Source organism: Prunus avium, chromosome 8 (assembly GCF_965620075.1).
Source record: "Prunus avium chromosome 8, drPruAviu1.hap1.1, whole genome shotgun sequence".
Lineage (NCBI taxonomy): Eukaryota > Viridiplantae > Streptophyta > Magnoliopsida > Rosales > Rosaceae > Prunus > Prunus avium.
The window spans coordinates 36,594,347-36,829,575 of NC_142291.1; the positions used below are offsets into that span (position 1 = coordinate 36,594,347).

Consider the following 235,229-nt stretch of genomic DNA (forward strand, 5'->3'; position numbering starts at 1 on the left):
GGAATTCACTTGATTTGGTGGAATGATAGTGATGGTGGAACTTAAGTTAGAAAATTAAATTGCTAATGACTGCAATTAAAAGGCTAATTCAGAATTAGTGCTGGTAACCCTTGTTTTCTAGAAGCATGAATGTTTTCCAATTGATGCTGAAGATTATGCGTAAAACAAAGAATGTAAATATGAGTCTTTTTCTGTAGAAGATATAAGGTCTGCTTATTATTAAGCAATGTTTAGAGGCAAAGGAGATCACTCATATATTTACATATATGATAAATACTTTTTCTGCATGCATGTCAATTCTCTTTATTTGATTGTTTATGTTTATGGTAAAAATGTGTTTGTTTATGGTCTGAATCTGATGTCAAAGACTTGTAAATCTGAGAGGTTCCCAAGAGCCAAAGACTTGTACTAGTCATTTTTAACCTAGAAGCTGCCCTTTGTGGTGACTTTTGACCAAATGATTTGGTGACACTGATTTGGTGATGGTGGGATTTTGAATAATATCAAAAGAAAACAATATCATGAAACGCCCGGAGATGGTAAATTTAAAAGTAATGTTTTTCTGATGGTCCTCCATTACAATTTGATGGATGGAAAGTCATGGTTTTCTTTCAACAACATATCATATGATCATATCTTAATTTGGCTAAACATCTCTAACTATTTATGGGGTTAAGCTTTTCTGGGTTGTCTTGACCAATGTTTTGAAAGGCGAGGAGTAGAGACAATGCGTTTTTATTCACGCTATACGAGATGTAAGCCTTTCGAATATTAATTTATTTTAATAATAAAAATTATATATAATACGATGCACAATTAAATTGTACTACTAATTATTATTGAACCCTAATAATGTATTAAGTATAATCAAATATAAGTACTAAATGGTCCAACTCATGCATAATAATCAATCCCTAAATCTAAAATATTTCAAGTCTTCAGATTTTATGAGAGTTGTTGCTGGTCGTGGGTTGTCGTGGGGGTGGAAGGGTATTGTGCAAGGGCGGAAAATATTGGAGGCAGGTATGAGATGGCGTATAGGCAATGGGCAGCAAGTTCGTATTTGTCTAGATAAATGGGTGCCCAAACTGTCTACTTTCAAAATTTATTCTAGACACCCAGATATGCCTATTTTGGTGCAGGGGCTTATTGACGATCAAACGCAGATGTGGAATCGGGATCTTATATTGCGTTGTTTCAGTTGTGAGGAAGCCCAAACTATTTTATCCTTACCTCTTAGTAGGTGGGGCTGTGATGACAAACTAGTGTGGCACTTCACTGCACATGGTGGGTACACAGTTTGTACGGGCTATGAACTTGCTCTAAACTTACGGAAAAATGGTGAGTTGGGGGGGAAAGCTGAAGGAGACTGTAGTCATGGAATTGATCAGAAGAAATTCTGGAAGAGTATATGGAGATTGCAAGTACCTCCAAAATTACGTGCATTTGTTTGGAGGGGCTGTAGAAATGCCTTGGCTGTTAAAGGGAATTTGCAGCGCCGCTCGGTTGATGTGGATAATACCTGTGCCCTCTGTGGCCATGAAGGGGAATCTCAGGTTTATCTTTTCTTTCGTTGTGAGCATGCTAGAGTTTTTTGGTTTGGAAGCTCCCTACAGCTGGATGTCTTACAATTGGTGGGGGAGTGAATGCTGGGAAAGCATATTAAAGAAATATGAGAACAATTTGAATTTTCAAGAAATATTACAGGTGGTGGTTTTTGGGTTGTGGCGTCTATGGAAAACAAGAAACAGTGCGGTGTTTGAAGGGATTGTTACTGATCCTACCACTATGGTGAGTTGTCTCCAAGCTCAGGTGCAGGAGTATAGGGCAGCTCTGATGTCGGCCAAACCTTTGATTAACGAGTTGCCCCGGCCGCCAGATCATGCTCAAAGTGGGCCAGCATCGTGGACTAAGCCGGCACATGGATGGGTCAAGGCTAATTGTGACGGAGCTTGGCTGCAGCAGACACAAAGGGGTGGGGCTGGTTGGGTTATTAGAGACACTTATGGTTGGCTAGTGCAGGGCGGAGGGGTGGGGGGATTACGGGGTAGTATGGCCTTGATGATGGAGGCAGAGGCTATAAGAGAAGCACTTATTGCTTGCATTAAGGGTCGTTTGGTGCATGTGGAGGTTGAATCTGACTCTTTGCAGATGATTCAGATGATTAGAGGTGAGCATCAAGTTGATGTTGCGATGGAAGCTATTGTTTTTTATATTAAGATGCTTGCTGGCAAGCTCCAATAGGTTGTTTTTATGGCTACTCCCCACCAATGCAATAAGGCAGCGCATGAGGTTGCGGCCTTTGTGTCTAGAGTAGGTGGTAACCACGTTTGGGACCGAGTGTGGCCTGAGTGGATTTTTGATATTTTAGCTAGCGATGTAAACATTGCTATTCGTCTTTAATAAAATTCTCTTCGTTTGGAAAATAAATAAATAAATAAATAAATCTAAAATATTTATTCAACACCAAAACAAAAACACAATTCAATTCATATATTAGGATTCTACTATATATATGTTAATATATTAATTTAGAAAGAAAAGGAAAAAAGAAAAAAAGGGTAAGTAGCGTGTTTCATCAGCGGCGTAAGGATGTTGTTTGTTAAAAACAAAAAATCGTGATTTAAAAATATTTATAAATTAAAAAAAAAAAAAAAAAGGCATGCGGAAAGTGCGTTTTTTAAATTAACCTTAGCGCTAAACGTGCGTTTCATTAACTATATGAAACGAAGTCGTTTCATTCCCAACGAACAGGCGAGGTCATCTTCTACCTCTGGCAGCCGCTTGCAGAACAGCAGCCCTTCGTCCGCGCCACGCCTTGCCACGCCTCTCCACCCCTCTCCATGCCTGTCCACGCCTCCCTGCGCTAAACGTGCAACTTTCTAAATAGATGAACGCCTCAGGCGATTTCCTTCCTTCTCGCTCCGACAAGCGCTTAGGCATGCCTTTGAAAACACTGGTCTTAACGGCGTGAAGGCTTGAAGCCTCTTACTATTTTCAGTTGTAAAATGGTGGCTATCTCTCTACGGCTGTAGAGGACCATGTGACAGAGAAGAGGAAAAGACATTTTACATAGCGGAGTGGGGAAGAAGAAAAAGTACTGAAATGACATGAAAATATAGCAGATATTCTTTGTGGGCTTGCAGATCTTAACTTTGCAGCCATAACGATGGATTCAGTACCCAGCAGTAGCAGCAGCAGCACAGCTCAGCATATTTTTTTGGCCGGTTCAAAATTAAATATGAAAAAGCAACCATGAAAGCCCACACATACATACACACAGCAGTAACACAGATTCACATATTCAGATATGTCCATCATCCATGGCATATGTCCAATAGAACAAAACTCTGTTTGTTAATCTCACAGAGAGAGAGAGAGAGAGAGAGAGAGAGAGAGAGAGAGAGAGATCAAAGAAAACCCAACATTTTATTAAAGCCATGAAAACACAAACAACACCATTGAAATTACCAGAAAGAAAGAGATCAAAGAAAACCCAGCAGCATTTTATGAAAGCCATGAAAAAACTACAGCAACAACACCATTGAAATTACCAGAAAGAAACAGACTAAATCGGCTGCTGTATCCATATATATGGCGGTGGGCTAAGGGCTTCGGTTACCTTGTTGGCGTTTGATGTGGTTTCAGAGGCTCCAGCAGAAGCTGAAGCAGGGCGAAAGCATTGGCCAATTCGATCAAACATCATCCTCAGCACGGACCTCTTCTTTGGTGGGATGACACTTGCAGGTTTTGGTTTGGACGACAGCGATGGCTCAGCCTTGCTTTGATCTTCAGATGGGATCGAGTTCAGCTTCATGGGGTCCTTTGGGTGGTGCTCTGTTTTGGAGCAGCGGTCTTCTTTCCCATCTGGGTTCAAGTGCTTCAACGCCTTCTCTGCATCTGCAGTTTCCTTCATTGCCATCTCTCTCTTTCTCTCTCTGTGAATGTGTGCTTCCTTCCTTCTGTGTTGGTGTGCTTGAATAGAGATCTTTTTAGTGGGATAAGTCCTATCGTATGTTTGGTGGGGTGCTAGACTTGGAGGGACTAAGGGGAAGTTCTGCACTTTACCTTAGGCCATTAGCCAAAAATTCATCTCCCACCTATGTGTGGTGGAAATTTGAGATGGGTGAAATTCTGGGAAGAATTCCAGTCTGGGTTTTGCCTGGACTGGAATATTTTGTGCACGCCAACGCACTGCATGAACAGGAAAAAAATGGAGCGAGAGAAAGTTGCTGCTCTCCCTTTGCTTCTGCATGACAAGTGGCCGCTCATTTATGGTTGTTGTTTCTTTCATTTTTTTATATATTAAACTTGCAGCTCCTGGAAGGTGCAAGGAAAGCCCCTGGACGGTTGAAAAGCTTACCTCCTCAATGCTGCCATCCTCCGTCGTAGTGTTGAGAGAAAGCATAGCTTCAGTCAGCATATCTTCTAAATCATCTATGTAGAGAGAGAGAGAGAGAGAGAGAGAGAGAGAGAGAGAGAGATAGAGAGAGAGCAGATAATGCGTATCACTAGGGAGGTTTGAGGAAAAGAAGAGTGAAAACAAGACCTAGATTCCTTCATCATTTCTAACAATAATAATGGCACTCTATATCTTTAAATATTGAACTGTTTTTTTCTTTTTCTTTCTCATAATCCAATGAAGAAGTTGATCCTTCTTCTAATTCAATTGAAAGTTAGTTCTCAATAATAATAACATTTTTGGTACATGTAAATAATGATATATGGTTGATGTTTCTAAAGCTATTTTAAATCACTTTCACTAGAGATAAAAAAGAAAGTCACATACGAAATCTCTAACCTAACTATAATTCAATGACTACTTTTAAATAATCTTATCTTCTTTGGTGTTGGTGTTGGTGGTGGTGTTTAGTGTTTTAGGCTTGTGGGGTTTGGGAGGCAACTCCCACAGCTGATGACGAGGAAGGAGCAGAGTGAGAAACCACAGAGCCAAAGTAGACTACTAAACGATCAAAAATCATGTGATTTAGGCTTGTGGGGTTTGCTTCTCTTCTCACACCACCACCCCTCTGAAGAGCCGCGGAATCTTTTTGCTCTGTGTACGGCCCCGGTTAAAGCCACCCCCCATGACGCAGCACAAGCAATAAAGGTTTCAAACGAAAACCTTGAGTAACAAGGGAACTGGATTCCACCAGAAGATTAAGAGAAACTCTCTTTGATTAATTGTATTAAAATCTGAAGTGTACAAAAACGTTAGACAAACCTGCCTAAATACACAACTCTCAACCCTTGTAACTGCTAGGGGAGTTATTACATTAAAACTGAAAAACTGAAAAACTGAATTTATTCCGAAAATTAACTACGAAACTTTGAATGCGGTTTTGGAAGGCCAAACGACCTCAGAATGCCAAAATCCATCATACATCACAGCAAAGCTGTGAGTTTGACTCGTGGCGTCGTTCCCTTTCCGAAATGGTATTTTGCGTCCTAATCGGAGCTCGGACGCCAAATCTGCAAATTCCTGCTATGTCCCTTTTCACTTCTTCGCTCCAATTCTTCTTCACTCCAATTCTTCTTCAATCAATTAGAAAATCCCAACGATACGCCTTCCTTCTTTTCCTAGTGTCATAAGTGACCATATTTCGTCCTACATCAGACTCCTTCACTTGTAAAGAACTCGACCTCGAGTTCTCGTTAAAATGAACTTGAGTAGGCATAGAACTTGATGTGTAGATAAACTCTTCAATTTGTAGAATTAGGACTTGCTCATATTTGGATGGAATAATCATATAATTAATTCCATAAACAAGATTAGAATAGGCTAGTTGAGAATCAAACTCCTTGTATGAATTATTTTCTTCTCCAAATACAGATTCATCCATGCCTTTAATTTCAGAGGAATCCAATTGTTGTTCTTCATCTTTTGAAATATATGTTTCAACAACAGGAGTTTCAATAAGCTCAATATCTTGTTTTTCTTGAATCTCTTCCTTCATCTTATGGATGATTGGATCTTCAATTAATATAGCATCCATCACAGTTTCTTCCTTTTCGAGAACTTCCTCCATCTTTTCTAGACCCACCATGATATTGGGTTGAACAATCTTGTAACCATTCCTTAATAAATATATATTATATTCAAAAGGAAAGAATTTTTTCACAAGAAGTCTCTTCATCCAATGCCAAGAACTAATAGGATTTTTACCTTGTTGCTTCCTAGATTTTCGCAACTGATCCCACCAAAAAGCAACATCGTCTTCTAAACTGGATGCAACAATTTCCACCATCTTCTCCTCTGGGATCGCTATTGAATCAAATATTTCCTCTATGTCTGCAACCCATTGAAGAAAGCCTTCGATGCAGTCGCTCCCCATGAAGTATGGAACAACTGCAACATCAAATTCTCTAAGAGTGATTGGTTCCCCGTCTCCACGGGTCCTATCTTCTTCGTCTGGACGAGCCATTGGAGGCACCTCGAGTCAGGCAAAACCTACTCTGATAAGACAAGCCAATAATACCGAGACGGGAGAGACCCGCTCTGATACCACTTGACGCAGCACAAGCAATAAAGGTTTCAAACGAAAACCTTGAGTAACAAGGGAACTGGATTCCACCAGAAGATTAAGAGAAACTCTCTTTGATTAATTGTATTAAAATCTGAAGTGTACAAAAACGTTAGACAAACCTGCCTAAATACACAACTCTCAACCCTTGTAACTGCTAGGGGAGTTATTACATTAAAACTGAAAAACTGAAAAACTGAATTTATTCCGAAAATTAACTACGAAACTTTGAATGCGGTTTTGGAAGGCCAAACGACCTCAGAATGCCAAAATCCATCATACATCACAGCAAAGCTGTGAGTTTGACTCGTGGCGTCGTTCCCTTTCCGAAATGGTATTTTGCGTCCTAATCGGAGCTCGGACGCCAAATCTGCAAATTCCTGCTATGTCCCTTTTCACTTCTTCGCTCCAATTCTTCTTCACTCCAATTCTTCTTCAATCAATTAGAAAATCCCAACGATACGCCTTCCTTCTTTTCCTAGTGTCATAAGTGACCATATTTCGTCCTACATCACCCCACCCCCCTCACGTGGGTCCCAGTCCCACAAAACCCCCTTCTCCCCCACACAGTAGTAAAACCACACAACGCCACGCCCTCATCATTATGAGTATTACTCACTCTCTCTCTCTCTCTCTCTCTCTCCCCCCACAGACTCAGTTAGGGTTTTGTTGGTTTCACTCTCTCTCTCCTCCTTTGCCGCGTCAAACCAACCCAAGCAAGAGCGGAATATGACTTTTAGAGCTCATATTGATCGGGTATTGTGCATCCATTTTTGCCTAGTTAAATTTCTTTATTTTTGCCTGGTTAAAGTGACTCTCAAACGGTACACGTATGTGGAGTAGTGGCATCTTTCTTCTTAGTCTAATGGCTAATCTGAGAGGTTCCCAAGAGCCAAAGACTTGTACTAGTCATTTTTAACCTAGAAGCTGCCCTTTGTTGTAGATTTTGCCATATGTGACCTAGAGCTAGGAGAAGGCCAATTAATCTGGGTTCCTCTTTGGTTAGGGCCCCAGGCTAGGCTGCATGTAAGCCAGTTTGACAAAACTGTTGGGATTTGGAAAAAATATGGGAGACCCTGGTAATTAACCAAGGCATTAGTAAAGTTCTTTCTGACTTTCAAACCAATCTTCCCTCCATTAAAATAAAAGTATGACTTGGGTTTATATAGGAGAGGAGACCCTGCTGCTTGAATGTTTTCCTTCTTTTAGACGACAAACAATAAACTCTCAAAATCAAAGTAACGTGACAAGGAAGAAAACTGATGGAGACTCTAGGACATTACCAAAAAGAAAATCTCATGACAATGGTATCTTTCTTTCTATGAGGATATGGTGTTGTAGAGAAAGTGCTTGGGAAAAAAGCGGCTTTTCATACAAGTCATTTCACGGCACAAAACAATTTGGTATCTTTCTTTATATGAGGAAAAAGGTCCAAATCGCCAATGGGTTCCCACCACAGTGGTGGTGGATTCCCCCTTCCCCCCATGGCACCCAGGATCGAACTCCAGTGGGGTTTCTTTCCTCCAATGTAACCAAAAAAAAAAAAAAAAGGTCCAAATCCCAATGCATTCATATCGTATAGCCCAGGCAGTAGATGAGAGTGCCACACACACATGATGCTACCCAAAGCAATCAAGCTGTTTTCCACTTCTTCTTCTTTTTTTTTTCTTTTTTTCTGTTTTTGTTGGATGAGTGTCCTGCTCAATTCCTCTTCTTGATTTGATTTGATTAGGTGTATGATATGATCCCATATATTTAGTATAATGTTCATTAGTATTGAAAAAGAAAAAAAAGAGGTATAATGTTCAAGAGTCAAGTTCATTAGCATGCATGAGTGTCAACTGTCAAGCAGCAGCAGTAACTAACATGGCAGAAGGTCCAATTTCATCCAGACATGTCACTCTGTTCTGCATAGCTCTGTAGCTACTAGCTGGCGCCTAAAGGATGATGTCCCAGAGCAATTGCAGACTTTTATCACATGTATCACAACAATCCACTCCAGTCCAATCCAAATTATCATGATTAAACTAAAAAATGGTACCATTAATTTAAAACTCTCTGCTTAATTTATTTGTTCCAATGGCTTTGTCCACCTAATTGAAGTTGAATTTCACAAATCCACCCCTTTTCAAGAACTGGTTTCCTGGGTTGCTTTAGTTTTATATATGATTTTTTTTTTTTTTTGGGTGTGTATCTGTCTGATGTGGGATTCTATGAATCTCATAGAAAATTGATGCACATTTTGTTAACGAACCAGTGAATCAAAAGCCACAAGTGTTCACACATTGAATCATTTACTAAAAGCAAAGGAAGAAAAATCAGACCGCAGCAACAAAATACTATCAAAAGCAGAGACCTTCAACTATTAAATTAAAAACAGAGTCAAAAAGCCAAAAACACAGAATTAAGTGGACTTGGAAAGAAAGAGCAAAAGAGAAGGTGCTAAATTATATGCATTACAATGGGTTTGGTGGGTAATGGGTATGTGATTAATTGTTCTTCTTTGGTGTTGGTGTTGGTGTTGGTGTTGGTGTTGGTGGTGGTGTTTGGTGTTTTAGTCTTGTGGGGTTTGGGAGGCCACTCCCACAGCTGATGATGAGGAAGGAGCAAAGTGAGAAACCACAGAGACAAAGTAGACTACTAAACGATCAAAAATCATGCGTTTCACTGATTTTCTCTTGGCAGGAAATACACTTGCAGCTTTTGGCTTGACCCATGAGAGTTGGTGTGGCTCTTCCAGGACCATGATCTTCTTCATCTCCACTTTCTCTGTTGTGTTCAGCTTCAACTTCACCATTTTCTCTGCCTCTTTCCCATCTGGGTTCTTCTGCTTGATCTTCATCAGCCCCTTCTCTGCCTCTTCAATATTTGCCCTCACTGCCATTTGGCTCTCTCTCTCTCTCTCTCTCTCTCTCTCTCTCTCTCTTCTTGTGTGTTGTGATGTGTATGTGTATGTGTATGTGTTTTTGTTTGTGGGTGGTCTCTGTCTCTCTCTGTGTGTTTAAATAAAATGATAAAGAACTGTAGGTGAGAGGGAATTGGTGAAGTAGGAAGGCAAAATCCAAGATCAACTCAAGAAAGAACATACATGGGAATGAGGCAAAATCACTTATCAAAAATGAAATGGATGTGGGATGTGTAGGTGACACGTGGCGTTGGTCGTCCACTTCCCATATTTTCTCAACATTTTCGGCACTACGACTTGCCTAGATTGATTGGTATTTTCAAACCAATTTGTCTCTGGAAAAGTTAGAACTAAAAAGCAAATGTCAATAAGAATATATGGAAAGAAGAAGGTGGTTTAAGACGAAGGAAAGTTTACACTTACTATACTTCACATGATTTTTCAAATTCGTTATTAAGATTAGTGAAAAATGGTCATTGATTTATATCTTTATTGATTTATTGTGTATCAAAATGAAGCTTGAAGAATGTTGACAAGTTTGAATTGAATCAGAAAAATTATTTTGACCAAAGAGGAAGCTTCCTAGACATTTCACCATGAAGGTATGCTAAGAATTATCATGCTAAGATAACATCTGAAGAAGTCATTGACTAGGTCCTCTCTTCACTTTTTATTTTCTTCCTCCATCTTCTGAGTGATTTGCTTTATGACCATCAAACCAGTCTCCTGTCAATTATGAACAATGATTTTGATAAAACATAGGAGAAAAGTTTTTCTTAAGTGACTGGTTATGATTTGCTCTGCTCTATTAGAGCAAGTCCACCCCAAAAGGCTAAGGCTAAGGTAAGGCAAAGGCTACCACTATTCATGTGAATAGTGGCAGCCTTGCCTTTTTTGGTTCCACCCCAAAAGGCTAGGGCAAGGGCAAGAAAAAAAAAAGATTATGCAACAAAATATAAACAATTTAGAAATGTAAGAAATAAAATGATTATGCAAGAAAAAAAATAAATATGGAAGAAAATATAAAAAATTTACAAATGCAAGAAAAAAAAGGATTACAATTTACAAATATTGGAAGGAGAAGAGTTTGTATGAGGATTTGGTGTGGAAAGTGAATAAAATTGTTATGTATTTATAGGGAAAACATCCATAATTTTTTGGTTTTTTTTTTTTTTAAAAAAAGAATTTTTTTTCAATTTTTTTCACTCGCTGATGTCAGCATGACATCAGCGCTAACGTCAGCACCTTCAAACTGCAGCCCAGGCAGAATTTGCCAGGGTTGGTGGAACCTAGGACTTGCCCGGACTGGATTTGTTGCGCTGGAGGGGGAATTGGGCTGTCGGGGGGGCTTTTGCCCAGGTAAGGCCCCTGCGTTGGACATGCTCTTAAGACCTGCCTTTGATTAGTTTTATGGAAAATTGGACATGTCACTAAGTAGAATAGAAGTGTAGAACAGTAAAAGTTGGTGCTTTTAGTTTTTCTTTTTGTAATTTGTATGAACTGAAGGGAAAGCAAAAGAGAAAGATGATTCAAAGGCAGATTAGTTAGGCAGCAAATCTAACTGCGAAAAGGTTTATTAAAATACTCAGAACTTGACATTTTACAATCTCTCATTCACATCATAGTTTTTTCCCTTTGGTTTGTGAGGAAGATCCGTACATACTCTCGGAAACAATTTATTTTGATGATTCAACAAGCCAATAGTCCAAAAGTAGGAAGATGCACTTGAATTATCTACCTAGCATTATTTGATAAAAGATTGTTCCTTTCAACTGTTCTAACGTTGCACAGCTCATCAACTGAGTCCCCTCTCTCAAAAACTGCAGCAGCCCCCATACCCGAGCCTGCAACAAAGGACACACTCTCAGTCACGTCTTATATTATCACAAGCTCTCAGTAACAGGAAGAAGATGTGTGTGTGTGTGTGAGCGAGAGAGAGAGAAAGGGAGAGAAACCTATGCACATGGATATCACACCAAAGCGGTGATCCTTGCCACGGCGCTTCATCTCATTCAATAGAGTTGCAACACAGCGAGCACCTAACACACATAGATATCACACTTCTATTCACCAAACTTATAGAAAAATAATAATAATGTGATTGCATTTCCTCTTTGTTCAGTAGTTATATTAGTAATTAAACCAGATGATAGCATTAAACGAAATGTACATGCCTGTTTGTGTCATCACATGTCCACTTGAATTCATAGCTTAGCAGCAAAATATGAGGGAATGTGAAATTAAGACAAAATTTAATATACCTGTAGCGCCTAAAGGATGCCCTAGAGCAATAGCACCTCCATTGACATTGACTTTTTCAGGATCAAGCTCCAATTTCTTGCAACAATATACATATTGAGATGCAAATGCCTATAGCAAACCAATAAAACAGCTTAGTTAAGATAATTCAAGCCAAACCATATTTATCATGAATGTTATGGAAATCATTAGCACTATACTACCTCATTTATCTCAAATAGATCAATATCATCAAGCTCCAGACCAGCAGATTTCACCGCAACTGGAATTGCAGCAGCTGGACCTATTCCCATGACAGCGGGGTCAACGCCAACAGCAGCAAAACTCCTGCATGGAAAGGAGCAAATTGTAATCCAAGGTACAAATCACGCTTCTGTTATAGTTCACGAACAAACTTATCACAAGGAAATAACACCAATTAACACTGACAAGAAAATTAGTAAATGACCAAACCTCAAGCAGCTCATCTCTCCGCTTATGGTTCATTAATTTGCTATGAATTTTTGTTTCGATATTATAGTCATTTCAAGAGGCATAATAATCTTCAAAGTTTAAGTGATGAGTTAAATGTTATTTAACAGAAGTACAAATTTCATACCTGAAAACACCAAGAATAGGAAGCCCCTTCTGCATAGCTAAACTTCTCTTCATGAGGAGAACTGCTCCAGCACCATCACTCACCTGGCTAGCATTTCCTAAGAGACAAAAACAATGAACTGATTCACAATGCTTGATACAAGTCAAAAACATCTCACTCAAAGAAAAAGTTGTGTACAATTAAATGAAGATACTGTCATGGTTTACAGGCAGTGGGCGTCATGACAATCGAGTGATTAAATACCTGCAGTTGTAGACCCATCTGCTTTAAATGCAGGCTTTATCTTTGCCAAATCATTCATGTTTGCATTTGGCCGGATCCCATCATCCACAGAAATTGTAACAGGCCTCTCCTCTCCAGTTTTCGGATCCACAATCTATGCATACAAATAGTTAATTACAGAAAAATGAAAGACAGTCACCCAGGAGACCAAATTTCTGCGTTTACCTTAGTAGATACAGGGACAATTTCATCTTGGAATTTGCCTGATGCTGTTGCTGCAGCAGCACGGCTATGTGATTCAACCTATACAAATAAATTCATGAAACTACAGCTTCAGCATTATGAGTTTATCAAATAGCTAATGCCTGTCAACAGATAGAAAACTCACAGCAGCTTTGTCTTGCTCCTGCCGTGTCACACCATATCGCTGTGCAACATTTTCAGAGGTAATACCCATGGGAAGAAGGCAGTCACGGGCTTGTGCAAAGATATCTACCTGTTAACAGCATATATTCATCTCAAAAGAACATTCTTCATGTAAAACAAACTATAAAGTAAACAACTAGAGATGGAATATACTTTAGGGTTAATTTTGTTCATCGTGTCAATTTTATCAACTGACATGGACTCCAATCCAGCTGCAACACCTGCATTCAAAACAAAGGTCAATTCCACTGAAGGAGACCACCTAAAATAGATACTTAATCCAGAATATTCTCTCACCGATTTCATAGAATCCGGCTTTTATAGAAGCAGCTACATCAGCAACTGCCTGAAGGCCTGATGAACATTGCCTGTTGACAGTTCTGATGGGAACCGTATCTGGGCAAAACAGATGAATCATACAACTTTAGGCTAAAACAAATATAAGTAAATTACTTCAAACACCAAATATAGTCTAAAACTTACCAGGGAAACCAGCATAAAAAGCAGCCATCCTGCACTCAATTGCTCTAAGTGAGCCAGGTGCCAAAACCGTACCAACAACTATATCCCCTACTTCACTTGGGTTCAAATTTGTCCTCTCAATTAGTGCCTGCATAAAAAGTAAAACGAATGAAAATTCAGAATAAGATAACTACCACATAATTATGATGGAATTCAAAGAAACATATTCATTCCTCTGGAATTCAGTTGAGAAGTGTATGCTAACCTTTAAAACAGGAGCCAGTAAATCATCAGGTGAAGTATCCTTAAAGCCTCCTCGCTTTGCTTTGCAAATGGCAGTACGGTAGGCTCTATTTAACATGATTTTACAGCAAGGTTTAACATAGAGAAGGCATAAACTCCACCCAAATATACACACACAAAAAAAAAAAAAAAAAAAAAAAAAGGGGCAAAAATTATTAAAAAAACCCTATATGAAATGGACTTTAGAAATACACCCAAAGCTCATTTACAACATAACAAAGAGGCTTTTAACTTCTTATAAATTACAAAAATGCCATTAATTTCTTAAAACAAGCCCAACTCCAAAACCTCATAAAAAATACCCAAAACACTCAATAGGGCATTAAATTAAATAAGGCAAACTGTCATATTTTGGGTTTTTTTTGGGTTTGTTTATAGAAATTAAATGATGTAGGGTTTATCTATATTTTTAGTGCTGAGAAAGGGTATATGACTAAATATCTCCAAAAAAATAAAGGAATTAAAGAACTTTCTCAGATCAGGTAATTACTCACGCCACAATCACTACATCGTCTCCAAAAGCAGCTGTTCTGTGGTACGCAGCACTATCCCCAGCAGCACATATTGAAGCCTAACAAACAAATTACGAACAAAAAAGAATCAGCTACATAACATAAAGCAAAAATAGGTACAATCAAAGTTTCATTCTTTTTTTTATGAAACTGAAAAGGAAGAGAATTGAAGAGAAAATAAGCTGGAAACAAGAACATCAAGTAAAGGGTCACTACAATTAAATCCGATTATCGAAAATGGATATAAACTTACAGACAGGGCAGCAGATTGATGGGTTTCAGGAGGAGCAGAGGAAAAAGAAGAATTGGGCAACAGATGCCGAAGCAGAACACGCTGTCTGTTATGCGCTTTCTCCATCTCTCTCTCTCCAATATGAATTGCAGAAAGCTCTTTCAATCAATCACGCACTGTGGAGCAGTAACACATTAATCAATGGTTTATGGTTTTTATAGTTGAAATGAGGTTGGCCTCTTGAATTTCCAAGTAAACATTGACCACAAGACGAATCCACTTAGTCAATTGCAAAGGCAAAGGCACTGAAACAATAATGAGACCCCATTTGCTCGGTGGCTGCCTTTGGGGAAAATACAAGGAAATAATACCCCACGTTTTTCACACCAACCAAACGTTTGGCTTGCTCAGTTGCTGCTTCTCTCTCTAGTCTCTACCAACTTTTTTTATTTTTCTGTGGTGGCCCCTTTTAAAACCATTATTTATCCCTTTCTTTTCTAGTCGAAAACAAAGCAAAATCGAAAACAAAGCAAAATCATTGACTGAAGGCTGCGCGGCAAGTTCATTTCTTTTTCCTTTATTTTCGCCTTTTGGAGCCATCATTATCAAAGGTTGGTGAATGCAGGTCTTCGGTGACCAGGTAATTTCCGGTGCGCATGTTTCTTTTTTTTTACACTGAGCATCAATAATAAGAAAAGAAAAGGGGCCGGATAAACCAAAGCTCTATGAATTTCTGTGTATATACATATGGACAAACGTTTCTCCAGCCAAAAACATGGACACCAAACTTAGCAGAAAACTGTAGATGGTCTCTTGCTTGCATGCTAGTATGACCCGGTGTTTCTTTTACAAAAGAATAAAAAAATATGATCTCTTTATCAACAGAAGAACGAATCAATAGACCATCAAATTGTGAGGATAAACTGATCAGCCTCAAAGTTTTGTTCCTCAACCACGAGGGTTTCCACTGGAGATACTAGAGAAACCCAGTACCTGAAGAATGTCAAACGTTGGGCTTCATATGTCTTGTCTGATTCTGAGGTACCTTTGCCTGAAGTGCATTAGACATAGCTCGCAATCTGTTAGTTATCTCAGTGAATGATGGCCGGATTTCAGGATCAGGTGACCAGCACTGTTCCATCAGATTCCTCCACTCGGAATCACAACGTTCTGGAATAGGAGGTCGAAGAGTGTTCTTCACGATTCCCCCTGTGTTCAAAAGTTTCCAAATCAGGTGAAAAAATTAAAATAAAGATAAATAGAATCCATACTAATCGTAATTTAAAGCAAGCGGAACATGCAAAAGTAGAAGAAACTAAGTCTGCGGGCGTCAATGTTATGTTTGCTATTAAATTTAAAAATTACTAGCTCGAGGTGTGGTTGGAAGATATGTTCTACCTTGAGCTAAGAGACCCATGAATTAATATCCTAATGCATACAGCAACAAATGGTCCAAATGGAAGCAAGGATTTACAGCACCAAGCACAACATTTTTGAAAAGGTAAAACGAAAGCTAAAACTTCCACCAAGAGATTTTGAATCAACAAAATTTCTTTTATAAAAGAACTCATTTTATTGCCCTTCAGTTATCACATGGGACTTCCATTCAAAATCAATACTGATGATAAGAAGGTCCATGACATAATCTTACCAATGATGGCACCACAATGCATATTCGCATATGGTTCCTCCCCAGTCAAGATCTCCCACATTGAAATTCCAAATGAGAACACATCAACCTGTCAAAAAATAATGCCAATTACGTTAAAAAACAATCCATTTTTGCCTTCTACATTACAGCACCAAGCATAACAGTTCTACTAACCTTCTCAGAAACCCGGCTGCTGCTACCATTTAATAATTCTGGTGCCATCCAAGGAAGAGTTCCTCGCACACCACCAGATACCAAAGTATTGCGTTTGATTCTCGATAAACCAAAATCTCCAACCTAAAAGCATGAAACCCCAATCACCAGTATTAAAGGAAAATCCAAGCAATAAGTCTCCTGGGAAAACCTCAAAGAAAGAAAGAAACGTGGCTGAACTTCCACATAAAAGGTCCCGCAAAGGATACATGTATGTATAATTATGACTTTCCAGCCTCTTTGTGAGGGAAAAGAAAGCCCCCACTGGATCTCCCCAATTTCATGATCAGGGAAACTGTTGGCATTGAAATACTTACTATATGGTTTTGATAAAATTTGCAGTTCTTTTAAGGCATTTCACAGTCTGGAATTGTATAAAGACTACAAAGAAAAATGCTTTCCTATGAAGTGCATTTATGTCAGCCCTTGAATATGAAACTTGGTTTCAATCTAATTTACCTTGCATATAGGTCGTTGAGAATCCCTCAAGTTGACTAGCAGATTGTCACACTTCAAATCAAAATGGACAATATTCTTTGAATGCAAGTATTCCATGCCGAAAGCTGCATCCATTGCAATTATAAGCTTTCTACGACGGTCAAGTGATCTGCATAATGAATCCCCATGTTCTAAGATATGCAGAAAAAACTGTAAGAAGCAAATAAAGCAAAGAAATGATATCAAAATTACCTATCCTTCTTAAGTAGCGCATGCCTAAGTGACCCATTGACCATGAATTCAGCTACAGTTGCCAACGTCCCACCAGCTCCATCAGGTACTACCCCATAGAATGCAACCACATTTGGATGATGGAGATTTGAAAGGATCTGTGCCTCTCTCCAGAAGTCTTTTGTCTGGTACAGCCAAATTCAACTATCAACTTCACATGTGTGTCAAATTACGATTAAAATTATTTGTATTCATAAAGAATTCAAATTATCACTGAAATTTATAGATAACTACTTGGCTGTCTATAAGGTATACAACATATTCCAGATTTAAATGATACCCTGTTTTAGGACAGGCATGGATATTATAACAAATGCCAGAAGCCAAAGAATCTTTGAATTAATCAAAATTAATCAAAATTTTAATGTCACGGCTTATTGTCCAAGGAAGAGTTCTAAGATGTTGACTTTCTTCAACACCAATTATGCAGGAAATGAGAAAGAATAAAGCAAACAGATTGGAAAGAATGTTCAGCTGACCCACCAGTCGGTCTTGCTCTGATGATCTCCCTGCAAAACAGCTCTTTTTAATTCGCTTGATCGCAACATCTGTTCCCCGCCATTTTCCATGATAAACAGTTCCATATGTACCAGATCCTAATTCCCGTAATTCTTCCAGATCAGCATTTTTTATAATCTGGACATCATATTCAGAAGATTCAGTTGCATGAAGAAACCAAACTTCTATGAGTACCCACAAATGACAAAATGACAGGAAGCGGGTCTTTCACAAAAGAGGGGGCATTTCAGTCATACTTTTATCAAAAGGAGCAACACACAAACCCCATCTAAAACAATCAAACACAGTATGAGAATTTACACACGCATGAGTGATTTGTTGTTTCATGAGTAAGCAAACTGCACCACACATCCCTTTGTTTATCAGTGAATATAGCTCTCTCTCTATAGACTACACACACATGCATAAATATTATCAAGTCAGAAACTCGACAAGAACTTTTGTCACTGCAAAGTATTGAGCTCTGTATCCCTAAATAAAAATTGGCCACAAGTCAAAACTGTATACTCCAAATTAAGTGGTTATAGGCAAGAAATGCAAGAACCATCTCTTCTTATTAGGCAAAAACACAGTATTAGGAATTTAGGAGGCATGAGAAAGGTTGATAATCTCATCATATGCTATAGATCTTTTTTTAAAAATAAAAAAGAAAAGAACTCTCTCTTCTTTAAAGAAATAAATAATCAGTTTTACACTTTCCAATCAACACAATTATTAATGTCCTTAATGTTCACTGACAAGGCCAAGAAATCTCGTCAAAACATGTTATATAGCATGCTGCGTCGTACACTGGAGTGACAGAGGCTCCAGTCAGCAAACATACAATTTTGCCAAACATGAAACAAAATATGCATTTGCAGTATGTTAAACGAAAACATGTCCTAATCAGGAAAAATTAAGACATTGGAGGAATACCTGCAAGCCATAGATGCTGGCTTCCATTTCAGCTATCATTGCGTCACTAAATGATTCATTCTTGTCTCCCTCACCAGCCCTATCATCCTACAAATATAACAAGCCGGAATTCAAGCCCACGAGTAGATACATAATTTACAAAATCAGTTCCAGAAAATTTAATCAATTCTACCTCATATTCAGACTCTGGAATGATGCTCTCCACCTCTGTTGCAATAGGGGATATGAGATCACCAATGGGTTCATCCACAGAATATGGGGAAACTACTGATGAAAACTGGATGCCAGGAGTAATAGTGTCAGTTACGTCTTCCACAATTATCACTGACTCCAACTGCTTTTTATCATTACTCACTGTTAGGGGTTTTGGTTGTCTCAGAGCAACATTTTCAACAACATTCGAGCTCAACTTCTCAGCATTCTCATCAGGGCAATTTACAAAGTCATCATCAATGAGAGAGACCCCTCTTTTAAATGCAGCATCTTGGATTGGGTTCTGCAACACCCTATGGTCACTGTCTTGCAACTCAGGGTCATCAAGAACTGTCAACGGGTACATCTTTGCAGAGTGTATTAGCAGGGGTTCTTGGAAACCTATATCCTTTTGACTTGCAACAAGTTGCGGACGTGCAGGTTCATGGTAGTTTGGGCCATCGGACAACCCTGAGATGAGATCTGCCAAAGAATTTTCATTGCGAGAATGCTGTCTAGTACTTGGAAATAATCCTGCAACTTCAGAATTCCTGACCCCTGAAACATCCTGTCCTTGTTCACCATTTGCAGTCCCTGTCAAAGCACAATCCTGATCATTGGCAGTTCTTTGGCTCGTGACAAGAATATTTACAGGGGTTTTGTCATGTTGGAAGTTCTTAGGTTCCTCCATCTTGTTATCTACCGAAGGTTTCAAACTAATGGCTGCAGGAATGACAACCCCAGACATAAAACTAGATGTTGGGTTGGGATTTATATTAGGCAATCCATTCCGATACTCAACACCAGTGGCAGGTGATCTTGTCCCATAAAGGGTCTCATCTTGATGAAGGAAGGGATCCTTTTCATTGAACTTCTTTGTCAGTTCCGAAGGCAAAGAATCTTTCTTTTTAGATGTCCAGTATTTGTCAGGAATATCACCATTACCTTTGGGAGCATGTTCATTCCTGCCCAAAGATTCTAAACATGGAGAAGAATTTGGCAAATCCAGTCTTCTCTGCAATCCAATCGACTCCATACCATGTAACTGATTTTGCAGCTGAGGATTGAAAGATTCGATATTGTCATGCAGTTGGGTTGGCTTTTCTTGTGAGGCACCTGAGTTCAGCAGCAATGACAATTGAGCTTTTGGGAAGTTTAATGGGGAAGATGGGCTCATGCCTTCTTGTGAACAGTATATAGACCTCCCTCCATTCTCTTGCAGTTTTGAATCAGAAAATGCATGTGGTATGCCATGATGACAATCAGTGGAATCATTAGATCCTGACAACATAACCTTTGGATGTTCTGGGTGTGAGATAGGCCTGTCAGGAGGAGTTAATGTTTCCTTATAGACTGGCCTCTCATGAGAAAATCCATCAAAATCACCTTCATTTTGACCAAAAGCTAAAGCAGATGTGGCATCTTTGCTGGGATTGCGGTTGTTACTATGTCCTCCATAGTGTTGGCCAGGTTCCATAAAAGTTACTGTCCCCAGTGGATGATTTTTATAACCTGCAGCGCTGATGCTGGAGTTCTCTGGTGGTGGTTGAGAACTAACAAAAGAACTGCTGCTCTCATTACTACCCTGGCATGAGTTAACACCACGTGATTGTAAATGAACACTGTTGGAATCACCTTGTTGATGTGTAATTGGAGAAAAAGAAGGAGATTGAATGGCAGACCTAGCCATATTCTGGGATTCACTCAAAATCTGATTAGGATGCAAGACTTTAGAATCACTCTTAATCTCCATAGGAAATAGCAAAGTCTTGGTTCCCTGTTGACTTGCTTCAGTCAAATTCTGCCCTCCACCGTTTTTCCTAGGACTAGGATCTATCATGCCATTTACAGCAGCAACATATTGATAATCAGGGTTGCTTTGTTGTATGCTATCTGCCTCAAAGGAAGATGTATTTTCAGATTCACCTAAAGGAATCAAAAAGATCCGTGGTCTCTGAGAACCCTCATGCCTTTCAAGACCATGGTACTCCTCTATCATATTTTGAAGATCCTCATCAGATGACACAGATATAAGAGCATCAAGATCCTCACTTGGGAGCTGGTACTTGATCGTATGAGGTTGGTTGCAAAAACCAGAAGTTTTTTCCACAAGCTCTTCCCACGAGATATTCTTCCTGAAGGAAATAATCCGTGTCTCCCCCCCAACATACCTGAGTTTCCCATCGCTAGGCCTGGGCAAAATTTTTCCACCAAAGCTGCAAAGAAATTTCATCTTCCCAGATTGAGAACCATCCAACACTCCTGACCCATTAAGGTTGTTGGAATGAGGGGACTCAGACATATAAATAGGCAGGGTAGTTGGTCCAAAACCAGCCCGGTCAAAATTCAGTTCTCCAAAAGCCTTCCTTGATCCTTGTCTGCTATCAACTTCCTCCCTGTTGCATCTGCTTAACTTGTCAACACAAACGTTGTTTTCAATCTCTTTACACGACCCTTTCGCCGAGACAAAATCAGATGTATCAGATGCACACTCAGAATCCGTCCTCCTCAACCCCAGAATACCAGTAAGATCCTGATAGCCCAGCTGATAATTCTGATTATAATTCAATCCAACCTTATTTTCACAATTCTCAACCGTATCAGTCACAGCAGGAACTCTTGTCGCTGCAAAACGATCCTGAAGAAACTCCATGGAAAATTCCTCCCCTGTCTGTACAGAGACATGATTGTGTACATTCTTAACCTTGTTTGGAACAACTAAGGTTGCTTCTTTCTGGATCCATTGACCTGATGGGCCAGGCACCTCATTGGTCATGGTATCAAAAAAATGCTCGGACCTGCTTAGCTGCATAAGAACGGTGACTCAGCTACCTGAGCTCCTATAACCCCCTATCCTCAAATTGGCAAATTAAGAACAGGCATACAAGTCACTCTTCATACCAGCAAGCCTCAACTCCAATACTTCTTTTCCACAGTCATCAAGAAGCTATCTTTTCCATTAAAATAACTTTCTTGGCAAATCACGATCAAGTTCATAAACCCTGTACATCTTCCTCCGTTTACTGATGCAGTATTTTTCTATGATCCGATCACCAAACCGGAAACTACCAAAGTCCACCGATTTCTACAGAAAAATAATCCCTCTATCTATATGTGTTTGTTCAATTGCAGCCTATACAATCACAAATATGAAATGAATATCATTTACAGATTGGACTAGTAGAAGCTGAGACCAGCAAACAAGAACCATCGAAGTCCAATTTCTTTAGCAAATCGTTTCCTGCAGTCACAGATCCATAATACAATTTCTCTAAGAACCCATCATTCAAAATCAAAACCAACAACATATCGTCCAAATTACCATCAACATTTTCAAAGCAGAGCTAAACATATCACACACAGCATAAAACCACAAAATCAAAAGCGAATTTCAGGTGGGCATGCTTAAAACTGAGATGGGTACCGATCAAAATGGAAAGGAAACAAAATTGCAGAAGAAAAATTCAAAATTTCAAGTACCTGATGATGGGTGGGAAGGGGGGTGCGTGTGGCTCTGTCTGTGTGTTGCAGCTGGGTTTTGGAGCTGGGAAGCTGTCATTGGTGTGAAGAGGGAAGAAGAAGAATAAGGGAAAATTGGGAAAAAGAGAAAGAGAGGGGATTTGGAGATGAAAAGGGAGCGTGGCTTAAGGCTACAGGTTCAATCTCGGGCGTCGGAGAGCGACATTGCCGAGAATTAAGCGGCATCGACCCACCCACGGTATTGCCTTTTAACTGTATCAATAACAAATAACAATATTATTTCATTTTATTTTATTTCATTTCATTAGTTTATTTGTTTTAAATATTCATCTATATCCTACGGGGACCCCCAATTTAAAATCCAAATTTGAAGTTTTTTTTCAGAATAATAATAACGATAATACCAATGATAACAGAAATAAAACAAAACCAGTCATTAGTTATAAGTTATAACAAATACAACTTCTTTCTATCTAAAATTTCATAATTCACTCATGAATATAACAATCACCGTTATAAGATAAAATTTACATATATATGTAATTATGTGCGCATAAAAATACCTACATTTAAAATTTGTCTCGTATTTACTCTAAGTTAGTTTACGGATATGAAATTGAACCTTAAACGAAAACATATATTAAAATAAGGTGGTTTTTGTATGTTTTTAAGGAAAAAAAAAAATGTTACACGTGGGCCCTAGCCTCTTCACTAATCAAAAGGGACATTTACCCTCTTTTTTTTTCTTTTTTTTCAACATTTACCTTTTTTTCGTTGTTTAATTGCATTTGCATATAGTGTGGCGCCTGCCTGCATCGGCAACAATATATGGCAAAAATATTAACCAATTAGGGGAGGGGAGTGTATTAAATATGGTTTTAGGTTGTCAACGGTGCCTTTTGGTTGGCAAGGCAGCTACTGGCTCCACCGTGGCACCACGGGAACATGTCAACACTCAACACCGACTTCTTTTTTTCTCAAAGTTTGCAAAGTTTTAGATTTGTGTTGACTTGACTGTTAGCCGTTAGTTGTTGTTGCCCAACATGGCAAGCACGCTACATAGACTCCTTCCTCTGCCATCAAGATCATTGTAGCCAACTACTTGCAGACTTAGAGGTACCCCATAAAGTTTGAAATATACGCCATGGATTTTGCTAGAAACAGTCGAGTGAGTGATTTGGAATCGTTTGATTATCAAGTAGAAGGAATTCGCTTATTCGTTAATGAACAACTGATAATCACTAACGCAGATGTGCAAATAAACATTGCTTGCATATTGATAGTGGCTTTGATTTTGCTAAAGACCGACCATGTTCGAGTGCACAAATGTAGCACTATATTATATATGTGTGTCATCATTGACTATGGACACACATTGTCACCCAAATATTTGCCATTACAGTGAGTTACTTGCATATGACAAGAAGAGATGGCAATTGAAGAGGTGAATAGGCAAATGGAGTGATCATTTTGTGGCATTTAAATCCTACCACGTCAAGCGGAAGTGTTGGTAATAATAATCATTAGCACAATAATAAAAAAAATCCATTACTTAGGTCAAAAAGTGTCATGCTCATGTGTCAACTACCACATTGAGAGTTATTGTCATGTTCTTAGTGCAGTGAGAATATAAAATATAGCCATAGGGGCTACTTCAATAACAACATTCGAAATGTGGACAATTCGTTATTTCAACGATATGATGAGTGTAGAATGTGACAAATATTATAATAAATTACTGTATGTGGGATGAGAGCGACAAATTACTTTGAGTGTAACCGTCGTGTTGTCACTTAATGTTACTAATCCACTTTTTTATAAATAAAATACAAGTGTCATAATAATACGCGTTAGTCGAAAATTTATCAATAATAGTGATTTGGCCTGAAGAAAAGGGTGAATGTGTAATTAGTATATTTCCTAATATTACAGATAATGGACTGGACTACCATATGCCACGATTGGGCCAGCAGCCCAATAAATTAGTTATATCTAGTTACTTGGCCCAATAAATTAGCCATATATAGCTACTCTTGGACCTTGCGTACACGTAGACGTAGAGTTTGGTTTGAAAGCAAGACGTGGTCTCCAAATCATCAACATGGCTGGTACATTTTCACTTGGAATTATAAAACGTACTCAAAAGAGAATTATTTCCTTAAAACCGAACTTACTAGCATGCCAAATTTAAAATCAATTGTTTGTTGCCAAATAAGCGATAGTATTTTATTAAATCAATTAAAAAGTACATAAAGAGTCATTTCGATTTGCGATAGTATATTTAACATCAATTTTTAAACCAAAATTATAAGACAACAGTAAATTAACGTAAAAGTTGTTTCCAAAATCGGGACATGAAAATTCTTTTGAGCAAGTCCCGTTGGCATTTTTCGTACCACGGTAGTAAAATGAAGGTCTAAACAGCGTGGCTGATAAAAAATACAGGTCACGCTAACAGTTTGCATACGTGTCGCGTACTCAACGAAGCGCACAACACAATCCCCTCCTTACAGCGATTAACAGGAAGCAAAGCACTTCACCCACTTTTTTCGAACGTGCTTTTCTCCTTCTCTCTCCCTTCGCTTCCTCAGCCTCGGCCTTGTGTTCCGGAGGACAGGAGAGCATAAGATTCTCGCTCTCGGGAATCTTGGAAGACTTTCTCGGAAACCAAACACGCTCTACGCCACTCTCTACTCAAGTTTCAGCCTTCTTCTGTGAGGTTCGCCGGATCTGGATCACAACAAGCCACGCCACCCGGACTGCTAGCCGGATTCGGTGGCAGTCATGGCGGAACCGACGGACAATAGACGGAGCTCTTCGGGGATTTCCGGAGAGGTTCCGGTGAGAATCGAGGAAGAAACTGGCGGCGGAAGTAGCGGGAATAGTGTAGAATTGGAGAGTACAGCGGCCAGAGGCCACGGTGGCAGTAGCTCTACAGGTTTGTAGGTTTCGCTCCAAATTTAGATTCTGTTTGGTTTCTGCGAAAATACAGGAAAATTTATTATAACTTGCGCAATACTATAATTCCGTGAACGGAGATTTGGTGTCCAATTTACAAATGCATCATCTGATTTTTTTTACTCTCTTCTCAACTTAGGAATTTCTAGCGAGAGTTTGTCTAAAGGGAACACATTACCGGTGGAGATATCATTGAAGACTGAAAAAGTAGAATCAAATTCAGGTCCGCCTAAGCTGGAAAGATCAAAAACTGACAGCACCAGACATCAAAATATATTGCCCAAAGACGCGGCAAGGATTTTTGACGACAAAATTTCGGTACACCAGAAGGTATGAGTTATTATCAGAGATGATATTTTTATTTTGGTTCCTTGTATCATTTGAAAATTGCAGGCTTAAGCTTGTTCCAGTGTTAGTCACAATTGATGTGTAGAATGAGGCAAATGGGATTACAATGCGTTGTTTGTTGTGCAGCTTAAGATATTAAACAGAATAGCTACCGTGAAAGATGATGGGACTGTAGAATTTGAAGTTCCAGGGGATGTTGAACCTCAGTCTCTTGGTCGTGGGTACAAAGCTGCTCCAACTGAAGCTGCCGATGATGAACCTCTTGATGAAGCAGATCTTGAATACATACCCCCAATGCAAATAGTAATGCTTATTGTCGGAACGCGTGGAGATGTGCAGCCATTTATTGCAATTGGCAAACGTTTGCAGGTCACAGGACTTTTTTATAAATGTCTTTTTATTTCTGAGACTAATTGTCTAAAGTGGTGACCATTATTATAACATGATTAGCTTTTATAAACTCTTATGATCTTAGTAAAAATAATTTGTGACTAAGAGTTTGATTTTTGTTTTGGAAAGTTATTGCTATTCAGGATGGTCATGTGCACATATTCAAACTTGTTTACGAAATAATTTTTGTGCAGGACTATGGCCATCGTGTAAGACTAGCTACTCATTCAAATTTCAAAGAGTTTGTCTTGACTGCTGGTCTGGAGTTTTACCCTTTAGGCGGCGATCCAAAAGTCCTTGCTGGTTGTACGTACTGAAATGCCCTATGTGTTGATTCATTTGGTGATTTTGAGCAATCTGTGTTTAGTCTTTTAGTATGTATTGACATATATTGATTGTCTTATATGAATAAACTTGAAATATTTGTCAAAGCTGAATATGAATTCCATTTATAATTTCTGTGTAACTGGTTTACTTTTATGTTTCTTGAGCAGATATGGTTAAAAATAAAGGCTTCCTGCCATCAGGGCCTTCTGAGATTCCTATTCAGCGTAATCAAATGAAGGAAATTATATACTCCTTACTTCCAGCTTGCAAAGAGCCTGATATGGATTCTGGCATCTCGTTTAAAGCTGATGCAATCATTGCAAATCCCCCAGCATATGGTTAGCTCTCGACACTTACATAATTTAAGTAAGCATTTAAATTCTTTTGGTGATATAAATTGGATTTTTTGGTGACAATATTTGTCTCTGCATTTGGGCAATGGTGGGTGGGATCTTTGGTTGTAAATGTTATTTCCAGTTTTGTAACTCTATTAAAACAATGTTCCTTTCCCCCCTTTAAAGAGTTTGTGGATTCTGAAGTGATTACACCGTCATCCCCTAATATACATGTGCATGTTATTGTTATATTGAAAGTTATATTCAGTTATATTTCAGAAAGAGTACTTCGATTGCTTTGTTTACCACTAACCTCACAAATGTTCTTTAGGGCATACTCATGTGGCGGAGGCACTAAAAATACCTCTTCATATATTTTTTACGATGCCATGGACGTAAGTCTCGTTTGGGTAATGGAATCTTACTGGGTTGTATAGCTTGTCAATGTTTTGTCATTGTTGTCATTCTTTAAAGTTTAAATATGCATTGTGTATGTTTTACCTTTTCCTACCAGGCCAACTAGTGAATTTCCACATCCTCTGTCCCGCGTCAAGCAATCAACTGGATATAGGGTGAGTCGTGTGAATTTCAACTTTTCTTTATTCTTTTTAAATGTTTTTGAAAATTATATCCAATTTCCGCTTTCATATTTATAATGAGTTCTAACTTTTGGCGTACACAAATTTTCAGCTTTCATACCAAATTGTTGACTCCTTAATTTGGCTTGGTATACGAGACATGATTAATGATGTTCGGAAGAAAAAATTGAAACTAAGACCTGTCACATATTTAAGTGGTTCACAAGGCTCTGATTCTGATGTGCCACATGGATATATATGGAGTCCCCATCTTGTTCCTAAACCAAAAGGTACTTTAGTTCTATTTTATTTGCATGTTGTTCTTCTTCCATTCATAGTCATTTGGAGTTCCTCCGGTTAATAAGGTAGGGTTGTTTTGGAAACTTGTTAGGTTCAAAAAAACTGTGGCTGTAGGCTGAGTGACAATAATACACAGAGTGTTGTCTAGGATAGTGTATCGGACCCCTCCATCTACAGGGCATATCTCTTTTCTTTCTTAACATGTTTTTTAAATCACCCCTTCAAAGCAAGTAATTGATTTAAATGTGTTTGTTTTCATGATATATACTTATATCTGTTCTCCTCAGTTTTCATTCAGTTTTTTTGTTTAATTGACAAAGAAGAAAACAGTGGCTTATGAAGGCATGAATCTTGGGAAGTATGCCAATGTCTGTCAGTCTTTTCTACTTAACAATACTTGGTTTGCAGATTGGGGACCTAAGGTTGATGTGGTGGGATTTTGCTTCCTTGATCTTGCATCAAATTATGAACCTCCAGAACTACTTGTGAAGTGGCTTGAAGCTGGTGACAAGCCTATATATATTGGTTTTGGTAGCCTGGTGAGTTTTTTTTTATAAATCTTTTTAATCATTACTCGTTAATATACAATATATATATTGAAGCATACTTGAGAAGCCTTGAGACTTGCTTCCAATCTTGAGGATGGACTCCATAATTATCCATCTATGATAGAATAATTGACTTTCTAAGGACACCATTAATTCACTTTAAAACCGAGATCTTCTATGAGGAGAAATTCAATGCCATTTTCAATCAATTTGATTCTATTATTCTATGATTATATTGTATATAACATGAAATGATCTTCGAAAAACCTTTAGATACGCAATTGGGATTGCTATTTGTGGTTAGTTTACTGCAAGCTAAAAGATTAGATCTGGTTAGTAGACAATGGCAAATTATTTACTGTCTCGAGGATAAAGAAAACTAGTGTTTTTCAGTAGACATTCTTTTACATTATTTTTCAGTCACATATACACTTACGCAGATCACATGCATGGACACGTGTACGCACAAGCGCGCACACACACAATTGCACATTCGTATATATGAATGCACATACCTACATTCATGCATACAAATGTAGCTTTCTGTGACCAGAATTTACTGCCTTGCGTCAGCCTGTTCAAGAGCCACAAAAAATGACCCAAATAATTGTGGAAGCATTGGAAAAGACAGGGCAAAGGGGCATCATCAACAAAGGCTGGGGTGGCCTTGGAAACTGTAAGTTTTTAGTTCCCACAAGCTTAGTATGATTTCATGGTTATTATGAGCGTGGTGCTATCCTACTTTTTCCCTTCTCCATTTTATTGCCTATCTAGCTGACTTCTGGAATGCACTAATTTATTTCACTTGATTTGGTTTCTTTCCAGTGGCTGAACCAAAGGACTTCATATACTTATTGGACAACTGCCCTCATGACTGGCTGTTTTTACAATGCAAGGCTGTGGTGAGCTGAATACCTTAGTTTTGTAGTTTTCACTCTGTAGTTTTAAACTGAAGAAAGGGGCAAATAAAAAAAAAGGAACATCACCAATGAGTTACATCTTTTATTCTTAGTATGATTTTGAGATCTATAGGAGAATATTGTGCACTGGGCAAGAGGATGTGAAATTATTAGGATGGTGGCTTTGTAACGTTTAAAATTTTATTCTACAATCTCTTAATATTTCCAAGCTTCAACTCTTTGTTTCTCGACATGCTTTAAAGTAGTTTTAGATCTTAGACAGTTCTTATGGTTTGATTTGGCTTCAGGTGCATCATGGAGGTGCTGGAACAACAGCTGCTGGTCTAAAAGCTGCAGTAATTGTTTTATAACCTAATTTATTGTTGAGTGCTTTCAGCTCATTTGATTTAGTGTTTCCCTAAATGTACATTGTTTTTCTATCTTAGTGTCCAACAACGATTGTTCCTTTCTTCGGAGACCAACCTTTCTGGGGAGAGCGAGTACATGCCAGAGGAGTGGGCCCTGCACCCATTGCTGTTGATGAGTTCTCACTTCCCAAGTTGGTTGATGCAATAAATTTCATGCTTGATCCGAAGGTAACGTTTTCTCTCGTTCCTGAGAAAAGTTGGATTTGCAAACTGACTGCATACATTTGAATATCTAGATTCTAAAATGAGTGACAAGATTTGATGTGCAAGTTTGTAAATCTAGAATTTGTTGCCAGATGCATCCCAAAAGTTTTCAATCCAGCTGCATTAAGATATACGAAAGGTTTTGTTTAAAAAAAAAAAAAACACCATTATCAATGTTTCTATTTTAGAAGTTCCAGCATATAAGAACATCCAGAACATCAGTACTTACGAAAGTACAAGCAAGCCTTAACTTTTTTAGTTTGGCTCTAATAAGAAATCTTCATGAAATACTAAGAAGGTTTATTATCATGGTGGATACTGGGATGAGAAAAGCACCTAATGAACTTACCTAAATATTATCCCAGGTGAAGGAGCGTGCTGTTGAACTTGCCAAGGATATGGAGAATGAGGATGGCGTAACAGGTGCAGTGAAGGCCTTCTTTAAGCATCTTCCTTGCAGAAAGCCTGACCCCGAGCCAGAACCAGGGCCATCGAGCCTTTTCTCTGTAAGCAGATGTTTCGGTTGTTCCTGAAAGTCTTTCTGTGGCATTTTTGACTAGCCATTCAATCTGTTTATCACAGCATAGCATGAATAGATGTCCTGACTATGCTTACAAAGAAAAAGAAAATTCAGGCCCCTACTCATAGTCTTGTTCATAATTCTCGACCCTACTTGAAAATTTGTAATTATTTATATTGTTCACTTTCAAAATTTATGCAGAGAAAGCCATGATTGTTCTAATTTCTCCCCAAGGATTAATTGTACATTTTTGAATGCTGTTGCTTCCACGCTAATTTGCAAATGGAAAATTCCTTTTTTTTTTTCCTAAAGAAATATTCACTTGGGGCCAAAGCACTCAGAGGTTGTCTGTCTGCTGTCACAAGCAGTTCTGGGCTATAAAATGACTAATTTTTTTTAATAATTATATTATGAAATGGTTGTTCGGCATTCAAATTCTGTTCTGTGGTTCCGAGTTTGGACAAGAAAACAAAACAATGGTTTGATTCTCACAAACCAGAAGATAACGTGGCATGGAACTCTGACGCAGTGCTGGCTATTTTCAGCTACTGGGTTGGTGACACGTGTATCTGAGACGTGCTGATTGGCAAGTATTGGATTCTCTTATTGGGCAAGTGACACTGTGACGTGAGATTGCAGTGGAGGATTGCATGCAAATTAAAATGGGATTTATTGAAAGTGACCATTTACAACATGGGATGGCGGTGGAGAATAGAGAAGAGGAAACTAGTGGCGGTTAGCCCCATCACCATTTATAGAAAAAAGCAGAGGATTAATTTAGCAGAAGAAGCCATTTCCCGATCTGCATGCACAGCGAGAGAGAGAGAGAGAGAGAGAGTCTCAGAACAAGTGGGGGACTGAGTTTAGCTTTTAAGTCACCCAATCGTTCCATTTTGGCCTTTGGAGATCACAAACCTGATCATGTAAGCTTAGCTACTCTGACACTCTGTGACTTCTTCCATTGCTTCTCTCTCTCTCTCTCTCTCTCTCTAATTTATTAGCCACTAGACTTTCATTAATCTTGGGTTTTCTTAAAATTGTTAACTTGGCTAATTACCAAAAACAGAGTTAGTGAAGATAAGAAACCGCTCCACTCAAGAGTTGCAGGTTGTATCACACTGGTTTTGATTGGGGCAGGGCAGCAGTGTCTTTTTCATAAATGTAGGGGACCTGATTAGCCAAAACCTTAATTGGGGAAAGTAAATTTAATTCAATTCAATCCAAGTTGCTTTTGCATGCTGAGGGTCAATTGAGTGATTGGTTAATTACAAGAGATGATTAAATTTGGAGTTGGGAAGTGGAATCTTCTCTCTCTCTCTCTCTCTCTCTCTGTTATCTCTTCTGTTCCCAAGCCCATACACCCCTCTGTTTCAAGCACTCTATTTAATAATTATACTCAGAGACTCTTCACATTTTCCAACTCTTTGAGAGAAGTTAGCTTCTGAACTCTCTTATTTTCACTTTCTGATCAGACATACCACATTTTTCCGTCTTTCTCTTTCTTTCCTCTGTTCTCTCTGTCAATTTCTTCTCAACCCAACTCAACTATTTCTTCCACACTTTTTCAAGGTTAGTTCCTCAACACTATTTGGTTTTCTCAATTGGGTTTTTGTTCTTTTCCATTTCTCTCACAACATCAGTTTTTAATTTTTGTTTGCAGCCATGGAAGACGAGGATCAGAAAGGCACAACCCATGTTGATCAAGAAAGCAATGAAGAAGACAGAGACATAACAATCACCTCAAGAGTTTTTCCATGTCTCTTCTGTTCAAGAAAGTTTTACAGTTCTCAGGCCTTGGGAGGCCACCAAAACGCTCACAAAAAGGAAAGAACAGCTGCAAGAAAGGCCAAACGAGCTTCTGAATATGCATCCTCAATGAACTTTCCAATACTTTCACACACTACACAACCGCCAATGATTTTTGCTCCGAACCATCATCACCATCTAGGCCTCCAGCATCCTTCAATGTATATAACTGCTCATGCAGCCAACCTCAGATACTTTCCCAGCCCTCAGCAATTTTCATCCGACGGTTTCGGATCCAACGGTGGAGCCAAGTTTGAGAATTTAGTGTACTATGGTGGAAATTTCTCATCAAGCAATAACATTAACGGTTATAAGTGTGAGGAGGATGAGCAGAGTTTCTTGAATTGGCAAAGGAGCATAAGGTACAATGGCTTCAGTGGAGGAGGAGAAGGTTCCTCTCAACATTCTTCAGAGAAAAATGGCAATCACAGTCCTGGGATTGGTGATAAGGGTAAGGAGCAAAAGCTTGATCTTTCTCTGCATTTGTAGAAAATAGAGATGGTGTGGAATTGGATTATGGATATAGCAGCAGCTGCGTAGAGATCAAGTTGCAATTTTTGGTCCCAATAATAATTATGCATCTCTTTTAGCTTTAGTTAGTCATTTTTTAGGTCTTGTACTTGCCAATTATAATGGGATTTTACCATTTGGCCAATTATTTTGATGTATTAAATGGCAAAGACTAGGCATAGCTGGTCATTGTTCAAGAATATCTCCCTTTTAATTACAAATGTTGAACTCTACCCAAGTTTGAATCCCTCCTCTCCAGTTGATCAAAAAGAAAAGAAACCCTGCCTCTAGTTCATAATGTTTTGGTTAGAACAATTTCTAATTCTAACCCAAATGTGACTTTAATCCCAAACCCCAACTCATATCTGGGTTTGAATTGAATCTAACTTGAAACCCATATATGGATTTGAATATAACTTTGAGTTGCATTGGAGCATCTCCAAGGCTATAGGCAAATGAAGTAGGCAAAAGTTTACTATATAGACTAATGTGGCATGTTGCCTATTCAGTTGCCTCTTGAAAAAAAAATACTACTTTTTTACCTACCTACCTGCCTCTTCCCTTGGAGCATGAAAATGCCGATGTGGCAAGGCAAATGAGGTTTGCCCACTCTTTTATCTCTTCCTCGGAGATGCTCTACATCATTTTGGACCCAAAATATAAGAATTTGGATATTGCATCGGTTATGGGCTCATAGAACAAAGCTTAAAGCAAAGAAAAAAGCCCAACTCATACGACTGGAGCCATGAAACTTAGAGCGGAGGAGAAAGCTCAATGGCCTATATAACAAATGTTGGGCCAGCATAAAACAACGAGTATACTGCCGAATTGCCCCCTGAACTTGTACATAATTATCAATTTACCCCATGATCTTTTTTTTTAGCGAATTAAGGGCTCGAATTAAATTTTATTATCAATTTTCCCCTTGCCGTCCAAATTCTCAACATTTCATCCAATCTTCAGTTAAATGATTAAAAATAATTTTTGTTTTTTGGAAAAAATTTAAAAAAAAAAGGAGAAAGAGAAAAAGAAAAAAAAACCCTCCCCACAACCATCACCTTTCTTCCCCACCATCACCATCACACCTCTCCTCATCACCACAGCCAGCCAGGGACGTAGCCAGAAAAAAAACCCTCCGCACAACCATCACCTTTATTTCTCTCTTTACCCAACCCCTGGCAGCCACAACCACCCTCACCTCAATCTCTTTACCCAACCTCTCAAATTTTTCACTCTCCTGCTTCCCCACACAGAGTGACAGGCAAACCCTCAACGGCCCTAAATCAATAGTAGAAGAATCGAATGAACCTCAAGAAACCCTAACATTTCTGGCCGTACAGCTCCACCACTGAGCCCCAAAGATGCAAGACCTCGTAGACTTGTTACGCGAGTCCCTTGTGCTTCGGACCCAGAGCCGGGACGACGGAGGAGGAGGAGGAGGAGGAGGAGGAGGGTTCGGTGACCTGGTCGGGAAGATCGGCTCCAGCATTCGAAAATCGCAAATCGGGTTGTTCTCCAAGTCTCCGATTCGTGCTCTTCCTCCGGCTGCTTCGAAAGATGACGCGCAGCCGATTCGGTGGCACAAGGGCGAGTTGATTGGGTCCGGTGCGTTCGGTCGGGTCTATATGGGGATGAATCTTGACTCCGGAGAGCTAATAGCCGTGAAACAGGTCTGCCTAATACTTAATTTCGCGATTGGATTTGGTGTTTTGATGTTTTGGTACTGATTTTGTGCTTGTTACAGGTGTAAGGGCAGATAGATCGATAGAGAGGGCAGAGAGAAAGAGAGAGGGAGTCGTAGGGAGAGAGGGAAGAATAGGGTTTGGTTGCAGATAGAGAGAGAGAGGCAATAGTCGCATAGAGAGAGAAGAAAGGGCGGGTGGGTCCCACCCCTATGTTTATTAAAATGATTTTTTTTCATTTTATATGTCATACTATTTTATTTTACAGTATTTAATTATTTTTAATATATGAAATGACCAATTTGCCCTCATATTTAACGGCAAATTGGATGAAATGTTGATGATTTAGACGGCAGGGGGAACATTAATAATAAAATTTAATTTGAGCCCTTAATTCGCTAAAAAAAAAAAGATCAGGGGGTAAATTGATAGTTATATATAAATTCAGGGGGCAATTCGGCAATATACCCTAAAACAACAGATCCATCCACACATACATACGAGTGTAAAAACGACATGCCGTATAGGTGCCTTGCATGGAAAGCATTGTTTTAGGCATCATAAAGAAGAATCCTAATGGAGAAAATGAAACACTTGAATTATTCTCTCATGGCATCACAAACCAACTTTAAGAAGAGTGAAACACTTGAATTTGTTGGGTTTGCTTTTGCCAGCGGGAAAATAAACACAGGTCAGCACAACAATGAAGTAACATGGGTTGTGTGTTATGGTGGGTACAAAAAAAGCTATCACGATTCACATATATGGATAACACACCCCCATGTGGGCCAATAATGACATTCAACAACAAGGCTCAAACTCAAAAGGACACATAGATAGTACACGCGTACGAATATGATCCTCTGGCTGCATCACAAGAAAGCTCAATTAGGCAATTGTTGTGCTCATTGTAGATGGATTTTTCTGATACCATATCTGTCAATCTATATGTTTGACAATATATATATATATATATATATATATTTTTTGGGTATCCAATCTCCCTTCTATTATGCATTAAGTTTGTGTACACACTGAAGAGAAAACACGGTAGACTTATAACTCGTGAACTGAATAATGTGTGGATTTACAGTTCATTCCACAATCGTCCTACCGACCAAACTTTACTAACTTCCGGAGAACTGACATTTTTTGGTGATGAATTATGAATATGGAACAAGGTTGAGACTTGGAGGATTAAGTTAGGTTTTATGGATAGACAAAGATGGGACCTGGATTTGGTGTGTGTAGCAATAATGCAGGTGGGAAAATGAATTTTTCCGAGCTAAAAAGATAGGAGAAAAAACAATATGAGGGAGAAAGAAATAGTATATTCAGAGTTCATGGCATTAACGCCGCAGTCCAATCATCCAATGTATGGCAATTGTAAACTATATACCTCTTGGCCCTAACATGTCCACAATAATTCTCTCAAATATATATGTAACAATAATTTTTTTTTAAAATACATAATAAAAAAGAAAAGGCAAAAGGAATAAATTTACCAGAAAAAAATGACAAATTGAACTCGAAGATCTAACCCTCCATTTATAGGCGGAAATCATGGAGCAAACATTTCGGAAAGAAGTACAATATATCACTCCTTTAATTGGTTGAATATGTTTTTTTATTTATTATTATTAATTTTAGCTTTTAGCACATAAAATAGAAGAATATTCCAATATTTTTTTAATTATAAAAAGACTGATTATAATCGCCGAGAAGTAAATTAATCAATTAATCCTATGACTAAGTAATATATTAATGTGCCTACCCCATGTGAAAATAATAAGATAGGCAGATTCCTTCGCTTCTAATCACATGCCTATAACCTACAAGCCTACGTGCCGAGGAGAATGTATTTGACTTATCTTGGACACATCCAAATACTCAAAATGCAATAGCTTATACCACCTCTCATATCTCATTATCATCCTTCAATATTAATCCAAACAAATATTGTACCAAACGAAATAATATATTCCAAAAAAATATCATTGACTTTATCAACAATTAACATACATACATGCATAATATATTTATAGGTGTGTGTGTTTTAGTGGGTTGCACAACTTATTTTGGGGACGACTTTACATGCATGCACTAAAACATCAAAATCATTGGATCGATATGAAATAATTTTGCAGATGTACGTGGATTAGGTCAGTTGGCCGAGATAGTGTTCTTGTCCCTTGTACTTGAGTTTGATTCTCTTTCCAATACAGCAAAGTTGTTTAGAATATCCTCCTTGTCAAAACAAAAAAAAAAAAATATATGATATAGAAATTTGCCATAATTTTTTCTTGTTATCGTGCAATTAAGAGGTTGACGACTACTCAAGGAAAATAGAAAGACATAGATATATATTAGGCTAAATATTATTCTACAGAAACATGGGTTTACATAGATGCTTACCTCACGTCTGACAAAAAAAGCGGTTGAGTTAGGTACGTTTGATCATGTTTAATCAGACTTCTATTTCAATCACGACCCTCAAATTCAGCTTATTTATTGTTGAATAGTTTATTAGATTATCATCTATTTACGCAAGGGTTTCTTCTTTGTATAGTGTTTGTTGGTTTGTAATTAAGGGCAAATAAAGGTGTTAAATGTTGTAACTAACAAAATGATGAGCTTTTTTTGAGTTTGATTGATATCGCTGGATCTGGAGCCAATCTATCCAAATCTTGTAAGAACTGCCAAAGCTCAAAATGAGTGGATAAGATTGATTCATGAATGAATATGGTATATGATTAATTGAACGACAAATTCAGACACCTCACTCTTATGGGCTTATGGGTTGCGCAGTGGATTTCGATGTCCAATCAAATGGGATTTTCCCTGTCATTTTATAATGTGAAATTCTTTAGTTCGGAAAGTGGATCATATCACTCGTCTAACCACACATAAATAAGAGGATTCAATAACGTTATATTGATCTCATCTTAATGTAGGGAGTCATGCTTATTTATATGTGTGGTTAGACGAATGACATGATTCAATCACCCGACCAAAGAAAGTCTCCCCTACTAATTTCACCACTATTAAAGGTACAAAAAGGCTCAAATGTACAGATAAAAGAATGGAAAACCATTTAATGGCATTTTATGAGTATCAATATGGTGGCTGCATGGGAACATATGATCCTTCCTTGAAAATGGCAATTAGGGGATCTCTGTAAATTGCCACCATAATAATGCCAATATTAATAAATAAATAAAAATCAAAAAGCGACAATGCCAACGTTGCCAGGGTGGAAAATTAATTTGAGAATACAAATCTATTAAAATAAGGGAAAACCCATTAATTGGATTTGAGTACGGACGCTTACCGAAAGAACCGGTAACCTAGCAGATCGCAAAACTTTGATGCCGTACTCATTGGAATTTGGGAGGACACCTGTCAATTTCGTACTCTTTTATATTCGAGCCAGTTCATACACTTACCGAAAATTCAGTTACTCCCACGTGGCTGCGTGGCTCAAAAAGGCCGCGAGTATATTCCATTAGAACTCGCTGCGAGTACGCATGTGAACAAAGTTAAAAACAGCAGGTTCAGTATAAAAAACAATAGAAATAAATGAGCTGACGTGGGCTTTCGCGGTTGGCGGAGGCGTGAAGGGAGAGCAGATCAGAGAGGGTGCGGCACGTGATTGACCGACACACACACCTTCGACACGTGGCGGACTTAAAGAGAGATGGGAGAGTCTGTTCTCGACGGTTAAGGTGGTGGTAAAGGTTGTTAATATTGCTAAATAAACTCCAACTTTTGATATAAAAAAGAAAAAATTAAATTATCTGATCAAATATTAACTTAACCAGGGTTTTAAGTGAGTTTAGCGAAGTAATTAGGCCAACCCATTTCACTATATAAAGACGGCGCCATGACAACTTTTCTTTGACTCCATTTTCCTTCTTCCTCCATATTTTCCTCTCTGCAATTTTCAGAAACAGAGTGAGAGAGAGAGAGACATTGTTTCTCTGTGAGATATATACATAGATACAGAAAGAGAACGAAAGCTAGGTCTTCGGCAACAATGGGGGTCTCTCTGAGCTTGTTTTCATTACTTTCAACAATGGTGCTTCTTCTAGCTCTGCTTGTGAGCGCAGAGAATGAAAAGCTTGTAAATTCAAGGTATATTTATCTAAATTCAGCTGCATTTTAATTGGGTTGGCTCAATTTGGAGTCTTTGAATTTTGACTGCTCATTACATTATAATTTGTTTCTGATAGGTTCGTCGGAACAGAGGAGTTACAGAGCTCCAAGAATTCATCAATGGCAGACTGGTCAGTTTCAGTACTTTGTTTTTTTTTTTTCAGTTTCAGCTTCAGTGTCAGATCTTCAGGTGTAGTTTACTTCCGATCTGGACCGTCCAAATTGCTTAAAGGGTACAAGGTTAAGCCATTGGGATTGGATCTGAAGAATCTAGGCCGTTTATTTGGTTATCGTAGCTTTCCCCTGTTCTTGCTCCGTTCAAACTCAGAGCCTTTAACTTGACCTTGCTCTGACCTCTTATGATTTTTATTTTTTCACGTACGGAAGTACCCTTTTAATATGAATGCTTGAAGTAATTAAATTAATTTATAGTTAATCATCTCTCTTTTCCCATAATCAATTCTCTCTCCACGCTTATCGGGCGGTGCCTGTCTCTTTGTGCTTATTTTATTAGGTGGTTCACGTTAGTAACTTTTACTAACTCATTCTTAATTAAAAAAACCAAGAAGCAAACTTGTGTATGAAGATTTTAACTCAAGAGGTTAAGAGTAGTTATTTACGCACTCGAGGTGTTGTGTTCCCCGATATCGTTTATATAAAAAAATAAATACGATTCATGAAAATTAACTTGGTGGAAATAATTATCTGTTTGCAGGTCTGAAGAGGCTTTGAATGAGCATGCAGTGGATAATCCAGATGAGATTGCCTCTATGGTTGAAATGTAAGTCCCTGTTTGCTCTCTTTTTTGTGATTTGCATGTTACCCAAAAAAATATTTTATGATTTTATGGGGTCACACTCACAGAAAACAAGTGTCACATGGGATTTGTGCATAATTAATAAATCCCCCTTGTTTTTTTTACATGTCCTTTCCGCATGCCAATTTCCCCTCCCCTGCACGTAGATTAAATTCCCAGTCAAATAGTCAAAATCAATTTTACCGCGCAAAAACTCCAGTCAAAATGGTCAACACTTTAGAGGGAAGCTACCCAGTTAGGTTTAGATTTGGTCTCCTGCAATCTGTTTCTGTTCCTGCACATTAGGGTTTAGCATCCAAAAAGAATTGCCAAGGACCACTTTTTTGTAATTTTAACCCACCAATCTGTCATGGTCAAAAAGTACATGATTGAGTATCCAAAACGACACCGTTTTCAGGCATATAAAATATTCTCCAAAACAATATCATGTTAAGTTTCTGCTCTTTCTGGTGATACTAATTCTGTGTCATTATATTCTACAATGACTAATCCTAGTCTATTACTTTTATATAATATTCATAGCATATTATTATGATAATATAATGGGAATTTGGCTTTTAACTTTTTTGTTAATCGATTGGGTGAACTTGTGCTTTTTGGATTCTGGGGAAACAACCACCACGTTGGCATGTTCTTGCTGCACCATGCAGCAATCTCTCTTTCTCTCCCACATGCCCATGTCCCCAGATCCGTCCCTCACGCTTTTCCATTATTATTTTCTTGTCTTTTTTTTTTTTCTCTTTCCCATTCCTTATCCAATTCTCATTCCATGTACATTTAGCTTTATGTGCCAATACAATTGTTTGTGCACCTTTGCCTTCTAAATCCACTTCTTCACACCACCCTAAACTCTAAAGCCCCCTCCTCCCCATGTACCCCTCCATTTTCTTCACAGCAGCGATTTTCAACACTCCTGATATAATGACTAAACTTGGAGTGTCAAAATCGTTATTCAGTATAACGATTTCGACACTCTTTGTTTAATTTAAGATGTCGAAATTGAAAAACTGCTATGTCGGTATCGATTTTAAAACGACAAACCTTTCCACATGCCAATCATGGGAACCAAACCTGCATAATAGACATTTTCAGAATCCAATGTTTTATAAATGTGATGAATACAATGCACTCAAGAGTTAAAACCTATCATGATTTCACCCATCTCCTATGATTATTTTGTCTGGTCTATATAAATAAAAAGCAGTGTGAAAAACTGTTCATTTCACTATTTTTCTGTTTCTACTGTTCCATTCACTTATATACATAGATCATAATTCAACTTTCATGCAAATCCCACACAATTAGTGGGGTAGGCTAACATAAATTTTGCTCCCCATCACCAGCCTGGCAAGAGGCATAATCCCCCAAAACCACAGATCTGGTTTTGTTCTGAAAGACCTTTTTTTTTTTTCTTTTTTTTTTCTTTTTTTTTTCTCAGCAGAATTTTGCTTCAATTTTTTTAGACTGACAGAAACTACGTTGTTCAATGGGTCCTCCATGACCTCATTAAATGTCTCATTTTTTCTTAAAAAAATAATTTACCTCCACCGACACACAAGCCTACACCTCACCATTTATTACTTGTGTCACTATATTATGAAAATAAATAAAAATAGGACACCAAAAAAAAAAAACCCAATTTCCGTATGACCGTAACCCCTCTATCCGTATGTTTTATTTAATTGGCAATATCTTTTGTCCCTACCATTTATTCACATGGCCCCTAACACATGTGTGTGACAATATATTTTTTGGTTCACATGCTTTTTAATAATTACAAAAAGTTTCATTAATAATGGGATTTATTTTGTTTTATTTTTACTATTTTCAGGCGCATTCGGAATAGCACGGAGAGGAGAAATTTGGGATATTTTTCATGCGCAACGGGGAACCCAGTTGATGATTGTTGGAGATGTGACCCCCATTGGCAACTCCACCGCAAGCGCCTAGCCAACTGCGGCATTGGGTTCGGGCGCAATGCTGTGGGCGGCCGTGACGGTAAGTACTACGTCGTGAACAACCCTCGCGATGACGACCCGATCAACCCTAGGCCCGGAACCCTCCGCCACGCGGTCATCCAAGACCAGCCGTTGTGGATTGTGTTCAAGCGTGACATGGTGATCACGCTAAAGCAAGAACTCATCATGAACAGCTTCAAGACCATTGATGGGCGTGGGGTCAATGTCCACATTGCATATGGCGCCTGCATCACCGTTCAATTCATAACCAACGTCATCATCCACGGGCTGCACATCCACGATTGCAAGCCCACAGGAAATGCCATGGTCCGGAGCTCACCGAGTCATTATGGATGGAGGACAATTGCTGATGGGGATGGGATTTCCATTTTTGGGTCCAGCCACATTTGGATAGACCATAATTCTCTCTCCAATTGTGCTGATGGGCTTATTGATGCTATAATGGGCTCAACTGCAATTACCATCTCCAACAATTACTTTACCCACCATAATGAGGTGCACCCATTTTTACTTAATTCACCCTAATTTCTCAAGGTAATTAGTAGCTAATTAGAGACTAATTAAATTTTTAATGTTGGTAATTTGGAACAGGTTATGTTATTGGGTCACAGTGACTCTTACACAAGGGACAAGCTAATGCAAGTGACCATTGCCTACAATCATTTTGGTGAGGGGCTAATTCAAAGGATGCCAAGGTAAATATTTTTGAAGTAAATTTTTTTTTTTAAAAACTCCTATTTTCTTCTTGGTTTTTATTTTTATTGTTTTTCTAATTGGTCCCCAATTTAATTAATTTTGCAGGTGTCGGCACGGGTATTTCCATGTGGTGAACAATGACTACACACACTGGGAAATGTATGCCATCGGTGGAAGTGCTGAACCCACCATTAATAGCCAGGGCAACAGATATCTGGCTCCCAACAATGCCTTTGCCAAGGAGGTATAATTTTCAATAAAATAAAATAAAATAAGGAAGCTAATTTTCATATTTTTTTGAATACAAAAGATAGTACAAACTACAAGTTCCCCTTGTAGGGGTTTCAAACATGAGACCATTGATATACAAGTTTTTACTGGACTAAACCCCGTTGGCCAAGCTAATTTTCATATTGATGAGGATGATGAGGTTGGAATTTGACAATATTTGCAATTTAATTGATATTTTCAGGTGACACATAGAGTTGAAACAAATAACAACTGGAAGCACTGGAACTGGAGATCAGAAGGAGACCTGCTGCTCAATGGAGCCTATTTCATTGCATCAGGAGCTGGAGCTGCAGGCAGCTATGCCAGGGCCTCAAGCTTAGGGGCCAAGTCATCTTCCATGGTTGGCACCATCACAGCTGGTGCTGGTGTTCTTAGTTGCAGGAGGGGTTACCAATGTTAATTATCAATCCCATGAAAAAGAAACAGAAAAAAAGAAGGAAGAAACAAGAAAAGAAGGAAGAAAAGAAATTATTACTCATTCTTTCTTCCTTTAATTATTGGTGAGTTTGCAGCCATTATGTTTACATCCCTCCCCCACCCTATTTGTCCCCCAATCCAATATTTGAAAAAGTGTACATTTTTTTTCTTCTCTATTCTAGTGAACACATTTCTACCTTTTTGTACTCTGTTTTCTTTGGTCCATATAAATGAACTTTAGTCAATTAATGTGTGATGCACTCGAGGTTATGTGTTCAAACCTCCCAACCCAATAACGCTTGTATAAAATGTTGGTGCTTTGTGCTTCCCTTTATTGCAACAAAAACTTTATCAATGCATAATTCGCGTAGCCATGATGACTAGGCCACATTGTTTGCATGTGACCTTAAAAACATCAGCACATTTGATCCAACTAGTTTGTTTCAGATTTGCATGCAAAACCTAATGAAGCTGTCACCTCTTGGCTCTTGTCATGTGGTTAGGCAGGAAAACGAAAACAAAAACAGAATAAAACCCAATAATCTGATAAGCTAAAATAATAATAAAACATGAAAAATATAAAATAGGTAGCTTAGACCTTCTTGATTCTTACAAAGATGATTATGCGTGTTATGTCTTAACAGATTGTTTTATAGTGAAACATTTATCTTCTGCATCAAAATTGCAGCATAAACATAAATATATTGAGATTTCATAAATTCCAGCACACTGCTTGAGAAGGGTACTAAGAGAAAGCATTGTCATAAAATACATTTAGAGCATGAATTGATTTTCATCCTTGAAATATGACCACCATATAAAGACACTATCATCACCATCAACTACAATGCTCTACTGAATGAGAGATAGACAAGATTATCAATTAAAGTCATAATTTTAACATTTGGGAAATGGAAGCTCAAAATGGGGTGCCAATCTCACTCCTTGTCTCTGTGGGGCTGTACAAAGTGGACCTATTCCTTGGTCTGTTCTCCTCCAACTGCTTCACAACTTCATCCATGGAGGGTCTAACTGAAGCAACCGGAGCACAGCAACCCATTGCAAGTTTCAGTGCCTGAACCAAACCTTCTTCCATGGGACTCCTTACCCCCTTCAACACCTCCACATCGAAAACCTCCAATGTTGTCTCCTCCAAAACCGCGACTTTCACCATCGAAGGCAAATCCACAAACTCACCACTCCTCCCAGTTTTACCAGGCTTCTTGCCTATTAAAACCTCCAGTAGCAAAATTCCAAATGCATAAACATCTGTCCTGGAATTACATTTCTTCATCTTTTGAAGTTCTGGTGCCTTGTAACCATCATTCTTTGCGACGGTCACCATTTCATCAGCTACGGAAGGGATCATAAGCTTGTCAAGCCCAAACTCAGTGAGCCTAGCTACAGAAAACTCATCCACAAGCACATTCTTAGATCTTACAGTCCCATGAGTAATAGGTGTTTCAAGACCAGTATGAAGATATGCTAGTCCTCTAGCTATACCCAATGCAATCTTGTGACGCCGAGCCCAGTTCAGCACAGGTTTGCCTGCTCTGGTTTCTGCATCCAACCAAAACAGATGAAAAGTTAGTTAAATGAATCTGCAGTGAGTGTCCACAAGTAACCAAATAGACAGAAAATAACCTGTCGATTTCCCTACAGGTCATTGATTGTGCAAGACCAGGTCCAAAGAGATTTTGAAGTTGCTTAAGTTGAGTGGGCCTACAAATAATATGTTGCTGCTAATTCTTCTAAAGTAAGTGGGCTTCTATGAACTTCGGAACTGACTCTTACAGAACAGTAAAGTGAGGGTTCCTGTAATTAAGTTTCCACTCTTTCATATCCATGGAAATTGTATAAGTAATCCTATGGTGGTTGTGGAAATCCTTTCAGGTATGACAAGGGCAGTGAACCATGTAAACGCTTGTTTTTTTGTGTGTTATCATGCTACAAATATCTATCGCTCCAAACTAACCAAATATGAGACAATTGATGATTTTAAATGTTTTAACAATCACAAGAGGCCAAAGACATACAATTGGAAGTATTTAGAGATCTATCAGTTACAAGACAAAAAAGACTCAAAGTATTTTAAGGCTCATTTCTTTGTAAAATATGGCAAAGACTATAAACTATTCAATCTCACAGGATAATTGCAAAGCAACAAAGTAGAGAGAAAAGCAAGAAAAATATGCATACCATGTAAAAGATCATGAAGGGTTCTGTGAGGAAGATGATCATATATCAGAAGCTTCTCCCCTCTCTTCCCCTGATAGAAAGCTCTCAGTGGAATCAAATTCTCGTGGCGAATCCTTCCCAATTGCTTTACCACAGGTACGCAAGAACTCCCATCCTTGCAACTACCTTCCCTCAACAACCTCAAAGTAATGGTCCCTCCATCTGAAAGTTTTGCCTTATAAACAGTCCCATAGCTGGTCTTCTCCAAAACTTGTCCTGTGGCATTCAACACATCATCTAATGTCAAATGCTCGCCGCCCTGAAACAAGATAAGCCTTCCCTGATCACCAGCTCCACCACCACCGCCACCACTTTCTTCATCTTCTTCTTCCTCCAACTCATCTTCACTCTCTGCCCTGCTGTTCTTCTTCTTGTTTTGCACATACCCAATTAACAATGAAACAAAAACCACAGTTGCAGCCATCAACCCAATAACAATACCAGCAATTGCTCCAGGGCTCAACCCAGAGCTTCCACTACAACTTTTCAAAGGTAACCCACAAAGTCCAGGGCTGTTTCCCTCAAAATCCTCCACACCAAACTTTGATCCACCAAAAACTGGCAACACTCCACTAAAATTATTGTGTGAAAGGTTCAATTTTTCGAGGTTCAACTGAGCTAAACTCGCGGGAATTGGACCCGAAAACATGTTATTCCCAAGATCAAGTTCTTTAAGCCCACCAAATTGGGTAACAAATTCAGGGAAATTCCCTGAAAACTTGTTCTCACCAAAATCAAGAACCTGCAAATTTTTGCAGGTAGAGTTTGGCAATGCAGGTTCAGGAAGAGACCCAGATAGTGAATTAGCATGAAGCCTAAGTGAAACCAGATTATCACACAAGTTCCATATAGATGGTGCTAAATCCCCATTCAACAAATTGTTGCCCAAATCAATGTCAGAGAGGGAAGAGCTGTACCCAAGCTCCAGAGGGATAGTTCCACTCAGAAAATTGATGTTAAGGTACAAACTTTTGAGCATAGAGAACTCACCCAGCTCTCTAGGGAGTGAACCTGAGAGATTGGCAGATGGGAGCTGAAGAGAGAAAAGGTGAAGAGATGGGTCTCTGGAAAGAGAGAGATTTGTCCATTGGGGTGAAGAGAGGTCATTGCAGAGCAAAGGGGAGCCATTGGAGAAGACCCATTTGAGGCCTCTCCATTGGCAAAGAGGAACAGAGGAATTCCATGAAGATAAGAGTAAGTTCTGAGTGTTACCTTGCAGTGAAGCTTTGATATCTCCCAAGAGAAGCTCAACATCTGCAGAGTGAGAAGAAGAAGAAGAAGAAGAAGAAGAAGAAGAAGAAGATGTAGAAGCAGACTCAGTGGGTGAGCTAATATTCAACCCTACAACGAAGTAGAAGAGGAAAATGTGGAGAAAGAAACGTTTCAAAATCTCCATGAATGAAGCAGAGACAGAGACAGAGACAGAGACAGAGTGAAAGAGGAAAGGTGGTATTGTAGTGGTGGGCAGTTCAAAGAAGCTCTCTTTTTTTGAAAAGCTGACAGAGTGTTGACTATGAGCAATCTCCTAGTCTATTATCTATAGGGTCTTGATTTGATTACACAGTCATATGAATTCGTACCATGTTGATTATCCACCGTCGGATTTATACAAAAAGTTTCAAACTTTATCAGAAGATAATCATACTGTGAGGACCATTACAGCTGATCTTTATTCTCATTCTCATAGGATGACAAACAAAACACTTCTCACTTCATTCAATAAATTATTGGGTTTGCTTTTGATATTTAATCCTGTTCTGCACGGTGCACGCTCACCTTTGGAATTAGTTGGTTTTTTTAAGTTCATAGGGTTGCAGGAGGGTTGCTTTGTTTGAGGGAAAGAAAGCTTGGCTGTGCAAGAAGCCACCAAGTCTTGTCTTTTCAAGGCAAAGTGTAAGTGCAGGTGTATGCAAGTTGTCGTGGTCCTTAATCTAGTGCTATACACGTGTCCATCATCTTTGACTCAGAATTGACTCGTTGACTGAAGGGTGGAGATGGTGAGTGAGTGTCGGCTTTGATGGTCTTTGATCCGCCGCATCCAGTGGGTCCTCATGCTTGTGGTTGACAGGTTGTGGGTCAGATTTCACAAATCAAAGCTGCAAAAGTTTAGCAGAAGTGGAAGAGGTTAACATTTTTTTCGGACAAAAGTAGAAGAGGTTAACATGAAAATGGATAAAGGAGGGGTGTTAAAGGTGCTGTTCACATGTAGTGAGTTCCACCTATCCATCCTGTGGGTCATGCTGAAATTTAGTATTGATTTTTCCCTTGAATTGTTCAGAATTTTAGAATATACTAGAATCCAATGTACTAGCTTGGGAGTTTCCTTTGACAGAAAATCATATTCTCTCTTATTAGACAAGCGATATTAGACAAGAATCGACCCTAAAAACTCGGGTGCATGGTAAATGCTTTTAATCAATTAAGCTACAAATTTTTTGTAAGAAGTGGAAATTAATTTCACGAAATAATTTCATGGCATTTCTGTTCAAACTCACGCCAGTTTATGCCAAATTAATCATTCATTTTCTGGCATGGTTTTTATCATCCATCCATTTCTTAATTAGATTCTTCTAAGATAATTAAGTTTATTGGAAGTTGTATGTTAAGTGGTTGGCAGCCAATGAAACTTAAAGTATCAAAGGAGATTTTGTTATCTTTCTCAGTCGACCACTTGTTCAGCATGGTGGAGACACACTGATTGCTTCTTTTCGGCTGCACCCTAATGATGCAATGAAGCAAAGATACAGAAATCATTCTTCCAATTTAAATTTAAATGTTCACAGCAGATTGAGTTCCTTGACTATTCATAAGTAAATCCAGATTATCACCATAAACTCACTTTTTTTGTTTCCCCAAATTGAATTGCTGAATCATTCTGTTTAATGATTTCTGCTTTCTGAAAACCCTTTTGTCTATGCTTGCATGCGACTAGGCTGAAGATTTTGGGATTTTGACTTTCAGGTTATTCTAATGAAATGTGTCTTGCTCTGGACAAAGTGTGGAAATTAAAGGTTCACTCATAAACTCTAGGAAATTGTCCATGGCAATGAGTACGCATGCACCATTCTGAGGAAAACTTCATGTCACACATCACACATTTGTACATTTCATCAAGTAACACAAACAAGGGTTAGCTTAGGAGAAGAATCTAAATACAGTTGAAATGATTATATGTAGGGTTCTTTGACAGACAATTGCAAAAAATAACTGCAAATTGCATTTCTTGTTGACAAATTACCAGTAGTCCATGCAAGAGCATAACCCCTGCTCGAAGTGGTGGAAGCGCTTGCGGTCGCGGACGATAATCTTGCGTTCATAAATTTTTGAAATCAACTTTAGAGAAGAGTGACAATCTTCACATATGCGCAGGTTCTTAACTATTCGAAGAGGGGTTTGAGGGGCTGTACTGATTAAGCCAAAGGCAGTTGCAATCTTCTCACTGTGATAATGCAAAACACTTTGTTTTTCTTCTTCATCCATGTTGAGCAACACTTGAGTGGTGTCAGGCCTGTGGCCTTCTAAGCTCAACTGGTTGGAGATTTCCTCTAACATTGAATGGATTTCTCTGGCTCGAGGATGCGATTCGTCTTCCACCACAAACTCGTGAATCACTCCATCAAGCTCAATCGAACTGCCTCCCGGATCTTTCCTAATGTCCATATCCTTCATCTGCAATCTAACCTTTGCAACCGCCTCCCAATTTCCCAAAGAGGCATACATGTTTGAGAGAGCAACGTATGATCCACTGTCATGAGGAGCCAAGTCCATCAAAACCTCTGCCACGCGTTTGCCCATGTCGATGTTCCCTTGCTTCTTGCAAGCTCCGAGCAACGCCTTCCATGTAACATCATCCGGCTGAATTGGCATGTTTAGTATAAGCTCTTCAGCTTCTTCTAACAGTCCAGCACGACCTAACAGATCAACCATACACCCATAATGCTCAACTCTAGGTTCTAAGCTAATTACATTAACCATGTGGTTGAAGAATGATCTGCCCTGCTCCACCAAACCTGCATGGCTACAAGCACTCAAGATACCAATATATGTTACATCACTAGGCACCACACCAGCCGGTTCCATCTTTCTAAAATAATCTAGAGCATCTTCCACTCGACCATGCATAGCAAGTCCACTAATCATGGCATTCCAAGTAATCACATTCTTTTTAGGCAGTTTCTCAAAAACTAGAAGTGCCTTCTCAATGCTCCCACACTTAGAATACATATCAACCAATGCAGAACCAAGCACATCATCAATCTCGATTCCGTTCTTACTGGCATACAAATGTATCCATTTCCCTAGTTCAAGTGCACCTAGCCGTGATATCGCAGGTAGGACACTAACCAAAGTCACATAATTTGGATATACATTCTCAATCTGCATATCACGGAACAAATCTAAGGAATCCTTAAAAAACCCATTTTGCGCATAACCAGATATCATCACATTCCATGACACTACACTTCTCTGAGGCATTTTATCAAACAGCACCCTAGCAGCTCTAATATCCCCAACTCTCACGTACCCATCAACTATCACATTCCACAAAACCACATTACCCTCTTGCTTCCTCTCATTCAAATGACCACAAACAACAACACTCCTAGAAAACAATAAATGTGCATCCTCCATAACCTTACACATAACATACATCCTCACAAGATTGCTAACAACAAACTCATCGGTATCCAATCCAAACTTCAAAACCATCCCATGAACACACTTGCCCACTCCAAGATTCCCCATTTTAGCACAGGCTTTCAACACAGAAGGGAAGGTGAACCTATTGGGACCCACAAATCCATAAGAAACCATTTGAGAAAACAAAAGCAGAGCCTCAAGTGGGTGCTCATCAACAGAGCTCTCAGCAAGAGCTCTGATGATGGTGTTCCAAGAAAAGCAATTGGGTGTTTGCATATGGTTGAAAACAGAGCGAGCCCATTCGATATTGCGGTGAGCTGAAAGCGCATAGAACCGGAGGATTTCGGCGGCGGCAAGAGGGTCGTGGATTTGGCGGGTTTTGATGAAGAGGGCGTGGACTTGATGCAAGTCTCTGATGGTTTTGCATGCTGTGATTTGTGGGAAGAGTGAAGATGGGTGGTGCGGTGGTGGAGTTGTGGGCTTGAAGATGGTGGAGTTCATGGGATTTTGGTCAATGAGAAAATTTGAGCTCAACTCTGTGGATAGATTGCAATTTTCATGAAGCTTGTCATATAATCCAGTTGAGCTTTATTAGTTTTCAGATAATTCATATGAAAGATCTTAAATTTTTGGAATATTTTAAGGTTTCTAAGAGAAAGGCTCAAGCTTTTTAAAGTTGGTCCAATTCTATTCATAATTTTATATCCAATTCTTATCATATACACAAAAATACGAGTATTTCATTTTCAAAATATCTTCTAAGGCTACAAAAGTAATAAGTTTTGATGGGTAAGATTTTTCCATTGGACTCTTTTGTTTTTCCGTTTTAAGAGAAACAGACAAATGAATTGTCCTGTGTACTCATTACACGCATATACAGAACCATACGAGACTGAGAACTTTACCTTGTATACAGTGTGTTCATTTCTAAACAAAACTGGGAAACTTTGGCTTCATTAACCCCCATATTCTACAAAATGTCGTCTACTGCTGGCCTTGTGATCCCCTGCAAAGGTACCAACAAAAAAGTTTCTTAATTTTTAAGCCATTTCAGTTTATTGATCATCTTTCTGGTTCGCATCTTGAATTGGGTAGGTAGCAAAATTGATTCTTTTTCTCACAATCGTTTTTGCTTCCTTTGGGTTTCATAATTTCATAGCAATTTATGATTTTGTTAAAAGATGGGAGGCTTTTTGTCCTTTGCTTTTGTAGCTGCAGTTGCATGGGAAGCAGGGAAGCCATTGGTGATAGAGAAGGTGGAGGTTGCTCCACCCCAGGCCATGGAAGTGAGGGTCAAGATAAAGTATACCTCACTTTGTCGCACTGATCTCTACTTCTGGGAAGCCAAGGTAATTCAACCAAGCATGTATATATGATTCTATGGATTAATATTTTCGTTTACTTTATTATAATTAGAAAACAGTTGCTAGGTTCTGAAAACTTCATATGATTTCATTTTAGTGTTGGAGTGAGTTGCTTGTGGTTTGAAATTAATAATAGAGTGGTACAGCCAATTTAGTCATTTTTCGTGGTGAAATGTCATGAAATCGAAAATGGAATTGGGATGCGGTTCTAGAACAGTTACAGGATAATTTTTTCTTAGCCCCTGTGAATTTTGCCAACAAAATCTAAAGCATATGTGAACTCTGACAACAAAATGCACTTTTCTTCTTTCCTTCTCTGGCATGTGGCTGATCATCTTCCTCCTTTATAAGTTTAAGTTTATTTATTTGTTTCATCTTTCTCTTCTGGGATTTCAGGGTCAGACACCACTGTTCCCTCGAATCTTCGGCCATGAAGCATCTGGGTATGTTGTTTAATGTTAAGTTTACCTAATGCTCTAACTTAGGGACGTCATGTTTTTAACCGAATATTGTGCTCCAAAACAGTTTGAGAGGTGTTTAATGGCTTTCTAGTCGTGATTCTCTTTGTTTTTCCTTGCTTGCAAGTCTGACTTAGTCCAAATTAAGAATCCAAATGCATATTTTTTTAACAGAATTGTTGAGAGTGTTGGGGAAGGAGTTGAAAACCTCCAGGTTGGTGATCATGTGCTACCAGTTTTCACGGGAGAATGCGGGGACTGTGCGCATTGCAAGTCTGAGGAAAGCAATATGTGTGACCTGTTAAGAATTAATACAGACAGAGGGGTCATGCTTAGTGATGGGAAACCAAGGTTTTCTATCAAGGGGACTCCCATTAATCACTTTCTTGGCACATCCACCTTCAGTGAATATACTGTTGTTCATTCAGGCTGTCTTGCCAAGATCAATCGCCTGGCACCTTTGGATAAAGTTTGCATCCTTAGTTGTGGCATCTCAACAGGTTTGGTGTGATACTCAAAGCATTATGGTTATGATTTATGTATCCAAACATTCCATAATTAATCGTTTGTGTGATATTTTCTTTATAAATTTCAGGCTTGGGTGCCACCCTGAATGTAGCAAAACCGAAGAAGGGATCTTCAGTTGCTGTCTTTGGACTTGGGGCTGTTGGCCTGGCTGTAAGTTTTGGGAAACTTTTGTTCATCAAATCCTTAATTCCAATAGTTGCATTTATTTCCTTTTCCGTATTTTTACTGATATATTTTTGTCTAGGCTGCTGAAGGTGCAAGAATTTCTGGGGCATCACGGATTATTGGGATCGACCGAAATCCCAAGAGGTTTGAGGAAGGTATTTAAAATATTGTCCATTGTCCTCTACCATGGTTTTAACAGGTAGTTTCATGGAAAAACGTAGAAACAAATTCTTGCTTAAAACCTTTTCTTTTTCCTGGTTTAGCCAAGAAATTTGGAGTAAATGAGTTTGTGAATCCAAAGGACCATGACAAACCAGTGCAAGAGGTGAAAAACAATTCTTTATTTGTATCAGATGTTGCTACATCAATCCACATAGATAGTTAAGTTATATCCAACCTTCAAATTGATGTTTGTAATCAACAGGTTATTGCTGAGATGACAAACGGTGGAGTTGATAGGAGCTTAGAATGCACAGGCAATATTGATGCCATGATATCGGCTTTTGAATGTGTTCATGATGTATGTTTTCTGGATTACAGCAGCTACATTTTGATTGCTAATATTGTAGATACAATGTGGCCTAGTTGTGTTGGTTCCATGATGAAAAATTGAATAATTGTGTTCTGGGTTAGGCTTCAGACTTTGGTGGCTCCAATCATTGATGACCTGTGTGTGTTAGTTTATCTTTAACACTTGTCTATCTACATTCTACCCTCAGCTGCATCTACAGTCATGAGCTTATATGTTTTAATTGGCATCACAGGGATGGGGTGTGGCTGTGCTTGTTGGAGTTCCGAACAAGGATGCAGTCTTCATGACTAAGCCGATTAATGTGCTGAATGAAAGGACGCTTAAAGGAACATTTTTTGGGAACTACAAACCTAGGACAGACCTTCCCTCTGTTGTGGACATGTACATGAACAAGGTAACATCATTTTCTTCTAAGATTTTCGTTTACTTTATCAGGCGTTCAATTCGTTTGTCATGGATTCTAATGAACAAAGCATTTCTCCTTTTCACTTTCCAACAGGAACTGGAGGTAGAGAAGTTCATAACTCATCGAGTTCCTTTCTCCGAGATCAACAAAGCCTTTGATTACATGGTGAAGGGGGAAGGATTGCGATGCATCATTAGCATGGAAGAGTAGCTGCTATCAGTTCATAATTAAACTTCAATAAGTTTCTTTGATGAACAGCTTTAAGAATTCAACAAAGTACGCAGTTTCACACTGCTTAAGCAATATTTTGTGTAACCTGACATGGAAACTATGAACAGCTTTAAGTATTTTTCCCAGTATTGGTTCCTTTTCTTTCTTCCTTTCCCCCTCCCTCGGCATCCATAACCTGGTTTAGTTCACATTACGAATGCAAATGTTGATTTTCACAACAGAGTCGTTGAGAGTGTTGGGGATGGCGTTAAAAACCTCAAGCCCTGGGATCATGTGCTTCCAGTTTTCACAGGGGAGTGTGGGGATTGCGTGCATTGCAAGTCTGAGGAAAGCAATATGTGTGACCTGCTGAGAATCAATACAGATGGAGGAGTTATGATTGATGATGGGAAACAAAGGTTTTCCAAGAATGGGACTCCTATTAATCACTTTCTTGGCACATCCACCTTCAGTGAATGAACCCTACCAGTGAGGATGTTACTTATACTTTTCCATGATTCTTCTGGCTTCTTCTAGACTGTCCTCCATCCCCTCCTCCTTTGGTGTAGAGTTGGTGCCTCCACCCCACCTTGGTCCTTCACCCTTATTCAAAGCTATAAATGTAAGTATACAAATTCAAGTCCCATCGTAGCCTGCTATCATACAATGCTTAGTTCATTACAATTACATAATATTTATGTACTTCAAAATAAGGACTTTCTATACAAGAATAATGCTCTCTTACTGACAAGAGGAAATTTACTTGTCTACATTGCATCTCATTTCCTTATAGAAAAAAGAAGTTAATTTTAAAACACAAACACACAAATGATAGCACAAGCATACTTGATATACATTTTGGAAAAAGCAAGTCAAAATAACATCATCGATCTACTGTTCTTGCAGGAGGAGAGATAGAAACATACCAGCACAAAGAAAACTGTAGACAGTAAAGACTTGAGTACAAAGAGTGAAAGAGCCAATGCAACTACTGTCACAGAAACCCTTGCAATTGATTTTGGCACAGAATCCTAGCAACAAAATGCAAAACGCAAACAGAATATAAAAAATCTTCAATTTGTACTAAACGCAAGAAAAACACCATGCATTGAAATTGCAAAATCGATAAAAGTTTGAAAGGGTAGACTAAACAGAACTTACCGGCACAAGATTGGTTCCTGCCTCAATTCCATCTCTCCCAACCTTCCAAACTGTTTGTACAACTATTCTACACAATTCAAACCTGTTGTCAACACAAATGTAAACATAAACTCGAGGGTAGAAACACTGTGAATTGGATGTAAACAACCAATGTCGTCCGTATATATGTAACTCAAAATCTCAACCAGAAAATTAAAATATTATCCTAACAATTCAAAATTAGCCTGCATGAAAGGGTCGTACTTGAAAAGACTTCTGACTTACTTTTCATGCAGAAGAAAAACAAATTTAAAATAACAAAAATTACCCCGAGAAAATCACACTTGCTGCACATGGCAGCACGTCAGCTAGGTTTCACCCACCAAATGGTAAGTTCCCATGGATTATGGTATTGATGGATGATTAGCCAGTTCTCTCAACTACCCGATTATGGTAAGAAGATTCAAGCTTTTCTAAACTGTTCCATTCTAGTTACAGCTTCACTGCTTCTACAAAAGCGCCTTTACCTTTCATGCCTGATTGAATTCTTTACAATAGCTTTTTATTTTTTGAGACCAATCATTTACAATTTCATTCTACTCACCACTAATCACCGGAGTTCCAAAGCACTGAATTGAAATCCACAATCAATGTTAAAAATCGCTAGGCGGTAGGCAGGTGCCTAGGCGTTTTTTTTAATTTAGAAAGAGAGAGAGAGAGAGAGAGAGAGAGAGGCAGCGTTAGAGTCAGGGAAATTTTATTTTTTTTTTCAAAAGGACCCGACCCGCCCAGGCCGCCTAACTCCTGTCTAGCCGCCTAACTCCTGTCTAGCCGCCTAGCCGCCTAGGTAGCCGCTCTCGCCGTCTAGCCACCTAGGTGGTCGCTCTCGCCACCTAGCAGCCTAGGTGGTCATTCTCGCCGCCTAGCACCGCCTAGCCGCCTAGCTCCGCCTAGGTGGATTTCTCGAACACTCGACAATTTAGTGATGGGAAACCAAGGTTTTCTATCAAAGTGACTCCCATTAACCACTTTCTTGGCACATCCACCTTCAGTGAATATACTGTTGTTCATTCAGGCTGTCTTGCCAAGATCAATCGCCTGGCACCTTTGGATAAAGTTTGCATCCTTAGTTGTGGCATCTCAACAGGTTTGGTGTGATACTCAAAGCATTATGGTTATGATTTATGTATCCAAACATTCCATAATTAATCGTTTGTGTGATATTTTCTTTATAAATTTCAGGCTTGGGTGCCACCCTGAATGTAGCAAAACCGAAGAAGGGATCTTCAGTTGCTGTCTTTGGACTTGGGGCTGTTGGCCTGGCTGTAAGTTTTGGGAAACTTTTGTTCATCAAATCCTTAATTCCAATAGTTGCATTTATTTCCTTTTCCGTATTTTTACTGATATATTTTTGTCTAGGCTGCTGAAGGTGCAAGAATTTCTGGGGCATCACGGATTATTGGGATTGACCGAAATCCCAAGAGGTTTGAGGAAGGTATTTACAATGTTGTCCATTGTCATTTAACATGGTTTTAACAGGTAGTTTCATGGAAAAACTGGAAAAACGTGGAATCAAATTCTTGCTTAAAACCCTTTCTTTTTCCTGGTTTAGCCAAGAAATTTGGAGTAAATGAGTTTGTGAATCCAAAGGACCATGACAAACCAGTGCAAGAGGTGAAAAACAATTCTTTATTCGTATCAGATGTTGCTACATCAATCCACATAGATAGTAAAGTTATATCCAACCTTCAAATTTGATGTTTGAAATCAACAGGTTATTGCTGAGATGACAAACGGTGGAGTTGATAGGAGCATAGAGTGCACAGGCAATATTAACGCCATGATATCGGCTTTTGAATGTGTTCATGATGTATGTTTTCTGGATTACAGCAGCTACATTTTGATTGCTAACATTGGAGATACAATTTGGCCTAGTTGTGTTGGTTCCATGACGAAAATTTGAATCATTGTGTTTTGGGTTAGGCTTCAGACTTTGGTGGCTCCAATTCAGAATTCATGAAACTCTAGGTTGAATTGATATGTACCAATCAGTTATGACCTGTGTGTGCTAGTTCATCTTTAACACTTGTCTATCTCCCCAAAGTTTTAGTTATATTTTAGCTAAAAATTTGAAGATGTTACTAGAAATTTTAAAATGCGATTTCCTAATCAAAATCAAAGCAAACTCATCAAATTTGTGCCGAGTGTAATCCATCACATTTCGGGTTAATTCATCAAAGTGTTAGTAGAGAGCCTTAATTTTTCTCCCCTCCTAGCCACATGTGGGTGTGGCCAGTCCATCTTTGCCTTCCTCACAATAGAGGGAAAGAGAGAGTTCTGTGGAGTGGTCAACTTAGTAATTTTATGCTTTCGGTATGCTTGAGGCCTCTGTAGGGAGCGTGATCTGCAAAAAGAGAATACGCTCGGTAAGACCTAGGGCACCGGTGTGGTACCGGCCGTAAGCTCTCCGATGCTTAAGTAAGTTCGGGATTAGAAAGTTCAACTGACAGATCAATAGGCTTGTATGTCGTAAGTTCTGATTACCTCCATTTTGGGGGGATTGGCCTCTTTTATAAGCATTGGGAGGTGTGTACTTTGTTGATAATTTCGATGTGGGACTGTGGACGTTGCTTGGGAGCATGCCACGTGTCCCAGGAGAGGGCGTTGCCCTAATGGAGCAATCGGAAGGTAGGATGCCGAAGGCATCTCTGACCAGGCACGATTTCCTCCACGTGTCTTGTTCTCATTGGCTGTTCATTTTGGGTGTAAACAATTCTCAATATCACCTCTTTGGTTGCCAATTGGCATTTTCAAGTACAAAAATCTTGACTCCTGTGCACTCATTACATATATGTACATATATAAACACACACAAAATGTATTCGAGGTTTAGAACTTTGGTGCACAATGACCATTTCTTAAAGCTGCGGTCGCATGGGAAGCAGGAAAGCCATTGGTGATAGAGAAGGTAGAGGTTACTCCAAAGTGAGGGTCAAAATCAAATATACCTCACTTTGTCACACATAGACTTATATTATAGGGTTTGTTTTAGTGATTTAACCCATTTACACAAAGACTTAGAGCATCCACAATGGGCTCCCTAAATCACCTCCTTAGATAAATTTTAGGGAGCAATTGTAAAAATACAACTCCAACCATGCTCCCTATCCACCTCCTAAATCTGAGGAGAGAGAAAGGACTCCTAATGACTCCCTATAATTTAATGTTGCTTTATTTAATGAGTATTTCAAACCTTTTTTTAATGCTAACTATTTTTTATTTTATTTTATAATAGAGATGGACCAATCAAAAAAGAGTTATGGCATTTATGACTCTCTAAACTCGAGAGCATGATTGAAGTTTAAATTTTATAGAGAGCTCCTAAAATAACTTTGACATGTTTTTAGCTAAAATTTAACTAAATAATAGAGAGCATGATTGTGGATGCTCTTATATTATTGGGTTTATTTTACTGATTGGGGGTATTATGATCAGCGGCGAACCCAGGAATTTTTCAGCAAAGGTGCAATTTTGAAAAGCTAAGAGCTCAAAAAAAAAAAAAAAAAAAAAAAAAAAAAAAAAACTAAACATCCTTATCATTTAAACAATACTAATGTTATTAATAATTAATTAAAAAAATAACATTACAATTAACCTACAATTGTTGCCAACGAGGTTTCATATCATGAAAACGTCGCATTATATTTGCATTACTAATACAAGAAAAAACATCTTTCTCAATGTAAACAATCAAGCTATCACTCAACCATTGATTCCCCATTTTGTTACGCAATGGTGTTTTCACAATATTCATAGCTGAAAAAGCTCTCTCAACCGAAGTAGTCGCAACGGGTAAAACTAAAGCCAATGTAACAAGTAAATACACATAGTTGTATATTCTACTCCTTCCTGTATTCACCAATTTTTCGGTCAGATCAGTAATTCCGTTCAATGATGAAAACTCTGTGCTGCTCTGCATATCAACAATATAAAGCCCAAGTTGATCTTCAAGCTTCATGAGGTCTCGGTCATTAAATTCTTGAGGGTAAAATTTAGCAAAATGAAGTATTTTTTGTTTGTCAAAAGCTGCAAAATTATAAGCCGGACTCAAACATGCCATACAAAGGAGCAATTCAGTATTTACCTCTGTGAAGCGATTATTCAATTCCACTAGTTGCTTATTAATGATAGTAAGAAATAGGTCCACACGATAATAATTTATGATTATGGTACATCGTAGTTATCTTCACCTTGAATTCCACTATTTTTTCTTACTTTCGCATCCATTTAGTTATCTTAAATTTATTAGTAAATTCAATTTATTAATTGTATTTTCTAAAAGGATCAAGCACAAAATATACAATTTATCATTACAATCCTTAAATAAAAAAACATGTAATTAATTCAAAATATTTTCATGTTAAAATGTGTAATGTAACTCCTTAGATTAATTGATTTTGATATTTTCTTTCGTATATAGAAAAGAGTATTGCTAAACGAACTCTAAAATTAACCCAATACACCCTATGATCTAAGTACACCATAATATTTCAATGAAAATGTAAAATTAACTAAGTACAACCTATTTAACTACCAAAAAAACCCATGATTTACCCTAATACACTCTCCTAAGAGTTACGGATGTGCAATAATTACATGCCTAATAGTAACAGGTTAGGAAGGATGTATTTTATTCTGTAAAAAAAATTCCAGGTAGTTGTCGATGTTGGAATTTTTGTGAGTATTTCGAAATACAAAAATTATTATTAAATTTATATTTGTTATTATTACTATATTTATTAAATTGAAATTTTAAATTAAACCCTTATTGGGCTTTTTCCATTTTTGGTACAAACACCCCCAGCACCGGAAATATATGCTGTACCCATTTCAGAAGATGGCCCACAACTTATAGAAAATGATGCAGGTATGAACAAGACCGTCTCATCTATGAGAACGACAAACAAATCATTTTAGAATGTGGAAGTATCAATGCTACACATACAATTACTAATGCAATTTTTCATGCGTTTGACAAAATGCTTTAACCATTCAATCCAACCTGTTTATACAACCAGACCGTAAGATTGACACTAGAAGTTTATACAGCCTCTACATTTTTCTAGTCCTCTGCATCAAACTAGTTTTTTTTTTTTCTACCTGCTGTTATATAATCATCGTCATTGTATTGCTGCTCACATGCACATAAGTGCAGTAGCCAATGTTCATATGAATTTGTTAATGCTGTAGTAACTACTGTCATGAAAGTGAAATACCTAAAGGAGAGATCCTAGAAGAAAACAAGAGCCCAATTGAAGAGCGAAGAACAAAATATAGCGTGATAGTGTGTTGATGCAGGGCCAGCTAAAACAGAAATTTCTAATACTACTATAGTCACCATTGTGCCAGAACCAAGAATTATAACTGAACCAGCTGATACCAAAACTTTTGAAATCCTCAAAAGCGTTGGATATGGGGGTTTAACTGAAGCAATTACAAGCTTAGGTATCGTGACATCTGCAGCTAGTGCTGATACTGCAACATGTAAGTGGTTTCTATTTTAGTTGATTTTTAGACTGCCTGAGATTCTTTATATTTTATATTTTATTATGTTTTTCATAAGGGTAGTTGAAAATTGAAGATTTATTTTTTTGACTTGAATTGAATATCATGTTTAGCTTTATCTTTGTTTGGCAGAGTAGATCATAGTAAATTCTTCGTATTGTAGCTATTAGTATTGCTGGGTTTCATCTTTTCAATCTATAGATGGGGCTGATAAGTACTAGAAATGGTATTACTCTGCAATTTATAGACTCGAAGATGAAACTAATTAACCCAATCTTGACTTGCATCTAAACATGATATTCAAGGCAAGGTGCTTTTATATCCAGCAGAGACCAATTGCATCAAGGAGGGACAAATCCAGTTTCCATTTGCTCTAGTTACAATTTCAGATCGAGCCCTGAATGCATCAAACAGAAATCAGTCACAACAGACACAGTAGTGGACATTGATAAATCTTGGCTCCATCTCTAACTAGCAACACACAAACTTGTGGTAGTCAACATTTCCTTCATCAAAATTTTACTGCCAGTTTTATCTTTGTTACGCTAGATATATTCACGAGAGCTATTGCTCTATAACTAGGAAGATGGCTGCAATAGTGTACAAGAAGAGGAAAGGGGCTCGTGCACAACTGAATTTGAACAAACTGAGATAGGAATTCCCTCCAAGTGCAACATGATGCTCCCCAGGATTTCAGTCAATATCTTCTTGAACTCGTCTTCTTTGAGCAGCTTTCCATCATCTTCATTCATCAAGTTGAACGCATCCCGCACAACCTTGTCCATCTGTAAGTCATGGGACATGTTGCATTAGTCACTCACTTGGACAGGCATAAGTTACTAATATTTGCTGAATAGGTTGTTTGAGTTCATAATAACAGAGGTAATTAACAAAGCACCTGCTCAACTACACCAAGTGATGCCAGACCAGCCGTTGGAGCCACCACATCCAGCGCCACACGCAAATATTCCTTGGACAGTTTCCCACTGTGGTCTTTTGGCTCGTTTTCAACAGCTGCATTCAGCGACTGCATTTCACAATAGATTGAAATATAAGGGAATTCAATATGTATGGCACTCTAAGCAGAAAATAAAAATGCATACTAAAAAAGTATGAATTCACACATGATTAAGTACGCAAATGGCCAATGACAAAAAGAGAAGGCATCTTTATGAGACAGACCTTGTCTAATTCAAACTTGTTGGACAACAGTCTCTTAATGCCACTTCCATCAAAGTAAGTTTCACTGTGGGCTACATTCACAGGCTGTTCCTTAAGACGTTGAGCCACAGACTCTGCCACTTTCTTAAACTCCTCTATGAAATTTCCTTGAGATACAGGCTCGTCCAAATCATGGCCAGTGCATGATTCAAGAGCAGGTTCCACGATATTGCTAATAACCTAAAACACGAAAATAACCATCAAAGAGGGAAACACATAATAAGCACTCCAGAATGAAGATTCCAATGCAACTCTTCTAGGTTCTACAACCTACAATAATGTGGCGCGGACATGTAAATTTATAGGATGATATGATGTCGCTGACACTTTGGCTCCTTTGCAGCATGTTCGTTTATAAATTCAGTAGCAAAATTTAACGTAATTTTTATTCCCTATATCCAATTATAGAATTGTTAGTAAATGTTAGTTGGAGAAGATCAGCTACCCAAGAGTCTGATGAAGGGGGCATCCCTTGCTCAACCGTGAGTTTTTCCAAAGCTTTGGCTATATAGTCACGGAGGGTTCCACTTCCATCAGCTGACTTTATCTCAGAATACGTGGCTACCATCTCTGGTTCAAAAATTGGCCCATTGATGAATTTGTCGAGATCTTCTCCATCAATACGGAGGATCACAATAGGGTCTCTCTTCAAACCAGCGGCCATGCCTAATATAATATCTGAAACAGCCTCTTTGTACTCAGTCTTGCTCACTTTTTGTTGTTTTCCATGAGTGAACTTATTCAACACCTAAGCACATCAAATCATATGCTTTATTTTTCAGTGCAAAGGAATTAAATCTGTGGATCAAATGACTTTAATACATCTAAGCAAATTGGCACATGACAGTTACCGTTAAAAGAAATCAAGTTAACTGTCTTTCTTTCTCATGATTACACAATCTACTACGTTTGCTAATATGGATTCTCCACCACTTTGTCATCATTCTTACTGTTGAAAAAAAAAAATTCTAATAGGGTTCTTACTGCAGTTGATCAATGGTAACAAGACTACACTATAATTAGCAGGCACAGGAAAACCATATATGACAATGATAATGTATATGTATGTCAAGACAATCATAAATAGAAACAAACGACTAGATAAAATCATAAATTTCCCTCTTCATTGTTTTCACATGTTGAAAAAAGAGAAGCCAGGATAATCTAAAAGTCACTGGTGCATATATAGAGAAGCTACTTGCACCAGTTTTATTTTCATGGTTTCCATTAAAATAGAGCAGAGATAAAATGTACAAATCACGTTGCCTCCATGTGTTTTTCCAAGCCAATGGAGTTTATCATTAAGGTAAACTCCAAATGGTCCTCGCGTCGGTTTCGCCATTAGCTTCTCGCTGCCTCTCTCCACTTTGTATCAGCTCCGAAGCAGAAAATAAGCAGCTTGTGTACGGTGGTAAAGATAACTACTGTCACAGATTTCAAAATTGTATAAAGTAGTTGTCTTTACAACCATAGACACGCTGCTTGTTTTCAGTTACCTTCTGAACCCGTCGGGGAAGTATACGGCTTAGCCGCAGTGAACAATGCTCTCTATTTTAATGGAAACCCTGAAAATGAAATACAATAGAAGGGCTGAAAGAATGAAGAAATTAGGGTTTCGGGAGACTCTGTGAGTTTGGAGATACAGAGAGAAATTTCTGGGTCTGAGATTGGAGAGCACTGTTTTGAATTGGCTCGCGAATGCTATACCTATATTAAACGAGGCGTTTCATCGTTGGCCCCATTTGGTACAATAGCATAAAACGGGCCGGGTCTTCTAAGGTTGGGTTGGGCTAGGAGTGCAAGTTGGATTGGATGTATTGAAGGTAATGTTGATGTGTAAATTGGTTTTACTGATTTACCTTTACAGTTTTACAGTTTTACAGTTTTACAGCTGGTTGTGACTAAGTAACCTTATACGGTTGAGAGATACTAGGACCACATGATGCACTGACCTCAGTGCATCCTGTGGTTAAGAGCCCCAGTCATGCATCCCACAGATGCAGGAAGACCTATTTATGTGCAACTGGATGCAGGGGAGAGAGAGAGAGAGAGAGAGAGAGTCCCACTTGAATCATAAAAGCCTGTATACTTGTAGCAAAAAGAACAAAGGATACAAATTTCCTCTGAGACATAAACAGGAAATGATCACCTATAACATGTACACTTTCCAAAGTTCTTTCTATTTCCCACAATTCAATAAGCCAAAAGGCTTAATGTTTGTTGTTAAAGTTAAAAACTCCAAAGGGGTTCATTGCTTCGCCTAGTAAAACCTTCCCAATTTTCCCATCAGGTGGAAGCAATGAACTGTTATGAAGTCTTCCCCCATACCACTGCTAGAATGAGCGGAGTTCAATGGATTCTGCATTTAATTAGGTCTTTTCTTTGTATTGAAACACCGAGGCAGAACTCTGTGTGCAGAATCAATCACAACCACCCACATCAACCCCTTTCTGCTTCAAAAACTCCTTGGCCTCAGCTACATCCTACAAGAGACAAAAACGATTAGAAAAAGAGTTTAAAACATGGCTTTTCTCAGTAACTTTTAAAAAAAAGATAGTGGTCTAATGACAAAGGCCGACGATGGAAGCTCAAGACGGATCCATATTATGCGCAAGTCTCAAACTCAAAACATATATAAAAGAAATTTCATTAATAATAAAAAAAACATATATAAAAGAAATCTGTGAGAGATGTGTGTAACAGAGCTTAACAAAAGCATGATTTAGCAATCTAACCTGAACAGAAAATAAATAGAAAAGTAAACTACCGGCTGCAACAATATTGCTTCTTGAGGACAAGTTGGAAATTGCATCAGACCAACTCCAACCATTAGGAGCCCTTAGCATCCTAGAGACACAATGAAATATATTGGTAGCTGGGAAGAAGGTAGAAACAGGGCATAGTAAGCATCATATAACATGAATAAGCGAAAGGTGTTGACATAAACCAACCAAAATACAAATAACTCACCAACCAAGCATGCCTACGTGGGATAATTGATGCCTGTAAGAGACCAATCCACAAGGCAGGGATGGCCACCAACAATGTCATAATTTTCACAATATGGTTCATTGATTTATATTGAAGAGTTCCCACTCCTCTGTAAGTTACAAATAACATAAGTGAAAAGAAAAAAAAGCACCACAAGTGGACCACTATCATATCTTGCTTGATAACACAAAATGTCTTTCAAGTGTGCTAAAGCAACAAAAGAATTGTGACCAAGAACACATGGCAATGCACGTCTGCATCCATGGTGAAACAAGTATCTTAAATATGCAAGCAACACCGCAAAAGAAAGAAAATAAAGAATGCAGCATAATAATACACGGCGCACACAATCAATTCAACAGCAAGTGTAACCAGTTCAACTGTACTCATAAATTCAGAACAAAAAGAAAAGGCTAACATGACCAGTTTGTGCAGGTATTTTCTACCCACAAATGCTAAAAAAACATACAGCCCTTACTTCCCTCTAATTCCCCAAAACAAATGCATGACGAGTCATGACCAAGAATTCATCCCGCTTGAATTTCCTGAGTTCTTGCTTCTCCTCTTCAGAAAGCTCGAAATTTGGTTCCCTCCCACGCATGAAAGCAGCCCTGAATCCAAATAAATAATACTAACAAAGTTAAATATGTGCTATAATATAGCATTTTACACATAAAGCTTACACCCCTTTTTCCATTTGGCTTATCATGTTCGTGTTCATGTTTTTGCATGTTGGGGGAGTCGCATGAACCACTACATCATGTTGGTAAGGGCAGACACAATACAGTATAGACTTGCAGAACAAAATTCAGAAAATAAAGAAAAGAAAAAAAAAACTGATGGGAGAATATAGGACACGGCTAACTATTAGAAAACAAAAGAAGAGACTGATGAAAATTTAAGACACCTAGCAGAAAACTGGCTGGAATGAACATTTAGGATGGCGTGTCCTATCTAATGGAGACCCTCTCTGAAGAATGTGGGCTGGAAAAACCAGTGAAGCAACAATGAAGACTAATATTGTTTCATTTGAAGGTGCAACAAAGAGTAGAACGCGTAGAAGAACCTATGTTCATACTGTTTGTAACAACATGATGACCAACCTCTAATAAAGAGGATTCCCTAGGGAGACAAAAGAGAACTGTAAATGGTTTGTGGCTCTCCTCCAAATTATGTCAACTGGTGTACGTTCTCTTTGAAGGGGAACGATCATTATCAGCGGGCTATGCACAACTGGAAGAACTTGTATATGCTACATTATTGCTATTCCTTATAGTGCTCATCCGATATAGATTGGTTAGCAAAGATGCAGTTGTACCTGTCATACAAACGAGCAGCCTCCTCTTGTGAACCAACAGTGCCCAAGTGGATTTGTTTTATAGCTGCTTGCCACTTCATATTTTTGAAATAGACACCTCTCATTAGACATGGTTCTTGGTTTTGGAAATGCTTTCTCCGATGTCGCTTTCTGCGTTTTATTGGTGGCCCTGCACCAGCATAAACCTCCAAGATTTTTATTTATTTTTCGTTTTTTTCACAACCACGATGTTCCTCATTACCTAAAGACAGAAGACACAGATTTCAAAATGATGAATTCGCACATTGTGTGTCCAAGGCATCCAGCACTCTAATCTATCTAGTACATCACCAGAAACGATAGCAAATTTTTTTGGGTTACAATATGATAACAAATTTGACATATATATATATATATATATATATATATATATGATGTCGCTGACACTTTGGCTCCTTTGCAGCATGTTCGTTTATAAATTCAGTAGCAAAATTTAACGTAATTTTTATTCCCTACATCCAATTATAGAATTGTTAGTAAATGTTAGTTGGAGAAGATCAGCTACCCAAGAGTCTGATGAAGGGGGCATCCCTTGCTCAACCGTGAGTTTTTCCAAAGCTTTGGCTATATAGTCACGGAGGGTTAAACTTCCATCAGCTGACTTTATCTCAGAATACGTGGCTACCATCTCTGGTTCAAAAATTGGCCCATTGATGAATTTGTCGAGATCTTCTCCATCAATACGGAGGATCACAATAGGGTCTCTCTTCAAACCAGCGGCCATGCCTAATAGAATATCTGAAACAGCCTCTTTGTTCTCAGTCTTGCTCACTTTTTGTTGTTTTCCATGAGTGAACTCATTCAACACCCAAGCACATCAAATCATATGCTTTATTTTTCAGTGCAAAGGAATTAAATCTGTGGATCAAATGACTTAAATACATCTAAACAAATTGGCACATGACAGTTACCGTTAAAAGAAATCAAGTTAACTGTCTTTCTTTCTCATGATTACACAATCTACTACGTTTGCTAATTTGGATTCTCCACCACTTTGTCATCTTTGTTATTGTTGAAAAAAACAATTTCTAATAGGGTTCTTACTGCAGTTGATCAATGGTAACAAGACTACACTATAATTAGCAGGCACAAGAAAACCATATATGACAATGTATATGTATCTCAAGGCAATCATAAATAGAAACAAACGACTAGATAAAATCATAAATTTCCCTTTTCATTGTTTTCACATGTTGAAAAAAGAGAAGCCAGGATAATCTAAAAGTCGCTGGTGCATATATAGAGAAGCTACTTACAGTGGCTATCTCAGGCGGTTCAGTTGGAATTTGATTCTCCATCAGTGAATGTGCTGACACCAAATTTGGTTGGAGCACTCCTCCAGGTATTCATGGATGTGATGGAGAGGAACCTTTAGGATGATTTTCCAGTGAGGCAAGTAGGATTTCAAGTTGCCTTCATGCATGATGAGTATCTGATTTTCTGTCATCACCTTCACAAGCCGAGGAGGAAGTATAGACTGAATTGAAAAGTCTTTAACCCACTGGTTCCCCCATTTGGGTTGAGATGCCAGGAAACAGTTTCATTTTCAGGGTCTCTAAAACCGACCTCAGTTTAGACACCTTGCTACTAGTATATGCACCAGATAACAGGAATTATGAAGGGATATACCCCCATGGGGAGGCCTTCACCTTGTCGAATTCGAGCATATCACTCCCGTGAAAATTGAGGATCAAGTTCGCCGAGAATTGGAGCATTTCAGTCTCATACATATTGAGAGTCAAGTTCGCTCATTGCCCACAATCGGGTCTGTCCTGATTTTGGAGTCATATATTTTGGGTTCATCAAGGGGCTTACTGTGTGCAAGGAGTGGAAATAAGTACAATGTTTGAAACCCCTCATTGGAGGATCCGTGTACTTCCTCGGGATTGCTGGAGAGCTTATGGATCCTCCAATGAGGGGTTCCAAACATTGTACTTATTTTATACTCCTTGCACACAGTAAGCCCCTTGATGAACCCGAAATATCTGACTCCAAAATCAGGACAGACCCGATTGTGGGAAATGAACGAACTTGACTCTCAATTTGTATGGGGCTGAAATGCTCCAATTCTCAGCGAACTTGACCCTCAATTTTCAAGGGAGTGATATGCTCGAATCCGAAGAGGTGAAAGCCTCCCTATGGGGGTATATCCCTTCATAATTCATATTACCTGGTATACGTACTAGCAGCAGGGTGTCTAAACCGAGGTCGATTTTAGAGAGTTTCAAAAGGAATGCCCTTGACAATCTCCTGCATCGCAGGAGTGTACCCAATGATAGTTTCCGGCATATATATTGAAATATGTCCTCTGGAATTTCTAGTAGGTGAACTGGGGTCTCTGAGGCATCAAGTGGCTGCTAAGAAAATGGGAGAAGCCATCAAAATAAACACACAAAGAGAAAGAAGAGACCCAAAAACAAAACACCAAGGACTACGCATACAAAACAAAGACAAGCATAGTGCATGAACAACCCCTAAATCCGTATGGAATCCAATCCAGTGAAGGAGGTCAAGAGAAGAGTCACGGACATGGATATGGATACGGCGATACCTAAACCCTGAAATTAGGTCAGTCGACATCTTCTTATCATCATATCTCTCGGCTTTTTTTCAACGAATTTCTTCATTCTTTCAGCCCTTCTATTGTATTGAATCTACTCTCCAAAAACAAAACACCAAGGACTATACGCATACAGAACAAAGCATAGTGCATGAACAAAATTTAGGACGACTTACCAGAAATAGATGAACTTCTTGGTTTTCTTGGAGCTCAGTGAGTTTTGAGAGAATGAAAATGGTGACCGGGTAAAGTACACATGTTATAAGCAACAAACTAACGAACTTAGAGTAGGCGCCAAGTTCTGTGTGAGTTTGGAGATACAGAGAGAAATTTTAGGGTTCCTTTTTTTTGGGTCTGAGATTGGAGAGCAGTGTTTTGAATTGGCACACCAATACTATATTAAACGAGGCGTTTCATCGTTAGGCCCATTTGGTACTATAGTATAAAACGGGCCGGGTCTTCTAAGGTTGGGTTGGGCTAGGAGTGCAAGTTGGATTGGATGTATTGAAGGTAATGTTGATGTGTAAATTGGTTTTACTGATTTACCCTTACAGTTTTACAGTTTTACAGCTGGTTGTGACTAAGTATATATGTGTGTGTGTATAGGTGAGCTCGATATGAGCCAGTGCATTCATTTCTAGCAATATCGGGCAAGAACAATTGCTACAGTACCCAAATCGGGCCTGCATCCAGTCTCACATACACGAAGGTGGATACTAGGACCACATGATGCACTGACCTCAGTGCATCCTGTGGTTAAGAGCCCCAGTCATGCATCCCACAGATGCAGGAAGACCTATTTATGTGCAACTGGATGCAGGGGAGAGAGAGAGAGAGAGAGAGAGAGAGAGAGAGAGAGAGTCCCACTTGAATCATAAAAGCCTGTATACTTGTAGCAAAAAGAACAAAGGATACAAATTTCCTCTGAGACATAAACAGGAAATGATCACCTATAACATGTACACTTTCCAAAGTTCTTTCTATTTCCCACAATTCAATAAGCCAAAAGGCTTAATGTTTGTTGTTAAAAGTTAAAAACTCCAAAGGGGTTCATTGCTTCGCCTAGTAAAACCTTCCCAATTTTCCCATCAGGTGGAAGCAATGAACTGTTATGAAGTCTTCCCCCATACCACTGCTAGAATGAGCGGAGTTCAATGGATTCTGCATTTAATTAGGTATTTTCTTTGTATCGAAACACCGAGGCAGAACTCTGTGTGCAGAATCAATCACAACCACCCACATCGACCCCTTTTCTGCTTCAAAAACTCCTTGGCCTCAGCTACATCCTACAGGAGACAAAAAGGATTAGAAAAAAGAGTTTAAAACATGGCTTTTCTCAGTAACTTCTAAAAAAAGATAGTGGTCTAATGACAAAGGCCGACGATGGAAGCTCAAGACGGATCCATATTATGCATAAGTCTCAAACTCAAAACATACATAAAAGAAATTTCATTAATAAAAAAAACATATATAAAAGAAATCTGTGAGAGATGTGTGTAACAGAGCTTAACAAAAGTATAATTTAGCAATCTAAACTGAACAGAAAATAAATAGAAAAGTAAACTACCAGCTGCAATAATATTGCTTCTTGAGGACAAGTTGGAAATTGCTTCAGGCCAACTCCAACCATTAGGAGCCCATAGCATCCTAGAGACAAAATGAAATATATTGGTAGCTGGGAAGAAGGTAGAAACAGGGCATAGTAAGCATCATATAACATGAATAAGTGAAAGGTGTTGACATAAACCAACCAAAATACAAACTCCTCACCAACCACGCATGACTACGTGGGATAATTGCTGCCTGGAAGAGACCAATCCACAAGGCAGGGATGGCCACCAACAATGTCATAATTTTCACAATATGCTTCATTTCATATTGGCCACCAACAAGGTATACCAATGCAACATTTCATACTTTTTAAGCTTTTTTTTTTTACTTCTTGAATTGGGTACATTGTAAAATTGGTTATATTTATTTGCTTCCTTTTAGAATTTCTTAATTTTGAAAGAAGGGATTTTTTTTTTCTCCTGTTGTTTGATTTTGCAGCGGCGGTCGCATGGGAAGCAGGAAAACCATTGGTGATAGAGAAGGTAGAGGTTGCTCCACCCCAGGCTAATGAAGTGAGGGTCAAAATCAAATATACCTCACTTTGTCACACTGATTTCTACTTCTGGGAAGCCAAGGTCGGTTCTATTTTTATCAGAATGCTTTCCATTTCTTTGGGGTCTTATGTTTTTTTCTTCATTTTTTTGTTTCCCATTTAGCATAAGTTTGAATCTTTTACTTATTTGTTATATGTTTCTTTATGACCCTTCAGGGCCAGACACCACTCTTCCCCCGAATATTCGGTCATGGTACGTTGTTGCTTTTAAGTGAATCTTACTTCCTCTGGCTTCAGAATGGACTATTTTTCCCAGTATTTGTTCCTTTTCTTTCTTCCTTACCCGCTCCCTTGGCTTCCATAACCTGCTTTAGTTCACATTATGAATGCAAATGCTGATTTTCATAACAGAGTTGTTGAGAGTGTTGGGGACGGCGTTAAAAACCTCAAGCCCGGGGATCATGTGCTTCCAGTTTTCACAGGGGAGTGTGGGGATTGCGTGCATTGCAAGTCTGAGGAAAGCAATATGTGTGACCTGTTGAGAATCAATACAGATAGAGGAGTTATGATTGGTGATGGGAAACAAAGGTTTTCCAAGAATGGGACTCCTATTAATCACTTTCTTGGCACATCCACCTTCAGTGAATATACAGTCATCCATGAAGGCTGCCTTGCCAAGATCGATCCGTCAGCACCGTTAGACAAAGTCTGCATCCTCAGTTGTGGTGTCTCAACAGGTTTAGTGTTACACTCTCTGAGCATAATGTTATTGCATATTTGATGATATGTGTAATGGTAAATGCTTTTCTCACCAAAAAATGGAAATAAAAATTCAGGATTAGGTGCTACTCTAAATGTGGCAAAACCAAAGAAGGGAAATTTACTTGTCTACATTTACTTATAGAAACTAGTAACTCAGAAAAAGAAGTTGATTTTAAAACACAAACACACAAATGATAGCACAAGCATAGTTGATATACATTTTGGAAAAAAGCAAGTCAAAATAACATCATCGATCTACTGTTCTTGCAGGAGGAGAGAAATAGAAACATACCAGCACAAAGAAAACTGTAGACAGTAAAGACTTGAGTACAAAGAGTGAAAGAGCCAATGCAACTACTGTCACAGAAACCCTTGCAATTGATCTTGGCACAGAATCCTAGCACCCAAACACATAACGCAAACAGAATATAAAAAATCTTCAATTTGTATTAAAAGCAAGAAAAACACCCTGCATTGAAATTGCACAATCGATAAAAGTTTGAAAGGGTAAACTAAACATAACTTACCGGCACAAGATTGGTTCCTGCCTCCAACCCCCCTTGGTCCTTCACCCTTATTCAAAGCTATAAATGTAAAGTATACAAATACAAGTCCCATCGTAGCCTGTTATCATAAAATGCTTAGTTCATTACAATTACATAATATTTATGTACTTCGAAAATAAGGACTATCTATGCAAGAATAATGCTTTCTTACTGACAAGAGGAAATTTACTTGTCTACATTGCATCTCATTTCCTTGTAGAAACTAGTAACGCAGAAAAAGGAGTTGATTTTAAAACACAAACACACAAATGGTAGCACATGCATACTTCATATACATTCTGGAAAAAGCGAAGTCAAAATAACATCATCGATCAACTGTTCTTGCAGGAGGAGAGAAATAGAAACATAACAGCACATAGTGAAAGAGCCAATGCAACTACTGTCACAGAAACCCTTGCAATTGATCTTGTACCAGAATCCTAGCACCCAAACACAAAACGCAAACAGAATATCAAAAATCTTCAATTTGCACTAAACGCAAGAAAAACACCCTGCATTGAAATTGCACAATCCATAAAAGTTTGAAAGGGTAGACTAAACATAACTTACCGGCACAAGATTGGTTCCTGCCTCAATTCCATCTCTCCCAACCTTCCAAACTGTTTGTACAACTATTTTACACAATTCAAACCTGTTGTCAACACAAATGTAAACATAAACTCGAGGGTAGAAACACTGTGAATTGGATGTAAACAACCAATGTCGTCCGTATATATGTAACTCAAAATCTCAACCAGAAAATTAAAATATTATCCTAACAATTCAAAATTAGCCTGCATGAAAGGGTCGTACTTGAAAAGACTTCTGACTTACTTTTCATGCAGAAGAAAAACAAATTTAAAATAACAAAAATTACCCCGAGAAAATCACACTTGCTGCACATGGCAGCACGTCAGCTAGGTTTCACCCACCAAATGGTAAGTTCCCATGGATTATGGTATTGATGGATGATTAGCCAGTTCTCTCAACTACCCGATTATGATAAGAAGATTCAAGCTTTTCTAAACTGTTCCATTCTAGTTACAGCTTCACTGCTTCTACAAAAGCGCCTTTACCTTTCATGCCTGATTGAATTCTTTACAATAGCTTTTTATTTTTTGAGACCAATCATTTACAATTTCATTCTACTCACCACTAATCACCGGAGTTCCAAAGCACTGAATTGAAATCCACAATCAATGTTAAAAATCGCTAGGCGGTAGGCAGGTGCCTAGGCGTTTTTTTTAATTTAGAATTATTTTGTATTCATCGCGGCCTGGTGGTGGTCATCATGGGTGGAGGCCTGGTGGTGGTGATCTGTCGTGAGAGAGAGAGAGAGAGGCAGCGTTAGAGTCAGGGAATTTTTTTTTTTTTTTTTTCAAAAGGACCCGACCCGCCCAGGCCGCCTAACTCCTGTCTAGCCGCCTAGGTGGCCGCTCTCGCCGCCTAGCCGCCTAGGTGGCCGCTCTCACCGCCTAGCCGCCTAGGTAGCCGCTCTCGCCATCTAGCCACCTAGGTGGTCGCTCTCGCCACCTAGCAGCCTAGGTGGTCATTCTCGCCGCCTAGCACCGCCTAGCCGCCTAGGTGGCCGCCTAGCTCCGCCTAGCTCCGCCTAGGTGGATTTCTCGAACACTCGACAATTTAGTGATGGGAAACCAAGGTTTTCTATCAAAGTGACTCCCATTAATCACTTTCTTGGCACATCCACCTTCAGTGAATATACTGTTGTTCATTCAGGCTGTCTTGCCAAGATCAATCGCCTGGCACCTTTGGATAAAGTTTGCATCCTTAGTTGTGGCATCTCAACAGGTTTGGTGTGATACTCAAAGCATTATGGTTATGATTTATGTATCCAAACATTCCATAATTAATCGTTTGTGTGATATTTTCTTTATAAATTTCAGGCTTGGGTGCCACCCTGAATGTAGCAAAACCGAAGAAGGGATCTTCAGTTGCTGTCTTTGGACTTGGGGCTGTTGGCCTGGCTGTAAGTTTTGGGAAACTTTTGTTCATCAAATCCTTAATTCCAATAGTTGCATTTATTTCCTTTTCCGTATTTTTACTGATATATTTTTGTCTAGGCTGCTGAAGGTGCAAGAATTTCTGGGGCATCACGGATTATTGGGATTGACCGAAATCCCAAGAGGTTTGAGGAAGGTATTTACAATGTTGTCCATTGTCATTTAACATGGTTTTAACAGGTAGTTTCATGGAAAAACTGGAAAAACGTGGAAACAAATTCTTGCTTAAAACCCTTTCTTTTTCCTGGTTTAGCCAAGAAATTTGGAGTAAATGAGTTTGTGAATCCAAAGGACCATGACAAACCAGTGCAAGAGGTGAAAAACAATTCTTTATTCGTATCAGATGTTGCTACATCAATCCACATAGATAGTAAAGTTATGTCCAACCTTCAAATTTGATCTTTGAAATCAACAGGTTATTGCTGAGATGACAAACGGTGGAGTTGATAGGAGCATAGAGTGCACAGGCAATATTAACGCCATGATATCGGCTTTTGAATGTGTTCATGATGTATGTTTTCTGGATTACAGCAGCTACATTTTGATTGCTAACATTGGAGATACAATTTGGCCTAGTTGTGTTGGTTCCATGACGAAAATTTGAATCATTGTGTTTTGGGTTAGGCTTCAGACTTTGGTGGCTCCAATTCAGAATTCATGAAACTCTAGGTTGAATTGATATGCACCAATCAGTGATGACCTGTGTGTGCTACTTCATCTTTAACACTTGTCTATCTACATTCTGCCCTCAGCTGCATCTGCAGTCATTAGCTTATATGTTTGGATCGGTATCACAGGGATGGGGTGTGGCTGTGCTTGTTGGAGTTCCGAACAAGGATGCAGTCTTCATGACTAAGCCGATTAATGTGCTGAATGAATGGACGCTTAAAGGAACATTTCTTGGGAACTACAAACCTAGGACAGACCTTCCCTCTGTTGTGGACATGTACATGAACAAGGTAACATCATTTTCTTCTAAGATTTTTGTTTACTTTATCAGGTGTTCAATTAGTTTGTCATGGATTCTAATGAGCAAAGCATTTCTCCTTTTCACTTTCCAACAGGAACTGGAGGTAGAGAAGTTCATAACTCATCGAGTTCCTTTCTCCGAGATCAACAAAGCCTTTGATTACATGGTGAAGGGGGAATGATTGCGATGCATCATTAGCATGGAAGAGTAGCTGCTATCAGTTCATAATTAAACTTCAATAAGTTTCTTTGATGAACAGCTTTAAGTATTCAACAAAGTATGCAGTTTCACACTGTTAAGCAATATTTTGTGTAACCTGACATGGAAACTATGAACAGCTTTAAGCAATATTTTGTGTACATTTTCATTAGTTTATCATGGTTTAACATTTACTTGGAAAATATAAGAAACAAATTCTTGCTTGCTACTTTTATTTCCCCGGGTTTTAAGCCAAGAACTTTGGAGTAAATGAGTTTGTGAACCCAAGGGACCATATCAAGCCAGTGCAAGAGGTGAAAATTTGTTCTTTATAGAAAACCCCTTAAAGATAGCAGTTATAACCACTAGTAAATCACCTTTGACACCAACAGATTATTGCTGAGATGACGAACGATGGAGTCAACAGAAGCTTAGAGTGCACCGGCAACATTAATTCTATTATCTCCGCTTTTGAATGTGTTCATGATGTATGTTTTTCAGATAACAGAAGTTACATTTTCATATTTGGTAATAACTTAAGGCTCAAGTTACAGGCTAGGGTTGGTTCTGTTTTGAATAACTCTTTTCTGGGTTTTGGATTGAGACAAGGTTGGGGTGTGGCCGTGCTTGTAGGAGTGCCAAGCACAGATGCAATCTTCAAGACTAACCCCTTCAATTTCCTTGACGAAAGAACCCTTACAGGAACCTTTTTCGGGAACTACAAACCTCGGACTGACCTTCCCTCTGTTGTGGACATGTACATGAACAAGGTAACCGAATTTTCTTCTAAATATTCAATTACATTTTCAGGTGTCCAAATCTTCTGTTGGCGATTTTAACGAATGCCTTTTGATCACTTTCCGACAGAAACTTGAAGTAGAGAAGTTTATAACTCATCGAGTTCCTTTCTCAGAGATCAACAAGGCCTTTGACTGCATGTTGAAGGGGGAAGGCTTACGGTGTATCATTAGCATGGAAGAGTAGGATTAATATCAGATAGAAATAAATAAATAACTTAAATTATTTTTCTTTGCTGAATAAGTTTAAAAATTCAACAAGGTGTGATAAAAAAAACTTCACTCCTTATGATTTTAAACTTTTTTTTTAATTGCTTGTTTCTTTAGGGGAAATGCGAGAAAATGGAGGGGTGGAGAGGGGCTTCGAAGTTTGAAGCTCCATTTTGTTTTAATTTGTCATCGTTACAATTTTCTGTGGAAGATTGCTAAATAGTCGAACCAAGGCAAGCTAAATCCAAGGATGTACAGAAGGGTCAGTAAGCAAGCAGATCATATTCTTCCACAAATGAGGCAATGGGTAAATTCTCCATGCACACTACAAGATTACAAGTAACTTAAGATCCACTTTCTGAAATGGATGCCTCACACAGAGTCAGGTTAGCTAGACCTTTCCTAACAGCTTAATTCGGCAAAGCATAGAAATTGGTACTGAAAACTGAATTGACATTCATTTGAAGATTCTAAGCATCAAGACACCAGATATATTTCTTCTATTCATCAAAATCCTTTGTTCCACCTTCTCTGTGTGTGACCACAAATGACATGAAAATGAGTGAACGAGCCCTACCAGTGAGGATGTTACTTATACTTCTCCATGATTCTTCTGGCTTCTTCTAGGCTGTCCTCCATCCCCTTCTCCTTTGGTGTAGAGGTGGTGCCTCCACCCCCCTTCGGTCCTTCATCCTTATTCAAAGCTATAAATGTAAAGTATACAAGTCCCATCGTAGCCTGTTATCATACAATGCTTAGTTCATTACAATTACATAATATTTATGTACTTCAAAAATAAGGACTATCCATACAAGAATAATTCTCTCTTACTGACAAGAGGAAATTTACTTGTCTACATTGCATCTCATTTCCTTATAGAAACTAGTAATGCAGAAAAAGGAGTTGATTTTAAAACACAAACACACAAATGGGAGCACAAGCATACTTCATATACATTTTGGAAAAAGAGAAGTCAAAATAACATCATCGATCTACTGTTCTTGCAGGAGGAGAGAAATAGAAACATACCAGCACAAAGAAAACTGTAGACAGTAAATACTTGAGTACAAAGAGTGAAAGAGCCAATGCAACTACTGTCACAGAAACCCTTGCAATTGATCTTGGCACAGAATCCTAGCAACCAAACACAAAACGCAAACAGACTATCAAAAATCTTCAATTTGTACTAAAAGCAAGAAAAACGGCCTGCATTGAAATTGCAAAATCGATAAAAGTTTGAAAGGGTAGACTAAACGTGACTTACCGGCACAAGATTGGTTCCTGCCTCAATTCCATCTCTCCCAACCTTCCAAACTGTTTGTACAACTATTTTACACAATTCAAACCAGTAGTCAACACAAATGTAAACATAAAACTCAAGGGTAAACTATTTGCTCTCTTGTATGAGCAGGAAAGCAGCAAAAGTAATTCATGTCATGCAGAAAAGTAGTAATTCATGTGATGTAAACAACCAATGTCGTCCACATATAATATAACTCAAAATCTCAACCAGAAAATTAAAATATTATCCTAACAATTCAAAATTAGCATGCATGAAAGGGTCGTACTTGAAAAGACTTCTTGGCCTACTTTTCATGCATAAGAAAAACAAATTTAAAATAACAAAAATTACCCTGAGAAAATCACACTTGCTGCACATGGCAGCACGTCAGCTCGGTTTCACCCACCAAATGGTAAGTTCCCATGGATTATGGTATGGATGGATGATTCGCCAGTTCTCTCAACTACCGGATTAACGGGTGATCACTCTTTAATGTAAGAAGATTCAAGCTTTTCTAAACGGTTCCATTCTTTAGTTACAGCTTCACTGCTTCTACAAAAGCGCCTTTACCTTTCATGCCTGATTGAAATCTTCATAATACCTTCCTTTCCCGCCGAAGATAAAGACCTTTCTCTGGACTGTCTGTCATAAGAAGTTGCTCACTAATGCCCAAAGACATAGAAGGGGGTTAACTCAGGTCCCTGCCTGTCCGAGATGTAATTACCCCATGGAAACTATTGCTCACCTCTTCTTGGACTGTCCTTACTCTCTTAGCATTTGGAATAACTTACCTACCGGTGATGGGATTAATCACTCCTCTATAGACTTTGAAGAATGGCTGTTAAAAAATTTGCAGGCCAAAAAGAAAGTGTACCATGGGTTGCCTTGGCATTTGGTTTTCACTAATTTTCTGTGGTTTATCTGGAAATGGAGGTGCAAAAGTATTTTTGATCAAGAGTTTGTGATGCCTGTTGAACCACATCAAATCATCCTTCAATATGCTTTGGAGTGGTTTAATACTGTGAAGCCTAACTCTACCATCTCCACCCAAGCTATGGTTCTCTTGCATTGGAACCCCCCTAGCACTGGAACCTGCAAGATAAATACTGATGGGAGTAGAAGCCCTACTACTGGTTTTATTGGTGCTGGTGGGCTCCTTAGAGATACAACTGGGGAGTGGATCAAGGGCTTCTCTGTGAACTTAGGTAATGGCTCTGTCCTTGAGGCTGAATTGTGGGGTATTCTTTGGGGGCTTACTCTGGCTTGGGACTCAGGCTTCCGTAATGTTGAGTTGGAAAGTGATTCTTGTGATGCTGTTACCTTGCTTAATAGTCCTACAATTCCCACTCATCCCCTCTTCAGTATCATAGCGTATTGTAAGTCAAAGATCACGAAGGATTGGCGTTGTTCTATAAACCATATCTATCGTGAGCAGAATGTTGCTGCTGATGCTTTATCTGCTAGGAGCATTGATTTTGATCATGGGACTCATCTCTATGAGACGGCTCCTGACTTCCTAAAGGATATTTTGTATGATGATGCCATGGGTGTGTCCAGGCATCGTCTTGTTGCTGCTTAGGTGTTGCTGTGCTGGGCTTTTAGCCCCCCTTGTTACCAAAAAAAAAATCTTCATAATAGCTTTTTTTTTTTTTTAAATTTATAATTATTTTGTATTAATCGTGGCCTGGTGGTGGTCGTCGCGGGTGGAGGCCTGGTGGTGGTGGTCGTCGCGGGTGCAGGCCTGGTGATGGTGGTCTGTCGTGAGCAAGAGAGAAAGAGAGGGAGAGAGAGAGAGAGAGAAAGAGGCAGCGTTAAAGTCAGGAAATAAAATTTTAAAAGGACCCGACCCGCCCAGGCCGCCTAACTCCCGCCTAGCCGCCTAGGTGGCCGCCTAGCGCCGCCTAGGCGGATTTTTCGAACACTCGACAATTTAACGTTAAAAATTGCCATAATCTAACAGAAATTAACAAGCTTTGGACAGATATTCACCAATACAATGCTACTCAGTTGCAAAAATACCTTTTATCAAAATCCAAAAACCAAAAATATAAAAACACGATTCATAAAATAGCAAATTCGACGAACCCACTAAACAACAATGTTCAGGGATCATAAATACTAAACAGAAGAAGAAGAAGAAGAAACGCAGGGAAGTGCAGCTAACCTTTTAAGAAATTAGACTGTGCAGCGAACACAACCGGAACAGAGCGATACCTCCGGGTCCTCTGCCTCTTATTAATTTGAAGAGCTGAGACCAAAGACTGCTTCTTTAACCTTAAAAATAAATTAGAAGAGAAGAATTGAGAGTGAGAGAAAGCTAGGGTTTGATTCTTGTAACATCTTGGAGAGTGTGGGATTATGCAGCATAGGCTCTGCAACATAACTGAGCCAGCCATCTATATCTTTCTCCAATTTGATTACTTTACGCAGACTAATTGAGAGCATGAACGCCATTTTAGCTTTTACCCAGAAAAAAACAAAAGAAACTCTCCTTCTCTCTCAGCCTCACAAGCAGCTATCGCTAAATGCTAAGCCCAAATTTGAATTTGGATCCTCTTGACTGTAAATACGAAGAGCCCCATAGAGTTATGGACCGCGAGTTTTGGTTCTTCTTGTTTTTGATGGTCTAGTAATTGGGCTTGAGTTATTAGGGCTTCGTGGGCTATTTTCACGGAGTCCAATCGTCGGAGGGTTTATTCATGTATGATTCATGTATAGTTGATCATAATTTGAAGCTATGGAGATTGATTGATTTTTTGTGTGTACAAGTTTAGTATGGGGAGGGGACTTGAACTTAGGTACAGCGGGGCAAGTTCACTGTCTTGACCAATTGGTCTGAAGATTTATTGATTTATTGATCTATTGATGAGAAGAAGCTTGTTGCATAGGTTTGGGGAGGTTTTGTCAACACTGAAACGTGGATAGATTCCTTAGTGGGAGTTTCCCAAAACCATGCCTTGAAACTTTGGCCCCATGGCCAACATTGTTCTCTGCCCTATGCTATATATAATTATAACTTTTCTTTCTTTTTTCCACATTAGTAAGTTGTGGTATTTATTTTATTTTTAAATTGACTTGTTAGAACATTTAACAAAATTTAATATATTTTTAATACATTTAACAAAATTGACTTGTTAATTAGGTCAATTGAGCAAGACAGTATGTTGTCTTTTGTAGGCAACAATACTTTATAATCTTATATGTTAAAATTTATCTAACCAGTTAACGCTTGAGCTAAATTACAATACTTTATATTATTATAAGTTACCAACAAAGCTTCATCTCTAGCTTATCAACATATGAAGAGCTTCTGACCTTAGTAGTCGACATAGTTTCCACTCTATGGTTTTCTTAATTAGATTATTATAAATAAACCTAATCCTAGACATGTATTTATAAAAAAACCCACATACTATTTAAACATAGAAACACACCCAAAATTAACCACAAAATCAATAATTGTATATTTTTTGGGTGTGTTTATAAATGGGTTTTGAGTGTGTGTAATGATGGGTTTTGGGTGTGTTTATAAAGTGTTTTGGGTGTTGGGTTTTTTTATAATTTCAGCCCCCATTTTGGGTGTTTTAGTGAAACTCCCTTTCTTAATTTAATAATGGTGTACTAAATTACAAATGAATGAGTCTGCTTAGCAAACCAAAACAAGTACAATAATATGCCTTGCATTCAGAGATGAATTTGTCATAAAACTTAGAAAGAGTAAAATGATGCCTATCTTGTTAACTGTGTCACATGGAATTCCTTTGTGTTATATTACATATAATAGTAATTCTGGCCATCGCTGCCTGTTTTTGGCTTTGGGAAGGGAAAAATCTCAAATGAGAAGAATATGGCATATGGCTGGAGAGACAGTTGACAGATACATAATTAATAAATGCCTCTCCTTATTTTAACACTCAATTACACCACCTTCCTCTTCACTCTATAGCCAACAACAGGTAGCTATAATGAAAATTTTGAATCCAAATCTGTAGCTCTCTCTCTCTCTCTCTCTCTCTGTGTAGTCAAAAAAGCAAAGAGAGAATCAATTCATAAGAGAGGGGCTCTTTTATCAAAACCAAAAACAGCACATTTCACTGAACCTATTGAGGAAAACAATGCAAGACACATGGTGTAGCAAACAGCCCTGTTCAATTCAAATATATGTAGCAAGCAGAACCCCGAGGTCAAGGTGGTGGAGCTGGTGTGCTTGCTTTCTTTAATCTTTTAAAACCTCTCTTTCTTCATCTCTCTATCCTTTTCTTGCTTGACTGCAAAGGATGTATTAATTATAGAAAACCAGTAGAGTTTAAGAAAAGAATCAAGAAAAGAGAGGGAGAGAGAGACCCAATGCAAAACCAAGTAGAGTGTGGTTAGGGTTTTGAGGCAGTTTGGCAATGCCAATGCTGCTGATCAGGAAGTCTTGTATCTCCCACAACCACCACCAAATGCCGAGGAAACTCTTCCCAACTCACCTCCACCACCACCACTTCCTCTCTCACTATTCTCTCCTGCTCTTCTTCCTCCTCACACTTCTAACTTGTTCTGCTGCAACTGTTGAGGTTCTTACTCTACATTCATGGCTTCAAAGCTCTCCCTCCCCCTCACCCTCTTCTTCATCAGATTTCTCCAACTGGAACCCTTTAGACCAAAACCCTTGCAGCTGGTCCTACATAACTTGCTCTCCCCAAAACTTTGTCATTGAAATAAATATCCAGTCTGTTGAGCTAGCCCTTCCCTTCCCTTCCAATCTCTCCTCCCTTGCCTTCCTCAAAAGGCTCATCATTTCTGGTGCCAACCTCACTGGAACAGTGTCACCTGATATTGGTCATTGTAATGCACTTACAGTGATTGATGTTAGCTCAAACAGTCTTGTGGGTTCTATTCCTTCAAGCATTGGAAAGCTCCAAAATCTTCAGGACTTGATTTTGAACTCTAACCAGCTCACTGGGCAGATACCAAAAGAGCTTGGTGGTTGCATCAGCCTGAAGAATCTCCTTGTATTTGATAACTATCTCAGTGGGAGTATTCCTGCTGAGCTTGGCAAACTATTAAACTTGGAAGTTATTCGTGCCGGTGGCAACAAAGACATTTCAGGAAAAATCCCGGATGAGCTTGGAAACTGCAAGAATTTGCAGGTGCTTGGTCTTGCTGATACTAAAATTTCTGGTTCCATCCCTGCATCATTGGGTAAACTAAGCATGCTTCAGACGCTTTCGGTTTATACTACCATGATATCTGGTGAGATTCCACCGGATATTGGCAACTGTTCAGAGCTTGTCAATCTATTTTTGTATGAGAATGACCTCTCTGGTTCACTGCCACCAGAGTTGGGTAAGCTTCAGAAGCTGGAGAAGATATTGCTGTGGCAGAACAATCTTGTTGGGAACATTCCTGAGGAAATTGGGAACTGCAGAAGCTTGAAGACTATAGATCTCTCTTTGAATTCTGTCTCTGGAAGCATACCCCAATCTTTTGGAAACCTCTCAAATCTTGAAGATCTTATGCTTAGTAACAATAACATTTCTGGTTCAATCCCATCAGTTCTTTCCAATGCTACAAAACTCTTGCAGTTGCAGCTTGATACTAATCAGATATCAGGCTTAATCCCAACTGAGCTGGGAATGTTGACAGAGCTAACAGTCTTTTTCGCTTGGCAGAACAAACTTGAAGGTAGCATTCCATCAGAATTGGCTGGTTGTAAGAGCCTCCAAGCTATTGATCTCTCACACAATGCTCTCACTGGTAGCTTACCTCCTGGCCTGTTTCAGCTGCAAAATTTAACCAAGCTTCTCTTGATTTCGAATGAAATTTCGGGGTCCATACCGGCGGTGATTGGACACTGTAGTTCTCTTATCCGGCTCCGCCTTGTAAACAATAGAATCAGTGGAGAGATTCCAAAAGAAATTGGGCTCCTTGACAATCTTAGTTTCCTTGACCTGTCTGAAAACAATCTTGTTGGTCTAGTGCCAGACGAAATTGGAAAATGCAGTGCATTACAGCTGCTGAACTTAAGTAACAACAGCCTTGGAGGTACTTTGCCTAGCCTTTTTTCTTCTCTCACTAGGCTTGAGGTATTGGATGCCTCTGTGAATCGATTTGTGGGTCAGATTCCTGATAGTTATGGTAGGCTTGCTTCACTTAACAGGCTCATCCTCAGCAAGAACTCACTCTCGGGACCAATCCCCTCTTCGCTCGGTCGCTGTTCTAGCCTTCAGCTACTTGATCTTAGCAGCAACAAGCTCACCGGCACAATCCCGGAGGCCCTGTTTGAAATTGAAGCTCTTGACATTGCTTTAAACCTGAGTTTCAATGCCTTGTCTGGGATAATCCCACCACAGGTTTCTGCTCTTAATAAGCTATCCATACTAGACCTCTCACACAACAAGCTTGAAGGCGACTTGTTGGCACTATCCGGGCTTGAAAATCTTGTTTCTTTGAACATCTCATACAACAATTTCACCGGCTATCTTCCTGATGAAAAGCTGTTTCGGCAGTTGTCAGCAACAGACCTGGCAGGAAACGAAGGACTGTGCTCTAGAGGTCATGACTTTTGCTTCCTCAGCAATGGTACAACAACGAGCATGCCAAAAAGTGGCGGTTTCAGGAGGTCATGGAGGCTTAAGTTGGCCATTGGCTTGCTGACAACCTTGACCATTGCCTTGACAATTTTTGGGGCTGTTGCAGTGTATCGAACACGAAAGATGATGGGAGAGGACAATGATTCCGAGATGGGAGGAGACTCATGGCCTTGGCAGTTTACTCCATTCCAGAAGGTAAATTTCACGGTTGACCAAGTCCTGAAATGTCTGGTGGAAACCAATGTGATAGGAAAGGGATGTTCAGGAATTGTTTACCGGGCAGAAATGGAAACCGAAGACATTGCTGTAAAGAAGCTATGGCCAACAACAATAGCTACACGATACGATTGTCAAAATGACAGGTTCGGGATCAATGCAGGAGTTCGTGATTCCTTTTCAGCTGAGGTGAAGACCCTTGGCTCGATTCGCCACAAGAACATTGTTAGGTTCTTGGGTTGCTGTTGGAATCGAAACACAAGGTTGCTAATGTACGAGTACATGCCAAATGGGAGCTTGGGTGGCCTACTTCATGAAAGAAGTGGTAACTGCTTGGAATGGGACCTGAGATACAGGATAGTACTGGGAGCAGCACAGGGCCTGGCTTATTTGCACCATGACTGTGTTCCTCCAATTGTTCACAGGGACATCAAGGCCAACAACATCCTCATTGGTCCAGACTTTGAGCCCTGCATTGCTGATTTTGGGCTTGCCAAGCTTGTCGATGAAGGAGACTTCGCTCGATCCTCCAACACCGTTGCTGGTTCTTATGGCTACATTGCTCCTGGTTAGTACAAATTCTTGTTGCTACGTTATAAATTTCAAGTAGTATATAAACAAAAAGTGGTCATAAACTGCATCATGAATAACTAAACAATTGTACATTATCTCCCTGGCTTTTTCTGCTTCATCCACAACAGCAAGAAACAATAATTCTCCACATTTTCTTGGATTTGATTTACAGAATATGGATACATGATGAAGATAACAGAGAAAAGTGATGTGTACAGCTATGGTGTAGTTGTGCTAGAAGTGCTAACAGGGAAGCAACCAATTGATCCAACCATACCAGATGGCCTGCACATTGTGGATTGGGTAAGGCAGAGGAGAGGGGGAGTTGAAGTCCTGGATGCAAGCCTCCGTGCCCGGCCCAAATCCGAAATCGAAGAAATGTTGCAGACACTAGGTGTGGCTTTGCTCTGCATAAACTCAACCCCAGATGACAGGCCAACCATGAAAGATGTAGCAGCCATGCTCAAAGAAATAAGGCAGGAGAGAGAAGAGTGCATGAAAGCTAACATGCTTCTCAATGGCTCTGCTGAAAATGAAGGGAGAGAAAATATCAGTTGCAGTGTAGGAACCTCATCAGCCATGGTGGTGCAGCATTCTTCTTACCCTTCAAGTCACAGCACAAGCTTCTCTGCTTCCTCATTGATATACACTTCTCCCCCTAATGTCAAAAACAACAGTTAACTGATCAAATAAGAAGTCATTTCAGACTTCAGCTTAGAAATTTGTTTTCTGCTTGAGTTTTTGTTTCAAATTAGGCTCAGGTTTTTCTGTGTGTAAAATTGAGGAGAAGTTTTAATAATCAGAAGCAGCGAAAGTCACTTCTTGGTTTTTATGTAGAGGTGATCCTTGTCTTGGTTGACATTTGACTTAGTTTGACTACTGGTTATGAAGTTTGACCACTTCAAACGACGTTCCAGTGTATGTCGTTTGGGCACGTAATGTCATATGGATTATGGGCCATATCAAACAAGATATATATGTTGACTGGACTATAGGGGATGTAGCGAGAGCGTCATATATGGACTAATATGAAGGTCCACATAATGTAATTAATTGTACTATATGAAAGTTACAAGATGGTCAATTAAATGGTTTAGGGAAATTCACAGAAATATTCAATATTCATTAGGTGTCAATTAAATGGTTTAGGGAAATTCACAGAAATATTCATTAGATGTCTGAGAAGTGGGAATTTCTCGAGAAGTGGAGGTGAAAGAACTCAGTGACCTGAGCTATACCCCATTGAAGTCAATTAAATGGTTTTAAATTTAAAAAATAAATATTGAAACTTTGCCCATTACGTATTCTAAAAGACCTTTCGAAAACTTTAAATGACAAAATATAATACAATAATTGCATGTAACACAAATATTTCAATATGATCAAATATCAGACCATAATTTAACCAACATGCAGCAATGCAAACATGATTTTGAAATTTTTTAAGTACGTACATACATACATACATATATGTATATATATAATGAATGAGCGAGCATTATACATCCCTCCTCATATACATCATTTACGAATTAAGTTCTACAAAATACAACATCAATAATTAACAAAACACAACACACACTAATTAACACTTAATTGGGGTCATATTTTGACACTGCAACCCCGAAACATATATATATTCATACGCTATTTTGAACCCTCTATACGTTTCAATCGATCAGATGGTTTTTTTTTTTCATCTCTAAAACCAAAAGCCCTGCCATATACCAACTGACTGAACCAACCTGCGCAAAAAAGCTTGAATATTTTCAAAACGCAGTGTGATCGCTTTTGGAGACAGTAATCTACGTTGACTTTGACTGGAGAGAAAATCGACCAATTAACGATGAGGAGGAGCTTCAACAACCCCCAGGCTAAACTTCACCGTCCATCTGTCCATCCATTTTCATGCACGGAAGAGAGAGAAAAAAAAAGGAGAGAGAAACAAAGAAGGAAGATGTTGCCTTCTGTTTCGATTTCGTTTGCTTGCTTGCTTGTCTCTCACTTTACTGTTTCTTGTGTGTGGCTGAGGCTGAGGCTGAGGAAGGTGACGACCCATTAGTGCCAGCTGGAGTGCTTGCATGCTGGTTCCTTTGCGACTTTCCCGGCCTCTTGTTGCCCTCTGATTTTGGCCCGGCTTGCCGTACCTTCACTCCTCGTATCATCTGTATACCAATGTATAAATACACATACAAAATTAACATTATACGAAAAATTAGTCACTAATTAATTCGTGGATTAGTGTTTGATTAGGATAATACTATAAACATACATATTTGTTACATTTCACGTCTGAGTAGATCACTATGAAGTCCCCTTCTTGGAGTCCATTGGCTCTCACAAAATCTCCTTCAACCACATAATAATAAATCCATGACAAGTTCAGAAAACAAAACAACAATTCATGACAAATTAAAAGCAAGAAACTTTGCGCTATGTGCACCTGTGTTTTCTAGGAGATACATCCTGCTTTTATTGTTGGGCCAGTACCTGAAACTCCACATATAGATAGAAAACGAGGAGCAAAATAATTACTTATAATATCTCGACGGTATCGAAAACAAATAATTAACATTGATAAACAAAAAATTTGTATTGAAAAATGAACATGGCATGAACATTACTAGAATAAATATTTGTAGAATACCTGTAGCGCATGTTCCACACGCGAGAAGTCCCAATGTCTTCCATTGGGATGGAAATCCCATCTCTTGCCTCCAGTTCTGGAAGATGGGTTTCTGCTTCCTTCTAATTAATCATTGATTAACAACACCACCAACAATTGCAATTAACAAAATGAAATTCTTTTCTCATACAAAATTAGTGAAACCAATTTCAATTAAGTAAATTAATGACGTACTTTTGGTAACACAATCCTTCCAAGACTACCCACATCGCTCTGCTTCAACACCTTCTGCAGAAGAAACTTCAAATTCTTCTCAGATTTCCATCCCTAAAAAAGAAAAACACACAATGGCAAGCAAGTATTAATTAGTTGATCAAAATTGTTTTCTATATCATCCCCAATTAATATTACACCAATTAAGAATGTTGAGCATAACTGCACCAAATTACACAACCCACCTGGCGCCTCTCCTGCCTTTCCTGTGCAGCACTACGCCCCTGATTGTAATTTTGTGCTTGAGTACTAGCCGGCCGATCCATCTGCTGCACTGGAGGAGGCGGTGCAGCCTCCGGTGTAATGCTAGGCATCATGGCCGGGGATGGGGACGGGGCCGCAGTAGCAGTGGCCCAGTAAAACCAGTTGCCCGGATTGGCTTGTAGCGGCACAGAATTAGCACAATTCAGATTGGCAGCGTTCCCAACAAGCCTTGTGTGCTGCTGATGAAGGAGATGATCCGGCATTTGAGCATTAAGGTGCTGCTGCTGATGATGATGTCCATGCCTATGGTGTGACACAAGCCGTCTCTGCCTCGCCATCCTCTTCTTCCTCGCCTCTTTCGTAGCTGAAGACCCTAACCTCATCAATTGATGCTCACCATTCCCTGGAAAATATTGGTAAGGCTGGTATTGACTTCCATACCCGGCAAAAGCCTGGGGACGATGCTGTGGAGGAGGGGCTAGGTGAATGTTATTGTCAGGGAACGACCCGTAATGGGCCGTTCCCATGCCGAACGGAGACGACGGCCAGGTAGGTTGCCCAGAGTCAATCATGTGATGATATTCCGGTGATGGTTGGTACGGACCTGGTCCGTTAACATACTGGTCAGGCGCTATGTACCCCATCATTGAAGGGTAAGCTGCCGGCGGGGGCGGCGGGGGCGGAGTGGGGACAAGGATTCCCCCGGCGTGATCATAGGCTGCATGTGGCGGCGGTGCCATCCAAGGAGTTTGGGTGAAACTACAAGAAGGGTTTGGTTCAAGAACTCTAGGGCTTGTGTTAGGGTTAGGGTTTTGAAAAGGGTCATGGTACTGTTGTTGTTGGGCAACAATATCGGCGTCTTTGGTGGTAAGACTATTACTGCGCCTCTTTTGGAGATGGTTGGTCTGAACCCACTCAAGCACAAGTTTAAGCAACTGCTTCATGGCCTCTTTGCCTCCGCCCAACCGCCTGGCCGCGCACTCGATTGTCGACTTCTTGATCTTCACACTTCTCAAGTCTTCAGCGGAGACCGTCTCTCTGTTTGACCTCAGCCACTCCAAGAACACCATGGCCATGTCGTCCGGCTCCTTGTTCTCATTCTGATCATCCTTCTTGTTATTCTCCTCATCACGAACTGCAACTTCTTGTTGTTGTTGTTGTTGAGGAATAATTGCAGTGGCTTCATTAGGGTCTTGTAATTGGTGGGGCGTTAGTAATTGCTGGTGGTCGTCATCTTGTTGAAACTGCTCCATTAAAAGGCTGTCACTTTGGAAAATGGAGGAGAGGTCAAAAAACTCATTGGACTCAAACAGATCCGTGTACCCAAAAGTCTCCATCGCACCCATGCAATCTATGGCTCCTCCTTCCCTGCCGAGATCCGACGGCTGAGAGATCTCCATCGAGGCGGTGGAGGACAAGGCATGCGCATCAACCGCCTGATCATCAACCTGGGAGTACTGGTAGCGGTGGTTGTAACTGTTATGGTGCTGCTGCTGCCTTCTCTCCCCATCTTCCTCCGCGTCCGATCTCAAGATGGCCCAGGAGGCCGCGGACGAGGACGACGAGATCGAGGACGAGGTGGACGAGGAAGTGACCGACTTGACCGGTGCAGGGGTTGAAGATGAGGAGGAAGAAGATGACATGCATGGGAAGTCAGGGAGAGGAGGGAAGTGGTCATTGTAGAAGATGGAAGGGTCATTGACATCAGCAAGGAAAGCAGTTTCTTGGTCATTGTCATCAAGCCACATCTCACTTGGGTCCACACCCAAATTATCCTCCTGATCTTCCAGTTCCTCCATGGCACCACCACCACCAAACCCATCTGAGATTGGAATATTTACATCTTTCATGTGGTGATGATGAAGATCTCCTGCATGCAGATCTTGATGATGATGAACTTGAACTTGCTTCCCCTTCATTTTTTTTTTCTCAAATAATTGATTATTTTTTCCTTTTCTGTAGGTATCAGATATTTTTGTGAAAGAGAGAGGGTTTAAGTTTTTTTCTGCTTCTGTGTACGGATAAGTGCAAAGAGATGGAGAGAAAGAAGATTGTATTGGATTAAGGAAGCAAAAGAGTGAAAGGGCCCGCTTTTGGTATCAAACCCTCACACAGAAGCAACATAAAGCATCTGATACTCTCTGCTCTATCAACAACACCATCAAAGATAACCACACAAATAATAATAATATCAAAACAACAATTTTATTATTTTTTAAAAAAACCTATTTTTAGTCATCTCACCACCACAGAAAGCGACGTCACTGCTCTCTAACCCATGAACCTGTTGAAATTTAATTGGGTTATTATCTCAGAACATCGACCTCGCCAAACACTAAATCTCTGCGCTAATACCGAGATTAACAGAAAACCAGAGAGGAGATTACCAAAACCACCGACTCTTTCTGCAAAAGTCCGGCGAGGGAAAGACAAACAGAGCAGGAGCCTCTCCAAGTATGAGAGCACGCAGGCTTAAATGGAGGGAAAAAGCTCAACAGCCCCCATGTGTGTTTTGGTTTGTTCTGGGAGGTTTCATTGTATTTGCACCAACTTCTGTTTATTTCTTTTTCTCTCTTTTTATTTTTTTGGGTTTTTTTTATAGATAAGTTCAAATGGTTTTTTCCTCGGGTTTTATTTTATTTTTCTGAGAGTAGTGGGGTTTTAATCCGAATCTCATCCCTCATTAAGTAAGAGAGAGATACGAAGAGAAAAGAATCCAAAGAGATGGAAAGGCAGTTTTAGAGAGAGTGCAATAAAGGAGACGGATTAAAAGAAACAAGAAAACAAAACCGCGTGCCGCTACTTTCTTAGCCCTCACTCCGGATTTTGTGCCACCCGCCATACGTTCCCACCTGAATGGTACCACCATGCGGTGCCCCAGCCTTTACCATTACTATTTACAACTTCATCATTAACCCACATTCCACATTAACAGCCTCTAATTAGGGTTTTCTTCAACATACTTTTGCTAATGGCATATTTACTAATTCGTAATCGGATTAGGATGAATTGAACTTAGGTGTTGGAATTCGGATTCTCATTAAGTTATTTACTACATTATCATGAATTGGAAATGAAACTAGTTTGATTACTAAAATGCACTGGTTCTAAATAAATTATTCGGTTATAGTGGATGGCAAATTGGAATTTAAAAATTAATTGATAAAAAAGATGGATTCCCGATGGGCTAGTTCTCCATGAATTAGAAAATAACCTCCCACGCAAGAGTTCAATTCCTTCTAAATTTGTTTTGTGCGGGCCCCGTTTGCTTATGCATTCCTTTATACGAAGTAAACACAGGAATAATCCGTAATATGAATTCAACTACTTATTTTGATTCCCATTAATGATTAGTAAACATGCATGCCATAAATTGATCTAATTTATGGTGAGAGGATTCAAACATTTTTTTTGGTTGAGAAAAAAATGATAGTAATTATTGATGAAACATATCATAGTACAATGCCACAAAAGAGCCAAAATGGGTACAACATCTCCAGTGACCAAATACAACAATATGTTGATTTGATATGGAGAGAATTACGCCTAAACCAACAAATACTCAAACCCTGATTCAGCATCTCGAAGGACTTGTACTCAGACTAACAATACATCTCCATTGCGCAACGGCAAAAACGACATATGTGGATTGCAGTCGAAAACTAGAATACAAAATATAGCAAACTCCTAAAGAATTCCTGAGAATAAAAATAAAAATTATAGCAAACTCCTAAAACTTAAAACAAGAAATAGGAACATCGCTCCACATCCACTTCGGCAACTGAAGAAATCCATAATGCCATACCGGCTAATCCCTTAGGGCCGCACTGGCTAAACCCCAATCTACACAAACTGGTAACTTTCATTGAACTGGAGCTAAAACCCTGTATATGTGGGCTAAAAGTGGCAACTAAATCATGGCGACAATGGTGTTTCGCGTGTCTGCTTCCACATCACATACGAATCAGCATAGCAACCGTTACTACCTCTACCGACATCGACGCCTCCACCTCTAACGGGATAGATAACACCACCGATAACTCTTATTATTACAGCCAAGCAAAAAACACTCAAACCAAAAAAAACCTACAACCAACCCTGCAGCCATAAACAACAAAAACAAAAGCAAGATGCAAGGGAAAGGAAATGGAAGGAAAGAGGAGAAGAAAAAAAGGGGATACAGAAAGAGAGAGAGAGGGGGTTGAGAGGGAAGAGAGAGACTCAAGTCTTCATATAACCAAAGTGATCAAAACAGTTGCATAATGCACGTAATAAGTTCATTTTAGGGAAAATGGAATGGTTAAAATTCTTTGATATTTTTTTCTCTATGTTTCCTCTATAAACTCGAGAGAGAGAGAGAGAGAGAGAGAGAGAGAGAGAGAGAATGGACCCAATGGGTTTGTAATTTCTATTGGTTAGAGTTAGACTGATAATTGACGTTGAGTTTAAGAAATTTAAACAACATTAAAAACAAAACAAAAAAAGTTTATACATAACAAGGATTCGTGAGTGAAGCGGCAGGGATTACCATTTGCTGCTACGCGTCCATGCACTTCTGACGTAACTCTTTTTTTTTCTTTTTCTTCTCTCTCTCTCTCTCCCCTTCTGCACCTGCCAATAATCGCGCTTGTTCGTTCAACTCACTATGTCTTTAACCTATATCTAACGTCATTCTCTGGCTCCAGTTAGATTCACACCTAAACAACCCAAGCATTCATGACAGACCAATCGAGTATCACCACATATTCCTAATAAACCGTAGCGGTCACATGACCTGTTCTAGTTTTCGTATATGGCTGCTTCTTATTAGTTTTTGGAGAGTTGATGACATTCGTCACTGCTTTAATGGGCTTACTTGTTTTCGTACATCACAGTCGCTTTGGATTTGTTATATTACGACTTTTTGTTTGTGGGCACTCATTTGGATCTCGGTGATGTTACCCAATAACGAACTGCCACATTTGAGCTTTTTTTCTTCTTTTTTTTTTCATATTAAAAAAGCAGTTTATCCTGAAAATTTAAAACTCAATTAACACGATGGTTTAATACATTTAAGATATGTTTCTCTTTTAATTGTTCTCTTTTAATTGTTACAATTTTCTTATTATATTGTCAAGTGAAGCAATTCAGTCTGAATCACGCTTAAATAACAAATCATAATCATGTTGCGATGATGTTGTAATTTAATGAATAGATAATATATTTCATCTTTTACTTTTAAAATAATTACAAATGATACTTATGTTTTGAGAAAACTAACTTTAAATGACACAAAAAGTATGACAAAAATCCGTAATTTTATCTTTCATTTTTACCTTTATGAGAGGTGACATATAATCACGAGAAAAATCAAATTTTAATGACAAATTAATCATGAGAAAATTTGTAAAATTGTATCGTTCATTTTTTACTTTTACCACAATGATAGGTGACACTCATGTAGCGAGGAAACCAATTCTCAATGGCAAATTAATTATGATCGAAATCCGTAAATTTTTATCTTTCATCTTTTATTTTTACAAAAATGACATATGTTATGCCGTAAAGAAACCAAACCTCAACACATTAGTTGTGATAAAAACTCACAAAATTTTATCTTTCATCTTTTACTTTCACAATAATGACAATGCCACTTACATTGTGAGGAAACAAACCTCAATGACACATTAATTGTGGAAAAATCGTATATTTTTATTTATCTTTCATTTTTTATTTTGATGACAAAGACAAATGACACTCATGCCGTGAGGAAACAAAACCTCAATACACTTTAATTATGATCAAAACTCGTAAAGTTTTATCTGTCTCCTTTTGCTTTCAAATCGATGACAAATGTGAATCAAATTGCGAGGATATGATTACTCAATCAAACATTAATTATGATCAAAACCCATAGATAATATATTTCATCTTTCTTTTACGACAATCACAAATGAGTACATTTTTGCTCACCACTTTAACCCAAAATGTACCCTCACCAACCTTCTTAACACATGTCCATGAGTATATTTATGGTTCCACAAATACAAAGCAAAGAACTAACTATGGTTATGTCTATAGACACATGTCAAGTGTTGAGAATAATGGCTTGGGTAGTGGTGAGCAAAAATATTTCTATTACAAATTACCCTAATATTGTGAGGAGAGTAAAACTCAATAGTACATTACTCATGGACATGTGTTGAGAATGGTGGTGAGAGTACATTTTGGATTAAAGTGGTGAGCAAAAATATTTCTATCACACAAATAATAATAATAATAATAATATCAAAATAACAACTTTTTATAATTAAAAAAAAACCTATTTTAAGTCAGTTGATTTTTTCGTCGGTTTTAATTTTAACTTTTGGCCCGTTTGGTTCATGGTTTTGTGTGAGAGTAGTGTGGTTTTAATTTGAATCTCAACCCACAATCCATACACATAGTAAGAAAGACAGAGAGGGAGAGGAAGAAAAAGAATCACTCCGGATTTTGTGCCACCCGCCATTTGTTCCCACCTGAATGGTGCCGCTATGCGGTGCCTCAGCCTTAAGTTAACCAATTTTATTAACAACATCATCATTAACCCACATTTTACATAAACCGTCTGTAATTATGGTTGTTATTTTGGGACTCAAACTTCAGTGTAAAGGAGCGAGCACATTATCCTTATCAACGGACTTAACCCATACTTTCATGTAACAAGTTCGTTTTAGTGAAAATTATGAAATGGTTAAATCTCTCTTTAATATTTTATTCTCCCTATTTCTTTATGTGTTCTCTATAAAATGTAGACAGAGAAAATGAACTGACTGGTTTGTAATTTGTTATTTTCGATTTGATAATTGACTTTGAGTCCAAGAAATTTAAACAATAATAAAAAAAAAGAGGGGTTGATAATTGACATAACAAGGTTTGTCTGGATTCGTGGGTGAAGCGGCGGGCATCACCATTTGCTACAATGCGTCCATGTACTGGCGTAACCCTTGTTTCTCTTTCTCTCTCCTTTTGCATCTGCCAATCAAGCTGGTCCGTTTCAACTCACTCGGTCTTTTCCAATATCTGACGTCGTTCTCTGACTCCAGTTACATTCACACCTAAACAGCTCAACCATTCATGACAGACCAATCGAGCACCACCACTTATTTGTAGTAAGTCGTAGCGGTCGTGAAAACCGTTTCAGTTTTAGTAGATGGCTGCTTCCTATTGGGTTTCATGATGGGAGAGTTCATGCCATTCGTCACTGCTTTAATTAATGGGATTTCTTGCTTCCGTACATCACAGTCGCTTTGAAATCACGACCTTTGAACCTTTTTTTCTTTTTAATTTCTTTTAAAGGTTAATCTGGAAAATTTTAATCTCAGTTGGTACTATTGTCGTTTAATAAATTTGAAATTTATGATGACACTCATGCCGTGAGAAAATCCATTCTCAATGACACATTAAATATGATCAAAATTCATAAATTTATCTTTCATATTTTACTTATACAAGACTCTCATATCGCGAGAAAACCAAATCTCAATGGAACATTAATTATGATCAAAATCCATAAACTTTTATCTTTCATCTTTTACTTTTACGACAATGACACGTGACACTCATGCCACGAGAAAACCAAACCTCAATGACACATTAGTTCTTATGATTAAATTTATCTTTCATCTTTTACCTGACAATAACAAATGACATTCATGTCCTGACAATGAAACATTAGTTGTGATAAAATCTCGTAAAATTTTCTTTTTATCTCTTACTTTTATGACAAGGACACATGACAATCATCTCTTACTTTTATAACACATTAGTTGTTATAAAACCCGTAAAACTTCATCTTTCATTACTTTTACAACAATGAAATATGGAGGAACCCGTAAAACTTCATCTTTCATTACTTTTACAACAATGAAATATGAATCCTCCATGTCCAATGCAAATGCTAATTGAATATGAATGCTACACCATATGTCTCAGATAATAATATAGAAATGAGGTTGCGGTATTGAACCATGTAACTTCAAACAAGCAACACTGAAAACCATACATAAAACTATATATAAAACACCCCAAAAGATCTCGTGACTCCAAATTAAAATAAAATAGTATCATTTTTGTAATTTCCTTGTTCCTTATAATCTTGTCATCCATTCATTTTATATCTGGAGGTCCTTTTTTGTCACCACCGCCGCTGACTACGAAAACGAAGCTATTATTTTATATCTGAAACCCACATGAGTCATGAAGAATGTTATCCTCTGCAACTGCGATGTCAAACATTGCGTCCCCATTGATGAAATCAATTCTTATTGGTCAAAGATTCAATTGCAAAGACTTTCATGCCCCTCAAAGTACGTTTCACAAGCACCCAGCTGCCACCTGTATAACCAATGATGGTTCATTCTTCTCAGGCTGAGACTGAGAGGAGAGACGAGACGACCCCAACATGTGAGAGCTTTCAAATTTTAATGTTATCTTTAATTTGGTTATATAATTTGGCATAATCAACGGTGATAAGTATGATGCGTGGTAATAGAGAATTAAAATCTCAACCAATGTCGTCCATATATAATGTAACTCAAAATCTTAACCAGAAAATTAAAATATTATCCTAACAATTCAGAATTTGCCTGCATGAAAGGGTCGTACTTGGAAAGACTTTCTTGGCCTACTCTTCATGCATACAAAATTTGCCCGGAGAAAATCAATCACACTTGCTGCACATGGCAGCACGTCAGCTAGGTTTCACCCACCAAATGGTAAGTTCCCATGAATTATGGTATGGATGATTAACGGGTGATCACTCTTTAATGTAAGAAGATTCAAGCTTTTCTAAACGGTTCCATTCTAGTTACAGCTTCACTGCTTCTACAAAAACGCATTTACCTTTCATGCCTGATTGAAATCTTTACAATAGCTTTTTATTTTTTTAATTTATAATTATTTTGTATTAATCACGGCCTGGTGGTGGTCGTCACGGGTGGAGGCCTGGTGGTGGTGGTCGCAGGTGGAGGCCTGCTGGTGGTGGTCTGTCGTGAGCGAGAGAGAGGCAGAGAGAGAGAGAGAGAGAGAGAAAGAGGCTGCGTTGAAGTCAGGAAAGAAAAAAATTTAAAGGACCCGACCCGCCCAGGCGCCCAGACCCTCCCAGGCCGCCTAAATGCTAAGCCCAAATTTGAATTTGGATCCTCTCGACTGTAAATATACGAAGAGCCCCATAGAGTTATGGACCGCGAGTTTTGGTTCTTCTGGTTTTTTATGGTCTAGTAATTGGGCTTCAGTTATTAGGGCCTCATGGGGTATTTATTTTATTTTTAAATTGACTTGTTAGAACATTTAACAAAATTTAATATATTAAAAAAATTTAAACTATCACAACATGAGTTAGGTCAATTGGGCAAGACAGTGTTTTGTTTTTTATAGGCAACAATATTTTAGAAAAATTAGGTATTAGACATAATTAACTTTACTAATTAGTATTTGTGAGTGAGCCTTCCTCTTTTGAGGGTCAAGGTTCGAGTCTCTTCAATGACACAAAATCTTTTTTTTTTTAAAGGTGAATAAAGGGCAACAGAGTTGGTCCCCTGCAGACGGTGGCAGGCCGGCGATGGGTGGTGGCTGCCGGTGGTGGTGGTGGCAAGTGGCCGGCGGCGAGAGTCCAGCGATGGTGGCGGTGGTAGTTGGCTAGATATGGACATGTGGCATAGTATGCTTGCTATAGAAGGAGTGGCATTGTGTGTAATTTTGATATTTTTTAATGATATTTTTGTAAAATTAGGTACTACATTTTGGTATTTGGCATTATGCTAATTAGATGAAATTGTATTCCTATCTTCCAAATTAGTAAACTATATTGTGTTTTAAAACTAAAGCTGGGTAGTTGTGTTCCATAAAATATCAAAAAATGCCCATTATCTTTTTTAATTCTAAAATTTATAAAAAAACAAATTGGCACACGCTCATGCTAGTGTATATATATATATATATAAATTGGCACACGCTCATGCTAGTATATATATATATATATAGAGAGAGAGAGAGAGAGAGAGAGAGAGAGAGAGATTCTCCTATGCAGTGTGGACATTATTATCATACGTAATAGAGATGGCGCTAACTCTGCACCAAATCAGCCACTCCAATATCTGTGATTTACTTTCCCTTTATTGTAATATTGTAATTCCTTGTAATTATAGGTAATTGTAACCAAATAGGAATGTACTTGGAGACCAAGTACCCACCACTTGTATAAATACTTTAGTTCTATTTGAATACAGATGATCCAATTTCAAACCTAAGTGAATCTCTGACATGGAATCAGAGCCTAAAACCCTAGCCTAGCTTCCCTGCATTTTCCCTTTGTGTTTTTCTCTACCCACATATGCCTTCTTCTGTTGAACCCTCTCCTGCAAATACTCCTCCCTCGTCCCCGTCTTCTTCTCCAATGGCTTCTTCCCCGATGGCTTCTTCCTCGTCTGCGACATTGCTTGCATCTTCTATGGTCTCTCTTCCTAATATCTCCTATGTTGTTTCTATCAAATTGGATCGTACGAACTACATCATTTGGAAAGCTCAGTTCTTGCCCCTGTTGAAGAGTACTGGTTTAATCAGATATGTTGATCAAACAAATCCGTGTCCTTCTCAATTCACCTCTGATGGCGTCACTCCCAATCCTGCCTATGCAGACTGGCATAAACTTGATCAACAGCTACTCAGTTGGATTAATTCTACCCTCACTCCTGGCGTGCTCTCTCAAGTTTCTCGTTGTCTTACAGCTCGTGATGCCTGGATCTCTTTGGAAAAACGTTTCAATTCTTAGTCCCGTTCTCGTATTCTTCAGTTGAAGCACCAGTTGCAAACCACCAAACGAGGTACCTCCTCCATCACCGATTTTGTCGATCAAATGACTACTGTTGCTGATAGTTTGGCTCTTGCTGGCAAACCCGTGGATGATGATGATCTTATTGACCTCATTCTCAATGGTCTCGTACCGGCATATGAAAGCGCCGTCAACTCTATTCAGTCTCGTGACCCTCCTATGACCCTCAATGATGTTATTACCTTTTTATTGACTGCTGAGACTCGTATGGCTGATTACACCTCTTCCATGATATCTGATTCTACCACTCAAGTGTTTTACGCTAATCGTGGCCATGGCTTTTCCAACCGTGGGTCCTCTTTTTCCCGTGGTGGTCGTCGTGGCGGATTCTCTGGCTCTCGTGGTGGCTTTTCTAGCACCGGTTCTTCTCCTGGTTGGGGCATCCTTCCTCTCCCCTCCCAAGCTCCACTTTCTGTGCCCGTTGCTGCTAGCCGTGGTGGTTTCTCCTCTCCGTCTTATGGTTCATCTCTTGGTTTTCATGGTCGTTGTTATAACTATGGTGAATATGGTCATATGGCTCGTCGCTGCCCTCGCCCTTCTGTTGCTCCTCAAGCCATGGTTGCCTCTTGATCGGTTCATAATTGTATATTATTTCTTACCCTTCTAGCTTATGATTTGGTTATGTTTTTGAGTTAAACTTGTGCTTTTAATCCTTTTTGTGTTTATCTTTCAGTTAATTGAGCTTTAGGTAACAATGATGGCTTTGGAGAACATAATTCATGCAATTCAAGCATGTTAAGGCCTAATTTGGATGAATTGATGAAGAGCTTAAAGACAAATTCATTATGGCTACAGCCCCCTGCCAGTCCAGTTCCGTAGGTCATATTGCAAGCTTTGTTTCAGCAACCTACATAGCTCGGATGAGGCCACATTCTTCATGAAAGTTGCTCCAATTGGTGTGTACTATAACATATCCAAAATTCAGCCCCATTGGATAAATCTGGAGTCCGTTACCTAGCAAACACAGAACCATGCTCAGGATGGATCTTATCAGCGCGGAAAATGAGTTAGCAATTTGTTTCGGCCTTAACTTCTTACTCCGACCTTGGATTGGCCCAAATAACATATGGCTGGAAAGAAGACATTCTGAACTTCAATTTAGAGTGCTTAAAGTCCTAATTTGATTAAGAGAAGCCCAAGTTGTAAGCCCTTGAAGTTGCTGGTCATGCTGACCTCAGCATGTGCTGGTTGGAAGCTTGGTCATGGTGACATGAAGATGAGCTAGGGCTGCTGGTGGGATTTATTAGTGAAGTGCATCAACCATTTCAGATTTTATAATGGAAGTGTTGTATGCATTAGTGAAGTGCATCAACCATTTCAGATTTTATAAAACAAGTGTTGTATGCATTAGCCATACTTAATTCAGATTTTCAGCTTCCTTAGGCCTATATATAGTGAGGTTTCCCAAGCTTGTAAACACACCCCAAGGGGGGGAGCTCTCAAACACTTCTCTAGAGCTTCCTTCCCTTCTCTCCCTCAAATTCTCTTAGTTTCTCTTTCTAGTTTTCAATTGTTGTAATGAAATCTTTTGTGCTGAAATTTTCCTTAAGTTTTTCTTAGTTCCACTTTACTTTTCATTATGTAAATTCTTTTCTTTAGTTTCAAGTTTGATTAGTTTCCAAGTTTCAATTATGGTTCATGTTCTTATTCATTATGCTTATAAGTTAATATGCTAGTTTGAATGATTGATCACCATTTAGGCTTGCATGTTAGCTATCTTGGTTTGAATTAAGAGTATACACCATGCTTTAATTCGAATTGAACTATGAATAGGAAGAGTATGTATGGACATTCGACAACAGGGATTAGATACATACTTGGTTGTTTAAATTGTTCTTCTATGCTTAATGGGTTCCTAATGCTTAATTTTAGGTTAGACAACAAATGATCAAATTAGGGAATTAGGAACACAAGGTTATGACCACACACCATGGCTTAATCATACATTAGCTAGAATCAATCCGTTAATCTAATTGAACTTGGGAACTTATCTGCTTGAGTTAGTTATTTTCTTTCTTCCTTGTTTTATTTATTTCCCTTCTTTTTCATTTCTGTTTTGTGTAGGGAAAATGAATTGAATCATTCAATCACCAATCCTCGTGGGATCGACCTCGCACTTACATATGCTATACTACCAAACGGCTCGTGCACTTGCGAGTATCACAAGTTGAGGATGCAGTTGAACCCATTTTGGTGCAGCTGTATCTACGCAACACCTCTCATACTCCTGCTCAGTCATCCACCTGGTTTACTGATAGTGGTGCCTCCACTCACATAACAAATGATCTTGCTCATCTCCAACTCTCTCAGAATTATGGCGGTTCAGATCAAGTTTCAGTGGGTAACGGTCAAGGTTTGCATATATCTAATATTGGTTCTGGTTCCATCTCTCAATTCCATTTAAATAAAGTTCTTCATTGTCCTTCCGCATCTCATAATTTGCTTAGTGTTCATCAATTTGCTCTCGATAATTCTGTCTATTTTATTTTCACCCCCTTTGATTTCTATGTGAAGGATCTCGTCTCGGGGAAGATGCTTTTCCACGGCAAGAGTGAAAATGGTCTCTATCCGTTCCGGTCTCCTTCATCCTCCTCTTCCTTTCCTACCACCGCCGTGGCCCTCCTTGGTATCCGTACTTCCTCTTCCGTGTGGCATCAACGCTTAGGTCATCCATCTCCTGTTGTCTTTCAGAAGATTTCCGCTCACCTTCCCCTTTGTGGTTCTCCTAGTAGTTCTTTTTGTTCTCATTGTCCACTAGGCAAAAGTAGTCGTTTACCGTTTCAGTTATCTTTTTTTATTTCTACTGTTCCGTTACAACTCGTTCATTGTGATATTTGGACATCTCCCGTTTTATCTAATAAAGGTTCTAAGTATTTTATCTTATTTGTTGATGATTACTCTCATTATACATGGGTTTTTCCCATGCGTTTTAAGTCTGAAGCCTTTGATTATTTTCATAAATTTAGGACATTGGTGGAAAATTTATTGTCTGTTGACCGTGTGTGCACAATCAAATCTCTTCAGACAAATGGGGGGGCTGAATTCCTTAGTCACCAATTCCAGCATTACTTAAGTACTCATGGGATTTTTCACCGTGTTTCCAATCCTCATACCCCCGAACAAAACGGAGCCGCAGAACGCAAACAGCGACACCTAATAGACATGGCTCTTACTCTCCTTGCCACCGCCCATATGCCCCTTTCCTTTTGGGTTGAAGCTTGTAATACTTCTACTTATTTAATCAACCGTTTGCCTGCCCATCAATTAAATTATTTGTCTCCATATGAATTTTTGTTTGGTAGTCGTCCTGACTATTCTATTTTTCGTGTTTTTGGATGTGCCTGTTTTCCTTACTTGCGTCCTTATAATAAACATAAACTTCAATTTCGATCTAAACAATGTGTTTTCATCGGTTACTCTCTCAATTACCAAGGTTATCGTTGTTATGATCCTTCCACTGGTCGTGTTTATCTCTCTCGTCATGTTGTTTTTTATGAATCTACTTTTCCATTTCAGGTTCTCTCTTGCACTTCCCCAGCTCCTTCATCCCCGGTGCCTCCCCCTCCACCTTTAGTTGTGTCTTCCTCCCCGGTGTCTCCACCACCGCCCCCTCCTTCCCCACAGCCCCCTCCATCTCCTCCTCCTTTTCCCACAATCACTCATGTTGATGTCCCCGCTTCTCCAGTTGAGTCATCCTTGCCCCCCTCCCTTCCCCCTACTCACACAATGGTCACTCGTTTGAGAGATGGGATTCGAAAACCAAATCCCAAATATGCAAATCTTGTTTTTTCGCAGGTATCTGAGATCGAACCTACCTCGTTCCGAGAAGCAAACAAATCGGATCACTGGCGCCAAGCTATGCTCACAGAGGTCCAAGCCCTCCACCACAATCATACTTGGGATCTTGTTCCTCCCTCCCCTCACTGCCATGCCTTGCCTTGCAAATGGGTGTACCGTATCAAACGCCGCTCTGATGGTTCCATTGAACGGTATAAGGCCCGTCTTGTGGCCAATGGTTTTCATCAACAATATGGCATTGACTACTTGGAAACTTTCAGTCCTGTTGTTAAGCATGTTACTGTTCGCATTATTCTTTCTCTTGCTTTTTCTCGGCAATGGCCCATTCGTCAGCTTGATGTCACTAATGCTTTTCTTCATGGTTACTTGTCTGAAGAGGTTTACATGCATCAACCCCGCGGCTTTGAAGACCCTAAATTTCCTCATCATGTCTGTCGCCTTCAGAAATCTCTCTATGGTCTCAAGCAATCTCCCCGTGCTTGGTTCTCCCGCTTCTCTGCATTTCTTATTCACTCGGGTTTCACAGCTTCCAAGGCAGATCCTTCCTTATTCATCTTTCATAAAGATGGCAATTTTCTCTTCCTTTTGATTTATGTGGATGATATTATTGTCACTGGTAATGCTTTGTCACAGGTTCAAGCCCTTATTCAGTCTCTTAACCGTCAGTTTGCTATGAAATATTTGGGGGATCTCCATTATTTTTTGGGCATTGAGGTCAAGCGTACTCCAGATATGCTGTGTTTAACTCAAGCCAAATATGCGGCTGATCTTCTGAAAAAGGCCAACTTACATGAGGCTAATCCTTGTCTCACTCCGGTTGCCACTGGTTCTCAACTTAGCTCTCTTCATGGCTCTCCTCTCTCCAATCCCACTGAGTATCGCAGTCTTGTTGGCTCACTTCAATATCTCACCCTCACCCGTCCGGACATCTCCTTTGTCGTCAACCAAGTTTGTCAATTCATGCATCAACCTACTGATATTCATTGGAAAGCCGTCAAGCGCATTCTACGTTATGTTCTTCGCACTTATCATGACGGCCTTGTTTTTCATCCTAGTGACTCTTCTGTGATTGCTTTCTCTGACGCCGACTATGCTGGTAATCCCGATGATTGTCGTTCTACAGGGGGATATTGTATTTTCTTTGGCTCAAACCTTGTCTCATGGAGCTCCAAGAAGCAGCCCACCGTCTCCCGCTCTAGTACCGAATCTGAGTATCGTCAATTGGCTCTCACTGCTATGGAACTCTCATGGATTCAACAACTCTTACAAGAATTACATGTCTCTTTGCCCTCACCTCCTTTGCTTTGGTGTGACAACACCAGCTCTATTGCTCTTGCTTCTAATCCGATCTTTCATGCGCGCACCAAACACATTGCCGTTGATTATCAGTATGTCCGCGAACTTCTCCTTGCTGGCTCCTTGCATGTTCGTTATGTCTCCACCCATACTCAGCTAGCTGACATTTTTACCAAGGGTCTCCCGCTTCCTCGGTATGCCTTTCTCAAATCCAAGCTGTTGCGCTCTTCGCACATCAGCTTGCAGGGGGATAATAGAGATGGCGCTAACTCTGCACCAAATCAGCCACTCCAATATCTGTGATTTACTTTCCCTTTATTGTAATATTGTAATTCCTTGTAATTATAGGTAATTGTAACCAAATAGGAATGTACTTGGAGACCAAGTACCCACCACTTGTATAAATACTTTAGTTCTATTTGAATACAGATGATCCAATTTCAAACCTAAGTGAATCTCTGACAATACGTACGCCATGTATTTTGTATTACTCCTCCATGCTTTCTAGCTTGTTTACAATGGCATCCGCATGATAATAACGTGTGGACATCCAGATAAGAAAATAACTATATATAAATGGTAAGGATTTGCCGTTGATCTTGCTCAACATTTTTATCATGCAATTGATTTTTCAGTCATACAAAAGATACGTTGCTGTGGAATTTGGATTACTTGGTGGAAACAAATTAACATTTTAAGGATGGCTCATTCCGTAAGTATATATAATGGATTAGGAGGTGGTGGAGTCGTTGTCAGAGTGTGTTGGAATTTTGATTATGCTTAGCACTCAAATGAACAAGTACAAAGTAATAATAAAGGAGAAGAAAACTATAAGGAGATACTTGTTATTTTCTCCAAACTTCTCACATAGGCTTGCTCGGTTTACACTTTCTTTAATTGAAACATCCTTGTGGTATGGGGACCCTTATCATTTCTGATGTTTTAGTTCAAGTGTATCAAACACATGATCGCTTGTTCTATATTAAAAAAAGAGGTGCAAGGTTTAAACTATCATTGGTATCGAAAAACAAAGTGCAATTGAGCTTATCAGTATGCAACTTTAGTTTTATTTTAAGAAGATAAAACAAATTCAAGTGTTTTAAGGCCCAAAAGAGGCCATCGGGTTGTGATCCAGTCAAGATTGAACCCGCGTTTGAATTACTTGAACCCCAAGTAAGCAATCCTAAACGCGTCGGGATCAAACCTGCTATATAAAGAGAGATAAAGATAGAGAGGCCTTAGGTCTTCGTTTTCTTTGACTTCTCTTAGCTTTGCGAGGTACCAGGGCAGAGCATCCATCAGGTGAGTTAGAGTTACTCCTTCCCCCTTCTTAGTCATATTTTCTTTTGTTTTGAAGTTTTTCTTCTGTTTTTTGTGTCAACTAGGTTTTCATATCTAATCTCAAACTGCCAATCCAAAACTTAACCCATCATAAAGTTAATTATTATTAACAGGACAATTTGAGCTTTTCAGATAGCAAAAACTTAGAGAAGAATTTGTGCGATCAAATATGCCTGCAACTTGTAGATAACAAAACTACTTACATGTTTTATGCAGGCTGCTTGCTTAACGCTTTCCGTGAATTGCATGCCTTTTTGTTCTTGTTTTGTAATTACTGAAGAAGAATATCAGAAAAGCTATCGAAGTTTCACATAGAAAATGTTAGCAAGTCCTTACTTACTTAGATTTTTGGTTCCGTACTATGTTAGGATTTTTGGCTACTTACTTGTTTGTCTAGTCCTATTATAATTAAGATTTATTTCCTATTGTAATTTAGGGTTGTTTTCTATTGTAATTTAGATTTATTTCCTATTTTATTTAGGGTTGTACTTCCTTATAAATACCTCCATATTGGAAAAGAATACATATCTGAAAATTTGGCCTTCTTTGTTTGACTTTCATTCTTATTGTTAACATTCCCAACTCTTATTGTTTTGCCTTGAAGTTGTTATTTGCAGGACAGGCTGCTCAACCGTTGTTTCTGTTGTTGCTGTAATTGATCCTCATAATGGAAGATCGTCATGAGACTCCAGATAAGAACATTGAGTTGTGGAAAATTAAGAAGCTCATCAAGGGGCTTGAAGCTGCAAGGGGCAATGGTACCAGCATGATTTCTCTCATCGTACCTCCCCGCGATAAAATACCTCAAGTTACGAAGATGCTCAGTGAAGAATTAGGATCCGCTTCCAACATCAAAAGCAGGGTGAATCGTCAATCTGTTCAAGGAGCAATTGCATCTGCTCAGCAGCGGCTCAAGCTTTACAACAAGGTTCCTCCTAATGGGCTTGTTCTGTATACGGGAACAATTGTTACCGAAGATGGCAAGGAAAAGAAGATCACAATTGATTTTGAGCCTTCCAAGCCCATCAATGTGTCTCTTTACCTCTGTGACAACAAGTTCCATATTGAAGCTCTGACTGTTCTCTTAGAATCTGATGAGAAATTTGGTTTCATTATCATGGATGGTAAGGAGTCTCTGTTTGGAACGTTGAGTGGTAATGTGAGGGAGGTGCTTCACAGATATCTTGTTCACCTCCCAAAGAAACATGCAAGAGGAGGGCAATCAGCTGCTCGATTTGCTCGTATTGGACAAGAGGCCCGCGACAACCATGTTACCAAGACAGCAGAGCTTGCCACAAACCTTTTTATTGATCCAGCCACCAACCAGCCCAATGTTAAAGGATTAATACTGGCTGGATCAGCTGACTTCAAAACTAAGCTTAGTGAGTCAGGTAGGTTTGATCCTCGTCTGCAGGCCAAAATACTGAAAGTTGTGGATATTTCTTATGGAGGAGAGGAAGGTTTTAATCAGGCTATTAAGATGTCTCAAGAGATTCTGTCCAATGTGAAATTTATACAGGAGCAGCACTTGTTAGGCAAATACTTTGAGGAAGTTAACCAGGATACAGGAAAGTATGTTGTTGGTGTAGATGATACACTAAAAGCTTTGGAGATGGGTGCTATTAAGATACTCATTGTGTATGAAAATCTGGAGATCAATAGGTATGTGTTAAAGAACTCCAAGACTGAGGAGATTTTTGTTAAACAGTTGAACGAGGAGGAGGAAAACAATCAAAGCAACTTTCGAGATCCTGTCACCTCCGACCAACTAGAGATTCAGGAGAAGATGTCACTGCTAGAGTGGCTTGCTGATGAGTACAAGAGCTTTGGTTGTACTCTTGAGTTTGTCACCAACAAATCACAAGAGGGGTCACAGTTCTGTCGCGGTTTCGGGGGGATTGGAGGAGTTCTGCGGTACCAGCTCGATATGAGGTCATTCGATGAGTTTGCTGATGATGAAGTTGAGGAAGACGGGGAAGTTTACGATGTTGGAGAAGCTGAAGATGATTCTGAATAGGAATTAATGAAGTATTCCCCAATGCTGGTGCAGGAAGGCAGGGGTGAAATGGCCTGCACCAGTGCGCATAGGGCTGTGGCGGCTGCTGCTACTGCTCCTGAGTGGTGTTCAAAAAATTTCTCAGGCTCGACCAAGGTTTCTATATATATATATATATATATATTCTCTGCTAGCTACTTCAAATTGCATCCTTTTTTATTTATTTAAATTTTGTATTGACTAGTTCCTTTACCATTTATTTCTTAAAGGACATTGCTGTTCGGTTCATTTTTACACATGATTTTTCATGTTATTCACCCACTATTTTGAGTTAGTTCTTGACATTTTATAGCTTTTTACTTCTTTTTTGTGTTTTAATAGGTTTTACTTTGGTTTGTATGAAAATGAGCTAAAAGTGCATTATTTGATATAAATTCTGTTTTTGTTCATTTTCGTAGGTCAACTTCGTGGCCTTGGATCAGCATGTTCCGGTCCTTGGATGAGGTGATGATCTTCATAAGACTTGTTCCAATGGATGTTGACTACAACATATCCAAATTTGAGCTCCATTGGATAAGTATTGCCTATCCAACCAATCCAGCATGTTACCACAGCTCTGGAAATCCGAGTTGGCCAGTTTTCACCTCCACTTAGTGTGATCTTACTTCTACTTGTTACCATGCCTTTCGTAACAATATTTTACTTTAGTTAAGTGGAATTTTCTGAGAGTATATTTGTGAGGACAAAACTTCATCATGAGAGGAGACAAGAAAACAAAGGCAAAAGTGTGCCATGATGAAAAGGAGGAGAGAGAGGAGCATAGAGAGGAATCAATTGACTTTGGGGCAGCAGCTAGGCAACGGATCATTCATTCAGTTTTTATTACAATTTGCAGAGACTTTCTAAAAGCTGGGAGCTAGAGAGCTAGAGGAGGAAGACAAAGTCATCCAAGCAAGAAGTGGAAGAGATTTCCACCATTGAAGACCTTGAGCTTCCACCTTCACAAAAGCTGTAACTTCTTTCTAGTTTTATTTCGAATTTGTGTTTGAAATGATTATGAGGAACTAAACTCCATAGCTAGGGCTTAGGTTGAAGCCCTAAACATGAATACCTTATTGTTTTGATGCTTGAGTGTATGAATTTCTAGATATTGTTGATGAATTCCAATTCACCAAATTAATCTATCCTTTATGTATGTTCTTCTTTGATTGATCACCTTTGAAAGCATGCTTCTTGAGATTGTTGGGATTATGTGTATCCTCATGTTATCCTAAGCAATAAATGGATGAAGTAAGAATCATCCATGTGAATTGGTTTCTTGAATACCTAATGTAAACATCATGCTATTAGGATTCTTGTGATGTTCATATTCTCTTTGAACTTAATGGGTTCTCCTTGTAATTGAATCGAAGTACGAACCATACCTAGGTTCGGTTATGAGGAGGGCACAAGTATTGTAGCACGAACCATGCACTTTACGTATATTAGAGAGAATCAATGCGTCTTGAGCCACGACCCATGGTCTTGATTGCGAACATCTTCATTAACACGTTTAGAGTTCATCACTTGAGTATTCATGAACTTGGGTAGAATTGTTTAGGGTGGATTCCGAAACCCTAGTGTTTGTTACATTTTGATTTCACATCTTGATAATTCATCTCTTCCATTCTCATTTAAATTCGAAGTCCATTTACTTACATGCAATAGAAATAGATCACTTGAACCAAATCAAAACCCCCCCCAATGTGTGTGTGAGTTGCGTGTTTGACACGTTACGTGTCTTTGTTACTGAATTTTATTTCTTTCTGTAATTGTTTTGGACTTTTGGTCCGCGATGTGTTCTTCCATTTTCTGTGCTGAATCCAACCGTATAAAGAACGTGAATTTTGGACGTACGGTTGGAAAGTTATAGGCAAAACACTGGACAGAGGTCGAAACTGAAAAACAGAGAAAACGAATCTGCCCAAAAACGACCGGTCGCTTTTACCTGACGACCGTCGCTTTTCAAGTCAAATTTTGAGTTTCGAATCTGCCCAAAAACGACCGGTCGCTTTTACCTGACGACCGGTCGCTTTAGCACTGTTCATAGGTGATAAATGGGTGATAAAAGGGTGATAGAAAATGCTGTTTGTGTTTTTGTTTAGTTTTCTTGTGTTGTTTCATTTCTTTTACACTTCTTTACTCATTTTTAGTTTCCATTTTGCATTTGTGCATTTGTGGTGTGTCAATTAAGTGTTCTTTACGTACTCAAATTAGAACTTATAGGAAGCCGACAAGTTCTTCGTGGGATCGACCCCGTACTTACATAATCTATACTTCAATAGATTCGTGCACTTGCGGGTATTTTTAATTGGTTGTTTGCACATTAATTTGTGTCCTCTTAGGAATGCAACAATTGCATCTTCATCTAGTCCTGGAAAGCTTGATATGGTGATTGCATCTAAATCACAAAAAGGTGGGGTTGGAAAATCCTGCACCAAAGTTGTTGCTGCTCCTCCTGAGAGCTACTCAAAAAATTTATCAGGCTTGATCAAGGTTTATATTTCTACTCTCTCTACATCATATGACATTATTTTCTTTTTCAATGACTGGTTGCTTAATCATAGTTTATTTCTTGAAGGGCACTGCATTGTTATCTGATCCAGAAAGCTTGATGTGGTGATTTCTTCTGGATCACAAAGGGGGCTGGACAGAACAATCATCCAGAATGAGGACATTATGCAGAGAGCTGCCTCTTTTGGATGATCAAGACTTGGCAGTGGTTTTCTTACAACTTAATTAGTGTTTAGCCAAACAATTTATGCAGTGTTTAACTATTTGGTAGTACTTTTCTTTTTTTAAGTGAATTTCTGTCAAACAATTAATTTCATACTCTGAGATGACTTTTGTTTGTTATGGTTTGCAAATAAAATTTTCCATTTCAACTGAATCGAAGCTCCCCATATATAATGTCCTTCAATCGAGGGATCCCTCAAATATCAAATGTCTTGTAAATAAATAAAAACGCAGCAAATGAAAAGAAAACTTCTAGAATAGTGGATATGGTACTAGTCCAGTTGTAGAAAGGTTCCCAAAGTTTATTAGTTCTAAATTTTGAAGGTCACAACTTACAGAGCTGCATGCAATTGGGTAAATTTGATGAACCTAATAATTTATTTGTAAATTAAAACCTAAACATTAGTATTACAGCAGCAAGTCGGAGGTTCAGTCCCAAATCCCATACAGGCGCCCCCCTTGGGATGCTGCTTGGCTATGCAGGCCCCATTGCAGTCTATGAAGTCTGAACATTGTCCCAGGCAAACCCCCACGGTATTCGTTTGTGTGAATTTTTCCCTCTCCCGGCAAAACAGATTAAAGAAATATCAATTTAAAATGTGGAGGTTGGTTTAAGATTCACTTAATCCCTCCCAAGTGAAAAAATTATATATATATTTTAGAAATAAATGAATTAGAATGTATGGTTAATGGTTGAAATTCAAAATATACAAAAACAGTTAGGAAGATAAAGTAAAAATTGACAGAAAATCTGTACTCTGAGTTCTGGCAATGCATTCGTCTAACTTTAAACCCAAGCCATATATATGATGAATGTGGGGTCAATGAATTGTTTATTTATTTATAGCATTCAGTCCACACTTGGCCCTTGTCAGTCAGCTAGCTGTCTTTGCATTAGATATACACGTGTCATCATCTGATTGAATCTGAACCAGCAATATTATATATCCACGGTCACAAGCTGGAGTAGAAGCTGCTACTCTGTTTGCTCTGTTTTGATGAAAATTCAAACAGCTAGAGCTAGCCTTCATTGCATGTCATTAGTCTTGCTGACAACAATTGGAACTGATTTTTGTTCGAAATATATTGTGGTTTGTTGATTTTCTTGTGAACTTTTTAAAAAAGCACTTTTAGGCTTAAGCTAATGAAAGCTCTAGCTAAAGCAAATCATGAAAAGTGATGAGCCTGGGAAATATTAGATAGCTTTAGAAAGCTAGCTACCAAAGCCAGCATTTAAACTTATTTACTACACCCAACTGCCCCCCACCGCTGTTTTTGCCTTTATAAGCAAACCCTCAAACCCTTCTCCACAAACCAAGCGACCTAAAGAGACCACAAGTACTGCAAAAACAAAGAGAGAGCAGAGAGAGCAGAGAGAGAAGAAACAGAGAGATGGCAAGGTGGTGCATTGTGCTGGTTCTTGCTCTAGTTGTAGCTCACACTACAGCTAGAAACGTGCCTACAGCGAATGACGCTGGTTTCAAAGACCAAAAGAACTTCCTCGGTGGCGTTGGTGGCTTCTCTGGTATTGGCAGCAATGGGCTTCCATTTGCTGGAGCAGGGGCTGGTGGTGGTGGTGATCTTGGAGGTGGACTTGGTGGCGGCGCTGGGATAGGCGGAGTTGCCGGGCTTGGTGGTGGTAGTGGTGGAATCGGTGACTTGGGTGGTGCAGGCGGCTTGGGTGGTCTTGGTGGTTTAGGAGGCGGCACCGGAGGCTTGGGTGGTCTAGGCGGCTTAGGAGGCTTGGGTGGTCTTGGCGGCTTAGGAGGCGGCACCGGAGGCTTGGGAGGTCTTGGTGGAGTAGGAGGTGCTGGTGGCGTTTTAGGAGGTGCTGGTGGTGGCGTTGGTGGCGGTGTTGGTGGCGGAGTTGGTGGCGGTGTTGGTGGTGGAAGTGGTGTTCTTCCCTACCCTTGAAGATGTAGTTCAAATATGGGATTGATTGTGTTGTGTGTTTACCTCTTTATGGGATTAATTTGTGAAAGTTTAGCTGTTGAAGTGTTTGGCAGTTAAGTTAGTTGTGTGAGGTCATGACTCATGAGCTAAGGGTATTTTCTTAAATATTTCGTTTGTGTCTTCCTAATACTAGTTACTAGTTAGTCAAACAATATTATATCAAGAAAATGTTTCCTTGTGCCCTTTTAATATTATATCAAGAAAATGTTTGATCTTTATCTTTACTATTAAACCAGTAAATGTTTCTGTTCTAACAAAAGTTCTCACTGAAAGAAAAAAAAAAAAATTCCGAGAATTCTCTGCATAAATATTTCATAATGGAAGCAATCGTAGTCGTGAAGGTCATGATCAGAAGAACCATCACTAAAAAGGTCATTTACCAGAATCCAGAGAGAACACTATTAACAGTGACCTTCTGAGAAGTCTTCGTGTTGCATCCCCTTTCCTCATTAAAAAAAAATTAGAACACCACTAACTTGACCAAGAAATGGACATTATTTCTTTTTTATTCTTGCTACAATAAATGAATGATAAATTGTTCCAGAAAAATGCAGCATTTCTCGTACGTCTACTTTTGATTGTGGCAATCTTGCCTACCATCAATTCATCGAAGCAAAATCACCCACTTGACCAACCTAGCATTTACTATTACTTGGTCGATTGAAAGAGCTCTAGGCCATGAGTTCATGTTGCAATGCTGGGTTTGAGTCTGGAGCACCAGTGAGCAATAACTCTCCATCTCTCTGTCACCTGACAAAAATGTGTGGAACCCAGTAAAGATCGAGACTGAACACATAATGTGTGAAAAATTTAATACGTCTGGAATTTTTTTTATTTAAAAGTAAATAAAACCATAAATGAGGTGACCCAAGGGTTAGCTCGGATGGCAGCTCAATTTATTGAGTGAATTGAATTAGTAACCAGAAAAGCATCCACCCTCTACAGAAAACAACAACCACTTCTGCTTCTACTATAATGCATAGCCAAAGTTAGCATGAAACGAGAATATCACTATTTTATTATTCCAGTCAATAACACTATGACACGTGTGATAACACTTTCACGTGACATATTGACCGGGGATAGCAAAACAGTGATATTCCCGCTGCATCTAAGTTTTTCTCCATATAGGTAGTAGTTAGGTCGATCTCCCAAAGTGTTTTGGTTGTGATTTTTTTCTTTTTTTCTTTTTTTAGTTGAGAAGCTAAATGCAGTAAAAGAACATGCATGTAGATGTAGTTGAGAGATTGAGCACGTATATAATATATACATGTTTCCTTCATGATAGCACAAAAAGCATTCCATGGGTCCATGTTTTTTGTTTCCTTAAATCTGTCTTCATTTAAACAAAAGTGGTATCAACAACATTAGTGTAATAAATAAATACTAATCTCCCTTTCTCTTGAAACTTTTAATTTAAGACATGCGTGACCACATAAGGATAAGGTCATGAATATTTTGTTTAATCATAGGGCTCAAAAAGCACTTTTTGTTGGGCAATTGATCTGGGACAAGCACTTGAAGATAGGTTTCTTTCTACAGGCTAGCTTCATCAATATGAGCATATCCACAAGGGAAATAATTGAAGGCCAAATTGGGTCAAATTTATAAGTCCATGTCCAACTTTCCTCAATACGTTTGTGATTGACAAAAAGTTTATTACTTACTGTTACTACTTATAATTACCTGACTAATTATGTCACAAACTGCACACAATAAGTTTAATTTCCGTATGTTACACTAATCTCTTACTGAACGTATATAAACATTTATCATCCGCCAATAAAAAGCTATAATAAGAAAGAATAAGCCAAATCAAATCAAATCAAATCAAACCATGAGCACCATGTCGAGCAACGTGGTTTTCTTACTTGTAACGACGCTGCTAGCCATGGCTGCTCAATGCAACGCTAACTTTCCTTATTATTTTGGTGACTTCAAAGTAAGCATTCGAAACGGATTTAGCGGGAACATCAAGTTGGAGGTGAATTGCACATCATTTGACGATGATTTGGGCAGGCATTGGCTCCGAAAGGGAGAGACTTACAGCTTTAGTTTCCACACAGACATTTTGGGCACAACAACATGGGATTGCCGTTTAGCAACACAAGATGCTCCTCTTGGCACCTCCCAATTGTTCAAGTGTGACTATGATTTTCTCAAGAAGTGCGATTTCAGAGAGTGCAAATGGGATGTCAGGGACGACACAGAATATTTGCTAGACATTCCCCAAAACAAATATGTACGCTGGGCTCATACTTAGTTTAGTTGATGCTTTTCAAGATATCAAAAAATTGTTTTTTTGAAGGAATCTTGACTCTACGAGGGAAAGCTTTATTAAATACTAGAAATCGAAAGAAAAGACGTAATACCTTACAACAATTACATTATTCTGACTCTTCATGAATATCAGAAAACTTGAACTATGACGATTATTGTGTTGATATTGCAATATTCATTGATACTTTAGTATTACTCATCAACTATTAGTTTCTGATTATAACTTCTCAACGCTCATCAACTCTTATTTTCTGATTATATAAACATGCCTCCGCATTAGATTTATTTTTAGCGTTATTATTTCTTAATATTGTGCATGCAATCGATTTCACAAGGTCTTTCTTATGAATTAACATCTCATTAAATCTCAAGTCAAATGTGCTTTTGGATCGTCATAATATTCATGTTGTGCATGCCAAAACATAAATACCAACCTTCCCCACGCCATCATATTAGTTAAAATTCCAAGTACATAATGAACGAAAAGAGCCAAAAACTTGGAGCAAAAGAGAAAGCTTTATTGAATACTAGAAATCGAAAGGAAAGACGTAATACCTAACTCCAATTACATTATTCGTCTCTCCATGCATATCAAAAAACTTAGACTATGACGATGATTGTGTTGATATTGCAATATTGATTGATATTTTAGTAACACTCATTAGATTCTGATTATAACTTATCAACACTCATCAACTCTTATTTTCTTATTATATAAACACACCTCCCATTAGATTTATTTTTAGCGTTATTATTTTAGATTATTATAAATAAACCCAATCCTAGACATGTATTTATAAAAAAACTCACACACTATTTAAACATAGAAACACACCCAAAATCAACCCCAAAATCAACAATTGTATATTTTTTGGGTGTGTTTATAAATGGATTTTGAGTGTGTATAATGATGGGTTTTGGGTGTGTTTATAAAGTGTTTTGGGTGTTGGGTTTTTTTATAATTTCAGCCCCCATTTTGGGTGTTTTAGTGAAACTCCCGATATATTAATTCATAAGAAAGGCCTTGTGCATGCAATCGATTTCACAAGGCATTTCTTATGAATTAATATATCTCATTAAATCTCAAGTCAAATGAGCTTTAATTTTCATGTTGTGCGTGCCAAAGCATAAATACCAATCTTCCCACGCCATCGTATATTTAGTCAAAATTCCAAGTACATAATGAATGAAAAGAGCCAAAAACTTGGAGCAAAAGGGAAAGAAATATAGCCACGACAATGAGCCCAATCACCAAAACCCACCTACTTGTTCTTGCTTTTGCAATAGCAATAAGCCCCATCTGGTGCTCTCCTTCATCCAAAAGCGAAGTGTTTCCAGAATTCACAAAATGGCATGTCTACGTCGTCAATGGATTGAACGACAACCAGACTTTGTTGGTCCACTGTAATTCCAAAGAAGATGATTTGGGCATTCAAAATCTGTCACAAGGGGCAAATACGACATGGAGTTTCAGAACAAACTTCGTCCACTCAACTCTTTTTTGGTGCTACATGAGCAAGGCCAACGCCCATGCTGCCCTAAAAGTCTTTTGGCAAGACATCTATCTCTTTCAGAAATGCAATTGGAAGAACTGTATTTATATAGCAAAAGATGATGGGGTTTACATAAAAGATTTTCCAAACGATTGTGATGTGTTTGCCAAGAAATGGGAAGATGGATGGCGATGATAATAATCAAGATTTCAATATACTAGTCCAATTTATTCAGAATTTTAATTAATAATTGCGGTTGTATATGCATCTTCTTTAAAATAAAATTTTCGTTGTTTTTTATTTATTTATCTTTTTTAATTATTCTTTCGTGCTTATCCTCTTTTGTTGTATTTAATTTGTATCCAAAAAGCAATAAGGACCACATCATCGATACAATGAATTGAATTTTATTCAATTAAATAATATGCTACCAAATATAAATTTGAAACTTTTTTGAGAAAAAAACGATAGAGTGCATTTATAATTAAGAAACAAAAGTCTTCAGTGAGCCAGTACAAATACAGATAACCACACAAGATTATTACAAATACGGAAGCACAGTAACTACAAAGGGTTAAACCAAATATACGAAGGACTCCACTGACAACATTAGGTGCACAAGTGTACCTCCACATATAGCCATAAATTGATCGTCTTTAAGATTCAAAATATTTCATAATTTTAGAAAACAGGATAAAAAAAAGGATAAAAAAAAATTATGGATAGGAAAGAGAGGCAGATAATTCCTTAGTTAATTCAATGAATCTATAGTCGAACGTCATTCATATGCTTCCTTTTATGAAAATATGCAAACTTGGAAAAGAGTTATATGGATAATCCAAAGTTCCATAACCAGATCAATTTGGCAATATAAAACAACAAGAAAATGATCCTAACGTTAACATACAGAACACAAAACAATGAGGGCTTTCAAAGGATATGTGGTTTTCTTCGTCTGTGCAGCAATATTAGCCCTCAGTGCCCCATGTCTTGGAAACTCTCATGAGAACACTGTGGGAATTCGTTTTGATAGATGGCATGTGCACGTGGTTAACAACTTGAGCGCCGGAAAAACATTGTTTGCTCATTGTAAATCCAAAGACGACGATCTAGGCGAGCGAAACCTTGCACCTGGGACTGAGTTCAATTGGAGTTTCAAAGAGGATTTCTTTGGATCGACGTTGTATTGGTGCTACATGAGCACGGGCCAGAAGCATGCAGCATTGGATGTGTTTTGGGTGGAGAGTGACCATAGTTGGCTTCAGTATAGATGCAATTGGAAAGATTGCATTTGGATTGCGAAAGATGATGGGATTTACATAAAGATTATTCCTGAAAATCGTGATGAGTTTTCTCATAAATGGGAGGTGTAGGTGACGCTTGATGATCATGGCAACAACTATGTGATTGTAAAAGGAATTAGGGTGTCCAATTTCCAGTATTGATGCAATAAAGAATAGCCCAGAAAATTATGTGAAAGTGTTACATGTATTATGGTAGCATTTTCCTGAGTTTCGGTGACAATTTTCCTCATTTTCGGTTATTCACATCCTCATTTTCCCCTATTAAACACATCTTTAATAACCAGATAATTCTCATACACGAAACATATATAAGAGACTTTTGTTGATAAGAAAGAAATAGTCACGAATTTTCTGAGCATTAGCAAAAATAGTCAATATGGCTCTTGGGATTTCCTTCCAAACAAAATTTATTTCCATCCATAATGCTATTAATTCGCCAAGGTATATAAGCATTTTAGAGTGCCTGTCTTATTTCCCCACACATGTACCGTATCTTCCCACTCACCATTATTCCTAAGATACCCTTTAATTATTAATTCACGCAAATTTTCTTTGCTAACATTAGTGGTTGAGATATGGAGAGGATCAAGTTATGTTTAACCAACTAAAAAAATTAATATTATATGTGAATTGGACCTTCTATATATGTTCAGACTTTTATATAGACATTTTAAAAAACACTTCTATGAAAATTAACACAGCAAAATCTTCAATTTAATTATCTCCAAGTGTTCCTATTTTATACAAAGTTTATTTCTTTCATATGGTCTTTTTTTTTAACTGAATTTATTTTCATGTGGTCTAACATGCACCCGGACATGAATTTCTCCTTTTGTGATAAATTTCTTGAAAACTTCTTCATCACCCTTCTAGTGCTTTCCCTTAAATCAAGATTAGTTTATGATATATTTGCACTAAAAATTCTCAATTTTTTTTTAAAAAATCTTTCTCTTTCTCTTTTGTTTAACATTGGGATTTATGAATATTTTTTGTATTTCTTTTGAGTTTGAATAGTGTAGATGATGAGATTAATCTTCAACCATTTTAAAATTTGAATTCATAAGAATTATGATTGTAATGAATGTACGTATATATTATCAATCAATATGAAATGATAGTATGAAGTGGGCCAAAACGAGTAGTTAATGTAGTATTAACTAATTAACTGGTTAGCGCTTGAGCCTGAATAAAATGAGAACCCTCTAATTATTTTTAAAAAAATTTGTGAAGGGCTCCCTCTAATGTGAAATCCTGGCTCTGCCACTAAAAGTGGGTGTGCCCATCTTAAACAAAGGTTCATCCATTGCTATCTAAGACCAAAGGATTTATGGATATCCATCAACAAAGCATTCCATAAATCCTTTTTTTATGCAAATGTTTTTTTTCATAGATGAAGCTACTTGCATGTGAGCTTGGCGCGAAGAGTTGTATAGTGGGGTTGCTGTTCATAGTGATCTGGGTGTGAAGGAGAAGAAAACGAAGGTTCATGCTTTCCTGAGTCCATGGAAGTCATTTTATAAAAGGATAATTTAGTCTTTAAAATTTTGAAAATAAGATGGATGGGAAAATAAGACAGGGGTGAAAATAACAACACTCACATTTTATCACTACCTAGCCATCTTACATTTGATTTTAGATTAATTTATTCCTTTATTTGCATTTACAGCCATATATTTAATTTCACTAGAAAATGATATTTGAGTTAATAGAAGAGTGAGAAAAGTGGTCACCAAATTTGAGGAATGAAAAATGGAGTGCAACAAGAAGTTTATGGGAGTTGCCAATGTAACTCCTTGTTTTCTCTAAATGAATGTGTGACAACTCACAAAAGAGGCTGATAATTGCAAATGACCCACTAGTGTAGTAGTTTGGAGTAATTACTCTTCAGATAAAATTCTGGGTTCGAATCCTAACATATGTATCGTATGTGTGAGTTTAGGAAAGGTCTTAAAAAAAATCAAAAAACAAAAAGAAAGAGGCATATAACTCCTCAAATAATTAAATGAATAGTACAAACTTCCATTAATGATTAATATATACCCAAGTTTGGCTACCTATATATAAACCAACAAGAAAACTGAGTTTGCTGCTCAAAACCAGAGATAAAACAATGACTATATTTCCTTTCAGCTTCAAATCCAATTATGTGGTTTTCTTTGTGTTTGCTGCAATATTTTTAGCAGCCTTGGCTCTCCCATGTCATGCAAACTCAGCTAATCCGACCAACTTGGGTTATCCGATAAATAAATGGGTTGTTCATGTTGTTAATCAAATGGGGGCTTCAAAAACATTGGTAGCTCATTGTAAATCCAAGGACGACGATCTGGGAATCCGTGACGTTCTGCCTGGGAATGAGTTCAACTGGAGTTTCAAAGAGAATTTCGGTGGAACAACGCTTTTCTGGTGCAACATCCACAACAACCATCAACACGCTAATTTTCAGGTGTTTTGGCATGAGGATGAGACTAAGAGCAGTTGGCTTCACTACAGATGCAACTGGAAAGAGTGCTTTTGGGTCGTTAAAGATGGTGGGTTTTACATAAGAAACACCCCTGAAAGCCGTGATGAGCTTCAGCATCAATGGGAACCAGGGTGGTAATTAGTTAATTAATTAAGATGATGATTAGCCATAAACAAGTTCTGATTTGCACTTCCTAAATGTGTTAATGTATGCATTTTGAGTATTTCTTTTGGCTTCCCTTGACAATTTTGTAATAGGACAATCATTGTATTTCTCAAGCTCTAGTCTAGATTAAGAATTACATCTCTAGGTATGCTTATTTGGCTACATTATGATGGACAACAATGGGTTCGACAAAAGGTAAATCTTGCATTGCATTACATTGCATTTTCTAACTTCTGAAGATTATGACTAGTCATCTTTCCTTTGTATGACTAGTCAACCTCTGCCTCAGTGAGATTTCCAGCTCACTGTTTCCAGCTGGACTCTACCCATCTATTTTGTCCTATTCTGCGAAATTCCCTGCTGCCTTGTACGATTCTAACCTAGGAATTTTTGTGTAAAAGCCAATGCATTCCTCAATTGGCAGCCGTCACTTGGGTAGGCAAGTTTTGGAAAGTTTCTTTGCAAACTTTCGCTTCTTCCTCATGAGTAACCTTCATATTCTTCCTCTTTGAGTTTTCCAAATTGTTCCCTTTTTGAAAACTGCATTTGAAATATGAAAACCTCATCTTGCTAGATCAAACACCCTCTCATATATATCTAGGTCAGATTCAAGATTGATTTCTTCAAGAGTATGGTTTCTTGAAGAAATTGGTCATTCTCCCTTTGAAATCCAAATTTGGTTTCTATCTAAGTTAGAGCTTGGAAGCTAGTGCCATGGGATGAAAGAGCTGGAGAAGGAGCTGTCATTGCCATGAAGAACTGAGCTTCAAGCTTTGCTAAGTTGGAGAAGAAGATTGCACAAAGGAGGTATAGCTCATCTTCCTAAATAGATCTAGGTTTTGCTTGAGCTTGCTTGTATTCCTTTGTAAGAATCTTTTTCTACTTATTGGATTGCCTGGTCAGTTGATGACCCCCAGTTTTTCCCAATGGTGGGTTTCTGGGTGAACAAAATCTGGTTTGCATATATGTAATTTTTCTGGGTTTGTGTTCTTGGTGGTTGACTAGTCATCGTATGAATTCTGGGTTTGTGTCCTGGTAGTTGACCAGTCATCATTATCTGTTGTTTGGTGTTTGCTTGATTATAAATGTTTTCACACACTTCCACCATAGTTGTTGCTAGCACAGGGGATGCCTAGATTGACGGGTCCTTCTGAGTGCCTAGGTTGTCACTGGTATTTCTCTAGGGTTTACATTGTAGCATGCTTGGTGTGTATTCTTGATTGTGATTGATCATGACTAGCAGTTGACTAGTCATAAGTGTATTGGTCAAGGTCTAAAGTGTGTGAAGTATGTTCTGGTTTTTGTTTGTGTCATTTAATTTACCCCTCGTCACCTAAGTACCAGTTTCAATATGTAGTTATGATCCAAGGAGTTGTAAAGGAAGATGTCAAATCACTACCCTTATGCAATAAAGAATTTGAGACCAATAAATTATGTGAAATGCTATTACAATTTTATTAGGTGAAATTGGTTTGCAATTTTAGCAAGCTCATGCTGACCCAATTCGAATCTAAATTGAAATTTGGACGAGTTTAAATTGGTTATATGTTGGAAAAGAAATTAAAGTTGGGCATATGGTTTGATAATTACTTAAACTGATCAACATTAGGCTAGACCATATTGGCTTCTTATTTTTAATTTTAAAATGAAGAAATTAGTTGAATACAAAGTTGAAGAATCGGTATAATTATGGTAGATAGAGAGAGAAAAAGAGGGACATAGAGAATAAGACATATTGCATTCAATTTGAAATTTCCATTTCCTGAGGTACCTTAATAACCTAATAATTCTTATCCAGAAACATAAAATAAATATGACAAAAATTAACAAATTTCCCCTATATCTTGATAATTCAAAAACAATACTAGATGTTGAGCAACTCAACTTATATAACCATATAACATTAAGGATCTCGAGGTTCTATATTTAACGTTCGTGGATTTATCTGTATTTTGCAAATATATAAATAAATGAGATATTATTCTATGGTCGAGATTTTAAAATAAAATACAATTGGTGTCTCAAATATTATTGTAAATTATAGGAATTTCTTAATTTTAAGGATTAAACAAATTCATTCTTGACTAAGACGCTTGAGCAATCAATGCAGTCTTTGAATTTTGATTGCATGCATGCCTCATGGCACCCATTAGCACCCTTTGGACCTTGCATGCCCTTCAAGTGTAAGAGAGACTATTTTTCCACAACTCATGTATTAATTTCCATCATTTGGCACCAAGCAACATTGAATGTTCTGTGTTAAATTTGTACATATATCTTCTTTCGCCCAATACTGCTTGTATGAACTAATACAATGAATATGAACCTTTGGTATCCTCCCAAGTAGTTTTAGATTTAAGCTCCAACAGCATTTGTGTCTCCCACGGTATCCGTGTGTGTGAGTTCCTTCTTCTCCTTCCTAACTTTCGCAAAAAATAAAGTTGGACTATGTCTAGTAATTGATGGCTATTTAAACCCCTGGACATGTAATCAGAAATATTCAACCAAATTTACAGCAATCAAGTACAGAAACAATAAATCCAATGAAACCATCCCTATCCTCCATTTCTATGCTCTTACTTGCCCTACTTATCTTCCTGAGCCAAACCCAAGTCACCTATTCACTTTTCAACAAGTACCGGGTGCATATTATATATCAACGGATTGACAAATGAGACTCTTACAGCACATTGTAAATCCAAGGACGACGATCTTGGAGTTCATGCACTTGCAGTGGACCAGGAATTTTCATAGGAATTTCGCATCAACTTTTTTGATAGAACACTTTACTTTTGCAATCTGGTGTGGAAGGGTGGACATAAAACTTTTGATGCCTTTCTAGTCGATGAGAAAGCTTTACTGAATGCTTGTAGTTCTTCTGACTGTATGTGGAGAGCAAGAGATGATGGAATTTACTTGTTTAATTATCCGCACAAACAATTTCGACTAAAATATCAATGGGAAAAATGAAATTATTGATGTAAAAGAGTAGTCAAATGTTCGCTAGGAAAATAATCTTGTGAGTGGCTGTGCTCAACATCCAATCAATAAATATTATAGCATGTTCTCACAACTTGTTTCGTTTGATGCTATAGCTTACATTTTATTTTTGCTAATTTGTTAATTTGCAACTTGTGTAAGACCAAATGAATCTCTGCACCCAATGTTAGAGTTTGAAATTTTTTTTTCTTTTTCACAAAGTGATATTCTAACTAATATACGGGGTGGGGAGATTTAATTGGGATGCAAAGGAGCAAGAACATTACCTTGACCAACTGCCCTAACTCACATATGTATGTTAGGGTTTGAATTCTGGTTCTTCATACTTGGCCTCGTTAATTTGTAAGAAAGGAATAATTAAACACAAATCCTCCCAATGTCATAATAGTTCGAATTCTACCTCCCTTTTCTTTATTACTCTTAAGATATGTGGTAATTGAGCAAAACGAGACAAAGGTCATATTTATACAAAACAATGAAACTAACAAAAATGTAACTTTTGTATTTGAGAGAAATTGATATTATATTAGACTAAGAAAAAATACAATCCTAAAGGAGGAGAGGATCCTCATACCACACAATAGAACTACTAAGAGCACTTCCACCAGTTTGCCCTTTGCCATGCCAAGGGGGGGCTAGGGCAGCTACTATTCACTTGAATAGAGGTTGCCCTTGCAAAAGGTTGTGGTGTTTCCACCCATTACCATGGCAACAACTATTCATATGAGATATGAGGAGAGAAATTTGTATAGAATTTTGGTGTGGGAAGTGAAAACTATGACTAAGTGTTTATTTTTTAAAAAAATCTGGAACTTTTTGTATTTTTTTTGAATTTTTTTTAAAAAAATTTGTTGCCGATGTCATCCCGGGCTTGAACTCGGGCTCATCTTGCCTGAGGGCTGGCCTGGTTTCGTGGGCCCCAGTAGCTGCCCTGGCCAGCCCTTGCTGCTGGAAACGGTTTTATCGGGCCTAAACCCCCCAAGCCCCCCTAGCCCTTGTTGCTGGAACTGCTCTAATAGAGAACTCAAATTTCTCAAATCGATAGAAAGTGAAAAGTAGAAAGAGAAATTGTAGAAAACAAGAATTATGTGTTGCAAATTTAACTGTGCAATTGGACAACCTGTTACTAATTAAGATGTCAATCATACAAGTCTAGCAGTACAATTTTTAAATTTGTGAAGTTAAATCACTCAACAAGCAAAGGCCAAAAGAGTGGTTCCAAAATATGGCACACAAAGAATAGCATCAAGGTAAGCTCAATCCCCTGCATAGTAATCATCCAAAACTGATATGGAAGAGATTCATCTGCATATTGACTTCATCTTTTTCTTTTTCTTTTTTCTTTTTTCTTTTTAATATAAGTCATAGTGTAATGTATAACAGTATAAAGGGGATGGGTTTCTCACACACACAATTGGCAAGTCTTTACTTAGTTAGGATTTTGGTTACTTACCCATTTATCTAGTCCTATATATTATAATTGAGATTTTTTTCCTATTGTAATTTCAGATTTATTTCCTATTTTATTTAAGGTTGTACTTCCTTATAAATACCTCCATATCGGAGAAGAATACATAACTGAATATTTACCCTATTTTGTTTGACATGGTTTTTTTTTTTTTTCATCAAGGTGACATGGGATTCGAACTTGAGACCATTCATTGCAAATTGAGGTCCTTTTCACTGGCTAAACCCATTGGAAAATTGACTTCATCTCTTAATATTGGTAAAATAAGGAATTAATTCTTAACTAAAATTGCCAAATGGCATTAATTCTTATTCTTTGGCACCAAGCGAATACATTAAATTTTCTGTTTCAGTTACATATCTTCTTTCACCAGATATTAGATGTAAGAACTAATACAATGAACATTGACAAAAACGAAAAAAACAAAAACAAAAAACTTAATACAACGAACGCAAACCTTTTTTATTTGGTAAGTAAACGAATTGAAATGAATTTGACCTCATCCACAGATTGGACTAATTAGTAATTGATAGCTATTTAAACCCATATACATAATTAAAAAAAATTCAACTAAATTTACAGCAACAAAGTACAGAAGCAATGAAGCCAATGAGGAAGCCATGCCTATCCTACATTTCCATGCTCTTACTTGCCCTACTTATCTTCCTCAGCCAAACCCAAGTCACCTATTCACTTTTAAACAAGTACCGGGTGCATGTTATCAATGGGTTGTCAAAAGATACTCTTACAATTCATTGTCAATCCAAAGACACCGATCTGGGAATTCATGAACTTGCAGTGAACCAGGAATTTGCATGGAAATTTCGCACCAACTTTTTCGATACAACACTTTTCTTTTGCAACCTGCGGTGGAACGGTGGACATAAAACTTTTGATGCGTTTAAAGTCGATGAAAAAGGTCTGTTGAATGATTGTAGTGCTAATGATTGTATGTGGTTAGCAAGAGATGATGGGGTTAACTTGTTTAATTATCCCCACAAAGAATATCGACAAAAATATAAATGGGATAAATGAAATTGATGTGAAAAAGTACTCAATTGTTCGCAAGATGATCTTGTGAGTGGCTGTGTTCAACATCCAATATATAATATTATAAACATTTTCTCACTACTCGTTTAAATTTCTTTTTTAATATCTCGCAATTTGTTTTTGGATTAATTTGTTAATTTGCACTTTGTATGTAATGCCAAATGAATCTATGCACCCAATGTTAGAGATTGAATTATGCTTCCTCGTATTTGTCCTCCTTAATTTGCAGCAAAATGAATCATTTTAAACAGGATCTTCCTAAAATGAATAATAAACTTCACTCAATTATCTGCATCACCACTTATATCATCACGATTCATCATGCCTTACGGATTGCATGTGGAGAGGAACAGATGATGGTGTTTACTTGTTTAATTATACGCAAACAGAATATCAACTCAAATATAAATGGCGAGTATGAAATTGATGTAAAAAAGACTCATTGTATGGTTGACATTAAGGCTTCGTTTCTTCAACCTCGGAAAAATTAATATAATAAGAATTTTGTGGCTACTTGTTTAATTTTTAATTTTAGTTTTTTTATTAATTTGTTGATAGTCCGTTGCAAATCTGAAGATGATGATTTTGGTGGAAATTGAGTTGGTAATTATTTAGGAATTTATCCTATTCGGTTCCGCACAAATACATTTGGGCCTTCACTAAATTTATTTATTTATCGGGATTCGAATATAGGTGCAAGAGAGTTTTTTTTTTTTTTTTAATTAATTTATTTATTAATTTTTTTTTTTTAATTTTATCAAGATGTAAGGGAGTTTAGACATATCGTTTATATTATCATCAATATAAAAAAGTGGCTCATAGAGAATGCGAAGGTCCAATTCCTTATCAACCCATTCTAGCCAGAGAATCAACAGCAACATTGAATTTTCAGAAATTTCAATTCAATAGATTAATATTCTTTCATTACTACAATATCGGGCTTTAGGCACAAATATTTTTTGTGCTCTTTAGTGCAAAAGGCACAATTATTCGTGCTCTATGTTAATAGTCACAATGCAACCACAACAAATTAGTCGGTTACCTCTATACATTAATTGGATAAATGAATTCGTCACCTTCCTAATCCTATCATTCTTCTCCACTTCCCCTTCACCAACCAAGTTAGTCCCAAAGGCTTGTTCATTTATTCTTTTCATTGCTCAATTTGTTGTGTCTTTTATTCCATCATTCTTATTCTTGTTCATAGCCCAAAGTCACGAGAGCCTTCTTCAGCTACTCGGTTTCCTTACTTGCAATAGCATTCACTATGAGATGATCTCAATGCAATATTTCAACTTTCACCTACTCCTTCATCTTATTTCAGTATTTCTTCAAGTCTGCAATAGCATTTCATGTTAAACCATGCTACCACCCTAATTGACCAGATTAATCATGGCATAAATTCTCTAAACCCATCTCTCTGTCTCTCTGTGCCTATAAAAATGAAATAAATAAGCTTATAATATTCACATTTTGAAGCATAAGAAAGTCCATCTATCTAGCTAGCAAAATCCCAAACCATGAAACCCTTCTTTAGCTACTTCATTTTCTTGCTTGCAATTTCAACACTTGTCATGTCTCAAGATTCCTGTACTGTTGGTCTTGGCCCTCAGTCTGGCAACTACCATGTGGAAATTCGAAACCGCTTGAGCCATGACACCATTTTGAAGGTGCGCTGCAAGTCTGGTGGTGGAGATCTGGGTGACCATTGGGTTGTAAATGGGCAGCGTTTCACTGTTAGTTTCCACAATGACAAATGTGTCTCGACCGAATACTGGTGCAAGCTAAGTTGGGGCTCTAAATCCAGCCATGGCGGCAACTATCGCTTCTTCAGCTGTGAAGAATCGTTTCTCAAGTTCTGCAATTTCCAGGACTGCAGTTGGAAGGTTAGGGATGATGGGATATATTTGCATGACATGCATGGACTAAAAGATGTGAAATATTATGACTGGGAGAGCTAAATTGGTCTTTCTATCAAGGTCAGAGGCTCAGATTGGCCTGTGGTACAAGAGGACTTATGGAATAAATAAAAAACCATGGACTTTATATTTATGGTTGTAAGAACTGTTTTTCTTTTTCTTTTCTTTTAAATGGCACTTGAGATATAGCTCATGGGCCTTTTTTAAAAATCTATAATAAATTGACTGTTGTTTGATGGGTTAAGCACCATGGTTCACTTTGTGGGTTTCATACTGAGGTATTTTTTATTTATAGATTTAACACTCAGAGGATCCATGGATATGTTTCATTCAAATAATGTTTTCCACCCAAAATGAATTCATGATCAAGTGAAAAAATTTATAGGTTTTATATCAAATAATGAATTTCTCATTCAAGTAAAATTTGTGGGTTTCTCACCCAATGATAGATTTACCACACGAAGGATTTGATTGAGAATTAAGTACCCATTTAAGTGAGGATTAAACACCTGTGATTTTGATTAAGGGTTCAACACAAATATTTGAAAAGAGACAACAGCAGCTAGCTCGTTTCATTCTCGGACCGTCCTTTTGTTACCTGCTGTCATGCTATTTATAAACTGGGGTTTGGGAGACTGAGGATGAGGATCACTTCAAATTTGAAAAGCCCAACAACATGATCTGATTATCATCTTCTGCAAAAAGCCTGATCCCTTCTTTAGGTATAAGATCAGAGGCGATTTGATTGTAACAACCAAATATATAGTGCACGACGTGAGGATCAGACTCACTTATCCAACCCCACTTTTTCATTTTTTTTGATTTTTTTTCGTTTCAACAAAAATATATCAGTTAGTCTTGGATAATATCTTGAGCAGTAAATGCATTAATTATGTAATTTAAACGCATTGCATGCCATAGTCCAAGTGTAGATATATATGTAGAGGCTATACCATGCCGCATGCATGGCTTAACTCGTGTCAAGCTGCTAATTCTACCTCTATTGTTTTTTGTGTATATCTTCTGCAAAACCCTAAGACTATATAAAGCTAGAGAATCAGAAACATTCAGCAAAATTAGCAGCAACCAAAATGAAGATCAAACCTTGCCAATCCTACGTTTCCATGTTCTTGCTTATCTCTCTAATCTGTCTGATGAGCCAAACACTAGTCACTGATTCACTATTAGACAAGATACGGGTGCATGTTGTCAACGGCTTCCAAAACGAGACTCTCGAAGTTCATTGTAAATCCAAGGACGATGATCTCGGGCTTCACCATATCCCCGCGAATCAGGAATTCAATTGGCATTTTCGGATTGCCATTTTTAAGAAAACTCTCTTCTTCTGCGATACGTGGTGGAGGGGTGGAAAAGCCAGTTTCCATGCCTTTTCTGCCGAAGAAGGTTTTCTCAAGTTTTGTGGTGATAGAGATTGCATGTGGAGAGGAAATGAAGATGGGATGTCCTTGCTTGATTATCACCACCAACAATATCATCTCATGCATAGATGGGAATCATCCTAACTTCAAAGTTCATGTATAAAGTGATCATCTTGCTTGTATAGGTGGTGATGATATAGATAGCCGGGGTGCTCAAAAGCTGCTTGTTCAATCCAAAGAGAAGATAATAAAAAACATGTTCTCATTACTTGATCATGTTTAATTTCTAGCTATATATGTATTTATCTTAAATTTGGTTTCTCCACTAATTAATTTGAAATTAGACCATGTACGGTCTCATGTGATCGATGAATATGAAACGCAGGGCTCACAATATTATGTGCTTCACCCCTATATCACCAGTATGAGAAAGTTGAGAGAAGAGTTGGATCCTAAATATTATATAACTCCCTTCTTATTATCTCGTTCAATAATTGTTTTTTTTTCTTCAGAGAATCTCATTCAATAAATTTAAATGCTTATAAATTGTGGATCTTTTTTCAATGTGACAAAAAACAAAAGATTTTTTATTTTTTATTTTTCCAAAGTCAACTGTTTTTATTTAGTATAAGGGATAGTCTAAATTATAAGGAAATTGAAGTTTCTCACACACATGTGCAATGAGAGTTCGAATCTGAAACCATTAATTTGCAAATCAAAACTATTTTTTTTTCCCACTTTACTAGACCTCGTTGGGTTCAAAGCCAACTTCAAGACCAAGCAGCAAGCAAAAGATGACAAACTATAAAAAATGAGTGTAAGTGGATAAAATTGGAATGGGGAAATCACCAGTCGTTATAATAAGGGGTTGTTAATAGTCACCCAATCAATTGCAGAAGCTATTATTGGACACGTGGATAATGTAGACCCAAAAGAACTGACAAAAGAACTAGGCGACACACCTTGGGCTCACTTAAAACTCAAATTGAATTTGAATGGATGCCAAATTAAGAGGCCAATATTGGGCCTCAATAATCTTATTTTAATAGTGAAGGCCCAATTAAAATCCCGAATGGAAACACAGCCTATTCCCTATGGTATATAGCCGCACCGCATACACAGATTCAATGACTTGTTTCTAAAGACAACTTCGCACCCTTCAAAACTTTCACACTCTCTCTCTCTCTCAACCAAGAAATGGGTCAGGGAACTCCGGGCGGGTTGAACCGGCAAGGCCTACCGGGCGATCGAAAGCCCGACGGGAACGATAAGAAGGAGAAGAAGTTCGAGCCGGCGGCTCCGCCGGCCCGAGTTGGTCGAAAGCAGCGCAAGCAGAAAGGTCCCGAGGCTGCGGCTCGGCTCCCGACCGTGACGCCGCTGACCAAGTGCAAGCTTCGGCTGCTGAAGCTGGAGAGAATCAAGGACTATCTGCTTATGGAGGAAGAGTTCGTGACGAACCAGGAGCGGCTCAAGCCGCAGGAAGAGAAAGCCGAGGAGGATAGATCTAAGGTCGACGATCTCCGAGGCTCGCCGATGAGCGTTGGGAATCTGGAGGAGCTAATTGACGAGAACCATGCGATTGTTTCGTCTTCGGTTGGGCCTGAGTACTATGTTGGGATTTTGTCCTTTGTAGATAAGGACCAGCTCGAGCCTGGTTGTGCCATTTTGATGCATAACAAGGTAATTGGGGTATTGGGTTTTTAGGGTTTTTGATTGGGCTATCGTTATTTCGTTGTTGATGCTGGTTTTGTTAATTTTAGCTTTTGTTGATTGGATATTGGAATTTAGCTTGTTTGGGTTTCTGATAAATGGTTAGGGAAATGTGGGCAATTTAGTTTGTGATTTTGTTGTACTCGAAACCTAATCAGACTGTGATACTTAGTTGCATAGACAGTCTCCGTTCTGCTGCTAAAGATGATACTTAGACATTTACTGTTAAGCGGTCATCTGGTGTATATGAAATAGCTACATTTATGGTTCTACCCGAGTTTATGAACCAAACTATGTATGTTTGCTGTTGGTATAACTTCAGTTGTTGTTTTTTGATTCATCTATCTGTGTGGGTTTTGATTGGTAGTGTGTTAAATGTTGTTCCTTGTCAGGTGCTTTCTGTTGTCGGGCTTCTTCAAGATGAAGTTGATCCAATGGTGTCTGTCATGAAAGTTGAGAAAGCTCCACTGGAGTCTTATGCTGACATCGGTGGATTAGATGCCCAAATACAGGAGATTAAAGAAGCAGTTGAGCTCCCACTGACGCATCCTGAACTATATGAAGACATTGGTATCAGGCCTCCTAAGGGAGTCATATTGTATGGAGAGCCTGGAACGGGCAAGACCTTGCTTGCAAAGGTCTGGATCCAATTTTTTATTTTTCCACCTAGCCACAGCATGCCAATTCGCCATTTGCTTGTATTTATTTGTTCGTTTTGTATCCTTGTTCTGTCTTGTTCATTAGAATATCCTCCCTACTTGGACATGTTACAAAAAAATCAGGGTGCAGTCACCTGCTTCACTGTTTCAATTAAGTTGCAAGATTTCTGATGTTTCCCATGTTGTTTTCCAATTTGTATCATATTCTGTATGCAACATGCCATAGGGATGCAGTTGTCATTAGTTGGGTGTCAAATATTCATCAAACTGATATTTTCCTTCCTACACGTCGCTGCATCCATTCCCATTCTGTGATATTATAGTTTGCTCTCTATTTCTTTCACCATTTTTGTGTATCCTGCAATGCTGACACCAGTAGCAATTGCTTTTGCTAGTTTTCCTGTTTGTTTGTATGTTTGTGGGTGCACCTCTCTCTCATGCACCCACCGATAGCATACTCACAATATAGACGTTTGGGTCAGAGCAGGCACCAACAAAATTTGTTGCAAAGACCTGTCTAGTTTAAAAGTTTTACTGTCACAGTTATGTTTGCAAAGACCTGAGTGCTCCACAGAGTTCCTTTCAATGATGTTTGCTTATGGAATATTTGTTGTATCCGCCCTCTTCTTGTCAAATTATCTTCTCGGCTTGTAAGCATGTTTTCACTTTTTTCAGGCAGTGGCAAACTCAACATCAGCAACTTTCTTACGTGTTGTTGGTAGTGAGTTGATTCAGAAGTACTTGGGAGATGGTCCAAAATTAGTGAGGGAACTCTTTAGGGTTGCTGATGACCTCTCACCCTCCATTGTCTTCATCGACGAAATTGATGCTGTTGGTACAAAGAGGTGAGCTGCAAGCCCCTGAACATTGATGAAAATATTGTAAATTACTGTTAATCAAATGTTCCTGATGATCTTTTGTCTGCAGGTATGATGCCCATTCAGGTGGTGAACGTGAAATTCAGAGGACCATGTTGGAGTTACTGAACCAGTTAGATGGTTTTGATTCAAGAGGAGATGTTAAGGTGATCTTGGCAACAAATAGAATTGAGAGTCTTGACCCAGCCTTGCTTCGTCCTGGCCGAATAGATAGGAAGATTGAATTCCCTCTTCCTGATATCAAAACAAGGAGGCGCATCTTCCAGGTAAATTGACACGACTGTTTATAAGAAAGAAACAATTTCAACGTCAAACGTGCTAAGTTTTTATGGTTGTGACTAATGATGATTGGATCTATTGATTGCAGATTCACACATCAAGGATGACGTTGGCTGATGATGTCAACTTAGAAGAATTTGTTATGACTAAGGATGAGTTCTCTGGGGCTGATATAAAGGCAATATGTACTGAAGCTGGTTTGCTTGCTTTAAGAGAGCGCCGTATGAAGGTGAGAAAGACACTTTGATCTTCCAACCTCCCTTCCCCATCTTGAATCTCTGAAATTTGTTTATCTTTTCTTACTGTGTTTGATTCAACTGGTTGCTTAATCATTGTAATTAACGTGGGTGTTACATTTAAATTGTGTGCATCAGGTGACACATATAGACTTCAAGAAGGCAAAGGAAAAGGTGATGTTCAAGAAGAAAGAAGGGGTTCCAGAAGGGCTCTATATGTGATGAAATCACCCCGCATGTACTTTTGAAGACACAGCCGTTATGTTTGTGTTCTGTATTACAACTTAAATTCTATTTCAAGTTTCTTGTGTTTTGGTTGGATTCAATATTAAGTGATGATTAGCATCCTTAATTGAAAGATGGAGGTTGTAATACTTCAACTATAGAATCATGAGTGCCTTCCCTTCGGAAACCAACTAAGGCAACTCCGATTATTTACGTTTATCCATATGCTTCATTTCAAAGCTTGACGTTTCTCTTGATGATGCCTGGGAAAAATTGCACAAAATATCAAATCTGCTTAAAGAAAATGCGGGATGTGTTTAAGCTTGGGTTGTTGTGCGATTTGAAACACGACATTTCTGGTTGTTAACTCATTACGTTAGCCTTCGTGTGCTTGTCAACATGTTTACTAAGTGAATGTTACGTTCTTGGATTCATTCAAGCAACTCAGTTCTCCAAACGAGGGACGACAATTCAGAAAATTGGGAAAAAGAAAAGAGGGAAAAAGAAAAGAAAAAGGGATGACATTGTGTTTTATTTATGGACACTGCTTCCATGGAAGAAGGCATTCTGCTTCTTACAAATTACAGGTTGATACATATGTAAAAATAATTCATCAAAAACACCAAGAGAAAAATCTCTATAAGCATGTCAATTTGTAATTGGCAGGAAAGTAGGAGGTCCTACTTCCAAGGAAGGATACAAGTATTTTCCTTTATTTATAGAACACCCGATAATGAAATTAATGAAATTTAGGGGAAATCCTGATAACTAAGAGAATTTATAATTTCATGCATTATCTTGCTTCCAATGTTTTATTTTCTCTATAAATTTGAAGTGGGAAAATAAATGAGGATTAGTCTTGAACCCTTCCAATTTAATGAAAGAAGTTAACTACAAAGAAAATTGAACTTTTTTCAGGGAATAATTTAAAGTTGAAGTTTTTAGGGCTTACTCAAATGTCATAATTCATTCTTTGATGTTCTTTCCTTTGTAAACCATTTAATTTAATTTTCGTAGCAAAAAAAACTATTTAATTTAATTTTTCCTATTACCTTTACAAACAAAACGGTGCGTGGGCTCTCATTCATCACCTTAGCTTCTGTTTGTTTTCCTGGAAAATCTTTTCTCGAAAACTTTCCGTCTCAATCCTCGAAAGCTTTTAGAAGCGGGACTGAGTGTCCAAATGGGTCCTCGACTGTGCCAAGTCTGCAACGAAGCACAATCCAAGTACAAGTGCCCCTCATGCCTTGCGCCTTAGTAAGCTCATCGCAGCTCACCAATATCCTCAGTTTTATCTATTTTGAAAACCCTTTTGATTCTTGCTGGTATCTGATTCGTTAACGAAAAAGATAAAATTATTTTGCTTGCAGTTGTTCTGTAGCCTGTTTCAAGAAACACAAGGGTAGGGCGCTTACACACTTCAACTTTACTTTTTTATTAGTTATTATCATTAATTATGAATTTCAAAAGCTGGTTAATTGCTTATTCTGGTGTTAATCTGGGACTAATTTGAGCTTACATACGAATTTTGCAGAAAACCCATGTGCTTTGCCAGTTTCTTCGTTGGAAAAACCACCAAGTAAGAATCTGGCACTCTAATTTCATTAAATTAATGTGCTTTCATATGCCTAAATGCTAATTTGTATTTTTCGTTGATACGTATTAGAGAAAGTATTGTATGGGATTCAATTTATGTCTGTGATCCTACCTCAATAAACACACGGCTTATTAAAAAGTAAATGTTGTTATGTTTGTGTTAATGATTATATTTTCTTCTTGTTGCATTGCCTTTTGGGATATTTTCATGAGACATGTGTCCTCTCTGAGGATTCTGAGAATTCTATTGTTGTTGATTTCTTATTCTTCAGCCACAGGTCCGGAATCACGGGTAGATAGGCCATTAATTATTGAGGAACCGAGCGAAGTGCTGCAAAGGCTACAACTAGAGGCTGTGGGTAAGGATTTTATAACTAAGCTTGGAAATGCATTAGATTTTTTAACTTAACTACACAAGATGGCCATTGGGGAACTTAGAAAGCGGAGGATACTAAGACCTAGGTTCCAAAATATTTAGAAGTATAAATGATGTTCATGCCAGATTTAATCTAACGCCTTTAAGGTAAAACGGGAGAATGAAAGAGGCTGTTGTCATCTAGGCTGAAACCAAAAGGAGGTTATTTTATTGGTTGAAATCAAAACTGTTAGAACTAAGGAGGTTTCTGCAAGTATGCTGAACAGAAGACAAGCCAAGGTTTATGGTGTTGGTTATTCTTATTCTGAACCTTTGAACCTTTCCATCATTTTGCCATCATCATTCCCCGAAACTCTTAGAAGGCTCCTTTGAGCATTTGAGGTAATCCCCAATGTGGTGACTTATAGTCATTTACGATGGTTCCAATTACGTTTTTTTTTTTTGGTCGGAATTGGTTCCAATTACGTTAACTGCTGGTCTTTTTAGTGAATCTATATGTTCAGTAGTCTAGATTAGGCAACAATTTATCTACATACACCAAAGCTGCTTTGCTGCATGGTTTGGCTCCAGAGAACTGTCCCACATCTACTTGTTTGATGGTAATTATCCCGCTTAGAATCTCTGGTTGAAGGAAATTGTTGGACTAGGCAACTAATAAGAACATTACAGTTTTCAATCCGCAACTGATATGATTGCTCCCCCTGATTATCAACCCTCGTTTTTTTCCCTTTTGTAGCTTCTTCCAGTGAAATTTGCAGTGCTTTGAAAGATGAAAACCTTCAGAAGCTCATTCTAAATATAGATTGTTCACCAGATGCAGAGAAAGTGAGTGGGGTCATTTACTTCAATCAAGACCAAAGTATTTTCTTTATCAAATGTTTTTCAGTTAGGCATGATACTCGCTCTGAAATCAAACTGTCTTGACTAAAATGGAGAATAATGTTTGGTAATCATGTTCTATACTATCATCAGGAACTTGAGAAAGCTATGGGTGTGGATGTGTTTCGGATATTTACGGACAAGGTGATGCCCTCTGTTGCTACTATTAGAGAATACTCTCTGCTTATACATCTATAAATTGTTTTGGTTGCCATATGATCATCATCAGTTCACTTGAATAAAAGCCTGAGCTCTAAATACTGTTTGGATTTCTGTCTTCAGATCCTATCTACCCTTGGCTCATAACTACAAGCACTTCATGAAGGACAAATTTACACAGGGAAGAAATCTGATTTTAAAGCTCTCCACCATCGAGACATCTTCAACTTCACGAAACGCATTAAGAATATTGTGCTTCCATCTTGGACGTGGTCAAGAATTTTGTCATCGGGTTCCAAGTTTGAACTACGGAAATTTTAATGTGCAATAGCTGATGTAAGTTGAAGAAAATCTCGTCAAACAATTTATAGTTAGCATATAAATGTCTCTCGAGTTTCCTGCGGGCATCTTTTACTCTTTCATGGTTAACCAGGAAAATAAAGCAAAGAAAATAGGATTTCTTGTCAAAGATATTCTCGCATCTTTGGTGGAGGATGTGATCAATATGCCTTTGCCGGATATTGAGCACAAAGGTTTCCGAGGTGGACTTTTGCCTTAGACTTATATAGGTTGTCCTCCAGTGTTATTGGGGATTTTGATAATATCTTCTTCACCAAGAAAAAGACAACTCAAGAAATGAATTGATGGGCAGACACCTTTATTTTTATCTTGGGCTGCTTTTGCAAATCACATGAAAGCAGAAAACGATACCAGAAGGATCTCTCAGCATCTTCCATCTTTAGATCAGGTCCCAGGAACTTTGTGATCACTCATTGTAAACTTGATACCTTTCACAGCTTCTGAGAGCGACAAAATCAAAATAGGAAAATGGTAAATATATTGCTATGGGGTTGTAATAATTACATGTAAGCTTTGTTATATGGCATTTTAGCCTCACAAGAACCCAAAAAGGAGAAAAAACTACTCTCAGAGCTTAGACTACAAAACTTAGCAGGCAAAGAGCCTTCTGTTATCCATCCACTTCACAACTTCAACCTGCAATGCACAATAAGTTTCACCATCAGTTCTTCCACTTTCCATGCGACCCTCGATGATTAAGAACGACATTAAAACCACAATGCACTTCCATTCTCATGGCAGTGGACAGTTGACTCTACCTACTGATGGGTCATATCTATTTAAAAAATCATCAGGTAAATTTAAAGATGAAGGTATTTGCTTTTGTAAGATTGTAAGAATTCACTGGGGTCAAGGGGAGAACCGAATTAATCTTGAAAATTACACAAAGTAAAACAAAAGTTAAAAAGTATTTTTACCTGATTGATGATTTTCGTGAGTTTCAGGTCCCTTACTGGAACTTGGCATGCTACTAGGCTGAGCCATTGCTTGATTCTGTAACAGGAAATGGAGCCATGAATACAGGTAATTTTATGTGAAGAAAAATTTGTAAGTAATAATTTTATGTTAGAACCAACACCATACCCGCTGTAGTGGCAACTGCATCTGCTGGGGATTGAAAAACTGCTGATAAGGATCTGCAAAATTTGGCATACGTGATTGGTTCGGATTTTGAGCAGCAAGCGCGTTTAGCATTTGATCTGACTGATTTGTTGCTTGAACTCTGGCAGGATCATTTGCAGGAATAGGCTGCATATGAAATGGTGGCACAGGGAACCTAGGTCCCAAATGTGCAGCCGCTGTTGGCATGGATGAACCAGCTAGCACATTCGGAAATGGCATCATAGGCCGGGTCATGCCCGCCATTTCCATTCCCATGCCCATTCCCATTCCCATTCCCATCCCCATCCCCATCGGCATATACTGCTGAACACCAGGAAACATCATAGGTACCATGCCGCATCCCATGGACATCATCTGCAGAAATTGGTTACAATCTAATTGGTATCATAAATAATGCATGAACGCGTTATTGATCTTTTCTCTTCTCGCTATTTCTTACTTGGATATTTTTCACAGTTAAGAGTGACAAAAGATTGATTCTCCATTAAGTTACCACTGTCTTCAGCTTGAAATTATATATAGCAGTGGAAAACAAGACAAGAGCATACCTGTACTTGTAACTGAAGTGATTTCAAGTACTCAATTGCTTCATCCAGCATTGACGCTTTGTCTGACTGATGATACAGAATACACAAAAAAAGAAGAGTATTTTTAGAACGTGAAAAAAGAAACCGCATTTGGATCTAATGGAGAAAGCAATTCAAAATGCTTGTGAAATTCCATAGAAGATTTAATTAGTATGAAAACCTTGTTGCAACGAGGTATTAGTTCTTGTAAAGCCTTCATCTTTTCATTTATCCTATCTCGACGTCTCTGCACATAGATTCAATACTTAGCCATTTTCAAGAGAAATAACGTCACCTGAGAAGGAAGGTGAACAACTTGTTTTTATCAGTGAAGCTGTAGTTCAAGCTAAAGTACAGACCCTCTCGGAGAGATTGTGGACCTCGGCAGCACGGGATCTCTTTGTAGACGTTGATCCTCGGGCTTGCTTTTTTCCATTGGCAGATTCAAACTCAACATCCTGTTTAAAATCATCAGAGAAAAGAACAATTACTTGTAATATCCAATAGTAAATTGCAATGAGTATAGGAAATATCATCTTCTTCATGGTCCCTACTGCTGAAAGGTACAATACAAACATGAATGCCCTGACCAATCCAACCAACTGAATTATACATGGCATTATAAACTTAACATCTTTACATTTTTGTATTGGTTTCACAATTAACAAAGGCATCAACATATCTAACCAAACAAAACCAATTATAATCTAACTCTACTTTCTGTCAATGCATGCATACATACACACCAGGTACCAATTTGGCGCTACTCACTCTACTGTCTTACACTAACCATGAACTGATTTTGAATCCTGAATAAATTTCCAAGGCCCTATCAAAAGTAATAGAGCTATCATTTTTCTTGTTGAATATAAATAAATAAATAAATAATCCCACATCAATAGTATTTCCTGATAATTTACCAAATAAATATCCAGATAATGAGGGAAGGCTACTTTATTTTTATTTTTATTTTTTGGGTCAGAAGGAAGACTAATATGGGACGAAGAAACAAACAAGTCCTGTGAAAAGCCACGTGTAGCCCATGATGATTAATAAATCATTTTTGGAGGGTATTAATGCAGTTTCACTAGAAATTCACTGCTACCTACACCAGCTACCAATCATCTTCCATTCAATTTTATTGTCAGAAAATTTATGTTCCTCCTTCCTACTGTACTGTACACGTGCGAAACTTTAATCATAAGAACAGAACTGCCACGTGTACGGCGCACAACTGAAGTGACGGGGCCAGAAAAAACACTGACGCACATATTGGATGTAGCGTTTCTATAGGGTTATAGCCTAGGGTACTGGGGGCGCAGTGCGCACGATTACCGACGTTACCTCCCCCCCACCTGCGCACGTTAGCCGAGACCAGGCAACAAACAACACCTTGGGAAAGAGAACAATAGATTTTTTATTTTTTATTTATTTATTTTCCAATTCTGGAAACTAGTTAATTTCATTTTTCACAGAAAATGTTATCGTTATCATCACTACTTAGTAAAAAAACAAATTTGTGCTGACTCAGACTCACTCACTCACCTCGCTCTGAAACTCGCCGTCGTCCTCGGCTTCTCTCCCTTTCCGCTTCCGATCCTCGCCCGCCCGCGGCTTCTGAGACGATATGGGCTCGGCGCTCGCGCTGGCACTCGCACTGGAGCCGCCGGGCGACGAAGTCAGCGACATCTCACACGTCATAATCTCTTTCCCCGGAAACGACGTCGCAGCATTAGCAGTAACACCAGTAGCAAACGACGTCGCAGCACCGGCAGGACCTCCGCCGCCGCCGCCGTCGAGCCCGGAATCCAAAGCCCTAGAGCTGTGGCCCACCAGCGGAGTATCGCAGGAGTCCACCACCGTCGTCGACTCCCTCACCACGCTCTTGGAGCTGGACGGCGCCGTTTCCGAAACCCTAGCCTTGTTGTTGTTGGTCTTGGAGAAGTGGAGAAAGTTCTGGAGCTCGGTCCTCCTGGGCGGATGAATCGGCGGCTTGGACGGCGGCGCCGAAATAGGATTAGGCCGGAGTTCGGCCCCGGCGGTGGTGTTGGGTTGATGAACGGTGGAGGAATCGGGGTAGAGAAGGTCGGCGCAGAAGGGGTCGTCGACGAGAGGGTACTGAAGCCAAGAGGCCATTTCGTCTTCGTGCATAAACAGCTGGTGGTTTTGGGGTCTGGGGATGTCTCTGTCTTCGGGCAAGACTGCGTCGTATTTGGATGGGGCCTGTGACGACTTTTTGTTGTTAGGCGAAGGCCTTTGGTTCTGGCTCTGCATCACAACTTGACCGTTTTGCCATAGCAGCTCCATGATCTCATCATCTGGCCTGCAACATGTCATGTATGTCATAAATAAATTGCGATTAATAAATTTGACAAAAAATTGAAAAATAAGATAAATTTTTACAGGGATGATTTTCTGGGGCGGTTCGGGGCAGAGGAAGTGGGAATTGAATAATCATCCTCCATTTCAAAATCGGGGACGCACCGATTCATCATTTCTCTTATTGAATCAGTAACTTAGTCCTGAACCCAATCAAAAATTAAACTTGGAACCAAAATTAAGAAGAAAAACAAAAATTACTATAAAAAGGGGATGAAGATGAAGCTGCTTACGGCTTCAAATTATACAAAGGAAGAGGAAGTACTTCTTCTTCCCCATATCTGGACCGACCAGAGATGCAGAGACTGAGGAAGTACTTTGATAGAATAATTGGGTGGCTGGGAATTTCCAAGTGTGGAAAGCGCAGAGGTGGGTGGTGATTGGGAAATTAATGGAGCAAAATCTATAGAGAAGATTTGGTGTTGGGGGGGTCTCTCTGTCTCATTGTGTCGCGGGGTTAAGCAGCCTAACACTACTTGCTACCTTACTTCCACAAAGATAAGGTCTTCTCACTCTCTCCTCTCTCTCTCTCTCTCTCTCCGAATAATAATAATAATAATAATAGCAAGGAAAGAGACGAAATGAAATTTTGACGCTATGCAAAACTCTGTGTTTTCCCAAGCGATGAGTCCCATTTCTTTTTTCATTTTCGCCATAACTCTCTCTCTCATGTTATGTTATATGTTATGTTTTATAATATAAAACAAACAATTAAACGCAAACGCAAACTGGAGTTTTTGTTTTTTTGATTTGTAGAAACGAAAGGGATCAAAATGAGGCGGATATATTATCTTAGACAACTAGTTTAATTCACATTTGTTACAAATTCGAGTTATAAATATATCAGCGATATAATATAAGTCAGAAAAACTCCAACTTGCGTGCAAGAGGACGGCCTCACTTCCCTAGTCAGCTTATATAACCTCGACTTCTCAAAGGTTTTAGCTTTTTGTTAAGCTGAAAATGACTAATCACGACCGTCCGTTGTTAACTGCCACTTCAATTTTTGGTTCATAAGAAGAAGGCTGCATCTGGCACACACCATCCCACTTGCGCTCTGTCCTTTTCTGTTCTTTTCTCTCTCTCTCTCTTTTATTTTTTTGACTTATGGAAATTAATAAATGAACATAATGGATGACGTACGGTTTTAATTATTTCATCTGCGTACTTTAAATTCAGATTAGGCCCATGCTTAGATTATGATGGAGAATCTAAGTCGTGCTTCTTTCTTTGTTTGGACAGGGTTTCGAGATGCAGAATTGAATCGATAATGATTATTTTTTCCAATTGAAATTCATCCACCCTTGACTTTTTTGTGTATTTACTTGAATTGTGGGTTATGTATGTTTGCTTTGTCTTATATATTGTTGACGGATCATTACTTGATTGCTTAGTCAAACATCCCAATCAACTCATTTTGATGCTAAGTTAGTTTTCTTGGTGAAATCCTGGCAGAATTTTAGTATACAAAAATACATTTCATTATTTCATTGCTGGAGTACGTGCACCGACAATACGAATTCACATTAAATACAAACACAGTAATAAATTCATACTCTAATTTGTACTTTCTTCCTCTATAATTTAATCTTTGTATCATCTCACTATTAATTCCAGATTATATACGTCGCAGTCTGCACGCATCACCATCCTAATTCTAATTATAAATACCCGTCACAAATAATAATATAGAAATATTATATAGCATGATTGGGCTTGAGTGGGATTGCTTTATTTGGAAAATGACAATTAACGGTAAACCGTCTCCAAGTTTAAACTTAATTCATTAGCGGTTTCCTCTCTCACAGAATCTTAGACCAACAAAAGCCATACTTAAATATTTGACACGTGGACTTTAATTTCCATTGCCCATGTCATGTCATGTAACCATGCATGCATGGTAGATGGTACTCGTCAAATTTTATTGATTAAAAAGAATAATATACGTGGATTTAGGTTCATGGCGTGGGCCCGAAGAAAACGATTGTAGTTGTGTTATCAGTAACCTAATTTAGGGATTTGGTTGTCGAACTTGTTTAAAATAAGACCAACTTGTGGTGGAACGAAGCTGTTGGGTATAAATTAATGGACATGGAATAGGAACATCATTCTACAGTTTTCACATATGCATTGTCTCTCTCTATCTCTCTCATGAATCAAATTAAATCCGTGATTATTCATTGATTCGGTATGTCTGGATCTATGAATTTTTAAAAAGACGGGCTATAAATTTTAGATAGCCTCACCCTTGTCGGTGTTCAATTTAAAACCTAAACCGAACAAAATCAAACCATACACACCCTAATTGTGATCACTAGAGGTAGTACTTCTGCACACATGAATTGGAAAAGTATAAGACGAAATTACGTACTTATGTCTTGTTCCATTGGCAAAGCAATAAAGCATGTACTTGAAAAATTCCTGACATGCATTACATCAGACCTTACTAAAAGAGTCCAAAAACCTGCAACATTTTTCGAATTAGTCAGCTATAAATATATAAAATATATATATATATATATTAAAATAGAGGCCTACCATAGCATCCCATGTGCTGCTGGCAGCATATCATATGGATTCTTTTCCCATCATAACAACTAGCTAATTTTAGCTATGGTCGTCTTTGGTCAATGTCCTCCTCTCTCCCTCTTAACCAGTGCCTCTCGCTTGGGCTCTGCGATCCTCCCGGAGGAGGAGGGCTACACGACAAGTCGTCTTTGGCACCATTCTAACACAAAGATGTCACCGCTTACCTATTACTACTACCCTATATAAATTCCTTTCGGCACTGGCTCAGAAATTTATAAGTCAATCAGATTAATTATTATCATGCATTTATCAGTGATTTATCAGTTTTTATCTTCTTGTGTATTTTTGTCAACGGGGTCTAACTTTGGAAAATAGTCTTGACTTGTAGACCAGAGATCTGAGTTTAGAACTCTCATAACACATTAGTAGTGTGTGTGAGAAACCCACCCTTTAGTTTAGACTATTACGTATATATATATATATTTTTTTATTATAACAGTTGAAGGCCACTTTTGTTGTAAATAAATAAAATCACTATATTCGAGCTAAACAGTTGAAGGCTGCTTTTATCGTAACTCATTACAAATATATACCGTTCTCAAAAATCATGGAAATCAAACTTGAGATTTCCTTTACCTAGTTAGTCGTCTAATATTTATGTGACGGATTTAGTCCAAATTATTGGTTCTAATAAGTGGGATTTTTTAGGCCAACAAAGAAAGGACCCGAACTGTTTCCTTCATTCGGCTCTCCTCAAGACGGGCCCTAAATATATATTGTTAGGGTCGAATACAGGAGTAAAATAGAAGCATATATATGGAGATAGTAGAGGAATCTTCTTCGTAAGGCGTGCAGACGTGGCAATGAGTGAGCATGCCATGTTGGCAATTTCACCGACATTTGAGTACCACCTTGGGTGACCCACTTATCTTCCTTCATCACCAACTTTGCTTCTTTGCCTTTAACAAGAAGTGGTCACCAAGTGGCTTCATAACCACATAACAAGCTTTGCTTATTCTCAAATTCTAATTGGCTCATGGGTATAGTCCAATAAAAAAGAATCCTAACTTTAGTAGTCTAAGATTCGAATCCCACGGCACATTGACAGTGTGTATGTGAGAAAACTTCTTCCTCAAAATCTCACTTTATTCTATATGTTTTCAGTTTATTTAATGTATGCCTTACGGAAGAATTTACACAATAATAATCTTATTAATATTAACTAAACCATTATTTTCAGTTTTTGCACAGAATCTTATAAATCACGGGTTAACCCAGTATTTTATATATTTTATTATCAAGATTTGTTTTTTTTACTCACAATGCAGACTAAGAAGGTAGGTGGTGAGAACAACAAAATCATAAATACCACCAGAGACTACAACTGGTGTAAAATGTTCCTGCACAATTAACCTCTCTCACTATGATTACATTCGTGTTCAGCCTCCAATACCATTGAAGAAAAAAAAGAGTATAAAAGCGAGAAATTGGAGAACTCAGTTTGAATAAGGATAAACGAGGAAGGTGTGAGCCTCAGTAAGGAAGCAGCCTCTACTGAATCCAACATGTTGATAGAACTTCTAGTAATCCATGCCTCCCATGCCACCTCCCATTCCAGGGGTTTCCTTCTCATCCTTGGGAAGCTCAACGACAACTGCCTCCGTCGTGGTCATTAACGAGGACACGCTGCAAAGTGACAAGTTTCAGTGCTTGCTTGAAGAATTGCAGCAAGTTCTTAAAGAAAGGGAAATTAACTTTAAAAAGAAGGGTCTTATAAAAAACTCTGAATTACCTTGCGGCATCGACCAAGGCAGTTCTGATGACTTTCAATGGATCAATGATCCCTGCCTTTATCATGTCTACATACTCACCTGAAAGGAGCAGAGTAAGGATAAGTTTTCATCTAACTTTTTTCAATGCTAGAACTACGCCTGAACTGAAGCCACCCTTTTTTGTGATCGTTCAATGGTTAGAAAGACAACCAACCTTTTGCTGCATCGTATCCGAGGTCAGGATTGTCCTGCTCCAATAGTTTGCCAACAACAACTGCCCCCTCAACTCCAGCATTAGAAGCAATTGTGGATACAGGCATCTATAAGAATGGAACCAAATGGTAAGATAGATAAAATGTAGATGGATAAATTACAAAGCTGTGCCTCTAACTTAAGAAATTGTATTATTTGCAGTACAGAAAGACCCCAAGAGCATGAGAAGAAACTATAAAGGAGAACAGATTTTTATCGAAACCTTAAGAGCATTCTGAATAATTTGAACACCAATCTTCTGGTCAAAGTTTGCAGTTGCCAACTTGTCCAGCTGCTTTGAGGCATATAGCAGTGCAGCACCACCACCTGTACATTGGAAGCTCTTACTTACTATAAGATATAACCCGATTCGAACAAGACAAACAAAATATGTTTCTGGAAAAACGACTTACCAGGTACGATTCCTTCCTCTACAGCAGCCTTGGTGGCATTTAGAGCATCAGTTACTCTGTCCTTCTTTTCACTAACTTCTGCTTCGCTAGCTCCGCCAATCTACAAAGTAGGTCTCAATCAGACTTGTTTTCAAGAGCTGGCACCAGTATACTGCAAATGGTAGTTACAGCAATGTGCTTGCAAGATGTTCCAGAAGTTAAACTTGTCACCCCAGACAAATAGAAGGGGCAGAAAACAGTAGCCAATTTTCAGAAGGAAAACCAACCTTTAAAACGGCAACACCTCCAGAAATCTTTGCCAACCGCTCTTGTAACTTCTCCTTGTCATAATCAGAAGTGCTCAATTCAATTGATGATCTCAGCTGTCACAAACAATCAAAGTCCACATATCCAGTTAACAAATGCACTGGAACCCAGAATAGTTGTTGGAAGCGATTAAACAATAAGAATCAGTATAAACCTGTTCACATCTTTCTTCAATGGCTTTCTTGTCACCAGCCCCATCAAGAATAACAGTGTCATCTTTTGATATTGTAACCTATAATACCAGACCATGCAAGTCATAAAATATTTCAACTTATTTAGAGCAGACATTGTCACCAAGATTAGGAACATATGCTAACAAATCACTTGATATATCTCACCCTTTTGCAGGTTCCAAGTGTTTCTACTCCAACTTTTTCAAGGTTCAGACCAAGCTCTTCAGTTATTACCTAGAACCCAAAAAAACAAAAACAAAAATAGGAAAATGAAAACAAAGTGGTTCACATGTCAGTCTCACAATAGCTTAAAGTTTTCAAGGAAAAGTTAAAATACAGAATGAAACTACCTCGCCTCCCGTAAGAATGGCTAGGTCCTGCAAATTTGACTTCCTGTTTTCTCCAAATCCAGGGGCTTTAATTGCACAAACCTTCAATCCGTTAACAGAATCGTATCAAAACAATGAAATAATAGTCGATCAACAATTTTTGACAGTGGACACATAGTCGGTACATAATAGAAAACACAAGGATCACCTTAATTCCAGCACGAAGCTTGTTTATAATGAGTGTAGCAAGTGCTTCACTTTCCACATCTTCAGCAACAATCAGAAGAGGTCTTTGCTTCTGAGAACCCACAACAAATCAGCCAAAGCAATAAGAGAAGTATATCCACCAGATTTCAATAATCCCCTCAGAGAAACACTTACCTTCAATGCCAGCTCTAATATTTTCACTATCGAATTTAGATTTGAGATTTTCTTCTCATGGATTAAGATAAGTGGATCTTCTAATTCCTGTTAAAATTAAAACATCTAGTTATCGATCACAATGGAGCAGCTTGAAAAAAAGTGGGATAACTAAATAATCCCAAGATGACTTAAAGAAAAAGCCTTCCAACTGAAGAACCATGAAACATGGGCTTATAATAAAACAGTGACAAATAATGACAAAAATGCTTACACATTTTTGGTTCTTAGGATTGGTAATAAAGTAAGGAGATATATATCCCCTATCTAGCTTCATTCCTTCAACAACCTCCAATTCATTATACAATGTTTTTCCATCCTGAAACAATTCAAAAGCAAAACAAAATTCACATCAATGCATATAGAGAATGAAGAGAAGCTCAACTGTGCCCCACCACGTCAGAATAAGATACTATTCACAAAAAATGATTGAAAACAAAGGAATATTCTAAGGAAACAACTTACAGCAATGGTAATAACACCCTCTTTGCCAACTTTCTCCATAGCCTTAGCGATTAGTTCACCAATTTCTCTCTCTCCATTAGCTGATATGGTCCCAACCTATTCAGAAAAAAAGATGTCATAAAAAACAACGTCATTATAAAATTTAGACATTCATATTATTTCTCTCAATTCTCAAATTAAAACAAACCAGAGACCTGAGCTATTTCTTCAGATGTGCTGATCATCCGAGCCCTACTCTTCAAGTTTGTCACAACAGAATCAACTGCCATTGAAATGCCTCGTCTTAGGTCCATAGCATTCATTCCAGCTGCCACTGATTTGCATCCTTCAGTAAATATAGCGCGGGTGAGGACTGTAGCACAAGTGGTACCTGCAAACACAAATAACAACCTTCATGTCATTGTCTTCCTGATCACAAAGTTTTACAAACAGTTTTACATACTGTATGGAACTCTCACCATCCCCTGCAGCATCATTTGTAGCATTTGCGACCTGCTTTACAAGACTAGCACCAATGTTCTTGACTTTATCTCTGAACTCAATGCTCTTTGCTACAGTGACACCATCCTTTGTCACTTTAGGGGCCCCAAAGCTTTGTTCCAGAACAACATTGCGTCCCTGTGGAAAATCAAGCAATAAGTCAACCATTTGAATACTGCCCATTTGCAGGAATTGCCAAATGAAAAAACAAAAAATGAATCCGACACATTGCAGAAAGATTAAACTACGTCTAAGGAAGTGAAGCGAAACAACATCAATGCATCACCAAGATGTAAATATAAGCATATGACAACTAAACGCAAAAAATTACTATCAATATACACATCACTGTTCCAAAGTCATAGTACGCAATCAATCAATAACAAATAAATCAAGAATGACAAAGCCACTCACTTTTGGCCCCATTGTGACTTTAACAGCATCAGCGAGCTCTTCCACACCCTTGAGCATCAATGCCCGGGCTTCCACACCGAATTTGATATCTTTGGCCGCATAGTTCCTTCTCGAAATCAAACTACTACCAATCTGTACAGGAAAAAAAAACTAAGCCACATCAAAACACAATTAAACAATACCAAATCACAACTTTAAAAAGGAAAAGGAAGAATAAGTACCTGTTGGGTACAGTTCCTAGCCAACCTACAACCACAAATCAATAAAAATGAGAAAAATGAGAGAGACCAAGATGAGAAAACAATTTTTAAAAAGTGACTTTTGGCCACAAGTCGGAATTTTTAAAGAGCCCAGATGCGAGTACCTGGCTTTAGAGGCGAGGCTACCGGCGAAGCGGTACATGATGAACTTGCAGAGAAGAGAGAAAGTAGAATAAGAAAGTACGAGCTCTCAGGTAAAAGAGAGAGGCAGAGAGAAGGAGAGTATAAATTGTGGAGCAGAGAAAAGTCTAGAAGGATTTGGTTTATGTTAGGGTTTAGGGTTTTGCGGGGTTTGGAGAAGGCAACGTCCAGTTACTATAGCCGAAAGCCACGGACCCTTCTGTTGAAAAATGCTGGACTGTGGGCTTTCATTTGGACCCTCTGTAGACCAATACTTTCTGACCCAATGTTTTTCTCGGGTCGGATTATCTAACCCAATATTAATAAAGCTGAATTTTTAGTCCAATGAAATAAATAATTTCCTTCAAATTATTAATCTCATGATCTTGTTTTTATTTTATTTTTTAAGAATATATCATTTATTTTTTAGATGAGTAGTTCTCCATAGATTTTATGCATGCAAAGACTTTCTGAATAATAGTAATTAGGAGCCAAACTCATTTGGTAGATTAAAAAAAAAATTAAATCACATTTGTCTCATCAAATCGCAGACTTTTTTTTTTGTGCCAAAAGATTTTTACAATAAATAATTTACCATTTTCTAACAACTAATTATATTTTCTGGGTCCAGACCTAAAAAAAAAAAAAAAGATTTTCTTGGAATAATAGTAATTAGGAGCCAAACCATTCCACCAACACACCAAAAGGAACAGAGTGTAAGAAAGTATAAGGAAGAGGAGGTAAAACTTTCTCATATTGATTACATGAAATATTTTTTATGGGAGCTTTGAATTGTTAATTAATCACACCCACCACAACATCTCAAGAGCTACTTAATGGTCAGTGGGTTACATTACATGGATAACCTGACCTTTCTGCTTTGCTTCTTAATACTAATCCATGAAATTCAGACATGGAGATTAACCTTATGGAGGATGGCAACTAGCTTAGCAGGGGTTAATGGTTTCTCTTGGTAGTCATCTAAGCCTGCCTCTATAAATTCTTGTGTGTCTTCACTGAGGGATGAGTGTGACGAAACGCCTGCGATTGTGCTCCGAATTCCCATTGCACGCAGTGTTCTTGTTGCCTATAATTCAAAAGACAGCACAAACAAATTCAGAAACATTAACAAGCAAAATCAGTTGTGAATTTTGTGTCTTTATTTTACTTAAGTTCATACCTCAATACCATTCATGATAGGCATGTCCATGTCCATGAGAATAAGGTCAAAGTGTTTTCCAGAGCAGTGGACATCAATGGCTTCTTTCCCATTCCCCACAACTTGGTTTTCTATGCCAAGATTTTCCAACAGTTTGTGGTGAATTCTTTGGTTGATCAAGCTGTCGTCTACAACAAGCGCGGTTATCTTGGTTGCTGCCTTTGTGTTCTTCAACATTGTTTCCCTTCTTGGTTTATTCAGAACCCACAAACTTCTTTTCCTGCATACACAACAGCCAGCGTGAGAAGCTTGTGTTAATATGAGGCAGGAAAAAAGAGATCTGTATGTACACAGAAAGAAAAGAAATCAGTATATTTTCAGCATTATGTCCCAGAGAGGTTACTCTTATGAGTGAGAGAATTTAAAGCCATGAGAATTCAAATTACTTCCTCATTATGAGCTTGAAAACCATTGGTTAATTGTTATACCTTGCAAAAAGATGAATTGAATTGCAGTAAACTTGAGAAAGAATTAATGTCTTCAAGCAAAAGGGTCAGAAGGTACCTTAAGATGCTGCTGAACACAGATATTTCAAGAGATTAAGAATGGTGTTTCTGCTAATTCTCCTTCCCATGCTGCAATTTCAATCTACTTATAAAAAGCAGCAGCAGCAACTGGAAAAAGGATACTCCACAACAAAAACAAAAACAAAAAGAAGGAAAAAGGATAAAAGTGGCCATGTGGGGATACACAGAGTATCACTTGGATTTAGTTGAGAATCTGAAAATCTAACAATGGCTGATTTTTTCCTTAATTGTTGATATGAAAAAATCAGACGCCTCTGCCTTCTTTCAGGTCTTCTTTGCAAAATTGAAATATGGATGACAGCAGCAAAGGTAAAAAGATTGAGTTGCTCTCTCTTTTTTCACCCTCTAAGTTCAGCATTTAATAGCCCCAAATTTGTTTGTTTTTTTGGGTCTAATTTAATAACCCAACTTAAAAGTAGAAAGAAACTTACACCATGTTATCCAACACGGCACACAACTTCCATAATTTGAAATATTACCTTTTTTGGTTCACTTCTTTAGGAATCATATTAGCTTCTCGACTGCCAAATCAGTGTCCAAATTCATTGACATTGTAACTTTGAAATCAAGAATTAAGTTGCAGTTTATTTATAAGATCTATTCTCTTTGCTTACAACAAGACTCAAAATCTAAAACTTCTCACTTTACCCGTTTTTCTGATTACTTTCCAACAAATTGTTTTACGAGATATTCATGACGTATAGACAGATTGAGTGTGAGTGAAACACGTGATAGGTCATGTAAATAGTAACGTTTTAAGCGTTTGCGTGCAACACGTGATGAGTCATGTTAATAATAACGTTTTGGACGTGAAAGTGGAATACATGATAAGTTATGTAAATAGTAACGTTACGAGTAAAAATAAAAAATAAAAAATTAAAGAGTGGTAGGTTTTTCAATTCCATGCTGACCCAACTTTGAAAAAAGACATACACAATTATGCCCGATCATTATGTGACATAATGGCGATGGTTATATGTCACTGTAATTGGACTAAATATACATATTGATGCCAGAAACAATTAGGCACCTGAAAAAGAAAAAAACTGATCTACCCGTGATCACACATAATGCTCATAATTATTGTGATTATAATTAGCTATCAGGATGTACATAACATATACATATATAGACATACTTACTTAAACTGGTTATGGGTTTTAAGTGAGAGAGCCAGCACCACATGGGGATTGAGAGAGAGAGAGAGAGAGAGAGAGAAAGAGACTCTAAATTCTATGGGGCACAGACTACACAGAAGAAGAATCTTTTGGAGATTTTGACGTGATGGTGTAGAAGTCTAGTAGATAATGAAGCTTTGAATGATTGTACCAATTGATCCCAGAATGTCATGCCCACCTGTATCTCTCTCTCTCTCTCTCTCTCTCTCTCTCTCTGTCTCTCTCTCTCTCTCTCTCTCTCTCTCTCTCTAAATATTTTCCACGTTTCACCAATATGCACCAAAACTTAAATTTAGAGCATGGTTCATGTGTTTCATGTAACATTCTTTTTAACAGGCCAACACACAAGTTTGATGCTCTCTTTGTGTCTATTTCAACTTGGCAAATCTAAAACCAATTTGGTTGGAGCATATATAGTTTTCCATGATGTGTTCCTTGTTACTTAAAGCATTGTTTTTCAGAGGCCAAGCACACATGTTTGATACTTTCTCAGTGTTTATTTGTTCTTCAAGGGGCACATCAGCCTTCCAAAAAGAAAGCAGAAAGACATTAAGAACATAAGACCGCTTATTAAGAGAGTCCTCTGCTTTGGTTTGATTATTTGCCTGGCCTCCGTCTACCCCTAGTTTTCGAGCTCTCGCAGGATCGGAACAAACTTGGATGGACTAAAGGGCGTCTGAGATTACGGTAACTTATCACCACCGGCATCAAGAAATGCATGTTCCTCTTCCTTCCTGCATAAAGGAGGAGTTGTACCTCAAGCATCAAGAGGGAGGCTATAGAAGGAAATTGAAGGGCTCACCAACAAGCACTTTAAGATCTATATTAACTATAATGCAAATCCTTCAAAAATAAAATAGTTAATGATCATCATGTGTTGCGCTTGGTAACTCAAACTCAATTCAAGTTTTACCATTCTTTGCTGGTTTGCAGGACTCTAAGCATATGAACCAAAATTGTTATCAGTGACTGATCATATTGTTGGAACAATTCTACACTTCTATTCGTGATAATTTTCTTTCTAATGTTGAAAGAGGTGTCGAGTTTGAATCTCCCTTCCTCATTCATTTTAAAAAATAATCGTTATCAATTTTATTGCTGCTGTTCATCATTCTGGTAGTTTCTTCAAAACTCATGCAATATTGTTCTCATTCTTTCCCTTTTTCTATTATAAATTTTTTTCTTTTCGGGTACATTCATCCCGTATAAATGACAAGGCATAAGAATCCTTGTGCCTTGGTTATGGCTCATAGACTCGTACCCAACACATAAAATGGCAACAAGAACACCGAATATATGAAGCTCATTTCGTAATAACTTTCATTGAATGTTAATTCCAAAACCTTTCTTTTTATATATAAACGCTGTTTGGGAAAATTTTAGATTACAATATGTGCGCTGTAACACTAATTGTTTCCCACAAAATGCACTCTCTACCTCCAAACCAGACACGCATGAGAATTTGAAAAAGAATAAGAAAATACAAACATGTGAAATAAAATTAAAAAATACAAGTCAAAATGCATTCACACAATATACAAAATACACAACAGATGAACAAGGCAACAACCACCCAAACCCACAATTCGTACCTAAATGAACCAATCCGCTAATCGTGGTTAGTGTCTATCGGCGAGCCTGTCCTGGCCTGCGAAATTCGATTCGCATATATAGTCACCAACCGTAACTGTGTGCTGTTGAGCCCCTCCAGGTATGGCAAGAATGCTTTTCCAAGCATGATATATATATCAACTAAACAGAAGACGACAGTCTGCATGACATAAGTGAAACAAATTCAGTCGCATTAGAGTAGGTCTGGGCCTTTATGTAATTTAAGGGACACGGATCAGACAAACAATAACCGTTACCTTGCGAACATCAGCACTCTGGTTTCCGAACGCTTCAAAAAGTGCAGGCAAAAATGATGGTAATTGAGCCATTAGTTCATCTTGTGAAAGCCGGCCCACAAGCTGAAGAAAAGAACAAGAGGCTTAGCAACATATTAGTTGATAAAATTGCATGCAAAATTAAAATGGCGATGCAAAGTTTTTTGAAGAAAACAGATCACTTCTTTCATCTGGAATAGAGTTGATTGTAAGATGATCAATAAACTTTCTTAAAGGACCAGAATAAATAAAAAAGAAAAAGAAGAACCCCTCCTAAACTAAAATTTATGTGCGAAATCGATAGTCACTAGAAACCAACTAATACAGCTCCAATACATGAAAGTAAAATACCTTTGTCAAACAGTTAATACACGTAACAAGAGTTTTCTCATCTTCAGTTACCAATAAAGGGACAATAACCTGCAGCATCAACAATTGACAGCATCATCAATGGTAATCACAACAAAGTAGAGGGGAAAAGCCAAACAATAAACTGAAAGGTTTTCTGATTTTTATTTTATTTTTCAGGTGCCCCTTTTTTGCGTGCTAATAAATATTTGATACGGTTTGTATAGACAAGTTATATAAATACATACACTTAAACATCTGAATGGATCATACTGGGACAAAACAATACTCAAGCAGTGCTCCGATTCATTTGAAACCTGAACATGAATTTATGTTAGTTTCAGACATGGAAAACAAAGCAACTGTAGAATAAAATAACTAGTTCAACAAGAGTTACTTTGGGAACTACATCCTTCGTAACATGAAGCAGCTTCTCAATTACAATCTCAACAGAATCTTCCATGGCATCTTTCTACAAACAAATAAAACCAATATTAGGAATAAAATATTACAATATGTAAGAACTAAATACTTTTCGGGCAACACATATCCAGAAAAATAAATGACAGACCTGGTGCTTAAGCATTTCAATGATCAATGAAAGAGAGAGTTCCCGAATTGAGGAATCAAAATCATCCAATACCTCAAGTACAACTGTCAAAATCTGATTAAAATACTGCACATATACCACAAAACAATTATTAATATAAGATTGAGAGTACTCTGGTGCATACATCATACATTTCTAGTTTTATACACACAAACAGGTTTATATGTAGTTTGCTTCTCTAGTGCAATAACAAAGTGTGACGCCCCTCATCCCATAGACTTCACTGCGCAGTCAACACAATCAGCAGCACATGGTGATTTTTGTCATCCCCTAATTGAAATCCATGTTTCTACATAATACATGTCACTACTATATCAATTATTAAGCCAATTCTCGATGTTGGTGTGACCCTCAATGCTAACACCATTCCACAGCTTTGTGTTTTTCTTTTTTCAAACACCAAATGCTTCAAAATCTATCACACAAGATTTACAAGCATTTAATAAATCAGGGAAGGGTAAAAAGTACAAATATGGATAAGTTGTAAAATTATCCATGTTTCTCTTGATCAATAACCAAACATTTGTCAACTTCTCAGTTTCTAATTCATTGCAAGCACTCCCTCTTTTTCATCTTTATATATTCCATATTTGTGTTTTATATAGAACTTTTAAAAACTTTACACATACATTGAATAAGAGAGAAAGTGAGTCACAGGTCAGGACTAACCAACCTTGGTCCAAACAGAGTGCTCATTAGCTAGAGAAGCTTCAATTAACTGTTGAAGCGCACCACGTTTACTTGCTGTAGGACTTTCCTCAGTTCCATTGCCAATCTATACACACACATGCAAGTAACAGAAAAGTAAAAATACAACGGTAAAGCTCCAGAAAGTGTAAAATTATATCAATATTGACTGTTCAGAGAAGTAGATTAGTGGTGAAATTATCCAAATAGGTTTTCATCATGATAATAACTGTTCAGAAACATAAAAAGTTCTAAAACAAAATACTAATAACAAACTTAATATTTCTAACGAAAAATTTGAGCTTATTATGTCAAAGAACTCACCAGGTGAAGTATCTGAGGAATACTGGGACCTGCGTCTGGTGTAGAATTAGCTTTCAAAGCTTTAAGTTTTTCATGATTAGGGTCCAAGTCAGTGGGAGCTTCACTATCATGCCCAATGCTTTCACCAGCCCCTATATGGTCCAAGCTCAAAAGACCATTAACGTCCATGCAAGGAGTAGCAGACAAGCCTTCCAAATTTACTCTACCATCAATATTATCCAGTGGGCTAGTCCAGGATCCCAAGTTCTGACTCACAGGATTGATTGTGTAAGACTGATCCTTCGATTTTGAATTGAGAACATCATTGTTGGAACCAGTCTCAAAATTCTGATACAATTTCTCCCGAGCTTCATCAGAAGCTGTTTGGCCAGCATTGCCGGTGACAATGGCTGATTCTTGGGTTGAACTCCACTTCCTGCCACCATCACTGTCAACAGAACCAGCAGAGTACCTCCCAAAGAAGTGACTCTTCTTTGAGATGCTAACATATCCTTCTTCAGAAGATGTTCCAACTACATCAGATGGATCATAAGAAGACTTTAGGCGCTGTCGCTCTTTCTTGTTTTGCAAAAAGTTCATAAGGTCCACTTCAATGCGAGGAGTATACTGTTTCAAGGCTCTTCTCAAAGAATTTTGTTCTTCAACTGACAAACTAAGAATAAAATTCAAGACTGATATTGAATCAAAGTGGGAGTAGACAGATATCATGCATGTAATGGCTGCCTCCTTTAGTTTAGTATTTTTATCATGGACCAATGGTGTCAACTTAGAAAGCCATAATTTAAGGATGCCACTGTTACCAGAACCTTCAGTGTTGATTGAATGCTTGTTAAAGGAACTGATAGCAAATTCAATAACAGCTAATTTGGCCTTTGGTGACCGCTGTTCATCTAGTGAACGTAGCAAAGCAGGCAAGAGGGAATCTACACTGTAAGTTTTGCTAACAAGATCCAAAGTTGTTGAGCAAGGCTGCCTAACTAACTCTTTTGGGTCAATTAACCGTGAGAAAACATGGGGTAAGATCCTTTCCATGTAACTTTCGAAGGGCTTACGGCAAGATGGAATAATATCTGCAAGTGTTGAAAGAGCTGCTTGTGCAACTTTATGGTGGGGATCATCCAAGTGTTGGAAAAACAACTTCATCACTTTCTCAAAATTCTGAATCACTTCTTGAATGCCTTTTGGACCTTGCTGCAGCAAAGACCGGAGATAATTGAACGCGGCAACCCTAGCATTCCAGTCAGAAGATGGACTTAGTCCCTCACTCAGTGCATCATTTAGAGATGTGGGACCTTCTACATAATTGGACATTTCCCCCATTGAGAGCTGGCTATCATCAAAACTTCTCCTCCTACCTGCAGACATCCTTCCAGTCACATTCTTTCTTAAGAGCGGCCTTTGAAAATTGGGGATGTAATTATTATGCGAGTCCCTAAAGTTTCCATCTCTGTGAGGTGAGTCATACTGCCTATCAATTTGAGAGTTTGTAAATCGCCTAGCCTCCCTAATGTCATTGTTCTCTTCAATGAAACCCCTTTCTTGGCCTCTCTCAGAAGCTCTCTTCATTGTGTATGATGATACAGTCGGCATAGCTTCAGCTGAGAGATTGCCGCGATATGACGATTTACCAGAATCTTTGGAAGCTTGAATTTGTGTAATGATATCAGACAAAACCAAGCCACCATTGCGGTTACTACCTTTATTGATACTTGAAGTAGTTGAATCTGTCATTAAAGAGTTTGAAAGATGATTAGAAGCTGGGGCAGCAGCAGGGAATGGTGGATCACGAGATGATGGAGGGTCAACTCCTGCACTAGGGGCAAAAAGAGAACAATTTAGCCGCTCACAAATGAATCCAATTTTGATAATTCAGACAGCTAGTTCAGTCCCAGGGCTATCTAAGGCCACCTATACTGAAATTTACAAATTATACAGTGAAAGAAAACTAAGATATAGGCAAAATCATTAGGTACCTAGATCCAGACTTGATGACCGGAGAGTTGAATTATGTTTCTCAGACAAATCCAAACCTCTAAGCATGCTTTCAATTGCACTGACCTTCTGTTTGCTTGCATGCAACACACTTTCCAGACTACGTTCAGTACCTTTACCAAGTGATTTAGCTTGTGACAAAAGTAGTCCTGAAGATAGAGAAGTGCCTGAGGATAAACTTGAACTTTTATCCATTGCAACAATAGCAGAAGTTCCATATCCAGGTAAATTTGAAGCAGCAGATGGCTGGGGAGTATATGACACACCCCTATCACGAACAGAAGGAGAAGCATGACGCCTATGTATTCCCCCGTCCTCTTCATTGATTAACTGTGCAAATCTTTTTAACATTAAAAATACTTCACCTATAAATAGAATACAATCATCCTTCTGACAAAGAAAATGAAATGGCATACCCTTTGAATAACAGGATCAAATAGTGAAAATAATCGTCGGGAACGCTCTGGCCATGTTTTTGAGAACATTCTATAGCACATTCTTGCAGTCGATCGGACCTGTCAATTTATACACAGAAAGTTCTACATATGAATCCTGAAACATGAAATTTCAAAACAAGTCATAAAAAACAATATATGAATCCTTGATGTGAATACCTCGCTCATTGCATCTGCCACACAACACCTTATTAGATCTTCATACAAATCCGCTGATCGTTGTATTTCTGGTGCATCAGCCCAATACTCTAGTATCAACAGTGCATAATCACAACACCTACAATACAAGATAAAAAATGAGCCAACAAGAGCATTCTATTTTATAAAAGATAAGATAAAAGAACTGTAAAAAATAAGTAATAGTGACGGAAACGAGAACAAACACATAACTGTGCACACAGATGAATTGGCGTTGAGAGTTATACCTTGCACGAAGTACTGCATTACGGTCATTCTTTGCACAATCAGCAATTCGAGGAAGCACACGAGCAACTTTACAATTACGCAACATCTGGAAAGTAATAAAGTGCAAGAAACCTGTTTTAAGGAACAACTTTCTTTTTCTAAAAAGGTAAAAGATCAAAAGAATTAGAATTACCGTTTTTATGCAGTTATCTGCTGACTCTGCAATTACAAGTACAGTAATCACAACCAGCTTGAAAAGAACCTGATTACAGTATGATAAAATCAGTTAAAACCTTCTCACTTAAGGATCTTTATTGTATTCAATTTTTTCTTTTGTGGTGAATACTTGAGGATTGATAATTGGCAAGGAAATAATCAACTTACTGGAATGAACATCTCCGCGCATGCCTCAAAATCTCCCAAAAGCTCCTTCGACAAGAAGCACAACAGATGGCAAGCCTAGGAAAAGAAAGCCAACTAATTAGAACCCCCCAAAGCTACACGAACAAGCACAAAACATCTAAGAGGTTATGGACAACATGAACAAGTGCCTTTGACATTTGTACCACTATTTATACAAATCTTTCCAGAGCTAAATATCCTAATCCAAAAGTCCGGCCAACAACTGCAAAGAATAGCAGGAACTAACCACAGTCCCCACCTCTGTTTTCATCATTTTCTTTAACAGCTTAGGGTAACGGATTATTAAGATATTTATTTGTTCTAGGGTATTTGATTAAATGTAGTTGCTTGTGCTAATAAACAAACATTTCCCAAAAAAGATGAGCCGAAAAAATGATACAACTATCATATGACAGCAAACTGTTCATAACAGAAAGCTGCAGATTGGTAAAACTTGACTGAATCAATCTCCTAAAGGGGGTTCCGGGGTACAGGAAGAAATCAATAAACAGGCACCTGAAAATACAAAAATATGCTAGCGCACCTGCTTTACTATGCTAGACCTTCGATCAGATAATTGTGTGCTCAGAGGGCCAACAAGTTGCTTCAAGAGTCCCCGGAAACATTGATAGTCAGTAGCACCTACATGTATATATGAACTCAAAATATTACAAGCCGGTAATCTTTTCTGAAGATGCATGCCATTTCACACTATTATTACTTATAATAAATACACTGAATTTCCGTTATCAACAAAGAAAAGGGGTTAAAGAAGTTGAGAAAAGAGGGATTAAATGAGGAACCTGAGAAAAGAGATTTAAAGAACACAGTCACACAAAAATACTATGGTTCAACCTAATCAACATCAGTTATGACACACAATTAAGCATAAATATGTTAAGCATTCCAAGAGCAGAAAATGTTCGACTAAACATGAATGTCTCACACGCCCACCCAGGAAGAGACAGGGGTAAGGGACTGCAAGAGAGTAAGGGATACAGACCTCCATATACAAGCCCTTCAATTCTCTGCATTGCAGCAATGCGAACTGACCAGTCTTTTTCTGGTACAAGGGTTGAAGCAATTTTCTCAATTTCCCTTATTAGTTCCTTCTCTGAATAAACTTTAATAGGGTCTACGGATTTTTCAGTAGCCTCATTTTCCCCTGCATGGGACAAAAGCGGATAACAATTCAAAGGATATCAATTATGCAAACAATCAATGTTACCACTTCCACAGATAAGGCAAGGATATTTCGTGCAAAATCCAAACCATTCAAATCACTAAATGTACAAATGAAATTTACAGTGCCTATATGTTTCAATCACACCCAGTACCAACATGTTCTAGAAATGAAATTACAATGTCATAAATTTTGCAATGCTACCACATTAAATCCCATCATGCCACAAAATATTTTTATGCATCTAAATCCGGATACCAGAATTAAGATGGTCTTTCATCATATTGTATAAAGAGGAACAAATCAACTAACTTTCACAACTAAAAATTAAGACAACCCATGGGATATGAAAGTAACGGGTTCTTCAAAACTTACCAACATATTGTTTTATATAAATTCATATACGTACACTACAGTAAATTTATCACTGAATAAATTATGTGGGTGTACGTAATCTCATGACCTTTTCAAAACTAAAGGACAAAGCATCCTAACCTCCAAAAAGAGACACCTCCCTTGAGGAACTCTTGGCCTTTGGACTACTTTTCTTGGGGTTATGGCTCACATGCTTTGTTTCTACAGCACTAAAATTGCTGGTAAGTCCATCTGAGGAACGAACCTTAGGTTCAATCCTCTCTAGCCTTGCATTAATATCCTTCACCTGCAATTGTACATTTTATAGAAAGAATAAAACCCAAGGAGCAACCCACCAGAATAATTTGACACATTCATCAATAATAGTTGTTCTACTTGGAAAAAGAAATCTGGGAAAATAAACTGCATATACCATAGACATAGGAAGATGGTGCCTCTGAAGTTCATCACGGAATTGAGGCCCTGCCTGCGTATACATCTCCTGGGAATAGAAAAGAAAAAACAAATAAGAATAATAGTCAGATTACTTCAATAAGTCCAACCCCAACCTAGCAAAGGTGAAAGAAATATGAGAACCAAGTTGGTACTGTTGCATGACAAACTTTTTATAGAACAAATCATATTCAAAGTATAAATCCAGTACAGCAGTACTACTAACCTCAATGCACATTATAGCTGCTTCCCTTACACCAGGATTTGAATCATTCAACATCTGCAGAATCTGCGATTCCAAAGAAATATTGAACATTTTTAGTTTGTTTCCCACATTATTTGAACTGGGGAGAAAGAAAAATGTTTATTTTGTTCATAGAAATCAAGAAACTTACAGGAGGAAGTATAGCCCTCTGAAGTGGAAGTTCAGTAGCTGCAAAAAGTCCAATTGCTGCGGTGACAGTTCGTGCAAACTCTTCTCGAACTCTCCAACTTTTGTGTGCCCAGGCATAAGATCCTGCTCTTTCAACAATGATTGTTGGAGAAGAAACCTGCAGCCAAAGAATATAAGATTTAAGCCCTTATTATCTTTCAGTGGAACATTTATTTGGAAGCAAACCAAGATACATTTTGGGATAACAAAATCAGAAGTATACTAAAAAGGAATTATTAAAATGGTTGGCATCTATTAGCTTTAATTAAAAGAACCGGATAACAATTTGATGATGGAACACAGGAACAGTTTCTCCCATCCTATTCCTATGTAATGAAAATGAAGGGTAACTAGCCAGCGTGCCCACACACATGCAGAGATGACTCACAGCAATACTAATTGCATTAAAATTAAAATTAAAAACCTTCTCTGAAATTATGCTTTGAAAAAAAAGCAGAAAATATGGCCCAGCAGAATGTGCATGTCTCAACTCATTGTAGTTTCATCTTTCAAGTTACACACTGAAGTAATGAGGTATACTAAATATGTGTTGTGATATCAAGTTGTGAAATGATGAACATGACTTCCTTATCCAACAAAAAATGGTTCAAATCTAAGACGCACAGCTACCCAATCAGGTAAATACTTTTGTAATAATAGCAACCCATCGTGTCCCTTCTTCATGCTCTTCAGAGAAATTTTAACTTCAAAAAGGTTCAAGTATTTATACGGTACAAGTCACTAAGTCTGTTTTCCAAGTGCGCCCCAATAATTGAAAATCTGATATTATCCGGAAAGGGTTATCAGCAACCCAATTGGTCAGAATCCATGAGGCGAAGTCAAAAAACATCGCAATATCACCAGTGAAAATTGAGGTGCATCTAAGGCAACTAGACCGTACAGAAAAACACCTCTAATAAAACTCTATTAGTCTCTAACTACATACGAAAATTCAGAAACTTCGGACAACAATTTCATGCAAACTTGCAAGTAGGATTAACAAGTTATCATCTTTTAGCATAAGTCAATAATTAGAAACCTCAATGATTTCGCCACGAGTCTATAATCGCAATACATTTGAGACAATAAGACATAATGCAGAGGGCAAAAGTGGAAGAGAGTTAAAAAAAACCTCCATGAGAGTAAGCAGGAGTCTCCGAGCGGCGTCGCGAACAGGCTGTTTTCCATCGCCCAAACGCTCGACGACGGCGGGAACAAGCGCATTAAAGTGGAGCTTGAGGTGGTCGCCGGAGAGCACAGCAGCGGAGGCTAGGGCTTGCAGAGCGCCCTGAGAGACTCTGAAATTATTGTCCTTGAGAAGATCCATGCAGCAGTCGACAAGCGACGTCACCTCCGACGAACTCAGGCTCTTTCTCGACGCTTCCAGAAGCTGATGCAGGCGCTCCACTCCCGCCATGCGCTCCTTCGTGTCCTTGGCACGTGCGAGCTCCAGAGCTTCCTCCATCGGAGCAAGGTTAGGGTTCGCTAGGGGCGTGATCTGGTGCGGGCGGGCTCAGATCTGGTGGATTTGGTGTGGAATTAGGGCATAGGATAGAGGGAGTGATGAAGGAGAGAGATAAATGGCGTTTGGTGTTGGTGGAGTTAGTGAGTGACTGAAAGTGAAATGTGGATAGAGAGAGAGTGTGTGAAAGAGATTCAGAGGATGAGTGTGGCTAAATTCACAGGGTCTTCTCCCGCGTCTGAAGGTTGAAGAAAGATGTTGGTTTAGATTTTAGAGAGGGATAATTTTAGTGAGAGAAAGAGACACAGAGAGGGTAGTTTGGCTTTTTTGGCTAGATTGAAGGAGAAGATGAAGCACCTTGTGGTTGAGGGTAGCTTGAAACTTTACCCCTGTTTTCTGTTTAATTTACGGATTCTACCACTGTGTTCTTACTGTTTAGTAGTTACTACAGTGAACTGTCACGCCTGTTTATTTAATTATTTTTCGTCTAAATTTAAATTATTAATCCTAATCGATAGGGTGACTTGGCCTCAATGTTCAGTTTATTCTTAATTTGGACTGTTAAATCAAACGGATTTTTATATGAATATTATGGTTTATATAGTTTATTATATCCTTAATTTTCTAATATTACAACGTGACTTACAGCTTTAATTGTATAATATGTTATTGTAGTAAATAATCTAATACGTTGTGTTGTTACGCTCTTTCAGTAAATAATTTGATATTATGTCGTCAATTTATCAAATGATACCGCATATTAAGTAAGAATGATTGATGTATGGTGCTAACAACACAATTTGTCAAATTTATATGTTATGTCATCAAATTGTCACTTAAGAAAACAATAATAATTTTCTCTAGAAAATAAAAATAATTTCCCAAATTTCACTATCATTTAATCTGACTCTTGGGTTAGGCCAATCTCAATACCTAGATGTTAACACCAAGTATGATCTGGGGAAAGCAACGCTCATCAATACTTTCTTGCAAAGTTTAGAAGTACGAATGTCATTTTCTTTTGTGTTTTAATCAATTGCGAAACCACCAATTAGGGTTTTTCCAGCCACATGCATGTTTGGTTTACCCAGAATGTTAAAAAATTAGGTGAACAAACCAACCGACTTGTATAGTCTAGATGGTGAATTTTCTTTGCATAAATGCAATGTTAATTAAGTCACCTCCTAATGACAGTTATTAATGAATGAGTCTTTAAGTAACAAGTTCTAATGAGTAAGGAAAACTCATTAATTTAATTTTGATCGGTTAATGTTCCCGGTCATTAAATAGTTCAAAATATTTTACCTCCTCTACACTAGAAGTCATGTGTTCGATTATTCCATCTTTCAGTATCACGGTCGAAAATTCACCGGGCAGTTAACATTAGATTGGCAATCTCAGAAAATGCAAGTACCTTTCCTCTTCAAAAGCATTGCTTGTTGTTCCTACCTGGCTCTCACATGGAGGACCATGGTCCCATATCTGGAATCTAAATACTCACGTGAGAGAGATAGACAACGCAACAGAAAAATTGAAGCAAAAAAAAAAAAAAAAAAGCTGCTATGTTAGAAAAAGAGAGCAATGTTTTTGTTCATGAGCTAATAACAGAATAGGAACAAGAACAGAAACGTTAGGGGGATAATGTTTGGTTATATTCTTAAATATGTTTCATCGTATGAAGCTGCAATTCCATGCAAAGTTTGTCTGTACCAGTATGGCATTGAGTGAGCTTATAATATATTTTGTTTGACAAGTACTGCATATTAATGGCTGCCCAACGTTGGCATCTAGAAGACCAAACCTGAAATATTTTTCAATTGTGGAAATAATCCAACAAGCCATAATCTTCTTTGTTTTAAATTGCAGAATCCAGGCTGGGGAGATTTCTTCCACCACCACCATCTTACTTGAATTCATGTTCTTATAAAAGCATTTTGTTGGCATTATTGAATAAAATTACTACACCCGTAATCAGCAAAATTAATTTTGATAGCTAATCCAATGGTTTAAAGATCTTAACAAAATCCGTATTAACGAGATCAATAATGAAGGAAGGAGATTCAAACACATGATCTTGAGTGTAATAGTAACTACTCCTAACCACTTAAGTTGCAAGCCATTTGCAAATCCATATTAACTTATTATTACGTCATTTAGGTTGATAATATGGGACCCCATATTTTGGCTGCTTGAAGTCTTTCGAGGCCATGATAATGATGATGATGAGAGATCATGCGGCACAGAATTGATAATAAGTTTTAACCAGAAATGAGTGACAAATTGTTTGTTCACGGGTCATTCAAAAGGTGTCATCATATGATATTTGTTAAATGAGAGAGAGAGAGAGATTAGGAAGGGGAAGGAGATAAGATTATAAAAGAGGATGATTAAAACGGCCCAAATAAGAAAAGCCTAACTTCATGACAAATCCTAGCCAACAACCTCTTCTGGACAGCACGAAATAAAAAGAATATCTAAGAAAAAAAGAAAAGAAAAGAAAAGAAAGTGGTCCACTTTCACTTTGCTTGCTTCATCATGTTAGGTTAGCCATACATGCTTAATAGTTTAATACTTTAATAATCAAAGTGGGGATGATGCCAATATGTTTATAAATAGTTTGACCTTTACAGGTTGGCTTGGCTCATTAGGGTTGTTGGGTAAGATCAGCTTCGGCATCAATATTCAATACTATACTTAATAATGTTCTTCTTCATCAATTGGATGAGCAATAATCAACATTGTGAATCTTGCAGATCTGCAACAATGGAGGAAAATATGAGTTTTTCTAAGGACAGCCCCGCCCACGGACCGTGTATACGAGTGTGGGTCGCATAGTGAGATCCAGACTAATATACGGATGACAGTCACCGACGCGCACATGCTACTATTGCACCATACCATTTAGTGCTAGGAGCAACAATTTGCTTTGCTGTTGTGATGTTTCCTTTGTAATCTTAGTGCTAGTGACTGGCGGCAACAACAACTTACTCCTTTATGCGATGGCTTCTTTCTTTAGCCATGGATGTGACTGCTACATAAATCGCAATAACCCCTTTGACCTTTTATATGGGAGGTCCAAACTTAAGCAGTTTATGCTAATACAATCAACCTTGAAAACAAAATCGATAAATTTTACAACACACGAAACTAGTACATTTGGACAAGAACTCGCAACTGAAGCCTAAAATTACTTGATATAGCTATCACAGCCGGAGAGCCAGGTAAATAATATACACAATCACATTAATCAGCCTAATACCTGCTTAGTTTTGTTGCACAGTGGAGAAACTTTGGCAACTCCAGTGGGTGATTGGCATAAGACAGTTGAATGAAAAATATATTATGAGAGCCATCCCAGTTACGGATCAGCGTCATAGGGTGCATCTGGAGTTGGTGACGACGAAAGAATCAAAACGGGCCTTCCATTACATTTTATGTCGGCAAGCATAGAAGCATAACCTGGTTGATAATCCCAAATATTTCCCCTTAAGTCCAGACGCTCAATATTTCCTAATCAATAAAGTTAGTTAAACTCGGTTTTATATTCAGACAAAGCAGCAGAACACAGACATATAAAATAATTTCAATTCCTATCCATTAACATCTCCCGTGAATGCTCTAATTGATTTATCCAATATCGGCCATTGAACCAAAAAATGGAAAGACGGATGGGGTTAAAGATCAAAGATTCAACTGAGATTTAACACGCCATTAATCCGCGATACCCTAATATTTGGTAGCCCAAATTATTTACCAGTGACAAGGCAACTCGTGGCAGCACAAAAGTTAATGGACCAGATGCCATTAGCTACTTAGAAAAAATTGATACAGTTAATAAATACCTTTAGCAGCTTTAAGGGCCGAGCATATGGTGGTCAAGGATTTTAAAGGCATAAGATTATATGCGGCATCGACTGTAATGAGTTCTGGAGCCATTGATATGAGCTTTGACAAAAAGTTTGCAGTTTCAATTCCTCCACGATTTTTGCTACACATCATTTATTAATACGATAAATTTCCTGGCCATCAGCTATAAGCGTATATAAATAGATAATAAAAAAAGTAGAAAAAAAATATAAAGTTATTCTTTCACACCTTATGTTGACCTTGACTAGCTTCAACTCCTTAGTTATGCCATCTTGTAGTTCCTGAAAACCAGATGAACCCAATCCAATACCTTCAACATTGAGTATTCGAATTGATGTGGACAAAAGTTTTCCCAAAGCTGCTGCTACTTGGCTACACAATAGTGAGCTATCAACCCAGTAAATATTGAGAAAAAACATATATAAAGAAGCAAAACGTCTAAGCCAGTGCCATCCAGACAAACCTGCCAAGGTCATTATCAGCAACAGATAGAGACTTCAATGGTGTCTGTAAGGTTGAGAGGGTGTCTATGAGGTAAGTCACTCCATGACAGGAAAGCTCACAGTTCTCTAACATTAAATCAGCAAAGGGAAAGCATTTTTCGGAAGCTTGGACAAAATATGGAATTAAACTCCTGAGACATTTATGATACAGAATATTAGACTTTGGGCCTAAAATGCTCAATATGCATAAGTGGAGATTTAAAACACAACCAACCTGATTCCATCATCCTCAATAGGATTATCACTCATATCCAGGACCTCCAAATTAGGTATATGAACGAGAGCGTATCTAAGACCATCTGCATCATCTTTGTTTAGATTATTTCCCCTATAAACAGAGAAGTAAAATCTCAAATTTGTTTTCTTTTCAACATAGGATCTGTGTAGCAGCATGGAATACAACTTATACAACCACTGACATCAGGCTCATTAACGGGGTAATTGGTGAAAAGTACCTTGCGGAGTTCACTAATCTATTTCACAACTGCCATTTTTCTTGTTGAGGAATAGAAAATTGCACAGAAGGCAAAAGTAATTACGAAATCATACCTTAAATTGAGCACTCGTAATGATTGGAAGGACTTTCCAATTCCCAAAGGTGTTGGGGGGCCACTTGGTGATCTCCAATAGAGTTCAGAAAGCCAGCCTGATATCTAAAAGATTTTGTATAAAGTTTCATGTTAGTAGTACAGGATAATTTTAAAAAAAGTAAAAACTAATTCTGTTAAAGGAATTGCGTCACTCACATTGTTATCTGAAAGGTCAAGGATGGATAGACTAGATGAAGCATTGAGAAGAGTACCAAAAACCAATTTTGCAAAATTGCGGCCAAGGTGGTTCTCAGAGAGTTTTAAAGAATACAAGGACCTGACAGCAAAATAAGACAGATTTCAGAAGCACAAAAATGCCATTGGAATAATTCTTTTTTAATAAAGATGCAATGGGTCGTGTTCGGGTGACCCATATATATTAGTGTCAACCCATGGGTTGGTCAACACGCAAAGCGATACAAAAAATAATAAAATAATAAAACAATAACTCATACTATTCATCACAAAAATGAGAAAGTTAACATTTCACTAACATAATATTAGTTGAACAGTGCTAATCGTGTTCGGGTTGTGTCATGGTGTCGTGTCACATATTGCCACCCCTAGATGCAAGGAATGGCCACAGATATACAATTGAAAAAAGACGATAAAAATATACGTTACAGTAATACACATGCATAAAGAATTCTATCTTCTTGTGGTTGTAAATGGCTGAGAGTCTATTGTAGAAGTAATTAACCTAGTTTGTCTGTTCCTTTGTCAATGCTTTGGTTCAACAAGCTTTTAAGTGCTACCAGAAACTTATGCGAAGTGCACTAAATAAAAGTTCGAAAACCAAGCATTAAAAGGGCCCCAGTCAACAAAATTGAATTCTCCAAAGCTAAAATCCCGAAAGGAACATAATAAAGTGAAGATATATTAAAACAAACAAGCCTCCAAAGACCAGCTATGCAACTTGATATTTACATATCAAGCATACAACATGATATTTACGTATTAAGCATGCAACATGATATTTACTTTCAACGTTTGTGAGCTTTTGTGCAGACAGTTCAACCAATCAACAATTGGATGGATTTGAATGATGCCTGAGATTGGAAAAGCAAACATACCTTCCTGATGACAAGAATGACACAAGTCCGAGAGGTAAGGAAACAGGGTTTGTTTCAAGAAAGTTTGATGTGTTGATTGAGAAGTTTTTTATCCCATGTGTTTGCACATTCCTTGTGCGTAGGGAACTACAAATTGCATTCATAGAATCTGAAGAAAGCTTGCAGTGAATGAACTCAAGTGATGTTAAACTTTCACTGTTCTGGTTCAGAAGTTTGCATAGTCCATCAATCTGTAGAAATGCACATAGGATCAGGCATTTGATTAAATCATAACTCAGGCAGTTGAAAGGAAGCATTTAACATACACATAAATCTCTGATCTCTATATAATTTCTTCAGTATGGGGGGTGACTACATGCTACAAAATATAATGTGGAGGAGGTACATGAGGACCACATGAACATGAAGATTTCTGTTTTACTCTGTAATTTGGTATAGCATGTACAGCATGAGGGCAGTATCTTTCTATGCATTTAACAGATGGCTATTTTTAAACTATGAGTGGCTGCCCACTAAACCATCATCCCACCCACTCACAGAAAATTTGAGACGAGAAAAAGGCACTTAAAAGAAACAGCTTAGGCTGCCTACACAATTTTCAGAGTGGTCTCTATTTTTATCGGGGAGTAGTCAGTTCTTGAGAAAGATATTTATTCCATTTTAGCAACATTCAAAGAAAAACGAACTGAGCTTACATGCTCCTTGGATCTGATCCACCTTAGTTCCAAGCTCTGCAATAGGCTGTCCCTCAATAAATGCTGCAACAGATTAGTATTACACTAATGCAAAGTGACTTGCACGTAAAGCAATTGAGGCCATCAAGTTACAAGCATGCACATAGAACAGGTATATTGTTCAACTCAACGAATCTTCCATTCCAACTAAGTGTGATCAACTACATGGTTGAGCAAGTTATTCCTCACAACTTCATTGATGTCTTTTTATTGTGTGTCTTTGTTGGGGGAGGGGGTGCTCCATTTTGAGACAAACACACACAAATTACGCACAAACATTCTGATCCTCTAGCAACCGCCAAATCATTCAAGCATGAAAAACATGACATTGACCACATAGATGGGTTTTACCAGACAGATTATGCATAGCATGCCTCATAAAACTTTCACAACAGACTCACAGCACCTATAATATATGATTAAGACTTTTATATTTAGGAGAATTAGTTGCACCCGTTCTTTCTCAGATGTTAATACTTAATATACAAAGTGTTTTCCACATGTCAATGGCACCTCAGCATGAGCAGAATAACTTACAGAAATTTCTGCACTACAAAGAACATTTTGAAGTCTCAGGCATCTGCATAGATATAAGAACACAATGTGATAAGATAATTTTGCACACAGGAAAAAAGAAAGAAAGAAAGAAGTGTACATAGGCCAAGGGACAAGCAATTAAAATTTGACTGTGCAACCAGCCCTCCAGTCTCAGAAGGACATAGGACCGTGCTCTCATAACATACTTTCTTACCTGGCATAATAACCAAATTGTTGGCAATGGTGATATAGTTTGGAATAATCACAAGTTGAAGTATCCATGCAACCCTCAAAGCCTATCAATTTCAATATATAGTCTGCACAAAATAAAATAAAAATGTGATAAGATAGACCACTTACAGGATTAGCAAGACCATCAGTGAATGCAAAAGGACACCTTTTCTATAAATCAAATCAAATGGAAACTAACAAACTTGCTAAATTCACTTTAAAATTAGGTAGTTTCTAATGCAACGTAGCAAAACGAAATTTTTCCAGTGGTAATTAACAAAGGACATATATACAAATGTACTTCACCCCAAATAAACAGGAATTTAATAAAAATCAAGCAACCTAGTAGCAAGTACCTGAAATCCCGATTTCACCAAGGTGCCCATCAAATGAGGGAAGCGAAGCTATCTCTGCCACTTCATCTAAGCAACTGTTGTTTGTGGTATCATACAACAAAAACGGCAAATCATTCATGAACAGAAAATCGAATCTCTATTCTTTCATTGAGAAGCAAAGAAAAAGGCATACTTTTGAAGATGCGTTTCCCAATACATCTGTTGCCAGTCAATTGGTTCAATCTGATTGCCAAGATCCGGCCACCGCGACTTAACTAAATTTTTCCATGCCGTACTGAAATTCCAACTCCTGCAACAAAATGTAAGCATTTGCAGGTTAAATTCCTTTCTACAGTCAACCAAACAAAAACAATATAACAATACCCACAAAAAAAACTCAATTCTTCCATTCTTCCAGACCTTCCACGCTTTCTACCATTTCTAAGACCTTCATCGGCGAAATCATGGTCATCTCGATCGTCAAGAGGCCTGCTTGACGAAGAAACCAGATGATAATCCAAAAAAAAGTTAGAAATTTTGAGAAATTAGAATTGTTGTAAGCTTTTGATTAGGTTCCGACGTACACTGCGGTCTGCAACTTTTCTAAAGCCAATGGAGGCAATCTCGAAGCTAGAATATCGACCAAGTTCCATGGAAGCTCCTTGATAATCGGTAAAAGATCATCGCCTGCAAACCAGCTCGAAATTAACCATATTTTTTTCTGAAGTAAATGCAGGTTTTGTATAAATCATGCGAAGCGTGAGCTTCAGAAAATTACCTCGAACAAGCTCGTTTTTCACTGCCTCTATGCACAAGGAGACCAGAGATGGAATTTCACTTTTGCTCATGCTTCAGAAAAATCAATCTGAATCTGCGCTTTTGTTCAAAAATTCCAATAATTTTCTACGAGATGATCAAGCTTATTGTCGTTATGAATTAATTGGAATTGCAGATTATAGGACTCGCCGGGAAGCTTTCAAAAGATAAGCACGGTAAGTAGTAGAAGAAGAAGCTTTGGATTGGGTCGGGTCGGGTCGGGCCGTAGATAGAGAAATGAGTCAAGCAAGAGGTGCAAGACGATGGGATGGGACGACGACGTAGCTTCAGCAGAGTGAAGAAGAGACGATGTAAACGACAAGTCGTCTCCAATTGAGAAGCGGCGCGCAATAAGTCTTCATATAATCTCAGCAAAAGATTATGAGATGACCCTAAATTTAGTTATATATATATATATATATATATATATATATATATATATTTCTCACATATTTATGATTTGATATATAATATGAGTGCTTTTTATCCACAATTTGGTTCAATTGCGAAATCATAAACTTTCATGCGCGCAAGCCCATTGAAAATATATTTAAAGAGTATAGCCGAGCGGCTGTACTCTTTAAATATTAATACGGACGGCTGTACTCATTAAAAATATACGAATATTTTAAAGTATAGCTATACTTTTTAAATATACTGCACAAAATGGATTTCTTTTTTGTAATTAAATAATATCTTAGCTTTTTTTTTAATTATTATTATTTTAGTGAATAATTAGTATTTAAATATTTTACTAATTTCATAAATTACTTAATAAATAGTAATTAATTATTTTAAATTATTTTGTGTACTTTTTATTATTTTTTTATACAAAATTATTTGTTTGGTTTAATATTTGCAATTAAGTAATATCTTAACTTTATTTAATTATATTATTTATTATTTATGTTTTAATTATATTCTTTATTATTTATGTTTTAATTATTCTTTATTTAATAAATAAATAAATAATATTTATTTTAATTAATTTCATAAATTATTTAATAAATACTAATTAATAATATTTACTTATCTTAAATAATTTTGTGGACTTCAAAATTATTTTTAATTTATGAATATATTTTAAAAATAGTTTCGATTATTATAAAATAATTTTAGTATTCCAAAAATGGATTTGAGCCTCCAAACCCCCCTAAATCCAAGTCTCAAATCTTTCTCAAGCCTCAAACCCTAACCACAAGACTAGTATGGGGCACTTATGACTCGATTAGACTTGGATACTCATGTAACTCGACCTAGGATTTTACGATTAGAGTTTCGTTGCTTCATTTTTTTTATTTATGTTTTTACTCCCATTTCTTCTTTATATGTCAAAAGCACAAAAGTGGATAAAAAAAAAAAACTCCATTAGAGACCAATTATTTTAACCCAAAAAAAAATGCACTCATTGTCGATGTCGCTGTCGGAGTATGACATGGTCATAATAACTAGACCGGCTTGTTCTTATTTGGACCCGTTAGACCATTTTGTCTTTGTGCCATCCTATTTGTCCTTATATGGTAAAACCCCATTCTTAAATGGGATAGAATAATTTTCACTAAATAGAGCGTATTTCTTAAAAATAAAACAAAATTCTTATATATATATATATAAGTATTTAGACTGAGACAGAATCACCCTAGTCTAAGGGTGGCTCCAAAATAATGCATAAAACATTGTGCAATTGATTAAGCTCTTACATATAGTCTCATGTCAATTACTTTGACGGAGCCAAAACGAGCTATTACAAAATCAACGGCAGATAACTATAGAAGATAGAAAGCTTAATTAAATACGAATCACGTAATTAACAGCCTAATTGGAAATAATTAGGTCCTGGAGTCCAAGGCCATTATGGTGCTTAGGTTCATTGGGTTCATGTACTTGCTAGACCCAGTCATAATTTGCTTCACAATTAGCCTGGCTGCTTTCTCAGTTGGATGAAAAGCATCCCAAAAGGCATACAGATTCCGATTTGGGCACAAGTTTGACGTCGGATTGCACTGTCCCATCCCATTGTAGGGTCCTTGGCCGCAACATGCCACCTTTGATGTCACAAAACCTGCATGAAAAATGCAAATGTGGGTTAGGCCGGTTGGTGAGTCTGTCTCATTACACTCAAGTTCGAATCTCCTTTTCGATACATTAGTTTAATTTAGAATAATTTATACTATCATTTGTTTTTGTTTTTTTAAACAGTATGAAAACTAATTATTCGATTAATGAAACAAATTAAATTAATTTCAGTGGCTAATGATTAATTAATTTAAAGATTAGTTTATTTCAAAGGCTTTGAGGGCAAACCAAATTTCTGGGGGTCGGAGAGGAAGTCCATTTTCATGTCAAAGGCATTAGCAGTGACAAAAACATCTGAACCAAGTTGGGTGTTGAGTCCTTGAACCATCTGGACCAGCTGTGGGTTGAAGATCGCTGCTGCCCTTTGTAATTCTGGATCGCACTCACCGTTTTGGCTTCTGGCCAGCTCAGATGGAACGCAACCCAATGGGCCGGTACCCGTCACCAACACTCTTCGGGCTCCTAATTCATATAGGTTCTGCAAACAATTAGATTAACACACAAATTAGATTCCAAGATATACGATGGTCACTCACGCAAATTGTTGATGTACATTGAACCCACAATTAGTCAACATATAGATTTTGCTATGTGGCACATAGTACGAGGGATGGTACGACACTGACTCATGTACGAATTGGCGATTCTTGACCATTGACGTATGCATGCCACAATGTATCAACGGTCAAATTTCGCCTGCACGTGTGAGGGCTAATACTAGTAAAATTCATAAGTTTTAAATTCTTTACCAAGAGAATTTTGCGGAACTCAGTGATAAGGTAACGAGAGAATTCAGGGACGGAATATTGGCGTGACCTTTGGGAGATAGGTGCCAAGAAATAGTTGTTAACAAAGTCATTGCCACCAAGGGTCATGAGGTAAAGTGCGCCGTTCACTAGCCTTGTTGCCTGTGGTGCTCCGACAAGCGCCGTGAGCCGTTGTTGGTATTGTTGGAAAAGTTGAAACTGCCTAAAGATCCTTATTACGGTAACCTGCAGGATTAAATCAACTAATTATTCAATTAGGTTTTTCATTTAAGGGTTAATTAGGGTTTTTCATAAAATTTATGGTACCAGAAAGTACTAATTAGGCAACGTGGCGTGATAATGTTCATGTGTTAAAAAGTATAATTTGGACTTACAAATTGAATCCCAGTATCATTGAGGATTCCGATTCCTGCAGAAGCAAAATTTGCTCCAATAAGTAGATTTTGTCCTGTGAGCTCGGGGCTCAAATATGGGAGCACGCGTTCAGATCCTATTTCCTCACCTATGTATACATACATTCACACATGTCACATAATTAAATTTATGTGTTACTATATGAAAGTGAAGTGAGGGATATTATATAGTAATAATGAAATTCTAGTTAGTTAGCTAGCTAATTAAGATGGTGATGGTGATGGTGATAGTACTGATAATGTCGGGGAGGTTTAAGCCGTTGGAGAAGCGGCCGGTGGGGCGGTGGGTAGGAAAATCGATGCCATAGGGAGGAGAGTCGGCACGGGCGGTGGTTGCTAGGTAGTTGTTGTTGCCACTGTCGACCAGTGAGTCCCCAAAGACAAAGAAAGCACGAGCTGCCTCGGCTTGAGGTGCAAGCTCTAAAACTGCGCCCATCGCCACAATGAGAATTAAGACCCTCATGCTGCTAGAAGTTGACATGAAAACTAATGCAGGCTTGCTCTCTTTAGCTTTACTTATTTGTCTTCAGTTAAGAGTTGAAGTTTTATAGAGTTCCTGTTGTGACTTGGGAGAGCATTTTAGGTAGGTAGGACAATGAGAAAAAGCAAATGCTGAAGAGAAAACAAGTCAAATCATATATGATAAATATGAAATAGATCGATCGAGGTTTTTGAGCTGCATTATGCATGAAATCATCAAAATAAAAACAGAAAATTGTGTTCTTTTGTGAGGGAAAAGCAGTAATTAACATGAATTTTAATGCAAAATAAGGTATAATTAGAGGCTGAGAAAGGTGGGAATAAGTCGTTTTCAGTAATTTTAATATTCCAACGTAACTGTCACACTTGTTCTTGTTCTTTCGTTGGTTCGCAATTGTAGATCACTCACTTAGCTTAGACTGCTAGCTAGCCACCCAGCTTGGTCATTAATTAATTAAATATCCATGCAGCTGGGCGCCATGTGAAAAACATAAATGGGTTGGCTTGGAGTAGCTGAAATCTCTCTCTCTCTCTCTCTCTCTCTCTCTCTCTCTCTCTCTCTCTCTCTCTCTCTCTCTCTCTCTCTCTCTTGTGCAAAGAGTTGGGGAGCTAGGGTTCTGTTTATTTGCACGAACAAGTCAATATATATCTATAGGGATCTAGTAATTGATGTTGTTAACATGGAGTGATGAGTTGTTGTAAAACCAAAGAAACCGGCTATTAATAACATAAACCATGTTTTCTTTTCTTATCGACAATCGAAAGGTACACAGAAACAAACTATTACAAGAACATCCATGCTCAGCCTCATATTATAAGTACCTTTATTTATATGTATGTTGTTCTTGTTTTTTTTTTTGGGTTACTTAAAAAAAAAAAAACATTTATTGATTTTTTATAGTCAAACAAAGGCCACTGGTTAAGTGTTCGGCCACGTTAATCCCAACTTATTTTCAGGCCATTAAATTCCTCTGTCGACATATGTACATTATGAGATATTCACATTATCTTCTTCGTTCCAAAGTAATTTGACAAGATATTTTTCAATTGTGGATTTTTTATTATTTTTTTAAAAAACACCAACAACTTTTGGAGTTATGGCCCAGTCCAGCTTATATAATTTTTTATAAAGAAAATAGAGATTAAGCCAAGTGTAATGGACCAGGGGCGGACGGATTAAGGGACAAAAGGGGTCGCTTGACCCCACGAACTGGCTGGAAAAATGGCTATGGACAGCTTGTGGAGGTCTGAGTAGACCCCATGGCAAGCAGAACGACGACCCCAAGAGATGCACGCAAAGTGCTTGACGGAAGGCCACCGCGACGAAAGGCCACAGAGGTTGTATTGTTTGCTGCTGGTGAGACCCTGAATATTACCTTAGATTGTTGGGATCGATCTCACGATCATGTAGGAGAAAACGGTTCATCAATCGGAGCCCCACAACCAAAGTTATGAATTTTAGAAGTTTTTAAGAGCTTTTAGAATTGAAGTTGCAGAGCTCTCCGAAGAAGAAGAAGAAGAAAGACACAGCATGTTTGGGTTGTAATCCAGCGCTTCTCATTTTAATTCCTTTTTGAAATGATGCATTAACAAGGCGCCACATGTCAATTTTTAATTGGACTAACATCGTAAATTCATTAAAAAGTCATATGTGCTCTAAAAAATTCATCGAAAATTATCCCAAACTTGTAATCACGTCTACTTTTATGTCGTGACTTCTAAATCACATGTACTTTTGGTTAGATTAATTGTGTAATTGACATGGATTTTGTTCATATTTGATAAGAATTTTGATAGACTAATTGTATAATTGTAAAACTCTTATTGATATTTTTTTAAATTGATATTGTTATATTGTTATATTTTCTTTTTTTTTCCTTCTTTCTTTTTTCTTTCTATTTAAGTGGGTTGACGTGCAAAGGCAGAAAACATAAGTGTGTAGCTCGATAGAAAACATAGGTTTTAATTATGAATGATATTAATATTATTTAAATTTCAAGGGTATTTAGTTGTTTTGTTTTTCAAACCTTTAGCCTTTTAAAATTGTCCCTCTTTTGAAAAATTCATGGAAATTATCAAGAGGAAATTCTCTACAAAAACATTAGGAAAATTTAATATTTTAAGCTTTAAAATTGTTGTTTTTTTAATTTTTTAAAATTAATGTAGTTCCATGTTTCCTCTTCTTTTTTTTTTCTTCTTTTTTAATGTGAAATAAATAAATATTTTATTTTTTAAAAATAATTGGATTGAAAATGATTCATTTGTCCTAAAAATACATCAACAGTTTAGCCTAAAAAAACTTCGACATTGTTTACACTGTGACCCTATGACCCGAGAATCTTGGATCCGCCACTGTAATGGACCCAATTCTAAAGAAAACCAATGACTTCTATTATTTCTTGTTCACACTTATCTAATTTAATATTTTCTCTCATGATGTTTATTGTACAAAAAGTTGCGTTTGATGTATTTATAAGGTCATGTGGATGTTACTTCCCCATATTCAAAAATTAAATTCAAATTCGTACTCAAACCCCATTTAAATTTTTACTCGAAGAAGATTCGTATTTGTGATATTTAACTTTTTTTTATATTAAAAAATGGTTAAGTTTTATTTATTTTTACTAAATATATCTTGTAAAGTTATCAATATATGCGTGTGTGAATGATTGTCGGCCGTGATTTTTTCCGGGAAGAGAAGACACAAACACATTCTGGCAGGTGGTGAATTTCAGAAGCACATTACAGTTGGTACATTTCTACAACGCATTTTGAAAGTTGGTGAATTTTTTAGGTTTAGGGCCTTTTTGAAGGCCCTGAACTCAAAATCCCTTGTCAAAAATCAGTTACTGCACGGGAAAGAAAAAACAGGAAACAGAGACAAAAAACAAACCGCAAAGCAAATACGCGAAGGAAAGCACCCAATTTGCCACATTCTCCACCTCCCACTGAGCGCGCGCCATAGCTGATTAGGGTTAGGGTTTTCAGCTCTAAATTCATCTCCTCCAGAGAACCAAGAATGCGTCGTCCCACGTGCTGCCACATATCCCTAGCTTTCGTGCTCAAATTCCTCAACTTTCTTCAAGCTTTCATCGGAGTTTCAATCTTAGTCTACTCGGCATGGATGCTCAACCAGTGGAACAATAACATTCCGATAGTCCCACAACCTTCAGCTCCTTCGCCAGATTCTTCGTCTTTCTCCTCCCTCTTGTTGAGCTCCGAAACGGCCAAGACTTCTGATCAGATCACCCCGTTGAATTTTGCTGTCCATTTGGTCTCTGGGTTCGACGAGGAATTGGGATTGAATTCATTGAAGCTTCCCGCGCCTTGGTAATTTCAAATTTCCTAACTTTATTTATATATATACAACTATGTGTCATGTTTGATTTTGGATCAAGTTTTTTTTTTTTGTTTTTGTTCTTGTTCTTTGAGCTGGGTACCTGAAAGAAGTTGGTTTCAGGGTTTTGATTTTGATTCAGTAATTATGAATTTGGGGATTCTTTTGGGCTGTGGGCAATTGGGGTCTTGAATTTTCGTTGATTAGATAACATTAAATGCTCATGTATCACGTTTGGTTGAAGGCAAGTTTCTAGAGGGAGCCCTCAGATTGATATTCATTTGATGCTTTTCTTGATGGCAGGTTTATCTACTGTTTTATGGGATTGGGCGTTTTGATCTGTTGCATTACTTTCATAGGTTGTATTGCAGCTGAAGCAATTAATGGCTGCTGCCTGTGTTTTGTATCCTTAGCCTATACATATTGCACTATTTTCAGCTGAGAAACTATTCTGTTTTCTTTGCTATAACTTTTAAATTCTTTGATTAATCTTTTTAGACCCTTGAAATGACAAGTTCATAATTTGTGAATGCTCAGTTTGGTTGCTTATTAGAAGTATTAAGCTAACAAAGGGAAGAAACTAGAGTAATAGTGTTCATTTTACAAGTCCCCTGAAAACAAAAGGCTTCAGCTTAACTTTGTCATTCCCCCATTTTCTCTGGTTGGAAAATTGTGTATCTTAGAAACTAGATGACTAGTTTCCACTGCGTATACTAGGGTCCAGACAAAGTGGTGGGGGATTTGAATATACTTCATAATAAGAAGCTTTACCACAAGCACTAAACTAAATGGTTTTGAGGCATTGAACTAGATGCAAAGTTTCACAACAATTTTTTATACGTCATGCAAGTTGAGTTGACTGAACGTGATTTTCAATCCACAGTTTCTGCATTACATTCTGTGCCCTATATTTTTCTTAACTGTTCAAACAATTCAGTACACAATACTTATAACAGTACTCGCTCTACTAGAAGCAGCTTTGGTGGCATTCATTGCAATTGATCATCGTTGGGAAAAGGTGCTTTTCTATAAAGAAAAATAAACTCAGTTATACATGTGCGTGGGATTTCATCCTTCGTTTTAGCCAATCAAAGTAATATGTTTCTTCATACCTCTACAGGATCTTCCATTTGACCCAACTGGTGAACTTGACAGTCTTCGATCTTTTGTCCAAGATAATATTGACATCTGTAGGTGGGCTGGGCTCGCTGTCATCGTATTACAGGTATCCTGTAGCCCATTAACGTTTATTGTTCTCTTTATAATTGCATAGGATTAAGATCAATTTCCCTCTTCCATTTACATAAGATCTTCAGAATTTGGACCTTTAGATGAAAGCACATTGAATGGCAAAGACTGACTAAGACTACCTTCAGTGACAGCTTTTCAACAGTTTCTCAAAAATATTCTCCCATATGTCATATGTCATAGCTTACAAATTGTGTCAAATTGACTTGAACCAATTACATAACTCCTAATTGTATGTGATTTAGAGATGCTTTATAGTTATGTTTCATCGGAGAAGATGACTATTGCGAACAACTTTTTCCGGTGCAGATGTCCAATTTTTGCTTTCCAGGATCTGTTTAATTTTGTTTTTTGTTTCGAAAAGTACGGACAGCATTTAGCATTTCTATTGATGTTTATGGAATCTGGTGATTGTGTTCTTATACTCATCTTTCTTGAAACGTCAGGCTTTATCTCTACTACTAGCAATGGTTCTGCGAGGCATGGTTTCTACTCGCAAAGCTGACTATGACGTTGAAGATGATTATGATTTTAGGGGTAGAACTAGGGAGCCATTGTTAAATAACCAGTCAAGCCAAGCATCTGGATCAACCAAGGGTGATGGGAGAGGGACTCATTCTGACATTTGGAGCTCACGGATAAGAGATAAGGTATTTTGTTTGAAGATTGCCTTAATCTACAAAGTTTATACTTTGATCCCGATTTGTCAGTATTCAATCATGATTTTCATATCTTGTCAATATGAATATCGTTTTCTTCTCTAATCACAGTGTTCTTGTACTTTGTGCAGTATGGGTTGAACACTGTGAACCAGAATGCATCAGCAAGTACGAAATCCAAGCAGTGAAGTTAGTTGAATGTTTTCCATCTCACAGATCAGGAAAATCGATTGGCAACTGCCTCTAATTTCCATTGATACTAAAATGTATATCAATTTTCCTTTGCTTCAATCCTTTTCTCTTCTCTTTTCTAAATGTTGTGTTGGAGACAAAGTTGGGGTTTATGTATGTATATAACTCTTCAAAAGTGTGGTTGCTTGTTGCCAGCTTTTGCCTTGTATCAACTGAGCATGTTTCTGGTAAGATGCTAATGTTATTAATTGTAAAAGTAAAAAGCTTGTGATTCATATACATCGTGAGTACTAAGATAAAACAAAACAAGAAAACATGACATTTATACCATGCATGCTATTGTAGGTGATAGATTCTCTTTGTCGTCCCTTTCATTTTCATTTTTTCCCGTGAGCCTGTGGATTCGTTCAGCTGTCAAGAAGTGCATGCCGATAAGATTATGGTGTTATTATTTTATTCACGAGATATCTTTTGCCTGTCCTCACTATAACTAGTACTGTTACTACTACCTGTCCAGTACCAGTACCATGTGGTCACCATTCTTCTTCTTATTTTTCGTTCATAATTAAGAAATGCCACCAAGTTCTTTGATTCTTTTTTATATTTTTTATTATTATTATATGATTGGTTGGAATTTGAAAAGGTAATACAGAAAAAATCGACTTCAATGATCATATGATTATGTGGAGGATGATTTGGTTCTTAGTTTGTAAAGAACCTGCAATTCTCTCTCTCCTTTCCTCTCTCATACCAAAATCTTTGTCTCTTTCATCATGCTCTTTGGTAGGAGAAAAACTTACATGTAACGGGGCACTAACTCTGTGGACTGCCGCGGTTGGCCGCAACAAACTTATTATTGCACTTTGATTTCTGACTTGTGAGGAATGAACATCATTTGTCTGCCATTTAGAAATGTTCCTTTCTAATTTACCTATTCGATACATGACATGTTCTGTTGGTAATCATTTGTCTGGTCACAATCTGAAATGTGTACATAGAAATTGAACTATTTTCCCTTGAGGGCTCAGTTGAAATATTTTCTATGTTTAACCACCACAACATTAAATTAAACCCACAGATAAAAGAAAATTTGGTTGGTCTTAAAAACAAGTTCCAACCACACTAAGACAAATTTGATCACTTATTATTATTTCATTATTTAATTTAGGAGGTTGCCAATGCTTTATTTTGAAGCATACAGAATTGCACCGACCGACAATGGGGTCAAATAAGTGGTGTATTTTACCCTTTTACCCTCATGTACGTTAAGTATAAATTATAGAGCCGAAAGGAGAATCTTGCCATAAAATATATAAACCATATAATATGACAACAAAATCATAGCCTTATCACCTCTTAGACAATAGAGTGTAACCTAGTGAAAAAGGGCATTGACTTGCCGATCAGAAATCTCATGTTCGAATCCCCAATTACAATAATTGTGTGTGCAAAATCCCCTTCTCCTATAGTTTAGACTATCGCTTATACTTTAAAAAACAAAGTCTTGTCACCTCTTCACCGAAAGCTGTACGTAATTTTGAAGCAACAAATTAACACACAAGTCCTGCAATTCTTCTCAATTTGTATTGAAGTACACCACTTACAAACAACGAGAGAGATTTGAACGTGCGACAAAAGTCAGCTGCCAAATAATATTGTACACTTGTATATAAACAGAGTGGTCACAAATTACGAAATAATGATTAACTGAAACATCTGCGGCATTAAACAATTAAAGGTCGGTTAGGGCCACCACCATTGTTGAAAATCACATACACAAAATAATAGAGAGAGCGAGAGAGGGAGAGAGAGAGAGAGAGTTACAGTAAAATTTAAAATGGAAAATTAATAAAAAGTTCGGTCATGTCCTCTCTGTCAAATCAACCACAGCCTCCTCCACGAGCTCTTCCAGCAATTTCCCTTCTATCTCCTTCCCTAAATTATCAATTTCGAATCTCATATGTTCAGACCACCCTTTCCCCACAACCTCCTTCCTCACCACCCTGTCCACCACCAGGCTGTTGCTGTCCCCACCCTCCCCTGAAGCGCACCTCACCTCACTGGCAAACCATTCCCTCACTCGGCCCCACACACGGTCTGCCAATAGGGAAGAATCACCCTCTGAAAACCTGTCGTGGGCCCCGCTACATGACAGGGTTCTTGTGCCGCCGTCTGACCCATAACCAGTGATGTCCACCAAGGCTGCATTAACACAATCGAATACAAGCTTCCGGCTTGATCGCCATTGCCTTCTCTTAGCCTCATGCAGAGGCTCTTTGTCATTTAGGTTGGCATACTTGTCTCTCAGAGATGGGTCCAATGGACTTTCGAGCGAATGCCATCTAGTGAAAAACGAGTCACACTGCACCTCACCATGTAGGCCAGCTGCTGATAAAAGAGTCTGGACAATGACATGCCAGTCTTGTTCTTCTTCCTCAGCGGAAACTGAAGGGGATTTTAATAGATATGGTGTCGCAGTCTCTGCACAAGAATCATCCCATGACAGCGTCCGGGCAATTGATCCTATAGGTGGTGATTTGTCAATCAAGTTAGACTTGAGATGTCTTCCTGTTATTAACACACAAAAATCGTAAAATAAGACAATGATTAAGGGAATTACAAAAAGCCATAGAAAAATACAGAGAGAGAGGGGGGAGAGATACCTAGGTGGTCTGGCTTCAAATCCAAAGAGGACTCCTGAATTATATTGTCATCCTCTTCGAATGGTGGTTCTAGAACTGATATTGGACTTGGCTGATCAGGATTCTCGACAACATTTCCAGGCACCACAGGCCTTGTCAGACACAACCCTGCCTGCAAAATTTGGAGAAAAGAAAACAAATCAAATAAACCATTCATTAATGATAACTTAAATCCATGCAGTTGACAGCGCACATGACAATAAGACACTGAATAGCTCAGGTTTTAAGAACAATGATTATCTACAATGCATGCATTTTGCTCCATATAGCAAGAACAATCGTTTTATGGTTTTTCCATCACTCATTCCACTGTGCCAAGTATAATACAATGTTTGTTACCAAAATCACAAATATAGACATCAACATTCCAAATTTTATTGCTTAAAGGTTGCTGCAGATACAGATCAAACAAAATACATCCTACCAAACTATCTCTTCTGATTTTTTTTATTTTTTATTTTTGTTTTTGAGGGCAAGTTGCAACTAATAAAGAGAGCAAGCATTAATATCAGACAAAGAAGAAAACTGAACTACCTCCGGTGGAACTGTGCCTTGTCTTTGTCCCATATTTGTTACATCTGGAGATTCTTTTCCCGAATATCCAAATAAAGCAGGAGACAAACACCCTTCAAGGCCACCATCATTAGCACACTGAGATGCATCATCACTAATTATACCAGGAGGAACCAGAGAATTTGGTGGTTCAGCAAGGGCAGATTCATTTTCGTTGTTACATCGAGAAACATCAGATTTCCCTTTATTTGATTTCTTATTTCTGGAGAAAAATAAACTTGAGACTTTCCCTTTAAACGATGACTTCATGCTCTTTGCCTTAGTTAGCTCTTTAGGAACATCTGTCTTGCCAGCCTCGGGATCTGAAACTTGAACATTGACCCTGGCACCATATACTGTAGAAGATACAGGGACAGATTTTGACCTCAAAAGATTTCTGGGGGAATCATCCGCACCTTCTTCTTTACTAGAACCATTAATTAAGCATGAAACTGATTCCCTTGGTTCTTGTTCCTTCTGACTGCTCTCATCCTCATATCTTGCTGGCTTCTTTATCTCTGAAAGAGCAAGCATCTCACCCAATGTACTAGAGCTCCTCCGGGCATGCCTTTGTTCCTGAGGATTCCCATTTAATGCCATCATAGCCCATCTTTCAGAAAGTCGCTTCTTTGCCTCTCTACAAACAGATGACTCTGGAGAACATGACACACGGCTGAAGGAGGATGAAGAAAAAGGGCTGCCAAACCTGTTAATGTAATCCCATGAATGCCTAGAAGATGGTGACATAGCTTCTGAATCACTGAGATTTCCATTTGCATATTCATTTTCTGATTTGTTAAATGAACTCTCATCACCGGTATAACCATTGGAAAAGACGGAGGAAATCAAAGTTTCATCCCTCCGATGACCCATCAAATTATCACGCATCTTCTGTGTGATCTCCTTTGCAACTTCTCTTGATTCTCGCTCCTCATCATCTTCATGTTCCTCATAGAAGTTTTCACCATGTAATATTGTTGGTGCTGACGTAGGTGAAGAAACCACAGCCTTAACATCAGGAGTCTTCCCAGGGCTAGGCCTCAATACCACTATCCGAGTTGGTTGAACAGGATAGTCATCAACTTTCTGATCAGAAATAGGTGAGTATCCATGGTGGCTTTTGTCCCATGCAGCTGCTTGACCGACCTGAACTGATTTCTTTGTGTGTTCATCGCTCTTGTCCCCTGATCCTGATAATTTGTCATTAGAAACCATCTTTGAAGGTCTGAGAACAGTGATCCGCTTTGTCTCGGTAGGTTGAGGAGGAATAGATTGTAATTCATTTAGATGCTGAGAAAACAGGGAATTAGGTTCTTGCAGAAACTTGAGGAACAAATCTCTATTGGAACTTAATACTTCAAGTGCATCTTGGAATTCCTTGGATTGGCGAAGCCTCTCATCCGTGGCCAAGCGTTTTGCTTCCATGAACTTCTGACGAACAAGAGCCATCTTCTTCTCATTAACTTTTTCATTATACCCTCCCTTCTGCGGTGATTTATTTCTTCCATAATTTGTCTTCTGAGGTTGCTGCCAGACTTCATAAACATCTTTGTAATCATTTTTCTTTGAACACTGATGAAATTCACGAAGCATTCCCTTGTCCAAAAACCCATCTTGCTGCCAACATCCCAATGGCATGCCGGAATGATTAGTACATTGTGAGCATCTTTGTGAAACTGAATCAGGCTGCTCTCGTGGGAGAGAATCAAGCCCCATCAACTTGGCAACCACATTGGGTGGATTCTTCTTAGACTCCACTTCTTTTGACATTTCTTGGTCTAAAAGCATCTTTATGGGTGTTCCACATACTTTATTGTTTGAAGAACTTCTTCTCAACTCAGACACAATCTGAATACCACATACAAATGTAACACAAATCAGGAAACTGCAGTAGACTACGATCCAATAAGAAACAAAAGACAACTTTGCATTTAAATTGTTTCTCCAGTGGGCACAAATTTCATTAGTCAGAGCAAAATCCTGCAAAACTCACCAGTTTATCATCTATTTGATCTCCAAATGGGGGAGGACCCAACATTGTTGCCACATCTGATTGACTCCTTGAGAGTGAAGAGCCTATCAAAACTGATGGATCAGTGCTATATTTGACAAGCATGACTACCAATTGCATAAGAGAAGCAAGTTACAAAAAGATGACTAAAATTACAAAGAAATTTGAAAACAGGAATTTGACAATTGAAATTTGAAAACCTCAATCAAGCAAGCAATGCTAATTATTTTCTAACTTTTGTCTGATGGGACATGATAGTAACTTATTATAGTATTTCAAAATCTACTCACATAGGGCAATAGGGGAAAGAGAAGTAACTACCTATCCTAGAATGCAAGAATACAGTCAACATCAAGCGAAGGATCATCTTAATTTTTGAACTTGATCCACAAAGAATTAGAATATGCCACTGATTACAGATAAATAAAAGATTATATCAAAGGAAATTACCATCAGGGTGGGGTTTGTCGGTGAGCAGCTTGTTTCCAGAAACCCCAGTACTCAAATCAAAGAGGTTCACCATTCTTCCCAAGCATCCTGGGAAAGGCTTGTCTGTGTTGTGAGCTTTACTGATCTGCATCCCGTTCATTTGAACCCCTGCGTGATCACATACTTCAGTAGATTAATCCCAATATGCAATCACTTTTTGTTTCATTTGTTGAAGGACTAAAGTCAAAGAATTCCAAGAAAAATAAACAAAGGCGTTGAACAACAGGGCAGCTTCCAACAAAACTAAAAGAAAAGGGGCAAAAAACTAATTTCAAGGACAAAATTCAACATGATTAAAAATTATGGATAGAAAATCAATATCTTTCCCTTTCAATCAAAACCAACTCAAATAAACCTTAGTAGGAAAGCTGCCGGCTTGACGCTTAAATCTCAATTGGGAAAGCAAGCCAATTTATCAAAAACAGTTGAAGACCCAGATATTTTTGGGGAAGAAGCTGCAAGTCCCAGAGAGAGAGAGAGAGAGAGAGAGAGAGAGAGAGAGCTGATTTTCCAAAGAGTAAAAGAAGAAGGGCACCGGTATAAGAGAGAATAGAGACAAATCGAATGTTGTGCAAGGTGAAAATTCAGCTCATTCGTTGAAATATCACAATCAATTTATGCGTCGCGTCACTGCAGAACAAACTCCACCCAAACACATATTATTCAAAAACCAACACCGATCACACTCTACTATACAAGCTCCCGCACCCCCAAAAAAGCCACAAAAAAAAATCCAAAAAGTAACGATTTTTCTAAGATCAAAAAATAACCAAAAGTGAACTAATTAAAACGAAATCATTGAGCTAAATTTAAACAAAAAGCGAGAATATTATTATGTTTGGGAAAGCTGCTACGTGAACAGCTTTAGCTAAGCAGAAAAGTAAATCCAGCGAGAGAAGGAATTAGATTCGCTTATCAGTAGAGCTTAAGAGCTTCGATAAGTGCGAGATCGGAGAAAAAGTGAGAGAGAGACCAAAAAGGCAACCCCGAAACAAAAAGCTACTGTGAAATCTAAAGGACGACTCGGCCACAATCTCTGACACTGCTCCAAGCAGCATTCAGAGAGACAGAGAGTAAGAGAGAGATTGGGACCTAGTGACCGGCGAGGTGCTCGTAGACTGTCATGCCGGCGATAATGTGGGCGGAGATTCGACCGGAGAAGCTATCGGCATCTGATGCGGCGACTAGATCGGCGGCTCCGAGTCTGTGTGCGCTTGTGGCGTGGTTTTGGCTTCTCTTTGCTTCTGCTAAGCTGCTGCTTCTCTCTCTTCCACCGACTTTCTCTGTGTGTGTCTCGGACTTGAAAATGGTTTGTTTAATTACGATTGATTTATGAGGTTCGATTACGGAGAGAGAGAGCGCAACCAGATGATAACGATAGACAGAGAGATGAGAGAGAGGGAGCAAAAACGAAAGGAAAGGGAAAGTGGAGGATAATCAGGACAATAATAATATTTTTACATGAAGGTATGGGTTTTTATACTTATGCCCTTTCAGTTTGGGATATTTACAGTTGTGGGCTATTCGTTAGGGATTCTGATACGATTGTGCGCCAAACTTATTGGGTTTGCTATCACCCATGCCACGGCCCCTATGTGAAAGTGAAATTTCATCCGATTATCTTATTTCCGTTTTTAATAATTCAATTTATTCTAATTTTAAATGGAGCTCGGAGATGTTATTTGCACTCTAAAAATAAATTTACAACTCATACATGAGATGAGATGGATAAATAAATATGAAAAATTGAGAGATGTTACGTGCTTTTTAAATTAAATTCACAATTTTATACGAGGTGTATCGTGAAGCGCATGAATCTTAATTTGTAACATAAATACTAATTTTTCTATTTTCATCGTGTCTTAACAATTTCATCTTCTTTAATAATATTTATAGTTTTCATGTACAAATAATATTGTTATCTACCATGCCAGCCAAAAAAAAAAAAATATGGATAAACTACACTTATTAGTTTAAATCACATTTTTATCATTTATACAAAGGACCCACTAGTGTGGTGGTTTGAAGTAATTATTCATTCAAGTAAAGTTTTAGGTTCGAGTCCTAACATATGTGTTGTATGTGTGAATTTAATATATTATTATCTTTCTCATTCTCAATAAGAAAGGTCCTCAAAAACAATTTTATCATTTATGAATAAAATAAATACAACTAACGATCATGCCCATGCATGTTTTTTTATATATTTTTTATCGCATAATTAGCACAACCCTAATGACTAAATGTCCATAGCTACATAATAGATAAATTATTCGTAGATATATAATAAAAGAAATGGAGTAGACAATTTTATAATGCATGAAATGCCATACATTTTGAAGTTGTTTAATCATACAATTAACTTTTTCCTACTTGTGTAAGATAAGAAGATTCTTTATATATTTTTGTTGTCTAATTAGAATGGCTAGGGCAGAAAAGATGCACCCCTCTAATATCTATATATATATATATATAAAATTAAAAGCAAGTTACCAAATAAATAAACGTTTAGGAAGGCGCCCAATTGGTCTAATTAAACAATAAGTACAATTGTCTTGATGTGGTATTAACATACGATAAGAGACTTTTTATACTAAATAATAAATTGTTGTTTGTTCTCTTAACAACTGAGCCATTTACAATAATGAATAGGTTGTTTCTAGCTTTTTATTATTAAAATGTAACATAAATTTTGTTGTATACAACTAGAAGTCCTCTCTTTTATCATCTAGTTCCTCAAGCGCCGTGAACTCGAGTTGGATTTAAGCACGATACACTTTTCAGTTATTGAGATAACCCAACTACTCTTTATAGGCGACATGTTTTTGTATTTTTATGAGAAACTCTATGACATGCATGATTCTCAGTTAAGTAGTCCGCACATCACGCGTAACAAATCCTTATTAGGTAATGTTGTGAACGTGAAAGTAAACTGCTTTTGTCATATCATCATGTGTGTTAGGTTTCAAAGGCAGGTGAAAAAAGTTAAAATTTTTTGTAGCAAATGGAATAGTATAGGGTAAAATAAATCATGGGGCAATGTAGCTTGGTTTTAGGAACATGAAATCTCAACGGTAAAATCATTGACATTGACAATGGAGACAATAATAATATTCAACATGGCTACTACAAAGAAGGACCTACTACCAACCACTACGAACTTGCAGGACAAGAGATATTCTTTGCTCATAATTAAAAAGAGTACGTAGGGCTCGTTTGGGAATGCTTCTCTAGGAAGTACTTCTGCTCATAAGCGCTTCTAACAAAAGCGCTTTTATTATAAAAATCTTGAATTTTCATAAAAAATTCAAATGCTTCGTGGAAAAGCACTTGGGAGTGCTTCCTGAAGAAGCACATAGCAGGTGCTTCTCCAAGAAGCGCTTCTATGACCCAAAAGCGCTTCTAAATTTTTCTGCCAAACGTTGTCAGAAGTGCTTTTAGTTATTAGAAAGCGCTTTTGGCCCTTTCAGAAGCACTCCCAAACAGGCCCGGCGACACCATTGGTGGTGGAGGAGCGTTCAAATTTTTATAAAATAAGATTATAAGAGGCTCATAAGAAATCTAATGTACTTTCTATAGTCTGTGAGAATGCAAATAGGGGAAAATGTCATATATTGGAAAGTTAGAAAATTTTGCAAGGGCTTAAAAGTAGTTGGGTTACTCTACACATTGCTAATTGGTTTTAAAGTGGAACATGAACTTACTTCATGGTATTAGAGCTGAGGTTGCTCACGTGTGAAAGCCCAACAGCCACACATGCTCCATGTCACCTATGGTGAAAATGTTCCACATTGAAAAATTATAAAACCTTGCAAGGGCTTATCAGAAGTTGGGCTACTCCCCCAATGTCAATTATTTTGGGATGAAATCTCAACTTCATTCATAGTTTTGTGGTCTTTATCATATTTATTTTGCAACCCCAATTCTTACAGTATTTCATGTATATTATTTTTGTTTTCAAAATCCCACTTTTTGGGTCCTAATTATGTGAGAAAAAGATATTCTTAATAGTTGTTTTTAAATATTTATTTTTTGTCAGATATGCATATAACTTATAAGCGTGTGCATAAGCTTAGAGTGGTCAGTTAACTAAATCCGGCAGCAAATCTGGGAGGGGACGCAAATCTTTAGTCTTTTTGTCAATGGTGAAGCATATAGGGCGCACATGCATATGACAATGACCCCCTCTTTTTGTTTCCATTGGTCAAGTCCCCCAATTAAAGATTATGGCAGATTTAGGAGGTTAATTGATCTTTTTATCATTATGAAAGTGATGGATTAAACCAATTAACCCATTTTGACTGAGAGGTAGAGTGTCACCTCCATAGAGCTCTTTCACATTTGTCACCATTCACTATGCAATTCACCTGCAAAATGTATAGAATGGAGAGGGGAAATTGTTGCATACAAACAATTTTTTCGTTGATCGATTACGTAAATAGTATTTGAAAAATTGTAGATAATATTGGTCAATCAAAAGATGAAATTCTAATTAGTCGAGAGTTCAGTTGGTTGAGCTCTTCTATCTCCATCTAGGTATATGAAGAATCAAAATCTCCGAACACTCAATGAATATTTGTGTAAATTCTCATTTCCCAATCGCTTGTTACTAAAAAATATTTAGTCGGTAATGAAGTTACTAATCATCACGGGCAGGTTGTACCACCAATCCTTCCAAGTGAATAATCCTTACTTTTTATTTTAAGTACATAGAGAGGGTTGTTTCATACACAGCTAAAAAACTCATGTGATGTGAAAGAATTTTCTTCACGAGGATATGATGGTAAAATCGTTAAAACGGACCCAGCTAGATCTAGAAGAGAGAGGAGCGCGTGGCGAATAGCGACTCCTCCAACGAAGAATGTGAACAAAATGAATGCGAGGGATACGACTAATGACGTCAGCAGACAAAGTGGGGACAGATGATGTGGCGAAGTGGGACCACAGAGTTCATTCATGCTGACGAACCGGCTCTTTAAAAAATAAATAAATAATGGTTAATCACAAAATTAATGATGAATTACAAGACCAAGATCAGGGTTTCAATTTAAAGTATAAATCTGATAACATTTCACTTTCACCGAAAATTTCTCTTTCCCTCTCTCTCAAGTATGGGAATGACTAAATGCACTAGAGCATCTCAAAGGGAAGAGACGAAAGAGTAGGCAAATCTCATTTGCCCTGTTACATCAGCATTTTCATGCTCAAGGGAAGAGGCAAAAGGGTAGGTAAGTTGACTAGAGCGGATATGCTCCCCCCAACCCTGCACCTGAATTCGAATCCCCCTCCCTACTATAGTTTAGATTAAAGTATAATATCACTTATATAAAATAAAAAATGATAATGACTTAAAATTAGATGCTAAATTTAGGGACCTAATTAGGGGCCCTCCTCCAACAACGTCATTAATTTAACTTTTGTGATCGTTTTCATTTTGATTTATCATATCTAATCTACCCAAGCAGGAAAGGTCATGAAAAAACACTTGTACTCAATTTCAATTCAACTACTTTGATTGAAATATATCATTGCAACCAAATCTCATAATTGCATAATATCACATAAATTCCACTTTGACAATCTGGTGCAGCAAAATTCAAACGCAAAAGAGCACGCAATACATAAAATTAACTCTCATTTTGAACCTTTTTTTTCCCTTCCCTATATGAGTTTGTTAATGCAATCATGTTGGGATGAAAGTAGATTATATCAAATTTTAATTACCATATGAATTTACTTCACTGTAAAAAGATATCGACATCACTATCATCAAAATTTACCTCTCTTTCACTTCTATCCCAGCTTGAGTCGTCAAGCAGCCAGGGCCATGCCTTCTCTGTGTCCAATGGTACCTGGGGGCAAAAGGCTGAGCTCTCATGGATGCTAACATTATCTTCAACGAAATGAGCAAGGCTTCTTGCCTGACTGGAGTCATCTAGGATTCTTCCGTACTTATTGTCGTCGTAAGTAAGAAGGCGGGAAGATATGTCTTCATGTTCTGGAAATTGTAGAGCATGAAAAGTTGATGAATAATACTCTCTCCAGGAACCACTGAATGGAAGGAGAGATTCTGTATTAGGAAGATAGTGCCCTTCATGGATGATCTTGCTCCTAAACCAATGGTCATTTTGGACAGAAAATATGGTGCTGCCAACCTCACAGGCTGTGTCCTCAATGCAGTCTTCAGTCGGATTAATAAAGTTCGTTATACACGACAAGGTTAAGGGAATTTGGGGGAAACCTGATCGTATATCGTCGTTGCCTTCGAGACAATGTCTTAGAACTTCATGGTTTTGATAACTGGCTAAGGATGCAGATCTGTGTTCAGCTCCATATCTTGATAAGTCGGATGAGTTTCTATCTTCTTTCGTGCTGCCAAAATCCCAACCCAGCATAGGAACGCTTAGCTCTCTTTTGATCAAATATTCATTCGGCTGCCAGAATGCATCCATCTCTTTGACATGTCCAGATGTCACCAATCCATATTCTTTGAATGGAAGAACAGATTCTGAGTCACTCTCAGTGCATGAAATTGCATTTCCTCCTAGTAATTCAGACTCAGGTTCCCATACTCTGTACTGAAGATGATTCTTGTAAACATAACTAGTTGGAGAATTGGAACAGAAAATGCTCTCTCTTGATCTCTTGGACCAACAAGACGGCATCATATCATGCAAGCAAGGGCCACAATCAAGTTCCATAAAGTTTCTAGTAGGTGACCATGGAAGTTCCTTGAAGTCAATATCTGACTCATAAGATGGAAGTGACATAGCCTTGCTATTGGTCTCTGCTTGCGTTAACTTTGGATCCTTCAATTTCTGGAAGAGCAGGTACTTTTTCATAGTAATTGAAAACCACAAAAACGTGTAGAACCAATGATCCACATAAAAAAGGTAATAGAGGATACATTGTTCTCATTGCACTTGGGGACCAGCCGACTAAGGAGCACAGAAACAAAATCGTACCTGAGAAAATATGATTGAATTCTCAATAAGATACATAAAGAAAGCAAAAGAACTTATTGATCATCATATGTCTAACCCCTTTGAGCAGAGTTCATCAATTTCAGGAAATGAAGTCTCTGCAACCCACTGACGTAGTTTCTGTCTCTTCCTATAAAAAACGTCTGCATGCCTGTTTTCAGTTTCTGTCTCTTCAAAATGGGTAAATCTTTTTCCTGAATGATTCAAATTAACTTAACAGTGTCAAGCCAAGATGCTTAAACATTCTTGATGTTTACCTAATCAGAACTGCATAACTAGTGATACTCATGAAGCAGATGGAGCAAATGGAAAGAAAGCAACAAGCTAGGCTTCATTGGGTCATGAAGTAGATGGAAAGAAATAAATTTTGGAAGGTTAATGTAAAGATTTTTCCAATTTATAAGATTCATATTTCCTCTCCCTCCATCTCCTTGGCCACCAAATAAGTATAATAAAGAATGTAGAGGTTTCTTGTACAAATTTCCTTTACCTTTATTTCTCAAGGAATTTTCATATTCCTCCACCATATCGTTCTGTTTTCTGTGTACACCCTCCAAGGTTGCACAAGCTCTCTCCATATTTGGCTCTGCACAAATGGAAGTTGCACTCGTAACTTCGATGTTAAAGTACACAGTTTTTGGCTTAACTTCACAATATAAGCATGCCCTAATTTTTCCATTAAAGCTGAAAGCAATCCAAATAGGCATATAGGACAGATTCCTGTCAAAATTATATTTAATAGAATGATTGCCACACCAGTTTCTGCAGTATGCATAACTACGCCTCTTTACATTGAAAACCTCAGTTTTTGATGCACTGCCAAGTCCAGGTGGTAGGAGAACGAATGAGCCAAACTTACCCGGTGTAGCATTTTTGTTTAGAAACGAAGACCTCACGTCCACTCTCTTATTCTGGACCATGTTGACCCTCTCTGCACAGCAGGCAATTCATCATAAACCAACTGAGCAAATGTAGATTGCTATAACACTATAATACACTATTTTCAGAGTTTAATAATTACCTCTGGAACAGTCCCTTGACTTGGAATTGTTTGTTTGGTAGGCCTCTTTATGCAGAGAATAAGAATGAGCTTTGTGGCTTGCGCCTTCCTTCAATTTCTTAAAGAAGGCGTACTCGGAAGTCTTGGCATTATCAGCTGATTTGATACATTTTGCATCAGATTATTAACATTTCAAACAGATTTTAATCACCCAAAATAATATATGACAAATTTGAGAACTTGAAAGGTGTAACATTTTGAAAAAAGTACCAAATTCACATCTTGGGGGTCTCTGATCTTCATTGTCAAGATTTGTAAATTTGACTCTTTCCTTGCAGCTGATATCTACAAGGAGATGAAATTTTTTAACAGGAGCATTCAAATTCAACTTCGACGCACTAAGAATCAAAATTTCAACATATTCAAAGCCAATTAGGCGACTAGTGCTAGGGTTTTGGGATCGACCTGCGGTTCTCGGGGTCGTTGTGACGGGGAATCGGGGATCGGAGCTCCGAATCCCATGAAACCCTCGATGTGATGGAATTCGGATCTGCAGTGGATCTTCGGGGTTAGGTTCGGAAGTCTTGCGTTTCATTGTGCCCTAACGTAGATTGAGAGGTCCGTGATCAGCATCATCAGCTAAAACCCTAGCTTCGTTTTCGTGTTTTGAAGAATTGAAACGTTTCGTTAGGCAATGGCGGTTGAAAATGGACCGAGGAGAGGTGGAAGAGGGGCATTTAGGCGCCAAAACGGCACGTGATAGGGCCTTTTAAATATCTGTATATTTTTGGCATTTCTTGACTATTGATGATCTTTTATTTTATTTTATTTTATCTTCAAAAATTAATAAAACATTACTTTTCTTTTTAGGAAAATAAAACATTTCTTAAGAAGGCAAGAATACATTTCTTCTTATGTCCCCTTTTCTTCCCAGTGTTTGTTTGAAATTCTTTTGAAAGTAGTAAAAGAAACACAAAATTAGTGACTATTCTGTGCAGTATTACAAATTTGAGTTCAAATATTATAAACGACACTTCCTACTTAATCATAACTATATTAGAAAACTTAAAATCTCAAATAAGAAATTGCATTCAAGTTTAAGAATCATATTTAGTTTTTTTATTTATAAAGTTTAGAATTGTATTTAGTTTTTTTTTGACAAAGTTTAGAATCATAATTAGTTTTTTGACAAAGTTTAGAATCGTATTTAATTATAAGGAAATATGAATAAATTCTGTTTTTTTTATAATGAATGTATTTAAATTATTTTTTATACAAACAATATATTTTAAATAAAAATGTTAATTTGTTACAACTATTTCCAATAATTAATCAATTATGAAGTGGAATGCAATAAATAAATTCTTTACTTTTCTTAGAAAAGTTCAATTTCATTATTTAAAAGAATTTTCACGAGAAGAAAAGGGCAAAAATGAAAAGAAAAGAAAAGGTTGGTTTGGCCCACTCAGCAAGTACACAGGCAAGGATGACATGTAATCACATATTATCCAAACAAAAAGGATATGGTGCATAGGTGTCAGCACCCTAGTGGAGGCAACGATTTATCTCACGTTTGCAGGATCAGATAATTGTTTTCCAACAGAGAGCATAGAAATTCAGCACTCATTCATTCAAAGCCTCTCAATGTTTTGGTGGTCTTAATTATAGCCATTAACTTTTTAGTCTTTCACAGCCAGCAAGAGAGAGAGAGAGAGAGAGAGAGAGAGAGAGAGAGAGAGAGAGCATAGCAGCAGCACGCAGCACATAACTTAACACATATGGCTATGGCTAGCTGTGGCATGGCATCAGCTGCCTCAGGCTTTGTTGTGGCACCAAATGTTGCAGCAGCCAACAACACAGGCTCTGCTTCCAGCAGAAGTAGCATGTTGTTTTTCTCTTCAAAGCCCAACACCAACACCAGAAACAATGCCAGGTTTGTGATAAGGGCAACTGATGAAGCAGCTGCTGCCCCACCAGCAGCCACCAAGGAAGCACCAGAAGGGGCAGCTGCTCCTAAACCTAAGCCACCTCCAATTGGACCCAAGAGAGGCACCAAGGTTAGTTCATGTTAAAAAATAGAATTCTTTTTCAAAATATTATTTGAGTGAATTGTCAATAGTTTTGTAGTTGGAATTGCTGAATTGAGAAACCAAATTAAACTCAGAAAAATGAAAATAATTAGAAACCAGGACAAGCATGAGTTAATTTGTGTGTCCACTGAGATATGATAATATGTTATAGTGGCCAGAAACATATGTTCTTTTCTACAATGAAATGGTCCTGTTTAGTTTTAGTTGCATAAACAGAAATTTCAGAGGACCCCAAATGAAAATATAAAGCTTCTAAATTGTTTGGTTTGTTTGGGAATTGCTGAATTGGCAAACCAAATTAAACCCAGAATAAAAACTAGCAGAAGGATCAGTTGATAAGTTCTAGTGGCCAGAAATATATGTGTTCTTCAGTGCAATAGTCTATGGAGATATTGAGTCACTGACTAGTTTGAATCTTTCACTGACTTTACAGGTGAAGATTCTTAGGAGGGAGTCCTACTGGTTCAAAGGCATTGGATCTGTTGTAGCTGTGGATCAGGTCTGACTTCTGTCACTTCTCTCTCTCAATTAAGACTGACAAGAAATGAGAAAAGGGTCTGCTTAAGTTGTTAATCTGTTCGGTTAATTTCATTTTACAGGATCCCAACACCCGTTACCCAGTGGTCGTTCGATTCAACAAAGTTAACTATGCCAATGTGTCCACAAATAACTATGCTTTGGACGAGATTGAAGAAGTTAAATGACTTTTTAGTAGCATTGTAAATTGTAATCTTAATTCTCCTTCTATCAGTTTCTTCCTTGTTTGTGCCTTTATTGTGTATCCATACTCTGTGATTTCTTCCACCTTTTCTTAGTTAAGTTTCAATCACTGTTTGCCAAAAGTCCAAATTGATATTATTCATAGAGTATATAACATATATATTGTTCTTTCTAGCTTTTTCTTCAAAACAAGCAGGTTGAAAGTAGCTCAAACCAACTCATTCAAATCAAGGTGACTGTTAACTCCAAAAGAAAAAAAAAAAATGAAAGCCGACTCAGAAAATGGCAATTCAACATTCACAAGGCTTGATGTATAGATTAGTTTAAGTTGTTTTTGGACAAAACAACTCTTTTCTCTGTCAACTGTCCTCAAATCCCCCATTTTGGTTGCTTCCTTAACATTGCATGCATATATAGCAGGACCTGTTAGCCACATAGAAGCCGAAAACAACTCCAAACAGGATTTTCCAGTTCCCCATAGACAACTCTGGCATTAGGAAGTTTTATCAGAACATATAAGTGCATTCCTAAACCCAACTCTGACATTTCAAGTTATCAACAAATTAAGTTTCAGAATCTGTAAACCCTTGTTGGCACCAGAAAGTATGCTTTACTTGTTTGTTCGAAACGAAAAACCATGTAGTTAAGCTCCCAATAATGCATGGGAGTTGGCAGAGAACCCAAAAGATAAATATGCCTTCCTTTTCTGAGAAGATAGATAGCAAATTGCAGAGTCATGACAAGTGATGCCATGTAACCATACAAATCCCACTGCTTTTTTCAAAAGGCATGAGGAAAACAGAATTTCATTTCTAAGGAAAACCTGACCACATAACAAAGAAAATAGAAGTATATATTAGAAATAACCTATCACATTACAAGATTTCAAGAAATCCAGAACTAGAAACTAACCTATACAAACACAAAATATTTTCTTAAACTCTTCCATCAAACCCATCAAGAAGACCAGACCACATTCCCTTCACAGGTGGTAACTGTGCAACAAAAGCATTCCAAGGCGGGTAACCAATGCCACTGCCACGAACACGACCATCCAGGCGAAGAGATATATACCTGCAGACAAACAAAAAGATGCACAATTTCTCAAGAAGCGATCTTATGCTAATATTCCCAAGAACATAGACTGATTGTTGAGTAAAGGAGTTCACGAATTCAAGCCCAAATCACCTAATAAACTATATGCTTCAAACTCAATATGATAAACTATATGCTTCAAACTCAAAAAGGAAAATAGGGAAAGTATTGTCAATGGCAAGAGCGAGCATAAGGCACTTGTAGACTCAAAATCCAATGATCTTTGAACTTTGATTAGTGTAATTAAAGACAGAAGTAAGCCTGGAGAAAACACTTACACAGGAGAGTCAGAGGAGACGCCTGCCAGCTTCTTTTGCTCATCTAACCACCTACCATTTACAAGGAAAAATAAAAGTGCGTGAAGAAAGAGTAAGAACAACTTAAAGTTGAACAAGTTTATATTGTTTTGAACATGGTTTACTTACTTGGTCCATTCAGGAATATAAATTGGTGTCAGCTGCCATAGTCTTTTCCTCTTTGCAGTAATCTCCTTAGTCTCTTCACTTTCTTCAAACTCAAAACTAGGTAAGTTTCCATCTGTAGGAAAGGGCACCACGAGCACCCCTCGTTCCACAAGCCTTTCAGTGTAGGGTTCACTTTGATTAAAAGCTTCTGTGATGACTGATGCAGGGCCTGCACATATTACAAGCCGAGCAATCCCTCTCAAAGAGCTAAGAGGAATGACCTTCTTTTCATCAACCCGGAGCTTAAGATTCGAAAGGTTTTCCTCTCTTGAGAGCCTAGCAATCTGTGCATTCTTGGCCTTGTTCTCTCTCAAATACAAGAATGCAAAGAGAGACACTGCTCCAAGGTCTATCCCAAGACCCTTCACAATTTCAGGGGCATCAAGTGCTCTTGATGGGTTTGTTAGTGCTGCAATTAACTGTGTGGTTGCTATGAGTCCTCCTAAACCACCACTTGCTATGAAAGCAAGATAGAAAAACATCCGAACGGAGCGAAAGGGAGTGAGAACTTCACTCCTAATCCGGGCTGTGGAACTGTGAAGCAAACAAAACTATGATTACAAGGAAGCTTGATGTGTAAAACATAAGCTCATACAGCATAAGGCATTAGAAGGCAAAGAACCCAAGTCAGCAAAGATGCCGAAAATTCAAAACAACCCCATTCCCTAGTCTATCTACTTCATTTTAGAACCAGTTCCATGAATGACAGAAATAGGTAGAATTAGCCCAGAAATGAGAAGTAAAAATTGATACCAATAATCACTAGAGAAATAAGTTGTTACAGTTAAATTGCAACACTATGGCACAACCACCAATCAAAGCCTTTTTTGTTGTTGTCATTTTGTCATATCCAAATCCAATTATCCAAGAAAACATTAAGATATGGTGGAGCTTAATTCTATCATATTGAACAATTAATCATTCTCAAAATACTGGAAAAGAGATAAACTGAATGTTGAAATACATGGAAGCGAAAACGACAAAGGTGAAGACCTGGTTTCAGTAGAAGAAGTTTGCTTATCAGTTGCAAAGCAAATGATGGTTGAAGACTTGTGCTTTGAGGTCTGCAGTGTGAGAAATGGTGCATTGGTACATGAGAATGACCAGAGGGTCGTTCTGATACCACTACTGAGTTTGTAACCAGGATGGTTTGGAGGTTTGAGAATGTAGAAGGGACCGTTTGCCACAGAAGCCATGGCCACTGCTTGAACTCAGCCTTTTTTTGCTGCTTGTGACAGTTTTCTACTGTTTTCTTGGGAGGCCATATTTGGATGATCACAATACTGCCACCTCCTCCCACAACCCAAGTGGTAAATACCAGCCCTTCTTATTTCTTTCCTTTTTGTTTGTTTGTTGAGAAAAAAAAAAAAGCACTTCTCTATTGGCTATAAACGTCACCGTTTTCTAGCATGAGCTTATCACCACATGTTTCTAGCTAGAAGTAAAGAGCTTCTCCATAGCTAGAACATGGAGTATTTTATAAATCCATAACTCAATCAGACCATACAAAACTGAGGAAAACATGAGCATCCCATTATGAATTATATAGTGCAAGAACAATTACTGTAACAAGAAATCTACTAATAAGCAATTTTATGTTGTCCTTGAAGCAATAAGCATCTCCTTCTTCTGCTTGTAGTACACAGACATTTGATCATGATTAGGGAGGTTCTGTTTGATTGCTGGGTTTTCCTTAAAGTTGTTAATCCAATTACATAATCTAGGGAAGTCATTGGCATGCAGCACTTTGACACCAACCAGTTGCTCAATGATTCCAAAAGAGGAGGCTATAAATCCCAAGGCTAAGTCAGCCAATCCAATTTCATCTCCACCAAAGAATTTCTTTTCTCCTAGAGCTTGCTCTTCTAAGATCTTGAGTAGGTCTTTGACTTCTTTTGCAGCCTTCTCAAGTTCTTCTCCATCAGCCATAAAGAATGTAACAAATGGAAGGCCCTGCTTGATCGCACAAATTGAAAAGTTCCATTTGATTATTAATGAACGAAAAATGCTAATAATCTACGAAAGTAATACATATTATGTTGTCAAACTGTGAATTTGGATGATGTAAAAATATATAAAATCACCTTTTCGTCTATGAACTTCGTCCAAAAACGCGCTAAGGCTCTCTCGTGAGGGTCATCTGAAAGCAGGGGATTTTGGGGCCAAGTCTCATCAATGTACTCAAGGATCACAGAGGACTCAGCAATAGGTTTCCCATTATGAACAAGCACTGGGATCTTTTTGTGAACTGGGTTATATTGTAAAAGCAAATCACTCTTGTTAGCCAAGTCCTCTTCTATATATTCATATTTCACACCCTTGAGCTCCAGAGCCCATATCACTCTGTAACCATATGGACTAGGCCAAGCTCCAAACAGCTTCACTTCTTCCATTTCTTGTGGAATTGTTTGTGTTCTTCCTCAAGCCCTTGCCCCCATATATATTATGATTCTGGGGAAAAAAAAAAAAAAGCTTTGAAATTTCCTTTTGAATATTAAACGGGATGTCGCATTTGTCTTCTTGGCCACCTTTTGACCAATTGACATGACTTTTCAAGTAGTTTTGAGTGTGGCCCAAGAACACCAATGGTGTTCTGCCTAGTGTAACTCCAATTTTGGATTATATACACGCATTTCTACTTGTCAATTTCTTGGCAAACAAAGAAAAGTATACGAAATGGCCATTCATTTTTTACATAAATTGACTTTACTTACACAAAACAATGTCATTAATGCATAAGAAAAGCTATATTTTATTTTCCAATTTACCCTTAGTTAGAAAAGAACATAAAAAGGCCGAAGAGCAACATTTGTTGCTTCAGCAGGAGATGCATAAACAAAACAAGCTAGTACCTGCTGGTGTAGGATTTGTTATATAATGGCATGCCGTAATGTTATATTAGTTGATGTACTGTTGTTTCTGTGTTTTACTTAATCAATAATCACCAGGAAAAAAGAGCTCGATCAATTTTACATGTATTTTTCATGTCTCCACTTTCTGATTTTTTTTTCCCTTTCACTTACTGTTGACCTTCCCGGCCTTTTACTCGAGCACCGTCATTGTAATCGTCCATTTAAATATATCAATACTTACTAGAGAGATACATCAGATAATATAGAAAATCTTAATCCTTAGAACAAATCGGAGGAAAGTTATCAAACTTATAAGTCGCATCATATATTATATGAATAATAATGAAAAGTCACCCACCCAAAAGAAGTTCTTAAAATGACAGGATTTGAAGACTAAGTAGTTAATTTATATGAATTATTATTACTTGGTCAAACAAGACGGCAAATTATAATTAGTAATCTCCACCTAACCTCGACTGAGAGCCCAAGCAGTTTGAAACTTTGAACTGCACTCAATCAGGTATATACCTATATATATATATACCACCAGAGTAAGAAGATGAACACAAACTAGACGAATATGGAGGAAGTCAAGGTACTAGGGTTCTGGGCAAGTCCATATCCTTACAGGGTTATATGGGCTCTGAAACTCAAGGGTGTCAAATATGAATATGTAGAAGAAGACATATTCAATAAGAGTGATTTGCTTCTTCAGAGTAACCCAGTGCATAAGATGGTTCCAGTGTTTTTTCATGGTGAAAAAACAATTGCAGAGTCCACTGTTATTCTTGAGTACATCGAAGAGACGTGGCCTCAGAACCCTCTGCTACCAAATGACCCTTATGCAAGGGCCATGGCTCGGTTTTGGACGAAGTTCGGAGATGACAAGGTAATCAAATCTCCCTAATCTTTTGGCTTGTTCTCCTCGATTCATATGAAATGTTGTCTTTTCACTGACTGGTTCTTTTGTGTAAGTTAGAGGCAAAACTTTTTGGGATTCCTTAAAACAACTGGAGATGAGCAAGCAAAAGCAGCAAAAGAGGCCCAAGAACTTCTGACAATCTTAGAACAGCATGGCCTTGGGGAGAAAAAGTTTTTCGATGGCAACAAGGTCGGGATGACAGACTTAGCCTTTGGATGGATAGCATTCTGGCTTGAGGCCATCGAAGAAGCAGCTGGTGTACAAGTACTGGAAGTCAATAGCTTCCCTCGCTTGCAGGCATGGATTAAAAATTTCAAGGAAGTTCCTGTGATTAAAGGAAATCATCCCGATAAGAGCCGCCTGTTAGCTTATATGAAACAACTAAGGGAGGTGTATGCCAAGCCAGCAACTTCTTGATATCCAAGTCTTAATATTTCCAGTGTACCGCATGAACCCAATAAGAATAAAGGTTAAAAAATAAATAAAAGTAATAAGCTTCGACATTCCAATAAGAGAATAGTTCCAACAACATCTAGATACCTTTGAAACTCTGCATAAGCTTCACAACCCCTTCATTAACTGCCAAATCATAAAGGTTTATGAAAACGAATTAGCCTTCGCAATATTTTTTCTCTAATCATTGCAATTTGTCGAGGCAGAAATGGGGCGTATGTTCTTTCAACTCATAGACTGCAAGGAGACAGGTTCTGTAAGTGAATACATGCTGGGTTGTGGGGCTAGCTTTGTGTGTTTTTAGCCTTAGCTTCTGACAGCAAAGGTTCAAGTTCACCTTTTCGGTATAGCTTCACAGTATCTGCATATCAGAAAAAAGAGCAACATTAGAATTAAAACATTTTCCCTTTGTTCAACTTCTTTTTTAATCTTTTCACTTTGTGTCACCAGAGATTTTATAACTAGCTAGCATCGCCAACACGAAGATACACAATTTTTTATTCAGAAAGGGAAGAGTTCTTTGTACTGCGTATTTGCTTTTGTATTGAACTTTTGCGTGCACATTGGTCATGTATGTTTTTGTGAGTATTATAATCAGATCCTGTGACCCTACATGGAGTTGAACCCTAAACTTTCCACTCCCTTTTAACACAACAAAGTTTTGCTAAAAAACCAGTGCTATAAAAGATAACAACATTCATGTAAGAATGCCATACCTGTACAACCGCCAATGTGTTTCCCCCCTGCATGGAAAGGAACAAACATGTGAGCTTCTACTGTCATTAAACAGCCAATAAGATAAAAATTAAAATACGACACTTATAATTTACTTCGAAAGCATTAGTTGGTAATATCATTCTTCAGATAGTGCCTATCAGTTAATAAAGAATTTAACTAGAGTAACATAGAAGCCTGATAATCCAATCAGCCCCTGTTGAGAAATCGTACTAAGGATAGAACTAGTACAAAGTCAAAATCTGGAAAACAGCAAACATTTTTTTCTTCTTCTAAAACAGCTTCTACAGTAATAAAGTAAAACAGTGTTGGTCGTATGTCTCACACCTTTACACTGTTGACCATTAACAGGGAGCAAGGGACACAGAAATAAAATCACATTTTTCAAGAAATGACTCCAAGAGATCTCCAAACTGTTAAAGAATCCAAGAAGTTTCATTTCTATTCCAGCATTTTCTCAGTAACCAAACAAAGTGAGAAAAAAAGACAGCAAAAGAGAGTTCAGGGGGTTTCTTTAGTCTTTACTTACTTTTGTATGCAGCCTTGGAGGATGAGATCGAGTGTTTGAAAAAACAACTAAGAAGGGAATATAACCTTGAGATTGAGTTTGGAGAAAAGAATGAAAAACAGGAACATTTGTGTTTGAGAAGAGAATGGAAAAAAGGATTCAGCAAGTCACCTTTTGGTTAACTTTTCAAACTAGATTGATACATCAGATAATATAGAAAATCTTAATCCTTAGAACAAATCGGAGATAAGTTATCAAACTTATAAGTCGCATCATATATTATATGAATAATAATGAAAAGTCACCCACCCTAAAGAAGTTCTGAAAATGACAGGATTTGAAGACTAAGTAGGTAATTTATATGAATTATTATTACTTGGTCAAACAAGACGGCAAATTATAATTAGTAATCTCCACTCCACCTAACCTCTCCTGACTGCCCAAGCAGGTTTGAAACTTTGAACTGCACTCAATCAGGTATATACCTATATATATATACCCACCAGAGTAAGAAGATGAACACAAACTAGACGAATATGGAAGAAGTAAAGGTACTAGGGTACTGGACAAGTCCATATCCTTACAGGGTTATATGGGCTCTGAAACTCAAGGGTGTCAAATATGAATATATAGAAGACGACATATACAATAAGAGTGATTTGCTTCTCCGGAGTAACCCAGTGCATAAGATGGTTCCAGTGTTTTTTCATGGTGGAAAAATAATTGCAGAGTCCACTGTTATTCTTGAGTACATTGAAGAGACGTGGCCTCAGAACCCTCTGCTACCAAATGACCCTTATGCAAGGGCCATGGCTCGGTTTTGGACGAAGTTCGGAGATGACATGGTAATCAAATTTCCCTAATCTTTTGGCTTGTTCTCCTAGATTCATATGAAATGTTACCTTTTCACTGACTGGTTCTTTTGTGTAAGTTAGAGGCCAAACTTTTTTGCGTTCTTTTGGAAAACTGGAGATGAGCAAGCAAAAGCAGTAAAAGACGCCCAAGAACTTATGACAATCTGGGAACAGCAAGGCCTTGGGGAGAAAAAGTTTTTCAACGGTGACGAGATTGGAATGACAGACTTAGCCTTCGGATGGATAGCATTCTGGCTTGAGGCCATGGAAGAAGCAGCTGGTGTACAAGTGCTGGAAGTCAATAGCTTCCTTCGCTTGCAGGCATGGATTAAAAATTTCAAGGAAGTTCCTGTGATTAAAGAAAATCATCCCGATAAGAGCCGCCTGTTAGGCTATATGAAAGAACGAAGGGCGGTACATGTCAAGCCAGCAACTTCTTGATATCCACATGAGCCCAATAAGAAAAAAAGTTCAAAGATAAATAAATGTAATAAGCTTCTACATTCCAATAAGAGAATAGTTCCAACAACATCTGGAGTAGCTTTGAAACTCTGCATAAGCTTCACAAACCCTTCATTAATTTCCAAATCATAAAGGTATATGAAAATGAATTAGCCTTCACAATATCTTTTCTCTTATCAGTAAAATTTGTAGAGGTAGAAATGGAGCGTCCTTTCTTTCAAATCATAGACTAAGGAGATCAGGTTCTGTAAGTGAATACATGCTGAGTTGTGGGGTTAGCTTTGTTTGTTGTCAGATTGTGAAAACCGCGCTAAGGCTCTCATGAGGGTCATCTGAAAGCAGGGGATTTTGGGGCCAAGTCTCATCAATGGGTTTCCCATTATTCCCATTGTGAACAGGCACTGGGGATCTTTTTGTGAACTGGGTTATATTGTAAAAGCAAATCGAAATAACTGCCTACCAAATGGGGCCGTATATATTATATTCGGGGAAAAAAAAGAAGCTTTGAAATTTCCTTTTGGAATATTAAACGGGATGTCGCATTTTTCTTCTTGGCCACCTTTTGACTAATTGACATGACTTTTCAAGTAGTTTTGAGTGTGCCCCAAGAACACCAATGGTGCTATGCCTAGTGTAACTCCAATTTTGGATTATATACACGCATTTCTACTTGTCAATTTCTTGGCAAACAAACAGAAAAGTATACGAAGTGGCCATTTTTTATAATATACGTAAATTAACTTTTGACCTAACCTTTGAACCAAAAGCTTATAAAGACAAACAAAGCTGACCCATTGGTTGGAGCAAGTTAGAAAGAAAGAAAAAACACATCTTTACAGAAAATGGAAGAGGTGAAGCTACTAGGAGCATGGCCTAGTCCCTTTTGCTACAGAGTCATATGGGCTCTAAAGCTAAAGGGTGTTAAGTATGAATATGTGGAAGAAAATCTCATGAACAAGAGTGATCGTCTTTTACAGTATAACCCAGTTCATAAGAAGATCCCGGTGCTCGTTCATGGCGGAAAACCAATCTCAGAGTCCACTGTTATTCTTGAATACATTGAGGAGGTTTGGCCACATAATTCATTGCTTTCAGATGATCCTTATGAGAGGGCCATGGCTCGGTTTTGGATTAAGTTTGGAGAGGACAAGGTACGTGAGACATTTAAATTTGCTCACATGACTTTATTTTTGTTTAAATAAAATATATCACATTATTTGACGAACAAATTTGATGCTGATTTTGCAAAATTCAAAGGCCTAAGACGGAACATTTAAATTTTAATAATGTTTCATGCCCATTTATTTGGATTTTTTTGCCTTTTAATAAGTAGTCACAAAGCCACTATAAAAACCTAGCAAAGAGTAAGCATAGTCTTTTAATATCATGTTTAGCAACATAAATATTCCAATAAGAAAAACAAAACACCAAACAAAATATTGAATTGGGCCTGGTTTGATTTATTCATATATGCTGCATTGGGCCTTGCAGACTGCAATTTTTATTGCATATTTTCAGTCGGTTGGTGAAGAACATGAGAAGGCAAAAAGAGAAGCGCAAGAAGTGTTGAAAACAATAGAAGAACATGGGCTTGGGGAGAAGAAGTTTTTTGGAGGAGACACAATTGGGTTGGCAGACCTGACATTTGGATGGATAGCTGGTTGGCTAGGAGAGATGGAAGAAGCAGCTGGTGTCAAGTTGCTAGAGCCTAATCTGTTCCCTCACTTGCAGACTTGGATCAAAAATTTCAGAGATGTCCCTGTGATCAAAGATAACCTTCCTGAACATGATGGAATGCTGGCCTATTTCAAATCCCTAAGAGAGAAGTTTACTGCATCAGCAAGGACATAGATACATAGTGATTTTAGGATTCGGAAATGGGCTGGCCCGCTCATAGCCGACCGAAATGGGCTTCCACCAATTGGGTTTAGATCGTTTCTTTTCGATCCATGAATCACGAGGCAAATGCTGATTAATTTTAGATGGGTGAGAAAAATAAAGGTGTAAAATAGCCTCTAAACAATGATATTATGTATCAGCTTAACACTAATAGAAATCCCAATAAAAACTTATTATTTGATGCATGGTTTGTTCTGGATTTCTTCTTGTGTCATTATCACTAACTTGCATGCGCTTAGGCATCGTTTGGTTCATGGAAAAAGAGATTTGGAGATGGGAAATCAATTGCTTTCTCATGTTTGATAAGTCCAAGCATAGGAAATCATTGCCTGGCCCATGGGAAAGTAGGGGGGAAAGTGAAGCCATTCTCCAAACTTGGGTTTTGTTTTCCCTCCTCATGGGAAAGTTTGGGAAAATGAGCAATATGAAATAAACATTTTTCATGACCATTTTGTCCCCATTAACAATTTAGAATTACAATATATCATTAACTGCATTCTTTTTTTATTTAATTTAATATGGGTATAATTGAAAATTTATACAAACTTTGTTTTCCATTCCTACTCAAAACAAACATGGAAAAGGAAATAAAGTGATATCTCCCAGTTACTTTCCTAGCATTACCAAACGTATGAAAGGAATCTTCTATTTCCCATCTCTTAGGAAATGACATGGGAAATGATTTCCCCTCAAATTCGTTCCATTAACCAAATGGGGCCTTAGAGAGGCACACTTCCGAGTCTTAAACAAAAGTTGAGAGATACCCCACCCCACCATGTAAGGGAGGTCATATCTTTTTCAATCTTCAATCTTGACCCAAACACCTAAACTCTAAACCAATCCTTAAAAGTTAAAACCATGTACTTGTAGCTCAAGGGTTTAGACTGGTTGGGTATATTTGGGAATGTTAACAACCTTCTTTTGGACTTTATCCCTTTTCCTCATGACATATGTCACATTACTTACACTTAGTGCTCGTTTGGCATTGCTTATTTGTGGTGATAAGTGATTTTTTAAAAATTTTGGGAAGCCCAGCTTGTTCGGTAAACTATGAGAAAATCACTTATTGTTAAAAATTGTTGTGAGAGAAAGCTATAAGGGAAAGCAACTAATGAGATGCTTTCATTTTCTTATTATGCAGGAATCAGTTTCGAAGAAGCGTTGGGTTTAATGATTTTGCGGGAATCAATACCAACAACACTTTTAACAAAAAGTTTACCAAACGCCAAACTGCTTTCTCACACAACAAATCTGACAGTGATTATTTTCACAGCACAGTAGTGCCAAACTAGCCCTTAAAACAATGTCATTAATGCATCAGAAAATCTATCTTTTATTTTCCAATTTACCCTTATCTAATTTTTTTTTACAACTTTCTTATCACCTTGTTAAATAAAACTAAGAAAAAAACACAAAAATCAAACTTATAATCAATCCAATTGTCGTACGATTAGTCTTTTAACAGAAATTTATATATATATATATATATACATCATATATAGCCAATTGCCGGAAATGGATGAGATGGTGAAAACAATTCTTGGAACACCTACATCATTCTAGCCAATTCAACATCAACATACATCACGCGATTACTCTGAAAAAACCCTAGCTGCACACTAGTCCCTTTTCTCCTTGCCAACAACAAACAAGGAAGCTAAGGGGGGGAGGTGGCCACTACTCCTCCTCCCCTCCGCCCATCTTCCCCTTTCTCTCCTCATCTCCCCTTCTTTTTCTCCCACCTTTTCCCTTCCTTTTATCCCCTCTTATCCTTCCCTTCCCCTCTCTAGATAGTCTAGATCTGTTTGGATCTAGGTCAGATTGTCTGTTTGTTTTGTTTGATTATTTTTGCAGTGTTCTAGGTGATTGGTGTTGTCTATGTCTTTGGTTTTATGAATGAATTCTCTTTCTCAAAAAAACAAACATCAACATACATCCAAATTACAGGATTTGAAAACTAAGTAGTAAATTTATATATATGAATTATTATTACTTGGTCAAACAAGACGGCAAATTATGATTAGTAATCTCTACCGAACGTCGACTGAGAGCCCAAGCAGGTTTGAAACTTTGAACTGCACTCAATCAGGTATATACCTATATATACCCACCAGAGTAAGAAGATGAACACAAACTAGACGAATATGGAGGAAGTAAAGGTACTAGGGTTCTGGACAAGTCCATATCCTCACAGGGTTATATGGGCTCTGAAACTCAAGGGTGTCAAATATGAATATATAGAAGAAGACATATACAATAAGAGTGATTTGCTTCTTCAGAGTAACCCAGTGCATAAGAAGGTTCCAGTGTTTTTTCATGGTGGAAAAATAATTGCAGAGTCCACTGTTATTCTTGAGTACATTGAAGAGACGTGGCCTCAGAACCCTCTGCTACCAAACGACCCTTATGCAAGGGCCATGGCTCGGTTTTGGACTAAGTTCTTAGATGACAAGGTAATCAAATTTCCCTGATCTTTTGGCTTGTTCTCCTAGATTCATATAAAATGTTACCTTTTCACTGACTGGTTCTTTTGTCTTGTGTAAGTTAGAAGCCAAACGTTCTTGGGTTCTTTAGGAAAATTGGAGATGAGCAAGCAAAAGCAGTAAAAGACGCCCAAGAAATTATGACAATCTTGGAACAGCATAGCCTTGGGGAGAACAAGTTTTTCAACGGTGACGAGATTGGAATGACAGACTTAGCCTTCGGATTGATAACATTCTGGCTTGAGGTCATGGAAGAAGCAGCTGGTGTACAAGTGCTGGAAGTCAATCGCTTCCCTCGCTTGCAGGCATGGATTAAAAATTTCAAGGAAGTTCCTGTGATTAAAGAAAATCATCCCGATGAGAGCCGCCTGTTAGCCTATATGAAAGAACGAAGGGAGGAGCATGTCAAGAAAGCAACTTCTTGATATCCACATGAACCCAATTAGAATAAAAGTTCAAAGATAAATAAATGTAATAAGCTTCTACATTGTGCTGCACGGTGTTTTGCTCCTCACTCATCTTCTTTGTATGGGGTTCTGCATGCTGTCATCCCTGCTGGACAACCGTCCTATTGAAGATCTTGTGATTTGTTTTCTTTAAGTTGTTTTTATTTCCTTGTGCTGCCCTGGTGGGTGTTCATCCCCGGGTGTATGTGGTTCTGGCCGTCTCTAGTTTGCTATTGAAACCTTTGTATTGACCACAAAAAAAGAAAAAGAAAAGCTTCTACATTCCGATAAGCGAATGGTTCCAACAACATCTAGAGTACCTTTGGAACTCTGCATAAGCTTCACAAACCCTTCAATAACTTCAAAATCATAAAGGTTTTATGAAAATGAATTAGCCTTCACAATATCTTTTCTCTAATCAGTGAAATTTGTAGAGGTAGAATGGAGCGTCCTTTCTTTCAAATCATAGACTGGAAGGAGATCAGGTTCTGTAAGTGAATACATGCTGGGTTGTGCGGCTAGCTTTGTTTGTTGTCAGATTGTGAATTTATATGATGTAAAAATATATAAAATCACCTTTTCGCCTATGAGCTTCGTCAAAAACCGCGCTAAGGCTCTCTCATGAGGGCCATCTGAAAGCAGGGGATTTTGGGGCCAACTCTCATCAATGGGTTTCCCATTGTGAACAGACACTGGGATCTTTTTGTGAACTGGGTTATATTGTAAAAGCAAATCACTCTTGTTAGCCAAGTCCTCTTTTATGTATTCATCTGAAAGCAGGGGATTTTGGGGCCAAGTTCCAAACAGCTTCACTACTTCCATTTCTTGAAATTTCCTTTTGGAATATTAAACGGGATGTCATATTTTTCTTCTTGGCCGCCTGTTGACCAATTGACATGACTTTTCAAGTAATTTTGAGTGTGGCCCAAGAACACCAATGGTGCTCTGCCTAGTGGTTCTATGTTTTAGAGCTCTAGGCGAACATCCTAAATGAGATCTTTTACTTTATATGTATATTTATGTGATTTCTTTTTTGGTAAGTTAAAAAAATATTTTATAAACTCAAATTCACAATTGTAACATAAAAGAAATGATGAATATGTAATTTACACAACAATTTTATAAAATGCATCAAAACATCACTTAAATGTCACTCGTCTTGTATTTTTCGATTCAAAAGTATCAATTAACACAATCAAGTTTTTCTACCATTGTATTTTTCCGTTTCCTAATTGATTCAACTAGGTTAATTGATTTAAGCTAAGTTTTATATATAAAAGAGGTCTTTATTGAGTTTCCTTTTTTTGATTCTGAATTGAGTAATTGGGCAATTTTTTATTTTTTTATTTACAATGAGTGGGCCTTTATTGAGTTTACTCTTTTTAATTTTGAATAGAATAATTAGGTAAGTTTTATTTATTTATTTATATTTACAATAATTGGTTTGGCGATAACATAATATTTATATAATATATATTTTAAATAATATAGGAACCTCCCAATTTGAGGGCCCTAGAAAGCTGCCTTACCTGCTTGTGCCGAGGGTCTCCCCTAACTCCAATACATGAATTTCTACTTGTCAATTTTCTTGGCAAACAAATAGAAAACTGACAAACTTGATAGCATTATTCATTGTATATGCCGGGTCAATTAAGTAAGTTTAAATACCAAATTAACTGTTGACCTAACCACTGAACCAAAAGCTTATAAAGACAAACGAAGGTAATCCATTGGTGGGAGCAAGTTAGAAAGAAAGAAAAAACACATCTTTACAAAAATGGAAGTGAAGCTACTAGGAGCATGGCCTAGTCTCTTTTGCTACAGAGTCATATGGGCTCTAAAACTAAAGGGTGTTAAGTATGAATATGTGGAAGAAAATCTTGTGAACAAGTGATTGTCTTTTACAGTACAACCCAGTTCATAAGAAGATCCCAGTGCTCGTTTATGGCGGAAAACCAATATTAGAGTCCACTGTTATTCTTGAATACATTGAGGAGGTTTGGCCACATAATCCATTGCTTTCAGATCCTTGTGAGAGGACCATGGCTCTGTTTGGATTAAGTTTGGAGAGGACAAGGTGAGACATTTAAAGTTTTTCACATGACTTTATTTGTGTTTAAATGAAACATATCACATTATTTGGCGAAAACAAATTTGATGCAGATTTTGCAAAATTCTAAGGCATAAGACGGAACATTTAATATAATCTTTCAAGCACATATATATTTGTATTTTTTTTTCTTTTGATAAATAGTCACAAAACCATTGTAAAAACCTAGCAAAGAGTAAATTTAGTCTTTTAATATCATGTTTAGCAACATAAAGATTCTATTAATGTATAAGAAAAAAAAACACCAAACAAAATATTGAATTGGGCCTGGTTTCATTTGTTCATATCTCTGTTTCATTGGGACTTACAATTTTTATTGCACATTTTCAATCGATTGGTGAAGAACATGAGAAGCAAAAAGAGAAGCGCAAGAAGTGTTGAAAACAATAGAAGAACATGAACTTGGGGAGGAGAAGTTTTTTGGAGGAGACACAATTGGGTTGGCAGACCTGACATTTGGATGGATAGCTGGTTGGCTAGGAGAGATGGAAGAAGCAGCTGGTGTCAAGTTGCTACAGCCTAATATGTTTCCTCACTTGCATACTTGGATAAAAAACTTTGGAGATGTCCCTGTGATCAAAGAGAACCTTCCTGAACATGATGGAATGCTGGCCTATTTCAAATCCCAAGGAGAGAAGTTTACTGCCACAACAACATGATAGATACAAGTCATTCCATTGTGAGGGTCTTATTTATTAACCGTTTAACTAATCAATTCGATTCAACAGTCAATAAATAGGGTGGCCTTAGTTAAGGCCTCACTATAGAATTCTACCATCAGACACATGATTTTAGGATTCGGCAATGGGCCAGCTCGCTCATAGCCACGGCCAGAAATGGGTTTTGACCCATTGGGTTTAGATCGTTTATTTTCAATTCACGGATCACGAGGCAAATGATGATTAAAGGGGTAATATAGCCTCTAAACAATGATATTATGTATCAGCTTATCACTAATAGAAGTTATAGAATGCCAATAAAAACTTACTATTTTATGCAGTGTTTGGTCTGGATTTGTTCTTGTGACATTATCACTTATGTACATATACTTTAGATGCACACTTCCGGGTCTTAACAAAAGTTGAGAGACACCTCATAATGGCGGATTCAGAATTCGAAAGTTGGCCGGGTGAAAGTTATATTAAAAACTCGACGGTAGAATTGAATTTCATTAATAAACATAGAAAAATATACATAGTCAATAAACGTAATGAACATTACCTTTAAAATACATTTTTATACATAAATAAAAGCTTATATAAAAACAAAAACAACAAATAAGTCCACCCATGCACCCCACGTAGGTCCGCCCATGCACCCCACCCATGTAAAGGAGGTCATATCTTTTTCAGTCTTCAATCTTGACCCAAACACCTAAGGATATCATACTTTATACAGTGTCATATGGAAAAACCAATTTCGCCACCAATCCTTCAAACCATGTACTTGTAGCTCAAGCAGGTAACCAAGTTGGCTGGTTGGGTATAAGTACATCTAGAAACCCAGAGCACAACATAACAAAAATGGCAGAAGTGAAATTACTAGGAGCTTGGCCTAGTCCATATGTTAACAGGGTTATATGGGCACTAAAACTCAAGGGTGTGGAATATGAGCATGTAGAAGAGGATGTGTTATTCAACAAGAGTGATCAGCTTCTGAAGTATAATCCAGTGCATAAGAAAGTTCCTGTGCTTGTTCATGATGGGAAACCAATTGCAGAGTCCATTGTCATTCTTGAGTACATTGAAGAGGCATGGCCACACAACCCCCTGCTTCCAAAAGACCTTCACCAAAGAGCCGAAGCTCGGTTCTGGGCAAAGTTTGGAGAGGACAAGGTAATCAATCACTCTCAACAGTTTGGTATGTTATGTTTTCAAAATAATTGGATACATGAATGAATTTTTATATGAATATTTAAATATTTAAATATATATGTTTGTGACATCGACTGTCTAACAACATAACATGTTTATACATGAACGCGAACTAACTCATTTGTTTTGTGTAACGCAGAACCGAGCTTTTTTGGGCTTCTTTTTTGTGACTGGAGAAGAACAAGTGAAAGCAGTCAAAGAAGCGCAGGAAAGTCTTGGAATCTTGGAAGAGCATGCCCTAGGAAACAAGAAGTTCTTCGGCGGTGACGAGATTGGATTGGCTGATTTGGCATTCGGGTGGATAGCTTGGTGGCTGGAAGTCCTGGAGGAAGCAGCTGGGGTTAAGGTGCTGGAAGCTGACAGCTTTCCTCGCTTGAAGGCATGGATGCAAAGCTTCAAGGAGTTTCCCACAATCAAAGAGAGCCTTCCAGATCGCAGTGGAATGTTGACCTACTACAAAGGCCGAAGAGCAACACATGTTGCTTCAGCAGCAGATGCATAAACAAAACAAGCTAGTACCTGCTGGTGTAGGATTTGTTATATAATGGCATGCCGTAATGTTATATTAGTTGATGTACTGTTGTTTCTGTATTTTACTTAATCAATAATCACCAGGAAAAAAGAGCCCGATCAATTTTACATGTATTTTTCATGTCTCCACTTTCTGATTTTTTTTTTTTCCCTTTCACTTACTGTTGACCTTCTCGGCCTTATACTTGAGCACCGTCATTGTAATCGTCCATTTAAATGTATCAATACTTACTAGAGAGATACATCCGATAAGGGACTTTCTCTATTGCGAAGTGCTAGTGTGCGGAGTGAATGCGGACTTCTATTTGTCACCGGTAGATTCCTTGTACGCTGTAGATTTAAAACATCATTGAGAACTTCTATTTCTATCAAAGCTTTTCAGTCTTTTGGTAAGAGCCATGATTTCCCGCACTTACACCTCCAATCTACTAACCTCTGTTTCTTTCTTCCACCACAACACCTTCTCTTCTCTGTGCTTTCATCCCTAGCAATATCACAGCTGCTCCTCCAGGTTATAATATTTTTATTTATTCTTTTCAACACCTTCTCTTCCGTGTGTTCTCATCCCTGGCAATATCACAGCTGCTCCTTCAGGTTAGAATATTTTTATTTCTTCTTTTTTTTTTTTTTTTGCTTTATGATATATGGGTATTTTCCATTTTGCTTATACAAAGTTTTCTGATTTTCTTATGGTATGGGATTGTTTACTAAAAAGATTTGGGTTTCGTGGGAAATCACGAAGGTTGGAATCGGAAAAACAGAAAGCACTGATGTATGGGTTAAATGGATTTGGCTACTAATTGGTCTCTGTTTTTGTATGATTTTGGCTAAGTTATTCTATTTCGTTTTCTGGTTGAAAGTTCATCTAATTCAAGTTTGAAATGCACTTACAGAGTATAATTAAACAACAGATCAGCCAGGGTCATATAAAAAAAATCCTACCCAGCAGTACAACACCTCACCAAACTCAAAACGAAACAAAAGTGAGCCAAGTTCATACGAAGACCAAGTAAAACCCAAACCCAAATCAGGGAGGATATCCCTATAAAAAGAAATAGAAAATTAATGTAGAGAAGAAGGGAAATGACGTATTGCATATACAGAGTCACAGATAGCAATTGATGAAAGCATCAGATGAAGGCACAGGGAAGAGAAGGTGTTGTGGTGGAAGAAAGAAACAGAGGTTAGTAGATTGGAGGTGTAAGCGCGGGAAATTTTGGCTCTTACCAAAAGACTGAAAAGCTCTAATAGAAATAGAAGTTCTCAATGATGCTTTAAATCTACAGCGTACAAGGAATCTAACGGTGACAAATAGAAGTCCGCATCCACTCCAATAGAGAAAGTCCCCATCAGATAATATAGAAAACCTTAATCCTTAGAACAAATCGGATTCATCATATATTATATGAATAATAATGAAAAGTCACCCACCCTAAAGAAGTTCTGAAAATTACAGGATTTGAAGACTAAGTAGTAAATTTATATGAATTATTATTACTTGGTCAAACAATACGGCAAATTATAATTAGTAATCTCCACCTAACCTCTACTGATATCTTGGAGCCCAAGCAGGTTTGAATTGCACTCAATCAGGTATATATATATATACCCACCAGAGTAAGAAGATGAACACAAACTAAACCAATATGGAGGAAGTCAAGGTACTAGGATTCTGGGCAAGTCCATATGCTTACAGGGTTATATGGGCTCTGAAACTCAAGAGTGTCGAATATGAATATGTAGAAGAAGACATATTCAATAAGAGTGATTTGCTTCTTCATTGTAACCCAGTGCATAAGAAGGTTCCAGTGTTTTTTCATGGTGAAAAAACAATTGCAGAGTCCACTGTTATTCTTGAGTACATTGAAGAGACGTGGCCTCAGAACCCTCTGCTACCAAATGACCCTTATGCAAGGGCCATGGCTCGGTTTTGGACGAAGTTCGGAGATGACAAGGTAATCAAATCTCCCTAATATTTTGGCTTGTTCTCCTCGATTCATATGAAATGTTACCTTTTCACTGACTGGTTCTTTTGTGTAAGTTAGAGGCAAAACTTTTTCGGATTCCTTAAAAAAACTGGAGATGAGCAAGCAAAAGCAGCAAAAGAGGCCCAAGAACTTCTGACAATCATAGAACAGCATGGCCTTGGGGAGAAAAAGTTTTTCAATGGCAACAAGGTCGGGATGACAGACTTAGCCTTTGGATGGATAGCATTCAGCCTTGAGGCCATGGAAGAAGCAGCTGGTGTACAAGTACTGGAAGCCAATAGCTTCCCTCGCTTGCAGGCATGGATTAAAAATTTCAAGGAAGTTCCTGTGATTAAAGGAAATCATCCCGATAAGAGCCGCCTGTTAGCTTATTTGAAACAACTAAGGGAGGTGTATGTCAAGCCAGCAACTTCTTGATATCCAAGTTTTAATATTTCCAAAGTGTACCACATGAACCCAATAAGAATAAAGGTTAAAAAATAAATAAAAGTAATAAGCTTCTACATTCCAATAAGAGAATAGTTCCAACAACATCTAGATACCTTCGAAACTCTGCATAAGCTTCACAAACCCTTCATTAACTGCCAAATCATAAAGGTTTATGAAAACGAATTAGCCTTCGCAATATTTTTTCTCTAATCATTGCAATTTGTCGAGGCAGAAATGGGGCGTATGTTCTTTCAACTCATAGACTGCAAGGAGACAGGTTCTGTAAGTGAATACATGCTGGGTTGTGGGGCTAGCTTTGTGTGTTTTTAGCCTTAGCTTCTGACAGCAAAGGTTCAAGTTCACCTTTTCGGTATAGCTTCACAGTATCTGCATATCAGAAAAAAGAGCAACATTAGAATTAAAACATTTTCCCTATGTTCAACTTCTTTTTTAATCTTTTCACTTTGTGTCACCAGAGATTCTATAACTAGCTAGCATCGCCAACACGAAGATACACAATATTTTTTATTCAGAAAGGGAAGAGTTCTTTGTACTGCGTATTTGCTTGTGTATTGAACTTTTGCGTGCAAATTGATCATGTATGTTTTTATGAGTATTATAATCAGATCCTGTGACCCTACATGGAGTTGAACATTAAACTTTCCACTCCCTTTTAACTCAACAAAGTTCTGCTAAAAAACCAGTGCTATAAAAGACAACAACATTCATGTCAGAATACCATACCTGTACAACCGCCAATGTGTTTCCCCCCTGCATGGAGAGGAACAAACATGTGAGCTTCTACTATCATTAAACAGCCAATAAGATAGAAATTAAAATATGACAAACTTATAATGTACTTCGAAAACATTAGTTGGTAATATCATTCTTCAGATAGTGCCTATCAGTTAATAAAGAATTTAACTAGAGTAACATAGAAGCCTGATAATCCAATCAGCCCCTGTTGAGAAATCGTACTAAGGATAGAACTAGTATAAAGTCAAAATCAGGAAAACAGCAAACATTTTTTTCTTCTTCTAATAGCACTTTATTATATTGCCCAATCTTACATTTATAACCATTTCGATATTTAGAAGTAACAGCTTCTACAGTAATAAAGTAAAACAGTGTTGGTCGTATGTCTCACACCTTTACACTGTTGACCATTAACAGGGAGCAAGGGACAGAGAAATAAAATCACATTTTTCAAGAAATGACTGCAAGAGATCTCCAAACTGTTAAAGAATCCAAGAAGTTTCATTTCTATTCCAGCATTTTCTCAGTAACCAAACAAAGTGAGAAAAAAAGACAGCAAAAGAGAGTTCAGGGGGTTTCTCCAGTCTTTACCTACTTTTGTATGCAGCCTTGGAGGATGAGATTGAGTGTTTGAAAAAACAACTAAGAAGGGAATATAACCTTGAGATTGAGTTTGGAGAAAAGAATGAAAAACAGGAACATTTGTGTTTGAGAAGAGAATGGAAAAAAGGATTCAGCAAGTCACCTTTTGGTTAACTTTTCAAACTTTTAATAAAATAAAATAAAAAACTACCCCAAACCACATATGTATAATATCTAGACTTGATTTTAGATTTGGCGGTGAAGACAAACAATTTGTTGATCAAAGAGTATGTTATTTATCAACAACGGGTACTTCCAATATATACTTATTGAATTTATTGTTGCACTTATCAAATGACACACTCAACGAACTACAGTTCCTAAAGAGTATCAAGGACAATTGAATTTGTATAAAAATTGCAATAAACATCATGTTAAGATACTATATCGAAGAAATACTTTTACTAAGCTACCCAGAGCTGCGGCCTAGGGTAGCCTAAACGGGGGTCCGCCCTTGAATCCATAATGTGTATATTAATGCAGGTCTCTTCATTTGAGCAGAGAAAAACATAATTGAGATGGTTTAGGTTAACCACTAAGAATCACAAAGAGCGTTGCTTACCAATAAAAACATTCGGGACAGTATGTTGTCCTGTTAGCCTCTCCAATACCTTTTGCAGCTGTGGCCCTTGGGGACCTGAAGGAGAGAAATGGCTTTCGAATTTAAGCACAATTCGATCAAGTCTAAAGACAAAAGTGATAAAACAGAGTAGGAATCAAACAATGCTTCTCAACATTCAAACTAAGCCAAACAGAAACATACCCTATCAAATTGGGGAGAAACAGAAACCTATGAATTTTGTGTACAAAAGCACACGTATTTTCTTAATTCTAGAAACATATTATCTCGATCATTGCACAAGCCAGAAACTTTCGGTTTCATAAGGTGAATGGAGCTCAACAATTTGTTCGTTTGTATGCATAATCAGCTTCAAATTTTCCATTCAAACTGTTCTACTACATTTGGGGCACAGAAAACTGAGGCTAAATTATCAAATTACATTAAATCTAAAAGGACATAACTGCACACTCGAGAATTCACGCAAGCAAAAGACTTAGAACGCATTTTCATCCGTCAAACATCTAAACTGAAATTTGATAACAAAAACAAAGCTGCATATTGTTGGCATTTTATGGAGAGCAAGAAAGCATACCAAGTTCATCCAATTCAATGACCATCGGCTCCACACCAAGCCTTTTGAACAACGATTTCACCTCAGAGGAGTACCTTCAACCCAATTTCGAACAAACCCATTTCAAATTTCTCAAAAAGAAACCAAATTGACAAAGCAATCAACATGAAAATTGAAAATTTACGAAATCCAATAGTAATGGGGATTTGATGAGATGTATGTACTCACGAACACCACGTTTTGGAATAGACAACAACTGGGTTCTCATCGACCGTCTTCTTCACGCTCTCTTCGAGCCGAGAACCGAAAGAGGAAGCCATGGCCTTAACAGAGAAGGATCTCCATCTTCTTGAGCCATTGATGCTGAAAAGGCTGATGCTTGAGCTACCTCTTGGGCTGCAATTGTTGCTCAAAGGAGCAGAGCAAATGGAGGACTTGTTTGTAGAAGAAAGAATGCGAGCAGAATTTAGAGAAACAGATGCGAAATTGGTGATGTTAGACGAGACTGCCATTGTTGCTGTCTCGCTTCAGCTTTCTTGGAGCTTTTTGTTTATTTTTTTTGTTTGGGCAAATCCCCTGCTCTTGCTTGATTCTCCTTCCTTTTTGGCTTTTTCTTATTTGGGTTTTTGACTATTAGGGGTGTATTCAATTAAGGATGGTGTATTCAATTAAGATTTTAATGGATTATTTTGAAGCTTAAAAGTACAGCAGTATTCAATTAGGATTTTTAAGTAAACAATAAAAGTCTGGTGGTATTCAATTAGGATTTTTAAATAATCAATACAAGTCCGATGGTATTCAATTAGGACTTTTAATAGATAAGAAAAAGTACTGTGGTATTCAAAAACTTACTGATTTTAATGTATTTCATTAAATGGTCTATTGTGTGAGACTTTTGAGTGTGTGATATATATACCAAATCACATAACAAATCACACCCTCCTATGCATGATTCTCAAATATGCTCTCATACTTTTTCTTCCCCGTTATTTTTTCATGCCTTTTATTGTATATAAAAAAAAAAAAATTCATAAGAGAGACGATAAAGGGTCCACATCACAGCACAGTCCCCCTTTTTCCTCCTTTCCCTCTTCCTTTTTTTTTTTCTTCTAATTTTTTCTTTCTTTCCTCCTCCCTCCCCTGACCCCTCTTTCTCCTTCGCACTCTCCTCTCTCCCTCAGTGTTTAGTAAACAACCACCAATTTTAGATGATGAAAGTTGCAAACCAATTTTGTAAAACCTCTTCCGTTGGTTATTCAAATGGGAAGATCCAAGTAAAACGAAGGTCTTTATCTATTGAACAAAGCGCTACTACGTTCAAATTATGTGTAATGGCATGGACCATTAAATATCATATTATGTGTAACGGCTGAAAGAAACTAGAACCAAAATAAATCAGTTTTTTGATTCCATACCTAATATGATATTTAATGGTCCATGCCATTACACATAATTTGAACGTAGTAGCGCTTTGTTCAATAGATAAAGACCTTCGTTTTACTTGGATCTTCCCATTTGAATAACCAACGGAAGAGGTTTTACAAAATTGGTTTGCAACTTTCATCATCTAAAATTGGTGGTTGTTTACTAAACACTGAGGGAGAGAGGAGAGTGCGAAGGAGAAAGAGGGGTCAGGGGAGGGAGGAGGAAAGAAAGAAAAAATTAGAAGAAAAAAAAAAGGAAGAGGGAAAGGAGGAAAAAGGGGGACTGTGCTGTGATGTGGACCCTTTATCGTCTCTCTTATGAATTTTTTTTTTTTATATACAATAAAAGGCATGAAAAAATAACGGGGAAGAAAAAGTATGAGAGCATATTTGAGAATCATGCATAGGAGGGTGTGATTTGTTATGTGATTTGGTATATATATCACACACTCAAAAGTCTCACACAATAGACCATTTAATGAAATACATTAAAATCAGTAAGTTTTTGAATACCACAGTACTTTTTCTTATCTATTAAAAGTCCTAATTGAATACCATCGGACTTGTATTGATTATTTAAAAATCCTAATTGAATACCACCAGACTTTTATTGTTTACTTAAAAATTCTAATTGAATACTGCTGTACTTTTAAGCTTCAAAATAATCCATTAAAATCTTAATTACCCTCCTTAGTTTTCAGGTTCTTTGAGATTCACTGACAGATGAAAAGTGAAAACAGGAACTGGGTTGCTGCCATTGGTTTAAGTTTAAGCCTTTGGCAGTTGGACTACATTTGTGGAAGTTTCAGCCACAGAAGCCATGCATATCATATCCTGCAGTTAGCTATGGGCTGATGGGCCTTCAAAGATGAAAGATTGGTTTTTTATATATTGTTTTTTGGGTAAAAAAGATTGGGTTTTAGTTGTGTATCTTGATCACAATCTGGGCCTAGTCGGCTATCGTCATAAATGATAGTTAGGCTTAGGCTTCCTTTTCCTACAAAGAATGGATAGATACTTGGATATTTTTCAGTAAAAAAAAACCACAGATTATAATCAATGGTAGTTTTTGTGTTTTACAATCCAGTATTCCTTTTCATTTTAAGCCACAGATCGTAACCATTTTGGTTGTACAATTATAGCAGGTTTTGTCTTCTCAATATATATGATGAAACATGATCTCAGCTACTGCATTTCTACAGACTCTTCAAACCAGCTGTGATATATTGTATGTTCTTGAAGGACACAATAGGCAACGTACCTATTTCCCACATTTATTTTTCCCTTCATTGCACCTTCATCAGATATACATGTATATATGTCAGGCCAAAACTTGAGTAATGATAATAGCACATTTATGAATGCTGTCTCTATGTCTGGCAAGACTTGTTGCATGGCCAGTCTCATTGCTGTCTGGTTTCAGGTTTTGGTTGCCATGGATCCATATATCCACAACCTTAATTATGAACAGGCAGTTTATGTCCCAAATTGGACAAGATAAAAGAAAAGGATGGGCTGCCAACTCAGGGTGCCAAGTAAGAGGTTACAACCTGAGTTGAAGAAGCTTGAGTTTGTCTATCCAACCTGGATATACTCATAAGAATCTTTGCTGTTTACCTCCATGCGTTTAATACATGTTTCTGAATGCTGGACTTTGATCTCTCTAAGTTATGTGTTGTCAAAATCAAGTTTCTTGAATTATTTGTCATCTGAAGAATAGATAAACTTGGAGGAGTCTCCATTGATAACGTCAAGAATAATTTTGATATAACCATAGTAGTTTGGGTTGATTAAAGCAAATGATATAGAAGGAATTAGGACTCGTTTGGGAGTGATTCTAGATATGTCAATATCCAGCATCACTCCTAAATGAGAACTCAAAATCGCTTACTTAAAGTGATTATATGGAGAAACACGTGAGAGCTGCTTCTCCCCATAATTGATTCTGGCCCTCCCAAAATCACTACCAAAATGCCTTATATGAAATATCTGAATTGAATTAAAAGAAAAGTTCGTTGTGATTGTGGGAAAGGAAATCATGAGATGAACGAAATATGGAAGGGTATCTGTCTGAGTATGTGACAGCATCTTACAAACACAACGTACCATCCAGCAAACGATTGCACCAGTCAATTCAATTGTACTTAAAAAGAGTACTAAAACAGTTGATGCAGCTGGACACAGACACTGCAGCTTAATTTTCTGCCCGTTCATAGTTGATACTGATTTATCAGAAGGTTTATAGCCCAAACGAAGTGTTGCATTTCCTGTGATACTTCTTTTACTTTAGGATGCAGATCCTACGGATGATCCTTTTAGGTCCACCAACTCAGCCTGCAATAGACACAACATGTGAAGGAACAAATTCTGATTTTACAAGCTCCAATGGTTTGTGCAAGCAGAAGAAAAATGGGCCCTTGGCCCCTTCAAGTGATGGGATTGTGGCAATGAAGAAATGTGGCCATCCCATGTGTTATTTTAGTGTTACTGGCAGAAAATGTCTCTTGGCAGAAGAACAGAGAGAAGAGGACAAAAAACTGGAGCTGTTATCCGCAGTCAGGTTTTTGAGGAAAGCTCAGTTGCTGGTGAGTTTAGGTTGTGGTGGTGGAAAAGCATCAATATTCAGTTCAAATCCTTTATGGGATTTTGAATCCTTAGCATGGGGCACTCATGTGAGGTGTTTCTAGTCTGCGTTTCGTATGGTGAAGAACAAAAGCCTTTTGCCTGCGGCTCATACTGTTTTTGACTCAATGGACATTGTTCTCTGTGTCCCATGTTTTCTTTTCCAAATATTTTTGCTCATTTTAATTCTTATGGTGAGCTTTCATGTGCTACTTTACAGTGCAGCAGAATGCAAAAGTTATTAAAAATCTATTATGTTGATGTGCTTCAGTCATATGATTTAGAAAGTTAAAGATTTCAAAACATCTGATAGAAAAACAAAAACAAAAAGTATGGATTCCTCTTCCATGTTATTTAATTTTAAGGTCAGAGCCCGGTTTGGTGTAGAGATATTCACCTAATCCTCTAGGTCAGAGCCTGGTTTTTATACTTGTTGCATCCTTCATCAATAATAAAACACTAACGCCTTTGAGTCCAACAAAAAAAAAATTAAGGTCTACCTAAATCCAAATAACACATACAATGTCAACTTCGATACTAAACTTGAGAATTTTTTTTCTTTTGGTAGCATTTTTGGCAGTTTAACTAAGCCTGTAATCTGGATAATATCTTGTCTTTGTGCAGAAAACAGGCAATTTGGTGTCTGATCTGACAGTGCAACATGTTTCTATTTATGAAAATTATCCAATAATCTGTCTTTTGTTCATTGAATCAGTTGCATTCAATGGGGATGCTATAAGTAAGAACTAAATAAGGCACATGGATATCTAATTCCAAAGAAGTTTGTTGTCCCCTCCATGTAGATTGATTCAGTCACATTTAATGAGGTTGGTATTTCTCTTGGCCAGAATGGTGAAGCATAGAATGTGTAGGAACTAAATAAGGCATGAGAATGAGATAGTTGGATACCTATTTCACTGAAAACGAATTATATTTGTGTGGCTGCTGATACAAAGTTTTTTTTTTAATGGATGAAAGGAACTTGAGTAGTTTTCTCAAATCTAGAAAAGTATTTTGTGCCAGTTTTCCTTTATAACTTCTTAGTCACAATCACACTTAAATGACCTAATAATCTCCTAATCTGCTGCCTAAACACCACAGGCATATCTGTTCAGCTTGCTTTACTTTCTGCTAATAGCATTATATGCATCATGCCCCTTTGCCCTTTTCTCCGTGATGAGCAATTTAAAATTGTCCGAAATAATTACATGCCAATTATATTGGCACAGTTGCAAGAAGGCCTTGACCTCCTTTACATGATCAAATGTGTTAAACAATTGATTATGGCATAACATTACAAAATCAGTTCAAAAGTTCTTAAGTGTATACATTCCTCTCTAGATATGCTTTACAGACAAGATTTAACAGTAATTTTCATGGAGGGCTTTGTGGCTCTATCAATGTGCAAGGCAACAGAAGCTTAAAGATTGATATTTTATTTGAGCATATAATTAAGTTGGTCAACCTCAAGATAATAGTATTAAAGAGACTGGTAATGTGTAGACATATTGGAATTTGGCTAATTATCCAGAGAGAGAAAACAAGGTGGTGGGTATGGTGGAGTTGAGTTGCATTGTCCTAGATGGGTCCTACCCATCTGATGATACAGATGCTTATGGCAAGTTGACAATCTGAAACATTGAATTAGTGGGCTGCCCTTTTCTTTAATAGGTTTTGGGAAACATGGTGTAAGCTTAAGCAATATTGTTCTTAGAGCTATATTACTACAAGTAGCTCTTAGCTAACAATGAGGAACCTTTGCACATGAAAATCCCTCTAAAATTAATGCAAGAGGGAGAGAAAGTGGGGAAGGAACTTGTTAATTTAACACTTGAACTTAAATCTTTTCTTTTTTACTTTGAACTTAAACCATGGAGATTCTTAATTATATTTAAAGAGTATGTGCTAAATGGGGATTTTTTGATCTTTGAAGTAAATTAATCGGGCTTTTGTGAAAAGTTGTTGGTACGTCGGATAGAAGGGTTAGTCGGGCGGTTTGCGAGGATAATAAAACCGAAATTGAATTGGAAACCCTGTCACTTAACTTGTTCATTGGATTAATATGATACAAAAAAAAACCTGTATGGAACTTCAGAAAAAATAAAAGAAGAAGAAGAAGCCTCATCATCCTCAGGTTGCAAAATGCCCAAACATTTTCAAAACTTGGGCCTTTGGAGAGGGCTCTGTCTCTGTGCTATCTGTTTGTTTCTTTCCTTTGCATATACAGTATTTTTTTGCTTTTCAGTTTTTTTTTTTGTTTTTTTTTATTTTTTTACACCATGAGTTAATTAACCCCAACTAAACACTGAAGTCAATGGATGGTCAATCTGAATGAATGGGCATATTTAGAACTGGGAAATGCATCTTCTATGGCAAGCTGTGGTTCTCTTTTTTATCTGCTTGGTTTCTCCTTTCCAGACCTTGCCAATATCTTGTGCAATTCTCATGGCATCAGATGATGCACCAGAGAGCCCTCTCCTTGTGAACCCAACTGCATAGAGCCCAGCATTTCCTTTCCAGCCATGTGGGAATGGCTGCTTTGGGAATCCATTCTTGGAGAAGAAATCACCTTCCTGTTAACATAATAGAAAAAAATAGATTAGACTCTAAACAAAAATAGCAAACAATATTCTATACAATACATTTTTAATCGCTTATACAACCGGTGTATACAGTGCACCTCTCACAATAACAGGTCAGGTGACAAGTACGTACAATAACAGGTCAGGTGACAAGTACGTGAGAGTCCGTCTGTATACAGCGGTTGTAGGGAAGGCTTTTCTCCAGAAGTAACAGAAGATTTTCATTTTGTAACATGTTCTTACCTGAAGCCAAGAAGGGACATTGCTGCGGTAGCCAGTAGCTAGAACAACTGAATCAATATCAAGCCTTTCGCCATTGACAAGCTCAACTTGGCCACTTGAGAACCTCTTGATTCCAGGAACCACTTTAATACCACCAGACTTAATTTTATCCAGCGCTCCAATGTCCAAAACAGGGGTCTTCCCCTCCATGTTCTTGAGCTCCATTGGTCCCACAGAAGGCCTGTTCAGTCCATATTTCTCAATGCTTCCTAAGATCAACCATGAGAACAGTAAGAGGAGCTTGTCAGTCAACCAAATGGGCAGCCATTTTAGCAACAGAACTGCCAATTCGAATGTCGATTTTCCGAACATTTCTCTAGGCAAGACATGAACCTGTACAGCAAAGACAGAGCAAAACTTATTAGAACCCCATAAAAGATTAAAACCCATCAAAGGAAATGAGCTAAAAAGTTGTATTTTATCAAACACTTACCGAGCTTCTAACCACGATTGATGGCAAGGCATTGTGGTTGCAGAGGTCAAGAGAGAGTTCCATGCCTGAATTTCCACAGCCAACAACAAGAACTTTCTTTCCTCTGAAACTTTCTCCAGACTTGTACTCACAAGCGTGCACAACTTTGCCTCCAAACTCCGACAAGCCATCGAATTCCGGCACGACACACTCTGCATTTTCGCCGGTGGCCACTATGAGCCACCTGCAAATGTACTCCACCTCGGACCGGGTCGACTGGGTTGAGGTAACGGTCTTCACCCGCCAGAAACCGCTTGTCTCATCGTACCTTGCAGACTGGACGCAAGAATTGAACTTTGGGTTGATCTCGAAGTGTTTGGCGTATGATTCAAGGTAGTCAATGAATTGTTTCTTTGTTGGGTACTCAGGGAAGTCTTCAGGGAATGGAAGCTTGGGGAGTTGGCAAAATGCCTTGGGAAGGTGAAGCTTAAGCCTATCATAGGTGCGTTTTTGCCATAGGGATGCTATGCATTCAGCTCTTTCAAGCACCACAAAGGGCACTCCTTGGTCTCTGAGGCAAGCCGCGGTTGCTAGTCCTGATGGTCCGGCCCCAACTATGACCGGGCCATTGACCATGATACAACGGCGAGCGAAGAAATCTTTATTATCCACTAGACGAAACACGTTCTCCATGTTGATGATCAAAGAAGTAGACTTTAAAAGTGTGAGTTTTTTTTTGTGTGTGGGAGAGTAATGGGATTGAAGCACAAAACAATTTGGGATTGTTTTGGAAGTGATTGTTGTTGCAATAGATCAAAGATCTATGAGAAGGTTTTGGTTGTTGATGTTTTTTGAAGTGTTTGCAAATGAGGAACTTTGTTGAGAGAATAGAGTGAGTTTGGTTTGGAGGGGGAGAGGGTGCTTAAATAGATGAGAGAGGTGCATGTGATAGGAGTGTGGGGAGTTAAATGCGCTTGAGAGACTTCCAAATCATAAGCTTTGGGCTGCCTTTTGTGTTTTTTGTTTTTTTTTTAATAATCACACAATATTTTCTCACCATTATATTATTAGATCTTATTTTTTGCAATTATTTTATTGGAAAGTTTTCATCAAGATGAAGCCCTCTTTTTTTTTTTTTTTTTTTTTTTGGAGGAATTGATTGTTGTTGTGTGTGAAAAAAGTGAGGGGTAGGAATATGCTTCAATCACCGAAGGAGGCATGCATTTATATAAGGAAAATACTTCATTCCTTATCAAGTAAGAGCGAGCTTATATATTCATGTTAATAGCAGTGTGATATGTGTGTAGAAGTTTTTCTTTCTGTGTTTTTTATGAATTATTTTTGCATATGTGTCAAATTGTGATTTGCAGGAAGGATGAGTATTTCCTTACGGATAAGGAGGCAAGTAGTATCCTTTATATAATTAAGAAGATTAGTATCACAAATCAATATGATATCAATCACATTCTCCATTTAAATTCAACCATGCAAAAGTCTTCGAATTCTAGATGAGTCACATTAAAATAAAATTGGAATTATAGATATCAAAATAATGCAATTGTGAGTATTTATTCATAATTCATCGTATATATACACAAAATTGTGAGAGAGAGGATGTTGGGAAAGGGACATGTCATCCTCAACTGATCTAATTTGACCCACAATTTTTTTATAAAAAAATTGAAAAATGAAAAGAAGAAAAAAATCTTAAGAAGTCATGCCTACGTGGCAGGATGCTGACTGGGAGGCATGCCCACATGGAGTGGAGAAGCCAACTTGCTGTTGGGGGCTCACCCCCCTTCGCTCCTCCAAGTTTCCGTGCATTGGGATCGCGACTCTTTTTTTTCCTTTTTTTTTTTTTTCTTTTTCAGTCAAGGATCGCGACTGTAAAGCTGTGTTCGGCCCACAAAGCCCATCCCGCCAACAGCCTCCTCCACACCAAGATAGCGCCTTCCCTGACCCCACATTTGTCCAACTCATTTGTTAGCTATGCTCTATGATATTATTTGCTTAACTTTTTCTTTTTAAATACAAACGACAAATGTTAGTTTAAACTACAATGGAGAAAGGAGTTTCTCCCAAATACACTACGAAGGTATCATGGGAATTCAAACCTAAAATTATTAAAGTCCTTTTTTCACTAGATTAGATTCCGTTGGCTTTTTCTTTTTCTTTTACTGATGAAGTAAGTGATGATATCGTTGTTTTCATTTGTTCATGTTTGAGTACACCCTTTTATTTATTTATTCAAAAAAATAAATTGTCACGTCAATTAGCTAGTAATCAAAAGTTGGGAAGTAGTTTATGGCTCAAGTATTATTAACTAATTTATTATACGAAATTTATCATGACGCTTATATTTTAATGATCATTTGTTTTAGTGACATTCAATTTTTACTTTATAAGAGAAGATTCTGAATTCAAATATATCATGAATGACATTGTAATTAAATAAATAAAAAATGTCGTAACACATTCGTTGCTCTCTAACTTCTACTTGATTTATTTTCCTTGTTCATTAACTTCCATTTCTACGTTGCTTTGTATCGTTACAACCAAAAAAAGAAGAGACCCTAATTTTGGGATTTTCTTTTGCACTTGGTTATATCAAAACATCTAAGCTAAAAATGCTTGAAAAATAACTATTGTTTATTGCATATATATGTTAAATACAAATGAAAAGGCTTGCTTTCACTAGCAATGCATACAATTTGAGAATAAGATGTTTGCATATCATACCATATTGGTTTTTATTTTTATTTTTTATAAGTTTTGAAATTATATATTTAGGGCTTATTAGATAGGGAGGATTAGACTAGACTAGACTAGATTAGTAAAATGTCTATATTTCATGTGCATTCAAGGATAATATATTATCTATGGATATGTTACCTAACTTATAGGAAGAATAGAGACTATCTGTAAGAGGTTGATGACTAAAACTTATATTATGCTTTGATTGCACGTGCATTTTGCTAATCTATAGTCTAATTTAGTCCTCTCTGACAAACAAGACCTACATACTTAGTTTGATGACTCTACTACCTTATACCGGTGAAACCTTCCCACCAATTAGTTTAAAAAATTGAGTTGTAACCTACTTTTATAGGTAGAAAGCGCACTCACACCTATCTTATAAAAAAATAGTTACTTTCTCTAACGCCTTTGGGAAATTAAATCCAATGCTTGCCAAATAAAATGAACTTCGATGTTCTAGCCAGCTAGCCTTAAAGATCGCATGAATCTAGTAGCTACATTTTACTATGTTATTTGATAAAACCTAGAGGCTTGTTCATGGTACGGGGTAGGCTGGGAAATTCATTTCATGTTCTACTTTCGGTATCAATTGATTGAATAGACCCCATGTTGACACGCGTCCCCTGGCTAAAGCTAGAAAGTGAATTCTTAGAGCTTTTCTAAAGAAGTTGATTATGGCGGTGATTAAACCTAGGTTTGCCTTTTAGGGTTTTGTATAATAACCTTATAACTTGTGCGAAATGGGTTAGCTAGGGCCTGTCAAAGTACAACTTTGTGGCTAGTTTTGAGTTGGAAAATCATGGGTCTGCCCCACAGCCACCCACCACCCCCACTTGTAGCTCTGAGTATGAAAAGATATATATTCATGGGAAGAGGAGAGGGAAGCATGTGCATGAAGCCTTGAATTCCATGAGAGTCTCTCCTTTTCATGAAAGGTTTTGGATATATAAGCTTGGCACTTCTGAGAATTTACATATTAAATTGGTTTTGAAATGAGTATCTTCATCATCACCATCAACAATATCTGAATAGCTGCTTTGCATGCTCGCTTTACCTCTAGAGAAACACTTTAATGGAGGGAGAGATAGTATTGTTTTATTATTTTCGATTAATCATAGTATGTCAAGTAAGATAATTTTTTTTACTTGGTATATTGTGATTGGCCGGGCCGTTTCACACAAGTCTTTTTGCTACCTCAAAATCCAATATATGGGATGGTATTTAAAAACAAAAAACCAAAAAAAACTTAGCTTTTTACATGTAATTGAGTCTTCTTTCTTCTCTTTTTTTGGCAAATAAATCACAATCGGACATGTATACATAATCTTGTAATATTATTGAGTTATTTTTGCATATATATGTTAGATTGGTTTGTAAGAAAGAAATCTTTAGCTTCTTACTTGTAAGGCTATTCTTTCTTGCAGATAAATCACAAAATATATAAGCTTTTTCGTTTGTAATTTTAGTGAATTATTTGTGCATATATATCACACTGATTTGTAAACGACTTCTTACATATAAGGAGCCAAATAGTATCCAAAATACAAAGCTCCAAATGCAACATACAAAGGTGATAGATATTAAGATATATATGAGAGAGAATGAGTGTAAATATACATGATTTTGTGTAGGGATATATATGATATCCCATGCATGATATGATAGGGATATGTGTTTTTTTGTTATACCTATGGCTTGTATATTCTACCAGCCTTGCAATGCTCCACTGCCAGTCTGCCAGCGTGGTGGCTCATATTCTTATTAGGGATGCTTTCCACTTTTAGGATGGGGGTTTATTGTTTTCTAGCTTCTCTTTTCTTTTTCTCTTCTTTCATGGCAAGATCCCAGAGGGCTTTCTTTCATCGATGTATGCATGCATGCTTTTAGTTCTCTCTGGTCGGCGGGGACTTCCTAAGAAGCAAGCAAGCAAGCTCGTTTAATTAACATTGTGTATTGGGAAGAATATTCATCTTTTTAAGTGTTGATTAATTAATTAATTATGGAAAAGTAGTTTTGTTTTTTTTAATAACGATAATGAGTTTCAGTCACGCACGCGTAAGGAAAAGCACTTCCAAGAAAAGCGAAAATCATTAGGATATCACTGGCTTTCCTAGTTGTTGTTGTTTATATATATGCTAGCTAGCCTTGCTAGAAGCTCAGTTGCCAACTGAATTCTTCTCACCAAGCAGAAAGTTAACTCTATATATATCTTGGGGGATGGGAATGGCGGTGCCACAAGTGGTGGGCATGATACGTTTTGGATTATATAGGTAGCCGCTACATAAATTTAACATGCAAAACAGATTAATTGGCTAAGGGTAAATGTTAGAGATCGAGGTTGCCTCATCACTTCCACATACACACATCTAGAAAGTAGAGCAAATTTAAAAACAAACTGATAATAATCTTCACTCCAATAATCTAGATGCTCTTATGTTGTTTTTATTAATATTTATAAGAGCGACGGATAAAAATGAAGAGAGATTACATATATACGATGTGTTTGAAAAATAAAATAAAAACGATAGTATTTTTGTGATAAAATTAACAAAAACAAGTACAAAGCAACTAAAGTGTCGATTATGAATACAAATTTTTCAGTAACCAAACGCAATAACAAGTTGAATTGATCTGAAGAGAATTAATACGCACAAATTTCTTTAAATAAGATTATAACGGTCCTTTTTCTTTTCTCCTCATCATCTTCTACATAGTCTGAGAACATGTCTTTACACTACTTTCTTGGTCAACCAGAAGCAACGGATTATATATAGAATTTCAATTTGGTAGGAAAGGGAATATATGATAAATTTAAAATGTAGGAGTAGGTCCAATCCATGATTAAGAAAAGGACACAAAAAGATTACAATAGGTTGATTATAGTATATGTTTCTCCCTCTTTCTATACATGTTCATTTCATTACAACTTTTTTTAAAAGCTCCATCTCATTATTGTTTGGCAACAACAACAAAAATAATCGAGTTGGCGACTAACCAATCATTAAAACAAACGTAAGGAGAATAATACCTTGCCTACCTCACAAATCAACGGCTCCAAATCCATCCTACTAATGATTTCTCATCCAACGGTTAGGGTTAATTGGCTAGAGATATGCATCAAATTGCCTCACATGACATGCACCACAAACTTAATTAAAATTTTCAAAGAATAAAACAAAAACAAAAGAAAATCTTTTATTAATTTATATATACACATAAAAACCTTTGAAAGATTTGAAAGATCTTCGTTTCAAAACCTCCTTATGTTTTGTTTCATGTGGCTCACTAAATACAAGCAATATACCAAAATTACATTAAATTAATTATAGGAGGAATATATTTCGCATGTGGTTGGATTTCTTCTAGATATATATTCCAACATAAAATCTTAGTCATGATATGATTAGCACTAAGATACCACTTAAGTTTTGTTTAGGGTTTTGGTCAAGGCTAAACTTCATGACATTCTATTCGGTCAACTTTTTTTTTTTCTTGAAAAAAAAAATTGCAAAGGGTAGTTATTTTACATGAAATTGCATGTTGTCAGTCAAAGTTAACTTTAAATAATTAATGGTTCCTTTTTGTGCAACATGGCCGGGCAAATAAACCCAAAAAAAAAAACTAAAAAGTTTACCAATGATTTTTTTTTATAAATTTTGCAATTTAAGCCTCCTCATAAATGTAATTGTCTCTAATCACAAGAAAAGTCATAGTTAAGAAGGTACTTAAACTTCCAATTATTCCTCTCTTTTTTGTACGTATACGTGGTATATCTCAGTTATAAGTTTTTTTCATCAATTTCTTTTCGTGCATCAAACGGGACCTTATTAGGCATTTTCGCCTTTTTAGAATCCTAAAACACGTTCTTAACTATTTAGATCATTGTAAAAATACCTTTTAATAAAAAAAGACGAAAACATTTGTAACGATGTTAACTTAGTAGAGTGTAGCATGTGATGTGGCTCCCAAATTTGATAATTAAAGAAACCCAAATATAAAAAGTTGTTATAAAATATAATTAGAATGGCCCTAAACTCAGGATTACGCTGATCAAAATAGTGATCACCCAGTAAGGATCCCAGCTCCCCAATAATCAGCCTTGTGTTAATCACATGGTCGAGAACATGGACTGAATATTTCTTTAAATTAAATCATTATTGATCGCTTGAAAGTGGCTGACCTCATAAATTCCGGTGTGTGATCTCATTGTTTCTTCACATATCAATAAAATTTAGATAAATAAAAAATACCAAACCCCAAAAGAAAAATAAAAAATTCTCATTCCTCCATTTAAATATAAATTTAATTCCTAAAATATATAGATATTATATATTCGGTTGATGAGGTCGGTAAAACAGTTTGAATTAAGTCTCAAGTTATCTCCCTAATTAGTCATCCAAATACCATGCTAGCTAGGATCATTGCACCTGGCTCAACCAAAGCACTGCATGTGGCATTGGACTTTCATATTTTTATATGAATTTATGTTCAAATTTTATGTGAATTTTCTATTCGAGCCTTCTCTTAATCCTAGGTGCCGCCCCCTTCCGTTGTAATTATACCAAAAACCCCATCAAAATCCACACATAGATTTAGTTTCCCAAGTTCTAGTGAGTGAGAGAGTGAGTTCAGGTGAGGTTTTGATTAAAAAAATGGGATTAGAGGTGAAACATGTGGTAATTCTTAATGAGGTGTTTGAATGTGTTTTTCTAGGTTATCCAACCAAGTTCTATATGTACATGTCACATGGTTTTTGAAATGAATCAAATAATTAACAAATTAGGTCATAATAGTAATATAGTTAAGTTAATATATCATTCCCACATTGTGGTACTTAATTGTCATGATTATTATCTTAATATATGACACTATGATTTGACTAATTCATGCTTACTATAAAATCATCATCTAATCAATTAGGGTTAAAATCATGAAGTATTGGGTTTGATTTTAATTTCGATTTTGGTCGATCATAATTTTCTCGATGAAAATGCATATATTTTAGCTCATTTCTGAGACGTGAAAAACTTCCATATTCCCGTTGCATTGTGCATTTCTTCTTTATATTTTTAGTATCACTAATCAAAAGAGGAGATGCGACAAAGGCAGGGCTCCTCTTGGGACACATTCTTCATCACTCTAGTTCCAAGAATTTTAAACTTATATCTTCTGTCAGAATCTCAAGGTTTCTCGAGAAAACCAAGTTTGCCGTTGGAACTTCAAGAACATGTCTACGTGCCCAGCAAGAAATATAATAATTTCGCTACGTGGGTGTTTTAGGTGCAATGAGATTCATGCACATATACACGTCAACCTCCATTGACGCTGTCCTCATGCTCCCCTCTCCTTCCAAAGCTGCAAGGACCCAATAATTCACATATATATATAATGCATCCTTCACATTTGTCCTCGAAAACCTAGCTACTGTAGATCAGAGCAGAATGTAGAGAAGAAACTAATTTAAAAAAATTATTTGTTTATTTATTTATTTATTTTTTATGGATGTTTCATTTCATGCTTCAATATTAACATGCACAGCTCCACATGTCATCAGGCATTATCTAAGGCCGGTCTCGACGTTTGGTTTTGGTTGCAACTATAGAAATTGCAATATATATATATATATATATATATTGAGTATGATCGTCGCTATGGGATGATCTTGGCCGTCCAAAATTAAATGTTTATAATTAGTTTAGTGGCTTGTGTCATTGAGAGCCACACTAATTCAATATCCATGTGATGTGACCCATCTTAGTTATAAACCATATTTAATGGGTTATGACCCGATGGATTTCCCCATTTGGAAAGTCAAAACTTTACGAGGGAATATAGTGTTTTTTTTTTAAGAAAAAGAAAAAGAAAACCAAAAATTAGAGGGTTGAGTCACTTGGGTTTTATGTGGAGAAAGTCAACCATTTGTTTAATATTTGTGCTAACCAAACTTTGCAACCACCAATCTTTTTATTTATTTATCTTCCACTCAATTCTTGATGAAAAATTAGAGAGCAATATAATTATGTTATTTTTGTTATTTTTTTCACTGATTTATATTGAATGGGAAATTTTTTTGAGGGAAATGTTGTAAAAATAAATAGCATTTTTGTTGTTGTTTCCAAATAGTAATAATAATAATAAAAGAATGCAAATTAAATGCAGTGGGGAATAAGTCGGCGATTATACCTTCTTGATTCTGGTTTGAACAAAATCATTTAAGCTCACTGCTTGTGTTAACTAATTTCATAACTACAATAACTGCAACCGTATTATAAAAATATAAAAATAATATTTCTGATCAACAACCAGCCTAGGACTTCAATTAAGAACATGATCACCAAGGTTTACCAAAGCAAAACCTGAACGTGACCTTAAACGGGATAATTAGGAGATAATTAGAGATTAGATTACCATATATTACGTCATGAATGGAGAAGGGTTTGACCAGATAGAAAGGAAAGAGATCTGGATTCTTTCAAACACATGAGACCACATGGAACAGCCGATTATAACTTTAATGAGACCGTTAGTGAGAAATTAGTCAAATGACATGTGCAAACAGTCGGCCACCCCATCACCTACAAAACCCTTTCATTTTTTTTCTTTTGACCAGCTAATAATAATCTCCATAATCCATATGATTATTGCTAATTTCTTCTGGTGGGAAACCATTATTTCTTAATCGGGAAATTAAACAAGTGCTTTTTGTAACAACAACTGCTACTAACAAAAGCATTTCCTGCTTAAAACCTTGATCGCTCTGCAGTTGATTGACAATTGTCCAAATAGCGGTTTGTCAGCTGTCAGATTCTTCATCAAATAGGACGACAGTTGGCATCTTTGGCTTCTTTTGTTAATGGCTTCGCTAATAGTAGCATGCTCCTCCTTAAGGTGCAAAACATGTACAACTAAATATATATTATGCTCTATTTTTACTTCTGTGAGTCAGTCACTTACGCATAAATGATTGCTAATTATAAGTAGTGATGAAATTTATTATAAAGTTCAAATCAATTAGTAATTAGTAGTATTCGTTCGTATATGCATATGCATGAGCGACTCACAATAGCATTTACTTGAATTTTCCGTTCCAACTGTAGTTTTACGTCCAAGTTAAATATAACCACATGAAGTGGTAATCCACCAATCCAACGGTTGGGGTATATATTGAGCCAACTTATAAAATGAGGGGGCATTAATTTGAAATGTGGGTGGTCTTCATTATAAGAATGGCTACCCTTATTC

At 37.7% G+C, this 235,229-nt stretch overlaps 41 protein-coding genes, 1 long non-coding RNA gene and 7 pseudogenes across 62 annotated transcripts; 26 read left to right on the plus strand and 23 right to left on the minus strand.

Annotated features, from left to right (window-relative positions):
* Nucleotides 1-10,969: 10,969 nt before the first annotated feature.
* On the minus strand, nt 10,970-14,817 carry LOC110774582 (3-ketoacyl CoA thiolase 1, peroxisomal). The gene is made up of 14 exons (XM_021979140.2): nt 14,465-14,817; nt 14,194-14,270; nt 13,662-13,746; nt 13,418-13,544; nt 13,232-13,330; nt 13,088-13,155; nt 12,897-13,004; nt 12,734-12,811; nt 12,530-12,662; nt 12,287-12,383; nt 11,892-12,015; nt 11,691-11,799; nt 11,385-11,468; nt 10,970-11,273 (listed from the first exon to the last, which is right to left on the minus strand). The coding sequence occupies exons 1-14, from the start codon at nt 14,567-14,569 to the stop codon at nt 11,164-11,166; spliced, it is 1,404 nt and encodes a 467-aa protein (XP_021834832.1). The 5' UTR covers nt 14,570-14,817; the 3' UTR covers nt 10,970-11,163.
* Nucleotides 14,818-15,154: 337 nt separating this feature from the next.
* LOC110774581 (kinase superfamily with octicosapeptide/Phox/Bem1p domain-containing protein) lies at nt 15,155-22,390 on the minus strand. The gene is made up of 9 exons (XM_021979139.2): nt 22,143-22,390; nt 18,643-21,903; nt 18,471-18,557; nt 17,520-17,672; nt 16,998-17,161; nt 16,767-16,914; nt 16,269-16,391; nt 16,095-16,182; nt 15,155-15,652 (listed from the first exon to the last, which is right to left on the minus strand). The coding sequence occupies exons 2-9, from the start codon at nt 21,472-21,474 to the stop codon at nt 15,447-15,449; spliced, it is 3,801 nt and encodes a 1,266-aa protein (XP_021834831.2). The 5' UTR covers nt 21,475-21,903; nt 22,143-22,390; the 3' UTR covers nt 15,155-15,446.
* Nucleotides 22,391-24,654: 2,264 nt separating this feature from the next.
* On the plus strand, nt 24,655-30,210 carry SGT (UDP-Glycosyltransferase superfamily protein). Its single transcript, XM_088244944.1, has 14 exons — nt 24,655-25,080; nt 25,240-25,430; nt 25,575-25,817; nt 26,033-26,144; nt 26,333-26,503; nt 26,832-26,895; nt 27,015-27,072; nt 27,191-27,368; nt 27,787-27,917; nt 28,500-28,602; nt 28,752-28,828; nt 29,134-29,181; nt 29,272-29,421; nt 29,823-30,210. The coding sequence occupies exons 1-14, from the start codon at nt 24,927-24,929 to the stop codon at nt 29,988-29,990; spliced, it is 1,848 nt and encodes a 615-aa protein (XP_088101070.1). The 5' UTR covers nt 24,655-24,926; the 3' UTR covers nt 29,991-30,210.
* Nucleotides 30,211-30,354: 144 nt separating this feature from the next.
* Nucleotides 30,355-32,304, plus strand: LOC110774575 (uncharacterized). Its single transcript, XM_021979132.2, has 2 exons — nt 30,355-31,546; nt 31,638-32,304. The coding sequence occupies exon 2, from the start codon at nt 31,640-31,642 to the stop codon at nt 32,270-32,272; it is 633 nt and encodes a 210-aa protein (XP_021834824.2). The 5' UTR covers nt 30,355-31,546; nt 31,638-31,639; the 3' UTR covers nt 32,273-32,304.
* Nucleotides 32,305-37,864: 5,560 nt separating this feature from the next.
* LOC110774574 (putative pectate lyase 8) lies at nt 37,865-42,575 on the plus strand. Its single transcript, XM_021979131.2, has 7 exons — nt 37,865-38,109; nt 38,208-38,261; nt 38,846-38,911; nt 40,779-41,421; nt 41,518-41,621; nt 41,728-41,866; nt 42,095-42,575. Exons 1-7 carry the CDS (start codon nt 38,012-38,014, stop codon nt 42,311-42,313), a joined length of 1,323 nt encoding a protein of 440 aa, XP_021834823.2. The 5' UTR covers nt 37,865-38,011; the 3' UTR covers nt 42,314-42,575.
* Nucleotides 42,576-43,012: 437 nt separating this feature from the next.
* TMKL1 (transmembrane kinase-like 1) lies at nt 43,013-46,079 on the minus strand. Its single transcript, XM_021979130.2, has 2 exons — nt 44,530-46,079; nt 43,013-43,890 (listed from the first exon to the last, which is right to left on the minus strand). The coding sequence occupies exons 1-2, from the start codon at nt 45,962-45,964 to the stop codon at nt 43,250-43,252; spliced, it is 2,076 nt and encodes a 691-aa protein (XP_021834822.2). The 5' UTR covers nt 45,965-46,079; the 3' UTR covers nt 43,013-43,249.
* A 1,572-nt stretch (nt 46,080-47,651) lies between these two features.
* On the minus strand, nt 47,652-49,874 carry LPA66 (Pentatricopeptide repeat (PPR) superfamily protein). The gene has a single exon (XM_021979133.2). It carries the CDS (start codon nt 49,708-49,710, stop codon nt 47,803-47,805), a length of 1,908 nt encoding a protein of 635 aa, XP_021834825.2. The 5' UTR covers nt 49,711-49,874; the 3' UTR covers nt 47,652-47,802.
* A 181-nt stretch (nt 49,875-50,055) lies between these two features.
* Nucleotides 50,056-53,018, plus strand: LOC110774577 (alcohol dehydrogenase). Of its 3 annotated transcripts, none has more exons than XM_021979135.2 (10): nt 50,056-50,223; nt 50,428-50,558; nt 50,970-51,016; nt 51,206-51,531; nt 51,627-51,709; nt 51,804-51,879; nt 51,988-52,049; nt 52,149-52,244; nt 52,489-52,650; nt 52,756-53,018. In XM_021979135.2, the coding sequence occupies exons 1-10, from the start codon at nt 50,187-50,189 to the stop codon at nt 52,870-52,872; spliced, it is 1,137 nt and encodes a 378-aa protein (XP_021834827.1). In that variant the 5' UTR covers nt 50,056-50,186; the 3' UTR covers nt 52,873-53,018. The 3 variants fall into 3 exon arrangements, with proteins under 3 accessions (XP_021834827.1, XP_021834826.1, XP_088102137.1); XM_021979134.2 differs by having other exon boundaries at nt 50,057-50,223; nt 50,422-50,558; XM_088246011.1 differs by having other exon boundaries at nt 50,069-50,300; nt 50,422-50,558.
* Nucleotides 53,019-53,067: 49 nt separating this feature from the next.
* LOC148292665 (alcohol dehydrogenase 1-like) lies at nt 53,068-56,065 on the plus strand (the record flags this gene model as incomplete). Its single annotated transcript, XM_088245892.1, has 6 exons — nt 53,068-53,291; nt 55,011-55,159; nt 55,255-55,337; nt 55,432-55,507; nt 55,625-55,686; nt 55,787-56,065. Coding segments are annotated over 6 exons (783 nt in total), but the record flags the coding sequence as incomplete, so codon positions are not given.
* On the minus strand, nt 53,343-54,546 carry LOC110774583 (uncharacterized; annotated as a pseudogene).
* A 3,858-nt stretch (nt 56,066-59,923) lies between the features above and the next one.
* On the minus strand, nt 59,924-62,488 carry LOC110769691 (uncharacterized). 3 transcript variants are annotated; one of them, XM_021973724.2, is made up of 5 exons: nt 62,053-62,488; nt 61,244-61,546; nt 60,760-60,978; nt 60,476-60,604; nt 59,924-60,362 (listed from the first exon to the last, which is right to left on the minus strand). In XM_021973724.2, exons 2-5 carry the CDS (start codon nt 61,460-61,462, stop codon nt 60,156-60,158), a joined length of 774 nt encoding a protein of 257 aa, XP_021829416.1. In that variant the 5' UTR covers nt 61,463-61,546; nt 62,053-62,488; the 3' UTR covers nt 59,924-60,155. The 3 variants fall into 3 exon arrangements, with proteins under 3 accessions (XP_021829416.1, XP_021829415.1, XP_088101804.1); XM_021973723.2 differs by having other exon boundaries at nt 61,650-62,488; XM_088245678.1 differs by having other exon boundaries at nt 61,244-62,488.
* A 376-nt stretch (nt 62,489-62,864) lies between these two features.
* LOC110774580 (dolichol-phosphate mannose synthase subunit 3-like) lies at nt 62,865-68,060 on the minus strand (annotated as a pseudogene). The gene is made up of 5 exons (XR_015826342.1): nt 67,883-68,060; nt 66,403-67,503; nt 63,769-64,400; nt 63,566-63,673; nt 62,865-63,281 (listed from the first exon to the last, which is right to left on the minus strand). The product of XR_015826342.1 is annotated as a dolichol-phosphate mannose synthase subunit 3-like (transcript).
* A 464-nt stretch (nt 68,061-68,524) lies between these two features.
* LOC148292666 (dolichol-phosphate mannose synthase subunit 3-like) lies at nt 68,525-69,578 on the minus strand (annotated as a pseudogene). Its single transcript, XR_015826343.1, has 3 exons — nt 69,477-69,578; nt 69,274-69,381; nt 68,525-68,992 (listed from the first exon to the last, which is right to left on the minus strand). The product of XR_015826343.1 is annotated as a dolichol-phosphate mannose synthase subunit 3-like (transcript).
* A 131-nt stretch (nt 69,579-69,709) lies between these two features.
* LOC148292667 (alcohol dehydrogenase-like) lies at nt 69,710-70,591 on the plus strand (the record flags this gene model as incomplete). The annotated part of the gene is made up of 3 exons (XM_088245893.1): nt 69,710-69,892; nt 70,027-70,067; nt 70,234-70,591. Coding segments are annotated over 3 exons (582 nt in total), but the record flags the coding sequence as incomplete, so codon positions are not given.
* Nucleotides 70,592-72,764: 2,173 nt separating this feature from the next.
* LOC148292668 (alcohol dehydrogenase 1-like) lies at nt 72,765-73,537 on the plus strand. The gene is made up of 5 exons (XM_088245894.1): nt 72,765-72,777; nt 72,855-72,926; nt 73,022-73,104; nt 73,199-73,274; nt 73,392-73,537. The coding sequence occupies exons 1-5, from the start codon at nt 72,765-72,767 to the stop codon at nt 73,535-73,537; spliced, it is 390 nt and encodes a 129-aa protein (XP_088102020.1).
* LOC110769695 (alcohol dehydrogenase-like) lies at nt 72,770-74,568 on the plus strand (annotated as a pseudogene). Its single transcript, XR_015826341.1, has 7 exons — nt 72,770-72,926; nt 73,022-73,104; nt 73,199-73,274; nt 73,392-73,453; nt 73,554-73,649; nt 73,936-74,097; nt 74,203-74,568. The product of XR_015826341.1 is annotated as an alcohol dehydrogenase-like (transcript).
* Nucleotides 74,569-74,710: 142 nt separating this feature from the next.
* Nucleotides 74,711-75,290, plus strand: LOC110769688 (alcohol dehydrogenase pseudogene; annotated as a pseudogene).
* A 274-nt stretch (nt 75,291-75,564) lies between these two features.
* Nucleotides 75,565-79,062, minus strand: LOC110769694 (uncharacterized). Its single transcript, XM_088245679.1, has 4 exons — nt 78,760-79,062; nt 76,578-76,639; nt 76,343-76,447; nt 75,565-76,051 (listed from the first exon to the last, which is right to left on the minus strand). Exons 1-4 carry the CDS (start codon nt 78,989-78,991, stop codon nt 75,902-75,904), a joined length of 549 nt encoding a protein of 182 aa, XP_088101805.1. The 5' UTR covers nt 78,992-79,062; the 3' UTR covers nt 75,565-75,901.
* A 1,774-nt stretch (nt 79,063-80,836) lies between these two features.
* On the plus strand, nt 80,837-84,758 carry LOC110769689 (uncharacterized). Its single transcript, XM_021973719.2, has 2 exons — nt 80,837-83,957; nt 84,135-84,758. The coding sequence occupies exons 1-2, from the start codon at nt 80,990-80,992 to the stop codon at nt 84,641-84,643; spliced, it is 3,477 nt and encodes a 1,158-aa protein (XP_021829411.2). The 5' UTR covers nt 80,837-80,989; the 3' UTR covers nt 84,644-84,758.
* Nucleotides 84,759-85,547: 789 nt separating this feature from the next.
* ABI3 (AP2/B3-like transcriptional factor family protein) lies at nt 85,548-89,579 on the minus strand. Of its 4 annotated transcripts, none has more exons than XM_088246385.1 (7): nt 89,310-89,579; nt 87,047-89,206; nt 86,823-86,915; nt 86,610-86,710; nt 86,406-86,458; nt 86,235-86,311; nt 85,548-86,127 (listed from the first exon to the last, which is right to left on the minus strand). In XM_088246385.1, the coding sequence occupies exons 2-7, from the start codon at nt 88,982-88,984 to the stop codon at nt 85,969-85,971; spliced, it is 2,421 nt and encodes an 806-aa protein (XP_088102511.1). In that variant the 5' UTR covers nt 88,985-89,206; nt 89,310-89,579; the 3' UTR covers nt 85,548-85,968. The 4 variants fall into 4 exon arrangements, with proteins under 4 accessions (XP_088102511.1, XP_088102512.1, XP_021829418.1 ...); XM_088246386.1 differs by having other exon boundaries at nt 87,047-88,935; nt 89,310-89,578; XM_021973726.2 differs by having other exon boundaries at nt 86,406-86,452; nt 87,047-89,349; nt 89,453-89,561.
* Nucleotides 89,580-105,016: 15,437 nt separating this feature from the next.
* On the plus strand, nt 105,017-106,401 carry LOC110750094 (eukaryotic peptide chain release factor subunit 1-3 pseudogene; annotated as a pseudogene).
* Nucleotides 106,402-110,416: 4,015 nt separating this feature from the next.
* On the plus strand, nt 110,417-111,291 carry LOC110750110 (uncharacterized). Its single transcript, XM_021950386.2, has one exon. It carries the CDS (start codon nt 110,513-110,515, stop codon nt 111,032-111,034), a length of 522 nt encoding a protein of 173 aa, XP_021806078.1. The 5' UTR covers nt 110,417-110,512; the 3' UTR covers nt 111,035-111,291.
* Nucleotides 111,292-112,919: 1,628 nt separating this feature from the next.
* Nucleotides 112,920-113,336, plus strand: LOC110750111 (S-protein homolog 27-like). The gene has a single exon (XM_021950387.1). It carries the CDS (start codon nt 112,920-112,922, stop codon nt 113,334-113,336), a length of 417 nt encoding a protein of 138 aa, XP_021806079.1.
* Nucleotides 113,337-115,766: 2,430 nt separating this feature from the next.
* On the plus strand, nt 115,767-116,219 carry LOC110750112 (S-protein homolog 1-like). Its single transcript, XM_021950388.1, has one exon. The coding sequence runs from the start codon at nt 115,767-115,769 to the stop codon at nt 116,217-116,219; it is 453 nt and encodes a 150-aa protein (XP_021806080.1).
* Nucleotides 116,220-118,260: 2,041 nt separating this feature from the next.
* Nucleotides 118,261-118,749, plus strand: LOC110750113 (S-protein homolog 1 pseudogene; annotated as a pseudogene).
* A 7,065-nt stretch (nt 118,750-125,814) lies between these two features.
* On the plus strand, nt 125,815-126,255 carry LOC110750092 (S-protein homolog 24-like). The gene has a single exon (XM_021950361.2). It carries the CDS (start codon nt 125,815-125,817, stop codon nt 126,253-126,255), a length of 441 nt encoding a protein of 146 aa, XP_021806053.1.
* Nucleotides 126,256-128,706: 2,451 nt separating this feature from the next.
* RPT2B (AAA-type ATPase family protein) lies at nt 128,707-131,818 on the plus strand. Its single transcript, XM_021950362.2, has 6 exons — nt 128,707-129,272; nt 129,695-129,940; nt 130,637-130,806; nt 130,889-131,105; nt 131,207-131,347; nt 131,493-131,818. The coding sequence occupies exons 1-6, from the start codon at nt 128,790-128,792 to the stop codon at nt 131,574-131,576; spliced, it is 1,341 nt and encodes a 446-aa protein (XP_021806054.1). The 5' UTR covers nt 128,707-128,789; the 3' UTR covers nt 131,577-131,818.
* Nucleotides 131,819-132,619: 801 nt separating this feature from the next.
* LOC110750079 (HIT-type Zinc finger family protein) lies at nt 132,620-135,058 on the plus strand. Of its 3 annotated transcripts, none has more exons than XM_088245248.1 (7): nt 132,620-132,836; nt 132,950-132,981; nt 133,114-133,158; nt 133,448-133,534; nt 134,288-134,441; nt 134,524-134,574; nt 134,713-135,058. In XM_088245248.1, the coding sequence occupies exons 1-7, from the start codon at nt 132,763-132,765 to the stop codon at nt 134,918-134,920; spliced, it is 651 nt and encodes a 216-aa protein (XP_088101374.1). In that variant the 5' UTR covers nt 132,620-132,762; the 3' UTR covers nt 134,921-135,058. The 3 variants fall into 3 exon arrangements, with proteins under 3 accessions (XP_088101374.1, XP_021806036.1, XP_021806035.1); XM_021950344.2 differs by having other exon boundaries at nt 134,288-134,410; nt 134,713-134,810; XM_021950343.2 differs by having other exon boundaries at nt 132,626-132,836; nt 134,288-134,376; nt 134,713-134,976.
* A 352-nt stretch (nt 135,059-135,410) lies between these two features.
* On the minus strand, nt 135,411-139,614 carry PIL5 (phytochrome interacting factor 3-like 5). Of its 2 annotated transcripts, XM_021950341.2 has the most exons (9): nt 139,250-139,610; nt 139,041-139,159; nt 138,183-138,960; nt 136,997-137,095; nt 136,819-136,884; nt 136,620-136,685; nt 136,033-136,425; nt 135,867-135,942; nt 135,411-135,585 (listed from the first exon to the last, which is right to left on the minus strand). In XM_021950341.2, exons 2-9 carry the CDS (start codon nt 139,130-139,132, stop codon nt 135,581-135,583), a joined length of 1,575 nt encoding a protein of 524 aa, XP_021806033.2. In that variant the 5' UTR covers nt 139,133-139,159; nt 139,250-139,610; the 3' UTR covers nt 135,411-135,580. The 2 variants fall into 2 exon arrangements, with proteins under 2 accessions (XP_021806033.2, XP_088101373.1); XM_088245247.1 differs by lacking the exon at nt 139,041-139,159 and having other exon boundaries at nt 139,250-139,614.
* A 3,273-nt stretch (nt 139,615-142,887) lies between these two features.
* On the minus strand, nt 142,888-147,129 carry LOC110750077 (chaperonin CPN60-2, mitochondrial). The gene is made up of 18 exons (XM_021950340.2): nt 146,934-147,129; nt 146,791-146,815; nt 146,570-146,701; nt 146,134-146,293; nt 145,870-146,045; nt 145,676-145,771; nt 145,425-145,529; nt 145,172-145,258; nt 144,999-145,088; nt 144,812-144,892; nt 144,627-144,695; nt 144,443-144,520; nt 144,249-144,344; nt 143,983-144,082; nt 143,793-143,896; nt 143,532-143,637; nt 143,338-143,416; nt 142,888-143,231 (listed from the first exon to the last, which is right to left on the minus strand). Exons 1-18 carry the CDS (start codon nt 146,969-146,971, stop codon nt 143,126-143,128), a joined length of 1,728 nt encoding a protein of 575 aa, XP_021806032.2. The 5' UTR covers nt 146,972-147,129; the 3' UTR covers nt 142,888-143,125.
* A 545-nt stretch (nt 147,130-147,674) lies between these two features.
* RR24 (response regulator 24) lies at nt 147,675-149,009 on the minus strand. Of its 2 annotated transcripts, none has more exons than XM_088245249.1 (3): nt 148,673-149,009; nt 148,130-148,448; nt 147,675-148,036 (listed from the first exon to the last, which is right to left on the minus strand). In XM_088245249.1, exons 2-3 carry the CDS (start codon nt 148,343-148,345, stop codon nt 147,857-147,859), a joined length of 396 nt encoding a protein of 131 aa, XP_088101375.1. In that variant the 5' UTR covers nt 148,346-148,448; nt 148,673-149,009; the 3' UTR covers nt 147,675-147,856. The 2 variants fall into 2 exon arrangements, with proteins under 2 accessions (XP_088101375.1, XP_021806037.1); XM_021950345.2 differs by having other exon boundaries at nt 148,130-148,388; nt 148,673-149,004.
* Nucleotides 149,010-151,201: 2,192 nt separating this feature from the next.
* On the minus strand, nt 151,202-161,201 carry CLASP (CLIP-associated protein). Of its 2 annotated transcripts, none has more exons than XM_021950335.2 (21): nt 160,538-161,201; nt 159,368-159,523; nt 159,199-159,261; nt 158,953-159,021; nt 158,661-158,826; nt 157,986-158,147; nt 157,527-157,624; nt 156,965-157,039; nt 156,774-156,842; nt 156,601-156,686; nt 156,335-156,452; nt 156,137-156,235; nt 155,702-156,050; nt 153,729-155,452; nt 153,391-153,492; nt 152,679-152,783; nt 152,505-152,579; nt 152,356-152,424; nt 152,111-152,179; nt 151,742-151,843; nt 151,202-151,644 (listed from the first exon to the last, which is right to left on the minus strand). In XM_021950335.2, the coding sequence occupies exons 1-21, from the start codon at nt 160,868-160,870 to the stop codon at nt 151,483-151,485; spliced, it is 4,251 nt and encodes a 1,416-aa protein (XP_021806027.1). In that variant the 5' UTR covers nt 160,871-161,201; the 3' UTR covers nt 151,202-151,482. The 2 variants fall into 2 exon arrangements, with proteins under 2 accessions (XP_021806027.1, XP_021806026.1); XM_021950334.2 differs by having other exon boundaries at nt 153,729-155,536.
* A 2,702-nt stretch (nt 161,202-163,903) lies between these two features.
* LOC110750108 (RNI-like superfamily protein) lies at nt 163,904-169,945 on the minus strand. 3 transcript variants are annotated; one of them, XM_088246188.1, is made up of 16 exons: nt 169,516-169,945; nt 169,322-169,424; nt 169,158-169,226; nt 168,931-169,047; nt 168,759-168,832; nt 168,386-168,488; nt 168,172-168,214; nt 167,596-167,658; nt 166,901-167,130; nt 165,984-166,104; nt 165,787-165,890; nt 165,452-165,565; nt 165,198-165,368; nt 164,963-165,121; nt 164,710-164,855; nt 163,904-164,326 (listed from the first exon to the last, which is right to left on the minus strand). In XM_088246188.1, the coding sequence occupies exons 1-16, from the start codon at nt 169,583-169,585 to the stop codon at nt 164,226-164,228; spliced, it is 1,788 nt and encodes a 595-aa protein (XP_088102314.1). In that variant the 5' UTR covers nt 169,586-169,945; the 3' UTR covers nt 163,904-164,225. The 3 variants fall into 3 exon arrangements, with proteins under 3 accessions (XP_088102314.1, XP_088102313.1, XP_021806075.2); XM_088246187.1 differs by having other exon boundaries at nt 163,904-164,377; nt 169,516-169,943; XM_021950383.2 differs by having other exon boundaries at nt 163,904-164,377; nt 164,963-165,106; nt 169,516-169,942.
* Nucleotides 169,946-171,215: 1,270 nt separating this feature from the next.
* Nucleotides 171,216-173,344, minus strand: LOC110750074 (GDSL-like Lipase/Acylhydrolase superfamily protein). The gene is made up of 5 exons (XM_088245065.1): nt 173,044-173,344; nt 172,771-172,898; nt 172,379-172,621; nt 171,858-172,107; nt 171,216-171,615 (listed from the first exon to the last, which is right to left on the minus strand). The coding sequence occupies exons 1-5, from the start codon at nt 173,288-173,290 to the stop codon at nt 171,383-171,385; spliced, it is 1,101 nt and encodes a 366-aa protein (XP_088101191.1). The 5' UTR covers nt 173,291-173,344; the 3' UTR covers nt 171,216-171,382.
* A 2,719-nt stretch (nt 173,345-176,063) lies between these two features.
* On the plus strand, nt 176,064-179,004 carry LOC110750125 (tetraspanin-18). The gene is made up of 6 exons (XM_021950398.2): nt 176,064-176,619; nt 176,930-177,029; nt 177,564-177,644; nt 177,747-177,851; nt 178,321-178,524; nt 178,665-179,004. Exons 1-6 carry the CDS (start codon nt 176,309-176,311, stop codon nt 178,719-178,721), a joined length of 858 nt encoding a protein of 285 aa, XP_021806090.1. The 5' UTR covers nt 176,064-176,308; the 3' UTR covers nt 178,722-179,004.
* A 1,364-nt stretch (nt 179,005-180,368) lies between these two features.
* Nucleotides 180,369-185,910, minus strand: TRM20 (methyl-coenzyme M reductase II subunit gamma, putative (DUF3741)). Of its 3 annotated transcripts, none has more exons than XM_021950366.2 (6): nt 185,572-185,910; nt 184,441-184,587; nt 183,973-184,055; nt 181,962-183,827; nt 181,389-181,539; nt 180,369-181,293 (listed from the first exon to the last, which is right to left on the minus strand). In XM_021950366.2, exons 2-6 carry the CDS (start codon nt 184,577-184,579, stop codon nt 180,587-180,589), a joined length of 2,946 nt encoding a protein of 981 aa, XP_021806058.2. In that variant the 5' UTR covers nt 184,580-184,587; nt 185,572-185,910; the 3' UTR covers nt 180,369-180,586. The 3 variants fall into 3 exon arrangements, with proteins under 3 accessions (XP_021806058.2, XP_021806057.2, XP_088101631.1); XM_021950365.2 differs by having other exon boundaries at nt 183,973-184,064; XM_088245505.1 differs by lacking the exon at nt 185,572-185,910 and adding an exon at nt 184,835-185,336 and having other exon boundaries at nt 183,973-184,064.
* A 4,152-nt stretch (nt 185,911-190,062) lies between these two features.
* On the minus strand, nt 190,063-193,174 carry LOC110750114 (uncharacterized). Its single transcript, XM_021950390.2, has 8 exons — nt 192,928-193,174; nt 192,733-192,807; nt 192,484-192,618; nt 192,322-192,393; nt 191,953-192,048; nt 191,521-191,656; nt 191,387-191,444; nt 190,063-191,297 (listed from the first exon to the last, which is right to left on the minus strand). Exons 1-8 carry the CDS (start codon nt 193,055-193,057, stop codon nt 190,218-190,220), a joined length of 1,782 nt encoding a protein of 593 aa, XP_021806082.2. The 5' UTR covers nt 193,058-193,174; the 3' UTR covers nt 190,063-190,217.
* Nucleotides 193,175-194,085: 911 nt separating this feature from the next.
* PSAE-2 (photosystem I subunit E-2) lies at nt 194,086-195,446 on the plus strand. The gene is made up of 3 exons (XM_088246088.1): nt 194,086-194,519; nt 194,986-195,051; nt 195,152-195,446. Exons 1-3 carry the CDS (start codon nt 194,241-194,243, stop codon nt 195,254-195,256), a joined length of 450 nt encoding a protein of 149 aa, XP_088102214.1. The 5' UTR covers nt 194,086-194,240; the 3' UTR covers nt 195,257-195,446.
* Nucleotides 195,195-198,196, minus strand: LOC110750096 (LOW PSII ACCUMULATION-like protein). Of its 2 annotated transcripts, XM_088246087.1 has the most exons (5): nt 197,825-198,196; nt 196,793-197,365; nt 196,646-196,696; nt 196,185-196,346; nt 195,195-196,095 (listed from the first exon to the last, which is right to left on the minus strand). In XM_088246087.1, exons 1-4 carry the CDS (start codon nt 198,025-198,027, stop codon nt 196,208-196,210), a joined length of 966 nt encoding a protein of 321 aa, XP_088102213.1. In that variant the 5' UTR covers nt 198,028-198,196; the 3' UTR covers nt 195,195-196,095; nt 196,185-196,207. The 2 variants fall into 2 exon arrangements, with proteins under 2 accessions (XP_088102213.1, XP_021806061.1); XM_021950369.2 differs by lacking the exon at nt 195,195-196,095 and having other exon boundaries at nt 196,105-196,346.
* A 147-nt stretch (nt 198,197-198,343) lies between these two features.
* Nucleotides 198,344-199,259, minus strand: LOC110750097 (putative glutathione S-transferase). Its single transcript, XM_021950371.2, has 2 exons — nt 198,916-199,259; nt 198,344-198,784 (listed from the first exon to the last, which is right to left on the minus strand). Exons 1-2 carry the CDS (start codon nt 199,222-199,224, stop codon nt 198,425-198,427), a joined length of 669 nt encoding a protein of 222 aa, XP_021806063.1. The 5' UTR covers nt 199,225-199,259; the 3' UTR covers nt 198,344-198,424.
* A 979-nt stretch (nt 199,260-200,238) lies between these two features.
* On the plus strand, nt 200,239-201,420 carry LOC110750091 (putative glutathione S-transferase). The gene is made up of 2 exons (XM_021950360.2): nt 200,239-200,572; nt 200,663-201,420. Exons 1-2 carry the CDS (start codon nt 200,264-200,266, stop codon nt 201,020-201,022), a joined length of 669 nt encoding a protein of 222 aa, XP_021806052.2. The 5' UTR covers nt 200,239-200,263; the 3' UTR covers nt 201,023-201,420.
* LOC148292669 (uncharacterized) lies at nt 200,685-202,814 on the minus strand. The gene is made up of 2 exons (XR_015826448.1): nt 201,775-202,814; nt 200,685-201,419 (listed from the first exon to the last, which is right to left on the minus strand). It is a non-coding gene; the product is annotated as an uncharacterized LOC148292669 (long non-coding RNA).
* LOC110750087 (putative glutathione S-transferase) lies at nt 202,807-204,117 on the plus strand. Its single transcript, XM_021950357.2, has 2 exons — nt 202,807-203,146; nt 203,237-204,117. Exons 1-2 carry the CDS (start codon nt 202,838-202,840, stop codon nt 203,594-203,596), a joined length of 669 nt encoding a protein of 222 aa, XP_021806049.1. The 5' UTR covers nt 202,807-202,837; the 3' UTR covers nt 203,597-204,117.
* A 290-nt stretch (nt 204,118-204,407) lies between these two features.
* On the plus strand, nt 204,408-205,700 carry LOC110750088 (putative glutathione S-transferase). The gene is made up of 2 exons (XM_021950358.2): nt 204,408-204,768; nt 205,109-205,700. The coding sequence occupies exons 1-2, from the start codon at nt 204,460-204,462 to the stop codon at nt 205,466-205,468; spliced, it is 669 nt and encodes a 222-aa protein (XP_021806050.2). The 5' UTR covers nt 204,408-204,459; the 3' UTR covers nt 205,469-205,700.
* A 1,349-nt stretch (nt 205,701-207,049) lies between these two features.
* On the plus strand, nt 207,050-208,727 carry LOC110750085 (putative glutathione S-transferase). Its single transcript, XM_021950355.2, has 2 exons — nt 207,050-207,969; nt 208,065-208,727. The coding sequence occupies exons 1-2, from the start codon at nt 207,661-207,663 to the stop codon at nt 208,422-208,424; spliced, it is 669 nt and encodes a 222-aa protein (XP_021806047.1). The 5' UTR covers nt 207,050-207,660; the 3' UTR covers nt 208,425-208,727.
* A 3,252-nt stretch (nt 208,728-211,979) lies between these two features.
* On the plus strand, nt 211,980-213,121 carry LOC110750084 (glutathione transferase GST 23-like). Its single transcript, XM_021950354.2, has 2 exons — nt 211,980-212,390; nt 212,569-213,121. The coding sequence occupies exons 1-2, from the start codon at nt 212,079-212,081 to the stop codon at nt 212,929-212,931; spliced, it is 675 nt and encodes a 224-aa protein (XP_021806046.1). The 5' UTR covers nt 211,980-212,078; the 3' UTR covers nt 212,932-213,121.
* Nucleotides 213,122-214,509: 1,388 nt separating this feature from the next.
* On the plus strand, nt 214,510-215,765 carry LOC110750086 (glutathione transferase GST 23-like). The gene is made up of 2 exons (XM_021950356.2): nt 214,510-214,915; nt 215,006-215,765. Exons 1-2 carry the CDS (start codon nt 214,607-214,609, stop codon nt 215,363-215,365), a joined length of 669 nt encoding a protein of 222 aa, XP_021806048.2. The 5' UTR covers nt 214,510-214,606; the 3' UTR covers nt 215,366-215,765.
* GRXC5 (Glutaredoxin family protein) lies at nt 215,409-218,517 on the minus strand. Its single transcript, XM_021950359.2, has 5 exons — nt 218,137-218,517; nt 217,930-218,003; nt 217,338-217,412; nt 216,122-216,148; nt 215,409-215,764 (listed from the first exon to the last, which is right to left on the minus strand). Exons 1-5 carry the CDS (start codon nt 218,418-218,420, stop codon nt 215,688-215,690), a joined length of 537 nt encoding a protein of 178 aa, XP_021806051.1. The 5' UTR covers nt 218,421-218,517; the 3' UTR covers nt 215,409-215,687.
* Nucleotides 218,518-223,997: 5,480 nt separating this feature from the next.
* Nucleotides 223,998-226,105, minus strand: YUC8 (Flavin-binding monooxygenase family protein). Its single transcript, XM_021950385.2, has 3 exons — nt 225,252-226,105; nt 224,780-225,151; nt 223,998-224,527 (listed from the first exon to the last, which is right to left on the minus strand). The coding sequence occupies exons 1-3, from the start codon at nt 225,921-225,923 to the stop codon at nt 224,300-224,302; spliced, it is 1,272 nt and encodes a 423-aa protein (XP_021806077.2). The 5' UTR covers nt 225,924-226,105; the 3' UTR covers nt 223,998-224,299.
* Between the last annotated feature and the right edge of the window lie 9,124 nt (nt 226,106-235,229).

Bases quoted from the DNA above. Each gene is read 5' to 3' on its own strand.
- LOC110774582 (XM_021979140.2), bottom strand. From the start codon at position 14,569: ATGGAGAAAGCGCATAACAGACAGCGTGTTCTGCTTCGGCATCTGTTG. The intron at 13,156-13,231 runs GTGAGAGAATAT...TTTTGAATGCAG, and splicing joins AGCCGGATTCTATGAAATCG to GTGTTGCAGCTGGATTGGAG. The intron at 12,663-12,733 runs GTAAACGCAGAA...TTGTATGCATAG, and splicing joins TTGTCCCTGTATCTACTAAG to ATTGTGGATCCGAAAACTGG.
- LOC110774581 (XM_021979139.2), bottom strand. From the start codon at position 21,474: ATGCAGCTAAGCAGGTCCGAGCATTTTTTTGATACCATGACCAATGAG. The intron at 17,162-17,519 runs GTGGGTCAGCTG...TGGCTGTACCAG, and splicing joins CATCAGAGCAAGACCGACTG to ACAAAAGACTTCTGGAGAGA. The intron at 16,392-16,766 runs GTAAATTAGATT...TCATGCTTTTAG, and splicing joins CTCAACGACCTATATGCAAG to GTTGGAGATTTTGGTTTATC.
- SGT (XM_088244944.1), top strand. From the start codon at position 24,927: ATGGCGGAACCGACGGACAATAGACGGAGCTCTTCGGGGATTTCCGGA. The intron at 28,603-28,751 runs GTAAGTTTTTAG...GTTTCTTTCCAG, and splicing joins CTGGGGTGGCCTTGGAAACT to TGGCTGAACCAAAGGACTTC. The intron at 29,422-29,822 runs GTAACGTTTTCT...ATATTATCCCAG, and splicing joins ATTTCATGCTTGATCCGAAG to GTGAAGGAGCGTGCTGTTGA.
- LOC110774575 (XM_021979132.2), top strand. From the start codon at position 31,640: ATGGAAGACGAGGATCAGAAAGGCACAACCCATGTTGATCAAGAAAGC.
- LOC110774574 (XM_021979131.2), top strand. From the start codon at position 38,012: ATGGGGGTCTCTCTGAGCTTGTTTTCATTACTTTCAACAATGGTGCTT. The intron at 38,262-38,845 runs GTCAGTTTCAGT...ATCTGTTTGCAG, and splicing joins AATTCATCAATGGCAGACTG to GTCTGAAGAGGCTTTGAATG. The intron at 41,622-41,727 runs GTAAATATTTTT...TTAATTTTGCAG, and splicing joins CTAATTCAAAGGATGCCAAG to GTGTCGGCACGGGTATTTCC.
- TMKL1 (XM_021979130.2), bottom strand. From the start codon at position 45,964: ATGGAGATTTTGAAACGTTTCTTTCTCCACATTTTCCTCTTCTACTTC. The intron at 43,891-44,529 runs GTATGCATATTT...GGTTGGATGCAG, and splicing joins CCTTCATGATCTTTTACATG to AAACCAGAGCAGGCAAACCT.
- LPA66 (XM_021979133.2), bottom strand. From the start codon at position 49,710: ATGAACTCCACCATCTTCAAGCCCACAACTCCACCACCGCACCACCCA.
- LOC110774577 (XM_021979134.2), top strand. From the start codon at position 50,187: ATGTCGTCTACTGCTGGCCTTGTGATCCCCTGCAAAG. The intron at 51,710-51,803 runs GTAAGTTTTGGG...ATTTTTGTCTAG, and splicing joins TTGGGGCTGTTGGCCTGGCT to GCTGCTGAAGGTGCAAGAAT. The intron at 51,880-51,987 runs GTATTTAAAATA...TTCCTGGTTTAG, and splicing joins TCCCAAGAGGTTTGAGGAAG to CCAAGAAATTTGGAGTAAAT.
- LOC110769691 (XM_021973724.2), bottom strand. From the start codon at position 61,462: ATGGCCGCTGGTTTGAAGAGAGACCCTATTGTGATCCTCCGTATTGAT. The intron at 60,605-60,759 runs GTCTGTCTCATA...TGTGAAATGCAG, and splicing joins ACAAGTTTGAATTAGACAAG to TCGCTGAATGCAGCTGTTGA. The intron at 60,363-60,475 runs GTGCTTTGTTAA...CATGACTTACAG, and splicing joins CACTTGGTGTAGTTGAGCAG to ATGGACAAGGTTGTGCGGGA.
- LOC148292668 (XM_088245894.1), top strand. The intron at 72,927-73,021 runs GTTTGGTGTGAT...TATAAATTTCAG, and splicing joins TAGTTGTGGCATCTCAACAG to GCTTGGGTGCCACCCTGAAT. The intron at 73,275-73,391 runs GTATTTACAATG...TTCCTGGTTTAG, and splicing joins TCCCAAGAGGTTTGAGGAAG to CCAAGAAATTTGGAGTAAAT.
- LOC110769694 (XM_088245679.1), bottom strand. From the start codon at position 78,991: ATGGCTGGCTCAGTTATGTTGCAGAGCCTATGCTGCATAATCCCACAC. The intron at 76,640-78,759 runs GTTAGCTGCACT...TGTGTAAAATAG, and splicing joins ACAGTCTAATTTCTTAAAAG to TTGTACAAACAGTTTGGAAG. The intron at 76,052-76,342 runs GTATGTTTCTAT...GTATGATAACAG, and splicing joins CTACAGTTTTCTTTGTGCTG to GCTACGATGGGACTTGTATA.
- LOC110769689 (XM_021973719.2), top strand. From the start codon at position 80,990: ATGCCAATGCTGCTGATCAGGAAGTCTTGTATCTCCCACAACCACCAC. The intron at 83,958-84,134 runs GTTAGTACAAAT...TTTGATTTACAG, and splicing joins TTATGGCTACATTGCTCCTG to AATATGGATACATGATGAAG.
- ABI3 (XM_088246385.1), bottom strand. From the start codon at position 88,984: ATGAAGGGGAAGCAAGTTCAAGTTCATCATCATCAAGATCTGCATGCA. The intron at 86,312-86,405 runs GTGCACATAGCG...ATGTGGTTGAAG, and splicing joins GTATCTCCTAGAAAACACAG to GAGATTTTGTGAGAGCCAAT. The intron at 86,128-86,234 runs GTATGTTTATAG...ATTGGTATACAG, and splicing joins ACGTGAAATGTAACAAATAT to ATGATACGAGGAGTGAAGGT.
- LOC110750110 (XM_021950386.2), top strand. From the start codon at position 110,513: ATGGCAAGGTGGTGCATTGTGCTGGTTCTTGCTCTAGTTGTAGCTCAC.
- LOC110750111 (XM_021950387.1), top strand. From the start codon at position 112,920: ATGTCGAGCAACGTGGTTTTCTTACTTGTAACGACGCTGCTAGCCATG.
- LOC110750112 (XM_021950388.1), top strand. From the start codon at position 115,767: ATGAGGGCTTTCAAAGGATATGTGGTTTTCTTCGTCTGTGCAGCAATA.
- LOC110750092 (XM_021950361.2), top strand. From the start codon at position 125,815: ATGAAACCCTTCTTTAGCTACTTCATTTTCTTGCTTGCAATTTCAACA.
- RPT2B (XM_021950362.2), top strand. From the start codon at position 128,790: ATGGGTCAGGGAACTCCGGGCGGGTTGAACCGGCAAGGCCTACCGGGC. The intron at 129,941-130,636 runs GTCTGGATCCAA...CACTTTTTTCAG, and splicing joins GCAAGACCTTGCTTGCAAAG to GCAGTGGCAAACTCAACATC. The intron at 131,348-131,492 runs GTGAGAAAGACA...TGTGTGCATCAG, and splicing joins TAAGAGAGCGCCGTATGAAG to GTGACACATATAGACTTCAA.
- LOC110750079 (XM_088245248.1), top strand. From the start codon at position 132,763: ATGGGTCCTCGACTGTGCCAAGTCTGCAACGAAGCACAATCCAAGTAC. The intron at 133,159-133,447 runs GTAAGAATCTGG...CTTATTCTTCAG, and splicing joins TTCGTTGGAAAAACCACCAA to CCACAGGTCCGGAATCACGG. The intron at 134,442-134,523 runs GCATGATACTCG...TACTATCATCAG, and splicing joins ATCAAATGTTTTTCAGTTAG to GAACTTGAGAAAGCTATGGG.
- PIL5 (XM_021950341.2), bottom strand. From the start codon at position 139,132: ATGATGAATCGGTGCGTCCCCGATTTTGAAATGGAGGATGATTATTCA. The intron at 137,096-138,182 runs GTGAGTGAGTGA...GATTTTAAACAG, and splicing joins ACGGCGAGTTTCAGAGCGAG to GATGTTGAGTTTGAATCTGC. The intron at 135,943-136,032 runs GTATGGTGTTGG...TTCCTGTTACAG, and splicing joins TGCAGTTGCCACTACAGCGG to AATCAAGCAATGGCTCAGCC.
- LOC110750077 (XM_021950340.2), bottom strand. From the start codon at position 146,971: ATGTACCGCTTCGCCGGTAGCCTCGCCTCTAAAGCCAG. The intron at 144,893-144,998 runs GTGATCCTTGTG...AACGGATTGAAG, and splicing joins AGCTTCGTGCTGGAATTAAG to GTTTGTGCAATTAAAGCCCC. The intron at 144,696-144,811 runs GTAGTTTCATTC...TTTGGGTTCTAG, and splicing joins CCATTCTTACGGGAGGCGAG to GTAATAACTGAAGAGCTTGG.
- RR24 (XM_088245249.1), bottom strand. From the start codon at position 148,345: ATGTTGAAGAACACAAAGGCAGCAACCAAGATAACCGCGCTTGTTGTA. The intron at 148,037-148,129 runs GTATGAACTTAA...TTTGAATTATAG, and splicing joins CTATCATGAATGGTATTGAG to GCAACAAGAACACTGCGTGC.
- CLASP (XM_021950334.2), bottom strand. From the start codon at position 160,870: ATGGAGGAAGCTCTGGAGCTCGCACGTGCCAAGGACACGAAGGAGCGC. The intron at 158,827-158,952 runs GTATATGCAGTT...GTACAATTGCAG, and splicing joins ACCATCTTCCTATGTCTATG to GTGAAGGATATTAATGCAAG. The intron at 152,425-152,504 runs GTAACTCTTGTT...ATTCATGTTCAG, and splicing joins CGAAGGATGTAGTTCCCAAA to GTTTCAAATGAATCGGAGCA.
- LOC110750108 (XM_088246187.1), bottom strand. From the start codon at position 169,585: ATGAGCAAAAGTGAAATTCCATCTCTGGTCTCCTTGTGCATAGAGGCA. The intron at 169,425-169,515 runs GTAATTTTCTGA...GCTGGTTTGCAG, and splicing joins GAAAAACGAGCTTGTTCGAG to GCGATGATCTTTTACCGATT. The intron at 169,227-169,321 runs GTACGTCGGAAC...TTCGTCAAGCAG, and splicing joins GAAAAGTTGCAGACCGCAGT to GCCTCTTGACGATCGAGATG.
- LOC110750074 (XM_088245065.1), bottom strand. From the start codon at position 173,290: ATGTCAACTTCTAGCAGCATGAGGGTCTTAATTCTCATTGTGGCGATG. The intron at 172,899-173,043 runs GTACTATCACCA...ATGTATACATAG, and splicing joins AAACCTCCCCGACATTATCA to GTGAGGAAATAGGATCTGAA. The intron at 172,622-172,770 runs GTAAGTCCAAAT...TTAATCCTGCAG, and splicing joins ATGATACTGGGATTCAATTT to GTTACCGTAATAAGGATCTT.
- LOC110750125 (XM_021950398.2), top strand. From the start codon at position 176,309: ATGCGTCGTCCCACGTGCTGCCACATATCCCTAGCTTTCGTGCTCAAA. The intron at 176,620-176,929 runs GTAATTTCAAAT...TCTTGATGGCAG, and splicing joins TTGAAGCTTCCCGCGCCTTG to GTTTATCTACTGTTTTATGG. The intron at 177,852-178,320 runs GTATCCTGTAGC...TTGAAACGTCAG, and splicing joins TCGCTGTCATCGTATTACAG to GCTTTATCTCTACTACTAGC.
- TRM20 (XM_021950365.2), bottom strand. From the start codon at position 184,579: ATGAACGGGATGCAGATCAGTAAAGCTCACAACACAGACAAGCCTTTC. The intron at 184,065-184,440 runs GTAATTTCCTTT...CTGATCCATCAG, and splicing joins CGACAAACCCCACCCTGATG to TTTTGATAGGCTCTTCACTC. The intron at 183,828-183,972 runs GTGAGTTTTGCA...TGTGGTATTCAG, and splicing joins ATCAAATAGATGATAAACTG to ATTGTGTCTGAGTTGAGAAG.
- LOC110750114 (XM_021950390.2), bottom strand. From the start codon at position 193,057: ATGAAACGCAAGACTTCCGAACCTAACCCCGAAGATCCACTGCAGATC. The intron at 191,445-191,520 runs GTTAGACATATG...ATATTTTCTCAG, and splicing joins GATGAACTCTGCTCAAAGGG to GTACGATTTTGTTTCTGTGC. The intron at 191,298-191,386 runs GTATCCTCTATT...CTGCTCTTCCAG, and splicing joins CCAAGTGCAATGAGAACAAT to AAATTGAAGGATCCAAAGTT.
- PSAE-2 (XM_088246088.1), top strand. From the start codon at position 194,241: ATGGCTATGGCTAGCTGTGGCATGGCATCAGCTGCCTCAGGCTTTGTT. The intron at 194,520-194,985 runs GTTAGTTCATGT...CTGACTTTACAG, and splicing joins GACCCAAGAGAGGCACCAAG to GTGAAGATTCTTAGGAGGGA. The intron at 195,052-195,151 runs GTCTGACTTCTG...TTCATTTTACAG, and splicing joins CTGTTGTAGCTGTGGATCAG to GATCCCAACACCCGTTACCC.
- LOC110750096 (XM_088246087.1), bottom strand. From the start codon at position 198,027: ATGGCTTCTGTGGCAAACGGTCCCTTCTACATTCTCAAACCTCCAAAC. The intron at 197,366-197,824 runs GTCTTCACCTTT...TTTGCTTCACAG, and splicing joins ACTTCTTCTACTGAAACCAG to TTCCACAGCCCGGATTAGGA. The intron at 196,347-196,645 runs GTAAGTGTTTTC...GTTTGTCTGCAG, and splicing joins GTCTCCTCTGACTCTCCTGT to GTATATATCTCTTCGCCTGG.
- LOC110750097 (XM_021950371.2), bottom strand. From the start codon at position 199,224: ATGGAAGAAGTGAAGCTGTTTGGAGCTTGGCCTAGTCCATATGGTTAC. The intron at 198,785-198,915 runs GTGATTTTATAT...GCGATCAAGCAG, and splicing joins CGAAGTTCATAGACGAAAAG to GGCCTTCCATTTGTTACATT.
- LOC110750091 (XM_021950360.2), top strand. From the start codon at position 200,264: ATGGAGGAAGTCAAGGTACTAGGGTTCTGGGCAAGTCCATATCCTTAC. The intron at 200,573-200,662 runs GTAATCAAATCT...TGTGTAAGTTAG, and splicing joins CGAAGTTCGGAGATGACAAG to AGGCAAAACTTTTTGGGATT.
- LOC110750087 (XM_021950357.2), top strand. From the start codon at position 202,838: ATGGAAGAAGTAAAGGTACTAGGGTACTGGACAAGTCCATATCCTTAC. The intron at 203,147-203,236 runs GTAATCAAATTT...TGTGTAAGTTAG, and splicing joins CGAAGTTCGGAGATGACATG to AGGCCAAACTTTTTTGCGTT.
- LOC110750088 (XM_021950358.2), top strand. From the start codon at position 204,460: ATGGAAGAGGTGAAGCTACTAGGAGCATGGCCTAGTCCCTTTTGCTAC. The intron at 204,769-205,108 runs GTACGTGAGACA...TGGGCCTTGCAG, and splicing joins TTAAGTTTGGAGAGGACAAG to ACTGCAATTTTTATTGCATA.
- LOC110750085 (XM_021950355.2), top strand. From the start codon at position 207,661: ATGGAGGAAGTAAAGGTACTAGGGTTCTGGACAAGTCCATATCCTCAC. The intron at 207,970-208,064 runs GTAATCAAATTT...TGTGTAAGTTAG, and splicing joins CTAAGTTCTTAGATGACAAG to AAGCCAAACGTTCTTGGGTT.
- LOC110750084 (XM_021950354.2), top strand. From the start codon at position 212,079: ATGGCAGAAGTGAAATTACTAGGAGCTTGGCCTAGTCCATATGTTAAC. The intron at 212,391-212,568 runs GTAATCAATCAC...TGTGTAACGCAG, and splicing joins CAAAGTTTGGAGAGGACAAG to AACCGAGCTTTTTTGGGCTT.
- LOC110750086 (XM_021950356.2), top strand. From the start codon at position 214,607: ATGGAGGAAGTCAAGGTACTAGGATTCTGGGCAAGTCCATATGCTTAC. The intron at 214,916-215,005 runs GTAATCAAATCT...TGTGTAAGTTAG, and splicing joins CGAAGTTCGGAGATGACAAG to AGGCAAAACTTTTTCGGATT.
- GRXC5 (XM_021950359.2), bottom strand. From the start codon at position 218,420: ATGGCAGTCTCGTCTAACATCACCAATTTCGCATCTGTTTCTCTAAAT. The intron at 216,149-217,337 runs GTAAGCAACGCT...CTCTCCATGCAG, and splicing joins TGTCCCGAATGTTTTTATTG to GGGGGAAACACATTGGCGGT. The intron at 215,765-216,121 runs GTATGGTATTCT...TCTGATATGCAG, and splicing joins ACACATTGGCGGTTGTACAG to ATACTGTGAAGCTATACCGA.
- YUC8 (XM_021950385.2), bottom strand. From the start codon at position 225,923: ATGGAGAACGTGTTTCGTCTAGTGGATAATAAAGATTTCTTCGCTCGC. The intron at 225,152-225,251 runs GTAAGTGTTTGA...TTTGCTGTACAG, and splicing joins CAATCGTGGTTAGAAGCTCG to GTTCATGTCTTGCCTAGAGA. The intron at 224,528-224,779 runs GTAAGAACATGT...TTATGTTAACAG, and splicing joins ATGTCCCTTCTTGGCTTCAG to GAAGGTGATTTCTTCTCCAA.